The 252500-nt window shown below is 30.9% G+C and overlaps 23 protein-coding genes, 2 non-coding genes and 1 pseudogene across 35 annotated transcripts; 15 read left to right on the top strand and 11 right to left on the bottom strand.

Annotated features, from left to right (window-relative positions):
- Positions 1–164: 164 nt before the first annotated feature.
- On the top strand, positions 165–4099 carry LOC130814186 (peroxidase P7-like). The gene is made up of 4 exons (XM_057680253.1): positions 165–395; positions 1288–1470; positions 2815–2983; positions 3672–4099. The coding sequence occupies exons 1-4, from the start codon at positions 165–167 to the stop codon at positions 4061–4063; spliced, it is 975 nt and encodes a 324-aa protein (XP_057536236.1). The 3' UTR covers positions 4064–4099.
- Positions 4100–12580: 8481 nt separating this feature from the next.
- LOC130813672 (cationic peroxidase 1-like) lies at positions 12581–16753 on the top strand. Its single transcript, XM_057679514.1, has 4 exons — positions 12581–12643; positions 12935–13117; positions 14398–14566; positions 16362–16753. Exons 1-4 carry the CDS (start codon positions 12596–12598, stop codon positions 16751–16753), a joined length of 792 nt encoding a protein of 263 aa, XP_057535497.1. The 5' UTR covers positions 12581–12595.
- A 2262-nt stretch (positions 16754–19015) lies between these two features.
- LOC130814185 (cationic peroxidase 1-like) lies at positions 19016–23220 on the top strand. The gene is made up of 4 exons (XM_057680252.1): positions 19016–19351; positions 20240–20431; positions 21609–21774; positions 22485–23220. The coding sequence occupies exons 1-4, from the start codon at positions 19112–19114 to the stop codon at positions 22943–22945; spliced, it is 1059 nt and encodes a 352-aa protein (XP_057536235.1). The 5' UTR covers positions 19016–19111; the 3' UTR covers positions 22946–23220.
- A 518-nt stretch (positions 23221–23738) lies between these two features.
- Positions 23739–27094, bottom strand: LOC130814184 (cationic peroxidase 1-like). Its single transcript, XM_057680251.1, has 4 exons — positions 26830–27094; positions 25977–26168; positions 25685–25850; positions 23739–24330 (listed from the first exon to the last, which is right to left on the bottom strand). Exons 1-4 carry the CDS (start codon positions 27028–27030, stop codon positions 23933–23935), a joined length of 957 nt encoding a protein of 318 aa, XP_057536234.1. The 5' UTR covers positions 27031–27094; the 3' UTR covers positions 23739–23932.
- A 2860-nt stretch (positions 27095–29954) lies between these two features.
- LOC130814183 (cationic peroxidase 1-like) lies at positions 29955–33452 on the bottom strand. Its single transcript, XM_057680250.1, has 4 exons — positions 33165–33452; positions 31806–31997; positions 30704–30869; positions 29955–30491 (listed from the first exon to the last, which is right to left on the bottom strand). The coding sequence occupies exons 1-4, from the start codon at positions 33396–33398 to the stop codon at positions 30100–30102; spliced, it is 984 nt and encodes a 327-aa protein (XP_057536233.1). The 5' UTR covers positions 33399–33452; the 3' UTR covers positions 29955–30099.
- A 5591-nt stretch (positions 33453–39043) lies between these two features.
- Positions 39044–48699, bottom strand: LOC130814182 (transcription factor SCREAM2-like). 2 transcript variants are annotated; one of them, XM_057680249.1, is made up of 4 exons: positions 48284–48422; positions 45646–45721; positions 44858–45028; positions 39044–39734 (listed from the first exon to the last, which is right to left on the bottom strand). In XM_057680249.1, the coding sequence occupies exons 1-4, from the start codon at positions 48310–48312 to the stop codon at positions 39642–39644; spliced, it is 369 nt and encodes a 122-aa protein (XP_057536232.1). In that variant the 5' UTR covers positions 48313–48422; the 3' UTR covers positions 39044–39641. The 2 variants fall into 2 exon arrangements, with proteins under 2 accessions (XP_057536232.1, XP_057536231.1); XM_057680248.1 differs by lacking the exon at positions 45646–45721 and adding an exon at positions 48558–48699 and having other exon boundaries at positions 39073–39734; positions 48284–48427.
- A 19783-nt stretch (positions 48700–68482) lies between these two features.
- Positions 68483–68573, top strand: LOC130814391 (small nucleolar RNA snoR114). Its single transcript, XR_009042412.1, has one exon. It is a non-coding gene; the product is annotated as a small nucleolar RNA snoR114 (small nucleolar RNA).
- Positions 68574–69623: 1050 nt separating this feature from the next.
- Positions 69624–69710, top strand: LOC130814392 (small nucleolar RNA snoR114). The gene has a single exon (XR_009042413.1). It is a non-coding gene; the product is annotated as a small nucleolar RNA snoR114 (small nucleolar RNA).
- A 711-nt stretch (positions 69711–70421) lies between these two features.
- LOC130814181 (G-type lectin S-receptor-like serine/threonine-protein kinase SD2-5) lies at positions 70422–73220 on the bottom strand. Its single transcript, XM_057680247.1, has 2 exons — positions 72614–73220; positions 70422–71642 (listed from the first exon to the last, which is right to left on the bottom strand). Exons 1-2 carry the CDS (start codon positions 73121–73123, stop codon positions 70620–70622), a joined length of 1533 nt encoding a protein of 510 aa, XP_057536230.1. The 5' UTR covers positions 73124–73220; the 3' UTR covers positions 70422–70619.
- A 4881-nt stretch (positions 73221–78101) lies between these two features.
- Positions 78102–82380, top strand: LOC130814180 (uncharacterized). 2 transcript variants are annotated; one of them, XM_057680245.1, is made up of 4 exons: positions 78102–78280; positions 79839–80543; positions 80738–81082; positions 81837–82380. In XM_057680245.1, the coding sequence occupies exons 1-4, from the start codon at positions 78179–78181 to the stop codon at positions 82140–82142; spliced, it is 1458 nt and encodes a 485-aa protein (XP_057536228.1). In that variant the 5' UTR covers positions 78102–78178; the 3' UTR covers positions 82143–82380. The 2 variants fall into 2 exon arrangements, with proteins under 2 accessions (XP_057536228.1, XP_057536229.1); XM_057680246.1 differs by having other exon boundaries at positions 78108–78545; positions 81837–82379.
- Positions 82381–86334: 3954 nt separating this feature from the next.
- LOC130814179 (alanine--glyoxylate aminotransferase 2 homolog 3, mitochondrial-like) lies at positions 86335–92923 on the top strand. Its single transcript, XM_057680244.1, has 9 exons — positions 86335–86812; positions 87950–88180; positions 89507–89677; positions 89823–89966; positions 90161–90340; positions 91075–91300; positions 91387–91500; positions 91614–91700; positions 92192–92923. The coding sequence occupies exons 1-9, from the start codon at positions 86555–86557 to the stop codon at positions 92233–92235; spliced, it is 1455 nt and encodes a 484-aa protein (XP_057536227.1). The 5' UTR covers positions 86335–86554; the 3' UTR covers positions 92236–92923.
- A 2596-nt stretch (positions 92924–95519) lies between these two features.
- Positions 95520–119029, bottom strand: LOC130814178 (regulatory-associated protein of TOR 1). Of its 4 annotated transcripts, none has more exons than XM_057680240.1 (24): positions 118596–119029; positions 117684–118110; positions 116574–116676; positions 112654–112736; positions 112386–112544; positions 112188–112319; positions 111943–112094; positions 109636–109790; positions 109383–109527; positions 108663–108741; positions 108469–108570; positions 106265–106348; positions 106024–106134; positions 105562–105915; positions 105283–105466; positions 104249–104851; positions 103468–103797; positions 103237–103360; positions 101838–101962; positions 101590–101735; positions 101402–101503; positions 98485–98570; positions 97288–97372; positions 95520–96490 (listed from the first exon to the last, which is right to left on the bottom strand). In XM_057680240.1, exons 2-24 carry the CDS (start codon positions 118041–118043, stop codon positions 96152–96154), a joined length of 4143 nt encoding a protein of 1380 aa, XP_057536223.1. In that variant the 5' UTR covers positions 118044–118110; positions 118596–119029; the 3' UTR covers positions 95520–96151. The 4 variants fall into 4 exon arrangements, with proteins under 4 accessions (XP_057536223.1, XP_057536225.1, XP_057536224.1 ...); XM_057680242.1 differs by having other exon boundaries at positions 112188–112304; XM_057680241.1 differs by having other exon boundaries at positions 118660–119029.
- Positions 119030–121799: 2770 nt separating this feature from the next.
- LOC130814177 (3-ketoacyl-CoA synthase 11-like) lies at positions 121800–124756 on the bottom strand. The gene is made up of 2 exons (XM_057680239.1): positions 123839–124756; positions 121800–122788 (listed from the first exon to the last, which is right to left on the bottom strand). The coding sequence occupies exons 1-2, from the start codon at positions 124601–124603 to the stop codon at positions 122003–122005; spliced, it is 1551 nt and encodes a 516-aa protein (XP_057536222.1). The 5' UTR covers positions 124604–124756; the 3' UTR covers positions 121800–122002.
- A 7237-nt stretch (positions 124757–131993) lies between these two features.
- LOC130814176 (TOM1-like protein 6) lies at positions 131994–139631 on the bottom strand. Its single transcript, XM_057680238.1, has 10 exons — positions 139090–139631; positions 138605–138683; positions 138429–138527; positions 136967–137080; positions 134633–134793; positions 134438–134519; positions 134248–134333; positions 133829–134107; positions 133299–133548; positions 131994–132930 (listed from the first exon to the last, which is right to left on the bottom strand). The coding sequence occupies exons 1-10, from the start codon at positions 139230–139232 to the stop codon at positions 132238–132240; spliced, it is 1986 nt and encodes a 661-aa protein (XP_057536221.1). The 5' UTR covers positions 139233–139631; the 3' UTR covers positions 131994–132237.
- A 5618-nt stretch (positions 139632–145249) lies between these two features.
- On the top strand, positions 145250–150657 carry LOC130814175 (lysM domain receptor-like kinase 3). Of its 2 annotated transcripts, XM_057680236.1 has the most exons (11): positions 145253–146007; positions 146950–146986; positions 147105–147121; positions 147296–147448; positions 147942–148102; positions 148217–148306; positions 148839–148935; positions 149350–149593; positions 149685–149823; positions 149939–150034; positions 150124–150655. In XM_057680236.1, the coding sequence occupies exons 1-11, from the start codon at positions 145398–145400 to the stop codon at positions 150286–150288; spliced, it is 1809 nt and encodes a 602-aa protein (XP_057536219.1). In that variant the 5' UTR covers positions 145253–145397; the 3' UTR covers positions 150289–150655. The 2 variants fall into 2 exon arrangements, with proteins under 2 accessions (XP_057536220.1, XP_057536219.1); XM_057680237.1 differs by lacking the exon at positions 147296–147448 and having other exon boundaries at positions 145250–146007; positions 150124–150657.
- A 541-nt stretch (positions 150658–151198) lies between these two features.
- Positions 151199–153842, top strand: LOC130814174 (pentatricopeptide repeat-containing protein At2g38420, mitochondrial). The gene has a single exon (XM_057680235.1). The coding sequence runs from the start codon at positions 151298–151300 to the stop codon at positions 152834–152836; it is 1539 nt and encodes a 512-aa protein (XP_057536218.1). The 5' UTR covers positions 151199–151297; the 3' UTR covers positions 152837–153842.
- LOC130813671 (magnesium transporter MRS2-1-like) lies at positions 153651–157211 on the bottom strand (annotated as a pseudogene).
- Positions 157212–157729: 518 nt separating this feature from the next.
- Positions 157730–181130, top strand: LOC130813670 (uncharacterized). The gene is made up of 5 exons (XM_057679513.1): positions 157730–157853; positions 178054–179214; positions 179282–179439; positions 179545–179739; positions 180996–181130. Exons 1-5 carry the CDS (start codon positions 157730–157732, stop codon positions 181128–181130), a joined length of 1773 nt encoding a protein of 590 aa, XP_057535496.1.
- Positions 181131–182492: 1362 nt separating this feature from the next.
- LOC130813669 (uncharacterized mitochondrial protein AtMg00810-like) lies at positions 182493–183194 on the top strand. Its single transcript, XM_057679512.1, has one exon. The coding sequence runs from the start codon at positions 182493–182495 to the stop codon at positions 183192–183194; it is 702 nt and encodes a 233-aa protein (XP_057535495.1).
- Positions 183195–184587: 1393 nt separating this feature from the next.
- Positions 184588–190225, top strand: LOC130814172 (uncharacterized). Its single transcript, XM_057680233.1, has 3 exons — positions 184588–185096; positions 185874–185995; positions 189527–190225. The coding sequence occupies exons 1-3, from the start codon at positions 184796–184798 to the stop codon at positions 189686–189688; spliced, it is 585 nt and encodes a 194-aa protein (XP_057536216.1). The 5' UTR covers positions 184588–184795; the 3' UTR covers positions 189689–190225.
- Positions 190226–191255: 1030 nt separating this feature from the next.
- On the top strand, positions 191256–193614 carry LOC130814173 (CASP-like protein 1E1). The gene is made up of 2 exons (XM_057680234.1): positions 191256–192232; positions 193105–193614. The coding sequence occupies exons 1-2, from the start codon at positions 191988–191990 to the stop codon at positions 193433–193435; spliced, it is 576 nt and encodes a 191-aa protein (XP_057536217.1). The 5' UTR covers positions 191256–191987; the 3' UTR covers positions 193436–193614.
- Positions 193615–195256: 1642 nt separating this feature from the next.
- On the bottom strand, positions 195257–208789 carry LOC130814171 (protein RESISTANCE TO PHYTOPHTHORA 1, chloroplastic). Its single transcript, XM_057680232.1, has 4 exons — positions 208370–208789; positions 196575–196781; positions 195844–196013; positions 195257–195672 (listed from the first exon to the last, which is right to left on the bottom strand). Exons 1-4 carry the CDS (start codon positions 208767–208769, stop codon positions 195646–195648), a joined length of 804 nt encoding a protein of 267 aa, XP_057536215.1. The 5' UTR covers positions 208770–208789; the 3' UTR covers positions 195257–195645.
- A 6951-nt stretch (positions 208790–215740) lies between these two features.
- On the top strand, positions 215741–220747 carry LOC130814170 (alpha-soluble NSF attachment protein 2-like). The gene is made up of 9 exons (XM_057680231.1): positions 215741–215983; positions 217260–217309; positions 217516–217588; positions 217794–217873; positions 218310–218461; positions 218899–219058; positions 219157–219204; positions 219492–219572; positions 220300–220747. Exons 1-9 carry the CDS (start codon positions 215860–215862, stop codon positions 220375–220377), a joined length of 846 nt encoding a protein of 281 aa, XP_057536214.1. The 5' UTR covers positions 215741–215859; the 3' UTR covers positions 220378–220747.
- Positions 220748–222966: 2219 nt separating this feature from the next.
- On the bottom strand, positions 222967–226469 carry LOC130814169 (myb family transcription factor IPN2). Of its 4 annotated transcripts, none has more exons than XM_057680227.1 (6): positions 226190–226469; positions 225884–225960; positions 225108–225177; positions 224859–224925; positions 224457–224526; positions 222967–223862 (listed from the first exon to the last, which is right to left on the bottom strand). In XM_057680227.1, exons 1-6 carry the CDS (start codon positions 226371–226373, stop codon positions 223173–223175), a joined length of 1158 nt encoding a protein of 385 aa, XP_057536210.1. In that variant the 5' UTR covers positions 226374–226469; the 3' UTR covers positions 222967–223172. The 4 variants fall into 4 exon arrangements, with proteins under 4 accessions (XP_057536210.1, XP_057536211.1, XP_057536212.1 ...); XM_057680228.1 differs by having other exon boundaries at positions 224457–224529; positions 225117–225177; XM_057680229.1 differs by having other exon boundaries at positions 225117–225177.
- A 5858-nt stretch (positions 226470–232327) lies between these two features.
- On the top strand, positions 232328–236366 carry LOC130814168 (uncharacterized). 2 transcript variants are annotated; one of them, XM_057680225.1, is made up of 3 exons: positions 232328–232939; positions 233103–233139; positions 233742–236366. In XM_057680225.1, exon 3 carries the CDS (start codon positions 233877–233879, stop codon positions 235497–235499), a length of 1623 nt encoding a protein of 540 aa, XP_057536208.1. In that variant the 5' UTR covers positions 232328–232939; positions 233103–233139; positions 233742–233876; the 3' UTR covers positions 235500–236366. The 2 variants fall into 2 exon arrangements, with proteins under 2 accessions (XP_057536208.1, XP_057536207.1); XM_057680224.1 differs by having other exon boundaries at positions 232328–233139.
- A 747-nt stretch (positions 236367–237113) lies between these two features.
- On the bottom strand, positions 237114–238038 carry LOC130814167 (senescence associated gene 20). The gene has a single exon (XM_057680223.1). It carries the CDS (start codon positions 237939–237941, stop codon positions 237471–237473), a length of 471 nt encoding a protein of 156 aa, XP_057536206.1. The 5' UTR covers positions 237942–238038; the 3' UTR covers positions 237114–237470.
- Between the last annotated feature and the right edge of the window lie 14462 nt (positions 238039–252500).

Below are 252500 nucleotides of genomic sequence, written 5' to 3'. Positions count from 1 at the left end.
GACCTTTTCATATTCAATTAATTAGCTTTTTGATTTGATCAATTTGCAATTTTAAAAATTGTTTATGTGAAAAATTAAGGATATAAATTCAATCTTGGACGTTTATATTTAGCCAAAAGCTTTCTCTTCAAGTAGTGCCAAGTTTTAGCATCCAAGTCTAACCAATGGCTACCTCCAAGTTCGTAGCTCCAATTGTCGGTTTTATGATGTTCTTTCTCTTCATCTCATTTACTACCATAGTCGATGCTCAACGAGGATTATCCACCAACTATTATAATAATAGATGCCCTAATTTTAGATCAGTGGTTCGAACTATAGTTCGTAATGCTGTAAACAATGAGCTTCGCATGGGTGCTTCCTTACTTCGCCTTCATTTTCATGACTGTTTTGTTGGAGTAAGTAATGTCATCTCTTTTTAAATTTACTTATATATATATATATATATATATATATATATATATATATATATATATATATATATATATATATATATATATATATATATATATATATATATAAAGAAGCAAAACAGAGTGAACATCACCTCTAGCAAACATCAAAAAATCATCAGCAAAGATTTATATATATATATATATATATATATATATATATATATATATATATATATATATATATATATATATATATATATATATATAACACATATAGTAAACTATAACTATTTTAAAAAGGTGGCAAGTTTGTAAAAACCCTAAGAATAATAAAATTTGTGTGGCCTGTTTTAAAGGTTCTAAAAGTACGATAGATAAGTGTATATAAAGAGATAAAGAGATTTAAAATATAAGAAGATACTACTCCTAAGTGAAAACCCTAAAAGTAATATATTTTTTATGAATTATTTTATATGATTTATATATGCTACTCCTAAATTATAATCACCTATATTTATGATCAAATGAAGTGCATGTTTTTCATGATTTTGTATATGAGCTAGCCTCCCTTTTCTATTTGACCATTCATTTTTCTTGTCAAAGGCGTATATATACATGCATCATGCATGTTGTAAATTATTGTAATCTTGTATGCCTTCTTGTAATGCAATGTATACATATGTTTTCTCCCTATTTTCACAATGATTCAACAATACTATTTTCTAACATAGAAAATAATACAAATAAACAAAAAGAATAATATATTTATATGTTTGCACCCTATTTTTTATAATGCATTATTTTTGACATAGCAACTACAAATAAACCGAGAATACTAGTAAGTAGTAACGGAATATTATGTTATTAACATGCTTATTTTATGGTTTATGTATAGGGATGTGATGCATCAGTATTGGCGGATTTTCCAGGTGGTGAGAAACAGTCTGTCCATAACGCAAACTCTTTAAGAGGATTTGGAGTAATAGATAGCATTAAACAACAATTAGAAGCAGTATGTCCTGATGTTGTTTCTTGTTCAGATATATTAGCACTTGTTGCTCGGGAAGCTGTTGTTGCGGTAAACTACTTTAATTTAGCTCGCTCATTTTCACAATTATTATTTAGAGTACTTGCAATATAACTAACACTAGATTTTAATCTTGGCTTTAACGATTGATTATGAAACACTTATCATATGTTTTATTTTATATGAGTGAAACGTAAATTTAATTTCCCACAACACTTTGTCATAATACTATATACCCAAGAAAATGACATTTTATACTTTACCTTTGTTCCTTAAAGAAGTTTCCACTTTTTATTTAGGGGTGTTTTATTTGTTGTTCTCATAAGGAATCTTTTCACTTATATCATAAATTTTGGACAAAAATAACTTTACTCATTCTCATTTTAATATTTTAATAATGCTTATACTCCCTATATATATTGAACTAACTTTATTTTAACATTTTTATATTTCTTGTGGTCCCCAAATGTTTCCTACTAACTTATATTCCTTGTGGTCCCCATATATTTTGCATTAGCTTTATACAAACATTTTTTATTAGTTGTGGTTTCCATATTTTTTGCCACTAATTTTTTATATTATATTTTTTAATATTTATGGTCCCTACTTTTTCTTCATAAAATTTATTATTCAATAAAATAATATATCTACTATATAAAAGATTTTATTTTTGATAATTTCCGTGAACATTTCTAATGAGAATTTCATTAAGGAACGGAGCAAGTATAAACTTGTACTCTTTTGTACAGAAAAAAATATAATACATGGTTGGCAAGTGTCATTTCCTCTATAAATGTCATTTTTGCAATTTTAAAAATTATTTGTTGTTCATATATAAGTGTTTGATACAGTATGCAATAATACTCAAATTTTAAATTTTATTCACTAACTTATATTTTATTAATAATTTTACAAAAGTAAACAAGACATTTATTTTAAAACAAAGGTTATAGAATATAATTAATTATTTATCAAGAAAAAGAGTATATTAATTACGTAATTATTTATAGGAAACTACTATGTTTATTGTATAAATACATCGGTTAAGGAGAAATTTGTTGTGCTATCTTTATATCAAAAAAAGAAGAAAAAGTTAAGGTTAAAAAACCCAATTGGGACTCATTCGGATTTGTGATGAAACTAACAATTAAAAATTAATTCAATTAAAGCTTAAGTTGATGGTTGACGATGTATAATATATTATATACTTTATCATATTTTTTCATATGAGAGTCTATAGGTTAGGAATTAATGTGGATACAACACATGTCCTCCTTATATATGGTGTTATGTTTCACCTGAAACAAAGGGTGAATCTGATTGAACATATAACCAATATATCTAGCTATCACGTTGACATCTTATATTATGTGAACTGATTGAACATAATTGTAGCTTGGGGGCCCAAGCTGGAATGTTGAATTTGGAAGAAAAGATTCAACATCAAGACCAAGCTCAGTGGCTGCTGACCGTGAGCTTCCATTTGCCACGAATAATCTTGGTGAGCTCGCCGGCTTATTCTCTACCAAAGGTTTCTCTATCAGAGACTTGGTTGCACTTTCAGGTTTGATCAACTCATTTTTCCTTTTTATATGAATTTTTTTCAACTGAAATTTGATACTTGACTTATTTAACTAACTTGTTCGATCAATTTGCAGATAGCATTGATCGTTAATACAATTAGCTGTAATGTTAGCTGGATAAATCAATTATTAATGAAAAAAAACTAACAAGTAAAACGTTAAATAAAAAAAGCTTTTTCAATCAACAACTTTTCCGTTGTATGTACTGCCTTGCAATGCATTTCCCAAATATGTTGATGTGACCAACTATAAATTTAAAAGTTAAAAGTCAAAATTTTCCTAACAAACTAATGAAAATGCGAATTATGTCTAATGAAATAGCCGATGGATATATAGCATTTTAAAATGATACATCCATCAATTCAAATATATATGTAAGTTATTAATTAATTGAGTTAGTACCTTAATATCTTATCATATATACTTAATTAGGACATGACTTATGAGTTCAAATTTTATCAACTCTTTATTTTAATTGGAATATAAAGAGTTAAGTATGAGAAGAGCTTGTGTCAAATCTACACTTTTAGCCTAAATGACTCTTGTATAAGGGACACTAATATCTTATGGGGCAAGAGTATTTGCTTTTTAAATTTTAATTGTGTTGGGTTCCTTATAACATTAGCTAACATATAAATACATAACATTGCTTTGTCGTCTTTCTAATAGGTGCTCACACTGTTGGCCAAGCTAGATGCATACGGTTCCGTGATCGCGCCTACAGAGAAAGAAACATACTACCACGCTTCGCCCATTTTTTGCAGAGAATATGCCCCATTAATTCGGGCGACAACAATCTTGGTCCCTTAGATGTTCGTAGTCCAAGTGTGTTCAACAATGACTATTTCAAAGGTTTAACAAATTTTGAGGGTCTTCTTCACTCGGACCAGGTACTATTTAGCGGACGCGGTGGGCAAACTGACAGACTAGTCCAACTCTACGCAACTAATGAAGCTGCTTTTTTTGCTGATTTTTCTTCTGCAATGTCCAAGATGAGCAGACTTGGAGTTAAAACTGATCGTAGAGGGGTTGTCCGCAAGAATTGTAGGGCTCTTCGTTAATTTATGTGTATGATATGATCATATTTTATTTATATGTTCGGGGTGGTGTACAATAATATTTTCATTCATGATGTATATATTTATATAAATTATAAATAAAGCGATTTGATGTGCAAGAGTATTGTATTGTGTTAATTACCTAAATTGTATTTTTTTGTTTATGTATATATTTCGGTTTTCATTTTTTATATACGATGAATGATGACGATATTACTCTTATATATACATAAGTATATTACATGTTCACATTTATGATGAATGAATTCATATTTAATTGAGGGGTAAACTTAGAAAACTGATATTAAGGGATTGAAAATATATATCTAAAAAAATTATTAATAATTTATTACAAGGGTGACTTGAACTCTAACCACATGCAATCTTAAAGCTTCTCTTATTTTTCAAACAATAATTTTCACTGTCTTTCTATTGAGATTGTCTCATTATAAAACAATTTCAATTAGGCCAGTCTAAACTTTTTTTATTTTTTTTAAAGAAAACTGCTTCTTGTAGATGGGAGTTTAATTTTCATTCTTATATTTTTAATGTTCGTTTTAATAATGAGCCATTTGTATAGCTTCATCTTACAGCGAGATGGTCTCATACAAGATGAGCTGTTTTGCTGCTGTTTTAATAGTTATACTACTAAAATATAATCAAAGACAATTTCTTTATTAAAACCATCTCATCGTGAGATGATTTAATATGAACTGACCCAATATTTAATTTTAAAAAAACTGAAAAAAAAAAATTCATTTATTTAACTATTTTTTTAAAAGATATTAATTAGACTAATTATATAAATTCGTTTATTAATAAGATGTTATCGCATACAAAACGCTCACGAAATCAAAATAACTAGAGCAAAACTTATAAAGTGGATCACGAGGGTCAGACCCCTTGCCTGCTTGCCACTTGAGGCTTGTGGCTTGGCCCATTATTTTAAATGATACATTCATCCTCTTTTATTCTTTTACTTTTCATCGATTCTTACTTGAGACACGTGTTAAATAGATCGGTCCATTATTACTAAAAAGATAGCTACGAAAAAATACGCGTTAGTTGGTGTTATAACTCATTGAAGTTGTTGTTATAATTTATCAGAGTTGATATTATAGCCTATTAAAATTGATATTTAAAGTTGGTGTTATAACCTATTAAAGTTGGTATTTAGGGTTGGTATTATAACTTATTCAGAGTTGGTGTTATAACTTATTGAAGTTAGTATTATAACCTATTAACGTTGATTATAATACCAACTCTAATATGTTATAATAACAACTTCAATAGGTCAATTTTAAATAGGTTATAATACAAATTTCAAATAAATAATAAATAATATATTGATTTTCACTCATAGATTGATAGTGTGTGTCTGAATATTAAGCTTGCCTAGACTACGGGCCTTCTTAGTTGCACTCAATGTTGATAAAAAAAAAGTCTATGCCCTTGGACCTCTTAAATAAAAAATACAGAATTATAATGAGCTAAACTTAATTTAGGAGTACTAATTTAACTCTACTAAAGCTTATATTAGGAAGAAGGGCTATACCTTAACCCTATTGGATAGAGTTAGGATTCTCTCTATTGCTTAAAATATAATGGAGGTCCTATTACTCAAATTTAATGGTTAAAATAGCTTGATAGAGGAAAAAAAAAGGAATTTTGAGATTTTATTTTTTATTCTAAAATAGATGTCAAAATCTTAGAACAAGTAATTTAGAAAAGTAATGGAGATGATCCTAGTTGTATTGGGTCTTGATCATCATAAGTCATACTTCCTTTTATTCTAATCAAATATTTCACTTGGTTTTAATTTGCACATTTATCGATATACTATTTCAATTATAAGTACTCTGTTCGTTTCTTTTTGTTTGTCCATTTTACCTTTTGCACGCATTTTTTTAGCAAATTTTAAGTCTTAATATCTTTAAGTACGCATTATAAAAAATTATAAAAATTATATATTAAAAAACTTTACATCAAGACAAATCTAACAAGATCTTACATAAATATATTTTATCTTTAATATATATTTCAAAAAGCTACTTTAAATTTTTCTCTCTTAAAGTGGACAAACTTAAAGTGAAGGAACAGAGGGAGTTCTACAATTGTACTTGGCTAAGAATCGAAAAAAATGAGTGATATTCGATAGACCTTTGAGCTAATGTTTTTTGGTGCATGGATTTAATTTAATCTAAACAAAAAAATTGTACATCTTTATCAATATTTTCTTATTGTTTTTAAATCATTTAATTTGATTATAAAAATAAATAAATAATACAGTGTGAATTAAGTCCATTCAAGACTTTTACATGGATCAATATGTTTTGTTGATTAATCAATATTTTTGAGTTAAAGCCCATCATTTTTTTCATTATTTTTTAAATTACGGGTCAACTTACTTACAACTCAAATGTGATTTTTTGATCACTAAAATTAATTTTTTGGCATGGAATCTAAAAGAACCAAGCATCTCAAATTCCAATGGCCACAAAAAACTTTATGGTGGTTTTTATTTGTAAAATTTCACTCATGATATTATTTCATGATCAAACCAAGAGCATACGCCTCACACAGTCACAAAGTTTTAAGTAGTTCATTTTTAAATCAATAAATTAATCAATAATTAAAAAACAATTTATTGATATAATAAATTTTACTCTTAGTAAGTAAATACCGATATTGTAATATTTATCACATAAAAAATTAATTAAAATAGAAAAATATTACAAAGTGATGATTGTTTATTTTTCATGTAGATCGAGTGTAACATAAATAGTTTTTTACAAGTCATGTGTTAAAAAAATTATTAAAACTAAAATTCAGTGATTATTATTTTGACCATTGTAATTGCTCTAATTTAATTAGTATGAGTTGACAATTAATGGAATTGACTTTAAATTTTGTAAGTCCATTTGCAAGTTCTCCTATACTAAGAAATTACAAATGGAAGATGATTCCTACGTACAAAGGAGCTTTGACTAATTCCACGGAGAAGCATTCTAATCTCTCAAACCAATGTTGTAATTTACATACTAATTAATCATTACATGATATTGATATCTTACCCATTATTTGGCGAATATTTTATAATGAAATTATCAACTTTGTTCATGTCCATGGGTTGAAGTAAACTTGATGAAAAATAATATTTGTTGGACCTTTCTCTATTTTCAAATGGCAAATAATAAATATTTATTTACCTTCATAACTCAAGTATAAATTCTACTTAGATATTCATATTTGCTTCTAAGCTTTCCTTTGTAACTAACTAGCTAAGTCTAAGCAAAAACCCTAAAATAAGAGACTTATAATGGCTACTTATTTGAAGCATACGGCACCGTTTAGTTGTCTTTTGTTAACAATATTGCATATACCGACTCTACCCTTCCTCACACTATAAATACTTCCTCTTAACATTGTTTTTTATTTTTCAATTTCATTTAGTTTTTATCTTCTCAAAATATATATGAGAGGACATTTTCTTCTACTTTGTATATTTTTGTAATTGATGAATCATATTATCAATAATAATTTTGATCTCTTTTTCATTCACTATTTTTATTCTTTTCTTCACATATGAATTGGACTACTAAAATCAACATGGTATCAGACGCCTCGACCATACATTACGTCTCGTTGGTACACATTTTCTTTTACTGATTTTTTTTTATATTCTTTACATTTTTTTTTACTATTTTGTTGTTTTGTCGTTTTCTTTTTTGTTTGGTTTTCCGTTTTCTCTTTCCCTATCTTTCTTTTTTTTTTTTCTGATTTCTCTGTTCATCTTCCTTCTTCTTGCTTTCTTCGTTCTTTCCCTTCCTTCATCATGTCTGTTACTACTAATAATCCCACCAGCAACGTTCTTGATTCTATTCAAGATCCGGTTTCACCATATTACCTTCACCCAAGCGACTCTCAGCTTTTGTTGGTCCCTATTCCGTTCAACGGCACCGGCTTTAACGATTGGAAACGATCCGTCACCATCACTCTTTCTTCCAAAAATAAACTAGCTTTCATCAATGGTCAGATTCCACAACCTCTTCCTTCCGATCCTACCTTCAAATCCTGGGAAAGGATCAACAGTACAATCATCTCATGGTTCATGAAAGTTCTTGATCCTCAGATTGCACGAAGTGTTTTGTATTTTCCTACTGCGCAAGCCATCTGGCAAAATCTTGAAGAAAGATTTGGGGTAACTTCCGGAACTCAGATCTACTCCCTCACCCAACAAATCTTTGCCATTGATCAAGGCTCCGATTGTCTTTCAGCGTATTTTACCAAAATCAAAATGTTGTGGGACGAATTCGACGCTTCATATCCCATACCCACTTGTTCTTGCAACAATTGCAATTGTGGAATCAACACCAAACTTCTTCAAATGAGAGAAGAACAGCGCTTAATTCTTTTCCTCATGAAACTTAACCCTACCTATAAAACCATCAGAGGAAACATTCTTATGCAACAACCTCTTCCCAGTATTTCCCATGCTTATCGTCTTATCATGCAAGAAGAAAACCATTCCGATTTAATCTCCCATACTAATCCAACCATTACAGAAGAAATTGGACTTTCTGCTGTCCATAAACAAAAGTTTTACAATCATCCCAATAAAGTTCCTTCCAAACCTAATTTTTTAGGCAATTATAACAACAACCCAAGAAAAACTACTCCCTTCTGCAATTACTGTAAGAAACAAGGTCATACCAAAGAGTCTTGTTACAAATTACATGGCTTTCCTAATGCTTCTACAAAGGATAATTGGAACAAAAGAAAGATTGCTGCAACGACTCAACACGAAAGTTCTACCAACCTTACTGTTGATCAATACAATAAACTTCTTTCCCTTCTTAATCCAAATAATCCTCCACCCGTTTCAACTGATGATAACAATGAAGACAACAATTGTCTCCTAGCAGGTAATTCATGTTTTCTTGCTATAACTAAGTGTTCTTGGATTATTGATAGTGGGGCTACCAATCACATGTGTTGTGACCTATCTTTGTTTTCTTCTTACATTTCTATCCCCTCTAACACTAATAATATTATCACCATTCCAAATGGCACTACTGTTAAAATCGCACACAAAGGCACAATTGTTTTAGGACAACATCTTACTCTTCACAATGTTCTTCATGTTCCTACATTTCACTTTAATTTGATTTCTGTAACCAAATTATGTCAAGATATGAATTGTTCCCTTATTTTTTCCAATTCTCATTGTTCTGTTCAGGGCCCTTCTCTGAGCAAGCCAATTTTGCTTGGTAAACTTGTTCAAGGCCTCTATCATCTTGTTGACCAACCTCACAAATCCAATCAACAACATTTTAGAGTACCTTCTAATTCCATATGTTGTATGGCTTCAGAAATTGAACACACAAAGCTTTGGCATCTCAGGCTTGGTCATGCTCCATTTCCTGTCATCAAGCACCTTTTTCCTTCTTTGAATGTCTCTACTTGCATACGTACTTGTCTCTGTAACATTTGTCCTTCTGCAAGACAAAATAGATCCCCCTTCCCTCATAGTACTATTAAAACTACTCATGCTTTTCATTTGCTTCACATGGATGTTTGGGGACCTTATAAGCATCCCACATATAACAACTGCAATTCTTTTCTAACAATTGTTGATGATTTCACCAGGATCACATGGATTTTTTTGTTAAAAACCAGATCTCAGGTTCCTATTTTATTTGAGCACTTTTATTCTTATGTTGCAACACAATTCCACACACACATCCAAGGAGTCAGGACTGATAATGCTCCTGAACTCTCTGAAGGTAAAATCAAACAATTTTATCATGATAAAGGAATCAATAACTACAAATCTTGCACTTACACTCCTCAGCAAAATGGTGTTGTGGAAAGAAAACACAAACACCTCCTAGAGACTGCTAGGGCTCTATATTTCCAATCCAAACTCCCTATTAAGTTTTGGGGAGAATGTGTTTTAACTGCTGCACACATCATTAACAGGTTACCTCTTCAAAGTTTGAACAATATATCTCCATATCAAAAATTATTTGGCATTAAACCTAATTTAGAACACTTGAAATGTTTTGGTTGTTTGTGTTATGCTTCTAATATCTCACCACACAGAGCAAAGTTTGATACAAGAGCCACTCCCTGTATATTCATTGGCTATCCTACTAACCAAAAAGCCTACAAACTTTATGATCTTAATACACACAAAATCATCATTTCAAGAGATGTATATTTCTATGAAAAACACTATCCCTATCATATAAATTCAGATACAACTAACACTCAACCACATTACCCATTCTTTTTACCTATATCTACCAATAATGACTTTCCTGTAACTGATATTTTTGATACTCCTATTTTTTCTGATCACAAGCTTTCAAGTACAACCAATCTCAAGCAGGTAAACTCTGATATTCCTACTCCCAACATTATTGATTTATCTCACAGTATCAACACATCTCCTGCTCCCATCAGACAATCCAATAGACATACCAAAGTCCCACAATATCTTTCAGATTATATTTGTAATAATGCTTCATGTATAGCTAACCATTGGTGTACCAACATGTCTTGTACTGCTTTCATCAATCCTAAACAGAGCCTTATGGCTCACATTTCTTATGATAATGAGCCACCTACATACAAAATTGCTTCTCAAGATCCCAAATGGGTTCATGCTATGCAACAAGAACTACAAGCTCTAATTGCTAACAACACTTGGGTACTGGTTGACCTCCCTGCTCATAAGAAACCAATTGGGAATAAATGGGTATACAAGACCAAGTTTCATGCTGATGGTACAATTGAAAGGCACAAAGCCAGGTTAGTTGCTAAAGGATACAATCAAAAATATGGAATTGATTATGCTGAAACGTTCTCTCCTGTAATTAAAATGGCTACCATCAGAAGTATACTCACCATTGCTACTCACCATAAATGGAAAATCTTCCAACTTGATGTGAACAATGCTTTTCTTCATGGTGACTTACATGAAGAAATTTACATGAAAGTTCCAGATGGGTTTCCAAATCCAAACAATCAGGTATGTTTACTCAAAAAATCCATATATGGTCTGAAACAAGCATCCAGACAATGGTTTCAAAAATTACAAGTCTCTTTAACAACTCAAAACTTCATTCAATCAAAGAATGACTACAGCCTCTTCATAAAGAAGGATGGCCATCATATTACTATTCTTGCTGTTTATGTAGATGATATCATTGTTACTGGTAATGATGCTAAAAGTATTTCTCAAATAAAGAATTATCTTCATGATACCTTCAGTATTAAGGATTTAGGAATTTTGCATTATTTTTTGGGCTTGGAAGTTGTTTATTTTGATGCAGGAATAATCCTTTCTCAAACCAAATTCACTCAAGATCTCCTTAAAGAATCCAAACTAACCACATTCAAACATGTTGTTACTCCCCTGCCACACAACCTTCACCTAACAAATGATCAGGGCATACCTTATGATGATCCAAGTTACTACAGGACCATGGTTGGCAAATTAAACTTTCTTACAAACACAAGACCTGATTTAGCCTTCACTGTCCAATACCTCAGCCAATTTATGCAAAATCCTCGTACTCCTCATGTTGCTGCCCTACACCACACCCTGAATTATGTTCACTCCACAGCAAATCAAGGCATCAATATCAAAGGATCCACTCAATTACAACTTCAAGCATATTCTGATTCTGATTGGGCATCTTGTCCCAATACCAGAAGGTCCATTACTGGATATATATTGTTATTGGGCTCATCTCCCATCAGCTGGAAATCTAAGAAACAAAGCACAGTCTCAAGATCATCAAGTGAGGCTGAATACAGAGCCATGGCATCTGCAGCAAGTGAAGTCACATGGTTAGTCAGGCTACTGGAAGAACTTCAAGTGCCATCTCTAAAGCCTGTCCTTCTTCATTGTGACAACATAAGTGCCATCCACATTGCTAAGAATCCAGTCTTCCATGAAAGAACAAAACACATCGATATCGACTGCCACTTCACAAGGGACAAAGTATTGGAAGGACTTCTTCAGCTCACTTATCTCCCTACTCAGAACCAGTTAGCTGACGTTCTAACTAAAATCTTGCCTTCCAATCAACATCAGCACTTAATAAGCAAACTCGGCATGACAACCATCCCTAGTTTGAGGGGGGGTGTTAACAATATTGCATATACCGACTCTACCCTTCCTCACACTATAAATACTTCCTCTTAACATTGTTTTTTATTTTTCAATTTCATTTAGTTTTTATCTTCTCAAAATATATATGAGAGGACATTTTCTTCTACTTTGTATATTTTTGTAATTGATGAATCATATTATCAATAATAATTTTGATCTCTTTTTCATTCACTATTTTTATTCTTTTCTTCACATATGAATTGGACTACTAAAATCAACATCTTTGCATGTTCTTGCTCCTCTTCTCAATCCATGCTCAATTATCTACAAACTTTTACGATTCAACATGTTCAAAATTTGAATCTACGGTTAAATCCATCATTAGTGATGTTGTCAATAATGAACCTCGCATGGGAGCTTCATTGCTTCGTCTTCATTTTCATGATTGTTTTGTTGAGGTATGTAACTCTAAAATTTTCATTTCGGTATTACATGTCTAGTTAATTATAATATGTTATATAACTTTTGACGGTATATACTTTATTGAAATATGAATTAAATGAGCTATGTAACTCATAAATTAAAGGTTCATGTATACATGTTATTAGTGTATATTTTTAAAGACGACCTTCACCTAACTTGACTTGTTATACTTCAACTCTTACCCCATTCTTTGAATATATATATATGTTTAGTTATGAACGACATAGAATTGTTAATATATTAGAATGTATGTGTATGGTATATAGGGATGTGATGCATCATTGCTTTTGGATGTTCCTGGTGGTGAAAAAGAGTCTGTACACAATGCAAACTCTTTGCGAGGATTTGAAGTAATAGATTTCATTAAGCAGCAAGTTGAGGGATCTTGCCCTGGTGTTGTTTCCTGTGCAGATATATTAGCACTTGCTGCTCGAGACTCTGTTGTTGCGGTATGCATCTTACACGTACTATTTTTATATTTTAGTCGCATTATTTTTAGGTGAGATAATTTTTAGAGAACTATGCAATTTTATAAACAAAAAAAAAACTATATTATATCTACATTATATAATTGTACAACTGGACTTAAATTGTTCAGATTAGGTAAATTTTACATGAAAACGATTGACCGGGTTGTGTTTTCTATAGTAAACAAAGGTTATTTTTATTCACATAGAAACTCTAGATTTTAAGCAAATTCATTGACGTGAACATGCGTACATTTTCTGTATTTTCAATCCATTAGATAATTAGGCTGCAACCGATATGTGATCAAGAAACCAACTCACACGGTTATATTAATTGTTTGACAAAATCCGTGTCGTAATTACTAGTTGTTGAATATTACTAGTGGGTGAATACTAGCTGTGGCCCACTTTCAATGAAAATGTAATAAAATATTTGTAATTTTTGATTTTTTTAACTCTATTTCATAAATACTTAATATTTTTTTCGTTTTAATTTATTTGTAATATTTACTTTTTTACGCAGTTTAATGTACTTATTTACTCGTTAATATCTCTAATTATATATAATAAAAAATTATAAAAATTTGAAATTACCAATCTTTGCAATGAGATGAATCAAACAAAATCTCAATTGACTATGTTTTAACCTATAGATTATAAACTAATTACAAATTAAAAGTGATGAATGAATAGTGCTATTTTTCAAATGTTACGACTAATTTGGAACGGAGGAAGTATATATTAAGTTATTATATACAATAAAAATTTATAAAAATTTAATATTAATAATTTTTGCACTGAGACGAATCAAATAAGATCTTATTTGACTATATTTTAACTTATAAATTAAATACTAATCACAAGTCAAGGGTGACGAATGATTAGCTTTAAGTAATTTTAAATGGAGAAAGTAGTTGTTACAATTTGTTTTCCACGCTAATCAATGTATAATTTTTAATCTTTATGATAAATATATTAAATTTCATATGCATTAAGAATTTAAGATTAATCAAATAAGATTATAATTGACCTAAATAACACTATTTGGTGTACGTCAACACAACGAAATAACATAAATAATCTAAATAAATTTTTGTGAGAGAAGGTCTCTTTGATATATCATTTCTAATGGGGTCGGCCCATAAAGGAAATGTAAAGTGAAAGTAAACATTAAATTTTAATGGATTGAGCCTGAGAGACATCTCTCAGAGTAACGGTCTCAAAGAAGACTGGCTGAATAATCTATGTATGTATAAATGCAGCTTGGTGGTCCGAGTTGGAGGGTAGAGTTTGGGCGCACAGACTCAACTTCAAGACCAAGTGCACAATCTGCTGATCGTAACATTCCTTTTGCAACAGACGATCTTTCTACGATTTCCTCATTATTTGCCAGTAAAGGTTTCAGTGTCCGTGAGATGGTTGCTCTTTCAGGTTTTGCTCTCAACTTTATTTTCACATTTGGACTAACAAATAAACATATTTACATCTCAGCTAAACATCAAAATATAAAATTAATTAACTTTATTTTTGATTAATTTACGTGTAAAAAGCTAGCTACATTTTTATTGCTTACAAGAAATAGTAAGTGACAGCTAAAATATCGTTTTGTCAATGTTATCCTAGGCCAGCCGTGTTGCGTGGATTCTAAGAAATAAATTACTCCATGTCCCACTCAGTTTAGTCACATGGGTATTTGGTAAGGGAGTGACAAAAATATAACATATTGCAAGGTAGGTAGAAAAAATTATAAATGATATAACAAAATAAGTTAAATGTGTAGATAAAAAACTAAAGAAAGATATGAATTATGGTCAAAAATAGAAATAAAACAAATTTAAAGGGACAAACTAAAAAAGATAATGGGATTGGATAAATTTTAAGAGTGTTTGGCAAAATAGCATATTAGGCCATTTTAATTTATTTTGATACAAAAAGAAGGGTGGGTAATCAAGCCATTCAATACTAATGTTTAGTAAATTAAATGATTGAAACAAATTTATGGTATGAATAAACTATTTTTAAACAAGGTGCTCATAACGGCGGGTTCAAAAATATTTGATCTAACCAATTAATAAAAAACGCTAGTCAAACCACCAATATAATCAACTATCGATCAGCTACTATCATCCATCAATTTTTTGCCAAACACACCAATCTAACCCAATACTACTATACAAAGTACTATAAAATAACTCATTCCCTTTGGTTTAACAATGATAAGGTTACTTAAATTCCAAACTTTATTTTAAATCAAATCTTAGACGGAAGCCAATAGAAGTTAGTAGTCTTTGTTATCAATGTCCATCTTATATATAAGATGAGTTCAATCTCTTCATCCTTTTTTCCCTCCAAACTAGTTGGATTTTTTGCTAGTGCTTTTTAGAAAAGAGGTTTTGGGCTGAGTCATTTACGGAGGATCGTTTTCAATTAAAACGGATTTAACGCTTTACAATGAATTATTGATTAAGGAAAAATTACTTAGAATCATTCAATCTATTTATGATTTTCTTATAATAATTACACCTATTAATTAATTATGAATAATTTCAACTTTAAGGGGTATAGTCCTAGAGTAAACTTGGTATCCTGATGACTTGCTATAATAAGTTTTATTTTTTTAAAAAACAATTAAAATAAAATATCGAAAAAAATATTTAAAAAAATTATGTTTTTTATTATGCAGAAATTTTTATGTAAATTTTCAAAAATTTTCTTTAATTTAAAATTAATTTTCATTTTACTTTTTTAGTGAGTTACCTACCTACTATAACAGGTCATCGGGTTACCCAAGTTTACTCTGGACAAATACCTCATAAAGTTTGGATTATGCATCGTTAATCAATTGATGAAATTATTACAGAAAAATCATAAAAATGTTGAATTATTCTAAGTAATTATTCCAAAAATAAAATTTGACTAAAAATATACCGTGTGATAACCAATAAAAATGATGATGTAGGGCTTAAAAATTTGAAAATATTATAACAAAAAAATTGTCAAAATTTGTTGGATTTGGGTTACAGTTTGATTTGACCCACGTTTCGGTTTTTGAGTTTATCGTTCAAAAATTCCCAAGTTATAATCTTGTAAATGTCAATCAATTTTATTTAATGTCTGGAAAAATTATTTTGTAAAACATAACAATCTATATGTAGTCCATTTTTCTGAACGCATCCATAATCCATAGATAATAAATGTATAAATTGATACGTTTGTGTTTGGATAGGTGCTCACACAATAGGTCAAGCTAGGTGCGTACGCTTCCGTGATCGCGCCTACGGAGAGCAAAACATAGAACCATCATTCGCACAAAGGCTACAGAACATATGTCCAGCATCTCCCAACATTGGGGACGATAATCTTGCTCCTTTGGATAGTCAAAGTCCAATTACTTTCAACAACGATTACTTTAGGGACTTAACCAATTTTATGGGTCTACTTCACTCTGACCAAGTACTCTTTAGTAGAACTGCAAGACCAAACGATGTTTTTGTTCAAGCTTATGCAAATGCCCAGCCCATTTTCTTTAAAGATTTTGCTAGTGCTATGTTGAAGATGAGCAGGATGGGTGGTGCTGGTAATGGACTTGTTCGAACTAATTGTCGGGTTGTTGGCTAAACCATCAATTGCTATGATGAACTACTTTCCTCTGTTTCTTTTTGATAAATGTACTTTTCTCAACAACTCTTGCATAAAACGAAGAAATGTAACTATTAAAAGAAATTAACTAAGGATAATATATAATACATCTCTATTTATGTTTTGTGTTTTGCGATGAAATAATTGAGAAGTGTGTAAATTAATTTTAGTGTACCAAAGCGGATGTAAGAGTAAATTTCTTTCATAAAGTGTCTTTATGTTTAAATTTAAAGATGTTAGCTATTTTTTTCTTACTTCAATTACCGATTTTTCTGAGCTACTAAAGTGGTTTTATTAAAAAATTTGTTTAGTTTTTATTTGAAGAAAAAATTAGTGCTATATAAGGGTGCATTTTAAAGAATATTTCCTTTGCTTCAATCAGTTTGCCAATATTTTTATTTTGGACTGTCCCTTTTACTTTGTAATAATTTTACTTTACGTAATATTTCTAACATTTTATGTTTCTTATTCGCATATCTTATTTTAATTTTTTTTCAATTTATTTATAACCGCACAATTTTTCTATTTTCACTATTATCTTAATTTTTATGTGGTTGTGTCATAATTATTTATGAGTTCTTGGTACAATTGTGCATCATTTGTAGGCACATGCTTTATATTTAAACTCATAGGTTCATACCCATAGGCATAACCCACTGGTAAATGGTAACCAATCACTATTTAGAATACACATGCTTTAAGTTAGTTTAAGAAGCTTCTTTTTAAGTCAAATTAAATTATTTCAACTGCCATCCATCTTTTCGTCCTTTTCAAGTTTAAAGCCTAATAAAAGTGTATGACTTGACTTTTGGGCCCAATTCATTTCCAAGCTCATGTCTAAGAGTTTCTTTTGTGTGATATCATTTTGAATTTGAATCTTGAAAAATATTTTGTTTGAAATCTTGATTCACATTTGGGATAGAGGCGTATCCTCGATTCATATTGAGTGGACTTCAACAAACAAGCAATTAATAATAATGACAGAGTTTTAATTTTAAAAGATTAAAGTCGACTACATAAAATTAATATATCAGTTTCAATAATATACTGACTTGAATATTAAAAATTGAAGACTAATTAATGAGATTGTTTTTGAAACCAAATATCATTATGCTGATTGAGATAGTTATTCTGATGTTTATCAATTTACTTTTTTTATAGTTGTTTTGTAGTAGGAGAGATTTCGAACTACCATATCTTTTTTGTATGCCTAAGAAAATACAAAGGAGCAATACGTTAGTGTTTCTATAAAACACACATAACTGGTCCCTTAGTTAAAGAAATATTGATTCGGTAAGAGACAACAATTTAATAACATCACATTCTCTATTTCAAGGGTAATTCTATAGTAGTTGTCTTTAAATCCAACCATTATAATAAATTTAATTAGATAAAGTATCAAATCTTAATATTAAGTTCGTAAGTTTGATGATAACTAAAAAATATTTACTAACTTATGTCAAAAATAAATTAAAATAAATTATCTTTTACCCTTTTTATGATTGTATAGCGAATTTAATACCTCAATTTATCACAAATGACATATATGCTCATTACGGGCTGATTTTTTAATAAATTGAGCATTACTTAAAAATGACTCCTATTTAAGATTCATCATTATTTCACTGATTAAACTTTAAATAAATAAACAACATCATTTTAAAAATAGGAATTCAAATTAAGTAGCCTAGGGGACCCCAATACACTTATGTGAAACATGAAAACAAAATAATATATATTCCCCGCTAAAAAGAAAAGAGAGAAGAATTCTAGTCAATATAAAACCCGAGAATATTAGGTTGCAAAATACCAAACATACTAGACAAAATCATGTACTACGTAACTAATACCTATTAAATATACTTATATTTAGCATTTTGTTTATCTTTGTGCTGTTTGAAAAATGATTTCTATGTTGGTATTTTTTTGATTTTTGACTTTTACTCGTTTAGCTGATTAAAAAGAAAATATTATTTGATAAATGATTTTTTAGCCATTTGAAATTTTAACTTTTAAGTCAAAATGAAAAAAATAATTTAATTAACTTTTTTCATTTCCTTTTTGACCAATTTTTTTCTTTAATAAACATTCAACATCTAATTTTACTAAAATTTTCTGAACACATAAAAGTCTAAAAATTTAAAATTTTCAATTGACAAACCAACTAAAAAGGTTAAGAAACATTTCTTAAGATATCATTTGGTTTTCTTTTATTATATATATATATATATTCTTCCATTCTCTAATTCTTCACTATTAGATTTGTGGTTGTTATATTACACACTCATTCATCAATCTGATTATTATCCAAATTAAATCTGTAGAAGAAACTAATAAATGGCTTTCTATTTATCATTTTACACATCAAATTTCTCCATTTCAAAGCTGATCATATTATGTTGCTTGTTATGGGTGGTGATAGATTCAGTTTCAGCACAATTATCTCCAACATTCTATTCAAGTTCGTGCCCAAATGCAACCTCCACTATTCAATCTGCAGTTCAAGCTGCTGTAAATAACGAGTCTCGTATGGCAGCGTCTTTACTTCGTCTTCATTTCCACGATTGCTTTGTTAATGTAAGTTTATTTATATCAACTCTTCTTTTTCGATTGCTTTATTGCGATTTTTTATGTGAGGACATTTTAAACGTTAAAATTTTTGTAGAAATTTTCAATATTGTAACATGCTTTCGATATATTATATAATGTAGTGTTTTGGAATAAGTATTTCATTTTAGGATTTTAATTATGAAATCATAAATGAAAAAAAATTTGATCCAAATTAAAAATTAAAAATTTTTAATTTGTCAAACAATAAACTTTTTGCCAATTTCAAATTTCTAAATGAAATTATCGTTTTCAAAGCATCATATGTGTTGCATCCATACTTGTAACTCAAAAGAAATTTATATAAATGTCATCAAAATCCGGTTAATATGTCTCTCTTTCAATAACTTTTTTCCTTACAGGATATGTTATGTCTTCAATTTTGAATTTCCAAAATATTCAGTGTTTTTCATTAATAGTCACCCAAAAAAATCTTGTAAATATTGCTTCAATTGTTGTGACAATTATTGTCGTCACAAATAAATTGGCCACTATAATTTGTCAATGGTATTAACAAACAAAAGAAAGTCTAATATCTTTGATTAATGTCGATCATGCATATCAGTGGTAAAATTTGGGACCGTAATTTAGAGGTACAAGGTTGTTCTTCATCAAGCAAGCCTAATATCTATGATCATGCAATTACATATATATATATATATATATATATATATATATATAACATTTTAATTTTTATATTGATTTAAAAAATTTTATGAGATCCACTGCTGCTAATAGTCCTCAATTCGGTCAAAGTAAAATATTTGTTGGAAGAAAATATATACATTCAAATGATTAAGACAGAGGATTAAGTTCAATATTACTATTAATTTTCTATATCGATATATTATCTTACAGGGATGCGATGGTTCACTTTTGCTAGATGACACAGCAAACTTTACCGGAGAAAAAAAAGCAGCACCAAATCTAAATTCGGTGAGGGGTTTTGAAGTTGTTGACACCATTAAATCTCAAGTAGAGAAAATATGTCCTGGTGTTGTTTCTTGTGCAGATATTCTAGCTCTTGCTGCTAGAGACTCTGTTGTTGCGGTAAGACATACAAAGTTTTATTGAGATTTTGATGATTTCTGGCGAGCTATTGTATATTGATATGATATAGGATTTTTAAAAATATTTTCAAACCTAATATATATAATATTGACAATAATGTTTAGGAGTAGTTCGTCTCTTTCAAAACATTGATTACGTTTGGTAGCTACCGAGAGGGATAATTATTCTCATTGGACAACCTAAGCTAACTTCTTGCAACTTGTGTAGGAGTACTCGCATGCAGGCTAGCAATATTGACCAGTTGGTTACACTTTTCACTTTAGATACATTATTCTTAAAAAAAAAAAACTTATAAAAAAGAAAGGGATTAAAGAAGCTATCACATAATAGAATATACATTATTCTTATATAAAAAAGTAGTACATTTTATAAAATTAATGTGTAGAGTTGGGTTTTCTTTTGATTGTTGAATTTCTTTTTACTTAACTTTTAGTAAGAGATTATCTTATAATACAGTTTTTGTGAGTTTATTAATTATCATACAAGAAATAAATGCAACTACAATAGGAAAATTTCTTGCAAAAATTAGTTTTGAAATCACGAAGTATAGCAACGAAAAACATCAATATATTGAAATCAAATTATTAATTTGTAGAGATAAAACAAAAAATCGTTTGATCAAAAAATCCAAGATCACAACAACAAAAAATTTTAATTTATGTTGAGTGGTTGATTCATTGTGAAATTATATATATTATTAATATTAATCTATAAATATCGCTTTATTGCAACTCAACACATTCAAAAAAAAAAAAAAAAAAAAGTCAGACCCGTTTTGGACCCGGATCCGGTACTGGATCCGCAAATCCGGATCTGGGTCTTGCAAAACTGGACCTGCGGATCCGGATCTGGATTCGGGTCCACCTAGATCCGATCCAAATCCGACCCATTGCCATCCCTAGGTACAGGTATGGTATGTCCGCCTTTTTCAAAAAAAAAACCCCACCTCGAACCCTGCCTTGTGTGGAATATTAGAATTATCCTTTATTTTTTTTATATATATAAGTATAGTAAATTTAGATACATAAAAAGACTATAACTGAAATTAAAGGTAGGTTTTTTCTAATTAAAGTAGATGAGGTGCATAAAAATGGTGATGACTTTTGTTTGAGGGCTAATTAATTATATTAAAAGTTGTGCACTTGATTGAAAATAGTTAGGTGGACCAAATTGGACAGTGGCATTAGGAAGAAGAGATTCTCAAACAGCAAATCAAAGTGCAGCAAATACAAGTCTTCCTGCTCCTTTTATGAATCTTGATGTGCTCACTAAATTATTCTCAGACCATGGTTTTACTACCCAAGAGTTGGTTGCTTTGTCAGGTCAGCTTTCTTATCACTACTTTACATATTCGTTAGTTTTTATAACTTCTTAAAACCTTAAGTCTAAATTTTATTTAAAAAAATCTCATGAAATAATTAAATAATTAATGGATGATCAAATCTATTGACTTAAATGGGTCTTCTTAAACAAACTCACATATGAAATGATAAAAAATAACCATAAATTTAAAGCCGAGTTTAAATAGACTTGAATTATAAGCCATTTGATATGAAATTGAGCCTTTTAGCATTTTTGATGTTGTAAAAACAAGAATGCTCATGCAAACGGATTGACTTAACCTTATATTTGTTCATACAAAATGGTAAACTTATCGACCTAATTAACTCTATTTGAAATATATTCGAAGTATGTAAAGAAGATCGAGATTTATTTGTAATAGTAGTAGACATAATCAAAAATAACTTGAACAGATTTAAGAGTTGATTATTAAGTCAAAAATCAATGATATAAAATACATTAGAAATGGTGCAAGGGTAACAATAATGTAGGGTTGGGTTAGGCTAAGCCATGAACCATGCTATTTGATAAAAATAATTTAATATTGAATCGTGTCATATAGGAATATAACATCAAATATGACATCTAATTGGTTGAGTACACAAGTAAAGATGCGTGTTCAGCTCACCCTATACTGATAATTGATCGATTTATTATTGTTTAAACTAATGTATTTCCTCCACAAATTCAGGAGCTCATACAATAGGACTAGCAAGATGTACTACATTTAGAACACACATCTACAATGAAACCAACATAAACTCCACATTTGCATCATCAATGCAAGCAAATTGTCCTTTTATTGGAGGAGATAACAACACTTCACCTCTTGATTCAACTTCAACAACATTTGATAATGCATACTTTAGTGAATTATTAGGGCTAAATGGCCTTCTTCATTCTGACCAAGAATTGTTTAGTAGCAATGGAACCGGATCTACCAACTCTACCGTCTCCTTCTATAGCTCGAATTCGACGGCTTTTTTCATTGATTTTGCTAATGCAATGGTGAAGATGGGTAATTTGAGTGTTCTGACTGGATCAAATGGAGAAATTAGGACTAATTGTAGGAAGGTTAATTCTAACTCTTCAACCTTGCTTCATACTAAAGTTTCTCATGCATTAGTCAACGCCCTTTTTGATTATATGTGAAAAGAGAAGATGAATAATCTACAAATCGTATTGGTTTGTTTTTGGTATTGTAATAAAGTGAGAAATAATTAATCATACATTTACATGTATGAAATGTTTTGGCTTTTGTATGAACTACTATATATATGATCGTATGTGTGTAGATTATAATTATCATATGAATAAGTCTAATTGTAATCGAATGGTATTTATATAGTCCATTCTTCAACTATTTTATTGTCTATTTTAGTCCAATAGTGTTTACGCAATTTATGTTCAATGAAACTTGAAAAAACATTTTATTTGATTCATTTTAAAATAATGATATTTAATATAATAGTACACGAATTTCTGATTTATGACATACGGTCTCACTATCATACAATATAATCCCGAATTGAATGTTTTTTTTTAATTTGAAATTTTTTATATATGGACTTGTTGTACAATAAGATGATCAATTTCGTGCAAGGTTTGCTCTAAATAGTATCAATAAGTTCAATCTAACAAATTTAATGTTTAATTGATAAAAATAGATTTAGATGGTTAAAATTAGTTAACTAGTATTAAAAGATAGTAAATTATAGAAAAAAAATAGTAAATCAATAAAGAAGAAAACTAAAAAAAAATGTAAACGTATTTGATCCATAAAAATGTATTTAATTTGGTGCATTTTAATCTAGTCATATATTTGTTTAAATAACCTAAAACACAAATATTTGGTATGATGAATATCAATCTTACTATAAAAATTTCTATTAAATACAAGCATGATAACAAGAAAAAATATTTTTAATGTATTATTTTAAGCTCTCTTACATTATTTCAAAAATTTAAAAAAAAAAAAAAAAGCACCTACACACAAGATAACATTTATCACATACATGTACACAAAATATTTGTATAAAGACTATATTCTTTGCCTTAAATTCCAAAATTTAATTATAAATCTTTTGTCCATCGAATTAATCGAAAACAAAATTTAATAATGAACCAATAAAGTCCAAATCAGTTGGTTTTCCGGCAATTAATTCTAACTTCTCCAGTTGTACCGGTTAAGACATTCAAGTTACCCATATTCAGCATAGCATTAGAGAAATCAGTGAAAAATGTGGAAGAATCTGAACTATAAGATTGTACTTGTGAATCAGTTGTTCCACCATTCCCATTAAACAACTGTTGATCAGAGTGTAAAAGACCTTCAGAAGTTAGCAAGTTTGTGTAGTATGCATTGTCAAATGTTGTTGAGCTTGTTTTATCAAGTGGTGCGAGATTGTCATCCCCTGACCCAACACTACTTGGACAGTTTCCTTGTAAAGATGTTGCAAATGTTGAGTTTATGTCATTGTCGTTGTAGATGTGAGCTCTAAAACTTGTGCATCTCGCTTGCCCTATTGTATGAGCTCCTACAATAATGCATTGGATATGGTTAAACATTCTTGTGAATAATTCTATAAAAATATTATTAGCCCGTCTTGTATGAAACCGTCTCACCTTGAGACGGATCCATAAAAACGGCCATTAGTAAAAAAAAAAAAAAACAAAAACTGAATTTCCAATTGTACAGGTTGCGAATTGCTTTAAAAAAATAATTTGGGTTGGCCCAATTAAAGTCATCTCATGATAAGACAACTGTTAATGAAATTTTATTGGAGTAACAAAGACGGATGTTAAACAAAAGTCTATTGGATTAGAAGCAAATTAATCGAGACGAAAAAAATATTTTAAAAAGATGGACCAGCTTAGGCATACTAAACCGCATGTGTTTTCGTCAAAAACTGAAAGTTGACCTTTGAATTTTGAATTGGACCGAAAAAAACAAATTCATATTATGCTATTAAAAATTTATTTTATTTTATAAAGTTACTTTTTTTTTATTATTATAGTGGACCAATAATATATAGCTTTGCTACGGTTTCAATGAGAAAATATAGAGTCAAAAATATTTATTAAAATAATTTTTAAAAGACCTTATTTGTTCAAAATAATCTCAAATATAGATTAACTCAAAATAATTTATACTATTGAGTATTGAGGTAACCTTCTATAAAATAATCTGAAGTATTACTTATATTCTAAAAGTACACCCAATTATATTAATAAAATTTTTTTATTTGTTTTGAAAATGTTACCACACAGTATTAAGTATTTTGAGTTAATTAATACTCTTTCTGTTTTCATATATTAATCTCAAATAAAATTTACGAACTTCAGTGTCAAACTTTAACTAGGATTTTATTTTCATTGATCTATAAGAAAAAAAACATATTCATATGAAATCTTGTTAGATTCGTTTCAATATATACTTTCTAAATATCAACCTTTTAGATTTTTTAAAAAGTTACAATTAAAATTATGTGATTTTAAAGTTTGCATTGAGATATTTGAAAAAAAGTAAATGAAAAGAATATTTAAAAATAAAGAAAATAGTAGAGATTATTTTGAACAGATGAGTCATATTCACAGAATTATATTTAACGGTTAAATAAATATAGTGGATTCCATTTCCGAGGAATGATATAGAACTAAATTAAATACTTTAGGATTGGTTGATATATATTTTTTAATTAAGGCTTATTATTATTGAGTCAAATTTTAAATCAAATAAATAAATAATTTATCTAATTAGAAGCCCTATATAAATTAATATATATTTTAGAAGAATGCCACTATAAAAAGTAGTGTCATTTAAGAAGCGAGATATAAAGAAACAAAGTGTAATCTGTACAGTATATATTTATTAAGAGGATTAGTGCAAACCTGACAGAGCCACTAAATCTTTAGTACTAAGGCCTTGATCCGAGAAAGATGTAATGAGGTCGGATATGTTCAAACTGGGTCTTGGAATATTTGAATTTGCTAAACTTAGACTCGCAGTAAGTGCATCTCTTCTTCCTAATTGTACTGTCCAACTTGGGCCACCAAGCTACGGAAAATTAATTATTAGAACAACAATGACAACACCATATTAAATTGCCGATAGTTTTCTATAAGCTTGATTCACACTATTTTAGTGTATGTATATATATATATTTTGGAAAGTTTATCTTACCGCAACTACGGAATCTCTAGCAGCAACCGCTACGATATCAGCACATGAGACAATACCAGGACACATGTTCTCAACTTGTGTTTTAATAGTGTCGATTACATCATAACCTCTAATCGAGTTATTGTTTGGTGTTGCGGTTTTTTCTCCGGTGAAAGTAGAATTGTCATCTAGTAAAATCGAACCATCACATCCCTAGTAATTCATGCAAAGAGAGGAAATAATCAACTTAAATTAATATTTATTATTGATCAAGTCAATATATTAAGCTAGTCTTCAAATCAAATTTCATGTGATAGCTTTTACAATGCATTCAATATTAAACACTATAGTAGGTCAAATCAAATAATCAACTCCTATATTTTGTATAACCTTTAACTTTATGTTTAAGTGTGAAATTCTCCTATATTATTATACCGAATGATGTTAATTTCGATTTTTTTTTTGAAAATGAAAATTATTTCACTAATTCAGAATAAACACTTACAGTACAAGTCATTTGGTGCAATTAAAATTTTAATATATTTTCATAATTTTGTATTTTTATAGGAGTATATAGCAATTAGGGTCACTAATATCATTTTACTCTCTCCATTTCAATGACTTTGTCTCATTTTATTTGGGCATGTTTGCCAAAATATATATTAAAGTCTTATCTAATGGTGCATAAGTAAAAATTATAAAAAGTTAATATTAATAATCCTTGCGATGAAGATAAATCAAATAAAATCTCACAAAAATTAAAATAGGACATGAGCTTAAAGATGCCCCAAAAGTATAAACTCTAACAAATGTTTTTCTTTTTTCTTAGAAACACATGCATGCACCAAGAAATATTTAACTTTAAATGACTTACGTTAACAAAGCAATCGTGAAAATGAAGACGAACTAAAGATGCTCCCATACGAGCCTCATTATTAATAGCAGATTGAACAGCAGATTGAATTGTCGAAAGAGCATTAGGGCATGAGCTTGAATAAAATGTTGACGATAATTGAGCTGATGTTGCACCAATTAGTACACAAAGGAAACACCATTGAAGCTTAAAGGAAGTCATTGTTGTGTTATATAAATATGGACTAAAGAAATATAAATAGTTAAGGACTTACTAAGAGATAATAATTTGTATAAAAATTGGCTTGCTTATGAATATGAAGAATGAACTATATATATAATACTCCATACGTGAAAATTTCAAGTATCAGCGTAATGTGAAGTGTGAAGAGTTCTTATCTAATAACAAGTTGCATTTTTGCGTAACTACTTATCCTCCTATAATAAATGACTGTTTATTTTGAAAAGTCTATAATTGAAATATGTATAGCATTAGAGCTTAATTTGACTTAATGACCATACTTTATAATTAATTGAATGATAAGCTTGCTACTGGCTACTGATCCATTGTCCATATATGATTAAGATATCTTAATTTTCACATTAAAAAATGGGAGTAGTTTAATTAGAAGATATATAATACTCTATTATATACAAATTAATACTATGGATTTTCATGATTTACCAAATCAAAAGGTTGATATCATGAAAGAATGCGATTAGACGATTTTTAAATAAAATTTTACTTAACTATATTTTTTTATATATAGAACAATATATAAAATAAGTTTGAATGATAAAATGTGTAAATAATTGTATTAATATAACAAATATTTCAGAATGGACAAAAGTATATAGAGTAAAATTACAATTTTATAATAAGTTATATAAGAATGACATACTATATACTTCTAATGAATTTATTATTATTATTATTATTATTATTATTATTATTATTATTATTATTATTATTATTATTATTATTATATTATTATTATTATTATTATTATTATTATTATTATTATTATTATTATTATATTATTATTATTATTATTATTATTATTATTATTATTATTATTATTATTATTAATTTATTTTGTAATGAACAATATAATTTATAAAAAAACTTGTAGATCAATGATAAACATTTTTTCTTGGCATTTATAGTTGTTTCGGTAATGAAACAAGAAAGTGCAAAAGACACTTAAAATACCTGGAGATAGGTGTAATCGGGTACAATTGTCAATATGCTTGATAGTGCTTATGATCCTTCCGCTGATGAGACCTTAAATCCTGCAATACAACGTTAGCCTTGCCCGGGGTAGTTTCCCGGAAAACCCCTCCAACGCTCAAGTCCGATCGGGAAACAGAAAGTAATGAATGCAAGATAGGATGAGTTCATATCAATTGAAGGTTATTTAGTTAAGATTGTAAGTGGGTGGGCGGAGTATTGTTTCAGAGTAACGGTAGGAATATCAATGCTTATTCCCATGCAAATGATGTATGCAACATGTATTTATAATGGTAGAATTGAGGTTGGATGGAGAATTAATATTAGAATCATGGGTATGATGGATAAGTGGTAGGTTATGGTGAGTAGTGAGTAGTTATTTAAGAAAGTTATTGGACCGATGTAGATGATTTAGAGTCTGACTAAATAAAATATAAGTTTATTTATATGACCCCATAACAATACTAATTTAAAATTAATATTTTTTCTTTATATCAAGTAAAAATGCCTTGACAAAATAACAAATTTACTTGGCAATATCACTGCTCAAAATATATAATGACAAATATGCAATTTGAATGGTTATGCAATAATGCATTAAGAGTAAGACCTTAACGGCGCCAATTACGAGTATTAATGATTGGGCAAATATAAATTAAATCTTCAATTTAGCGACTACGTCCACTTTACTTTCTAGAAAGAGTAGTTAGATCAATTCGCCAATGAAAAAAGAATAATTAAATAACAAAAAGTCACTTGCGGTGTTCTTAGTTCCTACACGTGTTTTTTAAATTGACAAACTCAAATTCCCAATCATTGGCCCCATTTCCAAATTCAATTCAATTGTCTTGGCATTTATTTGCCTTTTTCTTTTTTTTTTTTTGAGAGAAAAAAATTAAGTGAAAATCAAACTTAGAAGTACATAGAGAAAAAGGAATACCCCTTCAGTTGAAATAACAAAACTCAATTCTCTTGTCTCACATGTTGCTCTTGTGCCTATTTATTTGCAAAAACCTTTGCTTATAGCCAGTTAGTTTTTGTTATTTTGGGAACTTATGTATAGTCTTGACAAGTGATAGAATCAAAGTTGAAAATTTTTATAATAATAGAAAAATTGAAGAGTAGTAACATATTTTACTTTGAAGTTTCAATATTTTTTACATTTTTAACAAGAAAATCAGTAAAATTTGAGTTTAATATGGAGACCGCTAACTCCCTGACTCCTTAACAAGTCTTCTGTTAGTCCTGGCTTTGCTCAAGGCTAAAATTTTAGGGCAACCTTATAGCTTATAGGCTTAAAGTACGCTATACATATTATCTACCGGCAAGGTTTTTTAGATTGAGTTATTTTGAGTTAAGTTAACTTTTAATCTGATCATTTTCATTTTGATCGGGTCAACAAACAAGGTTTTTTTTTTAGTTTTAATAAATCTTTACATGAAACCAATTCCAAAAAATGTATATAAATTAATTTTAAGGTTTTAAAAAATATAAACTCAAAGTACAAAAATTGATGATAAATATATTGGATTTCAACTAAGAAGCTATAAAAATTGAAAGTTTGACATAAATTTTACCATTGGATTTGACCCTAAATTTTACTTTAATTATGGGTTATGTTACTTTTTAGATATTTACTCTCTTTGTCTCTAATATTTTGTTATATTTGTTTTCATATTATCTTTAATCATTCATGATAAAAAAAAAATTAAAAAAATGGACAATAATAATTTTACATTGAGATTAACTAAACAAAATCTCACTTAATATGTTTTAATTTATAAATTATAATAAAATACACATTAAGACCTATTGATTAACAGCCCCAAAAAGCAATTGTTGCAAAATATTAGGGACAAATAGACTATGGTATTAAACTATCAATAGTTCAGCTGTAATTTGCATGCCCAAACTCATAGGAAGAAAAATCCATAATCTTATATTCATATTTCATAAACCCAATGCAAAATGCAATGTACTAGCTAGGAATCAACACATAAATACATACTCTAGTTTCGTACAAACTAAAAGAAATTTAGTTGAAACAAAGGTTCGATCAAATTAGTTGGTCTTCCTACAATTAGATCTAATTTCCCCATTTGATCCAGTAAGAACACTCATATTACCCATTTTTATCATTGCATTTGAAAAATCATTGAAGAATGTGGAAGAACTTGAGCTATAAGATGATACTAAAGAATCTGTTGTTCCATTGTTTCCATTGAACAATTGTTGATCGGAATGTAGAACACCTTCTAAACTTAACAAGTTTGTAAAATAGGCATTATCGAATCTTGTTGAGCTTGTTTTATCGAGAGATGATGTGTTATTGTCCCCACCATTAAATGGACAATTCGCTTGTAAAGATGTTGCAAATGTTGAATTTATGTTGGTTTCGTTATATATATGTGTTCGGAATGATGTGCATCTTGCTTGTCCAATTGTGTGAGCTCCTACATCCAACACAAAATTTTATTTGTTAGTCCGAAAGTTATATTAACTCATTTTAGCCCTTGTGAAAAGAAAATTAATTTTCAAACTTTTTTATATATGGACATATAATGATCGGGACTACATACTGTAAAAGAATAAACAAAGGAAATTTTTTATCCTACCCAAATTCCAATAAGTAATAAATAAATAAATAGATAAATAAAATAAGAACCTGATAAAGCAACCAATTCTTGGGTAGTAAAGCCTTTGTTAGAAAAGGTTGTAATGAGTTGGGAAAGATTCAAAGTTGGGGCAGGTATATTGGAATTAGCTGCACTTTGACTTGCTGTGGTCGAATCTCTTCTTCCTAAAAGCACTGTCCAACTTGGTCCACCTAGCTGTTGAAAAAAACACATCAACTACTATAAAAACAACCTAAAAAGTCTTAATTGTTAAACTTTTTGATTCTTTAATGTATAATTTAACTTTTAATATTTTTAATTGTATATTGTTAGAATATATAATATATTTAGTGGCCTCGATTAAAAGCTTACGCTAATGATTAAGGTCCAGGATATGTTATATTTTAAAGAACGAACTCAACTAAAAGATTAAACTGATGTTGTGGTTTAGGATATGTTATATACTCTAACACGCATGATTGCCCTTTGAGCTAGAAGTGTGGATACAATACTAGTCTTTTCATATCTGGTGCTAAATATTCCACTTTAAATGAGGGATGGTTGAAATGGAAAATTATAACATCTTATCACGTTGGTTTTTATACCATATCAAAAAATTAATTTAACTAAAAATTTAAGTTGATGATTGAAACCCCACAATAAATTATATACTCTAACAATTATATCACAAAAGTACATAAATTTTACATGATCGAGTCAAGCTTATCTTAATGACGATCCTAGCAACTTAGTCAAGTGCCTTTAAATCATTCAAGTTGAGTGGTTTGCTATAAATATTTTTCTAATAGTTAAATATAGGTTTTGAAAATCAATATATTTTGAAGGTAGTTAGTAAGACACTAATATCTTTTGTACTTTATTAGGTAGTTATTTCCATCTTCTTTTGATGCTCATCACGTAGAAAAGTTGTCACACACCAAGGAAAATTATGTAGTTCCTAGTTGTTAACTTTAAATTAGTCTTTTATTATTTAATAGGATCTTCAAAATTACAGACGACTCAAAAAATTCCTATATATTTGAGTCATATAGTGTAAATATAACGATACTTGTTCTAACAGAAACAAAATCCAATTTTCTACATCGTTTGATTAAGTGTAAGGTTTGTAAAGTAGTCTTATGCATGGCTTACCGCAACTACCGAGTCTCTTGCAACAACTGCTAGAATATCAGCACAAGACACCACTCCTGCACATACATTCTCTACTTGAGATTTTATGGTGTCAATCACCTCGAAACCTCTTACAGAATTTGCATTTGGTCCTGCATTCTTTTCTCCAGTAAAGTTTGTTGTGTCGTCAAGCAATATCGAACCATCACATCCCTATAAATTAGATCCACATATTGAACAAATTTATAAATCAACCAACATAATTAGATGAAGTTAAGTACTTACTAAACCTCTAAATTTAAGTCAAGGTCTCATCTAGCTACTAATTATTAAGATCGATCATCAATGAAATTTCTCAATTAAGATTGCTCTAAAATTAGTTTTAGATGCCTCTCACAAGAGAACTAGCTAGGCAAACAGTTTATAAGTAAAACATCATTATTATCCTATCAATTGTATTTCACTCATAGAAAAATTATAGACAGGGTATGGGAAGGGAAGGACGGCGGCAGCTCATACCCACAAAGGAAAGCGCGACCAAAAGAGTCCCTTAGCTCAAGAAAGATAATAAGACGTAGCTATCCGAAAAAGATCAATTAAATGCATGTAACTAAAATAAATAATTAGAACCAACTACAAAAGAAAATAAAACAGAATACAAAACTAATAATAAAAGAAACGAGAGAAGCAAGATGGCAAGAACACCCAATGATAACCTAAAAGGACATCAGTAATTTAAAATATGGATAAGTAAGACAAACTTTTTTTATATTTAACGATACAAAATTCAACTTGAAATGATCTTATGATTTGTTACCATATAAAAAATTACACGTTTTAATTGATGTGTTACCATAAAGTTAGTTTTATATTCTACCTAAGTTTTTGATAGAAAATTTTCTTGAATGTGTGAATTCATGATCAACGTATAAGAGAGAAGTGAAGGTAAGATTCAAGAAACTTGTTGATTTCTTTGTTGACCTGTAGTTGGTTACATTATTAAGGTTAGACAATTAGCTTTTTCATGCATTCACCAACAAAATTGCATGAAAACTATTTTCCAGTAACCATAATTAGTTCAAATTTTTTTTTACGTTGGTTTCTTGATTTAGTTTCAAATTTCAACATGATAAAATATTATAATATTATAGTAAGGATTTCATTCATATCTGTAATTTTAAGTAGATTATTCAGCTTCAATGTGAGGAAACTCTATGTTGCATATATATGTTTTAGCCTAAAAAACTCTTGAAATTATTTAGTTTTGAAGGTATTACAATCATTAGCTTAAACTTGTTGATTAGTTGGTTATTCAACCGAAAGAAAACTACAATTATTGTAAAACAACAATTTCTATATGTAAACAAAAATTGAACTTACATTCACAAAACAATCATGAAAATGAAGTCGAAGTAAGGATGCTCCCATACGAGACTCATTTTTCACAGCAGATTGGACTGCAGATTGGATAGTGGAGAGTGCATTTGGGCACGAACTTGAGTAGAAATTTGATGATAATTGAGCTGAAACCACTCCAATTAGTACCCAAAACAAGCAACATTGGAGCTTAAAACTGTTGAAATTTGATAAGGAAGAAAATAAAGAGGAACACATTTTAATTTGCTACACTTAATTAATTGATAATAATTTGTTGTTACTTTGATAATCAATGAGACTGGACGCATGTATATATAAGTTTATTATAGTATATTTATTTTTATTTATGATTAAAGTGCGCGTAAATCTGGTGTGTGAACAATAATATATGCTATTGCCAGCTAACATCGAATTAATTTATTATATTGCCCTAATAGTAAGTTACGTTACCGTATATGTTAGACTGAAATTTGGATAAAGATAACACGGTCAAGCTTATTGGGAAAAGTTTGGTTTTTAGTTGATGGGTAACTAAGGCTATCTAGTATACTAGTTTCTGTGAACAATAAGATTAATTAAATTACTTTTACGCTAAAGATCTACTTAGATTTTCTTTACTTAGAGTAAATACTACATTTCTCTTTGTACGGCCTCGTGTTCAATTCCTACATAGTCTTTTCCTTTCCTTAGCCTACCCAAAAATCCTAGAAAATATAATTATATTTACGTACAATATGTTTGAATAGAGAATGGAGGGATTGTATTTCCTTTATTTGGATATCAGTTCGGAAAGAAAGGGAAATGAATGAATGAAGAAAATTGAATTAAATATACAATTCATTCGCATTTTAAAGAGACAATTCCTTGAAAATTGGAATGATTTTGAAAAAAACCCCTCCTCATCCCTTCTCCTACCCTTTCTTTCTTTCATTCAAAAATATTATCTAAACATGATGTTAAAGATATCTTTAACACTATATCTGCAACAATTATGGACAATCTACAATACAAGTCCAAACATGTAGAGCATAATTGTTTCAGTACACTTACTGAGTCCACTGAACTTGTTGACTTTTGCTTGAAGAATAAGGAAGATCATCTTCAAGATGGATTGAACATCTACATGCAAGCATGGCAAGACCAAGGGGGAACAAAGGGAAGTCTCCCAACAGCCAATAACCAGAACAGAAGGCTGTTCCCAAATCAGCAAGCAACAAAACAGCAAAAACACCGATCTGCCTGGCAGCCCACCTTGCGAGCATTGGAACGTCTAACCTGGTGTGTGTATGAGCGTGGGAATTCAAAGAATGGCATCTTTGGACAAGAAAGAAGAAGCCAAGACTCAGAGTTAGCACGGAGAGTCCTCACAGAGCCCACAAGATCAGCTCCAAGGTCGCGTGTTCGCCAGATATTTGAGAATGGCTGATTTCATAATACTTAGCCTATTTTATGTTTCTGTTTTAGTTCCTTATTTTGCACGTGTTTAAATAATAAGGCACGGGGTTAGTTATGATTGTTAGACACCCCATTATAGCAGTTATAGCTCTATATAAAGGAGCAACCTCATTGTATCATACTCAGTTTTTGTTGATTAATGAATTTTCATTCAAGTAATTGTGTGCGATTACAAACCTGAGTGTTGTCTTTGTGAGTGAAACAAAGAGAGGATTCAATCAATTCCACGAGAGTTAAGAGAGTGAATCCTAACTTGAGTGTGAGGAGGAGGCCAGGGACTGAGTGAAGGTTCATTGTCTCCATCCACGACATAGAACCATTCATCCAAATTGTTCTTGTCACCTTTTTGTTTTCATACAAAACAGAAGGTTTTGCTTGTTCTTCGTGTGTCAAGGGAGTTCTTGGCATCAATCTTGAAGGTGTTAAACGGTTTCTTGAATCATTCCATCCCATATTTGGTGCAATATCAACACTATAATAAAGGTAGGCCATTAAGTTCCTTCCTTTTAAAAAATTTATCCAAATAGTTAATTGAAATATTTGTTATGTTGACACAAGACCCGTGGACTCAAAACAATTTATGCTTAAATTAAAAATCCTATGCTATCTCAAGATGGGTACGTAATGGCGGACTTGAACCAATACATACCTCCGCATTTACTTTATGAAAGTTGTAATTTAGTTCCTCTAATTTTTTTGTAAATAAGATCAATAAGGTCAAAGTTAGGGCCTAACGAAACTACGTGTTATTATAGATCATATTTTTATAAATATTTAGAAGTCTGAATGTAAAAATATGCTTACCCTATGATAAAATATATGTACTTGCTTATTTTTTAAAATTTACACAAATTTATACGTTTTTACTAAATGTTGCTCGCGTATGTAGGATTTTAAAAGTAAAAATAACTCGTGTTAATTAGTTAAATATATCTATTTTGCATTACGACTTCCTCCTTATCATCCTTAACATTGAAAAACACTAAGCAATATAACACTCATTCAGTCCTTTGTACTCTAAGATTTCTCCTCATGAGACACATTAAAAAAAAAATTAAAAGATGGGTATTTTAATGAGATATTCTAGATGAGGCTATGACTTTCGGTAGGACAATTATACTATAGGTTTTAATGCTGAAAAGAAAATAAAATTATACATTTTATTGATTTATTATAGATAAAATCATCAAAAAATAATACTTTCTCCATTTTCATATATTCTTCTCAAATAGAATTTACGAATTTTGATGTTAAATTTTGATCATGATTTCTCATCTATCTATATTAAAAAACATATTCACGTGGGATTTTTATAGATGCGTCTCAATATATATTTTCTTAATATTTACTTTTTAAAATTTTTAAAAACTCACAATTAAAATTATTTGATCTTTAATTTTTCATTGGAATGTATGAAAAAAAATAAATAGAAAGATAAAATAAAAACAAAAATAGTAATTATTAGTTCAAAATGAATGATACACCTCAAAACCAAAAGTAAAAAATGGTAATGAACGGTTTCATCAATAATTGAAAAGGCGTTAACTTTGTGAGGATGCACTATTAAAAGAAAAGATAAAAGACTAGTTAGCTACTCATAAAACCTTTTGTTTAACTAACGTCAAGATCATAATTACGTCGGTTTTCCGTGGTCGGTCATTTATTTAAAAAATTAATACACTTAGTTAAATTTTGGTAACTTTAATTTGAGTTATTTTCGAATTAAATATTTTTTATCTCTCTTTTTTATTACAACAGTTGTAATTAGATGAAATTTAGAAAAATGAAAAATTAAACTGAAAATGAGATAAAAACAAGTGAATGATAAAAATTAGTAATTAAGACTTAAGATGTAGTGTAAATATAAGTTTGTGCATAATATGAAAAAATAAAGGCAAAATGTTAAAAAACTACCTAGTATATGACCCATTTTGCAAAAAACTACCTTAAATAAAAATTTTTGCAAAAAACTACCTTATATAATACAATTGTTTGCAAAACACTACCTTATAACGGATTGTGGCCTTTGACCACTATCTTTAACCGTTGACCCGCATGTGAGACGCACGTGATGCACTACTGTATTTAATTTTTATTTTTATTTTATTTTTAATTTTTGTTTTTATTTTTATTTTTATTTTTATTATTATTATTATTATTATTATTTTAAAATAAAAAAATAATAATAATAAAAATTTAAAATAAAATAAAAAAACAAAATAATAATAATAATAATAATAATAATAAAATAAATAAAATAAAAATTTTAAAAAAAATTTAAAATAAAATTATTTTTTTTATATTTTATATTTATTATTATTATTATTATTATTTATTTTTATTATTTTTATTATTATTACTATTATTATTATTTATTTTTTTAAAAAAAATAAAAAAATAATAATGATAAAAATTTAAAATAAAATAAAAATATAAAGAAAAGAAAAAATAAAAAAAATAATAATAAATATAAAAATAAAAAAAATTTAAAAAAACTATTTTTTTTATATTTTTTTATTATTATTATAATTATTTTTTTTTTATTTTTATTTTTAATTTTAATTTTGTTTTTATTTTTATTTATTATTATTATTATTTTTTTTTAAATTTTTACTTATTATTATTATTTTTTAATTTTTTTAATTTTTATTTATTATTATTATTATTATTATTATTATTATTATTATTATTATTATTATTATTATTTTTAATTTTTTTAAAAATAAAAAAATAATAATAATAAAAATTTTAAATAAAATAAAAATAAAAACAAAAGTAAAAAAAATAAAAATTAATTTTATTTTAAATTTTTAAAAAAATTTTTATTTTATTTATTTTATTATTATTATTATTATTATTATTATTATTATTATTATTTTACTTTTGTTTTTATTTTTATTTTATTTTAAATTTTTATTATTATTATTATTTTTATTTTTATTTTTAAAAAACATTAATAATAATAATAATAATAATAGTAATAATAATAATAATAATAATAATAATAATAATAATAATAATAATAATAATAATAATAATAATTATTAAAATAAAAATAAAAATTAAATACAGTAATGCATCATGTGCGTCTCACATGCGGGTTAACGGTTAAAGATAGCGGTCAAAGGCCACAATCCGTTATAAGGTAGTGTTTTGCAAACAATTGTATTATATAAGGTAATTTTTTGCAAAAATTTTTATTTAAGGTAGTTTTTTGCAAAATGGGATATATACTAGGTAGTTTTTTAACATATTGCCAAAAATAAAAGTAAAATCGTTGCCAAAAACCAGAAATGGTACAAAATTAATTGGACAACTTAAAATTGAAAGTTATGCTAAATAAAAGGGACAAAGGAAATACTTTTCTACTACTTGAGTTTGTAACATGTATAACATTTTACTTCTATTTTATTATATTGTAGTAATAAAATAAAATTTTAAAAATGTATGGATACAATGAAAAGAAAAATTAAATAAAAATGTTGGATATATGTTGAATAACTTCTTAAACAAAAATTATAGAAAAGTTAATCGGACAAAAAAATTAACGTTAGGAACATAAGGAACACAAAAAAGTAAAGCAAATTATGTTTGAGATCCTCATATTGTGAGATAGGATTATGTAAACAACTCAAAGTTAAAAAATGAGTATTTTAATATTGAAATGGCTGTTTTAATTAATTTATTTAGACTATTCAGCATAGTACTAAATTGTATGATAATAAGATTGTTGGTGAGTTATAGATAATTAAAATTATTAAAAGCTAATCAAGAACAAAATTATATAATGTCGATAATATTTTTAAAATTGTTTTTAAGAAAATTTGAATCCAAGTCAACAGATTCAGATGGAAAATTTTAATTTTAAGTTATAATTTTAGACATAACTTAAATACCAGTGTGAATTAAAATCATTGACTGAACTTAATTCCGCTCCAGATTAAAATAAACTCAGCCTACAAATCCGACCAAATATTATCCTAAAATTAGTCTTAACTCTTAAATGGCCAATTAAACAAGAGTGCATATGAAAAACACTCATTCTTAAATGAGACGATCTTACGGTGAAACCATCTCTATTGGGCTGGCCCAATTTTTTGTATTAAAATGATTAATTATAACGTTAAAGTGATCAATTATAATTTTAATATAAATACTTTTCATAGTCTTAGAATGATTATTTATAACCTTTAAACAGTTACTTGTGATCTTAACGTAATCAATTGAAGAAATAAACTATTATATAAATCCGTCTCATGATAAAACGATCTCATACAAAACAAGCTGCGTCAAAAAAATACTTAAAAAGCCTGAAATCAGGCTCAAAAGGCCTGTGCCTCTGGCTCGTAAGCTTGGATCATACAGCTAAACAAACCCGTTCCATATTGGGCCTATGATCTCTAATTTAGGTCTTCAAGCAACCCACTCTAGTTGTTGAAGGTTTATCCTTGTAAGTTGTAACCTTATGACAAAATTTTAATTTTCAATGCCTACGGAAAAGATTTATTTTCTCTCCCTTGTATGTGGGTTTCTTTAGCCAACTTTGAATATTGGAAATACTTTACATGTGAGATAAGATTTCACATCAATAAAATAGTGTGTTGTGAATTTGCATATATATTGGGTGAGCTAATTCTCCTACTATCATATGGCTTTGGGAAACAATAAATCTCACCAAGCGTATGTGCAACTCAACGCTCTTGACCTGTGGATCTGTGGGCCCGAGCCCACGGGTTTTCCGTGTCCACACGAGTTAGCCACGGTGAGATTATGTGATGAATTGTCACGGCGTAATGTTGAATAAAAAACAAATATTAAACTAATAACGTTCCATCTTATGATATATGAGAATTTAATGGAAATGAAAAGATAAACCATGTTTATGTTCCATTTCCACCCTATGAAGAAAAATAAGTCCTTGGGCAGGGGAAGCACGGATAGGGAAGAAAAGATGTACTCAAAATATGTAAAACATAAAAACTATTAATTAGTCTAGTCTTTTATTAAGAGCTAAGCACTAATCAACTATGGGCTGGCAGTGCCACTCATCCATTTCCTGATAGCTTCTATCACTACTTGCTTCACTATTTCCGCATCCAAACTCTCCGCACCTTCATTCTGTTATTCACAAAATTGTATCAAACAATTAATTGCACCAATAAAAGCACATGTACCCAATAAACCATTAACCGAATAAACAATAGGATTGAATAAAAAAACTAAAATTAAATTTAAAAACAGCTCGTTGGCTTGTTGCTACCTATTAAAGGTGTTTATGGTAGGGTTTGAATGAGTAACAGGCCGAACTTGCTCCTAAAAATCTACCTACATATCTAAATTTCAAAAATTAGTCTGCTTTAGTTGATTTATTTTATATGCTGCTACCTATCCTTAGATGAATGAAATTTCCTATTAAAGAGTTTAGAAAGAAGTATATGAAGGAACCAACTCAAGTTAATTCAAAATTAAGGAATGTTAGTGAGTTATTATTAGCTACTCCTATGTTTTATGAATGGAATAAAGGCAGCATTATCTAGTTAATTGAGTTGCGTGGGTAGTGAAATTAATGTTCCTATTTTCTAGTTTATGGATAATCTTTTGAGGAACAAATAAAAGGTCAAATGCAGAGGAAATAAGAGGGAGCGAAAGAGTCATGTAAAGATCTAGTGAAACCTATAAATAAGCTTAACTTAATCAAAGAACAGTTCATGTTGGTTTAAAAGGTAATTAATTAAGTTGCGTATTAATTATTTTTATTCTTATCGTAAACATTTAGTTTATGTTCTATTGATTATTTGTTCTTATTTAAACCCTAAATTTTGGAATTGCACATAATTGTTTTGACTATGTAATTTTTTCATTAAAAATCATCAATTCAGCGTAAGTTGTGCTATAAATTAATTGAAATTTAAATAAAGTTAGTAACCACTCAATTTGAGACCAATTCAAGTTATCAAAAATTCAAAAATCTTATACAAAGTTGTACTCTGTCCGTTTATTTTTTTTTTTCACAATTATTAAAGCATAATTCGAAACTCAATATCTATAAATACGTTATGAAAAATTATATCTAAATATTTTTTCCTCTTAGTTAAATATTCTAAATATAAATATTTAACTTATTGATTATGCAAAGAAGATAAGAAATTATTATAATGGTCACTACATTCGGAGAGTCTATCTCGAATCCCAAGTTTTTTATTCCAATGTGAAATTAGGATTTTTTGCGTGTTATGTCCTAATGTTGTTGGAAGAAACATAAAGGTTTCCATATCCTTGAGATTCCCATTCGACACTACCTAATGTTTTTTTAACTTTTAATTAGACGCTAGATTATGGTAGGTAAATCAAATTACTACTCGTTCAGAAGACCTATATATTGGACGCATGCTAGCTTGTTCGTTATAGTACTCCAACTAATTTCTTTTTCCTTCACAATGTTGATTATATTTGGCATTTTACATGATAATTAATAAAATTAATTATAACATGTTTTATTTCATGTTTTATAATTGAAATTAGAAAATAAAAATTAACTTTGAAATGCAAATGAAGTTTATTAATTTATACTCCCTCTGTTCTCTAATTTAATTCTCATTAGAATATTCCATTTTAAAGAGAGAAAAATTCGATTAATGTTTTTGATACATATTTAAAAGATAAAATATATTTCCATGTGAGATCTCGTTAGATTCGTCTTAATTTATATTTTTTTATTTGTATTTTTAAAAATTTTTTATTCTGTGTATTTAAAAATATTGAGGTTTAAAATTTACTTTAAGAACTGTTCAAAAAGTAAACAAATAGAATAAAGAAAAACGAAGTGAGTAATTCTTGTCAGAGACATGTCTCTTAATTGAGAGACCATCTCTAATTCAGCCGGCCCACAATATATTTTTTAAAATATTATAAGTAGGCATTAAGAATAGTGTAAGTAGACATTTAAAATATTGAAATTAGGCATTAAGGATACGGTAAGTAAGCATTAATAAGTAGGCATTAAGAATAGTGTAAGTAGACATTTAAAATATTGAAAATAGGCATTAAGGATACGGTAAGTAAGCATTAAGGATAATGTAAGTAGGTATTAAGAAAACGATAAATTGACATTAATCGTTAATGTACTAGACTTGAGATACGTTTGTCAAAGAGACGGTCTCTCACGAGACTAGCTAACAGTTATGAGACTCTAAATTTTCAATGAAATTACTTCATTCATTTTCTGAACCAATTGGAACTCGGCATAAAATTTACCAAAAAAATTTATTGTATTTGGGAACAATGTTTTATTACAAAGTAAATGGAATTAAATTTTCTTCACAACTTTACGTACACTAAGACTCATATTATTTCTAATATGTTCTCTATTTACTTATATTATTGATTATCAAACAATTTCTTCACAAATTTATTTTAGAATTTTTGGGTTTTAATGTTCAAAATTAATATCATTACCTCTTCACAATATCGCCCTAAGAAACCCAAGTCATATTCTCATAATCACTCATCTATTTTACTTAATTTTCTATATTGCATTTTTTAATGTAAGAGCTTATCAGCATAAATGCAAAATAATTGAGATAGAGGAAAATAGATTGCATACAAGAGTTATATGAGTTTTTTAAATAATATGCATGGTTTATAGGGGCATTTCTAAGGGTCGTTTTGAGGTGCAACCGTCTATAATTCAGTTTATAAAGGGGCTTAAATTGAGTTAATCCTTATTATAAAAATTTAGTTTGTGCATACCTTATCATTATATGATCCTAAATTTGTATATTTATTTAACATTAATGTGATGGAAAAAAAATTATATGATTCACAGTTTGAGAAAAACAATTGAAATTTTACTTATACAAAAGCCCTTTTTAATTTTTCGCCTAGGGTCTAAAATGGTGAGGAATGACACTAACAGTAGAAGACGTGATTACAACTTACAAGTGATACTTGAAATTATTTGTACTTGTTTCTACCGTTACTTTTTTTGATTCTTATATTATTCTTTATCTTTTATTTATTTTCTTTGTTTAATTCTTCCTTCTACTTTTTTAAGTTGACCAATTTAGTTTTTTGACACCATTTATTGCTCAGTCTTAATTTGTATTTTATTTTTCATCTAGACGTTAAAATATATTCAAGTGACATTTTATTTGATTCATCTCAATGTAAATTTTATTAATATTCAATTTTTATAATTTTTAATAATATACAATTAGAAATGTTATAAATTAAATTAGTGTATTGAATAATGTGCTAAAACTAAATGACACAACTTAAAATAATTAAAGGGAATATATAATATAAAGACTCAATTTAGGTCCACAATTAAGCTTTTCGGCCCTAATTTACATTAAGCTAGCTTTCCTTTAATCTCTCTCAACTTTGAAGATTGAAGATTTATTTTCTTGATTGGATTTGGTTGTAATTTTTTTTTTTTAGTTTCATTATACTTATTTCAATTCAAATAAGTGATTTATTTTTTGTTCTTAAGTCAATGTCATAGTTATACTTTTTTTTGTTCTTTCTCGAGTCGGGGGATTTTTTTGACCGCGCTTTGCTTTTTTGGCATGAATTGTCGCCGTCCTTCCCTCCTCAGACCTTGTTCATAGTTTTAATCTATGAGCGGGATATACTAAGTAGGATGATGATGATGCTTTTTCTTAGAGTTCAATTATTAGTTTCGCGTTTAGAATTATGTTACTACTATGTTTAGGGTATTATCATATATCATATCATACATTAATAGAAAAATATTAGAAAATGATAAATATTTTTAAATAAAGTTTTGACAAAAAGAATTATTTTAGTAGAAGATAGTTAATTATATGACAATATTATCTAATTTATAATTTAATTTTTTTTAAATATATTAAAGCTAAATTATGTAAAGTATATTAATGATGTATTATAGCAATACTACATACCTACCTAAAATTTGGTATGGTTAATTAAATGAAAAGTGATATATTCGATATATAATTTTGAAAAATTAGTAGTTAATTTTTAGTTTAAAAAAGTTATATATTCGGTAAATTTAATTATAATAATATAATATTCCATACTAATAAACTTGTGCATTGTACAAGTTTCTATACTAGCTATTAATTAACATTGTTTTTGCTTTTATTATGATTAGTGAGTATTTTCTTCTAGAACAAAAGAATCGAACTCTATTGCACTTGCTTGAATTGATGGCCTATTATTGATATTATTATTGTGGGTTAATTAAATTAAATTAATATAAAATGAACAATCAAGTCAAATTCTTTATTAACTTTTAACATTGTCTGGATGAACTGAGTCAAATTCTTATCTGTCTTATATCTAAACAATTTGCCCTTAAAATGCAGGAATTGAGATTGAAAGAACTCCCGTCTAATTCTTGTTGACACAAATTTAATCATTAATTTGTTTATCATGAAAATCAATGCAACAACGGGGCGGGATTTTTGATCTCCAAATCGTTTTTATATTGATTATATTGTTACATCCTTTTAAATGACAGTTTGTTTTTAGACAATTATACTTTCTCTATTTGTATTACTTGTTGCGTAATTAATTAGTGCATGATTTAAAATTATTTAAGGTTTTAACATTGAATATTTAAATTATTTTTACATTATTTTTTATGTCTTTGAAAATTTCTTATTCTTTTATGTAATTACTTATAATCTATATTATTTAGTGCATGATTTATAATATTGTTTTATATTATGTATCTCAATCTAATAGTAATACTTTTATAATTTTTTTAAAAAAATCAATTTATAATTTCAATGCGATTTAGGATCACAATTATATGATAACTTAATTACATATCTAAGATTAGTAATTTTTATCTAAATAATGCATAAACCATGTTTAACACATACAGGAATGTATCTAGTACTATACTGATACTAATAAAAATATTGGAAACTAACAAATGTTATCTTTTAAAAGTTTTGACAAATAAAATTATTTTAGTGGATGATATTTGATTATATGACAATATTATCTGATTTTTTTTTCAAATATATGAGTTAAGTTTGGCAAAGTATTTTAATGATTTATTATAGCAATACTATATACCTATCTAAAATTTAATACGTTTAATTAAATGAAAAAGTGATAAATTCGATGAATAATTTAAAAAACATTAGTAGTTAATTTTTAGTTTTAAAAAATTATATATTCAGTAATTTTAATCATGATAATATAATATTTCATACTAATAAAACATGGTATGAAAACATACATACCCAAACACCCTGAGCAGCAAGTTCAAAGCCATCATTACAAGCAGCTTCAGCATTGAGAACGTCCAGCCCCAGCTCTTCAAAGACTTGAATAATAGTGAGCAACAACCCTGGGCAATTTTGTTCTGATTCCACATTTACTGTAAACATATTTTCTAGGGTTTCTACGTTTACCTGTATATATATACATTTAATTAAATAGTGATATCAGTTCATAAAATTAGCAATCTCTAAAGGGAAAGTTCATATACATGTCACAAAATACATTCTAATTAATTATAAAATGTGTTCAAAACACATAATCTCAATGAAATTAGTATTTTTCTGATATGTCTAATTATATATTAATTATAAAATGTCAATTTAGTAAAGCTATATCGAAACAGATCTCCCACTATATTACATTTCTGGATAAAAATTTATTAAATGTACCAGATTATTGTGTTAAATTATATAGAATTTTTGCTTTTAAAAATTAATAATTTGTTTTTAATATTTACTTTGCTAGTATATCAATTTTCAAATAATGGTTATTATATTTAACTGTTTAGTTTAGATTATTGAGTTTGCCCCTATTTATAAATAGGGTAAAAGTTAATACTCCATATTGCAAGTAAAAAGACACAAATGAAATGATAGTTGTGTTTAATTCTCTTTGTTCATCTTCATACTTTTGTTTACTGCTACATAAAAGATTTCAAATATTATTCTATTTTAATTCTCACATAAACGATTAACTTAAAAGACTTGTTAAATAGAAAGTATAAAAACATTTCAATTTGTCAACGTACGTCGAAATTTAGTGCAGTGGCCAGAGGAAGCATAGCATTAATTCTTACAATGGTTGTACTTGCCCTATGACAATCACTGAGGAATTCCACAATTAATATTAGTCATATTTATAGTTATCAACTCGATCTTTCAGCACACAATAAGGTTCGAGTTAAAAAAAATAACGAAAAAATTATTCACATACCCCTTTCAATAATAAAGCAAAGAAGAATACGCACACTAAAATAATCCACCAAAGAGATACAATTAATATTCAATAAACTAATGTTAATGTGTGAATTTTTTAATGCTATATATGTGATTCTTAGTTTACTCTATGCATTTTTTTACCGAAAATTTTTCATTGAGGGAAAAGCCGGAAATTTTAATTACTTGAAGGCCAAATAGTCGATGCATGTGAAAAATTTATAGTTGTAGGATGGATAACCTATTAAAAAAATTATAATTGGATAATTAATATATATATATATATATATATATATATATATATGTATATATATATATATATATATATATGTATATATATATATATAAAAGATCAATTGAATGGTGATGCTTGCATATATTAGGTAACACATTTGAATAATTATTGGAAACTAGCAAATCTCTTTGTATGAGCACGCATTTCTTTTTGCGCGCTTTTTTTTTTGGAGGGGATACGGGCATGATTTGTTCACTGTTTTTCTCTTCCTATTAGATCAATTGAATAGTTATGCTTGCATATATTAGGTAACACACATGAATAATTATTGGAAATTAACAAATCTCTTAGTATAAGCGCGCGCATTTCTTTTTATATGTTTTTTTTGGAGGAGACACGGGTATGATTTGTTCACTATTTTTCTTTCTCTCCGAACATTAACTTGTGTGGTATACTAAATTGATGACTCCGAATCTAACAAATCTATTTGTATATACTTTACATTTTACAATTGGCAAAATAAGATAAGGAGCAGCATCAAAATCAATATTCCAACTTAATTAGTTAGAAATATAAGATTAATTATATGGACATGGCACAACCTACTTCAAATTTTTACTTGGAATTTACCAATCTTTTCTATGGCCTAGGCAATATTTTCATCTTTATTAGTTGACGTTGGTAAGCTTATTTAAACTTTTGTAGAAATATTTTTTTTGAAAAAAATATGACGCTAATAATATACATATATATACATTAAAGATTAATTTATAATTTATTTTATATAGATTGAAATACTTCAAATCTATAATTTAATATTTTTAAAAGGCAATTAAACATATAACAACAACAATATCAGAGTGCTAATCCCACCTTAAGTGGCTAGCTTTTGAAAATCACACCTTTTATTTGTGCTAGAAAAACGTTTACATTATTTTTTCTTTTCAAGAACCTTGTGACTTGTAAATTAAGGTTAATTTTTCAAAAGAAAAATAACATTAAAATCGTATAAAAAGAAAAAAATTATTTAAAGGTCAAATTTTTATCCAAAATTTCAAGATAAAATTTTTAAATTAAGTTTTCCGAAAGAAGTTGGATACCATCTTGTAAAGCAATCAATGAGACAGATTATTTTTCCTCGAAGATTTTACAATATAAAACTGCAATTTTTTAATTGAACTATATCTCAAACTTATTTAAACTATTGAAAAGAAAAATGTTTTAGCTTTGTAAAAAACCAAGTTAAAGTTTATTTTAGATTATATATATATATATATATATATATATATATATATATATATATATATATATATATATATATATATATATATATATATATATATATATATATATATATATATATATATATATATAGGGTCGCGTTCAGGTGCAAACCACAGTTATATGCGAACCGTGAGAACCAAAAAATGTGTTACCTTTTCTGTGAAAAGGTGCTACTTTTACACAAAAATTGTGTTACTTTTGTTTTTAAAAAAATCTGGTACTTTTTACAAAAAACTGTAACTGTCAGAAAAAAAATATAAATGCAAAGTAACACGTTTTTCAGGAAAAGTAACACCTTTTTATATAAAAAGTAACACCATTTTATGGTTCTCCCGGTTTTCATATACGGATGGTTTTCACTTGAACTTTTCCCTATATATATATATATATATATATATATATATATATATATATATATATATATATATATATATATATAATTTCTTTGGAGGGTATCCTTAGTTAATTCTTATAAGGGAAAACATATTTATAAAAATTATTTTATTATGTCCGAAATATACATTTTAGATGAGTGATTAAAGGGTTTTTGTTTTACATAAAGATATTGCTTGTAAAAAAATAATTTTTCATTTAAACTATTACTTTCAATGAATTAAAAACACAAATATATGATACTTTTTTTAATTTGTTTTGATGAACAATCAATAAGCGATAAAAAGGACATGATTACTCAACTTACCTTAATAAAATCATGATGAAATTTGAAATGTTTATTTATTTTTTTATTTATTTTAAATCTTAAACAATGGACAAATAAAGATTCGTGAGTTAGACTAATGGTAAAGAATTTCCCTTTTGCTCTATTTTTAAGGATTTTATAAATATCCCAAATAAAAAAATTTATTTAAATGGTAAAAAAAAAAAATTACAACCGAAGTAAATCTATATGATGGCAAACATAAATACTATACCTTAGGGAATGAATCTTGTTGATGTTCATTTTCAGTATTAGGATAAGTTGAAGTACTACCAAGTTCTTGATTAAGCTTTTCAATCTTGTCCTTCAACTTTCTTATATGATTAGAAGCCTTAACCAAGATTGAAGCTTTGTTAGCCTGCTCATTAATCATAAACAATATTAATCAACATTAATAATTAGAGATTAATTAAGTAGAGAGAAATTAAAGAGAGATTAAAGAATAATAAACAAGTTTATAAGGCCATGTTTGGAGAAAGAATAAATACAGATGTAGAGTTTGTCATTGAACGAAGTTGCTGGAATTTCTCATCCAAATCTGCCCTTTTTTTGTCCTTTGACATCTCTTAAAATTTGTAAGTATGTTTCTCTCTCCAAACAGATGTTGTGATCTTTCTCTCTCTAAGACTGATGCCCTGAGAAAATGGGAAGGTAAGAGAGCCTCAGCCTTATAAATATCAAACCTTTGTGAATTTGTCTGATATTGCATGATAGGGTGGTAGACCATATGATGTCTAACGTAAAAGGAAATTTATCACTATGATTTCAGAATTCTGGTATAGGATGGGTCGAATATTCTTGGTTGTCATACGTTATATGATACATAATTTAATATTAATATAGTTTTTAATCAAATAATTCGGATCATAACATAAATACTCCTACCTACAAGTAATCAATGTATAATATAAGGCAAATTTTGATTTAGCGTTATCACTATCCAAATCTAAAAGATTTACTTTGATTACAAAGATTAATTAGCGTTAACTAAAAAGATTTTATTTTATTAAGGGATATACAAAATCATTTTATGTCCATTTAAAATTTCATATGATGTAAATAATATGTTTCGCATGACCGGTACAATAACGGTTTATTTCTATGTAGCTTATATTTTGTACGACTTACATTCCTTGTTGTTATATTCGGTGGTTTGACAGTTTACATGACTCTTTGAAAGTTCAGTTAAACACGTTAAGAGTATCTATATCCTATTTAGTATTAATTTAAAAGATAACAGTATAATTATTTCAAAGTGTAAATTAAGATATTTTCTGAAAAAAAGGTAAAGAGTGAGAAAAAATCTTTTATGAATTTGTGATCTTATTTCATATTTTCTCCGTTTCATAATACTTGTTATTGATAATGATATTTTTCCATATAATATATCACTTAGTAGCAACTATTATGGAACGGAGGAAGTATCACACAAAAACTTGTAAATGAAAAACACGAGAGCCCTTCCAATGATTGTGGGATTGATGAGACACAAATATTACGTCATGCCTACGAGAATTCATGACAACCACATAATGATAATTATATTGATCAATCAAGAACAACATTATTGCAAAAGTAATATACAAGTCCAAGATCCATCGTAGACTGCATAATGTCTAAACTAAAAGAATGATGTTTGTATTAGTACATAACCTACAAATTAAATTTCAATTAATTTAATATTGTACTTGTAAATAATAATACTTATAAAAGAGGAGAGCTGATTGCACTCCAACTTGATGAAGTTACATTCTAAAACGAATTGGTAGTTGGTGGGTAGCCTAATAGATTATATGTTAGTTGTATTTACCATAATTTTTCGATGTGAGATCACAAATAGATAATTTTTTACAGTATTTCCTCTCACATTTGAACCCATATTAATTTTGATTGAGGACTAATACTATCCTAATATAAAAGATTTACCTAGATATTATAATCAATATTTAGCATTTACTAGCTTGATTTGAAACAAGAAAATTTTGTTAATTAAAATTACACTCAACTCTTACCCATTTATTCAACATTACTTTTAGTATTAGTTTACTCAAAATAATTTAATTCATACTGTCAGAGGTAACCTTTTCACAACACTTAATTACCTGCTCTGATATCATAATAAATTGTTTATTAGTCTTGTACACAATAAAGCTCATACAAGAGAAGAATAAACTGCATATAAATCCTATATAAAGTTGCATTCTTGCTAGTTGGTGGAATAACCCATACTGAATAATGTTGGCTATATTAATTTTGATTAAGAACTATCATTATCCTAATCTAAAAAGGTTTACCTGGATTGAAAAGAATATTGATCAATTTGTTGCAAAAATAATCCTAATAATGACTAATCCATTCAAAATAAGTTCAGTTGGGGTAACTCAAAACAGTTCATACCCTTGGAGTTACCTTCTTATAATCTAATTATTTGCTCTGATATCATGATAAATTTATTATTATGTTTCATCATAAAATCAAACTAGTAACATTGGTAAACTAAGGAAATTTATTATAAAAAATCCCAACTATGAGTCATCCATTCAAAATAAATTTTAGTACACTCATGATAATTCATACTTTTGGGATAACCTTCTCATAATAATTCAATAAACTGTCCAATATAAGATTCACACATAAGAGTCCAATTGACTGCTCATATTAATCAAGTTTTATCGTAATTAAAACTAATTAGTAGTCGGAGGAGTAACCTATACTAGTTGATATATTAGCTATATTAATTTTCATTGAGGACTATTACTATTTTAATCTAAAAGATTTCCTAGATTATAAAGAATATTGAGCATTTAATAACAAAAAATTAAATAATAAAATTTTTTTATAAAAAATCTCAATTATGACCCATCCAAATAATCTTTGTATTGGTTGAATCATAATAATCCAATACATACTATTGGGAATTTGGATACCTATTTCATAATAATTTATAATACTACGTATGTCATTTATTCAAATAATAATTGAGAGTGTTTTAGAAGATAAATAAAAATTTAGATTATTATGAGAAGGTTAGTCTAATAATTTGAATTATTTTGAGTTTATAGATTATTTTAAATGGATGAATTATTGTTGAGATTATTTTTAACAAATTTTCTATAATCATTTAAAGGATATATTAAATCAGTTTTTTGTTTGTTTATCACAAATTTCATTATGATGTAAATGTGTTCCTCATGACTGCCAAAACAACTCTTTAAAATGTCAGAAACACGTAAGAGGGTATATATATCGACACAGATGTAGATTTATATTTTTTTGACAAAGCTCATGTATGATGTACATAGAAAAGCAAGTAATTGACGAGTTGGAGATTTTATTATATACATTTAAAGTAACAACAAAATACTTTCTCATAAGTTACATTTCAGACTAGAAAATAAATTACAATATTAAAACTATAATTGCATTATAAAACATGAAAAGAAAAAGAAAGAAAAAGATAAAAACACCCTTAGCAATTATAAATTTGTCAATTTTTTTTTTCATATTACACAATACACATACACATACACATAAACTTGTAAATTAATTTCATGGAAGCCTTTTCAAAAAATTGAGGGGTTGGTGAGGCCCAAATTTTGTTTCCCTAAGCAATTGATATGGATGACGTAATGATAGGTGATCAATGAAGGTTAAGCAATATGCAAGTCTAATTAAGTTGATAGTAGAACACTTTTTTTAATATTGAAGACTATAATGCAAATTTGAGAAAACTTTGTGCAAGTAAATAAATAAAGCAATATAAGACTCAATATAATTTGATGTGGTTCCACCAACTAGTTAGGGTTAATTACATTTTCCTTGTGACCTACTTCTTGTATAATTAAATGATCAAAATAGCTAAATATATATAAATTTAGCAACCTATAAATACGCTCGTTTAAATAATATTTTTGCTTGTTCAAGCAAACTAATTTTCGGAGCTCTTGCCTGCTACATTACTTTACTAAATTAACCTGCATGTTTCTAGAACTCCTCTTCTCGAATCATTTTTCCTTCAAACACGAACCATCAACCACACAATTGAATATACCTTGGTTGAGAGCAAATTCGTAGCAACAATAAAGAAAACAATTATCTTTGATATCAAAATAAAGTTAAAATTTAACTATTATTATACTCATGATTCATGAAACTTGTGTGGTAAAAACCTAAAAAAAAAAAAAATAACAACTTGCAAGGGATTTGGATTAATTATAAAGTTTATTTCATTACAAGTCCAAAATTAAAATGTTAGTTAATGTAAGGGATTTGGTCCATACCCTAGTAGCTTTATTGAAATACATATTCTACTACCACAAAAGAATTGAATAGCATATTTAATCCAAGGTTTGAGGATCTTTTTCTAGGAAAGTGGGTGCTTGTATGTAACAGGATGAGAGATCTGAAATGGGGGACTTTATAATATATATACTGCCTAATGCCTTACAATTATCTCTAGAATTAAGAACTGTTGGGATTTCCAAGAGACAACCTTGGTTTGGCTAGCTACTCATTAAATCCCAACTTGGGATCATGGAGATCAGAGTGAGTTTTGTTAGTAAGAGGAAAGTAAGCTAGGTTTTTCTAAAAATAAAGTTGGCCTTACTAATTCATCAAGATAGAGTTTTTATTTATTTATTAGACCATTTCCCTTTAAAAAATCGACCGAACCTCACCAAACTCAGATTTATCATATTTGATTCATTTTTCTAGAGGTGATAAATTTTTTATTTCTACATCAAAACTTTATCAAAACTTGCGAGTAACAATTTACATTTTTTATCAACTTTTTATCATGTGACGGAAAATTCCACAACTATGATAACAATATAATAAAATAAACTAAATTAAAATTTTAACAAAATAATGATGATAATGATTATATATTAAAAAATAATAATAATAATATATGTCTCACTGAATGATTAAATCAGACCAGTAAACGTCAACCAACCCAAACAACCGATTCAACAAGTCTACTCTAAAAGGTATATTATGACGACTTGGTCAACATGTGATAATGTTGAATTTAGCATTTTAGTATAGGATGAGCTGAATAATTAACTTTTTATGATGGTTTATTAAAAGCATGAATAAAATTTAAGGATTTAGAATTATGTATTCTTTTGATGGGAAAGATTAAACTTATAAGTGGGATTAGTGTTAACATGCATGAATAAAGATTTAAAAGTGGTACCCAAAGCATGCCAAAGGACCATTATGCATGAAACGAAAAGAGTGAGGGAAGAAAGGCACTATGCCGCAGCAATTCCCTACATATTTGATATAACTATACATCAAAAATTTTACACTAAAAAATTATAGAGCATGCATTCTTCCACCCTAAGCTAAGTTCTCCAATAGATTATGTTCTTCCTTTCTTGATAGAACCCAAAAAAACCACATGCATTTATTATCCATAAGAATACGCATAAAGGGGTAGTTAAGAAAATACAAAAGGATAGAATTCACAGATGGGTTGTAAAGACTCATTAGCACATGCAATTAAATAAAAAAGCTCCATGCATAGACTTGCTTGTAAGGTAGAGCAACCTTAATTGCATATAAAATATATTTGATTTTACATTAAGCTGGTCATCGCATAAACATTGTTTTAGATTCGTCATTATTATTTATGTGGTAGAATAAAAAGTAATAAGACCTCAATTATTTACTTAACCTACAAATCTATAACTTTTTAATTTAACTATTAGAGATAATTTGTACTTCCTTCTCCCTTTCTTATTTGTTCACTTTACTTTTTGCACACATTTCAAAGTCAATTTTGAATCTTAATATTTCTAAGTACCAATCATGAAAAATTGTAAAAATTCTATATTAGAATTCTTTGTATTAAAACGAATCTAACAAAATTTAATGTGAATATAACTTTAAAAATTAAAATTAAATTTCTCTCCTTTAAAATAATAATAACTTAAAGTGAATAAACAAAAGAGAGTATAGATTCTTAACGTACTAATTTACCCGATAACAGGCTCATAAATCAAGGGTGGAAAGACTTGCATGCGAGGTATAAAAACCTTCCACCATCAAACAACAAAGAGAACTCAAAACGTTCCCCCAATCATTTTTCCTAAGATGACGTACTATGATAATTTATTTAATATTTATTGATGTTCTACTCATTAGTCTCATTTAATTTTTGTCACTATTTACTTATTACTTTTAATTTGTATTTTATTCTTAATTTATAAGTTAAATCATAATCATATGAGATCTTGTTTGATTTATTTCAATACAAGTATTATTAATATCAACTTTTTATAATTTTTAATTAAAAATTATTTAAAGATATTAAGAGTTGAAATATTACTTCAATAAGTATGAAAACTAAATAAGACTAACGGGTTGATACGAGGTAGTATTACTTTGCCTCATTTGTAAAATTGCTAAGAGATCATTAAGAAGTTGAGTGTTGTTGGTTAAAGTAGTGGGGTTATTTAGTAATAATAGAGATAATGTAGAAAATAAAAGTGGTGGGATTACGAAAAATTAGACATGGTCCAACTAAATTTGTAGAACACTTTTTATAGGGAGTGATTAACAAAGACTTAAGACTTTTAAGATTAATATTTAATAACCTTTTGGAGCCAAGAGTTGATAATTATAATGAAGAAATATACAAAGAAAATGAAGAACTATTAATCATATTATCTCTTTCTTTTAACTAATTTACCTCACTCTACGCATGTTCAACGGCACTAATTAATAAAACTTAACTTTTATCTTATCCATTATTGGGGACCATAATGTAGTTTTTGCTTTACTCAAAAATCAATTTTTGAATTTTTAATTTAATTTTTACCATCCCAATTCAGAATCAATAGATAAAATATGTTTCCTATTATCTAAGTAGCATATTATATTAGATTACAGAAGTACTAAAGGATAATTTAAGGTAATTAACGCGTTAATATCATGGTTTGAGTCTGATTATGTAAATGGCTATGATGGTATTTGAACCTTTAACTTATGGGTTATAAGGCAATGCCTAAGCCTGCTGTGCTATTCAGTTTTTTTTACTAATAACAGATTTTAATTGCATTTAATATGTGTTCAGCTGTACAACAAATTTTAATTAAATGCAGTTATAATTTTCAATACCTATTTAAAACCCAATTTATTTTTCTTAACTATCTCTTTTTTATGTTTAACAAAATATCCAATTGAAATTTTTTTTATATGTTTATAATTTTTAAATTTTTTAATTAAATTTTTTATATTAATTGTGCTCCCACTAAGTTTCAACTCTGGATTCGCCACTGATCTGACTAGAGTCTAACTTGTGCTTAAGTTGGATTATATAAGCTTGTTTATTTTGATCTTAAGGCTGTATTTTAAATTTATATGGTACGAAAGTTGTTGACTCAAACTTAAATTCACTTATGAATTTAAATTTCAAATCAAATTCTATTCTTTTTATTTATACTCCATCACTTTTCAAATTTTAGAGTTCAAATGAAAAGGAGAAATTTTAAAAATAATGAGACATTAATATGTAAATTCGATTAAAGTAAATTAAAAATTTAAAACATCAAAATAATAGTCTTATATTACTCATCATATTGGCATATTGATGTTTTAGGATTAGGTCGGTTCATTTTAAAATTTTCAATTATTTCTTAATTATTACAAGTTTATAACATTGATTTAATTTTTATGTGCAAATCTTTTTCAAGTCGGATTATATTTACATTTGGATAATCGGGTCCATGTAGAGTATTTTTAAACTATTTAGATACAAAGTTGAACCCAAAACGAACTTCATGCAACCCAAACCTTTTTGCCATACTCCAATAAAGAATTCAACTCCATAATTTTAGCGCATTTTTTCTTGTATCTTAGAGCCCATTTACTATCATGCTCTCTCTTGAGAGACCTTTGCCAAGTCTACTTTCCTTTTTTAGTAAATATCTTAATTTTAAAAAAAATGCTATTTTTTTTAAAAAAAAAAAAAGTTGAAAATTGCTTTGTTTTTGGAAGATGAAAAGTTTTCTGATTAATTGCCTATTCCCAAGCAAAATAAAACATCATTTAGTGATTAATTAGATTTTTTTATTTTTTGTAAAAAAAATTCACTAGTGGAAAAAACCTTGTTTGCTGCGGTTTTTTTGCCATTATTTGCTGCGGTTTTGGCCCCCAGCAATAGTAATAGCAGCAAATGTTCTAATTTAAATGCTGCGGTTAAAAACCGCAGCAATAAGTGGTGTTATTTGCTGCGGTTATGGGCAAAAACCGCAGCAAAAAGTGAAGCATTATTTGCTGCGGTCAGGGGGTAAAACCGCAGCAATAAGGGAAGGATTATTTGCTGCGGTCAGGTCTAAAACCGCAGCAATAAGTCTCTTTTTTTTTTTTTTTCTTTTTTCGTTTAATCCTTATAATAATGCAATAATATTACAATGTAATAACAGTGATTAATCCAATGATAATCACAGATAATCAACATTAATCTCTTTGTAATAATAAACTCTCGCTCGTATATATATATAATATAATATGTACGTACATATATATATATATATACATTAAATAAACTATAAAAAATAATCAATATATATACTAATTACAATTTATCAAGGACAAATATTAGCAAGATACACGGCAATCTTGTCTTTTAATTCGCGCATCTCTTCACTTCTCAAAGCACGTGTTTCCCTCGGAATGTCGTTTAAAACCTATATTATAATATTAAAATAAAAGCTATTAATATAGAAACATTTAGATTTTACCAATAATATATTTAATTAAGAACGTAACAAATACTTACGGCATCTATATTTTCGACTCCAAATTCCTTCACGGAATTTATAATATCGTCCATAAACTTCAGCGCGTAGTAGCCGCAGTCAACGGAAGAAGGAGGTTGTTGAAAGCACTAAGAGAAAATAGAAGTGAGTGTCAAAAACGGTTAAAAACGCATAAAATCGCAACTTAACACATAAATTCTAGAATATGAATATGATTTTCAATTCTAACAACTTCTACACAATAATATATACCAAATAGTGTTGTGTGCCAAGTTTCGTGCAAAACAAACAAAGTTTGAGCTACTTTACGCGCGGAATTGACAAAAACGCTTAAAAACGGATAAAATCGCAACTTAACTTCTAATTTCTAGCATATGACTATTATTATCAATTCTAACCATTTCAACACAATAATATATGCCAAATAGTGTTGTGTGCCAAGTTTCGTGCATAAGAAACCATGTTTGACCTACTTTACGCGTGAAATTCACAAAAACGCTTAAAAACGCATAAAATCGCAACTTAACTTCTAATTTCTAGAATATGACTATTATTATCAAGTATAACCATTTCAACACAATAATATATGCCAAATAGTGTTGTGTACCAAGTTTCGTGCATAACAAACCATGTTTGACCTACTTTACGCGCGAAATGGACAAAAACGCATAAAAACGCATAAAATCGCAACTTAACTTCTAATTTCTAGCATATGACTATTATTATCAAGTCTAACCATTTCAACACAATAATATATGCCAAATAGTGTTGTGTGCCAAGTTTCGTGCATAACAAACCATGTTTGACCTACTTTACGCGCGAAATTGACAAATAAAAACGCGAAATCGACAGCATCAAACTAGTGACCAGACCACCTTGCACGACACGTGGAGACCAAACCTATGCATCCAGGACCTAGGCTAAATTGGAAATGGAATCTTGGTACTTGGATCTAGCTATCAAGGTCCTAAAACCATTCTAACAATCCCCGTGGACTCCTAGAAGCTGAGCCGAAGGAGGGCTGGTCGACAGTTTGCTAGATCAGAATTATGTTTAAGTGTTTGTGGTTGTTTCGTGTTCTTTTCATGATCATTTGTAGTTTTTGACTGTGTCATTAATCAAAGCTTACGCACAACATTAATCCTTGCATAACCAAGGCCTTAATCAGCCCCGGTTTCGCATCAAAACCATGTTTGAGTACTTTACGCGCGAAATTCACAAAAACGCTTAAAAACGCATAAAATCGCAACTTAACTTCTAATTTCTAGCATATGACTATTATTATCAATTCTAACCATTTCAACACAATAATATATGCCAAATAGTGTTGTGTGCCAATTTTCGTGCATAACAAACCATGTTTGACCTACTTTACGCGCGAAATGGACAAAAACGCTTAAAAACGCATAAAATTGCAACTTAACTTCTAATTTCTAGCATATGACTATTATTATCAATTCTAACCATTTCAACACAATAATATATGCCAAATAGTGTTGTGTGCCAAGTTTCGTGCATAACAAACCATGTTTGACCTACTTTACGCGCGAAATTGACAAATAAAAACGAGAAATTGACAGCATCAAACTAGTGACCAGACCACCTTGCACGACACGTGGAGACCAAACCTATGCATCTAGGACCTAGGCTAAAGTGGAAATGGAATCTTGGTACTTGGATCTAGCTATCAAGGTCCTAAAACCATTCTAACAATCCCCGTGGACTCCTAGAAGCTGAGCCGAAGGAGGGCTGGTCGATAGTTTGCTAGATCAGAATTATGTTTAAGTGTTTGTGGTTGTTTCGTGTTCTTTTCATGATCATTTGACCAAACCTATACAAAACCCATAAAATCGAATTTGTGTACCTTTCTTGCTATCCATTTTGGAAATGTGGCTCTGGATGTAGATCCCATTTGTCCACGCACTCTTTTCATTGCGCTGAAACGCATGGGAAAAGTAATACCATTTATATATATATATATATAACACTTAATTAAATCAAATTGGTAAAATAATTAATATTACGTACGCATTCAACAATGCTTTGAATCTTGTGTTGCGAGGTAGGCTGTTAGGTTTTTGTAGTGAGTCGAAGACGTGCACGGTGTTCGTTAAAGGACATATGATCAGAAGTATCCAATGCAAACTACAAACACAAATTTAAAATCAACAAATTAGAGATTAGGTGACTTTAAAAATCAAAAGATAACTTCAATTTCAAAAATAAAACTTACTCTTCCCAATATGGAGCCAGAATGAATGTGTGTTTACATGCAAGGGAATTAGTCAAAGCAGTCTCAATGTATGCTCTGACGACATTTGGATCATTTCTACATTTACTACCCGAAATCGTCTCCGGACAAAACCATCCAATTTTTATTGGAGGTTCGCAAGAATTTACCTCCTCGTAAACCGCACTAAACTCACAAATAAGAGAATTTTGTTAGTAATTCGGTCATTAAAACAATTAAACAACAATGCCTAACTTGTAAGATAATGAACATCACCTCATGTAGACATGGAAAAGAGCTACGTTCAGCATCTCTCCTCTCAAAAATTGTCCGATGTCACTAGGACCAATAATTACATACGGGTCTTCTGAAAAGCAGTATTGCTCCTTCAGCAGGGGCAACATGATTGGGTCCTCCTCACTTATGCGAGATGCACAATAATGCAGCCATTTGCAATCTTGAGAGAGATCTTTTAGCTCCTCATCAGTCAAAATTGGAGTGCTTGGCATCGACTTTGACCCAGTCGACACCTTTGCTGAGGAACCGACTCTCTACAAGATCCCTTTGGACTCTTTTGCTATTTCAATTTATAAATAAAAATTAAATTAGTGTGAGCATGCAATTAAAAAATAAAAATAAATAAGGTACAAATGATTCTTACCGTGTTAGTGAATCGGACCCAAGCATATGGCCATGTGACAAAACTACCTAGGTCGTCTGATAGTTTCTCAAGGCTCCATGCTGGCATTGGAATTGGGAGTGAGAAATCTTCAAACCCCTTTACAATAGTCTCCACGGCCACACTGATGTGGCCACTTGTAACAGGCACTGAATGCACTGTTTGGCCCTCTTTATTTGGCTGCGCCATACCATATGCAACCTCAGTTAAGTCGCCATCATTAGCAACACCTAATTGAGGCAGCAAAAGAGAACAAGGAGTCGCCTCCTGAAAATTGTGTCGTTTAGTATAATAAGCATCATAATAAAATTTTAATTACGCGTTGCAATTTAAATTAATAAGTGCTTATATATTTAAATACTATGTACCTGTAGCACTGGCACCGGAGTTGGCTCCGGATTTTGAGCAACGGGGGTATTAGTAAAGAGCTGGGGTGCTACGGGGGTAATGGGCTCGGGTGTTGGCTCGACCAAAGCGTCAGAATCCCCATGTTGACTTCCCTGATCCTCGACAATCAGGTTTGCCAAGTCCACAATGGGTGCACCCATCTTTTGCAACACGGTGGCCAACTTCGCGAGAACGTCCTTCGTAATCTCCGCTCGGAGGGTTGCTGCTTCTTCCCGCAGTGCCGTTCGGGATTGAGTAGCAACACACTCTTTGCCGAATGCCTTCTGTAACCCCACGCGGACGCCTCCTTTTCCGACTACCCGCCCACTGTGGTCTTTCCCTAAGACCATATGCAATGCGTCAACATTGCCTTTTGGGGTGAACTCCCACGTAGCTTCTTTTTCCTTCCAGCCCATCTGTTCAAATAAAAAGTGACATATATAGTAATTAGTATAAGTACATCAAAGCCAAAGAATACAAAACAAATGAAGAATATACTTAATAATTTCAAAACTCACCACAGCATCAGCAACCTTCTTCGTTCCCGGATCATTAATGGTAAATTTACCACTTGCATCTCGGGAATGAAGCCCGCAATACCAATCACGCACCCGATCTCCAGCAAGAGTATTTACGGATGCGGAGGTAGTCATAGATGAGGGTGTGGATGAACTTTGATTGGGGTATAAACCCGCATCCACCCACTCTTTTCGGACCTCATCGTACGTTTTCTGGCCTAAGCGATGGTAAAACTTCCTTTTGCTTGCAGAATCTGAAGCTTTACCACGCTTTTCCTAATTAATCAATAGAAATCGAATGTCATGTATTAGTTTAATGACTGAATCAAAAGAATTAAATTCAAATTGGTAAACTATAATATAATATGAAATACTTACAACTTCTATGGGAGTTGTTCTTTTGGCAACAAAGGCCTCCCAATCCCTCTTCGATATGTGACCCCATATTTCGTAGGGCATCTTCGAAGGTGCTTGCTCTCCACCTTCGTTTCCCGTTTTGACCTTTTTGGTCGTACGGGCACGGGTCTTCGTAATCTAGCCAGTTACTAGCTTGGATTTGAAATCTCTGAATCTTTCAGCAACAGCTGAAAGAAACACATTCTTCTTGTCCTCATCGCTCTCGATGTGGAAAAGATTCTACAAAAAAAATTTATATTTGTTACTGTCAATTAAATTAATTTTAAAATGAAACTAAATGAGTAAAAATAGTAAAGTTTCTTACCACAGTATCATTCCATAGAGAGTTTTTCAAACCCTCTGGAACCTCGTTCCATGCGTGCAATATGGAAATCTTGCGGATACATAGGCCCACTTGTTTTCCATATTGCCTACGCCATTTTCCGCAGGGTTGACCCAATGCATTGTATTCCAAATGCATTGGTTCCGTGACTTTGAGGTTTTTCGTAGGACCTCGCCCTTTTCTTTTCTTACTGGTAGTGGGAGCATCCATTGGTGGGGCGTCTTCAGCCATACGCTCGAATCTCACAATTTGGTCCTCTTCACTGTCGTAACTACGATGCTCATTATCCGAGGTCTCAATCTCGGGGACAATTTCGTCTCTGAATAGATGCATTATATATCAGTACCTGAAAGAGTATGAATAGAAATATATTAGAACATAAGCTAAGTAATATTAAGAATATGACTATGATTTACAATTCTAATACGTACGTTCAACACAATAATATATAACAAATAAGTGTTCTGTGCAAAGTTTCATGCAAAACAAACCAAGTGCCAAAAAAACTTTTAAAAGCTTTAAATTCATACCTTGTGAATCACTTAATTCAAATGTATTCCTTCTGTGTGATCTACACGCATATAACCAACATCTACATCATCTACATCATCTTGATCCACTGATATTGGATTGATAAAGGGAGGGGAGTCTTCAAAAGCTTCATATTCTTCCTCATCCTCAACATCACCTATACCAAGAATGCTTCTTTTTCCCGGTACAACAATAGACCATTTTTTATCAGACGGGTCTACAATGTAGAATACTTGCTTGGCTTGTGTGGCTAGTATGAATGGCTCCTCACTATCACGCAAACGAGCTAAGTCTACAAGAGTGAATCCACAAGGGTCGTCATTTTTTATGCATCGTCGATTATTATCTACCCACTTACATTTGAAAAGACCAATATTGAAAGTAGAGTAGTCAAGCTCCCATATTTCATGTACCCGCCCGTAGTATACCAATTTAGCATCAACCGACGCTTGATCCTTCGCACTCGCGTAAAATGTAGATGACGCCAAAATAGAAACCCCGCTATTCTGTAGATATGATGACTTCTTGTCTTGACCCTCAGTCCAAAATGTGAAGCCATTGACATCGTAACCCTCATATTTGTTGACATCATCACGAGGACCAAAAGCTAACCACTTAACAATTTCGGATACACCCTTGAGTTCTTCGGATATTACTCGATTATGAAATCAATTAATAAACGTCTTGTTATGCAACTGCATCAATGCCCTATCCCCTTTAGAAGGATGTTTTGCGCGCAATATATCAAAATGCTCACTCAAAAAAGGATGAACTTCCAGAATATGATGCAACGCATACAAGTGTGCTTGTAGAAGGCTTTCTCGAGGAGGTGTGACCGATTTGGAGCCAATTGTTCCTTTTCCCTCAAGCCTTCCTTCATGTTTAGAGGTGGGAAGTCCAATAGGCTTTGCCATGGCCAAGTACTCGGCTATAAAGTTACTAATCTCATCGCTCACAGTGCCTTGAATCATACTCCGCTCGGGTTGTGCTGGATTCCTCACCTTGTTTTGTAAAACACCCATGTGTCTTTCAAAAGGATAACACCACCTTAAAAAAACTAGACCCAAAAGTTTGATCTCACGAACGAGATGGACAATAAGATGAACCATTATGTCAAAGAAAGAAGGTGGAAAATACATCTCAAACTTGCATAAAGTTACAATCACGTCGAGTTGAAGTGCATCAAGTTTAAAGGGATCAAGAACTTTACTACAAATTGTGTTGAAGAACGAACATAGTTCGGTAATAGCATATCTCACATGTTTTGGCAGTATTCCACGGATTGCAATTGGTAAGAACACTTGCATCATTACATGGCAATCGTGAGATTTCATGCTTCCCAACTTCAGCTCACCATTTAGGCTAACAAATCTCTTCATGTTGGATGAGTACCCAGACGGAACCTTAATGCCATACAAACACTCACAAAATGTCCGCTTCTCTGCTTTGGACAATGTGTAGCAAGCTGGAGGCAAATAAACTTTGTCATTAAGCATCTTCTTCTTATTGTCACCAACTTCATCATCAGCTCTATTTCTTTTCTTACTCACCTTAACATGTGCCCACAACTCCGGACGAAGACCCTTACATTCAAACCAATCTCGCACGGCCCTAACATCTTTTGTCTTACTCGGAATGTTCATGAGAGTCCCGAGTATGGCATCGCATACATTTTTCTCTATATGCATAACGTCAAGACAATGCCTAACCTGTAGATCTCTCCAATATGGAAGCTTCCAAAAGATTGATTCTTTTTTCCATAATCGGCCTTCACCTCCTTGCACTTGCCCCGTTTTACCAAATACAGTCTCAACTTCCTTAACCTGTTCATAAACCTCATAACCGGTCAACGGTCGACGAGCTACACGGTCCTCAACCTCCCCATTGAACAACTTCTTCTTCTTACGATATTGGTGGTCTCGTGGGAGGAACTTTCGATGGTGCATGAATACGTGTTTGCACTTAGGAATCCACGTGGATTCCATGTCATCGATACATATTGGGCATGCTTTCTTCCCTTTGTTCTTATACCCCGATAAGTTGCCATATGCCGGAAAATCATTAACGGTGCATAAAAGCATTGCACGCAAGGTGAACTCCTCATTAGCATATGCATCAAACACTGAAACGCCTTCATCCCACATCTTTCTCAAATCCTCAACGAGAGGTGCAAGATACACATCTATGTCATTGCCAGGTTGTTTAGGACCCGAGATAAGAAGCGAAAGCATTATGTACTTACGTTTCATACACAACCAAGGTGGCAAATTATAGATCACTAAAAGTACCGGCCAAGTACTATGTTGAGAACTAAGATTGCCGAACGGGTTCATTCCATCCGTACACAGTCCGAGCCTTAAATTACGAACCTCATCCCCAAAAGTCTTATGCAACCTATCAATACTCTTCCACTCCGGAGAATCAGATGGATGTGTGAGCAAGTGACCTTTCTTCACCCTATCTGCATGCCACCTCAAATTTAACGCATCTTTCTTTATAGAAAACAAGCGCTTGAATCTAGGTATTATTGGAAGATACCACAATACCTTAGCCGGGGGCCCTTTAGCATCCCGAGCCCCTTTACGCTTGTAGCGCGATAACCCACACCTAGGACACTCTTCTAAGTTCTTGTTTTCATTCCGATACAACACACAATCATTCGGACACGCATGAATCTTCTGGTACTCTAAGCCGAAAGGACACATGAGCTTTTTGGCATAGTCGACTTTGGAAGTTCATTTCCCTCATGAAGCAACTCACCTAACGCTTCTAATAACATTGTGAAACTAGCGTCACTCCAATTGAACTTTGACTTAATGTTGAAAATTGTCAACACTGCTGTTAGTTTGGTGAACTTTGTACATCCAGGGTACAAAGGCTTTTGAGAAGCCTCTGTCAACAAGTCAAAAACACGAGGACGTTTTCCTAACTCATCCTCGACTCCCTCCATCATCTCATCAACACGATCCACATCCTCATCGACATTCTCTTCATCTGTCTCATACCCATCAACATGATCTGCTACATCCTCATTGACATCGGCCACATTATTGACGTCCTCAACAACACTTTTCTCTTTGTAAACTCCCTCCTCACCATGCCAAACCCAAACATGATATTGAGGCCTAAACCCACGTCGAAGTATGTGCTCCCTAAGGATATCAACACTATCTACCTTTGATACATTGCCACAACTGACACATGGGCAATAAAAACCAACTCCCCCGTCCTAACTTGATGTTCAACCGCAATACTACAAAATTCTAATACGCCATCAATAAATTCCGACGATTCAATGCTTCCATACATCCAAGAACGATCGTTTGTCATCCTAATTAGTGTGATTAATTGATTCAAAACAAAATTAATACACAACTTTTAAACATATATACTTATTTATAATAAACATATTTACTAAATATGCTAATAATTAATTAACAAACCACAAACCACAATTTAAATAATAAACAACAAACCACATTCCTAAAAACATATTGACTCTAACTTTTCCAAGTGAAAATCAAGATGGTGAGAAGCTCACTAACTTAACCTTAAACAAATCACAATACATTTCATAGTCTACTTATCATTAACAAAGTTCAAGTTGCACTAATATATCGTTCATTCCCTCGACCCTTTTAATTCTACGATGATCACAAGTGGGTAGTTCTCTAACACAACTATAACCAATTCACAATACATGCCATAGTCTATCTAGTAAGTAGTATCTATCATCTAAACGTAATTCACAATACATGCCATATATATATATATATATATATATATATATATATATATATATATATATATATATATATATATATATATACACACATATATATATATATACATATATATATATATATATATATATATATAGATATATATATATAGATATATATATATAGATATATATATATATATATGTATATATATATATATATATATATATATATATATATATATATATATATATATATGTATATATATATATATATGTATATATATATATTTTTTTCATCAAGATTGGATAAATGATATTTTATATGCAATCCTATCTCTAAAATAAGATGACCATATCATACAGATCATTTAGCCCATATCATACATATCATACAGACCATACCTATCTCTAAACGATATTTTCATTTCTTTGTTTTGATCATGATCTACATTAGAACAAAGCAACAAGAACAGAAGGGTTTTGACATTAAATGCGACCAGCAATAAGAACAAAGCAATGCGACCAGCAACAAGAACAAAGCAATGCGACCAGCAACAAGAACAAAGCAATGCGACCAGCAACAAGAACAAAGCAACGCGACCAGCAACAAGAACAGTAAGCAACAATGAGATATTTCAATGCTTATTGAAATTAAAAAGAGAAATACTACCTTAATTCGTGAGTTTTGAAGAGGAACAAGCAAATGCCTTTGGTTTCAAACGCTTTTGAAGAATGCACACACACGCAGATGAACAAGCAAATGCACGAATGAAACAGCAAGCAAACGTTTGTGAAGATTATGTGTTCGAAGATTATGAAGAACAAGTTTGAAGAAACACTTAATCACTCAGTTTTTTCGAGTGTTTTTCAATAATGGTGGGTTTGAAATGATTTTATGTTTTTTAGAAGAAGATGAAGATGAAGAATGAAATGTTGAATGGCGAAAATGGTGCGTTTATTGCTTGAGTCGAGGATTTTCAATGGGTTTGTGAGAAGAGAATGGCGAAATGAAAAGATCAGAATGGCGGGCTTTATTTGAGAAGTTGAAGAAGCGTGCAGTGTACAATGCGGTTTATTGCTGCGGTCAGAAGCCAACCGCAGCAAATAAGGCTTTCTTTTTTAATTTTTGCTGAATTTGAACGGTTGCATTACGTTATTTGCTGCGGGCCCTAGCCAACCGCAGCAATTAAGGGTTTTTTTTTTTAATTTGATGAAATTTAACGGCTATTTAAGGTTATTTGCTGCGGGCCCTTGCCAACCGCAGCAATAAATGCTTTTTTTTTTTTTTAATTTTGCTATTGTTAACGGTAGAATGGGGTATTTGCTGCGGTCAATAAACAAAAACCGCAGCAATTAGTATTTTTTTTTTTTTCAAATCTTTTTCCCATTTATTGCTGCGAATATACTAAAACCGCAGCAAATGTTGAGCAGCAAATACGTTTTTTTCCACTAGTGATTAATGTTCATCAATGGTGTAAAACAATGATGTTGAAGATGACAATTATGGCTAATTTTTATAATTCGGGGTTAAAGTAATATATTTGGGTTATAACAAAATATATTTGGAGTTATAACTCAATATATTTGGAATTAAAATTTTATATAACATAATATATTTGCATTATTATTATAATATCAATTTTGTAGAATTATATCACAAATATATATTGTTATAGACCCAAATCTATTACGTTATAACCGCAATTATATATTTTGTTATAACCCCAATTATATTATTGGTTATAACCTCAAATATATTATGTTATAATTACAATTGCTTTTATTAATTTCCCCCAAACAGTAGACATTGTTGTCTTCTTCAACATCACTATTTACAACATTGATGAAGCTTAATTAAAAAAAAATCAGAAAATTGTAAATCCAACTAATATATAACGCAATCAACCCAAAAAAATGAAAATGAAAGCTTTAAAAACGAAAATAATAAAGTATAAATACATAACTTTGATGGTTTTGCAAATATTCAAGAAGATAAATAGAGAATAAACAAAAATGGAGTTTGAGAGAGGAAGATGGAGATTGAAAACCACAAATGGAGTTTAAGAGAGGAAGATGAGTAATTTTGTCAGGAAAGAGAAAAAGAAAAATTGAAAATGGAAGTTAAAAAGCATTATTTAAAAAGTTTAGTTATTTTTTTTTTAATTTAAAAATTAAGTTGGCATAAACTTAAGATGTATTTTGTAAAGATGATCTCAAATAAAAATTTGTGATTTACTATAGCTCTTATAGCCCATTACATGAGTCTTGTAGCACAGCTATCCTATTGAGAAAATTTGAAAAAAAAAAGGCTTTTGTTAAAAAAAATTTCATACTAAGGTTCGATAAAAAGTATTTTCCGAAAATCCAATCTTGTTTTGAATATCAAAACAACTTTAAAATCTTCATTTAAGTGAGTAATTACAATGAATATTTAACAGAACTTTTTAATACATATCTATACTTCTTTTGCCCCTATCTATGTGCCTCATTTTTTTCAATGTTATTTGTCTGTCACTTTAAATTTGTATTTTATTTTTAATTAATGAATTGAAATTTAGTCAAGTGATACCTTATTTTATTGGTTTCAATGCAAAATTATTAATATTATCTTTATAAAATTTTTAATTAAAAATATTAATAGTTAAATAAATACATTGTATATGTGTCAAAGTAAATAAAACACATGAAAACGAATAGCGGAGGTATCAAATTTCATGATTGATCATATTGTTTGTATCAAAATTTGTCAAACGCTAGTCCGCTACTTACTCATCCCACATCGGTGATTAATTATGTCTTGTTGCTTATTTATATATCGAATAAACACAACGCAGGTTGAGCGGTGATGATTAATGCGCCATGGTGGTAGGAGGGTCCTCCACGTTTATTTGATTTAAGGAAGAGAAGAGTATTGGCGTAACTGAGCTCTAACAAGTTATTTTGTTACAAGCTATTTTGCTTTCACAAATTGTTGAAAGATATTCCTTTGGACCACCAGAAGCAAATTCAATGTAATTGGTAGAAATAATATAAGGAAAACTTAATGAATTTTTTTTATAAAAAAATCTTAATTTTCCTTTATCAACCTCATAAAATTTATGCAGTTTTTGCTTTTTTTTTTTCTTCAATTGTTAGTAGGTGTTATGAGATAGTAGTTTATGGTATATAAACTATGTGTTTATAATTTTTACAACAAGTGTTTATAGAGCGGAAAGTTGTGTTTGTGATATGTGAAAGGGGTTTCAAGCATTTGGGTTGTATACAATAAGAAACATTCAAAAGAAAGTTGATGATTCACCCAATGTGCTTATATGCTAAAATCAATTAGTTATTTGGTAGTTAATGAAGTACGCGCTTTATATAATTAGGGCAGAAAAGAAATGCTTATCCATACTTAGCCTTGTCTTGATCATCAAAACAACAACTTTAAATCAATTGTTATTTGCTAGTTAATCAAGTTTGGAGAAAAAAAAAAGTATTTTCCAAAAATTTAGTCTTATCTTGATCATCAAAACAACAACTTTAAAATCTCTCTCAAAGACAAAAGTTTTCATTTAAGTGAATAATTACAATGAACATTTAATAGAACTTCTTGATGCTTATCTATACTTCTTTCGTCCTTGTCTATGAGTCCTTTTTTGATATTATTTATCAGTTACTTTTAATTTGTATTTTCCTCTTAATCAATGAGTTAAACTTAACAAGAGATATCTTGTTTGATTTATCTTAATATCAAAATTATTAATATTACTTTTTCATAATTTTTAATTATATTAATTAAAAATATTAAAATTTAAATAAGTACATCGACAAATGTATCAAACTAAATAAAACACATGAAAAGGACTGTGAAAGTATATTAAATTTCATGATTGATCATATTATTATTTGTGGTCAGTCTGCTACTTATTCGTCCCACATCGATGAATAGATATATCACTTTAATGTTTATATATTGAAACAAACCTAAACCAAACTGAGCCGTGATGACTAATGCGCCACTGTGGATGGAGGGTCCTCCACATTTAACAGATTGAAAGATGAATATTGGCGGTTACTGAGCTCTATCTAAATTATTTTGTAATTTTTGTTCCCTTTCTTTAATTGTTAGTAAGCGTTTAACGGACTCATGGTATATTTCGTCCGTTCCATAAGGAATATTTATTGGAATTTAGAAAATTTAAATTTTTTACATATTTAATATATTATTTTATTAAATAATAAATTTAATGGAGAAAAATAAAAATCATAAAATATTAAAAAAAGTTAGTGAAAAAAATAGGAGGACCACAACTAATAAAAAAAAGGTTATTTTTGTTCAAAATTTGTGATATAGATAAATAAATTTTTTATGAAAACTATTTTAAGGAACGGAGAGATTATGATATAGTCGTTTATGAAATATGAAATAGGTGTATGTGTTTATGATATTTACAACAGGTGTTTATAGCATGAGAAGTAGTGTTTGTGATAAGTAAAGTTGGTATTTATGATATGTGAATTATGAGTTTTTGACTGGTAAAGTAGGTTATATATATATATATGAGTAAGGGTTTAGGAATAGAAAGCTTAGTAGGGGTTTTTAGTATGTGAAATAAGGTTTACAAAATACGATATATATGCTTATGATATTTAAAATAGTTGTTTATGTGTGAAGTAAGAGTTTTTGATGCATAAAGTACCAACTTAAAGATTTAAGTTTTAATTTAATTAACACTATTTAAACAACCAAACAAATCACTATACAATAAAGCACTGAAAGCCCAACACAAAATCTAAGCTAAAAAACTTTGTTGAAGATTCCATTAAAACCAGCTACAAGTAAAACAAATAAAGATAAGTACACAAATTTTTACAACTCAAAAGTACATTTTGGCCTAACTAAACTGTCAAAATCTGTTCACTAAGAACATAAATGAATCTTTTTTCTTCTTCTAATGAACATATAACCTCCCAAAAATCTAGACTTTATGTTCATGAAGAACAATCTCCATTACTCAATCTTTTTCTCCTCTTCCAAATCATGAAGTACCCAAGTCCTCCAAGTACCAAAAACAGAACAATTCCATCAGCAACAACAACCAAAACCAAAACCCATTTTTTCAATCCACTCTTTTTATGTTTCCCAATATTTTTCTTAGGAACTTTAACCAAATAACTCAACCCACTTCCTCTATTCACTTGTTTAACCCCTCTAACTATATCAAAAAACATACATTCCCTTGTACGCGATGAGTACAATGCAGCTGCACATCTACACTCGTTTAAGCAAGAATTCGCGCATTTTGTTTTACTAACATCACTAATCGAAGTAGCGTTTTTAAGTAAACTATCAGCATCGTCCAATTCAAGCATAATCTCAGTGTCATCGTGTGCACAAAGATCGTTTCTTACACCAATTCCTTGATCACAATCACCATTACTCGAAGTAGTACTACTATCTCTGTTATTGTCCCTTGCTAATAGTCGTATACACGAACAAGTCCTAGAAAATGTGCAAATCCCATAAGACGAACAAGCTAAGGGAAGATCACATGTCGAATTTAGGACTTGAAATGAGGCCTCGAATTTGTCCTTGTAAGGAGAATAGTAGTAAAGACCGAGATTTCCTGTGCTGTTATCCAAGGCTAGGAAACGTATAGGCTCATGGTAAGGCGAGAGTATTTGTGAGAAGTTACGAAACTTGTCATCAAATAATTCTAGACCTTTCGAAGATAATTCAATGAAGGTTATGTTTCGGTTATCGAAAGAGTGGAATTCCCAATAGGAATACTTGTTGGTTGCTGAATTCAAGTATAGAGCAACTTTGTCATGCTGAATTTCAAAGGAAAAGAACAAGGTAGTGTTGTTGTTACTAGGAAATGAAGTCAAATGAGTTGCTACACTTAGTCTTTGGCCCATGAGTAAGATGTTTGTTGGGAAGTTAAATGTTTGCCATTTGATGTTTTGTTTTTCATCAACCAAGACTAGGTTTCCAGTGTCTAGCAACTGCAGTTTCTGCATCAATGTAGAACAAGCACAGTTTTCAGCATGATTTTTAGGATCATAAAAAAAAATATAATGATATAGCTTTAAACTAAGTTGGTTACTTGACATAATATCAAAAGCTAATAGGTTGAAATTTCATTCACCTTTAATTTTAAGTGGAATATTTAACGCAGGATATGAAGGAGGTTTATGTTGCATCTAGACTTCTAGCCCAAAGAGCTCTGTAAAAATCAATTTACTAAAATCCTTTAAAATTCAAAATCAATATACTACAAATTTTTGGCCTTATACAGAATAGACACAAGTACAGGTTGTTATCAAGTTCCGTAAAAATCAGTGTACTTGAACAATTTCTTGTTCTGAAGTTTCAGCAACTATACTACTTGTCTATTTTGTCGTAGAAAGTCTAAAACTTATAGTAATTATAGCCACCTCATAATATGTTATGGAGTATATAATATATGCCCCTCATACGATAGCCCTCTGTGTTACAATTAGATGTGTGGATACAACACAGCTCTATCTCATATCTAGCGCTTAACATTCCACTTTATTTGAGGGGTGAATTAATGAGGGGTGGATAAGATTCGAATCTACAATTTCGACATTTGATACCATGTCAAGAAAGCAATCCAACTAAAAGCTTAATCATATAGTAGTATAACCATAATATTACATATATGTTGAAAATACTTCACATGTGAGGAAGATCCCACATTACAATCCCACATTACTAAAATAGTGTGTTGTGGACCTGCATATAATATTTGATGAGTAATTTTTCTAATACAATATGATTTTGGGAAATAGTGAGCCTCATTAAATGTACGTGCAAGTCTCATCACCCGTGGATATAGGCCTAAGCTCATAGGTGCCCCAAGAATATGTCAATACGAGTGGAACCTACTGGGTGATTATGTGATTAATTATCTCAACCTCACAACATAAACAAAGAGAATTAAACAATAATAAAGAGTTACCTCCACACCTTGTCCAGAAGTTCCAGTGCGCCAACCAATCTCATCATTGACCCCAATCAATCTAAGATCCCCAAATTTTGTCAATTCAAGAACACAAGTATCAGATGTAAAGAACTTAGTAGCATGTCCTGAACTCCAAACCATAACATTTCCAAGAAAAACTTGAAGAGAACAACCATATTTCCCATCAATAGCATCAATACTCATTGCAGTCCTGAAATTCAATGGCATTTCTTCAGTTTCCATCAAATAAGCTTTGCCACTGAATCCCTCACTATAATCAGTTGGTATAGCTAAAGTAAACCTATAACCAATTCCAAAATCTGACTTGCTACAATACCCTACTATTATTAGTAACATAAGAATTACTAAGACTATGAAATATAACATGTATAGCAACTTCATTTGTGTAGTTGTTATTACATTGACTGCTTTGTGTCCTGTATTGTATGTGTTGTATATGAGCACTAATGAACAGTAAGAGAGACTTAAGTTATAATCAATCATCATGTTTTATGTCTACTGAAAAAGGGGTTACTTTTTCATATGGTGGGACTCGGGAGGCATTATCTCTTAGAGAATGGGTAGTGGTGTTATTTGATTCATCTTGGTGGATGCAATGTTGGTTGATCACAAAAGCCAGCTAATTTAAAGGAGTTTTTTATAGGGGTATATTTTAGAGATCAATTTTTTAGAGATTATGTGGGACTCTTTGGCTCCATACTTCTTTATGAGTATGGGTTGTCGCTTTTGTTTATTCTCCAGACTCTAATTATAATTATCTATAAGCGGGATACATTGGATATGATAATAATAATGAAAGAGTATATATTTTAGAGATCAATTTTTGCTTTTGGTGTTTGACATTTGGTTGTTGGTTGTTGTTTTGGGTTGTTGGTCAATCCATCTAATAAGCTAGTAGCAATGCTAGCAATTTAGTATGAAAAAGTCAAAAGTCATTAAAAAAGCAACGCATAATATCTTTTTCATTTTAATTTAAAAGTCATTTTTTCGATTAGTACTCACGTCTCCTTTAAAATTCTCCCTAAAGCAAATGATGCAATGTAAAACAACATAGGAGTATATGTTTTGGAGATGGATAGCAAGATGGGACCCAATAAGTAGTAGTAAAATTATGGGATGCTATCAAGTGGACTACGTAGATAAATTACTGGGCTCCGACTATGGTGTCGGGTCCTCACAGTGTGCTGGATCATCACAGTATTAATCACCTTTTCTATCCAAGCGTCATGCGACGGCCTCTTACTATCGTAGGAGGCGTCGTAAACCCTCACAGTTAGACATGGTACAGGAGTAGGATTATCATTAGTATACTGTTTGTATATATTGAACATTAGTGACATTTTGTATATATTGAACATTTGTACATATTCAATATTTGTAACATTTGGACTTTTATGTATAATTTGTAATATATATGTAGATGTATATATTTTTATCGTATTATCACACGTTTATTATGAATGAAATGATGTTAAGTACTCAGAGTTTTCGGCGTTGAATCGTTCCACCAAGAATGCAGTATGAATTTAATCAAAAACAAACAGACAATCATATTCAAATAGAGAAGATGCTCTCGAAAATTCAACACAATTTCATTCATGTTCAACGAATCCATATCAAATTACATAGTTCATTCGTTAAGTTAAACTGCCGCCGTTAATTAATATTGCTTCTTCAACTTTCTCATAATTCTTTCAGTCTCTTCTTTCCTATGTTCCATATTATCTATTTGTCTCTTGAGATTCAATACCTCATCTTTAAGCTCGTGTTTTTCTTTTTCAAGCGATTTGGTACTCTTCGGAGCAACCCACCTAAAGTACGTGCATCCCAATCCTTCATCCAACTAGAAAGGACAAGCAACAAAATCACGGCTAGGATCGACGTCGCTTTAATCTGTATTAATCTCAACTTCATAACTACAATCACAAAGCTTTTCAATAGAATGCTCCTGTGACATCTACGGAACACATATGATATAGTAACATGAGTAAACATTCAAAAATAATATTAACGTTTATAAATTGAGAATAATACTAATAATAACATAATACTTTATATTATCTTCAAAATTGATTAACTAGAACAAGAATGATGGAGTTTGGATACAATGAAGTAGGGAGATGATAGAGTTATTTATAGAACATAATAATAATGGCTATTTTCAACTTTATAACGGCTATTTTTTAATTTTACAATGGTTAGTTTAAATCATACAAAATGATCAACAAAAGTCAAACGAGGTCAAGGGACATGTCGCTGTTAGTAACATTGACATTATGTTTGACCAGTCAAACATTAGGTCGATGTTATTAACAACGACATATCTCTTGACTAAATTTTTGACTATTTCTTTTAATTCGTTGTTAGTAAGTGTAAGTATACATCAAGCCTTGATTTGGAGATAAGGACGCTTATTTTGAAAATAAAGTTTAAATGAAGCTTATTTTTTAAATAAAATTGTTAAATAATTTTTTTTTTTTTCAAATTTCCTCTCATCAGTACATTCCAAATCTTAGATAAAAGTCAAGCAATTGAGTTGCGCAAACACCTATGGCCCATGACTGTCTTACGCATACGTGACGTACTCCGTTTTTTCTTTTTCTGTTTCCAACAACAATTACTTGAAACAAGACAATCAAGCAAGATATTAAAAACATGCTGAAAAAGAGAACACCAATACTTGCAAGAAGTCAAATAAATTGAGACGTTTAAGTGTGATTAACGGGTAATTTAGGGTTTAAGAGATACAGTATTAATTAATGGAAGTTATTAAATATCGCCATTTTTTCATTTTATCGCCACCCCTCCAAATAAAATTACGAATTTTTCCCTAATTTTTAAAAAATTACAATTTTGCCACTCCCTATAAATTTATTATTTACAACAACAATAATAATAATAATAATAATAATAATAATAATAATAATAATAATAATAATAATAATAATAACAACAATAATAATAATTAACTTTATTATATTCTTCAAAAAGAATATAAATAAAATTAATAATAATTACAATAATAATAATAATAATAATAATAATAATAATAACAATAATAAAATTAAAATTAATAATAATTTTTCAAAAAGAAAAAAAAAATTAATTGAATCGCCAGAGCCAGGCGATTCAATTTTTTTTTTCCTTTTTGAATATTTATAATAATAATAATAATAATAATAATAATAATAATAATAATAATAATAATAAAGACTACCTTTTGGGAGAAGGTGCAATTTAATTGCAATTAAAAAAGTCATTAATTGCAATATCTAATCAACCACCTTTGGGAATTCACAAATAAAGACTACCTTTTGAGAGAAGGTGTAATTTTGCATGTAGTTTCTTTTTTTTGAGCAAATATATCTTGAAAAATCCCACTAATTAACTTTCCAATGAAAATTAATTAGCCCCTTAATTGCAATTACATGAATAATTAGCGAACTAATTAATTTAGTTTTCCCACTATGATGATACTCATGATTGATTAAGATTTTTAGTTTTCCCATATTATTATTATTGTTATTCTTAATATTATTATTATTATTATTATTATTATTATTATTATTATAAATATTCAAAAAGAAAAAAAAAAGAATCGCCCAAAATCGGCGATTGGACCCCGGTTCAATCGCCATTTTTTTGGCGATTGAACCGGCGTCCAATCGCCCGATTCTGGGCGATTCAATTATTTTTTTTATTTTGAATAATTATTATTAATTTTAATTTTATTATAGTTGTTATTATTATTATTATTACTGTTATTATTATTAATTTTATTTATATTCTTTTTGAAGAATATAATAAAGTTAATTATTATTATTATTGTTGTTATTGATATTATTATTATTATTATTATTATTATTATTTATTAATATTATTATAAATAAGAAGTTTGTAGGGAGTGGCAAAATTATAATTTTTTACAAATCAGGGGTAAATTCGTAATTCCATTTGGAGGGGGGTAGCGATAAAATGAAAAGGGATGGCGAATTAAGGATTGGGTAAATAATTTGCTTAATCAAGTTATTTTAGATAAATATTTTCTCTTTTTATTTACAGGTTTTAATATAGATAAGTTACTAGATAGTGTCCGTGATGCACGATTTTATTAAATTTTCCATCATAAATTACATTAATTTATATAAAGTATTACAACTATTAATAACACATTTCAAAATCAAATCTAACAAAAAATATGTAAAATTATTTTATAAAAGTTTAAGCGAAAAAATAGTTTTTGTCATGAAAAATATAATCGACTTATATAAAAATAGTCACAACCTGAATCATATAAGAATTAAGCATTGCATTTAAGCAACCAATTGTATAAAAAAATCCTAATAAAAGTATATTATTTTTTAACCATTTTAAAATATCCAATACACTAAATAATACTCATTTAATAAATAAAATAAAAAATATTTTATAAATAATTGAAAAACAAATATATAGAGTTTTCTAAAACATTAAATGATGTGAGTAATAAAATCAAAGATTAAAAAAAGTAGTCATAAAAACAATGACATCATCATTGAATGTTGGAGGGAAAATTTTTATTAAGATTGTAGAACGTAATCAATTTTAAATAGTAATGATGTTAGGAGTATTTAATTTTAATAATAGTTATAAATAAATTATACATTACAGATTATAGATTACTGTGTCTAAGAAATTATGTAAATAATTCTACTAAATGATGCTGGTTAATTAATGTAAGTAATTACTATTCCTTAACTTATGCCTTGGGAGACAAGCCGACTAGATTTTTTTAGTTTTAGAGTTACAGAATTTAATATGTCTAAACTTAATTGAAATTTTAAACGATTTGTCTTAGGTGTTTATCTAAACTTTAAATTTTGAGTTTTTTTCTTCTGTCTAATGAGTTGTTTATCTAAAACTCAAAAATGAAATATCTTTCAATAAGGATAGATTGTACTCCTATGATACTACTTATTTTGTTTTTATTTGATATTCTTATATACAATATTCACATAGATAATAACTAGAGTAAAATAATAAATAATAAAAAATATTAAAATAAAGTTTACAAGAATAGTTTGAGCATAATAAACATTATGAAAATGTTAAAGTATAGGTAGGAAAAAATATACATGAGTTATAAGCATTAAAATTAAAGTATAAAATTAAGATATATTCAATGAATGTTATTAAATAAAAATATTTTTAGGGGTATAACAAATAAAATAAGCTCAATTGAAAAATGTAAACATTAGTTAGAAAAGCAAAGTCTATTGGTATTAATAATTTAATCATTATTAATATTTTTAATTATATTATACATAATAAAAATTATAAAAAATTATTAACACTTTAATGTTCAAATCTATTAATTTTCAAATTTCGAAAATCTCTAAAAACAGTTTCCAACTTTATCGGCTAATCAGGTGTAATTCGTGTAAATATATGACTACTTCCAAGTTCCAACTTGCACTTCCCAAATCCCAACTCAGTATAACTACGAAGCGGAGTCGATAGAATTCATAACGTATAATTTCCCCTTTGAAACGGTGCCGTCTTATGTTTTTGCGACCCCTTCTTTCTCCTGTTTGTGTTCTTCCCTACTTTTGTAGAAGAATGTCTTCATCTTCATCGACTAAATCACAAATCATTATTCCTTCTGTAATTTTCTCTCTTCTCTAAACCCTTCCCTTTTTTCGTTGTTTTATCGATTTTCCATGTTGTGTTTGTTTTTGGTTCTTGTTATTTTCCTGCTACATTACAGGAATTTTCACTATAATAAGTCGGTTAAATAGTTATGTATTTGCACTTTCAAGTTGCAAGTAATATTACAAAGAGGATAATCAGGATTCAGGACGAATCATAATACTAGATTACTAGGGTTAATCGAACGGTCATCCCGACAAATATATAGAACCCAATTAAGGTATTTCTTTTGCGTCACCATCATATTTATAGGGTTTTCAATCGCGCAACACGGTCCTAGATTCCCCAGGGGAATTGATATGTTTTATTATCTCTTTTTCTGGGTGTACAAAATGATGAATTAGTTTAATTTGAATGGTGTTGTTTAAGTTATTTGTTCTTTAGTTTAGTTCTGATAATTTCGTTCGGTTTTGTTCAAAGTTAATAAGTTTAGTTCAGTTTACTCAAACGTACTTGAGCGCAGTCGAGTTCAGTTGAGCACTGATTAGTACTATGTTAAAAGATACTAGTGAATCTAGACACTGGTATAGAGTGCACGGAACATATTTGTGTTATATGTTATATTTCGACCGATTTTATTAGTTACAGTTCCTGTAATAAATACTGTTCATTAAAGTTAAATGGATTTTGTTTAATTCGTCTTAATGTGTATTTTCATAATATTTTTTTTAAAATTTTTTATCATATGAAATTAAAAATATTAAAGATTAAAGGATAACTGAAAATTAAAAGTGTAGCAGCTATTAAAAATCAGGAAATACAAATTAATAATTTATGATTAAATGACTAGGATCATGATCTAGGCAGCCCGGATTTGGATTCCCCAAAGTGACTCAGAGTAACAGACTTGAATTCAACATCTCAGCAATTCAGCTTAAATGCTTAATCACAGAAGTATATTAAGTTAGAACTTGGAATCAATCTGTTATATGATGGAGGGTGATATCTGCTTACAAGTAAATTGCAGTAACTCATTAAGGCTGCTTTTACATGAAGGGGTTTGTTATGTAATTTGCTTTCATCATGAATGTGGCAAATTCTGTATGTACTAATTTCTTAAATCTTAAACCTTCAGTTTGGCTACTTCCTGCTAGGCATAGGAGTTTGATAATGTAGGGATTAGGGAACTTGGCTAAAATGTATCGTGGAGTGCATAATTCGATTAAGTTTTAAGTTTCTATAGAGGTAAATTGAACAAGACATAAATGTCATACATTACTAGTCTCTGGTGTAAGAAGGGTCATTAGCAAGCTGACAAAGATCATCACATTCATGATTAAGTGCCTTTTCTATTGATGCGTGCGTTTTCTATTTGTTGTATGTACGTATTCTTTTCTAAATTAACATCACTATTATTCGTTCCAATGTGGAGAAGAATTTAAACTATGCATCAAGTTGCATAATGATTGTATTATGTATAGGCTGCTTATAAGGTTTGGTACATGATAGCTGTCTATACTTTGTAATGAAGTTTAGTTCTTTTCTACCTAGTATCTAAAATAATGTGAAACAGGTTGAGATGAAGAGAAGTGATGATACTTCGAATGAAAATCAAAGAGACCTTGTCATGAGAACACCAACTCGAAGGGTACGATTGGATTTAAATGGCATTCATAAACATCTGGGATTTAGGAAACAGCCTAATGTCTCCGAAACAGTTAGCAGTAATGCAAATTACCAATCTATGATCAATAAGCCGTCTTCTTTTATAGATGTGAATGAACAGGATAGAAATTCTGTATCAGAGTTTGTTTCTTTGCCAAAGCAACCTGAGCATCCTTTTGTAGATGCTGACCACAAAAATAAGCTTTCTGCGTTCTCTGTAACCTCTGTTTCCAATGGCTCAGGAGAAGAATCCCTTGAAATGGATGAACTTTCACCTGATGTGGAGTCTGCACGCATGTTGGAGGAATATGATTTGCCAACTAGCTTTGGGAAACGAGAGCCATCGCAGTCCAGGAAGAAAAAATACATCAAATCTTGTCTTAATGACGGTGGGAGTTATGGGAAGAAATACTTGAAGAATAAAATTTTCACCCCCGTTGAAGTGTTCGATATTTGCAAGTCTGAAGTTGATGTTTTGAGACCTCCAACTCCTAGTGATTTATTTGATGATGCGAGAGAACCACTGATGAATCAGCTGAATGCGAAGTCTAGGCAATTAGTACTCAAACCAGGGATGATCTTGTTAAAGAGTTATATCTCCCTCAAGGAACAGGTAATTTACTAGAAACACTTCTTTTGATCAAGAATCTAACCTTAAGGACACTGTAGAAGTGTGCAAACAAGGATATGTGAATGTTCCCAATTACTAGAAGTAGCCATTTTCTGAAATTTTCCTTGTTTTCAGTCTAAATTGAAAGCTAAGACTTTATGAGCTCGTATTATCTCTAATTTGTGTGCTTGCTGCAGGTTTCTATAGTACAGAAATGTAGGAAACTTGGCATTGGACCCGGAGGATTCTATCAACCCGGTTACGAAACTGGAGCAAAGCTCCGACTGTATATGATGTGCCTTGGTCTTGATTGGGATCCGCAGACAAGAAAGTATCTTAAAAGAAGACGAATAGATAGATCTAAGCCGCCTGATATTCCCCCTGAACTCTTAAGTTTGGTTGATAGAGCAATGCTAGACTCACATGTTCTAATAAAGAGAGATAATAAAGTTTGCAATGCTGAACACATCCTTCCCAAGATGACACCTGATGTTTGCATAGTCAACTATTATACTGAGACTGGGCGACTTGGTCTGCATCAGGTATATTACCAGCATATTATCAATCTCACTTGGTTGTATATAGCGGAATAAACCGAGTATTATTACATCTATTCATTGAAACTTTGCTTGATGTGCTTACGGACTCTAGGTTTTAGTCTTTTAGCTATTAGTTGATCCCAAAAGCTTAATTCCAACAACGTGGAGTTGGCTGTTGTGATCAAGGCTTTGGCATTATTGTTGTATGTGTCAGATAGTTGATGCTCCAAGTTATGTAATATACTCTTATCACGCCCTCTCATATGAGAGTCTTTTGGGTTATAACTTACAAAGGGTGAATGCAACACAGACCCTCTTCGTACTTAACGCTAGAATTTACACTTGAAATGAGTAGTGATGAGATCGAACCTATGAACTTCCGTCATGTTGGCTTCTGATAAACCTAGAGTCTGTACATTGTGTGGCTGAAATTGTACAGTGGCTGAAGTTGTGCAGTGTAGGTTCAAGAAAGATCATGATTTTTGTAAATTTATAGGCTCGTTTTAGTTGGGAAGAACAAAATTTCGAGAAATCTATCCATGTTCCCCTGTTTGAAGTTTTACCCCTTTTTGCAAGGAAGCAAAAGAAAATTAAATCCTGCCCAACATGATTTCTTTTGAACCAAACACAAGCCTAAACTTGAAAACTACTGTCTCCTGCAATGTTCTGTTGTCGTCTAGTATATAGTAGCTCTCTGGATTTTGTGTGTTTATTTCCAAACTTGATGTATGTGTTTTAATCTTTTCATTTCCTTCAGGATCGCGACGAGACTACGGAATCACTAGCCAAACAACTACCTGTTGTTTCTTTTTCCATAGGGGATTCAGCCGAGTTCTTGTATGGGGATCGAAGGGACACAAACAAAGCAGAAACGTTGATTTTAGAATCAGGAGACGTCTTAATATTCGGAGGTGAATCAAGACATATTTTCCATGGTGTTGCTTCCATTATACCGGATTCTGCTCCTCGCGCCTTGTTGGAAGAAACCGGGCTTTGTCCTGGCAGAGTTAATCTGACTTTTAGACAAAATTATGTAGCTTCTAAAGATTTAACTTCTCAATGATCACAATTAACGCCTTTATATATGTGTTTATTTTCATTCGAAGCATAATGGATTGTTCATGTATATAGTTATATATCATTGCATTTGGGCAAGAACGTGGGATGATTGATGTTAGCTCAATTGGGGTTGGGGTTGTTTTTTTACGCGACCACCGAAGTATTTGGTGAAGTACTTTATTGGTCAATTTTTGCTAATTTGAGTATACATAGATGATTGACGGGTCAAATTATCAAATGTTATTTTTGTGGTGTATTAACCAGTTAAAATAGCTAATTGATATGAATTAGTTAATTTACAACAACATGCTCTAATCAGCGTGTTTAAAATTAATTAATCAAATCAATTTGTAAAATTAGTTGATCAGATTAATCTCTCTATTAGCTACCAATTATTAACTGTTTGTTAAATACACCCAATAAATTCAAACTCATTTGTAGTCCAAAAAAAAACTCTCAAATTAACCTTTACTTTGATCTTGATTATTATGCTCATTACTCATTTGTCACGGGCTTTTAAAAATTATAGCTAAAATTATGTTGTATTTTCTAGGGTAAATTCAGGGCTATAGTCATTTTTCCCATTTGTTACACAATATATTGACATTAATATGTTTTATAATTAAATAACCTGGGTTATAGTCTAGGCAAGCTCAGACTTAAATTTTCCATATATATCATGTAGATGCATATAAAATATAAGTGGATTATCAAAATTATTTTTTACTTGTAAATTAAATTGGACAGGGCCTAATGAAAAAAAATCTTTGTTTATGACAATTTCTCATGTTCAAATAATCTAGCAATCACATATTATTGAATTAAGACTTTAATATTAATATTAATGATTAATATTGTTTGTTGTCGCTATTTTCCATGATATATCCACTATTTACAATTATATTTTTCTCCCTTAATAAGTTCAAGCAAAAGATTTTTGTTGTCACCTTTTACTTTGAGTTGAAGTTTATTAAAAATTATCACGTTTCAAGTCACAGATATAGAAATCAATAATAAGACCATATAAGGCGTATATTTTAGGTTTTTAGACAAATAAAAAAAACAATTTTAGATTATTTTAACTTGATCAACTTTTTTAAAGTGCTATTAAATTAAGTTTTATACATTCATATTCATTTCTTTGTATGAACAATTAATATTCTCTTTATTTCATTTAATTTGCTAAATTTATTATAAAAAGCTCTCATTGAAAATATAAACATAACAAATTCATTGTAATCCAAGAAACGTAGTTTTTAATTTACCAAATAGGTAAACCAATTAGGTTATTATCCTAAGTATTTGATAACCCACTTACCTAATTAAAACTGAAAAGTGCTGACTCAATTACCATAAGAATGAAAATGGAAAAGTACACACTTAATGGGCTTAGTAGGAACCATTTGGATTCAATTTAATAAACCACTTTCATTTTTAATGTGCTTTCTTTAGTATCTTCTTAATTATGCACTTCTTACTTAGTATTACTAAAGGACTTCCAACATGTAACAATACTAAATCATGCACTTAATGCTCTTTCTTGTATAAGAATTGTCCATGTATAGCTGGTATACGCTAAACTAACTGTTTTTCCTATCTAATCCAATTAAGAAGCTACGGGTACCAAAATTATACACATTTTGTAAACGAAACACTATCCTATACTACCTTGGATTGCTATTAATTATTACATTTGCATAGTACTTGATATTGCTTTGTGTTTTTATCTTTAATTATTTGTAAAACGGAGTTAACTAGAATTTTGTAGTTTCATCTCAACATTCAATTAATATTTTCACAATATCATCATCGTCAACGTACCCATTGTATTTCACTCATAGAAATTATGATCAGGTTTTGAAGAGGGATGGAAGGAGGCAATCCATACCCATAAAAGAGGATTGCAATTAATTATTACATTTGCATAGTACTTGATATATATATATATATATATATATATATATATATATATATATATATATATATATATATATATATATATATATATATATATATATATATATATATATATTAGAATGTAAATACAACAATTTCAAAATACTCTACTAAAAAGTTAAATTATTGACATTTTGATCTACATTGATATTTTGATTGGGCATTTTAATTATTTCACCTCATAATGTGAATGAAGACTTAAGGTCTTCTAAATATTATACTATCTCTATTCCAAGGATAAGTTTGAGTTGATTAAAGCATGAAAACATCTCTATCAAAAAGTTTCACAATAATTATAGTAGGTAGTAGCCATTATTTTACTCAAACGTCAATTGATATTGAACCGCTGGTAATTCAATAACTCAAATAACTAATTTTAAAACTAATTGCTCAGGATCAAGCGTGATAAACTATGCCACGTAATTTATAAGTAACTAATCTAAAATTAAACTGAATGAAATGACATCAGTTTGAAACTGATGTGATGATCCAAATAATAAATACCTTCAATTTAAACTTTTGATTGATTTAACCGATAAAAAGAGATTATTATCATTAAAAAAATGTTTGTATAGTTATTGTAACCTTTGTATTGCAAGATAGATGTAAGAAAGAACTAAATGCATTTGGAGGAGGAATCTAGTCCATTTGTAGGGTTTGATTCATCGTATTGAAAATAAATTAAAAATAAAATAAAGAAATAAATCAAAACTAGCCAGACATAGAACTAATGTTAGGCTGGTTTTTGGTAAGAGCATTAGTAAAGGAGTATTATAATGAGATGCTACCTTATCTTCAATATGCACAATGATGCCCATTTTACGTGGATTGATAGATTGATGTTAATTGTATGAACAATTAATATTCTTTTTATTTCACAAGGATGGAGGAGTACATTTTTTTTATGAGAATTTGACTTAATTTCTTGTCAAATTAAAACATCCCCTTTATACTTAGTCAATCTCAATCATTTGAGATTAAGGCTCTAACATTATTGTTGTATTCACTTTCATACTACAAATGTTTTTGAATTGAAAAATCATTTTTAATTGTTAAGTCTTTAGCACATCAAAAATAAGAAGGCTACATATAATAAAGAAGATAAGAATTATATATATATATATATATATATATATATATATATATATATATATATATATATATATATATATATATATATTTGTACGTAATTGAATATATATTTTGTACGTAATTTCAACTCATGTATATAAGAATAAAATAAGATTTCATATGACTATATTATTTATTATACATGATTTAGAATAAAATAAGATTTCATATGACTATATTATTTCTTATACATGATTTAGAATTACAAAATAAGATTGAAGATGAATTAATATTACAATTAAAAGGTAATGAGTATTGGTGAATTTTTTTTCAGGAAATTCCATGTGGTGATTGATTCCGAGTTTTCGGCTTTTTTATGTGGTTGAAAAACAAAGTTGTTAAAATCGGGATTCTACTTGGAATCGTTCAGACTTGTAGAATCGAATCGTAGAATTATAAGATTCTACAATAAATTTAAATTTGTTATCTAGTCATAATTATTCACATCAAAAGTTTAAATTTATTGATTAGAGTTTCATTCACTTCATTTTTAAGAATGAAATAGAAAAATATTTAATAATTAGTTTAAAATTTTCATACCTAGATGAAGAAATTTATTTTTTAAAATTTATGATGATCAATCGTTAAATTGTAAGAAAAATTGGTACATAAGAAAAATTAAAAAAATTAAAAATAAATGTGTAAAATCGACTCGTTAAAAATTTATTTTCATACCTCTACAAATTTTATATCAATTAGAATCGTAAGATTCTACCAACTTAAGATTCTACCTACGGTTCGAATCACTTGCTTATTTTTGGATCGTAAAATCGTAGAATCATAGATTCGAATCGAGATTTTAATCCATGTGGCAACCTGAGCTTTTAATTTTTCCATGTGATAGAAAAAATATTAAATTTTCGATTAAATTAAGTAATCATTTCGTTTAATATTAAAAATATTAAAAAAAGTCATTATTTTTTGGAAAAAATAGGGTAATGTTAATAAGAACATTCTCCTTTTATTTACCACGTGGAAAAGTTAAATGTTTAAGCTCACCACTAATTAAAAAGTTACTTGTCTGCCACGTGGCGATAATTTAGGAGTACCCGCTTGAATTTTTTTTTTTTTTGATAAGCTGAAACCTAAGAGGCTAAGAGACCTATACGTAATGAGATCATTGCTGTGCAGACTCCCTGATTGCCTGTATCAAATTAACTCTTTTCCAATATCCCTATATAAATCACAACCAACCATGGCTGCTTGTTTTTCGTTCTTCTCCCTCTTTATCTCTCTTCTCTCCCAATCACTTTTTGTCTTTGTCACATTTTCCTACTGGAAAACCCCATAAATTCCTGCTTATTTGGAATCAAATTCAAATAATAAACAATGGCTTACACCGGAAATTTGATTAGGAGAATCTTAATGACCCAAATTGGTGGGACCCGTCGTCTCTTTTCATCTCCGGCAACGGTGGCTGTGGCGTCGAAAGGTGATGTCATTTCACCGGAAGCTGACGTCATATTGCCAAAGATGCCGCCTTTTGATTATTCACCGCCGCGGTATAGTGGGCCTACTAGTGATGAGATTCTTAAAAAGCGTAAGGAGTTTCTTAGCCCTTCTATGTTCACTTTCTTTAATCAACCGGTAAGTTTTTTTATTTTATTTTATTTTATTTTATTTATTGCATTAATATTAAATTTTGTTTTAATTTTTTCATAATTCATATGAATAATGCATGTATATGTGAAGTTCTTATCTTTTTTAATATTACTGATTTTTAGTAGCTTGTTTGTTACATTGTGAATAAGGGTATATAACTGTTTGTCATGATTTAGTTTTAATTTATGCTCCTATTATGTAATTCTCATCCACATATTTGGCATGCAGTTATTCTGTAAAACTATTATCCAGTAACATTGAAAGCTTTATTTTATTTTGATTTCAAATATTATCAATTTGATTCAGGAAATTACCAGTGTTTAATTTTTGAGCCATTAGATATAAATTATATGGAAATAAGTTTGATTCAGGAAGCCTAGCTCGAAGAGATTTTATTGATTGCATGGTAATATTGAAAGCTTGATTTAGTTTTGATATCAAATTATTTTAGGTATCACAAGTCATGATTCTCAAATCAGTAAATATATTTTACATGGAAACAAGTTTGATACTATGTTCCTTCGAAATTGCAATAAGTGGAGTTGATGCAAAAATTAATGAATTGCAAAACATTTAAATTTTGCTAAAAAGAGATTTGAAAATTATGGGGACGAGAATCAAAGAAAGTGGTATGATAAATTTGGTCTTATACACAAGTCCACACAAGAAAAGAGTCGACTGCACACTAACCGACTTGATAAGGTTGCATCTTAAAACCAATGGGCAATAGTTACCCTTTAGAAATCACATGTGTTTTTTTAGGGATAAGGAAATGTGATGAAGTAAAGGGACAAACTGAAAAGAAGAATATGACAACTTTAAAGGGATATAGAGTAATAGTAGCTTTAGAAATTTACCAGGTACCCTTTTGGGTTTGTTAAATTTAGTAAATGGTTATTTTTCCCCAAAGATTTGGTTTGATTAGTACTTGGTTCTTTTCAATATTTTTTTTTTTTTTGTAGTTATGATAAATTTTTTGGAGATAGATAAATTTTTGGTTGATTGCTCTATATATGCTGTGTTCATTCTTTTTGTTTTTTTCTTCTTATTGGAAGAATGATAATTTTAAATAATAGTACTAGTATTATTGATACAATCTATATGTTTGTTGTGAGGTGGCAGCTGAACGTGGTAGATGGAAGGATGCAATACTTGTATGATGAGAAAGGCAGGAGATACTTGGATGCATTTGGAGGGATTGCTACAGTGTGCTGCGGTCATTGCCACCCAGATGTGGTCGCAGCCATCGTCAACCAAACGCAGCGTTTGCAGCATTCTACGATCTTGTATCTAAATCCTGCTGTTGCTGATTTTGCCGAGGCTTTGGCCTCGAAATTGCCCGGTGATCTTAAAGTATGTCATCATCTTCTTTTCTGTCTTATCTTTTAGTATTGTTGTTTAGTGTTTGTTTCTAGACTTTATTGGAGTACATATGATGTTATTGTATTGGAATACAAATGAAAGTGACTTTTGTTTTGTTTGGTTCAAAAAGAAAAGATAGTGACTATGTCCTTGTACCATGATTTTAGTTCATTCACTAGTGGTTAGTTTACTTATTAGTATTTTACATATATGGAAAAAGCTTTGCTTTTAAAGTTTGGTTTTAAAGCATACATTAAAGCCACCTTTTATTTTAGTGAGCATCATCAAAGTTTTTGTTGGTTGTTGCTCTTTTTGCTATGCAATGATATAGAAGTACATATTTGTTCTTTTATTTGTTTGAGATGACAAGGGCGAGCAATGACACATGTTTGTGTAGGCTCAAAAGGACCTGCCTCCTGAAAATTTTTGGGTCGTTATACAAAATAAATCTGTTGTGTGTTTATTATAATAAAATTGTTAGAGGATTAACAATTATGAGGCCTCAACCATCAGCTTAAGCTTTTGGTTGAGTTGGTTGTTGGTTCCCCGATATTGTTATTAGAGCCAACTTGACAAAAAGGTCACGCGTTTGAATCTCAACCACCCCTCATTTAAAGTGGAATATTCATGCCAAATATGAGGAGGGTCTATGTTGCATCCCCACTTCTAGCCCAAAGGGCTTTCGTGTGAGGGGTGTATTAGAGTTTAATATATCCTGGGGCTTTAATCATCAATTTAAACTTTTGATTGAGTTAGTTTCTTGACCAAAATAATGGGGCAAACTACATAAAATAGAAATATGCTGTTTTTCTATGTGAGGATGTCACTAAAGGTTCAAGAACTTGGTCACCAACTTTTACTCCCAAAGCAACAAGGAAAATAAATAAAGATCAAGGAAAAGGAATTATTCATGTTGTAGCCATCAATTAATTCAATGATTCATCATTTTTGTCTGATATAATGTTTTGTTTCTGATTCACCCCAGTTATCACCTGTACCAGATTTTTCTTCTTACTGATTACTGATTGCAATTTCTCAATGGTGTGACGTAATGTGACAATGAAAGTTTAACACATGTTTTTTAGATCCTTGATTGGAAAAAAACCAAGATGGGAACCATAGTGACTCCTTCATCTATGTTCAAAATGGACACGGAATTTATCTGGCTACTTTCTTTGTTTTGTACTTTCCTTTATGAATTATTTGATCTTTTATGCTATATTGTGTGTAGGGACTTTGTTTGGTTTTCTAAACTCTACATGATAATGTCTTTTGGACTTTCCGTCTTAATTTCTTGATGTGCTTTATATGCTTCAGGTTGTGTTCTTTACAAACTCCGGAACAGAAGCAAATGAGTTAGCCTTAATGATGGCGAGACTATACACAGGATGTCAGGATATTATCTCATTGAGGAATGCTTACCATGGAAATGCTGCTGGAACTATGGGTGCAACCGCTCAATGCAATTGGAAGTTCAATGTCACTCAGGTATAAGCTTCTTCTGTTACTTTCGGGCCTATATTCAATTTATTGACTCGTCTTAGGTTTTTTGGTTGTGTTTGTTGCACCATTTTCTACGAGATGGAAGTCGGTTGCCATTTTCCGAGTTTGCTAATAGCCGAATCTGTAACAGAACGGAGTCCACCATGCGATGAATCCCGATCCTTACAGAGGTCTGTTTGAAGCAGATGGTGAAATGTATGCTAAAGATGTTCAGGATATTATCCAATTCGGAACATCTGGTCATGTTGCAGGTTTCATCTGTGAAGCCATTCAGGTTAGTAGCTATAGCTAGGAAGATCCTCTTCTTCCGAGAACATAATCCGTAAGCGCCATCCTCTTCAATTAGTAAGATTTTTTCTAATAGGAAAATCTGAATAACTTGGGTTATTTCTTAGGAATCAGCAATAGCATATGAGAAGAGATTCAGCAACAGGAGTTTCAACACTAACATTCTTATTTATGCGGCAGGGAGTTGGAGGAATTGTGGAATTGGCCCCAGGCTATCTTTCCAGTGTGTATGACATTGTAAAGAAAGCGGGAGGCCTTTTTATAGCTGATGAAGTTCAAGCTGGATTTGCTCGCACTGGAAGCCACTTCTGGGGTTTCGAGGCTCATGGAGTGGTCCCTGATATTGTGACCATGGCAAAGGTTGGTAATTCTGTACAGTATACCCTTGGAAGGTTAGGCGCATGTTTGACTTATTTGTCTCTGCATAATCCTTCTAGTTTGTCAATGGAAAGGCCTTATTGAATCTGTTTTCTGAAGTTTATCGTATATTGTCATCAATCCATTGAAACGCAAAACGTGAAACACGAAACTTTTCCCCGTACCACGTTTCGTACCTTTCGTACTGACTCATAGGAAACGCGATTTGAAATGCCAGTTGAAGCATTTCGGTTTTGCAGACGACAAAGTACGGGCTTTTTACATTCACCAATCTATGCTACAAAACTACCCCAACTCAAATGCCTCACACCACACCAATCAATGTATTTGAACAACATTTTATGACCCTATCTTGGCTACTATTGGATCAAATGTTGTTCCCTAAGTTTCCAAAGCACTAAATTAACGTTTCTCGTATTTCAGTTCGTTTCTCATATTGAATAGTATTCCTTTCATGTACTATTGGGTACTACTCTTACATGTGACTATGTGTGTCACATTGTAAAATCTTTAGGAAGCTGAATTATTGAATTTTGTACACATATCTTGTGACACTTTCCTAGGAAACCATCAAGAACAAAGAGAATAATGTTATTGTTAATAGCTAAACATATGTGAGGACATTCCATGTCGTAAGCTCACTCAGGATTTTGTTGTTTGTTGATAAGAACATCTGAAAGTCTAGCTGGGATGTCTGTTAACATATGATTTTTCAGGGTATTGGGAATGGCATTCCGCTTGGTGCAGTAGTAACCACACCTGAAATCGCTAGTGTGTTAACTCGTCGTAGTTACTTCAACACATTCGGTGGAAATCCTGTCTGCACTTCCGCAGGACATGCTGTTCTCAAAGTGATTGATAAGGAAAAGCTTCAGGAAAATGCTCATCTTGTGGGTACTCATCTCAAAAACCGACTCACTACTCTCATGGACAAATATGATTGTAGGTCACTTTCCCTCATTAATTACATTTTTTTTATATTTCTACGATATTTTCTTCGACCATGCTGATATTTGTATTTATCTCAGTAATTGGAGATGTGAGGGGAAGGGGATTGATGCTGGGGGTCGAACTAGTTACAGATCGCGAAAAGAAAACTCCAGCAAAGGCTGAGATCCTTCATGTGATGGACCAAATGAAAGGTGAGTGTGTTTCCCGGTTACCCGTCTACTACTTTGAGTGTTGTTTTCGTTGCATGCTTCGAGTCTGGTAAATGCTTTCCCATTGATTAATGTTTTTCATTTGAGCTGTACAGAAATGGGAGTATTGGTTGGAAAAGGAGGATTCTATGGCAATGTATTCAGAATCACACCTCCTCTATGCTTCACCAGGGAAGATGCCGGTAAATTCTGCTCTCAATTGGAAAAAATCGTGTTCTTTTCCCATGACTTACGAAACCAAAACCTGATTCCGTTTTTCTCCTTTTATGAGAATAAAGTGTTCTTATTGTTTGTGGGACGGGATGCAAGGCAATCAAAACGCAAAATGAGACTAAATCGGACTTAAAATGTCAAAAGCTTGCGAAACAGTTAGTTCCAAATGCACTTTGATGATAAAAAGGCTTTTGACGGACCCTAATCTGATCAAAATAGCACCCTAACAGAGCTCATGACTCGACTAGACCAAGAACAACCTGGACCAATTCTAAGCCAAGTTTCTCCGAATAGCCCGAGAGTAAAAAATTGATTGATCAATCGGAGCAAAAAAAAAAAAGATTTTCTTGACCGACTAGACAGACCTATTCGTCACCTATTTTCATGTTACGTTCAATTTGATTCCGTTAATGAATTAATCTCAGTATCTCACCTTTCTTTCCTTCTGTTTTTGACTCAGACTTCTTTGTCGACGTGATGGATTGTGCATTGTCGAAGATGTGATTGTGGAGGCATGTCAATATCATGGTCGGAGAAAGTGATGCTTTTAGTATCATATATAATTGTTCGTGGCGTTTCGTAAAATGTTGTATCTATTGCTTGCTTATCACTAAATCTATAGCATCCTATTAGCACATTGCGTCCTCACCCTCTCTTCTCTCTGTGAACTTGGGATCGATATGAACGATGAGTCAACACCTCGTTGTCTCTCTCTGCTCAAAAACATGCATAAATCCTGCTCGAATAAAAGTTGCAATCATTTTTAATGAACATCATAGTTTTGTTATATTGGCAACGAGTATTGGTGCGTTTGAAGCAATCTAGCCCTTGTGAATGTTCACTGGCCCCTCTAAAAAAATTAAGGTATAGGATATACAATTCCGTACATATATATATATATATATAGAAACAAGAATTGAACTTATTTTTCCGCTCTTTTGAGTTTGCTAAATTACAATACGTCAAACTTTAAAGGATAGAGGACGACATTGGGTATATATTTTGAATCATTGATCAATGCTTCAATTCAATAGCCAATAGGAGTAATATCTAAGTCAATTTAAACCATTAGTAATATTATCTAAATAATAAACACAAATAACCAAGTTAAATATTAAAACTCGTTTGAACCATCAATAATACTTTATACTTCTATAACTTATGATTTTAATTTATGAAAAATGGTATCATCAAGTCTTGTATAAGACCGTCTTACCATGATTAATTTTCTCGATCATCAATAATATATTTCATATTTATAGTATTTTTTTATGGGATATCTAAAAATTAATAATTATGATCAAATACAAAAATAAAATACCAACTACAATCATAAAATGAAACTTCCAAAATAGAGTAAAAACATAAATTGTGATCTGCAAAATCATAAACTAATCCATGAGAATTAATGAAACTTGTTCACTAAGTAGCTTCTATCTTGGTCATGATATTTGAAGGGGTAATAACAAAGAGATTATTTTTAAGGTGGAGTCATTTTAATATAGTCCAGTGTAATTCGAATTCAAGCCCGTAGGCCGTAATACATAAACTCATCCATGAGTCTTGATTATAACTCCTATATTCATATATATTTGCAGTATAATAATCATAAGATAATCCCTAATACTCTACACTCCAGAACAACAAAATTTAAGTAATGAAATCTACTAATAAATGAATCAAACAGCCATGAGATTTGAAGTCCCAGTATACCTAACAGTGATTGATGAAGAATAAGCTGCAGAACTCCTGGATCTCCTGGACACTTCCAAAGAGGAAGAAATCTGAAGTAGAGCAGAAGAAAGAACTGACACCAAATCATATAACATTTCAGCTAGCTCTGAAAACATCACAAGACTTCTTCTACCAAAAAAACAAACAAATATTGGGGTTCTCAAGTTCATTTTTATGTACAAATCTTTATGATATTTTTATGTCAGATTGGCTAATATTATGTGCCAATCTTGATGAACTCTTAATATGTTTCAACTTAATTCTGGTAAAGTTTGGTGAGAAAATAAGGTTTTTATAAGAGTGAAAAGAATAATAAAGATAAAAAAAAAAAAAAGGTGTCTTTTCAAGTGGGTAATTTTTGTACATAAAAGTCTCATGTAAGGCTAAAGGTATCATTATCAAGTATATGCTAATGGAAGAGAAAAAGTCCACATAGCCAAATGATGTATTTTGATGTTTCCTACAAGAAACCTTAACAATTAAAGATTAACAACTAACAAACTAAGTAATTGTAGTTATGTAATATTGGATTAGCTAGTGATCCTTGATTGGTTATTACATCAGCTTTATTTCTCATCATGAAGTTATTAATGTAAAAGATAGCTTCTTTATTAAGTTAATATATATTATACACCTATTAAATCATAAAATTATTATTTGTTGTGTTCTTATTGTTAATATAAATATATAACATCGATTTTAAAATTTTAAGTTAAGTTTTATTATATTTAGAAGTAGACTAGAGATTCTTATAGTCAAGGGGGAGAGAGAATTAATTCTTCATATAACTGGTGAAAAAGAATCAAACCCCTATCACAATAAGGATGAAAGATAAAGTTATAGATTGTTAAGTTGGTCAGTTGAAAAAATGTCATTTACTACTCATTATTTTAAGTGCATCATTCGTTTCTAATATGAGATTCTTTAGAAAAAAAACGTATACATTTGCCAAAAATAATGAGATCATATATAAATGTAAATTTAATTGAACATTTTAAAATATGAACCACAAACCTATATGACTATATAGCTATGAACAGCATGTAAATGTCCCATTTCCAACGGTGGAGAATGTATATGAATACATTTCCAACTCCTAAGAGTATTAAATGAGCACATAATGAAGTCATTCCATGGTTTAATTTGCTTGGCTGTATAGCCCACCATGCATGTTTCTTGGCTGTTGCTGCACTTTTAAACGATATAATGTCGTCATTTTCTGAACCTTCAGATCATTCTGCTTATAGTCCTAGATGCATAATAATTTCAGAAGGTTCCAACTAAAATTAAACCACTAAGATTAAATATCAATTATTAGAGTTTGTAATCAAGCTAGGCGAGCGAATAAATGGAACAATAAATCATTTCCTATCTCATTCAGTGGGATCGGATCAAATATATGTAACGTTACCGTTATTAACAATAACACTAATAAAAAAAAATGTTTTTAATTGACTCCAGGTAGCAAGCATCATAATCAATTCAAGGTTAATATAATTAATTTCTTACTTAAGGGATATAAAAATAATTGATGTTGACTAATATACATAGGTTTTGTATTATATGAATGATCTAAATTTAACAATGCTTTTATCACACTCTTTGCTATAGGAGTATTTTAATTATATTTCCTCTCTTTTAAAAGCCTATTATATTTCTGAAAGATGTGATTGAATTTTTAATAAAATATACGTCAATATAGCATTGACAAAGTATTTCAATGATATTTAAGCATTTTATATTTTTCTAAATTATATTTTCATGTGTCTATCTAAAAAGCAAAATAGTGGAAAAGTGAGTACAATTTAATTTAATTTAGACGCCAATTCACAATTTGAATTGACCATTGTTACCTCTAATGATCCATCATGTAAAATTGATGAAATGCAAAATGGGACAAATTGTCCATGGAAACAAAATAAGAGTTGATTCAAGTTAGAATGAAGACATTTCCCTTCTTGATCGGGTTTACTTGGAACAATTTGTGAAAAAAAATGGAAAAGAAAGAAACAAGAATATAAGATTTGAAGAAATAAATTGATACACAATGACTACAGTTAATTAATTCACAATCACAGATTAAACAAATTCTATGTACAAAGATTTTCAATGTTGGAAGCAAATATGTTCACTAGCACTAGAACACTCATTTAAGCAGCTAATACAAACATAATTAAGCATCAACATTTAACACCCTTCTCCCCAGCCTCAACTTTTTTGGGTCAATCACCCTGAGAATATGCTTGCCTGTAAAATTCTACAATTTGACAGATTAAAAAGAAATTACATCACAAAACCCCTCCCCCTTCAGAAATTCTGATATCAGAAGAAACATAATCACAATAGATAGGAGACAAAGAAGGAACTTATATATTTACAGTCAAAACCCTTGTATGACAAGCTTATTAGCTAAAGCCTCCCTGGAATTAATGGCCCGCGTTGAAATTTACACAAGGGGGGCTAACAAATATGCAGCATAAAAATCCCAACTCCAAAAGCCAACCTCTATAACTCCATTGTATTCGGTTTGGCATGGTAGTGCACTGGCACACAACTGAAAAAAGTGTCTTGAATGATCCCAAATCAGAGGCAACGTTGATATGGAACTCAATAATGTCACCATGTTTAAGCTTGAAACAAAGCCATAGCCTTCGACTTTGGCTTTGGTAAGAGCTTCTATGTATGTTCATCTTGTAGGATTATTGTCATCTGCATACAAAGTAACAAAAGGATCGGCAGCACCAACTGCAAGCAGCACTTGATAAGGATGGAAGGAGAGACAGCTCACGGGTCCAATCTTCTGAGCCATGAATGTTGGATGGTAACGAATGGTGCCTATTAGCGCACCCTCGAGACTGAACACTTTTACGAGCTGTTTTGCAGAACCACTGGCTATGATTGGAGCATGCCGATGAACAGCCAGGGCTGTAAGTGAGCCCCTGTGGGATTCGATTGTGAGGTACGTATCCCTCTGATTTCTAATATCGAAGAACTGAATGTCACCAGCCTGAGATGCACTGACAATCTGAAAACGATTCAATGATAACACAGTTAGGTAGCATGTCAAACTCAATATTTAAATGGGAGATAGTATTATTTCGCATGTCCATTGGCAATGTATTCAAATCCATCCCCAAACAAGCATCTTGCTATAAATATTGCCAAAATCACTTTAATTGTACTGAGTGATAATGGGAATGCAATATTGAATAGCATATAATTTTTCAAGGTAGGCTCATGGTAAATTTAATTTACTTAAAACTATTGTTTTGCAAAATATTTTTTACAAGCACTTTAAAATTGAGTGATAATGTAGAACTAAAAAGAAACAAATACTTATGGAGTGAGCAAGAATCTAAGGTCATCGATCACCATGGAACATCCCATTCATATTTCCACTATTCTTAAAGTGCCAAATTTCGTATGGGCATGCAAAATAATAAATGGTGAAAGAGGATGTGACCGCGTGAGTGTATTAAAATCTCCTAGTGAAAGAAAAAAGTGTACCATCAGTGGTTCCATCCATGAGGATATACAGGGTAAACATGCGCAATACTGTCTTTTACATTACAAAAACTGTCGATATAAGAGATGGCACACTTAAATACAAATTTCAAAAAAAAAAAACAGGCTTAGAAAACGAAGGAAGTGTATAAATGCAATACCAGTACGGCAGTACCACATACCAAACAAGCCAAGAAATTTTTATCTAGAAAAGCCCATATTTAGAGTTCTCAAGATTCCCTAATCATCACCATTTTCTAATTTATTATAAATAATGTCAAGTGGTGCAGCATAGTTAATCATTTGATAAGTACTCACCTTAAACACATCTAGTCCTGGTTGGAAGCCAATTCCTACAACTCTTTCGACTTTCTGAGTATGCGGACGAGTAGAACAAACAAGCCTAAAGAGGAAAGGAATTTAAAGAAAAAAAGTCATGGGAGGAAACACTTATAATTCCAGTAAAATACACAATGGAAATTGACAACCAATCATGTCAAGCCAGCAAGAAATTACACAAACAGCTAGTCTTTCAAAACTTGAAAATTTACTCAGCAATGTAATATAATGGTCATTGTTCTACCTTAAACATCTAACTAATTGTTAAAATGTAAATAAACTACAATCGATTAGCACTAAAATCACATGGGAAGGATGATATATCACATATACACACACACACCGATACAAAGACACTTTGTTAAAACTTAAAAAGTGAAAATACATCAGGTCATTGTATAATTAATACTTTACTTTATAACACTCCACCAGCCTTTCAAGTAGATGTAGCCAATATCTAGTATTTACAAGCACTCATCTTCTAGCAGCTCTTGCCATATGCCCACGTCACCTTAAAAGTTCCTTTTAGACATGAACTGCGACATGATTTCCTTCAAGTGACGGCACTTTAAAGAAACAAATTATACTCCCTCCATTCCTCAAAGAAGTTCCCACAATGAATGTTTACAGAAATTATCTTTTAGATGGTTGATATATTATTTTATTATATAAAAAATGAAGGAGGGAAAGTGAAGACCATAAACATTAAAAGAAATATTTAAAGAAAGTTAGTGAAAATATACGGGACCACAACTATCAAAAAATTGTTTTTAAAAAGTTAGTCGAAAACATGTGATCATAAACAATATAAAAATGTTAACATGAAGTTAGTGGAAGATATGCAGGGACCATAAGCATTATTAAAAAATTAAAATGAGAATGGACAAGGTTAATTTTGTCCAAAATTTGTGATATCAATAAAATGATTTTTTATGGGAACAACAAATAAAACAACCCAAAATGACAAATGAGAACAACTTTAAGGAACTGAAGGAGTAGTTCTTTGTCGTTTCTAAATAAGTTTCAATAACCATCTGCGAGTAATAGCATTTATTAACCTCAAAAAGTAGACTGTTGAAAAGTCCAATGCTCAAGGCAATTTAAACCCAACAAAAGCCAGGGCATGAGGAAGGACAAAGCAGGAGCAGTAAAAATAAAGAGCCCTGATCAACTCACATTTCAGGTGTTCGGATGTCAAAGAGTTTGACAGAACCATCAGCAAACCCAGCAGCAAATTGACCTCCATGGACATGAGATGCGGCCTAAAGAAACACATGAACAGTGTTAACCCAGCATGTACAAAGCAGTTTTATCATACAAAAACAGCATGATGTAATCATAACAAGACAAGACCCAGCATACAATGCAGAGTTTTAGCTAGTACACATAAATGAAACGCTAATGACAGGCTAAACAACAATGCTCATGCAACAGCTAGAAAAATTTAAAAGCAGAGATGAATACCCTATTAAAAATATTTTAGTAGTAATCACAGATCCAAAGACCGAGTATCTGCACTGTGACTTTAGTGGGACATCACCGGTAGGTGAACCAGATGGGGAGATTGACGGGGATGTAAATCATCGTATAAATGCGGGTTGGCTCAAGTGGCGAGCAACCACCGCAGTGTTATATGATAGGAAATTCTCAAGCAAGTTAAAAGGAAAATTCTACCGGGCGGCAATCAGACCTGCTCTACTATATGGGACCGAATGTTGGCCTATAAAGAAGATTTTCGAACATAAGATGGAAGTTACAGAAATGCATATGCTGAGGTGGATGTGTGGGCACACATTGATAGATCGAATTAGGAACCAAGAGTTTAGGGACAAACTAGGGGTACCCCTAAATCTGGAAAAACGCGTAAGAATAGATTGAGGTGGTTTAGTCATGTGCAGAGAAAGACTTTCGACGCCCCTATGAGGAGGGTTGAAAGCATTATAGTAGAGGGTAAGAGGAGTCGAGGAAGACTCAGGAGAACTTGGGATGAGCAAATGAGAGTTGACCTGCATGAGTTAAACCTCTCTGCGGACCTGACTAGGGATAGGAGCAGTTGGAGACGCCATATCCATGTCTTAGACTACTGATGTCTGCTTAGTTTACCTTTTAATGTCCTTAACCTCTTGCTCTAATCATTTCCTTTCTATTAGTTTGTTTCTTTTGTAGTGGTTCTCTTTTTATAGGCCTTTAAGTTATCTTGCACGTGTAATCACGTCTCTTTATCTTCCTCGAGCCGGGGGACTCCTTCGGCCGCGCTCTCCTTCATGGGTATGAGTTGCCGCCATCTTTCCCTTCCCAGACCCTGGCCTTAGTTTTCTATGAGCGGGATATGCTGGGTAGGATGATGATGAATCACAGATCCAAAGAGGAAAAATGAACCTTGTTATTCATCATGGCAGTCATTATCGATGAAAGAATATTTCTACTCACGATGTCAACAAAGAAGAAAATAAGGGGCCTCAAAAAAATCAATTACATGGATGTCAATCATGCTATTAGATGAATCTAGCATCACCTAACTACGAAGACTGATATCTCAAAACAATACATAATTGCATGCTCGTTATCAATCCCAAATCCCTCTAAAGGCCATCAATGCATCCAAATAAGACATTTTTCTAACGTACAAAATGAGATATGAAAACATCTTTTTTCTATCAAGAATCATGATCACAGTTTTGTGCGTACGATGTCAAGTCACCCTAATTTATAAGTCCCAAAATACTAAAATAAAGGTCACAAAATCTAACCAACCATTCTGATTAGTTATTGTACAAAGCACTTAACCAAATTCCATAAAACAAACCCAGTTACATATTCTTCCAAACAAAATTCCCAAAATCACAATGACAAACATAATTCTTAATTCCAGTATGAAAATAGCATAATTCTCGACTTTGAGTACTAAATTCCAAGATTGAAACAAAATATCTTCTCCATCATTTGTTGTAATTTTTGATATCTTCTTAATTTCTACTTTTCTTACTCTTGCAGGTGCGAGCACTTGTTTCTGTTTCAGGGGAATGGTGTAGATAAGGGATGACCCATGGGAAATGATTGGGGCCATTGAGAGACCCCATTGCTTGTGTTTCAGGGGAATAGGGAATGGGAAATGGGATGGAGATGGAGGGGAGGCCATGGAGGGAGGACTCTTGATTGAACTTGCCCATAGCTACCACTAGATAGAAGCTAGCCGAGTCCGAAACAAACCAAGAAAAGGTCGAATAGAAAGCAGTAAATCTGTTGTAGACTTGTATCTCCCATGAAGGTGCGTGACAAGGGACATATCATTGACGAATGAAGAGGAGCAATGTAAGGTAAAGGTTATATTATCAGCCGAAAACATAGGAAAGAAACCATGGATATGGTCACGACTGTAGCAACAGTTGCGAGGAATTGAAAGGGCTTCATAATCACATCACCGTGTGAACTGACAACTCTAAAAAACCCATTGATCATATTACAATATGTCATTACCCAAATGTTAAGTGTCTCCAGCCTAAGCGATGTTTGAAAGGGTCGAATGTACGCAATCTTATCATTGTAACAACAAATAAAATGTTGTCGAATGGCCCTTGATTGCAAAAACCATCTGCATACATGGTCTCAGCCTATATTTAGCGGTACAACAACCACATCACTCTCATTTCCGCATTGCTGCACTTTTGTTAACAATGATTAAAAAAGTGGGCCTGTTCAAGCTCAAGGCTTAACAACCTTGCACGTTTTTATGGTGCTATACAGCAATTGAGAGAACCCCCTCAGAAGATTAGCTGGTAGATGAGAGAGCCCAATTGCTCAATAAACCCAAATTAGCTGCCCATACAACCAATATGGGACAAAGTCCCATAACCTTATAATTGTAATGGCCTCACATCCGTTCTATACAGCTTGGTGAGACGACACCAAGGAAACATAACAATGGGCAGCACAAGGCACAACAGCAGAAATTTTCAAACATTTTTGGCACAATTTTTTTTTACTGATTTTCAATCTCGCCAATTACTTAAGAGCCAAACCCCTAAAATCAAATTTCGGTGAAAATACAATGTGAAGATCATTACCTAATGCAAATAGTGAAATAAAGACTTACCAGTGCTGATATGCAGCTATCAGTAGATGAAGGAATGGAATGCACAAGCTGTTCTTTGTCAAGATCCCATACTTTAATTGATGGCACCTCTCCAGAGACAAACTAACAGAAAGTATTTGAATCTACGTTAGACTAGCTTATAATTTATTTGAAAGAAAGTTTGAAGTGCAGACAAATTAAGTGCTTACTAGGTATCCAGACTGCTGTTGCCAATCCACAACAGCATTCATATTCCGAGAATTAGGTCCATGAACAGGCAAAGAAGAGAAGGCAGTCACTAGCTTCTGTTTTCCCCTTAACATGTAGTCTTTCCATATCCGAACATTCCCATCACCTTCATCAAGAAGAATTCAATTATTGTCACCTTTACCTTAAAAGAAAAATGTGACTACTTTGTATTGCATGCAGAGGAATACAAAAAAATTGAGGGATTTACCAGAAGCAACAAGAAGCAAACTATCATCAAGTTCATTTAAAAGGCAGAGCTTAGAGATTCCTTTATCAGGAAAATCATGATTGTCGAAGCTATTCAAAAGGGCTGGTTCCTCATAGTTCCATACCCTGAGAGATAGATCAAGCACAGTATGTAAGTGACAAGAATCAAAATGTGAAAGCATGAGCTACATCTGCTGAGAAGACAGAAGAGTATCTTTATGGAAGTAGATATGCACATAAAACTCCTACCAAACTCCACCTAAAGAAAGAAAGAAAGAAAAAATGAATTCACAAAAGTCAAATTACTGCAATAGGCATATTATATTCCAACGTTCACTGTTACTTCATTGTCTATACAATGCAGTTTTCAATAACAGTGACACAAAGAATTTTGGCAGAGGATCAAGCTCTTCTAATTAGGAATGACCTGATCATCTAGGCCAACCCAAATTCAACTTCAAAATTGTTTTTTGGAATCCAAAAATCAAGTACGATGACCATCTACACACATTCTCCTCTTCCATTGATTCCTACTGTTGATCCTGCAAATCCCAATTCTTCAGGTCATTCTACGCTACTGTAAACCAAGTCATCTTTGTCCTACCTTTTCCTTTTCCTCTTCCTCTTCTAAGCTCTTGGAAATTTCTAGCTTCCAATTTTCTAACCCATGCACTATTCAATCTTTACACATGACCACACCACTTTTCTGGAATCTAATTGTTTTAGAAATATTCAAGTCCACACGCACTTATGCAAATCACTCATGATCTTGACATATTAATAAGCTATCAAGCTGAATTTAAACAAAAAGAACGTATGTAAAATCAACCCTCAAAATAGCCCAATAGCCTTGAAAATCACATGTAACAAACATCCAATGACACTTCACATACAAAACCTGCATTTAATACATATAAACACAATTAAGGAATACAGATTATAGAGAAGTGTCAAAAGCAAAGTGTAAATAACCATACTGAAAAAGTATCAGCAATAAAAGAGCCTAAAACAACATATCACAACTCATTTGTGGCTTGATAACTCATTAGTTTATCATCAGCTTTTGAAGTGGAATTGTATTAATTTAACCATGCAAACTATCAAAAATCACTACAAAACAGGGAAATACTTGCAACACAAGAGTGTTGACCATCCAAAAGAGCACATCAAGAAGAATCCGCACTGAAATTTACAGTAAATACCTCATCACAGCAGATAACACCGATCAACAGCTAAGATTTTCCAAAAAATAAATTTAAGAAGCAGATGTAAAAAATCATCAAAACAGAACCTTCTAGGTGTCAGTCTTGCGTGTGTTAAGAATTACACTGGCAACATACTTAATTTTGCACAATACATGAATGCCAAATATAGTAAATAACCAACAGAGTTTTCCCTACCTAATTCTTTCCTTCTCATCCGCCGCAACCACAACTGGAGAAAAAGGTTGTAGCAATGTAGTTTTTGTTCCAGTTTCAAACTTGGTATCCCAGCTTGCAATCTGATTATTGAGTTTTCTGACAGCTACAAACCCACTTATATATAAAAACCTTTAAATGTAACAGGAGCAGCATAGAGAAAAACTAAAGAAGATAATAATGAAATAGAGATATATAGTAGAACCAACTTACAATAGCGCTGACATTTCACTATGAGGTCCGATGCAGATTTTTCCTTTGCTTCTCTTTTGGCTATCAATTCTTCACTGTCATCTGATGCCGTTAGAAGAGGCTTTGAAAAGTGCCCACAGCTCCAATTATATATGGTTGATCGCGGTAGAAGACTACGCTCAGTATGGCCAGTAGATCCACCATAACCTAAAAGCGGATCTGCTAACCCAGAATCTGGAGAGCTGAGCAATTGTGGTCGAAACTCTAAGGAAGAAACTCTTCTTATTCCTGTCAAGTAACTCGTTCTAGGAGGGCTAACTGGTGGAGTTCTAAATGTCAATGGAAGGTGACCTGTCAAATCACCCCAGAACTATCCTTTAATGAAGAAACTTTATAATAGCAGTTTGACTTGAGGAAACAACTGAAGCAGTAAGCAGGTAATGATCAAAAAAGAGCAATATCCATCACCAAAACTTTTTTGTATTACATCATTTTAGACAAATTAGATAGGATGGTACTACTGTATATTCTCAATGGGCCCAAAAAAATAGTTTTTGGTTTTGAGTTATAAAGGACTAAATTTAAATTTCTCATTAGATCACCCGCAGTTTTTAATTATTAACGTAAAGTTGCTGATAATGTTTTCTATTTAGTCATTCGGAAACAAACACTTTTGTCATTACTAAGAAGGGTAAGGTTGGGTAGATCCTATCCCCAAACAACGCCAAAGTTGGAGCCTCTTAATGGAATTAGGGAAATGAAATGTTGTAGATAGGATGTTAATATATCAAACAAGCCATACCTGAACTCATATCAAACCATGAAGATGAACGAGCTAGTCCAGAGAGCCTCACACTAGCAGAAGAGGGTTCACCAGTACGAACACTGCTACTGGAGGGCCTTATGGGTCTTGCAACAACTTGTTCAATTCCAATAATGGAAAGAACTCTACGCCCAAGCCTTGCAATGCGAGGTGATGGATCTTTTGCCAATGTACACATAGAAAATATACACTCCAAATAAAAATTATTATCGAGAGGTCTAGGTCTATCATGGTTTATAATTCCATTGCCAACAGCATCAATTGATGCACCAGAATCAGAATGTTGAGATGAATCATCTGATATAGGGGACCCATGCATTATTCCAGTAGAAGCCAATGGACTACTTGTGGATACTCTCCCATCGCGAACAACTGGAGTGCTGTCACTACTTATTCTCAACAACGGACCAATATGAGATGTAATGATACTAGCTGGAGAAACATAGGGGTTCGGAGTACTATAACCACTTCCTGTACTTGTGACATGAAGGGCACTGAGCCCAGAGCCAGGCTGAGATCTCCAGTATGTAACAGCAACAGTTTTGAGATGCTTGTTATGGCCAAAAGCAAATCGAGCTAAAGCTGTTCAAAATAAAAATAAAGATTGAATTTGTCAAAGACAAACAGGTTGAAAGAGATTCATATTAAGTAGGTGTGACAAGGACAGAACTTTTTCTTTAAAACAGAAAAACTTGTATATGTATCAATGACGAAAACATAGTTAACCTTTACAGCCTTAAGGGTAACAGACAGCATATTCAATTATTAGCCTCTAATACTTCCACTATCTTCAAACTTTATATTGAAACGTCTGTTCCACTTTTATGAGACAAACTTAAAGCGAAAAAAGAGGAAGACTAAATTCATAAAATGCACCATTCAGTGTTAACATCAACACAAAAAAAAAATAAATAAAAAAATATATATATATTCACGCCACGGCTTTCAGAAATTATCATCTGTGCAATCATAACAAAACATAAAAACCCACGTGACAGTTCAAAGTTAATTACCTACTGAAACCTCAGCTCTCACGAGAGGACTTCCATCTGAAACAACACTTAAGAGATTCTTAATAATACTAATGTCAGCTTTACTTTTTTCATCATCATCACATTCTTCATCCACCCCATCACCCGAAGAGTCAAATCCAACACCAAGTAAGGTTCCCAGGGCAAAGACAGCAGAAGCTCTAACCTGAAAATCAAGCTTTATTATGACTTTTTACAAGGAAGAAGAAAAAATATTTAAAATGAACCGATAAATACTTAAGAAATAGCAAAAATGCAAACCTCAGGTTGGCTCTCAGAAAGTAGAGATGCTAATATCACAGCAGCACCTGCCTGTAAACCTACTATTTGAGCCTCCACAAAGTCCTCCCACATCTTCCCTAGACAGAGACAAAGCCACTGGAGAAATAAAGGTTCTGACTGAGTATCATTTGGTTTTGGTGGTTGAAGGTGCTTAAGGCAAACATCAAGTAAACCAGCTTCAATACAAGCTTCTTGTCCCCGTTTATGCCCATCAACAATCACCGCTAAAACGAACGCTGCCATAGCACGTTGCTCAGGATAGGCTTCTGAGCTGTCAAGAAACTTAATAAAATACGTATGACCTCCATCCTTCACTAGATCAACCTGGCATGACTGAAAATCCCACAAAAAACATCGTCAGAATAATCCAAAAGATGCACACAACTCAACGAGTTTTTTAAAGGTTGAAGGGAGATGTTTGACAACCGGTTTCGTGATTACCTTATCAAGAGCCAGAATCTTTGTCCAAATGAAAACAAGAATCTGTCGCAGTTCCACTGTCGTAGTTAGCAAGAGCTTGAGGACATAGGGGAAAATACCAACTGACAACGCCTACAAAGCCAAATTCATTGTTAATACCAAACATAATACTTCCGGGATAAGGAGGTACAAATATAAATGCCAAAGGATTAAAAACATTAGTGAAACAAAACAGAAAAACACGTGTTTGGTCTTTAATTACCAGGTCAACTGCCCAGGGTCCCATATCAAGGAATCGGCCGAGAAGCACCAAAGCACGGAAACGGTGACATTGACTAAGTAGGACCTGCATAATAAAAGAATAGTTGGAAGGAGTTGCAAACAGATATATCCAGAAACTGAAAGGGATTGCAGAGGGAAACAATTATCGAGATAGGAAAAGAGTCTAAAAATATGAGCGCAATGTTTGAAATAAAAAATGGGAATGTAAGAATACATATTGAATCTGATATATCAAGGACCAAAAGACAGTAATTTTTTTTTTGTTAATCCTCCCAATAAAAAAGCCTCCATAAGGGATTATTAGGCTGGGCTCTGGAACAATCATCATACAACATCACATTGCCCAATGTGACTAAAGTGGCTCCCATGGGGGGTTGAGGTTACAAGTTCACAACCTTACCTTAGCAATTCACATTATTGGACAAACAAATATATTTAGGGCCTAGAGCCAAAAGAAATTTTGTAACAGATTACTATGATTAAACATGATGAGTGGAAAACTTACATGTATAAATTCAATTCTCAAAGAATGAAACGACTACAAAAGCATCTAGCTTGTAGTTGTTACTCATAGATCAAAGGAAAGTGATCGCACTAGAAAACAGATTCCCACATGTCAAATATGTTAAATGGAGTTAAAAAGAATAATATAAAGCCTTTTTAAGTTGAACTCCCTGATCAGGAGTACTGCCCATCCGAGCACAAGTGTAAAACTTCTTTCCAAGCACATTCGCTCACCTAAACACTCTTTACATCAAAAAATTTTCTCACTACTATTTAGTTTGCTCGTCAAGTACATATATTTCTTAGAATGATGCTTACTACGTTTATCATTTTCTTTATATACATTGCAAGAAACCCCTTTTCTCACAATGCTTTGCTGAACATGCATCAGCCTTTCAGCTTCAGGAGTGCATGATCAATTTCCCTCATGTTTCTTTTTTCAATCCCTTGAAAATATACTCGGTCACCCCGCACCCACAATATACGATTCTATAATAAATATTATTCAGAAGTATCAACAAAATTTATAAAAAAGAATGCGAGTTTGAGAATTTCTCTTTCCTAAGGACAACTTGTAAATAGACATTCTTAACTAGGACTTAAATTTGAACTCCTTCAAAATACAAACATATCATATTAAGTGGGTGGATATAAAGTGACTATGGTATGGGTATGGTCATGATAAGTATACCATGTAAGATTAAGTGAGTTAGATTGATTGGTTGGCATTGGTATAGGTAAGGTGTGGGTATGAAATTCTAGGTGGTCATGAGAATGGAGAAGGGGAACTCACACCCCAAACCCATTTTTTCATCCCTATTTGTATCTTAATTTTCCCATTCTATCTAAATAATGTATTCCTTCCACATCAACTAATGGCTTTGGGGAACTCTTCATTTTGTTTACATCCTCTAACCCCTAATTGTATCTTTTCTTTCTATGATTAAAAGAAAACCATGCAAAGTTGCTCAACCAATGGTTCCAATTCCAAACAAACCTAATTCAAAACCAGTAAAACGGTAAAACCTCAAAGTAGTATACAAACTACTAAGTCAAACCAGAAAGTCATCAAGACAAATTGAGTTCAGCAGAAGATGCTTGAAAGTGAATAGAAGTCCACTTGTTTTCTTAAAGGAAGAGATGAGTTAACCATGGTTTGTAATGATGTGGATTCTGTACTTGATTAGATATCTCAAATGAAAATGTATTAAACCACTCAAATGCTTTGTAATTTTGCACCTAGACCTATCAAGTACATGTCGGAGGCATGAGGAATGGGCAATTCAAGAATTGATGATAAATTCTATTGGAAACAAGATGCTATTGTGAGTGAACGGAATTCAGATAGTTTTCTTCAGGAAGGGGAGAGCTAATGGATTTTGATAAAAGATGATTTGGTAACTGAGGGAATAAATCAGAAAGTATGACTTGATTTTGTGTTCTCATCTGCAAGTGTATCGAGCCACTCCAATGCACTGTAATTTTGCTTCTCTCAGCTGTATCGATCAACCTTATCTCTCTTTTATTTCATCTTTTTCCCTCCCTATTTCTTTTCTTTCACTAAATCTTGCGTTAATGTTTAGTTCATAACAAGCATCCCAATAATTATATTTTAAGCAGAAAAACAAAAATCAAACAAGATAAAAAAAGAGCACAAGAGAGAGTAACATGTTCCCTTACCTGAAGAACAATAGGCAGTTGCTCAGGTGGCTTCTTTTGCTCAGATCCATGGTCAAGCCATACTTCAAATGCTTTTAGCTGCTCAGTGAAGAAAGGGCTTGGCTGATAGTGGAAAAAAAATTCAGAACAAGATAACTTAAAATCACAACAGAGCTACAGACAAATGATCAATGGTATAAGCATAAAAAATGTACCTGGAACTCCGCAGTTGGATCATGAATCAATGAGGGAAGCTGAGAAAGACAGATTTCAGCGGCCATGTCCCATGCATTCCTACCATTTATGTAACATGAATGCATTGGCAAACTAAACCAAGTAGAGCTAAAAGACTTGGGAGAGTTCAACATTACTAACAGTTCCAAATTTTAGATTTTAGTCAACAGAATATTAAAAAGCAAGGAATAATCAACATTATTACTAAGCCTATTGGAGCAAAGGAGTCATAGTTAATGGTTATGCTATATAACATATTAAAGTGATATGGCTCACGATTGCACATCTTAATAGTGGAACGGTCATGATGCCGCAGATGAGCCACCTCGTGGTGCTACGACTGGTTTTTACTTAACTGCATGCTCAAATCCATTATAAAGCGGCCATTATTTAATGAAACAGCCTTGTTTTATTCCAATTGAAGACTAATGAAAGTTGTGGTAAATGCCAACTACATCAATTTAGTTTAAGACTACACGTCTAGACCAATGCTAACTATTAGGTTAAAGTTGTAGAAAATATTGCAAAAGTTGCATGGTGTCATTAACAAAATGTACAGGGTTCTTTAACTTTCAGTTCCATAAACTAAAATAAGCAATCATCTAACAACGATTTATGTTGCAAAGGTAATCTTCCATGCCAAGAAACTGAGGCACAATTTATAATGGCACTGAGGAGCTTATTCAAGTTTACATACATACCACATATGATGCTGATGGGTTGGTGGCAACATTGGATACGAAATTGGGGAACAGTTAGCCGATCGCATTATTCTCTCCGCCAACAAAAAGTTACGGAACAGACTCGCAACTAATAAGTCTTGTCTGAATAGCCTTTGAAAAAGATCTGACAAATTGAAAATGCATCAATCATAACATTGAAATAACCAATAAAAATTTTGAACCAAATAAAGAATACACATGCATGCAAACAAAAAGAAAAATCTTGCTTTACCATGAGGAAGAACATTCCAAGCAATTGTATCCGTAACAGCTGTAAAAATCCAATTAAGTTCACCTAGAAGTGTTTTCCGATCCGTTGGACGGCCAGGAATTTTGTCTATAAGTGTATGATTAAGGGATTCATGAAGCAATGAGCGCTTACAGGACCTAAAAAAAACAGAGGGCAAGCAAAAAAGTAAGCTGTTATGATTAAATCATTTGATGCAAAAAAAGGCTGCTGAAACAACTCTCGACTTGACCTTAAAAAAACAGAACCCAGATCATTGGTACATAGAAATATTAACAAAACTACATATTCAAATTTATACTAAGATATAGTAGTATAATAAATACAGAGTTATACTAGACAATCAAAATCCTCTCAAGAGCCTCGCTAAGTGTAAGTGAAAGATGTATACTTTAATGAAGTATCTATGGAAGAGTATAATTAAGAAAAGTTAAAGAATGAAACTATGAAAATTACTACTTTCCTTGTTAGATGTCACAATTTATTTTTAATTGATTTCCATTATTTAGCTCGTTAAAGAAAAAACAAGTGTAAATGCATTACTAAAAATATTAATTCAACTTTGGATTTTAAGTATTACATACCTTTCTCATCACCTTTAAAGGAAAATAGTCTAAAAAATATAATAATAAAAAACCTAAACAAAATAAATATAGCTAAAAGATTTGCACATATTTCAACCTAATGGATGAAGTAAGAAAGGCAGTTCAATAGTTTTTTAACAGACCAGTCTGTTCGAAAAATGAAAAGGGAGTCATCACTTTGAACACATATGAAAAATACAGGAAAAACAAACTATAAGCAAGTCGACAAATACAATGACACTTGTACACCTATAGTGTCTACACTAATTCTTACCTATCTTCATCAAAAAATAAATTTCAAACACATTGATAATCAATAGTTGCTACATGTAACACGCAAAATTCCCTAAATTTATTTACTTGGAATCTTGGATACTACTCAACAACAGATATTGTGAAATAATAGAAACATTGGTGCTCGCCTACTGCAGTTTATCGACAGCCATTACAATTATAACTCAAGGCTCAACTGATAGTAATGGCATTGGCATCAACTGAAATCACGAATGAACATCAGTACATAATCCAGAGCCAAATGTATAAATGCATCTTCAAGACTTCAAGCCACTACCCCCTTGCTAGACTACTTTGCATTATTGCATAACCAAGAGGCTTCATGCATAAAAGTCTATAAACATTCCTTCTTGCACAGCATATTTGATATTTTGACCTACTTATCTCCAAAAGCAGTCCATAACACCTGAAATCAGAAGAGTAAAAGCTATTCTTGCTTTTGGTCTCACCAATTCTATATCTAGAAATTGCATCTCATTGATGGCACATCTCCCATCTCATTGATGGCATTGACGCATCTCCCTCCTACAAGGTTCTGGGTGGCAACATAACCAAGAATATCGCCATGCATCCAGCACTAATCATCCTGTGTTCCCAAACACACAAGCCCAAAGCCAAAAAGTACTGATATCTCTTCAATCAGTATGCAACAAATAGCCCATAGCACTGAAATCCCGATAGGCTAATATATTCTTTGAAGCAAGCTACACATTAGCAGGCAACACCGAACCAACAATGCAAAGCAAGAAAATCATTTCTTTATCGTTTTGAAATAAAGCTAATTCAGATCCACAAAAACATGTTTAGGGAATAAACAATTAGCTGACAATCTTCACCTATTCTGTCATGGTTTCCACAAAATTACATTTTGTAAGAGAAACTGCATGCTGGTGAGCAATTGCAGCGTTCACAAACGGATGTTAGAATATAAAATAAAACATAACAAAGCGGACACCTTAGTTTAAAAAAGCACGTCTAGGTGTGCCTTGGGCGGGGAATGGTCTGGGCGCATTAATAGGGCTAGGGAGGCGATTTCTTCAGGGGAGCGCCTCAAATCCTTTTGGACTAAGCCTCAAAAGAAGTCTATTTGATTTGAGCATCCACCAGTTAGAAACATACCTTCTCTTCTCTTCTTATTCTAGTTTTGGAGGGGGGGTTATAATTTCTATTTTTCTGGGTTTTAGGGGGGGCTCATAGACAAAGGCTAGCATCTTTGCCTAGTACTGGAGATCCTAATCCCTTACAAGTTAGAGCGCATCAGGCCTTTTAAAATTAAGGTGAACACAATCTCAATTCCAGATAACATGATTACTATCATGCACAAAATACAGACACACTCAATTGCTATTTGCTACTTTAAACATAGATCTCATAACTTAGTCGAGAAAGTAGTCATATTAAAAAGATGTAATACCATCTCAATGCCATCTGGATAGGTGTAGTGAGGCAAGAAGTGAAAACATCGGCAGGAAAATCTGCACTCTGAGGAAGGGTCTCATGAGCCTCGCATGCTGCAAGTAGAATACAATCTTTGGGGGCACCGGAAGAAGCAGAAGCATCAATAAGCTGTTAAAAGTCAAATCTGACCATATTATCCACCAACCTTTATCTTTCACAAACACGACAGAGACTCTTAAGCATCAGCAAAAAGGTTAATACCTCTATGAAAGCATTGACTATATTTCCAGCAGCTGAACAATCAAACACGTAGATCGAAGGTGATTTCATCCAAGAGTCCAACTCCGTGATTGGCAAGGGAATATACTGAGTGTAACTCTGTACAAGAGCAGACTAAATCAAACAGTCAATTCAAGGAGGTAAAGCTTAAAGAGCAATGAGTTGCTAGGGACAACTTACCTTATTGAAAAGCCAAATTTCACCATTCGGTGTTGGTTTCGGCACACCGTGTCCGTTGTAGTGAAACATAACTCGCTCAGTCTTTGCAGATCTACGACATGTATTACACAGTCTCTTCACTTCTTCTACAGTTGGATCAAGTTGGTACTTATATCGAGCCTGAAAAGTTTCCAGAAAACATGGAACAAATAAGAGTCAGAAAAGGGAAAATATATGAGATGGTGATGAAACAGATATTTGTGCTATGGAAAGAACAGAATGTAGTCACCTTGGGTTGCCATCTATCATATTGCATTATAAGGGCCTTTCCAATAGCTTCCAGCGCTTTTGGAGGAGCCATGGACAATGGGTCTGACACCATGGAACACAGGCTAGAATTAGTATAAGACTGCAAGTATGATAATTGTAATGAAAACAAAGATTGAAAGATATAGAAGCCAACGAAATGTGGAGCTCAAGAGCACATTGAAGAGAAAATGACCCATTCACCCTAAAAGATCTTTTTAGAAAAAAAGGGAGGGAGAACGAATATGAAATAAACTGCTGGTGGACTCAGAAATCAAATAAACTTTATCCACCAAAAATTTCACACTACACCTTGGGGGCAACAAAAAACAGCAGCAGAGCGTCAAAAAAGCTGAAAATAAATAAACAAGACCTGAAGTCCAAAACAACAAGACATCCAGTAAGTTCTATAAATGCTCGTTCAAGAACATATAAAAACTGAGAGAAACTAAGATGGGAAACAAGTTGATCATAATTCATAGTCCTTTACGTCCTCAAATTTTCACAAGTCACGAAATACAAAGCACAATATGAAAATCATTGTCCATTGAACATTACAATACCATTCTTTTGAGATTAGTAAAGATAAATTTTCTTCAATAATTTAAGAAATTGATGCATGGCTGTAAAAAGAATATTGACAAAGAAAGCAAGAGATAAAAAAAATTTTGCTAAAACAAGCTTAGATTACTCAAAACAAGAAGCATACCATTAACCATATACAATGAAAGACAAAAAAATTGTTCGGAGACTACCCATAAAATGGGATTTATAAGACCAACATAATTAAATACAAATTTATCCAACTGTTAGCACTATCAGGTAACAAATTTAGCTTGAAAATCTTCAATCTCATGAAACGAAAAAATTAACCCTTGCTTATCCAACTTTACCTACTTTCCTTCTCTTTTAAACCCTTTCATTCAGTCTTCTTCAATATTCCCATTGGATTCTTACAGTAGACAACAACCATTATCATCATGTAATGGGATTAAAGACATAGATGGATATGAGACTTGCTCCACATGCTATGGGCAGTTAATGATGATTTTGTAGATCAAATGAGTTCTCTCACCATCTTTTGAGATCAGTTCACCTTTTGATGCATAAGAATGGTATTAGAGTTGACTTAGAGACCAGAGACCTACATAGTGGTGGACCCGTGGTCGTAACTAACAAGGACACTAGACCTTATGAAGGTCGAATACGATGGATTTAATCCCATTGCAAGGTATAAAACGTATCCTACATCATTATATAGGCAACTTTCACGGACTTATAAATCAAATGGGCTCTCTTACCAGCAAAGATGAGCTCTCCTGTTTGATCTATAACACAACAAAACCTTCATGTATCTTGCTTTCCCAGAAAGCCTCACTTTCCTAGCTACATTGTAATTTTTGGAATGGGAATCCAATTCTTGAGCTTGTACATTGATTATCAATTTGGCAACCCAAATGTTCAAATTACATATAAGAATAAAACCATTTTCGACGCTTTTAACCTAAGAAATTTGAAGTGTTCAAATCAGTGATTCAAAAAAATCTAATTTACATATGTTCCAAAAAACCCAAATTTATCTAACCCTACATTAGAATTCAAGAGTTAAGATAAAAGATTTTACCTATAGGCTATAATGTTATTCAAATTTCTCCAAGTAATTCCTTATCCCTACAACGTCCTAGTTGCTAAACACAAGAGATACAAACTTGGAGAATAATTTATACTCTTCCCCAACATCAACATACACAACGTAAAACATGAGCCTTTATTGAAACCTCTAAGTATTAAGCATGCTAAGAGCATATAATATGCTCAAACAATCAAAAAATAAGTTTCATAATGTGCCTAGAGCAACTGATATTCTTGGAAATATAACAAAATGTAGAAATCATAAGGCTCAAGAAGCATCATAGTTTAAAGTCTGGCACAGAGATAAAATCATGATTAGAAAGCTAGCAATCTGGTGGCAATCTTCCTAAAGTAATTTCATAATATAAATTGTTCCTCCATCACAGTTTTACCAATATTTAGTTTTTCCCGACACTCATTTCTATGATTGGGAATATCTTCCATTCAAGTGTTAGTAGGAAACCCTTGCCCCTTCGTCAAGGAACAATCCCTCTCCCATTAAGTTAACTCAATATTGTAGATAAAGCTCAAAGTGGGACTTTGAATGAGACAAACTCAATGAGACAAATAGGAATATGAACCAATAGAATAAATCTTTTTAAGATATAAATATGTGATAATCATTGTAAAAAACACAGTAATCCACTTTCCCCAAAATCTCATCTGTTTAGATGCTTTGTAAATCGTAACCGATTCAAAGCACATATAGGATGACCTCATAACCTAATCCCCTATGTAACCTTTTCTAGGTTAGAACTTAAAAACGCTCTAACTGGAAGCAATCCATTAGAATAGAAGAGAAGGGAAACAAAGAAGAAAATGAGATAGGAAAAGGAGAAGGATAGATTAGCTTCTAGCCGAAAAATATAACCACCCAAATTTTGAGTCAATTAGAATATTGAACATCAATATCCCACACATAATTTTCAAAACTCTCCTCCCACCAAAAAAAAAAATTCCTTTTGAGTCGCAAATCCTTCACCTGCTTTCTAGTTTCTAGCTTCTCCCCCTTCATCAAAAAATCTAACTTAGTTGCAAACTAATTTCATTATTTCCTCATGCCATGCCTTGGCACCTTAAAAAGGTGATGGATCATTCAAGATTTAACCAATTTCATCAAAAACTCTTCTAATAATTCATACAACAGTCAAAAAATGTACCCGCTTCATGTTTAAAGAATTTGATCATAGATTTATGTACATAGATGTGCTTGTCCCAAAAGATCACATTTTTCTACTTCTACCTTATGAGGGTAATACTGAGAACTGCTACTCAACACTGAGGATGAAAATCATATATGGATTACAAACCAGGTAGTCTCCCTTTAACCGCAAAATTACAGTACACATTTATGAAGGTACTAGGACTTAGAGATAAAATAAACTAGAAAATCTACGAAACAAAAATGAACTCAATGATTATAACATCTTGCTCCCACCTACAGAAAAATTGAGAAGTCGGACATACGCCAACTTATCCTAGTAATAACAAGAGGTTGTTTCTAATTCAACTTTGATAGCAAGCATGATATAAAACTAAAAATAAAAAACGCATATCATTCAATAAATCATTCCACTACAACCCTTAATAATTCGGAAGTTGAAACCAAAGAAATATAAATAAGTCGATGGTGAAGCTTTTTCGCCAACTTTTCAACAACAAAAGTTAAACACTATATATTTATATCAATCAAAATCAAGTCAGTCCAAACCAATGTCACATGCACGAATTACGAGTCGACAAAGGCAAATGATGTTAAGCTTTGGACTTTTTTGAACCAATTTGAGCGACTTGTGAATTCAAAAGGCGAATTAGCTGGCTTTATACTGATCCAAACATCCTTATCAAAAATCTACTCCTCGGAACAGTGTCGGCTAACTGACACAATAAATATAAATAGTAAAAATAAAATCTGCTACTCTTGTCCACCATGAAACGGTCAAAGAGTGTTATACAACAAAAAATGTAGTAATGATCATAAATAGCAGTGGTATGATTTGCATACAAAAATTACAATGGAAATTATTGGGCAAAGCAACACAGCAGCAGCCAAATGATGTTAGCTCTTTCACTTATCATAACAAAAAAATTTAGATCCAGCACAACAGCAATGCAAGTCATTTTCTTGCATGAATAAATGAAAGTAACGAACAACTTCAGTTGGATTAAATAATTGTTTTATCACTATCACCTATCAACAAGGGAATTTTACTCAATGATATGAGCAATCGCAGTGAAAGCAACACAAAATGAAGTTGGGTATACTTATACCTATCCAACACTCCAGCCTTGCACAAGGAGATATCTTAATAACATCAGGTGGGTCGCAACTGATATTCAAACATAAAACAAGAGCTACCATTCCCGTCTTCATCTGCAAAAATATAACTTAGGTAAAGATGATTGCTATATCAAGAAGTCAAATAAATCAACGCACATGAATGTTTTAAGCAGACTATGTACTTGTAAAACACTAACATTATCTAGTAAATAGCAACGGCCCCTCACCCATACCCTAATTTATTCCTTCACAAATATATTCTCCTTTGTCAATTACAATTGAACCACAAAAAAAACAAAAAAAATTGTGCAGCCACATAGAAATTACAGTGGATTAAAAAATTTTCAATGTGTAGATAAGAGGAAAGAGAAGAGGGAATAATTGATAGAAAAATTGACGAGTTGTTCATGTTTGAAACCATTGTAGAGGAGATGAAAATACGAAGGAAATAGAAAGAGAAATTAGAGCAGTAACTAAGCCACTAGAGCAATTATCTTTTAAAAATGTAGTAATTATGTTTCAGAAATGACATAGGAACATTGATGGGGGCTCACTGTTCAGAGATGGAACTCTCACGTTTCAATTGGAAATCCAAATTCACAAGGAATTTGTGTAGCCAGCATTTTGGCAACTTCTTGCATATCAAACAACACCACTTTGTATGTTGGAGGATTGCAATCACCAATTCACTGTGTGGCTTATGGTCAATCATACATCACCAAAATAACTAGATAGCCAAGATGTATACAACAAAGTAATCAAAACTCCATCCTGATTTTCACACAAGCCCATATCATAACTACAAACTCTTCCCGGTTTCCAAGACTATTACACTCCATGGTCCAACATTGCGCCCCACAAAAAAAAATTGGAAGTTTCACAAGAAAATTGAACATTTTAACCCTATACTAAAGAACCCAACATTGAAGCTTAGAGCTCAAACAAGTTACAATTTTACAATACCAACAGTGGTATATTAAGAAAAATCCTCCATTAAAAAAATACATTCAACATCATAAAATAAAGGAATGCATAAACAATTCAATTCACACCAAAAGAACCATAAACAAAGTTAATCTTATGAACCAAAACAATCTTACTCGGTCCTTAGGCCGCCATTTCGAAACCAACCCACTCTCAGCAGGTCCAGTAGGTACAGAATCCTCAAAAGCCTCGTGCCGAAGCTCACAAAACACAATAGTTTGCGGCAGATACAACATACTAGTGGCAGCAGTAGTACTATCAGCAGCAGTTGACGTTATCATAGCCATATTGATGGCATTTTCATAAGCATTGCCAACACCAGCTCCACCACTGGCACCACTTGTACTAGCCGTCTCTGAAAGGTCTCGGTTTTGATACAATTCAACATATTCGCGATTTGAACACTCATCCAAGTGATTAGAAAGAACAACTGTAGAATGTGCAAACCTAGTGGCCATTAAATCACCTAATGCCATCAAAATCCAAATCAAACACCCCTCTATTCTCCTCCTATCCTATTCAGTTTTAAATTCAATAGCATCCCTGCAACCAAAACCAAAAATCAATTCAACATTCCAATATTCATCAAACAAAAAAACTATCCTCGACCTGGAGAAGAAATTAGAAGACAATAAAATAATTTGTTAGCCCTGATTATGATGATAATTGATAAGGGTAAATAAATAATCCATAACATTTGAAATTATGGAGAAGTTAAATCAATAATACCAATCCCATATATTAAGCATTTCAATTGCAAATACTCTTTAAATGTATTGGTATTTAATTATTTCAATTTTGCAACTTTCATATTTCTCTCCTTTCCTCTCCCCTCTCTTTCCTTCTCTCTCTCCTCAATATTGGGATATAACCCCCAAACTTCAATAAAAGATTATTTAAAAAAAATGGGAAAGAGAACATATACAAACAAAACCTTGACAAGCTATTATATGATGTACAAAGTGAAGAACAATCAGAATAAATGCACTATATTAAAACTTAAAGGTGCAAAAATGAAATCAGCATACCGAGACCAGAAAATTGGCAACGAAGAATGATGACTGTGGGAGTAGATTTTCCTGTACCACTTACCAATTCCCGTTGCTTGAGCCGAGAATTTGTCGCAGTCTGTTGTCGAAGATTGAGAAGACAACAAATGAGGGCTAAATTGACTGAATAAATCAATAATCAATGGAAGTTTGAAATTTGGGGATAATTTCAATCAACGAAACCAGAACACCATCGACGCGTTGAGATGAGTTGAAGGGAAGTGAGAGAATCCAGCTCGGAAAACCCTAAAAATGGCGGTGATTGATTGAAAAAGTGTTTGTCGGAAAACCCTAGAAATCGGAGTAATTAATTGAAGTGAAAAGAAGAGAGAGAAAGAGAAGTGGCGGCCAGGTAAGAAAAACTAAGAATGGGATTTGCAAAACAAACTCAATTACTGCCTTACTGCTACTGGGGAGACACACTATTGACTCTATACAAACACGAGGCATAGATATATTTATTTTCTTTTCTTTTCATTCTTTACAAAAAAAAAAATTTGCTTCTTTTCATTCTTTACAAAAAAAAAATTGTTTGATGTAATAATAATAATAATAATAATAATAATAATAATAATAATAATAATAATAATAATAATAATAATAATAATAATAATACTTGATTTACTATAAAAAAAATAGATTTTTTAAAATAATATGGCTTTGAGTAAAACAAAAGTAGTTATTACGTGTTTTTAAATTTGTTTTACTAAACACTTTGAGGTGGATTTTATGATAATAATAATAAGAGTTATGTTAAAATTTGGAGATAATAGCGAGAATGCAGAGTGAGTAAATAATAAAGAGTGAAATTTTTTACTCGATTGAAATTTATTACTACATAAACTTGTATATTTATAAACAAATTATAGTTACAATACATTAAATGCTGACGCAATGGTGTAAAACATTAATTACTTTTCACACCATTATCAACGGGTTGTATATAATTAATAATTTAATTATGCGGTATTGTCATATTTAATACTCTTTTTGCCGCAAATGTATACTTGACAGTGGACTTAAATCTCCCAAAATGCTCGTGTCAAGGTCCTCTTGCCTCCTTGCCTTCAAATGAGTGCTTGGAACTATCTCCTATCCTCGGTTTAGCTCTGTTCCCTCTCCAAAACCTCCGCGGGATTAGGGGCGCATCGTCCCTAACTTGCTTTGCTCTGGAAAAGGTGATCAATCTTGCAGAATCGAGCAAACACAATATACCCTATATAAAGGCGATCAAATACCATCAAACTAATAAGAAAGGACAACAACCACATAAGAACTTAAACTAAATAAGCATAAAACAAGGGTAAAAATGAAGAGTTATCAATAATTCTAAGTTTTTGATATACATCCCTAATCATATGAGTTATCTGTTATGATAATATATTAACAATAATATGAAGTATGGCTTACATTAACATTACATAAATATAATGAAGGAAAAATTATCTAGAATGGTTAAAGTCTCAAAATATATTATATACTCTAACAGAATCATAAAGAAAAGAAAACATGAATGATTGATACAAGATGGCATGTCATCTTTGATGATCAACAACCATGGATTGTATTAAATTAAGGAAAAACTACCGCAAATAATACAACCTTTCACTGATTTCCCTACAATAATGCGAACTATTAATTAATCATGAATAAAACCAACTAACAATGTATTTTCCACTGGTATACAAAATGACTTATAACCTGTTTAATAAGTTATTAAAGACATATATATATACATACATATATATATATATATATATATATATATATATATATATATATATATATATATATATATATATATATATATATATGAATGATTAGAATAAAAAAAGAATCAAAAACAAAATACCTTTTCCAATCTCCCCACTCCACCCACCCGTCATCCTCAACAGCACGTACTGCGAGCAAACCGACGGTCGCAGACCCATCCAACCCACACACCGCCGGAGACCCTCCCAACCCACCTTTTTCTGGCAAACCCAACCCACCTATATTCTCAATGCCATTGAACCTTTATTTCAATCTCTCACAAATATGCAAATACAATAGAACTCTTATGGTGTGAACCCTAGTTTTACTCTCTTGTATATGCCTCTCACCACTCCTACTGATGTTCTAAGACTCCTTATATAGTCATAAAACATATTAGAATAACCTAGGCAAAAGGGCTTAAAGCCCACAAAAAATCGGAACAAAACAGAAATTGATGCGCGAAGTAATCTGCTGCTCGCTCGGATCGAGCTTCCTCACTCGCCTGGTCGAGCCACTTACCAGTAGTTGTTGTTTGTCTCCTCTTACTTGGCTCGATCGAGCCACTCATGCTCAATGGGTCGAGCAGCCTATAAGAGGTCCCAAACCGAGTGTCTTGCCTTCACTAAGTCACTTCAAATCATCACCATCAATCACTTCAAATCATCACCATTAATCACTTCATCAAGTGAACCAAATCGTATCAATCCGTATCCCATGGCACACCCTACACCACTCTCAAGTGCGCAAGACATGGCATGAGCTATAAGGTGCTCAAAATCATCATCAATATTAAGTTAATTGGCTCTTGATTGAACAATACTTTTAGTGCCTTAATCCTATTGCCTAGCACCACCCCCATCATAGCCAACCCAACCTACTACACCAACAAAAGCTACACGCCGGCGACCAACCAACGAAGATAAAGATGAGGAAGATTAAGGTGAGTGGTGGTCGAATTTGGATATCGTGGTGGTGTCGTGGTGGATGGAAGGTTAAGGTGAGGGTCGCAAAGAAGAGTTGGCTACGAAGGGGGTAGAGGAGGGGTGGGGGTCAGGTAGGGGAGTGGAGGTGGAGGCACTGCGGAAGGGTGGAGTAGTGGTGGTTGAGAGGATGGGGGTTGGGATGGGTTAGTGAAGGGGTGGAAAGGTTGGTTTTGTTTTGTTTTCTTTTTTTTTTTTTTTTTTTTTTTTTTTACAAAATGACCTACAATTATAGGTAACTAATAGGTTAAGTTTGCTAGTGGAAAATACACATGTTAGTTGGTATTATTCATGGTTAATTAATAGTTCGTTTTATTATAGGAAAATCAGTGAAATATTCTATTATTTACGGTAATTTTTCCTTAAATTAAATACCTTGTTCAAACATGGGAAGATATGAAAGGTTAAAAAATAGAATTTTCATAAGCACTTGTGATGGAAGAACAAATAAGAAAAAAAAAAATTCTACCCATTTCAATATCTTCTATTCTTCTCTAAACTACAACAATGAAATCATATAAAATGGCTCAAAATCAAATAATACATGAATGCTATTCAATTTTCATAACAAACTTATATGATATGTGATATATTTCTCCTAAATATACAAGAATAGAGATAAAATTAGCCAAAAATACTCGGAAAGTATAATTAGGCCATATTGAGTGGTGTAAATCTTGGAACCTCGACAGGGTATTTATCAATTTCATCCATCCAAGGATTCTTTTCCTTAGCCAAATTAATAGTCCTTAAAGCTTGCCATACAGCACTATTACACTTAAACCCTGACCCAAACGCGATTTGCCAAGTCCTATGCCCTCGTTTAATCCTCCCTTTAGCTTCGGCATAGGCCAACTCATACCACAATGAACTACTTGAAGTATTGCCGAACCTATATAGTGTCATTCTCGATGGCTCCATATGCCATGGAGTAAGCTCGAGATTCTTCTCCAACTCATCCAAAACCGCCCTCCCACCAGCATGAATACAAAAATGCTCAAAAGCTAACTTAAAATCAGGAATGTAAGGCTTAATTTTCATCTTGAATATTTTTCTTGCTACTAATGTAACAAAGAATAAAAGTTGTTCGGACATAGGAAGGACTAATGGGCCTAAAGTTGTAATGTTGGCCTTTAAGGCTTCCCCTGCTACGGCCATTAAGTCCTTAGAGAGTGACACACCAATGGTTTTGTTAGCATCCTCCTTTTGATAAACACAAGTGTAACTTTTGTCTTCTGCACCTTTATGTGTCCTAACTGTGTGGACTAGCTGGTACTTTGATCGATGTCTATCTGATGGCTTGTTCGACAGGAGAATGGCAGCTCCGCCCATACGAAACAGGCAGTTCGATAACAACATGGATCGATCGTTTCCCCAATACCAGTTTTGTGTTATGTTCTCTGTGCTTACCACCAAAGCATAGGTGTTGCCATGGACCTGTTGTTGTGCAAAACTAATGGTTAAGAGATTGGAATATATACATAAAAATACAATTAAGTTTATTAGGAAGTAAATTAGAGTATAATCAACTAGCTATACATTAGTTACTCATTAAAACTCATCTTTATTAAAGAAGAAAAAGACTATTTTTAATTGACTCATAATATCAAACATTATCTATAATTTCACATAAATTAATAAAACACATATATAAATTAATTTATTTTTATATAATCCAATAACGAAGGCAAAATGTTATTTTTCATCTACATCCTCTCCAACCGTAAGACAAATCATGTCTCCTATGATCTTGTCACAGACCCAACAACAAAATCAAGCCTCTTAAATTAAATGAAGTACCAAAATTAAGATTCGCTTGTCCCCCACAACTACTTGTTTTATCTCTTTTGTTAATCTAGTGAAAGCAATATTTTTTTTTGTAAAATGTTATTTTTAGTAGTAAATTTATAGATACGAGAGTAGTATTTATGTGTTGCATTTTAAAGGCAGTTTTAATTTTAAGCATCTGTAAAGTATTCGACTACACAGTGCCCATTAATTTAAGAGCCTCATATATTAGTTGACGTTAATTTATAGTTTTAGGCCTCAAAATTTCAAAAGAGGTAAAACAAATTGGCCTTAAAATATAGTGTACTTTTATTGCATAACTACTTGAATTTACCTCTTTTGTTAATCTACCGAAAGTAATATTTTTTCTAATAAAATGTTATTTTTAGTATCAAATTCATAGATATCGAGAGCAATACTTATGCTTGCACTCAAAGGTGGTTTTGGAGCATGTGCAAGGTGTTCGAATATATAAGAGCTATAAATTTTAGAACCTCAAATATTAGTTGACATTAATTTACAGCTTTATGTCTCAAATTAAAACAAATTAGACCTATATTACAGCTTATTTTTCTTTGCCCCTACTTGTAGTCATATTTACTCAATCAAGAAAATAAGGTATTTAAGATTTACTCAATCAAGAAAATAACGTATTTAAGATTAAGTGTAAATAATTATAAAATGATTCAAAAAACAAACCTGCAAAAGCTCCTTAGCAAGATCAATAGAAATGAGACCAGCACTACAACCCATACCACCAAGATTATAGCTCAAAATATTGCCTCTAAGCTTGTAATGGTTCACAATCATGGCGGACAAAGATGGTGTAGGATTGAACAAACTACAATTCACTACCAAAATCCCTATATCTTTTGGCTTCACCTTAGTCTTAGCCAATAATTCATCTATGGCTCCAAACATCACTATCTCGGCCTCCTTTCGAGCCTCAGCCATGCTTGGATTAGGTGGGACCTGAATCAATGCCTCGGGGAAATACGTCTCCTGACCCAAACCCGACCTTTCTAGGATCTTTTTTTGAAAATCGACGTTTTCTTGGGAGAATATCCCAAGATTCATCGTTCTATCCATGAAAATCTCTTTAGTAACTTTTCGTGCTTGATCAGGCTTGTAACAAGCAAAGTTAACTAAGTATATAGTTCTAGGCCGACTCATAAAGTAGAGTGTGCCTAGAAAGATCAATAAGCCCGTACACATAAACACCATGACCATGTTATACTTGACTATATTAAGTGACATTTGTAACAAATCATGAAATGAATGTACGGAAATATGTATGCTGCTTAAAACCATAAGAATTAAAGGGACTAACATGAAGTACAAGAAATTCGAAATTAAGTAATGGTAACTTAATTTAACGTACTTCAATCTAATCGACTGTTTAAAGCTCGATTCATTGTTTGTGCCATTGTTGATTTCCGTTCTTTGTCTCGTTTGGTTTGACATTATATGTTTTTGGGAGGAAATGTGGTGAGAAAATTTGCGGTATGAAAGGCTAAGAAGATGTATGTATTTATATACGTTTATGTACAGGAGAAAAAAAAATGGATAGTATATCTAGGAAGATACAAAGTAGACCAACCAACAAGAGAATTAATGTTGGGAAAGAAGAGAAAGAGGGAGATAGATACAACTATACCAACTACCCCAACAGACTTTTAAATTAATTTTTTATTTTTTATTTTTTATTTTACAGGGGAAATTTTGAGAAAATTAATTTTTGGGCAGGTTTTCAGCAGGGAAAAGACAGGTTTTATGCAATTAATAATTTTCGTTCTCATCATAACGTTTTATACTTTTATACTACTATTTATATTTAAATTATATTTATTTTTATATTTATATAATATTATAACCCAAAATTTAGTTGACTTGTAAATTGTAATTAATGTTACACGTAGTTTGTTCATTTTCTTCTTAATGATTTAGAATTTTTAGTTTGTTTAGAGGTTAGCTATATCTACTTAACGGGTAAACTATTTATTATTAAAAGATTTCAACTTTATAAGAGGTAGTAAAATTCAACTCACTTTCAACAAATTTATTTTTTTTCTATTGTTTAAGTTGACAACTTCATAGGTGGAAGATAAGGTTTTTCTTTTATTGGCTTGCTTTTTAAAAATAGATAAAAATAGTTTTTAAATTTTTAATATGGCGAAGCGCGGAAGTGGTTGCTCCGGCCCCATTATGCATTTGTTGTAATTTTAACACACATTGTGCTTTTATAATATATATGAAATATGATGATACAATAAATGATTAAATTTAACAAAATTAAGTAAATTTTAGAGATTAAAGTTGCAGAGATATACTACATTTTATGTTTGTGGTTCGAATTTTTTTACAGCCTTTTAAATTTAATGTAGTGTCACAAATTTAATAGACTTTTATCTACATTATAGGATTGTTTTTATTTTAAAACATTGTAATTACAACTAGTATTTATATAATTATTTTTATTAGTGTACCGATTATTTGGCATCAGATTAAGTTTTTAGTGTTTAAAGAGTTATTTATAACTAAGTAAATTTTATTTTGCCCGTTAATTAACGACAACCTAGGAACTAGGGTTGTGTGCACACATAGGGACGAATCAAAAATACATCATAAATTTTAAGGCCATGCTTGTTTTACTTTTTTTTTTCTGAAATTTTGAGGCATAAAAATAAATTATTTAACCAAAGCTTCTAAATATAAGGGACCTATACAGTCAGATATTTTGTACATGCTTAAAACCAACCATGTGCGTGCATGTTGTAGGAAGCCATACTAGTACTAGGCTACAATACACAGTTGCAAATTAAACTTAGGGTCGTTCCTGAGGGTAGTTTTGAGGTGCAACCGCTTAGAGCTCGGGTTATAAAGGGGCCCAAATTGAGTTAGTTCCAATTTTTAAATTTAGTTTGTGCATAAGTACCTTATCATTATATAACCTTAAATTTGTACATTTATTTGACATTGATGTGATGGAAAAAAAAATTACATGATGCATAGTTGAAGAAAAAAGAACTGAAACTTTACTTATACAAAAGTCCTTTTTGTATATATTTTGCCTAGAACCCAAAAGTGATAAAAACGACACTAATTAAACCAACTTGAATTTTTTTGGGAAATTCCACGTGGTAACCCTGAGGTTTTGGGTTTTCCACGTGTTAACCAAAACTTTGAAAAATTCACGTAGTAACCCTGTGGTTAACCAAATTGTTCCACCATGACCTTTTTGCACATAAAATGTTAGCAAATGTTAATTTCGAAGCTTTAAGGCTGTTGTACGCCTATTTATGCGACTCACCATTTCAAATGTCATCAGTTTCAACCTTTTCCCCTAAAATATAAACCCCAACTCTACCATCTTTGAATTTGGGGGAAAATATGATTTGGATGAAAAATGGTAGAGTTTGGGTTTATGTTTAGGGAAAAAAGTTGAAAATGATGGCATTTGAAATGGTGAGTTGCATAAATAGCCGTACAATAGCCTTAAAGTTTCGAAATTGACGTTTGCTAACGTTTTTATGTGCAAAATGGTCAAGGTGGAACAATTACGTAAACCTCAAGGTTACCGCGTGGATTTTTTAAAAGTTTTGATTACCATATAGAAAACCCAAAATCTCAAAATTACCACGTGAAATTTTTCAATGTTTTTTCTAATGCAACGTGCAACTTCCAAATCTCTGGATTTATTCTCAAGGCATTTATAAGTTTATTATACCATTAGAATTAGATTAGTACAATTAAGAAATTTTTTATATATAAGCTAATAAGCTAATTTAGGATTTGATGCTGACAAATATGTTGATTTTGATATGATTGCTAGAGGTGTTCATTTGAGAGATCGAATCGATTTTAGATTATATATTTTGAATCGGGATCTTATGCGTGCCCACATTGATTATTACTTTATTTATTTACTATTTTTTATATCGAGTCAAAATTGAATTGGTTACACAATTCGTGTAAATGTCAGGTCGAGTGTAATTTAAATACGTTTAATAACAACCACTAATAAATATTAATTGTTAATTACTATTAATTAAACCGTCATTTGTCCAAATTAAATGGCCACCAAGCAGTTGGTTGTAGTTGATAATAGTTATTATATTCACCAAGCATATTGGTAAGCTATGGCCATAATTATGGAGAACACTTTAGAAGTTTCTAGCTTGAGACTAACGATTGAGTTATTTCACCCTTTCAAAGAAGTAGAAGTCCAAACTTGAACGTTAAAAATATGAAAAATTTATAGGACATAACCTTAACTGCTTAAGCTAGTGCCTATAGAAGCTTCTAATTTAATTATACAAATTAATTGGGTTAGTCTTCCAACTATATGATATGATTTTAAGACGAAATCCCATTTGAATGAGATTGACGATGGTTTTTTTATTTTCCTATTGTTTTCATTTTAAGTTTCTAATTGATTATTTTCTAATACGGTATTAGAGCCAACGTGATAAAAGGTCACGAGTTTAAATTTCAATCACCTTTTTATTTATAAACCACAATTATATTTACAATTTTTAAATATAATTAAATGTCAAACCCCACCAAACTAAACCGTGTTAAACCCTATTATAATAATTAGAATTTAGATAGATTTTAAGTCTATTCGCCATGAAATAAACTTTTGTGCCTAGCCAAAATGGAGTGGGCGTACCATATAGGTGCACAATGGTCCCAAAGGTGAGCAACAAAATGCAGCCAACTTGGCCATATTTCATTACACGAAATTATACACGTGGCTACCTTACCATATCGTCATGGAATAGTGAACGCGTAAGCATAGAAATGGGAGAACTCGCCATTATTTCACCATCAATTGAACGTACACTTAACAAAATAAGTCAAGTCAAAGTAGGAGATTGAATGCAAGCATGTTGCAAACCATGGTGGATCGAGTTGGCTTATTTTGATGCTTGGAAACAAGTTACCATCAATTCATTACTTAAAATGTAACAGAGGGTTCATTACTCAATTTAATGGTTAGAATTACTTAATAGAAAAAAATAAGAAAAAATTTTTAATTTTTTTTTAATTCTAAATTAAGTGTCAAAATCTTAAAATGAATGATCGAGAAAAGTAATTGAGAGGATCCTAATACCTTGAAAACATGAAATCTATGTCTGCATCAGTCTAGCCTATATCTCTCGTCATTTGATTTAGAACTTATTGAATGGTGTAAGTTATGACATAGAAAAATGATAACCAAGTTAGTTCAGTACACAAATAGACATACAAAAATAAGTGTTTGACTCACATCATAGTAATAAACAATACCTTCGATTCGACACTGTTACCCTATGCTATGATGAGTTTGTTGTATTTACTATTTTAGTTTGTCGTAATAATTCTGGCTCATTTTTACATTTGAAACATGCTCACATAATTTCTCATCTTATGTGGTAATATGAGTTGTATCTTCATGTACTCGTTTCATAGATATCCGAAGGTGTTAGGTTTCCTAGCGTTCTATTTTGATTAGGGTTTATAGGAATCCTATATAAACCCTTTTTAATTTTAACATACTGGTTTGTATTTTGTATTCGATTCTCCTTCACATATTAATATAATTAATTTTCATTGTATGTGGATGTAGCTAACACATTGTTAGTGAATCACGTTAAATTTGTATATGATTTATTTCTTTTTATCTTTCTTGCACTTATCAATTATCATCATATCTTTTCCTGCATAATTTCAATACATGTTCGATCATCTCATCTACATATTTTTGTTATCTACTTTATTAAATACAAAAACAATAATCTGATATGAAAACCATTAAAAATAAATCCAATATGAAAGCAAAAAAAAACGAAAAACATTTAAATTTATGACCCTATTCTATTCTTATTAAAATATTAACTTTTAATACCATATAAAAAAACTAAAACAAAATATAATATTTGGTATTCAATTAAAATATCAAATAGTCAACTCGGTAAGACGGTAATTCAAATAAATGCCATACAACATGATAGTTGAGCTAATGCTGCCTCATAACTCATTGCTCCTGATATGGAATTACGTACCGACTATCGGGGGATGGCAACCTAGTTATGTTAAATACTCTTTTTGTTTTCAAATGATATTTTTATTTTTCATTTTGAATAATTTCATTTATTGTTTTTATAAATATTTTCTTTATATTAATCTCATGATTGTAGTTATATTTAGTTTTATTTTTCCATACATTGAACAAAATTATAACTTACTTTTTTTAATAAAACATTAAAATTATATTTTTATTGTCTTATATTTTTCACGTGCAATTAAATCAATATAAAATATTTAATCCACAAAGAGTCATATATATCTTATATCAATTTTTATTTTATTTTATTCATATCATCGTATACATACGGATTGGCTCAAGCGGCGAGCAGCCACCGCAATGCTATCTAATAGGAAATTCCCAAACAAGTTAAAAGAAAAATTTTACCGGACAGCAATCAAACCTGCTCTGCTATATGAGACTGAATGTTGGCCTCTAAAGAAGATTTTTGAACATAAGATGGAAGTTACAGAAATGCGTATGCTGAGGTGGATGTATGGGCACACTTCGACGGATCGAATTAGGAACAAACTAAAGGTAGCCCCTATTTTTGGAAAAATGCGCGAAAATAGATTGAGGTGGTTTGGACATGTGCAGAGAAAGACTTTCAACACCCCTGTGAGGAGGGTAGAAAGCATTATAGTAGAGGGTAAGAGGAGTCGAGGAAGACCCAGGAGAACTTGGGATGAGCAAATAAAAGTTGACTTGCATGAGTTAAACCTCTCTGAGGGCCTGACTAGGGATAGGGGTAGTTGGAGGCGCAATATCCATGTTTTAGACTACTGATGTCCTCTTAGATTACCTTTTGGTGTTCTTGGCCTCTTGCTTATCTCGTTTCTTTTATTATTAGTTTTTTTGTTTTATTTTTTGTAGTTAGTTCTACTTATTTATTTTATTTATAAGCATTTAATTTATCTTTCACGTGTAGTTACGTCTCTTTATCTTTCTCGAGCCGGAGGGCTCCTTTGGCCGTGCTCTCCTTCATGGGTATGAGTTGCCGCCGTCCTTCCCTCCTCAGACCCTGTCCATAGTTTTTCTATGAGCGGGATACACTGGGTAAGATGATGATGATGATGATGATGAATCCATACACATTCTCCATTTATAATTAAAACCAAAATATAATATTTTCACTTTCATTTTATCATTAAATTTCGATATTTGAAGTCAGGGGTTGCACCTCTCTCCGTAAAGATGTGGGAGAACAGGTTCAGATGGTTTGGGCGTGTGCAGAGAAAGATACATGACGCCCCAGTAAGAAGGACCAAATGCATCATAGTGGAGGGCAAGAGAAGTCGAGGAAGATCTAACTAGGAGAACGTGGGAGGAACAGATTAAAAGTGACATGCATGAACTTCACCTTTCCAAAGACCTGACCAGGGATAAGGGCAGTTGGCGGCGCCTTATTCACGTCTTAGATTACTAAACCCATCCTTTTTACCCATCGTTTGTTATTATTCATTGCCTGTTATTATCGCTCTTTACGTCCTTCTTTACTTTTATCTTTAGTTTTAGTTATTTGTATGTATTCTATTTATTCTATTTGTAAGTTGTAGGTTTCTCTCTCTTTGAAGACTTTTCTCGAGTCGAGGCGCTCTTTGATCGCTCCTCTATGAGTTTCTTTCCTCTCCAGACCCTAATCATAGTTTTCTATGAGCGAGATGCACTGGGTATGATGATGATGAATTCGTTTTATAAGAACACCATTTAGAAATGGATGAATTAGTTTATGTTCGTTCACACTTGACAACACCATATTCATACAACTACATAAATGAAAATCGGTAATGTGATGTGAGATTGGCAGGATACAACTATTAAAGTTACACGTTTTCATCAAATTAAAACAAAGTTTCTTCAACAAACGAAATTGTGTATAGGTCGACATCTGTTATTTGGTAGTGATTATTACCTTATTTAGGTAATTTCTAGAAAAGCAGTGCGAACTTTTGTCAAGTAATTGGAACAAAAACTTTTTGTTAGTTTTACAAATAATAAGGATAAGATTGTAGTTATTCAATCCTCTTAGAAATGGAAGTTATTTAATAATTTAATCAATAAAATTTTAGGTCCAAAACTCAAGTTATTATTGAGGCAATGAAGTGATCAAAATAGTCATACTAGTTAGCAAAAGGGTTAAAATTCATATTCGAGAATACGACAAGTCTAAGATTAAAATTAGAAAAAAAATACTACATGATGTGACATATTAAATGCTAAAAACGCAAAATAAAAAATACTTTTAATCTATATGACATATCTCTATTGAATATTGTAAAAAGGATCAAAAAATAAAGACAACTAAAAATTTAAGAATTCAATTATATTTTTGTTAATGATAATGAAACTCATTCACATTGGCGCCACTTGAACCAGGGTAATTTACACTTAGCTAAAGTAGATAAACTAACTAAGTTTAAGAAATAATATTAAATGAGCTGTTCAAATGAAACTCGAGTAATCTATATTTGAACATAAACATGATCTGACCCCATTTCAAAATAATGTATACTGAATCAAATCAAATTTTTTTTGTTAGTTGCGAATACAAAAAAACTAAAAACTGTCCACCGATCATATCAAAGCTCGAAAGTCAAAAACTAAACTAAACTAAACATAACATTTGGCATTTAGAGTATGTGAATGTCATATTCTAAGTTTGCAGTTCTTCATATTCATGGACATGCCAGCTAGAAGACAGAAAAAGAATTGGGGCTCGCGGGCGACAAAACAAGCCCTACATAGCTGGAAGCCTGTAACCAACAGAAACTGAGAGAAGATGAATTTTACAAAAAAATTAAAAAATGCACTTTATAAAAAATGTTTCTATCAACCAAGATAAATTATTAGACACTATTATCATCAATTATTGGAAGTACCAACAACACCACACATTCGAAGACAACATCAAAAGATGTCTGCATAATTACAAAACCCAGTGTGTAAAAATTATACACATCTATTCACATGTAGAGTATGCTCGAGTAAATCCAATTCAAGGCATTGAGGCGCTTGCACAATTGAAGGATTATGTCCGAGTTCCAGATGCGCTAGAATATGGACCGCTCTTGAGCTTGCCTTCAGAGCCGCTCAAGACATTGAGATCTTCAAATAGTCGGTAAGATGGAATGTAAGTCTTCTGCCCTGAAGAAATACCGGTAGAGCCATTATTCAAAACTGGCGTAGTTCCGTTCATGGCTGTTCCATTGTTGACCTTTGCAGGAAACGAGTTGACATGTTGGAGTGATCGGCCCCCGTTAATCGGCAATGAACCGTCTGTAGTTTGTGCAGTTGAGTTAAGGTTACCGTTAGCAGATGGCAGATTGTGGAAGGAATTTGATTGCTGAAGTGTACGTGCAGTTTGCAATGGAGAGGAATTCCCAACAGCTTGAGTGTAATACATTGGCTGATTTCCGTACTGTGAATATACATTTTGTGAAGGCCAAGCTCCTTGCATTGACATTGAAGGATTGTTCATCGGTCCTTGAGAAGTTGGATATAGGTATGGATTATAACTTGGAATTTGGTTGCTGCCATAACCAGAGGTTGCCTCCCATGGAGGTGGTGGGTAGGCAGAAGAATATTGAGCATAACCCTGGAGAGATTGTGTTGGCATCTGAGATTGCATCGACTGGTATTGTGGTTGTATTTGCTGAGGCAACTGCGCCGTTTGCTGGGGTTGCGGTTGAGCCCATGGTACAACATAATTGTTGAAAGATGACTAACAAAGCAAGGTAAGATATCAATCTAATATCATGATCCTTTTCAAAAAGAAAAAGGTACCATACAAGAAAGTAATCACAAAAAAATCACCATAACAAAGTTAGCCATAACACTCACTCAAACTCTTCCTTTCACCTCAATACCCATGTCAGACATTTGAAATTGACATATGTATTGGCACTTGATTTTGTATCACGCCAAAATTATGGCAAAATTATCTAAATAGTCGAATTTTAACAAAAGGAAAAATGTCCAACAATACACAAGTCTTAGTTATTTTTCAAAAAAAAAAAAAAAATACACAAGTCTTGAGTAACATAGCGTATAAGTATTATGACATTTTTAATGAAAAATAGTGTAAGGTACCTCATACGCATTCTGCGCTGGAGCTGATTCCGGAGCAGGCAAGGTTTCTGAGGGGGTAGGATTTGTTGTGAGAACAATGCTCAAAAGGTCGATAAGATCTTGCTCTTTTGCATTACTATTTGTCGTCGCTGTTGCAGGCGCCGTTGCATCAAACAAAACTAACGCATTGTTGCTTCCACTAGAAGAGGCTGCATCTTCTGTAAAACCTGTCCCAGCACTTTGTGAGGGTGCAGACGGTGACTTTGAGTGCCTGCAATATGACCAAATTTTACAAATGGGGGAAATCAAATATAACCATTGTTTGTAAAAACCAGATATGGAAAGAAGACTAAAAGCTACACCAAATTGTATCCGAGAAGTACCATGAAATATATATATTATGTGGACAGCAACATTCCATTGATAGTGGTTATTTAATACTATGTTGACCACAAGTGACCTCTTAGATTAATAGATTATCTAAAGGTATCAATGCAGGGGGTATAACTAATGCAAAATGCAAAGTAACAAAATTATTCAGGAAGAATAACCTTCGAGCAAGTAACGCAAACTCATCCTCCTCTTCTTCCACTTCGGCTAGAGCTGTTGAACCTGGTGGATCAGATGCTGGGGATTTGCCATTCTCTACAGGAGTTTTGTCTCTAACCTCAGTAGTTTTAGCATTAGAATCTGGTGTTGCACTTTGTTGTAGACTAGCATCCTTTTTAAGATTCGGTAAAGGGGTACCAGCAGCTATTCCATCATGCCTTGCGAGCACACCTTGCAATGAATCATTCAGCTCAAGACCCTGAGCAAGAAGCCCCTCATCCCTGCCAAGCAACCAAATAAGACCACTAAAAAACAGAGCAGCTCAATAACATGAAAAAGCCAACAAATAGCCATTTCCAAGTTTGTATACACATAAAAGACTATAAACAGAAACTAAAAAGCTCATTTCGATAGTACTAACGAAGTAGAAGTGATCATTTGCATCAGCTTCTTCTGATTGGAACGGCAACGATCAGCAAGATCAACAATTACTTCATCTTTCACAGACTGCATAAAATAACAAATCATGAAACCCTTCTTTTGAAAGGTAAACAATAAACACCAAGAGAATCTTGGAGGATGCTTTCATATGAACTGAGATGTTTCCATACCATGCGATCATTAGGATTGACTGCTTGAAGCATGTCATCCAGAAGTTCCAACACATTTTCCATAGATTTCAAAGTAGAAGCACTGACCAAAATACAAAAAATTAAGGATAAAATCAGGGCAGAAGTACTATACAAACTTTTGTTGTCCATGGATACACTGAAAATAAGAGCAAGTTGTCAAATTTTAAATGGTACCTTAAGCTCTCAACCTCGGAGCTCATGGCTTCATCCAGCCTCCGAGAAGAATTGGCCGGCATGCCAAAGCCAATTTGAGTGACTCTTGACTGATGGGAGACAGGTGGTGTAATCACTGGTGCTGAACGTGGAGAGCGCTGAGGAAAATGAACACCAGAACGCTGCCCAAAAAACATTAACAATACGGGTGTTATTACTGCAACGAACCATATGGACAAATTAACAGATAGCATAGTCATACCCTCATTCAATCCACAAAGACTCCCAAACAAAAAACTCAACTTAATATCGTATAAACTGAAATAAATATCGTAATTCAATTATATTTCAATTCGTTAATCCATTCTCATCCTCAGAGGGGTCATATTCTGTGAACAGCACCGGTGGAAACTCGAACTACAGATTTTAAAAAAAAAACTACAAGGTCTTCTAAAAATTATTAAAAGCCCCAACTCCTCTCTGTACCTAATCCACCCCACAATCTCCCCTTCATGTTGTTGTGCCTCTGTATCATAGTTTCACTCTCCAGAAACCACGCCATCTCCATCTTTCTATCTCTCCATAGTCCATATCATCCTGCTCCCACTCAAACGGAATTGTTTGTCTTATTCTCATCTCCATCAGTTATGAGATAAATTTTATTCAAATCCAGATGGGACAACAACAATAAAGTATCATTTGAGGTTTTCACCCATTTTCTTCAGCAGCTTTGCGTTGGAAAATCACAACCAGATGTGCTTGAATTATACTAATACAAGCCCAATGGACAAAGGGGTTCAACTGCACACTCCCCTTCCTTTGTCAATGTAGGAGAATAAGGGCAGTAAAGTGTAGAAAATAACATATAACTTAGATACATACACAACAAGAATGCTTTCGCCATTAGTAATTGATTTGAGCAGTAAACACAAACCATACATCAATATGCTCTGACATGTTTTTCTCCAGAATTTTTTTCCTACAGCTGCTGTACCACATCAGCAAATATAGGTGGTACAGCAGTCCAATTAAAAACCACCACTCAGGACAATTAAATTTTATGTGTCTGCTGTTATGCTTCCTTTTTCTTCCCTAGTTTACCTGTTCAATTTCACAAAACAAAACTCCATTTTATCAACTCCACAACACCACCACCATCCCCTACTCCATGGCCACCGCAATCACCGTCATTGGTGTTCTCCTCGATGAGGTGACCACTGAGTAGTGTCAGACACCTTAGTTATCTCAACTCCACTTTTTCTACCCAACTTCCATCGTGCCCTTCATCATGACCACCATGGCAACACCCTAACTACCATAATCACTTTACCAAAAAATAAACATATTCTTGCTAATACCTTCCTAAAAAACCCAATTAGATTCTTGCAATTAACTTCCCAAAAAACCAATTAGATTCTAACAATTAACCAAAAAATTAAAGCAAAAGAAAGAGTACAATAGTAATGAATTGGATGAATCAGGCAGGAAATAGGAAATAGGAGTACATGTTTTTTTAATTTTAAAAACTATAAAAGGATGCTTTTTACGGCCCGTTTGGTGAGTGGTATTAAATGGTGGTAATGGGAATGATTTATAATGTAAAATTTCATCAAAAGTTTCCTATCTGGTAATGAAACTTTGATCACAAAAAAGTTTTTTTTTTAACAAATTTCCATTACCACCTAATACCACCTCTCTCTCTCTCAATGGTAATGCATTGGAATGAATTTTACAAAGAAAATGAGATGATTGAAGTTGAACAAGCATGACCATAAAAGTAGCCAAAATACTTTTCAACCAAAATTACACTAGTTTTTCATTCCCATTACCACTGTTTACTACCAAACGAGCCGTTACATTAATGACTCTTAATCTTCCCTTGATGACATGGCTTAATGTATGCTTATTTGGCTTAATATAAATTAGTAGGTTGTACCACATATGAAAGCTGAGATGGTATAGCAGTTGTACCAAAAAATTTCTGGTTTTTCTCCATGTATAAATCAATATCCCTAATTCCTATGCTAGGGACAAGATTGATCGTCTCTCTCGCCCTACCGACATTCTTATGTATGCACTATTATTTCACTAATATGCTTTATTGCAGATGGTCTCCTCATAATTTCTCCAAGAGTGGAAATGATGATAAATCTACTTTAATTGGTTTCCTATATTAAAATTAAACCTGGAAAGTTCTTGAGTAACTTTCCTTGGAAACCCAACTTCCAAAATTTTATATGTGGCTATGATTCTACAGAAAAGGGTAGATTCTAACAAATATGCCCAATTTCATGATGAAATAAGTAAAATTTAGAGTGTTACAACTTACAACACTCAAAAAAAACATGAACTTACCCTCAGTTCATCACACGCCCAGTAGTATTGAGAATATTTTCCACCAGGACCACCAAATGCTTCTTGCCATGAATCCAGAAGTACCAAAATTTTCTCTCTTACATACATACCCGCCTGTGATCAAGTTAAAATTACATACAACAGAAAAGATAAAGCATCACAAGCAGAGCTCATAAATAGTTCATAATAACTTTGTCTAAAAGTCAGCAATGAAGCTAATGATGCATGTGGGAATCAATCTACAGATAAATGGAATACATATCTAAATTACTGATTTACTGCAAATTCAGGTGGGAAAAAAAATGCATAACTTGTACACCTGTCTAAACTTGCTGTTTTGACTCTTAGGTCATAACTATTTTCAGCAACTATATTACCCTTCACAAATTCACACAATTTTTTTATAAAAAAAACTAAGCTTTATGTAGCAACTTGCCACCTTTATCAGGGTATAGAACAACCGCTGATATTGGTCCAAATCATAGTCAGCAATGTTTTCAGTTGAAAGTCATCACCCATAGTTACATGCATGGATAATTCTAGCACACTGAATATCACAATCACTATTGCCGTGAATAAAGATGCTCAACAAAAAATGCATACAACCGAGCATCACGATGCTATCAATTTATAAGTTATGTTTTTGGCTTTTGATTAAAGTCATAGTACAAAAACAAGGTCTTATTGTATCATATTGGTCGTATCATAAAGGTGCTCAAATTTAGCAAACTGGTATCACACGTATCGTAAAGGTGTAAAAAACCCGCGGCTTAGGCTGTTCAAGTGATATTCATGGTTTAGGCCGCAATTTGGCAATATGATAACTGTATTCACCTCGTTACCGTATGATTGTGTCCGTTATCTCAACCTCGATCGTTACCGTATTTTTGCACTATTTAGAGTAGCACAATATATCCAAATGAGTTTGCAGACAAGCTGTTTTGGGGAGAAATAAGGGAATAGGACTAAAGGATGATTCAATATTCTTCACATGATAACAAAATACTAAAATCAAATACACAAAGTTAGAGGAAATACACAAAGTTAGAGGGAGTACACATAACATGATGCCTCGTCCTAAAACGAAACATAAATCAGCCACAATATTCATGTTCATAGATAGCCAGCTTGAGTACTTGTAAGCAACAAATATTCGGCACCATGATTAAAAAATGTTATCTCCTTAATAACCTTTCAACATTACTAAGATATTGAGCAGCAAGGTTTACCTAAAAAATGGAACTTAGAAATGCAAGTTTGTCTTGGTTAACAAGACGATTAGCATGCTCACTAGGTATAACATTTCCAACAATAGTCTTAATAGCTGCCACTAAACTACTCATTTTCTCCCTAATTCTACCAGTGACACATTTCCATCTCAATATCCATATGTAACAAAAAGTTGAGATTTACTCATACAGAAAGCCACACTTAAAAGTTAACCACAATCATAAAACTCTACCTTTTTCTTAACAAGTTTGATCATTTCATCCAAGATTTTACGCTCAGAGATATGGTAATGAATGTACTCGCCACAATTTTTTACCATCGTCTCCAAAAGCTGCAACATAACATAGCTAGAAAATCAGTACACTTATAAACTCAATTTAAACACGCATGTCAAGTAACAAAGTATACCGTTAGGGTAAGCAGTTGAACTTTAGGATTCTTATGCTGCAACCTCCTTTTTACTTCTTTCACCACATCTTTCGCTAACCTAACAATTTAACACCAAAAAAAATCATTAATAAACCCTAATTTCACCAAAATTCATCTAAGACATTCAAATTTAGCAAAAAAAAAAGTCGAAAACATTATTTTTTAATTCAATATAATAAATTATTCAAATAATTCAATAATTAATTAATAATCATAAAAAAAATGCCTGAAACTCATCACTCAGTAAAATGATTTCACTAACTACATACATTTTTTTAAAAAAATTAACAACAATTACTCCGAAATTTATTTTTTTTTCAAAACTCGATAAAATAAATCTCGTTCATAATCAAAACGCTCAAAATTCGACTCAAATTAAGCTAGATAATCCTAAAAAAACAAAATCAAAAAATCAAAGTCAAACTCGAAAAACAGAATAAATAATCTAAATAAAAAAGAAATACCAGTGATTAGAATTACAAAAATCGCATATATCCATATTCATAGACCAATCAGGACCAACAAGAAGCTCGCTAGTAGCCTTATCAACACGAATCGTAGCAGAAACCGAAGAAGAAGAAGGCGATAACGACAACGACGGCAACATCTTTCTTGATTTTCTTCAACAACAAAAAATTATCGTTTGTTCCAGTGATAAACTGAATTTTCTACGAAGAAGAGGATTTTGTAGAGTGGAGGAGAGAGAAAGAAGAAGAGAATTTTGAGGAGAAAAGGTTGAATTGTAAAGAAAGAAAAAAAATAGAAGAAAATAAATAAATTAACAAAAATTAAAACCCTGGAAAATTGGGATGATGAAAAAGAGGAGAAAGACTCGTGAATTAACTCTGTTTTTATACATACTATATGTGGCTTAATTTCGTTTTTTTGTTTATTTAACTTTTTCTTTTTCTATTATCATTATTATTATTTGTTTAATTTTCAGTATTAAAGTTTTAATAACTGAATGGAAGACGCAAGTAGATCAAAGTTGGCGTTCCGACTCACGAGAGACTAGTCTTATTCGTTATAGGACACGTTTCTTCGTTCGCGGGAGTTTATAAAGACGGATGATATTGAAATTGCTATATTTATCTTTTTGTTATGTTATAATAGGACTAGTAGTTTTTAAATGGAGATTTTACTATATAATTTTGTGCTATTTTGCTAAGTTTAGCTATATAGTAACTAAGTTAGAATAATAATAGTGTGTGATAAGTAATAGATCTCGTATATTTTGGAGTTTTATTTATCGTATGTGTTAGATTTAGTTTCATGTTATATTAAAAGTTTGATTTATTGTTTTCTAATTACATGCACGTGCATGAATAAAAAATTTATAACTTATACAAAAATAGAAAAGAAATGAAAAGACTTGGTTTTATTGATAATTAAGAATAATAAGAAATGAACTATGTCAAGGTCTTTCAAACCTATGACATCGAGCCATATATGAAAAACAAACTATTTTTATTTATTATTACAATAATTTATTTTGTTTATATCTTATAGAAGTATCAAATACAAATTTTCAAATGACACAGTATTACGCCAAAATTATTATTATTGGGTTGACACAATATACATTTATTGCCTTAAAGTGATCGCTTATCACCTTAAGATAATTACATATAGTTTAAAAGTATCTTTTTAATAGTTTTAGAGTAATCACTAGAAAAATGAGTTCATTACGTAATGAGATGGTCTCATATAACAATTATTAATTTGCTTATACAAAAAATCTATTTTCCAATAAGATTATGATCAGCTATTCCGACATGATTATTTTATTTTGATGCATTTTTATAGGAAAAATTACCTAGAATAATTCAACCTATTTGTGATTTTCCTATAATAATCTCACATATTGATTAACCATGAATAATCCTAACTTTGAGGGATATTTTTTAGAGTAAACCTAGTGACTGGATGACTTGCTATAACAAGTTTTATTTTTTAAAAAAATAGATAAATTAAAATAAAATGATGAAAAAAATATTTAAAAAATCTATGATTTTTTTTATTATTTATAATTTTTTATGTAAAATTTCAATATATTTCTCTAATTTTAAATTAATTTAAAGTTTACTGTTTTGGTGAATTACGTACTATAGTAGATCATCGGGTTACCAAGTTTACTATAGGCAAATGCCTTTTAAAGTTGAAATTATTCATGGTTAATCTATAGATGAGATTATTATAGAAAAATCATGAATAGATTGGATAATTTTTTTTTATATTATCCTCAAAATATAACTTGGCTTACTAAAAAAATATTTTTGGGTTATCATCTTCCATTATATTTTGTGAGTTATACGAAGGCTAGACCGCTAAAGGCTTAGGCGAGTGTGCAATGGAAGTGTAGCGGCGGGCATCGAGTTTTGTGTTGCTAATGAAATTCCAAATTAAGATTCTCCCAAGTCCCAAGTGTCAGTCATAGACTCATAGTTAACGTAATAGACCCAACTAGCGTTTTTAGTATAAAAAATAATAAATTTATTTTGATGTGATAATTTCATGGTAAAAATATATATTTCTATTTATTTAGTATATTAAAGTAATTAATTATAATTTTAAAGTGATTAATTATAAAATAAGTTAATTATATAAATTTGTTTTATGGTGAAACAATTTCATATAAAACAAGCTGAAAAAATACATTTAGTAAATTACTATAAAATTTTAACTTTAAAATAAAAATAAAAAAATTACAATTGCAGTGTAGTTTTTGAATTACTTTTGGTTTGTTGTATCGTTGTATGATAAACAACCAATAGAGGAGTAATCAATTTAAAATTTTTCATCAAAAGTGATTTATACATTCAACTCTATTATTACCTAATCATCAACTAACAATCAACAATCAACAATTAATAATTAACAATTAATTAAATACTTTCTGTCTTCCAGTATCAAAAACATCATGAAATCTAAAAATTTAACAAAAAAATAAAAAAAGTACTTCATAAGAAATTAATGAGTACAATGGACTAACTAATTTAACGGAAGTCTAAAATTATGTCTCTATCCCTGGCCTGCACTCTGCAGTGTCATACACTAATCCATCAAACTTATGTCATTTAGTGTGCAAGTAGACGATAGCAACCCCCAATATCTCAACAAAGACTTGAAAGCCTCATTTTATTTTAAGACTTAAAAAAAATCAACTTTAACATTTACAATCACAATTTAAATTTTTAATCTTTCTTAATCAAAGACTTAATTATATTTTGTAATTATTAATTCTAATCCCAAAATTTAAAAACATTCATTTTAAAACTTTAAATGTCAATTCAACTTTTAAAACTCCAACTCCAAGTCTTAATCTTTCTTTTCTAAATAAATAACTTACTTTTTTACTTATCTACTTAAACAGTTAAAATGTTAATATCAAAGCTTAAAAATTCTACTTTAAGATTTAAAGTTCCTGCTTTAAGTCTTAATTTTTCTTCACCAATGATTAAAATGACTATTTCAAAACTTAAAGTGTTTACTGCAAAAATTTTAAATTTATTAATTTTAAAACTTAAAATATATATTAAAATAAAATTATATCATAATTCTAAAAGAACGCATATATGCTGCCCCGTCTGGCCGTCTTATAGGAGATTTAGTGATAACAACCTGCCAGCTTCATATTGCTTTAACAACAAATAAAAAAGCTGCATTCTTTTTAATCTTTAGTCAATTTGGACCAAAAGAGAGCAGCAGATACGATTAAAGATTTGTTGATAGGATGAGCCTTTTTAGCTTCTTTTATAGTGAAAGATCACGCCATATCGCTTTGGCATTTGGCCCAACACATATCATATGTATCTACATACAAAGACCACCACCTTTTTTAAAAAAAAAATTATTTAAATTATTATTATTTCCTAAAATTAATCTGCTATGTAATCAATAAGTAACCAATAAGATTATTTCATTTGTCAGAACTCTAACGACCTGTGTTGGTAGGTGGTATTAAACGGTGGAAATGAGAATGAAAGTTAGTATAATTTGGTCGAAAAATCTATTGCTACCTTGATGACCATGCTTGTCCAACTTCAATCAGCTCATTTTTCTTCATAAATTTCATTCAAATGCATTACCCTTAGAAAATGTGGTATTAAGTGATAATGAAAATTTGTGAACAAAAAAACTTTTTTGTGATCAAAATTTCATTACTATGAGAATGACATGGAAATTTTGATGAAATTTTACACTATAAATCATTTCCATTACCACCATTTAGTACCATTAACTAAACGGGCCGTAATAAGCTGACACTTGAAACTTTCCAACTCTTAAAATATTGTATGATAATATAATTATTATTGTTTCTTAAAATCAATAACCAATAAGATTATTCTATTTGTCAAGGCTCTAATAACTTGACACTTGAAATTTTCTAACTCTTTTATAATATTGTATGATTGTTTCCTAAAATCAATATGCCATCAGCCATATAATCAATAAGTAACCAATAAGATATTCTATTTGTCAAAGCTCTAATAAACTGACACTTAAAACTTTCCAGCTCTTTTAAAATATTCTATACGATATTAGTAAAAAATACTTTAATAGTAGATATGTTAATCAAAATTAAATATCAAGTCATTTTTCTTTAGTGAATAAATAAATTTCATTTGGTGGAGCTACCTTTAGTTGGGATACTCAAAAATTTTCAAGTTTGTTTCTAATATGATATAAAAATATAAATTTTAAGATTTTATTGTATATCTTTACTCCCTTATTATGCAGACCATGCCTTGTTTGATCACTTTGACTTCAAATTTGTCCTGTTGTTCTTGTACTACTACACTGTTGAATCCTGCTGCCCAGATGATGGAATTTTATTTTTAATACTCCAATTTGTCAATTTCTTTATTCCTTGTGGCCTACTTTGAGAATTTATTGTACCCAATCATTAAATTTCGTCACTCTTTTCATTTTATTGTCACCCCTCCAAATGAAATTACGAATTACCCCTAAATTTAAAAAAATTACAAATTTGCCATCCCCTTAAAATTTCTTATTTGTAATAATAATAATAATAGTAATATTTAAAAAAATAAATTAAATATAATAATTTAAACAAAAATGAAAATTTAATAATAATAATAATAATAATAATAATAAAAATCACAATAATAATAATAATAATAATAATAATAATAATAATAATAATAATAATAATAACAACAACAACAACAACAATAATAATATAAATAAAATTAATAATAATATTTAAAAAAACCCAGTCGCACAAAAAACCTCAAGCCAACCGGGGTTCAGTCTCGAAAAGAACCGCGGATGGACCACGATTCAGTCGCACAATTTTGTGCAACTAAACCATGGTCTAGTCGCGGTTTTTTCCGCAACTAAACCCTAGTTGGCTCGCGGTTTTTCCTGCGACTGAATTTTTTATTTTTTTTTAAATTATTATTAATTTTATTTATATTATTATTATTATTATTATCATTATTATTATTATTATTAATGTTGTTGTTGTTGTTATTATTATTATTATTATTATTATTGTGATTGTTATTATTATTTTTTTTTATTTAAATTATTAATTAACAACTAAATTTTAATTAATATATTATTATTATATTAAAAGATAATTAAACATTCAAATAAATTATTTAAATTCAAAACTAATTATTATAATAACATTATCATAATATAATAATATATTAATATAAAATTAAACTAATTATTATATTATTAATAATATAATAATATATTATTTATAATTCGAAATTCAAATAAAAAAAAGAAGACAGTCGCAGGAAAAACCGCGAGTCAATCGCACTTGATAACACAATTAACATTTTAAAAATATTAAATTTAAAGAAGAATATAAAAAAGTTAATAATAATAATAATAATAATAATAATAATAATAATAATAATAATAATAATAATAACATAATAATAATAATAACATAATAATAATAATAATAATAATAATAATATTTAAAAAAAATTAAATAAAAAAATTTAATAATAATAATAATAATAACAACAACAACAAAAACAACAACAACAACAATAATAATAATAATAATAATAATAATATAAATGAAATTAATATGAATTTTTCAAAAAAAAAATTAATTTAATGAATCGCCCAGAATATAAATGAAATTAATATGAATTTTCCAAAAAAAAAAATTAATTTAATGAATCGCCCAGATCTGGGCGATTCATTTTTATTTTTTATTATTTTTTTCGTTTCTTTTTGAATAATTATTATTATTATTTTTAATTTTATTATTGTTCTTCTTATTATTGTTATTACTGTTATTATTATTAATTTTATTTATATTCTTTTTGAAGAATATAAAAAAGTTAATTATTATTATTGTTGTTGTTATTGATATTATTATTGTTATTATTATTATTATTATAAATAAGAAATTTATAGAGAGTGATAAAGTTATAATTTTTTAAAAATCAGGGACAAATTCGTAATTTTATGAGAAAGAAGGTGACGATAAAATAAAATGGGGTGGCGAAGTTTAATAACTCCCTCTATTATATTTCTTCTTATTCTTCCTTATGCATTTTCATGCAATAGTTCCATTAAGTCAACCAACTTATATAGATTCAAATTCATCCACCGTAATGTTGGCATAATTAATTTTATTCCCATCCGTTGAAATTTTTAATTCAAAATTCTAACCCAAGTCAACGGTTTTATTTCTTGTTCTATTTCTTCATCAAACATACAATGCCCAATTCCACAAATTTCCTTCCATCTCAAAACCCAAAACCATACCAAAAAAATGTATCCTTTTATCATTCTTTTGACACATTTATGGCTTACATTAGTTGAATCAAAGTGTCACAATATTTGCAATTTAGCTTTAGCTTCATACCATGTATTACCAGGTTCTACACTTGATCATATATCGATGTACTTCTCAAATCATACCATTTCTGATGAAATTGTCAGCTACAATCGTAATAAACTCCAAAACAAAGACATACTTCCTTCAAATATTCGAATCAATATACCATTTCTATGTGGGTGTGTTAATGACACATTTTTGGGTCATATTTTTACATATACGTTTCAAAAAGGTGACACTTATGAGAAAGTTGCTAAATATAATTATACAAATCTTACTTTTCCTGGTTGGATTGAAAAGTTTAATGGGTATAGCCCATATAATGTTCCTGATGGGACTATTATTAATATTCCTGTTAGATGTTCTTGTGGGGATGAAAGTGTCTCAAAAGATTATGGGTTGTTCATTACTTACCCACTTCTTCCTGGTGAAAGTTTAAGGTCTATATCTTCGGAGTTTAATTTGAATGAGAGTTTATTGCAGGGTTATAATCCTGGTGTCAATTTTAGTGCTGGAACTGGCTTTGTTTATATTCCTGGAAAAGGTAATTGTAATTGATCTAAAGTTTGTGTATTGCTTTTTTTGAACTTAAGTCAGTTTTCGATGGAGCTAAAGATTTTGTGTTTCTTTTGTTGTTGACGATGACTCTTGTTGATGTGAAGTTGTAGTTGTTTGTAAAAAGGTTCGTTGGGGATAACCTATTTGGCGTATAATTTTAACCCTCAAGTTCCGGCCTAATATCATGGTTCATAGTTCTTTAGTTTCGGATTATAGTAGACAGTAGTAAAATGGGTTTTGGATCACGTGCACTTCTTTTTTTTGCGTGAAGTTGCATTGAATTGGCTACTAAGGATTAATCGGAAATATTTTTTTTTATCACTAACAAGGGTAAGATTATTGCATAAATCGTCCAATCCTAAATCACATCCTAGGTGGGAGCCACGGAATGACATTGGGGTATGAAATGTTTTTGTTTTGACGATGATTCTTATCGATGTGAAGTTGTATATGGTGTTTGTAAAAGGGTTAATCTGGTATAACCCCGTTCTTATTACAAGGGTAATATTGCTTACATTTGACCCTCAAGTCGATCCTGCCTACTACATGATTCATAGTTCTTTGGCTTCAAATTATATTGAAATATAGTAAAATGACGTATTAGATCATGTGCACTTTCTATTTACGTGAAGTTGCAGTGATGTTTGCTACCAAAGTTTAATGAGAAACAACCACTTTGTTATCACTAACAAGGGTAAAATTGCGTATATCTGATCCTAAATTCCACCCTAGATGATAGCCAGTGAATGGCATAAGGGTAATGACATGTTATTGTTTTTTTCATGTTGTATGTGTCTTTATGTGATCAATGTGGAAATGTTTGTGCTTTTTGTTCTTGAGAAAGTGGTTGACTTCGTAGATTGAAGAATATATACAAAGTACAAACTAAGATAGATATTGAATAATTATATTATTTTTTATGTTGCAGACAAAAATGGAACCTACCCACCCTTGGTTGGTAGCAAGTAATACTCTTGATCTTTTATTGCATCAAATATTCAACTTCTATGTCTTGTTAGTTTTTCTTACACTTAATAACAAATTATTGTTTCTTTGTCTTTCCAATGTCCCTTGTTCTCCTAGTGGAAAAAGTTCCGCAGGTAATAGCTTCTTTTCTTCCTCTTTGTTGTAAAATCTTATCAATTCTCTTTGTTGTATATGACATTCCCGAAACTTCAATCATCAGCATAAAGGTCCCGGATATTATGTATACTCTATCAGTAATGTCCTATCATTCTTGATCTAAAATTACACTTTGTTTTCTTTTGTATTAGGCCTTGGTGTTGGAGCCATTGGTGGTGTATGTATAGCAGGAATATTCCTGATAATTATAGCAGTTGGGTCATGTTTTGTATGCAAAAGAACTAAAAAGACTAAGAAGACTTCAGTTGTCTCTGAGAAGCCTGAATACCAGCTAACACATTCAAGTAATACTCTTTTTGAAAACCCTCTATTATCTGATATTCTCAATGAAAGAAATGTGTTGTCTATGATTGAAATTTTGTTTCAATGTCATCTACATAAACCAATTGATCAATTCTCGTGGTCGTTCACTTCGATTTTCAATTTTCTACCATCTCAACCTGAAACTAAATCCTTACATTCTATTCCACTCTTACCCTCTAGGTCATCTTAAGTCTTCTTCACCCTCAATTTAATTCTCTCCAGTTCCAACTTTATATCATCCTCCTTATCGGTTCATCAATATTTCCTCTTTGCACATGCTCAAACAATCATAGACGAGTCTATACATATTCTCATTATCAGCAACTCTTAAACCCTTTCTTATATCTTTGTAACGATTTTGTCCTTCCAAGTATGATAATTTGTGTTTCATATTGATGCCTTCAATAGGACTTGTTTCTAGTCATATCCTGCTGACAGTCATTAACTCTTGAAACTTCTCATACATGTATGCAGGTTCTTTTAGTCAAGATAGAGATACAGGAGGCATTCCAGGCATATCTTCTGTGGAGTTTTCTTATGAAGAGCTTGCAAAAGCAACAAATAATTTCAATGCTTCTTTCAAGATTGGTGCAGGTGGTTTTGGAGAAGTCTACTTTGCAGAGCTCAGAGGCGAGGTTTGTACTCCGTTTTTATTTAATAGCTACATTTCTGAGTATATCAGTACTTTGTATGACTTGTAGAATATATTTCATTACAAGAATGTGTTATTGATCACATTTTACATTCAGAAAGCTGCGATTAAAAAGATGGATATGGAAGCCTCAAGGGAGTTTCTGGCTGAGCTCAAGGTCTTAACCCGTGTTCATCACTTACATCTGGTATACATACGCCTTTTCTTTTACTTATCATACATCATTGTAATGGTTTTGGGCAAATCGCTATTAGCAGTTGGTTATCGGTTTTTTTAGTTGGCTTGTTTGACCAGCTGTAAGGTTGATTGTTTGTTGACTTTTAAGCTACCTGAATAAATAACCAATTGGTTAAGGAGATATTTGATAAATTCAGGTATTGACCGACCTGTTGATTGTTAATTAGAGAAAAAGTGGGTCAACAAGCCAACAAACCACTGAAATAAGCAAAACAAAGTTAGCCTTTTCATTTTGGGCCAAAAGTCAGTAAAAAACCCCATTTACCAAATTTTTTGTAAGCATAAGTCAACCCAAAAATTATTTACCAAACAACTCTATTCTTATATCACTAGAAATTCTTATGTTGTCTTAGAATTGTAGCACTTGAAATGTGGTTGTACAGCTGGGAAGTACTGAACTGATGATCAAAAAAACAGCATGATACAATCATGTAATATGAGTTCACTTCTCGAGCATTGATAAAAAAGTTTCTGTATTGCAGGTCCATCTGCTTGGATTTTGTGTGGAGGGTTCACTTTTCTTGATATATGAGTTTATTGATAATGGGAACTTGAGCGAACATTTGCGCTATTCATCAGGTGATTAGATTGTGTTTGGCAAATAACTTTTTAGTTACTTTTTTTATTTTTAGTCGGCCAATTGCTTGAACAATAATTTGGTATACAAATTAACTTTTTATCCAGCTGAAAACTCCGTTTTAAAGCTAAATCAAAAGAATACTATGAATAGCTTTTCATTGATTTGACATTTTTTTTCTCAAATAAACAACAACGGCCAACAACTAATAGTAAACATCTTCATAACAATTGTTTTAAAAGCAAGCTTAATAGTTAGCAAATCAGCCAATACTTCCAACTGGTAAAACCGGTCAACGGTTCCATCCAATAGTCATTTGTCAAACAGACCCATAATTTTTTGGAAATAACTTCTTAGTTTTCAATTAAATAGTACAAGTTAATGTTGATAATTGTTTTGATCACTTTTATTCTTAGGGAGAAATCCATTGCCATGGACAACTAGAGTGCAAATTGCCCTAGATGCAGCTAAAGGTCTTGAGTATATCCATGAACACACTGATCCTGTGTACATTCACCGTGACATTAAACCAGCAAATATATTGATAAACAAGAACTTCCAGGCGAAGGTTGCAGATTTTGGATTGACAAAGCTAGCTGAAGTTGGAAATGCAACTTTACCTACTCGCCTTGTCGGAACATTTGGATATATGCCACCAGAGTAAGTCCTAGTTTCCTTCAATGAATTAGTTCCTATACTATCGACATAGTTCTCATTAGAGTAACGATCAAATATATCTTGTTTGATGAAGGTACGCCCAATTCGGTGAAGTCACTCCCAAGGTAGATGTTTATGCATTTGGGGTTGTTCTTTATCAACTTATATCAGCAAAAGCAGCTGTGGTTAAGCAAAACAGATCGACTTTTGAATCGAAGTCTCTTGTCGCTCTGGTAGGTTCATTTTTACGAACTTTTATATCCAAACCTCGTTTTTTGAGGTAAGTCTACTTCATTCGGGTGTTTTTACAAATCGTTTACTTAAAACACTTTTCTCGTTGCCTTGTAGTTTGACGTTGCATTGAGTCATCCCGACCCAAACGAGATATGCAAACTGGTTGATCCTCAGTTGGGTGACGATTATCCCTTGGATTCAGTGCGTCAGGTAAGAAGTCTACTGATCTTATGTTTACAATCGAAGCCTTATGAGTTCGATAACATATTCATCGCTGTTGTCTTATGTACGTGTTATAGGTGGCTGAGCTTGCCAGAGCATGTACTCAAGATAACGCCATGTTACGTCCAAGTATGAGATCAGTCGTGGTGGCTTTAACGACTATGTCATCGACTACACAAAACTGGGACATCGAGTCCTTTTACAGAAACAGTGATCTTCTGAATCTGGTGTCAGGAAGATAGAAAACTGCTGTTTTTACCTCTTTGCATTGTTTGTTTGTATAACCTGATCAAAAGAATTGTAAATGAATGTATTTGTGCTGTGTACATGTCATGTTTCATATGAAATTTTGAAATTTTTTAGCATTCATGACTCTATATTAATCAACACCATTGTACAGAAGTAATATGATATCTTACAGAGTCATATAACTTTTGGATCCAGGGGGTGAGGTTGTATTTCATTATATATTTTCTATGCTTCGATTGAGTTAGGTTTAAGATTTATATATATTTCTTTGGTTTGAAATTATAAAGGACCGTAGTGAAAATAATTGTTTAATTATATGCATTCTTATAAATGTTAAGTTGTAAATGATGTTAATGACCAATAATCAACTAGAGACAACGCTTTGTTTCATAAGGATACAATTTCATATATTCGATGCCTCTTGAGTTTGCCTTGGCACATTTTGAAGAAAAAGTAAACTAAATTAGGGGTAATATAAATCAAAGTCCTAATCTTTAGAGTGATAGGTGGAAGTTTACTAATTCTTCCGATCAATCAAATTGCTATATTTCATTAAAATTCTTTCATAGATTAATTGGGTTAAAATTAAATCGTATTGGAAATAGTCAAATTAAATCAAAAAAACATAAAAATAAAATTGAAACTGTATTAATTCATAAACGAAAATAACTTGAATTAAAAAACACTTAACTTAAAATTTAATTTTAACCAGAAAAAGCTCCGTATAAAAAGCTCTCATCTCGGAAAAAAAATATATAACAATCAAACCTCCAAATAAAATTTTTTTTATTTTGTTTTTCTAGTTAGAGTTAAAAGACTTTTTTTTGCTATTCAAAAGTACATTTTTCTAAATGCCCTTTAAAAATACTTCTACTTAAATAACGAATTTTGAGTAAAATAAAATTCAAGACGTGGGAGTTGGGACTTTGGGAGATACAGACGTACAGTTCTTTTTCCCTACAGGCTGTGAAAGTGCAAAATTTGCAGCTATACTATGTTCATATGGTGCCAAGACCTTCATCTTCTAACCAAATCCCTAATTTTTTTCTTAGAAAAAGGAGAAAATGGCCATATCTTTTTCCTTACAAAACCAAATGGAATGTAATTTTCAATCAACAACAAGCTCTAGAAACCCTAAAAAAATCATGTCTTTCTTCATCAACCCCACTTCCAATTCTTCAACAAACAACCCAAAACCCTCCAAAAACCCCTTGTCATCTTCTCAATTGTCTTATCAATATTTTCACTTCATACCAATGTGACCCAACTCCGAATGCTTATAATCTGGTCTTCAAAACCCTAATTCAAAAATCCCAATTCCAAGAACTCAAATTTGTGCTTTCTCACCTTCAGAACGTGGAGAAATTCGATACCCCAGAAAGGTTTTTTGTTGATTTGATTAGAGTTTATGGAGAAAATGGGATGATTATTGAGGCCATTGATTTGTTCTTTAAGATACCTTTATACAGGTGTGTTCCTACTGTTCTTTCGCTTAATTCCTTACTTTTAGTTCTTTGTAAAAATAGAGAATGTATGAGAATTGTACCTCAATTGTTGTTGAAGAGTAGATTTTTGAATATTCGAATCGAGGAATCGACTTTTATAATATTAATTAATGCACTTTGTAGAATTGGGAAGGTTGATTTTGCTGTTCAATTGTTGAATTACATGATTAATGATGAATTTAACCCTAATGGAAAATTATATTCTTTGGTTTTGTCATCATTGTGTAAACAAAAGAGTGTGACTTTGACTAATATTGAGGTAATAGCTGTTTGGGAAAATATGAAAAAATCTGGGTTTTTCCCTAGTAGAGAGGATTATTGTAATGTGATTAAGTTATTGGGTAGACAAGGAAAGGGTAAAGATACATTTGATGTTTTATGTGAAATGAAAAGGGGAGGAATTAAGCCTGATATTATGTGCTATACAACAGTCTTGTATGATCTTGTTGAAGAAGAGGAGTATTCTAGAGTAGAAGACTTGTTTGACGAAATTCTCGTTTTTGGGTTAGTGCCCGATGTGTGTACTTATAATGTGTACATTAAAGGTTTAGGTAAGCAAAAGAAATCCGATGCTGCTTATGTAATGATTGGTTGTATGGAGGAGTTGGGTTGTGCACCTAATTCGATAACTTACAATAATGTCTTGGAAGCGTTTTGTAAGGTTGCGGAATTGAGTAGAGCAAGGGAATTGTGGATTGAGATGAAACGGAAAGGTATGGAAGTGAATCATCGGTCATATAGCTTAATGATTGATGCGCTTGTTACTGGAGGCGAAATCATAGAAGCTTGTGGTATGTTGGATGAAATGCTATCAAAGAGGTTTGTTCCTGTGTTTGCTACATTTGATAAGATCATATGTAGTTTATGCCATGAGGGGATGATTTCAATGGCTTTGCATACACTTGACATGGTTTCCGATCATGGTGTTTTGTTGGGTCGCACGTCATGGGAGACACTTCTTCTCGGGTTGAATCTTAATCGTGATCGTATGGGGGTGACATTAGCCTGTTTGGTAAATTTGCCTGAACAAGAGTAGTTTTCTCAATCAGAAAATTGATTGTGTAGATTTTTGAACCTCAACATATGGCTATCTTTTGATAATGATTCTTGTGTAGATGTTGGTTTTATAATGAAATTGAGAAGTACTCCAAGTTTGGGATTTGTTTGTTAGAGGCTGATTGTAATGTAAAAGTTCTGCACTAACAGGATCCCATGTAATTCCTCATTCTTTTTGTTTTTTTTTTTGGATTTCATGAATCAGGATAAGAGTAATTCCGAACTGTGGTGAGAGGGGAGTGGAAATTATTTGTCTGATTCTTATTTATCGCTATCTTTATCTTTTCAATGCATCGTTACTTTTTATTGAAATTGAAATTTTACCCAAAACCTCGTAACGTTCATCTATCTCTAAAAGTCATCAAATTTTCACTCAAACATCGAATTCATTAAATTGAATGTTTAGGAATAACGGTAGAGACAAAGATTTCTCACTCTTATATGTTTAATTTATTATCATTTATTTTTTTGATTATATAGAAATATGACCGGTGATTACGATAGAGACAAAGATTTCTTAAGGGGTTTGTCCTATGCTTTTTTCTAAGTTTATGGCAATATCTAATAATTATAAATCGACAACCTTATGCCTAGTTCTCAATTTGAATTGAGTCGCATTATCTAAGTCATGCAACAGGACAAATTTGCCACAAAACCCAAATTAAAGTAAATATTAGAGAAGAAAGTGTCATTTAAAAAATACTGTCGAAGAATTTTTTTATAGGTCAAAACTGGCCAAATTTGCCACAAATCAACCCAAATTAAAGCAAATATTAGAGAAGAAATTGTTATTTATAAAATATTGTCAGAATTTAATTTATAGGTCAAAACTGGACAAAATTACAACTGTAGTTGTATATGGCCCAACAAAAGGGACTTCTAAAAAGAACCTAATTGTGAAAGAACCAAAAGAAAATGGACTTAGGTTGTGTTTCTATCTTCTGATATGAGAGACATTTACAATGGCAACAACCTTTTGTATCTTAAGAACAATACAAATGCACCAAATATACAGACACTAGTAACTCCAGTAATGTAGAGAACCCATTGGAACGCGTTTGGGTACTTGAAAAAATCGATTTCAAAATTCATGCCAAAGATTCCTGCTACCACTCCGAATATCACAACAACAAACGTTGCGCTTGTTAACAGCAGCTGGAATTGGATAAGTTGGTTTCGAATATTGTCCTGCACAAACAGTAATATTAAATCGAATTAAACCTTGCAGAATCATCTCTTACGACTAAAACAACTTTGAATGATATGAACTAATGAATTAACGACTACTAACAATCAAAAAAATTGGATCACGGCTAGAACAAGTACCTTTGTGTTTTGATTTCTCTAAACACAAAGGTATGGCAAGGTGGAGAATCCCCGTGATTCAACCCACCCTGCGCATTTTGGGAGAAATGTAAATTTATGCTCCCAATTGAGCAATACTTCTCGAGACCAATGAAGCCAAGCAAAGAGTAGTTCAGTGTAATTTATTCTAACAGCTTTAAGGATTGGCCGTATAGATAACAACCAAGATGCCAGATATGATAGATTTATCATTGGTCTTGTACATAACAAGACCCAGATAGAAGAAGAAGTGGCTGCACATAAACTCGATGAGATTCCATCCTAAACCCTAATAGGAGTAGCCCATCAAGCTTATATGTTAGTCAACCCCTCTCTAATCTTTCGATGTGGAATCAAATGTGGGTTATTATTTCCAACAAGATGCGGTAATGCGTTAATCTTCTCCTTAATCCCTTCAATTATGTTCATTTTAATTCATAAACAATTAAAAAAAAAACACACATACCAGCTGAATATTAATGAAACTTCGGTGTCCTCAATGTACTCCTTCAACGACAAAAAATACGGTAATTTTCTAACCGAAGAATTTAACAGACAAGTTGTGTACTGATGTAAGCTTGTTAAGGGTGCTATCAATAACCACAAAGTATGCTTCCAACAACATTTCCAGCTCATTTATACTCTCGGTTGCACTTTTGGAACTCCCGGAGCTATCATGCCGGCTTCTTGAAATGCTAAAGCTTTTCTCTAGCCTTCTTGATTCGAAGGCGAATGAGATAGGAGAAACAGGAGCCGATAGGGAAAATCCACCATCATTTGATCTGAATCCTAACAGAGATTGTTCACCATAGAACGACATTTCCATTCGTGCCTTCTTCTCTGTAAGATACATCTCCGCCATATCTCCATCGTCATCCATTAGTTGCTCTATCTCATCCCTGACCTATATAAACAAGATGAAAAAAAGTCCGATAAAAATTAGCACAATTTCTAGATAATTGCTTTCCGAATATGATAATAACATAATGTAGAATACCTTCTGAACTTTACGCGTCAGTGTGACAAGTCTGCTTTTCAGACGATGTACCCCTTCCAAGTTTAAGGTACTGATCTTTGATGTTTGTTCTTCAAGCAATGGATATGCTTCAATCTCTAATTCAGATGCCTGGAAAATTCAAAACTTCTCAAGTAAAAAAATGACAACCATCTACTGATAGAAAAATAAATTACAACCAAAGCATTCCAACTAATCTTCACTCAAAGCAACATTAATGGTTTTGAACATTGTAAAATTATTTGGCTAATAATTCCTTTTTTAAATTTTCGATTCACTCAGAATGACCCTAAAAAAGCCCAAAATTGACAATAATTTGCTTTTTTGATTTGCGATTCGCAAGAAGATCAGTGAATCACGTGACAGTGGTTTTGAATACATGACAACTTCATCTGAGTGAGCAACCATAATATTCAATGCACCCTTTCCAATGCTGCAAATAAAGGAAGAAACACTCATGGCTCAACTGCGGTTAGTTTTCTCACAATTAATTTAACTAAGACGAATACTAAAATTAGCATCCCCGGTGAACCCCTTTTCTTCCAATCTCATAGAACCCTAACATTCCACTAGTACCCTCACCCACTCCTTCGTTACTGTTACCATAGGCGCCTTCATGATACACATAAAATCCATAAGTTGGGAACCCTGATTTCAGCATAACTATGCGGCCTAAGAGCATGAATAACATGGTGTTGGTGCATATATGTGTACATGAAACTCGCGTGCATGTATAAATTAGGGAAAGGGGAGGATGGACCTTCAAATCTTTGTCTGAAATTTGTGAGGCCCATGGCGAAATATTAATTATGCGCCCCAAGCCCCCAACTACTAAATATACTATTATGGGCAATTAACTATTAACTATCAAAGCGTCGTTTCTCTAATATTTTTAGATGGGCCCGGGGCACAGTCCCCTCTTGCCCCCTTATAGGGACGGCCTTGTACAATACATGGTTTTCTAAGAGTAGAAGAAAACCTGAGAGTCGAGAAATGAGCAGGCGGCCTCCAAAGCAACTTCCAATGCTTTAAACTCAAAGGGCAAATAATCAGGTGATGAATTGTCAAAGTTTCGACTGCCTCTCCTTAGGCTCATAGCATCTTCTGAGTGCCAAGCCTCAGCAACACCAGCTGTCCTTAGTCGTCTTTGAAGCTCAACGACATAATGTAATACATAGCTGTCAAAGGAATGCAGAAGAAGAACCTCATCAGCAGTAATAATACATCGAATCTGCTCCAGATTTACAACTATGGCCTTCTCTCGACCAAGGATAGTGGACGGATACACAAATAGTGGATCAAGCAATCGTAGATCATGCGCAGGAAGATCACATCAATGCATGATTGTGAATTTGTCAACTCCTATTACCCCTGAGTTCCCAGAGGTATCAATCCGGATCCACGAACGACTGCTCTAGCCTCGTTTCTTCAAGCCAAGACATCCATCCCTTGAACGGGTGGGCGTGCGGACCCAAATGGATGATAAGATATCTCTTTAAGGTTTGCCAATGTGGAAGGTTTCCTTGCAAGCAGGGGTTCTTTTAGCTCTGCTATCACCAAAGAGCTTCACAGCCTACCACACAAAAACCAAATCAAATAAACTAATTGAAAGAATGTGCATGCTCTCCAAACCCTAAGTCACTAATTCCACCGCAATATGCGACCCAAAAACTGCAAAGTTCAGACCATTTTAGGCTATTTTGACAAAAAAAGTAATGAATCATATCATCAACATACTCAATGTATCCTACCCATAGAAAACTATAATCGGCATTTTTGGGAGGAAAAGAAGGCGGCAAATCATACCATAAAGGAGAGTGCGGCCAAAAAATCCTAGTCGAGAAAGAAAATACGTATTGAATGATAAAATTAATCTACAAACAAGGAAAAAAAATCAGGAAACACAGCCCTGTCATGTTCTTTACATACCACGGTATTAGGTATACAAATTCCATTACCCCATGCCATTAAGTGACTTCCACCTAGAAGGTGGCATGTACGCAACGCAACCGTTTCCTGACTTTAAATCAATATTGATTAGAAAGCATTATCTACAACTTTACGTAAATAAGTACACATGATTAAATGTTACTCAGGAGAACACCAGAAACTATACCAAGTGAAAAGGGGTCATTTCACATTCGGAAACTTTTCTTCTTACACTTCATAGGTCCATGCACAAGCAACAAGATTACAGTTACCATAAAGATACCAACTTTCACCTCCATCCAATCTTTGGATGAACATATACTTATAACATCTCCTACAAACCCCTTTTCTCTTCCATAATCAAAACAACAATATTTGATCAATTAATTGATTTTAACCCATTTGAAGACATAAAATTACAAATCTTAAACAACCCAGAAAGCGAATAATTCATATTGAAATAACCCAGAAAGCAGAATTGAAAAAAGATCAATGATTGTAGAGAACAAGTACCTCAGCCAATGTCAGGATCTCAATACGAATGCGTGACTAAAATGAAAAACGGCAACCAGTAGAAACGAGAATATGGTAGGTGGAGAAGGCGGAATAAAAGACAGAGATAGAATGGGGAACAAGAATTGCCGGTGCAAGTTTATTTGGAGGACAACAAAAGTGGAATATGCAACTGCCAAAATAATGAACTTCTCAAGTGAGTTCCTTACTTTCTTGATCCTTATTTCATTCCATATTTTAGTCCCTCCTTTCTTAATAAAATTTTCACAAAAAATATTCACGCTGATTACAAAAAAATTGTTTTAGATAATAAATATATTATTTTATTAAATAACAAATTTGATAATAGCAAAGTGGAGATAAAAATAATAAAAAAATATTAAAAAATGTTAGTGGAAAAAATATAAGAACTACACCTAATAAATTTTTTTTATAAAGTTAGTGGAAAACATGTAAGGACCATAAGAAATAAAAAAGTGTTAAAATAAAGCTAGTGGAAGACATGTAAAGACCAAAAATATTACACAAATTCTTACTTGAGACCTTTTTTGTAAAGACGGCCTCTCAAAAGCCCAGTCTAAATCTAACTTATGTTAATTTACAAAAAAAGTGGAATGTAAAAAGTCACATAATAAATTTGTGGTTATAGCAATATTTATCTGGGGTTATAACATAATATATTTGGTGTTATACCAGCATATATTTAGGGGTTATAACATAATTTATTTGGGATTATAACAAAATATATTTAAAGTTAGAATAATTTGCGAATTACAGCCTTAAAGTTTATCACTCTTGCAGATTACAGCCTTAAAGTTTATCACTCTTGCGAGTTACAGCCATAATGTTTGTTTTTTGCAAATACAGCCACTAAAGAATCAAAGTTTATAAGTTCAGGCCAAAACACATATTTCCGACCACTAAACCCAAAATTGTCCGATATAAATAAATAGATTTCTTTTGGGAAAGCAATTCTTAAGAAAATAATTACGTGTATAATTTTGGATTATTTGAAAAGGTTATCTGTATGGATTATTTTTTAGTTTATCTAAATTGGAAAGCAAATGATTTATAATTGAGATGAGTTTTAACAATTTTTCCTATTATTTATATTTATATTTATTAATTATAATAAAATTGGCATTAATTCCTTAGCCTATGGCCTAAAAATAATTCTACTCATTAATTACTCTCTTTGATACGTTTTTTTTTTTTTTTTTTGATGATGGTACTGTGTTTATTGGCAATCAACCTTTTGTGTTGGTATGACTTTTAGTTTTTTGTTTTTTGTTAGTTAAACACTAAAAAAAAAATTTGTTAAATGACTTTTAAGCTAGATGAAAAAATAGTAACTTTTTTATTTGTTTTTGACATGTTTTTTTTCTAATAAACAGTAAATAGCAAAAAATAGTTTTAGCTAAACAACACTATAACAACTAGCTTAAACAATTAGTTCAAACAACTGGTTTTTTAACTAATAATTTCAATTAATCAAACCAATTAAAGTCGATTCAAATTTAACTTATAGTCATTCCTAGCATTATTAGAGGTCATGAGCTCTTAAACTTTGGTTCCACGATCTTTTAAATCATTTATTTGAAAATTGAGATTGAATAGCAACTCCATGTAATTTGGATCTGCCATTATCACCATCATCCATTGAATCCATGAGAACAATTATTTACCTTATATATAACAAATTTGTCGTAACAGCTTTGACATTGTTATGTCTTTACTAATACTTACACTATGTTTAGATAAGAGAAAATTAGGAAATAAAGAGGAAAGGATGAGAAAAATAAAAATGTATTTTCCTCATTTAAATACCAATAGGAAAAGAGAGGAAAATGAATAAAAGGGAACTAAAAGGTGAACTCCTTCACAATTTTACAAACAAACCCTTGTCCTTCCAATGTTATTCAAACATAGTATAAAAGTTTTAAAAACTGTTAGATGCTAATACATCGAAAACTTTATAAACATTACGTAGCAATAACACGTACTATTAAATGTACTCCTTTTCTCCTTTGAATTTACTGCTAAAATTGACATGTTATAACGAAAGTCTTGTTTTAATAATAAACTTAACGAGACAGAAAAGTATAAATTATTAAACACACAAGTTTCAAAATGTAAAGAATCATTCTCAATGAAATAAAAAGTGAGAATGATGTCACAAAGCTAAGTGCAATTGCTTCATACGAAGTTATATTACCATAATAAGCATATACGTATGTATACTCGAATATACAAGTATTGTTTGATATGATCATATTGAACTTGGTATTTGAAAGTAAAGATTCCGTTGAAGAAGGAAAAAGGAATCCCTACTTTAAAGTTACATCCAAAACAAACTTCCCACCCTATGAAGAGGGTAGAAATGAACAAATTTGGTCCTATAATAGACTCCATAAATGGTTGTTAACATATCATTTTCAATCGTACTTCAATAAGAGGGAACCACCATTTTAGGCAATTCTTACTTGTACTATGCCATTATACTCTTGCTCCCTCACTTCATAGCAACCATTACACCATTTATTTTATTCATAAATTACATTAATCTCTCATTCTTTCTAGTTCGATTGTTCGGCAATTATATGGATCGATATAACACAATAACACCTAAAATCAGTGTATATATTTCTCTTGGACAATTATCATCTACTTTGTGAGTAGAATTTTGTCTTGTATGTGATGTACTCTAGTGACTAGGAAAATTAGTTTGAAACGTACATAATATATTTTTATTTATTTGTACTGATGTTATAGCGTGAGAGTTTAAATGTCAGATTTCATACACAATTATACAACTACTCTAGTGACAAGTGACACTTGTAATAATTTTTAATTTTACTGGAAGGTGTCTTGAATAATCAAGAGTTAGAGTTATAATTCGTATGACATTTAACAAAAGTAATACACACGCAACAATGTGAACAAGAATTAGATCTATATGACTTGATTTTCATTTGAATTGAAAGTGATTTAACACATACCCGCTCTAACTTAATAATTAAAAAAATCATAAATAATAAAAGTATTAATTCTTACTTCTTCCGAACCAATTCGGTTGTCCCATTTTCTTATTTGGCAAAGTTTTTTTAGTTGTCCTATTTCTATTTTTGTCAATTTTTTTTAACCTAAATATCCTTAGTTCACACAAGTAATTACGAATATACCCTCATATACCTTATTTACCCAACTACCCTTCACTACTTACCCTTTATTACTTACTTTTTTAATGGACCCTACACCATCCCTAATAACCGTGTCCAAACAAATGGGACATCTAAATTGGTTCGGAGGAAGTATAATTTAGATACAACAAGATACAACTATACGGCTATACCCTTAAAAATTTTGAGTAGAATTTCATATCAAATCAGATTAAGCTAACCAACCCCTCCATATTTTTAGATTTTTTAAAAAAACATTTTATACCTCTAATTAGGAAACACCTCCAAAGTACATCTCTAGTATATATCATTGTTCATGCAATACAAACAATCTAATAATTTGTCATGAATCGTTCAACCGATTAATTGGATTGTAATTGTATATTCAATATTGACTAATTGAAATTAAAGATAAAGGTATCTAAGCTAAATAGAGACATTTTGTATATAAATGTGAAAATGATGCCATTAGATTGAAAATTCCAGTTTTAACGATCTAGTAACAAAGTTTGAATTGGCATGGATACATGTCATTAAACATTTGAATCTATAAATTAATATCCGATATGTATTACTTCATTTTCATCTAAATTAAAATGCGAATTGAATCGCTTTGATCTAAATACCATATTTTATACAAAGTCTATTGATTTTACTTTTATTGTTATGTCAATTAACTAATTTTCTATGAAAATTAAAAAAATTTAATAATAATAATAATAATAATAATAATAATAATAATAATAATAATAATAATAATAATAATTATGATAATATTAATAATAATGGAAAATAATAATGGAAAAGTGTCAAAAAATACCTAATAAATTTTTTTTTTCAAAAAGTACCTAATAAAAAACATTTTGCCAAAAAAATACCTAATAAAATTTTGCTTTTCCAAAGAGTTCCAAGTAATATTTTCCTTCAATTGACCGTCAAATATAACAGTTGACTAGTCAAAATCGAAAATACTTCCTCTTCATCTTCAATTTCTTTTCCAATTTAATTTCGATTTTGAGTAAAAAGTAGAGGAAGATAGAGAGAAATTAAATTGAAAAAGAAATCGAAGATGATAAAGAAAAACTTTGATTTTGACAAGTCAATTGAAGGAAAACTAATTAGTACTCTTTAGAAAAGAAAAATTTTTGTTAGGTATTTTTTGACAAAATTTTTTTTATTAGGTATTTTTTGAAAAAAAAATTTTATTAGATAATTTCTGACATTTTTTCCTAATAATAATAATAATAATAATAATAATGAAAAAAATTTTGTATTTGTTTGGTATTTTTTGGTGAGTAATAAAAATTTTATTTGCCAAAAAAATTTTAAAAAAATAAATAATAATAATAATAATAATAATAATAATAATAATAATAATAATCTTTCTATAGGATACCCTTATATATTCGTTTACAAGGATATAAAAATCAATTATAAATAAAAAAAGAAAATATATTCTAAATTTTTAACTATGTATATAAGTGTCAATATATTACTTAATATATCCTTGAATTTGAATTTATCATAAAATCACGAATTAAAATTACATTATATTATTTTTACTTTTTATTTTGTTTTTTAATTTAATCTTATATATATATATATATATATATATATATATATATATATATATATATATATATATATATATATATATATATATTGTTGTTAACAAATCTCCGAAATTGATTAGCATTTGCCTTATAATAATAGTTTTCTAGGATTTGTGTTGTTCTATATTCTTTACCAAACAATGTGCTCTTGGTTACAAATTAAATCACTATATATTTATACATATATAAGAGTATATGTTTATTGAGTATATCTTATCTCAAATCTAGTAACAAGGTATCAATAGTCCCTCAGTTCTGGGCTGTGCATTTCATTTAATTTGACATGCATATTAATACATTTACCCAAAATTAATATTTCTAATTTAACATAATTAAAATTTATAAAATACTAAAATTAATAATCGTTGCATTGAAACTAATCAAATAACATCGCATTTCACTGCGTTTTATCTTATGGATCAATTAAGAGTAAAATATAAATTCAGAGTGATTAATAATAAACAATATAAAAAATGGGAGACATTTAATTGTACATATGAAATATTATATATAAAAGCCCTAAAAAAACTAAATAACCCAATACGGTTGATATAATAATAATAATAATAATAATAATAATAATAATAATAATAATAATAATAATGGTTTCTTTTTAGAATTTAGGTGGGGAAAAAGAATCTCGAGCTAAAAGATTTATTTGTGCAGGAGAAAGTGACCCAACAACGTCACTTTTTAAAAATTCACATGTTAAAAAATTATACTCCACCATTCCCCAATGTTCACAACCATCATGTTCTAACAATTAATTAATTTAGTATTTGTCACAAAGAATATTATTATACCATGATCTTCATTTGGCAAATTAATATTCATTTTCACATAATGGATTGAATGTGATTTCACTGTAATTGTTTATAGATATAAATTAAATAGGCCGCATATAATCAAATTCAATCTAGTTCCACCAAAATAATTCACTATTTGTTTACAATGAGCAATATTATACTCTATATAGATTAATAAAAAACTGTGCCCAATTCAAAAAATTGAAGAGAACAATCAATAATAATAATAATAATAATAATAATAATAATAATGGACATTTTACCAAAAGAGAATTAGATAGAGAAGCAAACCTGGAACAAGAAGAAGCAAGGCTTGTTTAATTGGTCAAGTGGGCATGATGGTGAAGCTGGGCACATGAAAAGACTAACTCACTGCAAATAATTATAGTTGTAATTCGTATTTAAATTAACATATAATCCAAATTATGCATAATATTAATAATTTTCAATATACTTAGCTTCTATATATATTAAATCGACATATTATATATGCATAAACGTATACATATATATATATATATATTTGTGTGATACTTCTATGAAGATTTTGCATGAGTTAGTAATGCACGTGCCCTGCTTCTCCATCTTGCTCAACACTTTAACCTTTTTTCCCACTTAATTAGCTAGGTTTAAACACCATTATAGAGTTAATTACCTAACAAATCTAGAGATGGAATGGGAGGACAAAAGAGATAAAGAGTGTTTCAAAGGGAGATTGCTAGAGAGAGAAAAAGAGAGAGAAAAAGAGAGGAAGAGAAGGGTAATTGAAAATTGGCTCACCAATTTGGGGTTTGGATGTGTTAATTACCCATTTTATAGCAAAACAAAAGATGAGGAAAAGGTGAAGGAATTTGTGTATTTTAGTGTGAGTTTTTAAATGTAAAGAGGAATCGAAGAACAAGGAAGAAAAGGAAAAAGGTGATGGAAATATTTATTTGGCTAAGTGGGATTTCATGTATGAATTAATTAACACCCACAAAAAGTATCCACCCCACCAATCATCTTTTTACAACTCAATTTTACAAGAACTAGCAAGGTCCCATCATCTTTCTAGCTAAATGATCAATTGCTATTCAGCATATCGGATTGAATCTGATCTAGTCGAACCTGTTTATTACGAGCATGTATACACAACACAATATATATAATACAACATGAGCATAAAAACATGGCCTTATATGCAGTGTGCATGTCTAAGCCATATCTCATTATTCAAAATTTTTGTCACAATACGAAAACTGACATAAGGCTATGTAGAGGCCTTGAGTTTTTAGCAATTTAGCACAAAATCAAGAAATAAAACATGGTGCAAGCCTATGCCATCATTAGCATATACTCCCTCCATTATAAAAGTCTCTAACTACATGTAACTACATGTTTCAAGCATCTATTTATTCTACATATTCTACTAGTTTTGCGATATCTTAATTTTTATATAGTTGCCTTAGTTCATAAGATTGCCTATATCAAAATACATATGTTTTTCTTTTCTATATCATCTATTTTTTTCTTTTTTTTTCGTCAATCACATGATTTAATTTTACAAAAATTAATTAAAGTAGAATTGAAGCAAAATTGATTCGATTATAGTATAACTTTGGTGGTGCCTTGATTGATCATTAAGGTATATAATGTGAGAACTTAAGCTAGTATATAATAAAAGGAGCAATAATATAGATAAAATCACGAAAAAGGTCCTTTTAATGCCCCAATATGCTAATATTAACAATTTGTTTGATAGTTAGTATTTAAAAAATGTTAATCTAAATGATTTAGATTGTAAATTTTAAAGATATATATCGTGTTATTCCTATATAGTGATGAAACTTTAATCATCAAAAATATTTATTCTTTGCAGAATTTTTTATTATTACTTAACACTATCATTGTCTCTTAAAATGTTAATGCATTAAAATTTAATAAATTTATGAAAAAGATGCTATAATTGAAGTGGAACAATATTGAGTCATGATCATTATTAAACTTGTCATATAAATATTCCTATTAAAATTAAATTATATTTTAATTATAATTTTTTATTATTTAATACAGACTACAAAACAGTAAACATTTTTGTAAGAGTACTACTATGTTTTGTCGATTATTAGCTAGGGGGTTGTACAATATAAGGACTGGCCTTGATGCTGAAGTAATACCAAACGAATTGATTATGGTTACCAGTGCTTTTGAGATACTAGATTCATTCATGTCCTTTTAGTAAGGAAATAATTTAGGAGTGTGATTTCAAAATTTTAAGTAAATATTTTTATATGTATTTTTATATGTAAAATTATTAACAATGAAAAAATTAGTTACTATAAATATTCCATAGGTGAGAATAAGTATAATATAAATTTAGTATATAATATTTTTATTGTGCACACCTCTTCAGTATTTTACATTCCATTTTCTAACCCATATTTTTTAAATTTGAGGTTAATATATATTATTTTAATGTGCACTGAATCTATAAATGAAGAACTTTCCTATAACGAAATAGTTTGCTTCTTGCATTGAATGAAGAAACAAAATATCTAATACACAGATTCAGATAAGCTTAAATAATATTTGATCATATCTGTTCCTCTTTTGAAGTGAGTGACTATAGTTGCATATATAATCCTTCAATGATATGTCATTATATACACTACAATTAAGATTTGTTCAATTTGAAGCCTAAACCTTATAACTAATATTCGATGAGGTTGTAATCAGTTAGATTATATTCATAAATGAAAGCAACTTGTATTTTTTTCATATCCACTCATCAACAATAGGGCTAAGAGCAATTTGTGTTTATTCAACAAAATAAAATTGAAGAATTATATGGAATAAATTATTTCTACGAGTGGAATACACTGGGTAGGATAATATGATGATATAGAAAAAATTATAGGAAAATTTAATTTTTAAAATTTAATTTTAGGTGGTTAGCCTTTTTTAAAAATCTGATCTTTTAGTAATCTCAGAATAACTGATATTTACATTATTTTTTATTGTATAAAGAACTTCAATTTTATAGATAAATGAGTAAATTTATCGCATGTTACAAATGACAAGGTCTTTTAAAAGAAAAAATGATACATATGTTGAATTTCGATTAATAAAAGGTCAGATTTTAAAAATTTTTAATTATAATTTTAAATAATTGTATTTATATATATATTTATTTTGGGCTGTCAAGGTCAAGATCTACTAAACTCCCCTTGACATCAGCAACTGGCCGGAGCTGGATGATTGTAGTCAATCTCATCGCATAATTTAAGTCACCATTAGGATGGCAATGGGTCGGACTCGGCTCGGATTATATATACTCCGACTTTGCTCCGGATTTTGGTCGAATTTTTTTTTTCAGTCCACCTCCAAGAAGTCGGATTATGCATACTCCAAGTTTGTCCCGACTTGGACTCTCTCGGACCTCCAACGGAGTCGGATATGGAGTCGGATTATTATCAAACTTTATCGTCTGTGATATTGTACTAATGATTTAAAGCATACGAAGTTAACAAAATATATTTTTCAAATACAATTTAACAAAAAAATATGTTCTTTGAATTCAAGTTTAACATGAGAAATACTCCTAATACTACAATTTAACAAAATTTTCTCGCATTTTGATTTAGCGTATTTTATTTCTCTTGATCTGATTTTTCGTATTTTGATTGATTGATCTAAATAAAAATACCAAGTTGTTTTTCAAAATCGAAAATTACAATTAGTATGAGAGAGAGCTTGAATTAGTCACGTCTAGAGTTTTAAAGGAAACAAATTATTGGGTTAAAAGTCAAATTCAAAGTCGGATTTCCTTCAGGGTCGGAGTTGGGTCGGAGTGTCGGATTTTTAATAAGGTCCAACTCCGGTCCGTCTCTAACTCGGATTCGGATCGTGAAGTCGGAGTTGGAGTCGAATAACCTTTTCCTCTGATTCGAATCGGATTATTATCCTCGAATCGAGTCAGACTAGGGTCGGATTCAGACTGAATTGTCATCCCTAGTCACCATCTAATAGTACTTAGCTCATGATATGATTACTTGCGTGAAAACACTTTTATTGTGTGGTGTATTTTTAAAGATGATATTTATAATTATCAAAAAAAAAACTTATCAAAAAAGTTGATGTTTATAAAAATCTAAGTTAACAACAACATTCTTATATCAAGTAAGGGCAAAGCAAAACTATTAGAATTTATAAGAATTCTTATGTCGTATCCATATTTATAATAAAAGGTCATAAATAAAATTTTAATTATTGACTTTCAAAAAACCATCCTTAAACTTCCGAGTATTATGTTTAGTATGTTCATATAAATAAATTAAAGTTAAAAACTTTAAAAGCCGACTAATTAATAAATATATGTTTTGTTAAAAAAATTATTATCTAATCTATAAAAAATTAGAAGTATTTATCTTTATTTTTATTTATTTTATTTTATTTTATTTATGTGAATTACTTACAATTAAAATTATTGTAAAATATTTTTATTATCAACCTAATTATTACTTTAATTACAAAAATTTTATTTCTCTTAATTTACATAAATATTTTTTTTGAGAATAATATTTAGAGACATATGGTTTAAAAAAAGTTGAAAGTGATGTCACAGTTGGCTCCCTGCTAACAAGCAAATATACTCCCGTAGCATGCTTGCCACAGAACATGCACGTATAATAATTAATTAAGTCATAATCAATCTAGGTATTTTCCGATTTTTATATCCCATTTATTTAAGCTTTTTACAAACAAATTTTGATTTGGACAACTCCTCAAAAATATTCATTCTCCATGATTATTGATTTTGTAAAACCTATAAAAATTGATCGTACAACAAAACTATGAAAAAAATGTTAATAATTCGAAGTACTGAAACGTTAATGTAGTACCACAAGTGTAGCTGGATAATAATTGGTGTAAGAGAAAATAAAACACCTATGATTTCCGCACAATCAAGGGAATTTAAGCTCGGGGTACGTTTCCCATATTCCAAATCATTTGAATAAAAACTCAAACTTATAGATTTAAATTATGTGACATATAAGTTAAATAATAATACATAAAATATGACAAGTGACAGTCGAGGTGAGTCCATACATAATAACATATTGTATTCAGATCACTCTGCTAATATTTTAGATTCGTCTAATTTCGAGTAAATACACTAATTACATGATTGTGTTCTTATCTCACTCCATTCTAAATATAAATTAATTTGATTTTTAGGCTTAAAAGGAAGAAATATTACATGGTAAAATTTTAGATAAATTGCAATTTGATTTATCTAAGATAAACAAATAAAATTTAACATCAAGTAATATGTGTGATGGTACAAACTACAAACTAATATTTATTTGATAAGCCCAAATTTTGTTTTTTAAAATTATTTAAAACTTTTAGCTTCATTTTCTATATTGTTGTTGTCATTGTCTTTATGTGAAGCCTTTTACAAATTAAAGGAATAACAACTTAAAAACAATGGATAATATTAAGTGTCAACCACACAAATTTTGTTGAAAATTGAATATTATCTCAAACTGTATTTTCAGTTGAAGTAAGTATTATTTTTATTAAATTTAATATTTAATTTTTACTATTTTACTTTTCAATCTTTATCTTCTATTGATCTATCTTATATTAAAAAAATTTCAAAACTTTATGCGTGCAACAATAGAAAGAAAATAGCTTGTTTTTTGTTTAAACTTAGGTGGAAACATTATAATCGTCTTAGTTGACATCTTTTCTTAATTGATTCTCAAATCCAACAACGGACTCTAGTCTTTTTTAAACTCCACTATTTCATTATTTTAGATTTAATTTTATCCCATTGTTGAGTTACAAACTCCACAAATATATCCCTATTTAGTGGAATATGACACTGATGCTCCTCGTGTCTCAATAGGGCACCATTTTTTATATCAACTAAAAAACCAAAATCAGATAAATTTTAAATTAAAATAAGTGATTAGAACGTAACTTTTAATCGTAAACTAAAGACATCATATCATCAAAATTGCATATTATAAATGTTGCATTGGGTGTAAGTTTTGCTCTATAATCAAATACTTACTATTCACGAAACGATCATACTTATATGTGTATATCATAAATTTAAACATTAAATCAAACAAATTGAATTGATTCAAATAAAATTTGCCACAAATCACTATATTTCAAATTGAATTGATTTTTACTAAATTGAATTGATGTTTACTAAAATAAATATTAATTTATAAATAAAATTGACTTTTATTCAGTTAAATTAATTATTAAGGATATTATTATTTTAAGATGAATTTGAAAACGACTTAAGAGAAAAATCCAAATCAACTATCCTACTAATTAAGCATACTAATAACAATTTTGTCTTGACTCACATATCTTTTCTAATCAGCATGGGTTAAGGTAATTTAATTAATGAGGTTGAAAATTGTTGTTTTTGTAAGAAGATGAATCCACTTGTTAGCTGTAATTGTGAAAATTTTATTTTACATTCTCTCTAATTAGGTGGAGCCATGACATTGAGAAATGATAGATGGCTACTAGTGAACCACTTTTATGAGTAGACTTCCACATTGCCCCCAACCCCCCAAGGATTTGAAAATCTATTCCAACCTATAAGAATGGTATAAAAATTATTATTAAATCAAACCATTTCATGTACATCTACTTATGAAATACTTCCTCCATTTTTTTATGCACCTTCGAGAAATTTTGTAAAATTTATCATTTTATGATGTTTTATATATTTATGGCTATTATACGAGAAAAACAGTCATAAACTCATATGAAATTTTATTATTCGTCTCATTACATAATTTTATAATATAATTTTTTGTAATTTTTAAATATATATAAATGATCTAGATAAATACACTTTAACTATGCAAAAAGTTGTTTATTTACAAAATAAAAAAAAATCTAAGAGTATGAGTACTTGTACTTGTACTTGTATTAAGATTGAAGGGTAAAGAGTGAAATAGTGGCATAGGTTTCTTAATTTGGTGGATACAAAATGTGAAAGTACTTTTGCTAAACTTTTCTTGAAACTTAATACTAGAATTTTGTCATACTTGATTGTCTTAGTACTTTAAAGAAAACTCTAGGAGTACTTAACTAGGATGTAGCCGTGTAGGTGTACTTCTAAAATTATTTCCTCGTGATAAAGAAATTGTCTCAACTATAAATGAGAGATAATTAAGAAAATAAGTAAACTTAATAAAAGATATATATATATATATATATATATATATATATATATATATATATATATATATATATATATATATATATATTCTATATTTTATAAAAAACTGAAAATATATATGAATAAAAATTAAAGAAAAATTGTACATTATAAGACAAACTAAAAAAAATTGAGGTTGATTTATTAAGACAAAGCGATTAATTTATTACTCCCTCTGTTTTTTTTTTATCTTCCACTTTGGGTTTTTCCACACATATTAAGGAAGATTGAATTTTTGGGTTGTAGTGGGTATTATTTTAATTAAATAGTAGTGTGAAGTAATGATTGTATTGGAAGTATGAGGTTGTAGTGGGTATTATTTTAATTAAATAGTTGTGTGAAGTAATGATTGTATTGAAAGTATGAGAGAGAGAGAAAATAATTATAAATAAAAAAAAAAGGGGTACATTAAAAGAAAATGGGGGGTTTAAGGGGTAAAAGTGAGATAAAAACTTTCTAAAAATAGAAAGTATTCTAAAGTGGAAGAACTTTTAAAACTACCCGTTATAGTAATGTGGAAGATAAAAAAGAACGGAGAGATTAAGTAGTTCTAATTAATGGTTAATTAGCTTTTTAGAATATTACTGGCCACATATCAAGGAAAGTTGGTTTATATATAATTGGTTAGGATTAGTTTAAAAATCAAATTAAGTTAGGTTAGACCACATTAATAGATGAGATACGTTAATTTGTTCCATAACTCGAGCAGCTTAACCTTAACCATTATCAATTTGAATGGTAAATTGAATTTACGCAAATTGATTTTGTCATGTTCTTATTTCAAAATCTAATCATTTACTTTTACACTCAAAACTCTATTACAGTTACTCACTCCGTCTTTGAGTTTGCAGTTTACATATAACTCACAAAATTTTGCATAAATAAGTTATATTGATTCAAGCTTTAAGTGACTTATGGATTATTTCTCCTGCCCTCTTCGTTAAGGGATACGGGTATGATTTGTCTGCTACCTCTCTCCTTGAACCTTAATTTTATGTGGAATATTGAGCTGATGACCATAATCGAGAATTGTCTAATTCAAATTTAAATCAATTAAACAATGTAAAAATTATAAAAATAATATTTATTGATATTTTTTATATCACTAAAATACATTTTCAAATTTCAATTCAATCCTAGTTAGAATCGGCTTTTATCTAACATTATTTTTTAGTTAAAAGCACAATTATATATGCTTTTTACCCTAAACTTAACAAAATTTATTCCAATCTTATCCTTACCTTGTTATAGTTATATTTAAGAAAAGTGAGGCCGTAATTTAAGCACAATAATGGCTTTTGCCCTAATTTACAAATTTGTTCTCTTGAGACTTGGAGTTGAGACAGCCTAGGGCCCTAGCTAGACCCTTAATTTAATCCACGTATCATTTCATTGACCTGGGTTGCATTCCACTAAAAGAAAAATGAGTAGAATCCAAATTAATTAATTAATTAATTAATAAATTAAACATGGATATAATCACTATGAGCTAAAGTTAATAAGCATGTTTTTATATATTAAAATCAAAATCTTAATAAGAATGTCGGCTTAAAAAAAAATATACATACTTGACATCACAGCCTAAAAGGTAATGTTTATTTTAGTTAAGATGATGGGTAATACAATAACTAACTCATCAATTGCTTCTGTGAGGTGGTAAATCTAATAATCAACTTTTATTTAATACTCTCCAATAATACAAATTGATGCATGTTATATTAAAAATCACAATTTACGATTTACCCAGTATTGATATTAGAGTTTTACATTTGGAGTTCCGATATTTCAGTTCTTGAGTATATATAAACGACTTAAAAATCTTATTTGACATACGGGTTCCAAATACTCGGTTACGACACTCCTTCTTAGTACTAGTGCTTATTTTACGTTTGCATTATAAATTTTGAGATAAAGTAAATTGATAAAATAAAAATTATAATTTAAGACTTTTAATTTGTGGGCTCAAATAAATGTGAATTACAAATAGTTTTTAAAATTGAAAAATAACACAAAAGAATCAAGTATACAAAAAATTTATGCATTGATCATCACGTCCCCTTACATAAAAACTTTTTTGAGTTAGAAGTATAAATTCAGCACAAACCCAATTTATATTGGCTCAAATATTACAGTTCAAATCTTAATAATAAAGAGTGAATAAGATTTAAACATGTGAGTTTATAATCTTTTGTCACGTTGAATTTTAATTATCAATGGACCATTTCTGTCCACATGTTAAATGGATAGCTAATGCCCAAAATGTATTATACTCCCTCCTATTCAAACTAATTGTTCCATTTAGTTTTTTACAATTGCCGAGGCAATATTTTAACCTTTAATATCTCAAATTATTATTAATTAAAAATTATAAAAAATTGATATTAATAATCCTTGTATTGAGACGAATCAAACAAGATCCCACATGACTATATATGTTTTAACTTATAGATTAAGAGTAAAATACAAATTAAGAGTGATAAGTAAATAGTGCAAAAAAAAAATAGGACTTTGTAAAGGCCGGGCCGAAAACTAGATTTAATATACTAGATTTAATATCAATTATCTTATTTCAACCGTTCATATTTTCAACTCTATATCGCCCAGCTTGAGCTAATCATCTAGAAGAATTTAAGCAATGGTTTAACATTAACTTATCTATAAAAATTATTTAAGATCTGATTTAATTTGCCACCGTTAATAACCTGCTTTTCAAGTAGCATTACTGCAGATCAATTATATCCTTTTTTTTGCTTCCACTAATTGTTGATATTAACTTAATTAATCATAAAGCAAGTATAAATAATTTCGTGGAATGGGATGTTTTGTTAGATAACAACGAAGTCAAATCATTGCGGCCTCCATTTTCAGCAATTATTCGGCCCATTTTTAGAAGGACTTTGTAAAGGCCGGGCCGAAAACAGGCTATAATATAATTAAAATGAAGCGAATAATAAAAGGGCTCAATAAGGGTCGAAAATAGGTTAGACTATAATTAAAATGAAGCGGGTTATAAAAGGGCTCAATAAGGGCCGAAAACGGGCCTTTATAAATAGCATAATTCATGTATAATTTAAATATTATAAATGACAATGTCAATAGAATTATTAATTTTTTTAATTTAATTATTATAAATGATAATATAACTGTTATAAATTGATACATAGTGATTAAAATAATTTTTAGTAGTAAAAATGGGTCGGACTAAGCCGGACCGGACTTTAAAAGCCCGGCCCATTTAAAGCCCATATTTACTTAAGTTTGTGTTTGATGATGGAGTTTATAAGTTTGTGTTTGATGATGGATTGAGATCAATAGCCATTTGTCACTAAATTTTAAGTTTATCACTAATAATGTAGGTATAAAATTAATTAACCACCGACTAAGTCAATCAAAACTAGGATAAACATCTCTCATAACTATTAGTACTTCAGTCTTCATATGATGAACAAGATAAAGTTCATAATGGTAGCTAGTGGTGTCATTTCCAACTATATACTTCCTCCGTCCAATATACTTCTAACCGTCCAAACTAATCTTTCGATTAAAGGAGGAATTAAATAAGATTCTACTTAACTAATTTTTAATTTATAGACTATAAACTAATCATAAATTGAGGATTATGAATGAAAAATGTCATTTTTATAATATTGCAAGTAAATTGAATTGGAGAAAATATATTATTTTATTCTAAAATATACAAGAGTGCACTTGATTAGATTTGGGGTGTTTGGTACTTAGCTTTTACATTGACTTTTGACTTTTTGTTTATTGATTAGTTAAACAATAAAAAAATGTTTGACAAATAGCTTTTAAACCAGCTAAAAAGCTGATTTTTAAGCCAAAATATAAAATGCTCAATTAGTTTTTTTTGTTGGATTTTGTCTTGTTGGCTAACTTTTTCTCTAATAAATAGCCAAAAATCAACACTTAAATTTACCAAACATGTCAAAAATAACTGGCTATTTTAGCTAACTTAAAAGTCAACAAAAATAGCTAATATTTTCAGCTGGTTAAACAAGCAAATTAAAAAAACTAACAACCAGAATAAGTTAAAAAGTTGAGCTAATTCAAGGAATTTGAATTTTTGACATAACTTAGCTTGTTAATCTAATTAAAGTACGAGTTTAGTTGATTGCAAATTAAAGATACTGTTAATCGTGTGATGCTATCTCCAAGTACATACAATAATAATGTTTTTCTATACTTCCGATCATATTTCAGTGTTTTCTTGATAATACACATAGATTGTTTGACCTATAAAAGTAAAATTTTATTTCGTCTCTCCTATTAAATTTGTCTCATATATATTTGAAGAGAAAACTAATACAAGATAAAGAAGTTAAAAAATAGATATTATATTTCCGACTTAATACTAAAATAAGCTAAGCTAAAGAAAAATTCAGTCTATAAATAAAATAATTGTTTACTAATCCATATAATAATGAGTTTTGTTTAGTCTTAGCAACATTATAATGACATACTTCATTACAGTGGTAAATACTAATAATGATTTGCATAGTAGATGAAGAAAGTCATTTTATATTTTTTATTGCCTTGAATCACTTACTCCATTATTAATCATACAAAAATTCTAGAATATATATATTACATGAAAGTTATATTTAGAAAATAATCAAGAGAATTCTAGACCATTACATACTTTCATACATGTTATACGTACGTTTTGTCCTGGCTAAAGAACTACTACGATGATAATATAGGCATTAAAAGTGTATTTTTATGTTCTTTTTTATGAAAGGAATTTTTTTTTTCTCTATGTTCCTCTTTAATTTTTTATAAGTTCTATATAATTCAACAAATAATTAAATAAAAACAAACAAAAAAATAAAAATAATATGAAAATAATGTTTATTGTATAGATACATTATGCAATGAAATATTTTCAAATAGAAGTGCCAATATATACAATTCAATTAAAAAAAGTGAATATATATATATATATATATATATATATATATATATATATATATATATATATATATATATATATATATATATATATATATATATATATATATATATATATATATATATATATATATATATATATATATATATATATATATATATATAAGACATTGATTGGTGCTTGACTAAATGATCAGTCACCAAAAAAAATTTTGTTGCAATTAAAAGCAAATAATAATATTAAAACCTAAAAGTTACAATATTGACATATTTATTGTTAAAATAATTCTATCTAATGTGTTCATTGTGCTTAGTCTGTAAAAGGTTGAATGCAAAAAGAATGGTTTTTGGCATCAACACTGGATATAGTTTATGCTAGAAAGGTTCTCATCATTGTTATTAAAATTTAGATTTGAATGTAATGATTTTACGATCTAAAGTGATTAAAAATACTCCTATTGAGTTATTCAAATTGTTGATAGAATTTTTATTTATTTATTTTTTGATTTCATATATAATTCAATAACAAAACAATACAATAATTTTGATTCTGCCTACTATAATAATATTAGTAAACCCTAAATATTCTTATATATTATGTATTCAGAGATATTAATTATGCTTACATATATACACTATAATTGTATTCTCTTCTCAAATATACAAAAACGAAGTCAACAAAAAGTGATTGATTATTTAAACCGATAATAAATATAACACACATACGTTTCTTATATAAAAGCAAATGATGATTTTACGATCCTACAATCAAAATCTATTGATTTAATTATAATATCATTTTCATCTAAAATCTTAATTCTAGTAATTTTAATCCTTAATCTAAAACAAATGATCATTAAGTTATTTTATGAACATAGAATACATAGTAATTGTTCATAATATATATTGGCCTGTTCCAAAAAACATCACAATTAAAAATTCATGTCAAATGTTGCTCTTTAAGAATAACTAATCAGATTTTAACGTTATCTAATACATAGGATTGATCAATACTTTTCTCCAAACTATTTATTCTATCCTATCAACCAAGACTATCGCAAATTGTGGAAAAACACGTTTATTCAACATTTTGTTGTAATTTCCAATCGGGTATGTTTCATGATACGAGAAATGAAATAGATGACAAAGTGTCCTACAAAAATCATTTTGATAGTTTTCCTTGAGTAGGAGTGTTCGATGGGCCAGACCTTTATTTTGAGCCTTTATTCGGCCCATTTTTAAAAGGGCTTTATAAAGGCCAGACCGAAAACAGACTATAATATAATTAAAATAAAGTGGGTAGTAAAAGGGCTCAATAAGGGATGAAAACGGACCTTTGTAAATAGTATAATTAATGTATAATTTAAATATTATAAATGATAATATAAATAAAATTATTAATATTTTTCAATTTAATTATTATAAATGATAATTTAATTGATATAAATTGATAAATAGGGATTAAAATAACTTTTAGTAGTAAAATGGGCTGGGTTGGGCCGGACCGGACTTTGAAAGCCTGACCCATTAAAACCCATATTAATTTTAAAGGACCCTTATCCAATTCGGTCCATATTTACTTAAGCCCGACCCATTGCACACCCCTATCCTTGACTAAATCAAACAGTAACATTACAAAGTTTGTAATAACAATACAAAATTGTACCGATAGTGTCCCGATACCTATACTGTTCATGTAACCAAAAGAGAAATCAATTCAATTTGACTTGATTTGCTGTTTAGTCTTTATAGAGTGGCAATTAAAGAAATGGGCATCAATCTTTCATATCTTAGCTCAATAATACACTTAGAAGCTAGCTAGAGCGCATTCTTATCTTATCACCATTCAGCACAAATCACCCCAAACCCTAAAGTAGGCATAAAATCATAGAGTCAAATCTTAGGTCCCCAAGGTAGTCCCCTACAATGTGCTTCGCTCTTTAATTAGTCTAAGGTGCTAGCAAATGGTCATGGCATGGCCTCATAGCATGTGATTCTAAGCAAAATTGATGTTCAGTTTGTCCAATAATCTTTGTTTGCAAATGTGTCATTGTTTTAGTAATTGGTCCCAATTATTCTTGATCAAAAATCATTTCAAAAAGACAAAGGTGTAAAGCTATTTATAATCTTGAAAAATTAAACAATACATCTCAATCTCTTTTTTATTTTTCTTGGGATTTATGTTTATCACCACCGATATTGTTGAATTTACTTGTATTTGCATGAATAATGAGATTGTAATTATTTGAAACTTATTATTAGGGTGATATATAGTTGTTGCCAGCTCACCTCTACTTTTGTTAGAATAGTGTTACAATCTGTAAACAAACTTCTGATCTTTCTTCTATTTTTATTTTTTGTACAGCTTGTATATATATACTCTTGTTTTAGTTTTTAGAGAGATAGAATCTTTACATTCTTAATCAATAAAATACTTCCCCTTAATCTTCTTTGAGAATCATCTTGTACAATCAAGATTATCTTGATTCTTCTACTGCAATTCTTGCACTTTCTCATGGTATCAGAGCAAGTCTTGCTCTTACTGCTTCCGTTTTAATCTCTTTCTTCATCCTATGATTTCTTCTTCATCCTTTTAATGGCTGCTTCAGAACACCATTTTCAAAACATGCAGAAACACCTATAACAATAAATGCTGAAATTCCGATAACAAATAATGCTGAAATTCCAGTTCAAACTAATGTGAATTTCAATTTTGATGATCCTTATTTTCTTTCTTCTTCTGATATTTCACAACATTCTTTTGTTGCTCTTGTTTTCTCGGGTTCTAACTATGTAAACTGGAGTAGATCTGTGAAAATGGCTTTATATGCAAGAAACAAGGAGAGTTTTATTGATGGAACTCTTCTCAAGCCATCTGTATCTTCAACTGATTTCAAGAAATGGATCCGAAATGACTACATTGTGAGATCATGGATCGTCAATTCCATGGAGAGAGGTATTGCAGAAACTTTCATGTTTGTTGATTCAGCTTGTCAATTATGGAAGGAAGTTAAAGATAGGTATGGCCAAAGCAATGTACCTCAATTATTTAATCTACATAGATCTCTTTTTCTTACGGAGCATAATGAATCTTCCATTACAGAATATTATGCTAAAAAGAAGAGAATTTGGGATGAAATTCATGACCTAGAAGGTTTTTCTGATTGTTCTTGTGGAGTTCTTGCTGATTGTTCTCGTGGAATTTTAAAAAAAATCTTAGATGCTGATAATAGAATGAAGTTAATTCAATTTCTTTCTGGTATTAACGCTGCCTATGATCAAGTTAAGACAAACATTCTTAGTACTGATCCTTTACCTAACATCAATAAAGTCTATCACATTCTTCAATCCGTTGAGAGACAACACAAAAATAACCTTTATACAAGCCAATCCAGTGAGATCAGTGCTTTTGCTGCTCATCAATTCAAACCTGATAATTCTGCTGGTATGAGGAAGGATTCCAAGAAAACTAAGTTTGAAAGAGTATGTGAGCATTGTAAAGGCAAAGGTCACACAATTGATCAATGTTTCAAGCTTATAGGCTACCCTGAGTGGTATGCAAACAAGAAGTTTAAATCTGTTTCTAGAACAGCTGCAAATGTTCATGTTGATAATCCTGGCATTCTTGGATCTGTCCCTTGTTCTTGTTCTGGTTCCTCAGGAAAGGTGTCTTCTTCTGTTATTGATCCTCAAATGTTATTAGTAGTATGCAAGGAGGTCATTAAATGCATGAATCAATCTTCCATCTCTACTGATCCTCTTACTTCTTCTTATGCAAATGTGAATTTTGCAGGTATTTTTTTTTGTTTCTCATGTTGATTCTAATTCTCCAAATATTCCTGCCAATTCTTGGATTATAGACACTGGTGCATCTGAACATATGTGCTCTAATTCTAATTTTTTTTCTTCTCTCCACTCTTTGGATTCTCCTATTCTTGTTGGATTACCCGATGGTTCAACAAATATTGTTACTCATTCTAGATCTATCAAACTTAATTCTGATATTACTCTTGACAGTGTATTGTTTGTTCCTTCTTTTAAACATAATCTTTTATATGTTGGTCAATTGCTTGATAATAACAATCTTCTTGCTAAGTTTACTTATCATTCATGTATATTTTAGGGCCTTACAACTAATGAGGTCAAAGCCACTGCTGTGAGAACATCAGGCTTATATCTTTTGTGTCCTTCAGATTCTTCATATCATGTTCCGCCTTATAAGCTTGTTGTAAATACATCTTGTTCTTCTTCTAGTCTTGGTTTACTTCATGCAAGATTAGGTCATGTTTCTTTTTCTACTATGAAACATATTCCTCATGTAATAATCAATAATAATAATGAGAATTTTCATTGTGAATCTTGCATTTTAGGTAGACCTGGGAAAATTTGATCCGACCCGAAAATGAACCCGGGACCCGACCCAACAAAACCCGAACCCGACCGACCTGAAAGCGACTTAATCCGAAACATGACCGACCCGATAATTCCCCGACCGAAAATGACCCGACCGGAAACCGACCGAAAACCGACCCGTTTTGACAGATTTAATATCAATTTTTAGAGTAATTTCAATGTTAGAATTCATTTCAAATAAAATTTTAGTTTTCAAAGTATCTCAACATATTGAGTATATCACTTGAACTCTAAAACTCATCAATAGATCTCAAAAAACACGTATTTAACTTCTTTTTAGCCATCGTAATTATTTTTCTTTAAAAACAGGACGTTATAATCATCTTAATTGAATACATGTATCTTGTTAAATCAGTCAAATGAGTTTTTAATTCTTCTACATTTCAGTAAGCAAATCAATATAATTTATACGAACGTTTCGCACGTTTGAATGAGCTTTTCAAAAAACGAATGTCGCTACCCTAAATTATAAAACGCGTATCTTATAAGACGAAATAAGTACTTAGTTAGTTGTATATCTTTCCAACATGAAAATTGTGAAGATAATTTTAACGTCATTTTTATCTAACGTTACAATTATAATAAACAAAATAACTTTTATAAAGCGCGTATCTTACGAGTCTTTCAAAATAAGTATTAATTCCCCTATTTTTCTTGCACTTAAATGAACATGACATACCAACTATTTTTTGAAAATCGTACATGTAATTTCTCTAATGATTTTTTTTAGACATTTTGATGATTTTTTTTTTTATGTTGAATTAGTCGATTGGATATTCTAATGTTTTATGGTAACCCGTTGGGTCAATCCGAACCTACCCGAAACCCAGAGTGATCCGACCTGAAACTAACCTGATCCGAAACTGACCCGACCGAAATTGATCCGACCCAAAACCCGACCGACCAACCGTTTTCCCAGGTCTAATTTTAGGGAAACATCATAAGTTTCCTTTTCCTGTTTCATCCTCTCATACTACTGCACCTTTTGAGCTGATTCATATTGATCTTTGGGGTCCATACAGATCACCTTCCTTATCAGGAGCCACATATTTTCTTAATATTCTTGATGATTACACTAGAACCACTTGGACACATTTACTTCACAGCAAACACCAAGTGTTTCATATAATATCTACTTTCCTTGCCTATGTCTCAAATTAGTTTAACACCACTGTTAAAATCATACGAAGTGATAATGGGACTGAAATTTTCCAAGAATCTTGTAGTTCTCTTTTTGCTTCAAAAGGCATTATACATCAAAGGAGTCTTCCTGGTTTACCTCAACAAAATGGCTGAGTTGAGAGGAAACACAGACACCTTTTAGAAGTTGCTAGAACACTAAGATTTCATGTTGGATTACCTATTAAATTTTGGGGTGATTGTTTATTGACTGCCACATATCGCATAAACCTCATGCCAACCTCTGTCTTGGATTGGAAAACTCCGTATGAATTACTCATGAACAAACCTGTAACTTTTGATCATCTCAAAGTTTTTGGTTCATTATGCTATCCTGCTCACAAAACTACTGACAAATTTGCTCCTAGAGCTAAAAAATGCATCTTTCTAGGTTATCCTTATGCTCAGAAGGGATACAAATTGTATGATTTGGATCAACACAAAATTATTCTTAGCAGAGATGTTATTTTCAAAGAACATATTTTTCCTTATAAACAACAACACATATCTACTTTTACTTCTCAGCAAACTGAGCCTATTTTTTCTTCATCAGACATTTCTGATGATACTCCTGTTTTCCAGCATATTCCTCCAATTAATCCTCCTTTAACTTCTTTTAGTTCTCCTCAATCCACTAATCCTTCTTCTACATATGTTTTTGATCAGTCCAATAACTTCACTGCTTCCCCTAATACTTCTTCTTCTTCTTCTTCTTCTTCTTCTTCTCCTCTCATTCTTGCTCCAAGAAAATCCTTCAGAATTTCAAAATTCCCTTCCAAATATCAAGATTTTGTTACCAATATTCCTATCATCAAACCTTTAACTACTCCACAAGATATACCTTCTCCCTCCTCCTTTTCTTTTAATGTTCATACGGAACCTTCTCTTCAAAATATGTCTTCTGCAGACTTAGATAGTCTTTCTTCCATGCTATCTATTTATGAACCCAATTCTTACAATAAAGATAAAAATGACCCTAGATGGATCAGTGCCATGAACAAAGAACTTGAAGCTTTGGAAAACAATCATACTTGGGAGTTAACCACTTTACCCCCTGATAAGACTGCTATTGGATGCAAATGGGTTTATAAAATTAAATTTCAACCTAATGGATCTGTGGAGAGATGCAAGGCTAGGTTGGTAGCCAGGGGTGATAAACAGGTGAAAGGGAAAGACTATAAACACACTTTTAGTCCAGTTGCACGGTTCACCACAGTGAGAACAATGATTGCCTTAGCTGCTGCTAAGAACTGGAGTATTCAACAGATTGATATCAACAATGCTTTTTTACATGGCTATATATCAGAAGATATATATATGCATCCTCTTCAGGGGTATTCTAAAGCTCTTCCTGGTCAAGTTTGCAAATTGAAAAGATCTCTTTATGGTCTTAAACAGGCTTCCAGACAATGAAATATTGAACTTAATAAGTTTCTGCTTCATTCTTTGGGTTTTGTTCAATCCAAGCAAGATTTTTCAATGTTCACTAAAAGAGATGGCAATGATTTTACTGTCATTGTTGCTTATGTTGATGATCTCTTGATTTCTGGTTCAAATAGGTTCATCATCTCTCATATTAAATCTCAACTTCACCAGGCTTTTACAATCAAGGACCTGGGTGATTTGAAGTTTTTTCTTGGCATTGAGGTCCATAGAACTTCAGAAGGGATTCTTTTGAATCAAAGAAAATACATTCTTGATTTGCTTCGGGACACAAAAATGGAAAATTTCAAATTTTCTCCTTTTTCATTGCCCAAAGGTCTCAAACTTAGTACTTTGGTTGGTGGTTTATTGGCTGAGATCTACAGAAGACTTATTGGGAAACTCCTATATTTGAACATGACTAGGCCAGATATTTCCTATTCTGTGCACCAACTTAGTCAATTTTTAAGTGCTCCCAGGGCTCCTCATTTTGCTGCTGCTTTACATGTCCTGAAATATCTTAAGGTTTCTCTCAATACAGGCTTATTTTACAATTCTAACATTGATTTTCAACTACAAGCTTATAGTGATGCTGATTGGGGAACTTGTGCCTATTCTGGCAAATCTCTCACAGGTTATTGTGTTTTTCTTGGTCAGTCCCTTATTTCCTGGAAGACAAAGAAGCAAAAGGTTACTTCCAAAAGTTCCACAGAAGCTGAATATAGGTCTATGAGTCAGACAACTAGTGAATTAGTCTAGTTGGAAGGTTTATTACAAGATCTGGATGTTTATATTCCAAAACCTATATCTCTTTTCTGTGATAACAAATCCGCATAGTACATCGCTGAGAATGACGTTTTCTTGGAAAGAACTAAGCATCTCAAACTCGATTGTCAATACATTAGGGATCATGTTGTCTCTGAAATTATATATTTATCTCATGTCACTTCCACTCTACAACTGGCCGATTTGATGACTAAACCATTAGGGGTTGCTCAGCACAATTTTCTTTGTTCCAAGATTGGACTTCTTTACTATCCCTCATGTCCATCTTGAGGGGAGGGTATTAGGGTGATACATAGTTGTTGCCAGCTCACCTCTGGTTCTGTTAGAATATTGTTACAATCTGTAAACAAACTTTCTGATCTTTCTTCTATTTTTATTTTTTGTACAGCTTGTATATATATACTCTTGTTTTAGTTTTTAGAGAGATAGAATTTTTACATTCTTAATCAATAAAATCCTTCCCCTTAATCTTCTTTGAGAATCATCTTGTACAATCAAGATTATCTTGATTCTTCTACTGCAATTCTTGCAGTTTCTCACTTATCGAGTTTATTATTAATTTTTACATGCAAGTGGAAAGAGATAATTAATCTTTTTGTAGATGATTAAAAAAATCCTCTATATATAGCATGGGTGAAAAAAAAAAAACTTTTTCACCTTTGGATCTACCCATAAATTTCATATAGCTCATTAATTTTGCGATCATTATTTGTATTTATTTGAATTAGCATGATATAATTTTTTTGTTAATGAAATATATAGAACATGTTTTTTTTATTAGTATTTGACTAACACCTAAAAAATTATACATGGTTTAAATTAATTGATTTAATTTAAGAAACTAAAGTTACAATAATTTTCAAATAAGGTGACGTAATTTTTATATATTTGATTTAGAGCTTAACTTGTTCTCAATTCTCAACTACTAGCGCCTTGAAAATACATGACAACATATATACATGTTAAAAAAATCATAAGATATAGATGGAGTATATTCTCACTATCCACTACGAGCCACGTATATCTTCAGGAGAAGTACAAATATGAAAGGTGAAATGGACCAACACCCGTGCAATTAAGTTATTATATTTCCAATTTAGATTAAATTCATGTCAATCGAGTCCAACAAAAAAAAGCTTCTAAGCATATAAATTTTAAAGGAAATTTCATTTCAAGTTTTTTACTTATCTATTTGGTGGATAGATACTTTTAATCCGCATGTTAATTTTAAGCTTATAACTTTTTTATTTGATAAACAAAAGGTTAAATTTACGTTATCATTATCTTTTTTATAAGAATAAACGCTTTGATCACCTTTAAAGAACACTTTTTTTAAAATTTAATCGAAATAATTACTTAATTTAACATTTTATGTAACACATGAAAAAATTAAAAGATTCTAAATCACCATACCACTTAAAAAAATATTTATTTACCACATAAAAAAAAAAAAAAAGGCACAAAAAGTAGTGAGTTCGTTTTACTATCTCGCCCTCAAAAGGGTTTAACAGCAAAAACCACAACTTTAGACGGCCAAAAAGATCAAAACACAATTCTAGCACAAACACAAAAAAATGGGGTTTGGAACCTTACGATCTTTGATTCGTCCCATTTCAAGAACATTGCTCCTTCGTTCTTCAACTGCTCTTTCTTCACCATCAACCTCACCATCTACTCAATTTTTCCCCAAATTCCTTACTCCAATCCATCAACAAAAACTACCAGCAGTTCCCCATTTCATTTCTCGTTCAATTCATCTGGATTCACTTTCATCTCTTGCCCCTAAACCATTTGACCCATTAACCGATACCCGCTTCCCCAAACGTCGCCCTAGCGATAAGGGTCGCCGCAAACGATCTAGTCTCCGCCCTCCTGGTTAGTTTTTTTTATTTTTAAATTTCTTTCATTGATAATTAGGTAGGTTTGAAAATTTATTTGATTTTCTACATGGGCTTTTTTTTTGAATCCACTCAATTTTTATGTTAGTTTTGCTTTTGATATTTTATTTGATATGGGTTTTGTTTAGAATAGCTTTTTTGAAGAATGTTGCACCATTCTAGGTTGGTGATGCAAAGCTTATTTGATTTTTGGTTATGGGTTTTGTTTGAAGTTACTCGTTTATTATGAAATTTCTGGTTTTGATTTTATATCTGATATGGGTTTTGCTTATACTTGCCATTTTTTTGAAGAATGTTGCATTATTATTCCAGATTGGTTATGTTTGTGAAAGTCATGAACATAACTTTTAGTAACTGAACTAAACCGATCAGACCTGATATTCAAACCTGGGAGACCAGTAGAATAATGGTTTTTTTAATTTAATGTAGAAGTACGTTAATTTTATGTTCCTGTTTTTGTGGCGATTTTGATGAAGGTTATGGAGTATTTTATTAACGGTGTTTTGGGATTTGAGGCTAAAAATTGGGACTTTTTTAGTGTCTGAATCAATGATAGAAGTTCATTTTGATTGGTACATGAGATTTCTCAGTAAAGATGGTGCTTTGGTGAATGACTGAATATTGTTTAATTGTAATCCATGTAAATGTGAATTCTGTGTAGTGTGGATTGTTGATAATGTTTATACTTCTGCTAATGTGGATTATGGCGTAGCGAAATTTCTGGTAAAATTTTATGGTCTGAAATGTAATGCAGGACCTTATGCTTGGGTTAAGCATGTACCTGGGGAGGCTGTACCACCGAGTCAACCTAATGAAGGGAGTGTCAAGTTGAGGAATGAGAAGAAACGACGAAGGCAGCGCCGTGAGTTTATAAAGGTACGTCTGATTATGTGATCTTTTGCGTGTTTCCCTCTCCCTTGTACTGTTACAGGGTTTTAAGATTTGATGATTTTGTCAACGAGATATAATATTTGAATGCCAGACGAAAGACTCTTACTTGTGGGAAACTCCAAGTTCAATTGCTTGTCTATACAATATAAACTACGTATCTTTTAGAATGCTTAAATTTGGAAGCTGTTACCGGAAAGCCTTTCTTTAAAAGGTTTTAGGCTGTAGAACCTTGACTAGTATAGAACTTCACTAAATATACACGTCTTGGTTGTAAATTTTCCATTTGACTTAGTTTTCTTTACCAATACGACTTAGTTTTCACTATCAATGTAAGGGACTTGTGCATTGGTTTAACTTGAATCTATTGAATAGTTCATTGCAAATAGATTAGGGATCAAACTTGAGCTCTTGATTTATTTATTCCAATTATTATCAGGAAGTTATTTTTGAGTGGATTATTGGTGCTAACGATCCAAGAATTTTTTAGCGATGGGGTTTGGTTTTTTGTTTAACAGTCATTGTGCTCTATGATTATGTATCTACATTTTCCAAATTCAACGGGTGACATCTGTAGCTCAACTCTCTATGTTTGTTCACCACAAGGGTTTTAGGTACTTTCAAAGTCTATCTGTTTCATGAACCATGAAGTAGTTAGTAGCATGCGATGGTTCTTTGTCATGATGATAGTGCCTTAGAACTTTTATGGGTTCAGTACATGCCCTTAATTAAAGGAGATACCCTGCTAGCTGTTTTACGCTGAATGTTGAGATGTCTTATCTGGATTGTTGTTCAAGACAACATATTGGGGCCAAACTGAGCTCTCCATTCTGAAAGAGATCAGAGCACCTGTTTTATGATGATTGGTTACATTATTTCCTTGAATTTCTTTAATCCAGGAGTATACTTTGCTGAAATTCGGGGACTTTTGTTTCAGATATGTAGCCAGTTAATAGATGCATATACAGTGATTTGGAGTTAATTTCTTGCCAAATCTATAAGGCTTCCCCCCCCCCCCCCCCTGTTTTTGGTAGAGCATTCACTAATGGCTGGTCACTGGGGGGACGATGAGTTGACAGCACTGGCCATGGTTATTAAAATCACAATTCTAATCAACGATTATACGATTTTACGATCCAAAACCAAGCGAGTGTTTTGAATCGTAGGTAGAATCTTACGATTCTAATTACAATAAAATTTGTAGAGGTAGAATCATAACACGATCCTACGATTTAGCGATCCGATTCTACAAATTTATTCTTAATTTTTATTAATTTTTCTTATGTATCATCTTTCATTAATTTTTCTTTCGATTCAACGTTCCAACATCATAATTTTTAAAAAATAAATTTCTTCATTGGTATGAAGATTCAAAATAATTATTAATTGTTTTTTCATTTCATTATTAAAATAAATTGAATGAAACTTTAATTCATAAACTCAAACCTTTGAGATGAAAATATTATGATAAATAGCAAATTTAGGTTTATTTTAGAATCAACTATCCTACGATTCGATTCTACCTCTTTGAACGATTCTAATTAGAATCTCAATTTTAACAACTTTGGCACTGGCTATTCAAGTCTCCTTATTCATACCCTTTTCTAATCCTTTTTTTCACTGTTACTGAGTATTGACAAGTTATTTATCTTATTGAGATGGAAATCTCAAGTGTAAGTTTATTTATTGAGGTTCCTTCTCGGATAAACTTTCCTACTAGATATGTTGCAATGTGCTGCCTTGGTTTTTGTTTGTGAAGGATGGATTTTCTCAGGTTTTCTTAGAGGGGAGGGGAATGTTAATGACTGTGTTTCCTCAGATGATTATGGATTCTTGGACAAAATTAGCAGTTGGTGAACTTGAACAAGCTTGAGTTTGCCAAGAAACAAAAGTACGAGCACAAAATACCTTTATCCACCTTTCTTTTTAGAAAACTTCCCTCTTCTAGTTTTTCTGATTTTTGTTAATTTAAGAGTGTCTTCGTAACGCATGATTCATCAAGGATCATAACTCATAAGCTCCATTTTCTTTATTATATGAATTGGAATATTTGTGATGATTAATGCGAAGATAATTCAGTGCTCCACTTGAATGACTATTGTCCATGAAAGCTTATATTGCACGTATGCTGACCAAACTCTCATAATAGTGGAAAGGTCATTTTGTTGTGCCCTTGATGGCGATGATCTTAGATATTTAGATTATAAGAGTTGAGAGAGTAAGTTTGAACTACCTTTGACAAATGCTAAAGGTGATTTCTAGGGAATGGTCATGATTTGTTTTCATCTCCCTTAAAGCGCATGAGTTTAGGGTGAATCCTGAACAAAATCAAATGACGTTGAATTAAATTCAAACAAAGGTTAATGGACAATTGTAGATCAAATTACTAATCAATTAATAGTTATTCTTGTGAGAGACTGTCTCTCTCACCTCAAAACAAGAAGCCTACATTCTTATTTCCTCTTTAATTTATATTAATTGGACTATTTAGCCCATATATATAGAGTGTCTCTCAAAAAGATTGTTTCTCACAACAATTTGTGATCAATAAAAATTCTAACAAATCAAAAATTGTACCCTAAATTTGAAAATATACTTGCCCAAAACCCTAAATTGATCAACAAAGGCTAATGAGCAATTGTAGAATCATAAATCAACAAAAAATGTTTAACATAATACAAATCATATAAACAAATTTAGAACAATTGAATAAAAATAATTTTATTTGGGCCTTTGGGAAGGAAGAACAAAAAAAGAATATACCTGTATATTGTGGCTGTGGCTCTGTGCTGCTGCCTGGTGCCTGGCTGCGGGCTATCTACTGTGCACTAGGACACGGTGGTGAGTAGTGCAGTGGCCAGTGGCGAATGAGGATTTGGGAGATGGGAGTGATGGGTGAGTTTGGCCTTTGGTAAAAGAATATCGACTATTTGGGGAAGAATGTCAAGATGGGGAAGTTTATTGTTTCAAACAACTTTGAAAGAAGATAAAAAATTTTCATACAACGGCTTTTGTGCTTATGTTGTATGCATGTACCTTTTAGCGTCTTTGGTAATGTTTTGACTTCTAAGCTACTTGAAATCTTAAATGAGCTCCGACTTCTATTTATCTTCATTTTCTAAAGTTCGGGTGGTAGGATTTGGCATCTATGTATGCTTTGTGTTTGTTGGCTCTGAGAAAACTCCTTAATTTTTTTTTTTGGTGGTGTCATTTTACAATGTGGAATCCAGATTTTACTCTAAAATGCATTGAATTTCTTTTTACATATTTGTTGTGCTAGTGACGTACCTTTAACCCGGGCACAGGCTACGAGTGAGCATTAGTATACGATGATTTTACATGCTGGGACAGATTCTATGTATTATCCTGTGGCTTATGTGTTACGCTATATCTGTCTTTCCGTCTAATTTTGTCCTCACATGGTTTGTTTTTGTATTCAGCAATCTACTGCTAGCTATGGGGTCATACTAACTTCAGTGCATATTAGAACTAATAGCTTTGCACTTTACATCTTTGCAGTCCGAAAGAAAGAAGCGAAAGGCTCAATTGCAGGAAGCAAACCTGAAGAAGAGGGAGAAGAGGATTCAACGTAAGATGGAAGCGGTTGCTAGAGATCGGGAATGGGCTGAAAGACTTGCAGAGCTGCAACGACTTGAGGCAGAAAAAAAGCAAACAGCGTAATAGTCAGCATGAGACCTGGTCATCCATTCGCCTTCTAGCAGGCTGCTACCACAAGCTGTGAGGGCCGACAGCGTTCGCTAGGGACCATAGATTTGAATTTTTGCGTAAGTTGTCTTTACTCGCCTATAAGTTACCATAGGAGCTATCTCCGTTCTTCGTATTGTTACATTACCAACATGAAATGCCATGTTTAGTGCTAGACCACTGGATTTTGAATTTATTGGTAGTCGGATCCTTTCATTTGTGGACATGATTGTTGAGCAAGAGTTGGGTAATAACTTCAACTCTCTGGAGCATTAGAAATTAGATTTCTTGTTTCACATGTTTTACCTTCCGGAACAATGAATATTTCAACAATCTGTCTGTCTCATTTTGTTTGTTACTTTTTTTTACAAACCCTCGCATTGAAGATGCAAATTCAATGGGATAGTGGAGATTTCAAGCCGCTAGGTGTGAGATCTTTTGATCAATTTCTTCAAGCTTTGTTTTGCAGAAATTTATAATTTTCTAATATGTATTTATTTAATTGTTTGTGTATATTTGTGTTCTTTATATCTATATTTTTTTTAATGTTTGTATTCTTTCGCTAAAGGTTGCAATTACTAATTAGGGATGGCCTTTCCTAGATTTTATTGGAGCTTTTCAGTTTTGATTCTAATTAAAATCGCTGCCAATGATAATGTTTTTTATTCAAGTGAATTTTAGTGTTTGACAACGAATTCTAAATTTCGTTGAAATCCAGCCTCATTCTAGAATAGGACCCAAGATCGTTATCCTCGATAACGAAGATTTTCTTAAATGGTTGATGAAAATATTAATTTGAGAATCATTTAATCACAAATCACAATAATCTATAATATACCATAATTATCTCAAGTTGTACTTAGTTTCAAACTTTCAAGTAATAAATGATTGGATTTTCATTTATTTTAGGGTGTGCAATTCAACAACATAAAATTAAATGTACATTTTTCAAATTTAAAACTCCACTGAAAAATCATCTGTTTCCCCAACTAATTCAGTGTACGACTAATTCTGCTGTATAATCTGTACCACTTCATAAAGGCCACATGTTGAAGTTATCAAATTATTATTCAAACTATATTTTTGTCTATGCCGAATTTTCATAATTGAATTCCCACTACTTTTTTCTTTTCGATTTTGGGTGGGTACGACTTAATTCATCGACCTAGTAGCTCTCAATCTAACGGTAATTTTATTGCCCCGATTTCGTTACAATTTTATCAGATGTTTACCGTTGAAAAATATCTTAGTATTAAAGATTTATGGTTCGGCTCTCATGTTATAACCTCCATGAAATTCTCTTCATATTGCTTAATGACGCATTATCCATCACCTTCAATTGTCTTGTAATAGTTGGAATTGGACTGAATATTTTATATATGTTTTAAGCAGCAAGAAATAATACTAAGTATCAATATTAATATGAAATTTAAAAATAATTAAAAAATTTTAAAAAACGAATTGACTAATTAGATTAAACTTTCAAGTTTGATTGAAAGTTCAACTGTCTACTTTACTCTATTGGTTTGTTTAGATGATGGAATTAAATGGTTGTAATTAGAATGAGTTTTAGTTATTATCTTAATTAATTGTGTTATATCATTTTTATGGTAACGAAAATCCCTTCGCATTTTTCTTCACAATTTTCTATTACCACCTAATTCCACATATCCAACCAATGATGAACGATACTAATTTTGTGAAGAGGACTAAATGATTACATAAGGACAAACATGATCATCAACCTTGTTGAATAGATTTCATTATCAAATTATATTAAAATTTCTTTACCATTTCCAACAAGCCCTAAATCACCATCATCATCATCTTCATACATTTCTCTTATAGAGGGTATGATCAAAACTGGAGAATATAAGACGACGATAAATCATATTCTTATTAAAGCAGGTTGTAGCCAGTGAAACCTCAGCTTGAAAAAGTTTTGCAAATGATAACAAAGAACGAGAATACATAATAGGCAAGATAAAGCAAGAAAAGACGGTAAATCTAATGAGTTAACATAATGTTATGGAGTAAATAGGATTGCATTGAATAAGGGAGGTTTGATGAGCTTAGGACATAAATGGTGTACTTTTCACCTTATTTTCTATGCGATTGAATGCAGACAGTTACGTGCAACTTTCACACTTCAATTTTCCAGCTGCCTAACCTAAGCAGTAAGCTACAATAATTACATGTCTTCACGTACATTATTAAGCACACTCTTCAATCATATGTAATCACTAGCAGTTAGAAAAACAAACTTGATTTTAGTATGGAGATGGAAAATCATAATGGAATGCACAAAGGGAAAAGCAGAGATATGGAAGCAACTCATGCATTTCGGGTTGGGTTTTCGGAGTTGGCTTTACGGGTTTTAGCCTTGTTGCTAACTCTTGTTGCAGCCATTTTGTTAGGGTTGGATAAGCAAACTGTAATTGTCCCTATTACTATATCTCCTGATCTTCCTGCTTTCATGGCTCCTGTTCCTGCTAAATACCATTATGTTTCTGCTTTTGTGTAAGTATACTACATCCTTAGCTTTCCATCATAAGGAGTTTTAATTCCTTTTTGTTTATGCTTAATTTCTTGCATGGGTGAACGTAAATACAAGTACAGGGTGGGTGGGGTGAACACGAATTAAACTCTACATTTGTTTTAAATCAACTCATTGGCCGTAATTTTTCTGTGTTATATGTTATATAATTAAGTATCAATCAAAAGGTTTTTAATTAAATGACGACTTAAACAGATTTGGAGAATCGACGATTTAGACAGATTTGGACCTAAATTCTCCGTGATTTCTTAATAATTTGCATTTCATTATAAGTTTTCCTTGCATCCCCACTATAACCCTCAAATGAAGTTGCTCATGCATAGGAATTAATCTCAAAACCAAAAAAATAGAATTTCTTCCCTTAATTAAGTTGTCTAGTTCACCTTCTCAAATCAGTAAACGAAAAGCCGTAGTGCAATTTGTGTGGCCCTCCTAAAGTCATAAACTCCTAATTAGCTCACCTTGGATTAGTAATTTTAAATAATGGTCAAAAATTAAAACGATAAAAAGGTATTTTATACATGATTTTTAGTTTATTTTTTATTTGTTTTGGCTTTTTGGTTGTTAAAAAGTCAAAAAAAAGTATTTATAAGCTGAAAAATTGGATTTTAAATCAAAATGAAAATGTAAGTTTAGTTCTCTTTTTCATTATCTTTCTAGCACATCTTTTATCTAATAAACAATCAACAATCAACCTCAACTACGTGTCCATACTTGATTAAGATTATTAGAGAATAAAAATTATTTTAAGAAAATCAAATTTATAAATTAAAATTGTAATTTATAACATATATTCTAATTTGAATTATGAAAACGCTATTGATTGTTAAATTAGGTATACAGTGGTAGTAAACGCCAGTGCATGTGTAATTGCGGCCATGACACTAATAGCTGCAATTGCAAGCAAAGATGGTTCACGCCGCCTGGTGATCATGGTCGTGGATTTGATGATGGTCGCGCTACTCTTTTCGAGCATCGGGGCAACAGGCGCCATAGGAGTAATAGGATTAAAGGGCAACTCACATTTACGATGGGGCAAAGTTTGTAATGTTTATGCAAAATTTTGTAACCAAGTTATTGCTTCAGTTATACTTTCTTTGTTGGGAGCTACTGCCTTTCTCTTGCTGATTTTTCTTTCATTTTTAAAGCTCCACAAGAAAGCCTAGTTAGATTTTTAATGTATTCAAGGTTTATTTTCTAGATTTATTGTCTATTGGTGTTGATGCAATGTAATATTCTCTTAATTATATGTATTTGTGTCTTTGCTTTGTATCTTTGAGATGGATGAAACTTATAAGGATAAAATCGGAGATTTATATTGGATGAATTACATATTATATTTGTACCATGGACTAAATTGATATTCGTGTTGAGGGCTCTTTTCGATTGTGATCTCCTTGTGATAAGGGTATTGGTCTGTCATTATTCGTTCCCACCCTTTTCATATCTTGTCTTTGAGCGGGACTCATTGGGATAATGATAACCATGTATAATGAACAATGGCATGTTTTTTCTGTTTTGAAATAACGCACTAAATTACGTAAAAAGTCGAATATAGCTAGTATAATGGGATCGAAAAGTATATATGTATCCCTATTTCTTTCGGCATATATAAATATCAAGGAAGGTTTGATTTTGAATGCAATGGGCCATAATTGCAATATGTAATTGTATAGTCTACTCTCTACCACACAAGCACCTTTTCGAAAATTTGAAAAGGTTAAGTGAAAAAATAAAAAAAATTAACAAAATATATTAGTTTTTAAAAATTTTCCAAAAGTAAGCGTGAAAATTTCAAACATGAGGTTTGGAGCTATTCGCAGTTACTAACTGCGAACAGCCAAATAGGACAAAATAGTTCGCAGTTACTGACTGCGAACAACTATTTGACTTGTTTTGACCTGTTTGTAGTTAGTAACTGCGAACAGATAGCTGCACAAATACACAGATAGTTATTCACAGTTAGTAACTGCGAATAGGTCAAAAAAAGTCAAAGCTGTTCCCAGTTACTAAGTGGGAACAACTATTTTTGTCTTTTTTGACTACTAACTGCGAACAGCCCAAACCTGATTTCCACGCTTACTTTTGGAATAAGTTTAAAAATTAGTTTACTTTATTAATTTTTTTTTTATTTTTTCACTTAACCATTTCAAATTTCCCACCTTTTCTCTGTAGATATGAAGTACATTCATATTCAATGGTGGCCATTATGTCAATTCATAGATGAAGAAAGTTGTAGGTTGCCTACAAGATACTCAATTTAAAAATGAAAAGTCACCTATTCTTATGTTGATATATGAGGATATTTGTTTGGTCTTAGAAGCACAAATAATGGTCATTATCGAGTTGATTTGTTCAATATATGTATGCTTTATATAACTTCTATTATTATATTTTTATAATTAAAATTTGTTATAGTGAATAGAAGTATTATTTTATAGTAAGATTAATTGTTATTATATGTCATTTGACTTTTCTAAACTTGTGTTAATAATAATTAAGAGATAATCATGGTTAAAATAAAAATTAATATTTATTTGACCTTTTTTAAATTAAATTTGTGTCCATTAATCTTCTTTGTATCATCGTTCTTCATAGAACATCACTTTATTGTTACATGTTTATCAAAGAAAAAGTAGATCAACAAATCAAAAGTCAATAAAAAAAGGCTAACCAATGTAGCTTTTTCATTGACTGAAAAGTCATCTATCGAACACTTTTTTAGATGTTTGACCAATGAACAAGCCAAAAACTAAAAATAAAAAAATAATAAAAAAAAGTCAAGAATCAAACACCTAATCAATAATCAACTAATCATGTCAAAATGCAAATTGGGATACTGTACAAAAAGCTGCACATACATTTTTGAGTACAAGATACCGAGGGAAGAGGAAGGTTCCGAGAGGTGCTGCGAGACTCAAACTAAAGTTCCTTCTAAAGAAGGTGGTACATTCTATAACAGGGACAAAACCCGAATCTCCGATATGTACTGAAGCAGGGAACAAGATAAAATCTTTCATTACAATTGACAAAGTAAACTGCATAATATTTACACACTGCGAAAAGACCAGGATCCAACCAAGTATACAGCTCTTTGGAAGAATTGATGAAACTATAGAATAACCTTGCCATTTCAATAGCTAAGGCGTACGACTCATACGAGTAACACTGCTCGAACGAGACACGAGGATTTTACACAATGATAAATCAAAGGCTATACCTATAGTTTCTAATTTTCTGCCTTCTGATATTTTGTTCTTTCCTTCCCAAGAATTTACAGCATCGATAGAAGTTTGTACATACTCTGTATAATATCAAACCAAAAATAAACTTGCTTCGGGAAAGACTTTATCCAAGGCAAGCATCAATTGCAACCTTACTCGGTTTTCTGCAGCCACCCTAACTGTAAAGCAGAAAATGTGGCATTAACTCATCACCATCAACATCATATTCAGTATATCCCGCTCCTAGAAGCTATGATTAAACCAGCTTGAGAATAAAATAATGTATTAACTAATGGAGGTAATGTAGATTGGTAACTAAGAAATGAGTTAGGATGTGACAGAGATAGTACCTTCCAAGCATACATTAAAAAGAAGGCAACGGTATCTGCAGACCAAACAACGGCAAAAGATTTCCAGAAGAATGGGATCGTGACATTTAGTAATGGAATTAGAAGGAATAGATAGTTGAGTGCTTCTTTTTCTTTGTTCGAACAATCTCGAGCACGAAGAGAAGGGATGGCTGTACCAATTAGATAACAATTAATAACTATACTAATTTTCAGTTTTACGCTTCTTACAGCACATTTGTGCACTTTGACAGTATGTAAAAGCTTTTTGCCTACTGAACCAAAGGACATATTGCTCTATATTTACTTGAGGGTTGATCTGATCATTAGTCGAGCCACATTTTAGACCCGAAAATCCGTCATATCTCAATAAATTCAACTGAAGAATAACATTTTATACAGGCCACCATAAACCTTAAAGGAAGAGATGGCTAATTGGGAGGGGCCTAAGGCCTTACCTGATCGATTCTAGTTAGAATTTCCATAGAGTAAAATAAAGTTAAGAACGAAGAGCAAGGAATGATGTATATATCAAATAATTTCATTTTTCTTTTGGGTGTTATCGATTTCAACAATTTGCCTCGCCTAGTTTTCCCATACACTGCGATCTTCAACGATGGTACTGTATTTGGAGCCCAATGGAAGTCACTAGTAGAACATGATCGTGCTAAAATTCATCAAGGCATAAAGCGATACAACAAAAGAAATGCATTTATAGAGGAAACATGACTTACTGAACATCCAAATGGACCACATGCCCATTAATCGCCAAATATCAGGTTCGTTTGACGGGAATATAAGATTGAAGGAGAGAACTCCACCCAGCAGCATAGAAACATATCCTTGGACCTCAAAAACTTTGTATAAAGTACTTCCCGGAACAGCAGGATTTTTGGTAGCTGTGGAAGCCCTTGGAGCAAAGGTTGAAGCGGCCTTATTAACTACCTGAGTGAACACAGAATGCACCATTAGGGAAATAATCTTCTTCGTGATTAATATTTATATATAATCAATCTGAAAAACGAGTCTCTGTCACAGAAAAAGATAAAAAGCTTGTAATCCTATCTTTCAATTGGAATAACTTTAGATAACACTAATACATAGCCATTTACATTCTCAATTTAATCACTCCATTCATACATATCATGCTGTCTTATTACATTTTTGGCTACGAACTAATAGTCTGGAGAAATGACTAATCTAGTCTATCGCAAACCCTATTGTCACTATGCCACAATGCCTCTAACAAGCTAGGCTCTTGCCTAACTAGCAAAAATGAAAACTTGGGAAGGACTTTACACAGAGGCTGACTTTTAGATTAACAAAGAAGGTTAAAGGACACACTAACAAGCCAAAACTTTTTTATAAACTTCATTCATTATGCCCAAATCTAAGCACAATCTACAATGCAACTACTAATAGTAAGAGAAACTAGCAATTCATCTTTGATGCATTGCAAGCACGTCTTAGAATTCTTAATGGGCCAGTTGGTAAGAGCCACAGGTGAGAGGACTATGAACCCAGTGCTTATAGCCTTATACAAAACATAACTCCAATACTGATGATTATACATGTTTTGTATCCTTTGTCATTTGAAGAGTTAAATCAGGCTAATCCATCAAAGCTTTGAGCTTTTGGATGTATAATGTACTACTATTATTTGAGAAATTTTCCATTGGAACAATGAAAAGAGGCAATACCTAGGAAGTATATGAAAAACAACATGTCACACATGCCATTACCCCAATCCCAAGCTGTTCATGCCTAGCCATTTGATATAAGCAATATTACCCTTGTAACTACAAAGGGTTGTTTCTAATTCCTTCTTGATTACATTGTTCCAAATATGTATGCATTGCAACTGTAGTGAGAGCTAGGATCGATATGATCTGAAGTACTTTGATGAACGATAACGATTTCAATGAATTAACAAACGTTTAACAAAAAATAAAAATTGCAAAACGACACAATGATTTAAGGAGGTTCACCCAATGATGGCTACGTCCTCCGTGGTGTGTAGTTGCTTGTTTATATTATTTCAATGGAGTAAAATACTCTTACAAATGAAGTATTACAATTGAGTAAGAGATAAAACAAAGGCTATGTGTTTGGCTTAGGGGTTGTGTTTGATATGTTTTGGTTAGCTAAGAAGCTCACTATTTATAGGGCAAAATACAATTAATGAGTACAAGACATAATGACTAAGAGTTAATAAGGAAATGTAACAGCTCCATGAAGTCCAAGAGCCAAAACTGAATCCCATGCCTACTCAGAACAGACCGCTCGTTCGAGCCTCCTAGCATCTCGTTCGAGCATCACCTGCCAGAAGCTACTATTCCTTCCCCTGTGATCTGGTCGTTCGAGCCCATTGGTGCTCGTTCGAGCATGCACCAACTACAACCTTCCGTTTTCTTCTGATCAGTGAGCTCGTTCAAGGCACATTGGATTCCTTTGTTTGCCTTGTTCGAGCATAATTTCCCAGATCAAGTAACTCATGCATTTATCCCATTAATTATCATAACTTAATATCTGAGTTTAAGAGTCATCATAAACTCACCCATAAACATCTTCTTTAAGTCATACATTCATCACACACATTCAATACACACATATTAAGTTACAAACTTAATCACCTATTGACAACTACCATAGGATTCCACCCATAAGTCACTCATGAATGCACACATCAAATGTGCACTCAAGTCACACCATTACTTCAACAATCTCCACCTTGACTTGAGTTTTTCCAAGTCAAAGCATTCATCAATTCACTTCATCTTACAAGAATATAAACAAGCTCATAATAACATACACACCTCATATACCCTAAAGGGCATCACTTCAAGCAAGGAGCTAGACCAACCAAGTCAACACACAAATCAAACTTGGTTGTAGGCAATGGCTTTGTCATCATGTCGGCCGGGTTATCTTTAGTATCAACTTTCTTCAAAATCACCCTTTTGTGCTCAACTTCATCACGGATGAAATTATACTTGACATCAATGTGTTTGGACCTTCTATGATATGTATTTTGATTTCTAGCCAAGGTGAAAGGCACTTTGACTATCATAATGCACACTTACCGAACACACCTTATTGCACATCTCACCAACTAGACCTTTGAGCCACTTTGCTTCTTTGAATGACTTGACAACGGCTATGTATTCCGCTTCGGTTATTAAAAGAGAAACCACATCTTGTAATGATGATTGCCAACATACCGCGGAACCACCCCATGTGAACACAAATCAACTTGTGGATTTTCGAGCATCAAGATCACCACCATTGTCCGAGTCACAAAACCCGATTAGCTCGTTTGAATCCTTCCCATACATGAGACAAATATTAGAAGTACATTTCAAATACGTCAATAACCACTTAAGTGTCTTCCAATGTCCCTTCCCCGGATTAGACATATATCTACTTATCAAACTCACCGCATGAGCTACGTCGGGCCTAGAACATACCATGGCATACATCAAACTACCAACAGCACTAGTGTACGGAATTCTTACCATTTTCTCTTCTTTCGCCTTTGTTTGTGGACACAACCTCTTGGACAATTTGAATTGAGAGGAAAAAGGAGTAGAAACATCTTTAGCATCTTCCATGGAGAAGCGTTGCAAAACTTTCTCAATATACTTCCTTTGGCTAAGGTGTAAGACACCCTTAGCCTGGTCTCTCAAAATCTTCATTCCAAGAATCTTCTTGACTTCACCAAGATCCTTCATATCAAACTCACTTGAAAGAAACGCTTTCAAGTGTTTCTTTCAAGTTCTCCACCTCAAACAAAGAATTACATGCTACTAGCATATCATCAACATATAAGAGCAAATATAACAAAGAACCATTTTCAAGTTTCTTAAGATAAAAACAACTATCATAAGAACTTCTAATAAAATCATGTGAAATCATGAAAGAATCAAACCTCTTGTACCATTGCCTTGGTGATTGCTTCAACCCACAGTGATCTTTTCAATCTACACACATGACCTTTATTGGCGACCTAAAAACCTTCCAGTTACTTCATAAAAATTTCCTCTTCAAGTTTACCATGAAAAAACCCCATTTTCACATCCAATTGATGCAACTCAAAATCTTCCATCGCCACCAAAGCTAGTAGAGCCCTTATAGAAGAGTGCTTCACAACCGGTGAAAATAACTCATGAAAATCGACACCCTCAATTTGAGAGTATCCCTTTGTTACTACCCTTGCTTTGTAGATGGGAGAAACACCATTAGAAGGACCCTCTTTCCTCTTCAATATCCACTTGCACCCAATAATTTTCTTTTTCTTTAGTGCTTCAACAATATCCCAAGTTTCATTCTTTGCAAGTGATTCCATTTCTTGCTTCATGGCTATCAACTATTTGCTTGAGTCATTTGAGGCCATAGCCTCCTTGTACGTACTTGGTTCATGCAACGCTTTGACTTCACTAGCAATGTTGAGAGCATATGCAACATAATCACACTCTTCAATGTACCTCCTTGGAGCCACGATCTTCCTCTTTTGCCTTGTTGTGGACAAAGGAGGAAATCTTTGTTGATCATCATTTTCATCTTCATCAATATGGGGAGGTTGTACCTTCTCTTGTGCATTTATGAGATTTACAATATCAATTACATCTTTTTCAATGGGCTTTTCTACACTATAGACTAACATACTATTTTCATCAGATACGACATCTCTAGAGGTGATTATTCTTTTTGACTCATTACACCACACCCTATACCCATTTACACCCACTCCATATCCCACAAAAATGCATTTTCTAGCCCTAGGTTCTAACTTTCTATTATTTACATGAATATAAGCCGGACAACCAAAGACTCTAAGATTAGAATACTTTACCGGAGTGTTGTACCACACTTCTTGTGGTGATTTGAATTTTTAGGCGGTATGAGGCGAGCGATTGATCAAGTAGCATGCCGTAGCCACCGCTGCGGCCAAAAATTGCTTTCTCAATTTGTCTTGGTTTAGCATGCACCGAGCCCTCTCCAACAATGTTTTGTTCATTCTCTCCGCAACACCATTTTGTTGAGGACGCCCGGCACAAGTTCTATGTCTCACAATACCTTCACTAGCACAATATTGAAGAAATTTATTATCAACAAATTCGAGACCATTATCGGTTCTCAAGGTCTTGATGCTTCAACCAGTCTTTTTCTCAATCATTTTCTTCCATTCCAAGAAAACATCAAATATTTCATTTTTATGTTTAATGAAGTAACACTAAACTTTCCTTGAGAAGTAATCTATGAAAGTATAACAAGTAGTTACAACTACTAAGTGAGGGCTTTCTTAAAGGCCCTCACAAATTGGAATGAATATAGTCAAAGATTCCCTTAGGGTTGTGTATGGCGGGTTTGAACCCTCATGTGTTTCCCATAAACACATTGTTCGCAAAACCCAAGGTTCCTGAACTTTTTACCATCAAATAAACCTTGTTTAAAAAGTTTATACATACCTCTTTCTCCCATGTGACCAAGTCTCAAGTACCAAAGCTTTGTTTCATGATCGGACATTGTGTTTGTGAAAACATTTGCCGAGCCGAAGATAGTTGAACCTTCAAGAGCATACAAACTCCCATTCATCTTCCCCTTCATCACCATAAGTGACCCTCTAGCAACCTTCATAACTCCACCATCACAAGTGATCCTACACCCGATCTTATCAAGAGTAACCAAAGATATAAAAATCTTTTTCAAACCCAGAGCATACCTCACATTGGTCAAGGTTCTCACCATTCCATCGAGCATTCTCATTTTCACACTCCCAACCCTAACTACTTCACAAGTTGTGTTGTTTCACATGGTCACATTTTCCTTATCAACACTTTCAAATGTTTGGAAGAAAGTTTTGTTGGGAGTCATGTGGAATGTGCACCTTGAGTCAAGAATCCACTCATCACTATCTTTGTACCCATGTGTGGCAACTAGAATACCACCATCATCACTAGCATTTTTCTTCTTCCATTTCCAACAATCCTTCTTGATGTGGCCTTTAAGCTTGCAATAGTTGCAAGTCTTATTTTTGTTAGGCCCCCATGACTTCGACTTCCTTTTACCCTTGTTTCCACCCCCACCAGTGGAATGTTTCTCTAACGTCCTCCCTCTCACAAACAATCCATCACCTGAGCCACCCTGTGGTTTTTGTGACAATTGTGTATCAATGAGTTCCCTTTGTGTCAAGGAATTTTTCACATCGTCACTACTCAAGTTTTCTCTACCATAAAGTAGAGTTTCTTTAAAACTCTTGTAAGATGGAGGTAGAGAACATAAAAGATAAATAACCAAGTCTTCATCATCAAGTTTGACTTCTATGTTTTGCAAATCCATAACAATGGAATAAAACTCATCTAAGTGAGGTTTTAAAGGTTTACATTCCTCCAAGCGTAAATCGTAGAGTCTACTCTTCAAAAGTAGCCTATTGGTAACACTCTTGGCCATAAAGAGTGATTTCAATTTCTCCCATATCCCCTTGGTTGTAGTTTCTTTAACAACCTCTCTAAGCACTTCATTGGAAAGACATAGTTGAATTGCTGATGGTGCCTTTGTATCAATCTCTTCCCATCTTGCCGCGGTCATTCCTTCGACATTTTGTCTACACCGTCAATGGCCTTTTGCACACCATTTTGAATCAAAATGGCTTTCATTTTGACTTACCATAAGCCAAAGTTCACACTCCTATCAAACTTTTCTATATCAAGCTTCATTGTGGACATGTTTCACCAACTATAACTTCTTAATTACCGTAAGGCTCCGATAACAATTGTAGTGAGAGCTAGGATCGATATGATCTGAAGTACTTTGATGAACGAGAACAATTTCAATGAATTAACAAACGTTTGACATAAAATAAAAATTACAAAACGACACAATGATTTAAGGAGGTTCACCCAATGATGGCTACGTCCTCCGTGGTGTGTAGTTGCTTGTTTAAATTATTTCAATAGAGTAAAACACTCTTACAAATGAAGTATTACAATTGAGTAAGAGATAAAACAAAGGCTATGTGTTTGGCTTAGGGGTTGTGTTTGATATGTTTTGGTTAGCTAAGGAACTCACTATTTATAGGGCAAAATACAATTAATGAGTACAAGACATAATGACTAAGAGTTAATAAGGAAATGTAACAGCTCCATGAAGTCCAAGAGCCAAAACCGGATCCCATGCCTACTCAAAACAGACCGCTCGTTCGAGCCTCCTAGCAGCTCGTTCGAGCATCACCTGCCAGAAGCTATTGTTCTTTCCCCTGTGATCTGTTAAAATAATCTGGAAAAATCTAGGATTTTAATTAAATATAAAAATATCTAAACTAAAGAATTAAAAAATAAAAATATCTAAGATAATATAATGGAAGATCCTAGAAAAGTAATTAAAAAATTAAAAATATCTAAGATATTTTAGTAAACTTGCACTATAAATACCCATTGATGTAATCAATTTTTTGTGCAATGAAGAACAATATTCATTCTACATATTCACTCATCTTCCTCTCCAAATAAATCCATTCACTATTTTACCATCTAAATTTTTCCTACATTTGGTATCAGAGCTAATTAAAACCAAGACCTCCAAACAACCTAATCACATTAACCAACATACTCCACAATAAAATAAACCTCTAACCACAAAATAAAAAATGACCTCAACCACTAATTACCCCCAAGTTAATTGGGTTCCCACATTTAAGGGAGAAAAATATGAACAATGGGCTATGCAAATGAGGTCAATATTTATCTCCCAAGATTTATGGGAATTAGTACAAGAAGGTTACGAGCAACCACCCAAAGATGACACTAAAGAGTCATCTTGGGATGAAACAAAAATAAAACAATATAAACAAAATAGGATAAGGGATAACTATGCCCTATCTCTATTATATCGTGGAGTCGACGAGGCAATACTTACAACGATCATGTCTGTAAAAATAGCTACGGAGGCTTGGAGGATCCTGGAGACAAAATACAGAGGTTCCGAAGAGGTAATTCTTTTTAAACTCCAATCACTATGGAGAGAATTTGATAATCTATTAATGGCAGAAAATGAAACAATACATTCATTTTTTTGACCGAGTCACTAATATAGTTTATCAAATAAGATCAAATGGTGGTAAAATAGAAGATGAAAATGTGATTCGAAAAATATTAAGGAGTCTTTCACAAAAATATAACATTATTGCCACAACAATAGAAGAAGTTAACAAGAAAAATTTATCTCAATTAAGTATGCCCGAATTAATGGGATCACTACTTGCACATGAAGATAGATTAAAGAGATTTAACGAAGAACCACTAGAACAAGCATTTCAAGCTAAATTAAAATTTTCTAATGGTGAAAATAAAAATAGTCATTGTAAAAATTATGAAAAAGGACAAACATCAACTAATTGTAGCAAGGGGAGAGGAAATTTTAAAAATCAAAGGAGTCGATTAAATAATCAAACTGACCTTTATTGTAAATTATGTAAGAAAACTAACCACAATACTAATGATTGTCGGTACAAATGTAAGAGGTGTAAAAAACACTCTCACCTCGAAAAAGATTGTTGGTATCGACAAAAAGAAGCAAACTATTCCGAAAATAATAATTCCGGAGAGCAAATATTTTACACTGGATTAAATGCACAAGAAAAAGTAAGTGACATATGGTATATTGATAGTGGTTGTTCAAACCACATGACCGGCAATAAAAATTATTTTGTCACTCTTGACGAAAATGTTAAAACACACATCATACTTGGCGACGGTAAAAAAGAAGATGTCGCCGGAAAAGGAACAATTGTCGTTAAAACAAAAAATGGATCATCAAAATTAATTCATGAAGTTTTTTATGTTCCCGGACTTGCACAAAATTTATTAAGCGTAGGCCAATTAATTAAAAAAGGATATATGGTTAAATTTGAGAATAACAAATGTCAAATCTATGATAAAAATAAGGGTCAGATAATAACAACTGTTGAAATGGCTCCTAACAAAATGTTCCCATTAAAATTGCCATTTGAAGAAAAATTGGCTTTAAGCTCAATAAATGATGAATCCACCTTATGGCATTTGAGATTCGGGCATCTAAATTTTAACAGTCTAAAACTATTAAAACAAAAAGAAATGGTAATTGGACTACCATCAATAAAAAATGAAAGAAAAATTTGTGAAGGCTGTATATATGGCAAGATGCACAGATTGCCATTTCCTACCACACCTTGGAGGGCCAAGGCTCCTCTAGAGCTTGTTCATGCAGATATCTGGGGTCCTACCAAGAATCCGTCTCTTGGCGGAAAAAGATATTTTCTTCTGTTCGTAGATGACTACTCCCGCATGATGTGGGTATATTTCCTGGAGAAAAAATCAGAAGCTTTTTCCCACTTCATGGAATTCAAAGCCCTCACAGAAAATCAAAGTGGGCATTCTCTTAAGATTCTTAGAACAGATCGTGGCGGAGAATTTACAAGCAACGAATTCAACAACTTCTGTAAGAAGCATGGGATTAAAAGAGAACTTACAGCAAGGCGTACACCACAACAAAATGGTGTCGCGGAAAGGAAAAACCGCACTATAGCAGAGATGGCCCACAGCATGATGCAGGGTAAACATCTACCCAAAGGATACTGGGCCGAAGCTGTTCACACGGCAGTATATATCCTCAATAGATCTCCCACAAAAGCAGTTAGGGATTTAACGCCATATGAAGCCTGGCACAAGAGAAAGCCAAGAGTAGAACACCTCAAAGTGTTCGGATGCGTAGCTTATGCCCACATCCCAAAGGAGAATCGGGAAAAGCTCGACGAGAAGGGAGAAAAATGCATATTCATTGGATACAGTCACGAAACAAAAGGATATCGCCTTTACAAGCCTGAATCTAAACAATTAATCATCTCTAGAGACGTAATTTTCGACGAAGCAGCCGAATGGACGTGGAAAGAAAAAGAAACTGAAGCTCGCGAAGGAGATACTCTCCTAAGAGATCCAAGTGAAGAAGATGGAGCAGACCAACCAACAAACCCATCATCTCCGAGTCCAAGTACACCTGAAAGTACAAGATCATTCCCAAGCTCAAGAAGCCAAACATCACGTTCAACTCCTCAACCTCAAGAAGCCCGAAGATCAACACGAGATCGGCAACCGCCATCATGGTTACAAGATTACCATTGTGACCAAGCAATGATGGCTCTCTTCTCTAGTGAGCCACAAACATTTCAAGAAGCAGCACAAGAAGAAACCTGGATTGAGGCTATGAACGAAGAAATGAAAATGATCGAGAAGAATCACACATGGAAACTTGTAGACAAACCACAAGACAAGGAAGTCATCGGACTCAAGTGGGTCTACAAGGTGAAACATAATGATGATGGCTCCATCAACAAGTACAAAGCAAGGCTCGTAGCAAAGGGATATGCGCAACAACCAGGAATCGACTTCAACGAAACATATGCACCAGTTGTCCGCATGGAGACAATCAGAACAGTCCTGGCATTAGCAGCACAGCATCAGCTACCAGTCTTTCAACTCGATGTCAAATCAGCATTTCTAAATGGAGAACTTGAAGAAGAAGTGTACGTCGAGCAACCGCAGGGATACGTCATCAAAGGCCAAGAAGACAAAGTATACCGCCTTCGAAAAGCTCTGTACGGACTCAAACAAGCACCCCGAGCGTGGAACAGCAACATCGACAATTATCTTCTCCAGCATGGTTTCATCAAGAGTCCGAGTGAACCTTCACTATACATCAAGACACAAGGTAACAACTTTCTCATTTTGTGCTTGTACGTGGATGATCTAATCTATACAGGCACACACCCAACGATGATCGAAGAATTTAAAAAGGCTATGATGAAGGAGTACGAGATGACAGACCTTGGTACAATGAAATACTTCCTTGGCATACAAATCAAACAAAGCCCAAGAAAAATATTTCTATCACAAGAGAAATATGCAGAAGACCTTCTCAAGAAATTCAACATGGGTGAATGTAAACCGCTGGCTACACCAATGGCAATCAATGAGAAGTTATCAAAGTACGATGGCAAACCAAAAGTCGACGGAGCAATGTATCGAAGCTTGGTCGGCTCTCTTATCTATCTCACACATACAAGACCAGATATAGTCAACGCTGTCAGCATCGTATCCAGGTTCATGAGTGAACCGAGCAAGGATCATCTAACAGCAGCAAAGAGGATTCTCAGATACATTAAGGGAACAAAAAGCTATGGGATCATGTACGAAACTGAAAAAGATTTCAAGCTCACAGGATACACCGATAGCGACTGGGCTGGAAGCGTGGATGATAGAAAAAGTACAAGCGGGTACGTATTTCAGCTTGGAAACAAAGTGGTCTCATGGTCATCAAAAAAACAGGCGACAGTAGCTTTATCATCAGCAGAAGCAAAGTACATTGCAGCAACAAGTGCAACATGTGAAGCAGTCTGGCTGAGAAGGATATTAATCGATCTACAACATAAGCAAGAGACACCAACTACAATGTTCTGTGACAACATGTCAACAATAGCAATGACGAAGAATCCAGTGTTTCATAGCAGATCAAAGCACATCAAGATACGACATCACTACATTCGTGAGTTAGTAGATAAGAAAGAGATCGAACTACAATTCTGCAAGACGGAGGAGCAGCTCGCAGATATTTTCACAAAACCCATATCAACTGATAGATTTATCGATTTCAGAAGACGACTTAGAGTTCAAGATTTTTCAGATTAGGAGGAGTGTTAAAATAATCTAGAAAAATCTAGGATTTTAATTAAATATAAAAATATCTAAACTAAAGAATTAAAAAATAAAAATATCTAAGATAATATAATGGAAGATCCTAGAAAAGTAATTAAAAAATTAAAAATATCTAAGATATTTTAGTAAACTTGCACTATAAATACCCATTGATGTAATCAATTTTTTGTGCAATGAAGAACAATATTCATTCTACATATTCACTCATCTTCCTCTCCAAATAAATCCATTCACTATTTTACAATCTAAATTTTTCCTACATGATCTGCTCGTTTGAGCCCATTGGGGCTCATTCGAGCATGCACCAGCTACAACCTTCTGTTTTTTTTTTTTGATCGGTGAGCTCGTTCAAGGCACATTGGATTCCTTTGTTTGCCTTGTTCGAGCATAATCTCCCAGATCAAGTAACTCATGCATTTATCCCATTAATTATCATAACTTAATATCTAAGTTTAAGAGTCATCATAAACTCACCCATAAACATCTTCTTTAAGTCATACATTCATCACACACATTTAATACACACTTACAAACTTAATCACCTAGTGACAACTCTCATAGGATTCCACCCATAAGTCACTCATAAATGCACACATAAAATGTGCACTCAAGTTACACTATTACTTCAACAGCAACATTGAACAACCCTCACAAATCATATTAAACCATTATAAAATTGTACAATAATGATCAAAAGACCACAGAAAAACAAGAAAAATACACAAATTAAGTACTAAAAACAAACAAAAGGCAAGAAATTTTTATTTTTTTTAAAAAAAAAGAACCTGCCTTTTTGAGGTCTTTCTCAATTGCAGGAGTAGTAGCAGAAGAAGTGGAAGTAGTAGAAACTTTGATATCACTTCCTTCATTTCCAGTCTCCTGAATCTTTTTCATTTGCAAATCCCCTTCTTCTGCCTTAACTTCCATAGTTTTAATTGGTATGTCCAGTTTATCTGAAGTTCCATGGATTCTGAAGCAACCCTTCAATGGTAGAACAGTGAAAGAAGCTTTATGGGAAAATGAATATGTAATAGGAGAAGGAAGATTGCAGAAATGGCAATTGAAGGAGGAAGTGTGCAAAAAAACTGACATTTTCCTCCTCAGGAGTAGATTCTGATGTGGAGAGATTTTAGTGACACAAAATGTTTTCAGAGAACAGGAAGCAAAACGGCATGAGTTAACCATTGGCTATTATTGGGCGACGTGTATGTAACAAAACCGTTAAATTTTAGTATATGGGATTCCAACCGGGTCGGAAAGATTAATTTAATCTCATGGTGTAGAATCTTTTTTAAGACTCTCTTCTAATAGAAGTATAATATTATAAAGCTTAATTTGAAATTTGATTTAAACTGCGCCTTAAGCATTATTAGTTTTCTCATCATTATTGTATTTAGTGTATATGCTTATAAAAAATTATGATCAGGATTTGGAGAGAGAAACAAGATGTCAACTCATACCCATAAAAGTGAGTGCAATCAAAGAGTTTATCGGCTTGAAAAAGATCCACAAATAATCCTCAGAATAAACCTTAATTGTTAAAAAAACGAATAATAAAATGATTATCAATTTTATGCATACTTAATATAGAAACTCATTTTATAATTGTAAATTAGTTAGAGTAATACGATTGATATTTGAGATTATCCTAGCTGCTTATAGAAAATTTATTATAACGATCCTAGATTATTAAAATTTCAAATCTTGTGGACTATTAAGACTTATTTTCATTATTTTCTATTTACATTATCTTATCTTATACTTCTAATATATTCAAGTTTTCCTAAAATCTTTTTTTATAATATTATATTTTTATTACGATTTTTTGGCTCACTAAAGCTAGTTGATTAAACTTGAGTTAAACAAGTGATATTTTTTTGAGTCCAGCTCGAACACGATATTCCAAATTTAAATTTTGGCTCAACAAAGAAATAAAACAATTTTGAGCATTTTTCCAATACCAACAACAAATAATGACGGTGCATGCTTCAACCAATTAGAATGTTTAATGCACACCTTATCAACGTGTTTAAGCTACATATTCACAAATGATTATTAGTTAGAATTATGGGTAAAATTATAATCTGATTAGACCAGATGAAAGTTTTGATTGATAAGTTATTTATTTTAGCCAATTATTGTAATTAGTTGTTATGAAGATTGTTGTTTTTTTAAACAAAATGTGGGTTAATAAGCTAATAACTAAAGGGTTGTTTGGCAATATGACTTTTTTTATTGCCAATTGACTTTGGCTTATTGGTCGGTAAAACAACCAGAAAAAATATTTAATAAATGACTATTAAACTAGTTGAAAAAGCTTGTTTGCTGGACAAAACCAAAAAACTCTGATCGAGTGATAAATAATGGGTCTGAGACTCTGAGTCCATGTTCTTTAGACGTAGACCTCACAAACCTGCTCTAAATCCACCATAATCTCACAGATAACTAAAAATTATGATACAATTCATAATTAATTTTAGACATGTATTTTTATTTACGGGTCACATTGTAGACCAATATGTGACATAAACCATTTATAAATCTATAATTAGTTTATATCACATATTACAAATCTAATAATCCGACCTTAAAATGCGAAATATATAGACAATTAGCACTCATTAAAAAGTCTAAACCATTGAAGATTAATAATTTTAGATCTAAATCTTTTAACATTTTCAGACTTGAGTTTGAATTTGCGTTTGATAAGATTGGAAACCGGAGTCATGACCAATTCTTGTACCAAATGGCAATCTTCAATCGCGGCAAAACGTAACGTGACGTAGCCAGGCCCATTTTACGTATGCCTTGCGCAAGCTGTCGTAATTGGTAAGGCCGTGTCTGGCTATAAAAGGACCACTGCCAGCTAACTAGCAGCACAATATAATTACAAATCATGCAATTTTACATACGTGATTTAGTACTCTTATTTGATTTACAATATATGGTCAAGAATCTTTATGAAAAACATCTTAAAAACAATCCAACCACCTTGACTAGATTCTAAATAATATTTTAGTATTAGATAGATACTCCTAATGAAGATCTCAATTCTATCCTATTTTAACAAGTTAAATGAGAAAAGTTTACTATTTTTAGAAATTAATTTTGAGATTAAATCTATATTTTATAAGATACCGCCTCATAGAATAATTTTTTATACTGAAAATTTTTAAAAATCTCCCTAAACAACGATGTTTTTTTCGCCTAAATTTAAAGCTAGTCGAAATATCTAATTAGATAAATTAGAAAAAACAAAATCAAAAGCGAATAAACATTTACCAAACACCTCTAATTAAATTAATACTAAATGAAACAGTTGACTAAGGTGAAAGTTCAACGATTGATACCTAAAAATAAAATAATGGTAAGATATAAGTCTAATTATTATTTCCAGAAGTGGACAAACCATTGTGTTAGCTAATCGCAAGTCATTAACCGCCAATACGAAGCAGTTATGCTAATTCAACAACGTAATTAAATTAAAATACGTTTTACACAGGAAGATGCTAACTTCAGTTTAAAATATTTTCCGTACAATAAAATGGCATTATAAAGGAATTAAAGTAATTCAGTTTGCTATCTTTTTTAGAAAATAAATCATATTTCGTCATATCTTTCATTGTCACTTCAACCAGTTCTTTGTTTTCATTATCATTATATTTATTAACCCTATGGTTACTAATCTTGATTATTTGAGGTTTAATAATATGATTAACTTGTGCTATAATCTTAATTATTATTATTATTATTATTAATCATGAAACTTTCATCCTCAATCATATGTTTTAAATTTCTTAAATTATATTTTTTTCAATTGAACATAATTAAAATTGAACTTTGAACTTAAAATATATTTGTATTATAAATAGTAAATTTTGAGCTGTATAAACTAAAAAATATACTTCTCATACAATTGAAATAGGACAAGGACTATAGACCTCTACAACAATCGAATATGAATTATAATGTGCCTAGGAAAACACTAATGTGGTCAAATTGGACATTGCAAAATCATAGAACAACCTCATATAAGTCGGGTTTATTAAATCCTACCTAATCTGCTTATTTTAAGAAAAAAACAGAGAAACAAGCCAATCAGTTTGTCTTCTGATTGTTTTTATGTGCAACCATGCAGAATTAGGTCGACTTTGTTCAATCTATGATCACTAGTTTTCAACCTGCCTTAACTATATATGCTAATTAAAAAACCTCGTTTAAAACTCTGACATGTTTAATACATTTAAAGCTTTGAAATATTTTATAGGTCTACTAAGGACCAGACTTGCGGCAAGAAAATAATATAGGACTAAATTTCAAACCTAACCAAATTTATTGGTATTAAATCAACGCAATGGTAATTAAATTCGATGTAATTTAGTACATAAATGTACTTAATAAGGTTGATGATTATGCTTATCTTACACTAATTATTTATTCTCTTCATATAATTAATTTTGATCTATTACTAATTGAAAATATGAGTAAACGCTAATTAAAACTTGTGAAGAAAAACATACGATGGAGGATGAAAGTTTCATGATTAGCACGGAAATGCATATTTCTTGAAATAAACATATATATATATGTATTAAAATTTATTTTCACCACCATCTTTTAATACAATTTTCCTTAAATGAACAGCTGAGGCCGAGCATATGAGCCAAAGCTATATGAGCTTATTGTATGATTTTGCCAAGTTCAATCTGACCAAACTAGTAAACTAAAATTCATATTCAGTTGTAGTAGAGGCCTAGTCCTTGCCCTCTTTAAATTATATGAGCCGCATATTTTTTAGTTTATACAACTCAAAATGTACTAATTATTTTACAAATATATTTTAAGTTAAGCTCAATTTTAAAAGAAATTTGCAAAGAAACACCTTTTAAAACCCCTTTTTTTGTAAAGAAACACCTTTTAAAATTTTTTTTTAAAAAAACACCTTTTAAAAGACTTTTTAAAAATAGACACCTTAATTCAATTTCCGGTGACTTTTGTGTAATTTTCCGGCGTTGAGTATGCCTGTTGACCTCCAAAAATTTTAAAAGATTAATTTTTTTTTTATATTTTTATATTTTTATTATTATTATTATTATTATTATTATTATTATTATTATTATTATTATTATTTTGATTTTTTTTTATTATTATAGTTATTATTTTTTTAAAATTTTAATTTTATTTTTATTATTATTATTATTATTTTAAAAAAATTAAAAATAAAATAAAAATAACAATAAAAAAAATAATAAAAATTTTTTTTTTAAAATAAAAAAATTTTTTTTTTTAAATTTTTGTTTTTATTTTTATTTTTATTTTTATTATTATTATTATTATTTTTTTAAAAAAAAAATTTTTTAAATAATAATAAAAAAAATTAAAAAAAAATAATATTAACAATAAAAATAAAAATAAAAATAAAAACAAAAATTTTAAAAAAAATTTAAAAAAATTAATAATAATAATAATAATAATAATAATAATAATAAGTAAAAAAAATATAAAATAACAATAATAATAATTAAAAAAATAATAATAATAAAAATAAAAATAAAAATAAAATTAAAATTAAAAAAAATCACTATAATAATAAAAATTGTTTTAAAATAATAATAATAATAATAATAATAATAATAATAATAATAATAATAATAAAATAAATAATAATAATAAAAATAAAATAATATAAAAAAAAATTAATCTTTTTAAAAATTTTTGGAGGTCAACAGGCATAGTCAACGCCGGAAATTACACAAAAGTCACCGGAAATTAAATTAAGGTGTCTATTTTAAAAAAAAGTCTCTTAAAATGTGTTTTTTTTACAAAAAAAAATTATAAAAGGTGTTTCTTTACAAAAAAAGGGGTTTTAAAAGGTGTTTCTTTACAAATTTCCCCAATTTTAATTATGTTCAATCGACTAAAATAAAATTTAATAAAAAATAATTACATCAAAATAGATAACATAAATATAAAATCATAACCAATGAAATAAAATATGATTAGTTACTAAAATAAATAAAACTAAATAATGTTTTTTTCGTTCTATTTGATATGTTATGTTTTTCTTTTGTAGTAATCCTAAAATAATTGTTATATTTCTAATTATACAGTAGTATAAAACATTTAGTATGATAAATAAATTTACACATACAAAAAAAATATTTTATAAATATTATTTTCATAATTTTTATTATTTCCAAAAAATCAAATTTATAGGGGACGGAGGTAGTATTATGTTTGCAACTTTGTATAATTGTATGTTATCATGGTGGTCCTAGGATTGAGAAGTTTCTTATAGTGCAGACTGCGGCCAATTCTTGACAATAAAAGTACAATTTTTATTTGATTTTAAATAAAAGGAAATATTTTAGTCAGAATCCTATACTACGTCGCTTTGATAAGGTTAACGCGTCTGTTTAGGAGTAATCAGTTCTTAATTAATAGTCTAAGATTACACAAATATAATAATAATAATAATAATAATAATTAATATGGTAACAGTTTTCACTTTTGGTCCCCCTCTATATATCCATAATCTCAATTATATACTTAGCTTGATTTATCAAACTTCCCCAAAATACAATTCTTCGACTATCTTGATCAATGATAAATCATGAATATGCTTCATTAATTAGTTCACATCAATGAATATTTTGTAATATCAATATGTATGATCTTGATTAGTCAAGTATAATGCATCAGTAAATTTAAAGTTATAAGTGATCATTCTAAAATGATAAATAAACATTAAATCAATTTAATAGAGATAATCCCACCGTAAAATCTTTTCATTTGAAACTTTGTGTTATAATTATATACGAGTTTTAGAAGAAATTTCCAAAGAATTTATACAATGACAGGTGAATAGTTTTAAAAAACTAAAGTTTCTGCATCATTTCATAATTTAGTTGAAATTTTAAGGGGTGTGTTTGGACGGAAGGAAATAGAAGAAAAGGAAAAGGAAAAGGAGAGATTTAGAGAGAGGAAGAATTCCTTATTCGGATAGCAAAATAGGTGGGGGGGGGGACTTGAAAGGATTTGATGAATATATTTTGTTAAGATTTCAATTTTTTTTAAAGTTGGAAAGATTTGAAGAGATAACTCAAATTTTCTTTTTTTTTTCATTTCATACTCTCCTATACAAACAAGAGATATTTCCTTTTCATTTCTCTTTCCTTTCTTTCCCATCGTTCCTTTCCCCTTCCCTCTCTTTCTTTTCTATGTAAAATTGTTATCCAAACATAGTGTAAGTTTATATTAGCACTATAATTTATTATTAATTTAAAATTCATTTTTAACCAAAGCACATATCAACTTAGAATTCGATTGAATATCGATATTCAATTAACTTGACCAATTTGAAACTTAATCAACATGATCTTTTTTTGATAAATTTATGTGTTTCATATCGTTATATTATTACTACAAATATTACTAAATATAACAATCTCGATAGAAGTTAACAAGGGATGATTTTATTTCTAATTCGTGATTCATTACAAGTGCTTCTATATACATGGTCAATGAAGTTTTGTAGCATAGTTAATTTAGTAAGAACGCAACATATTTACAGTGTCAACCTTAGGCTTTAATTCTCGGCACCTCTTTCTAAATTTATACACTATTTTTTTAAAATATTAATACTCTCAATTACGGATGTAAAAGCCGACTTGATCAACTATGTATAATCGCATATGATAGGGCATAACTTTGATGGCTCACTCTAACACGAGCCGGGGCATACGACAACATGACACAAATTTTCGAATGATATACTTCCTTCATTTTAAAATAATTGTTAAATTACGATTATTGATGTTATTTATCGATCAAATTTATTTTATATATTGCGGCTAATATGTAATAAAAAATATAATCAAACAAAATTGCATATTTTCATGATATTAATTTTATATGATTTTTAGTTAAGTATAATTAATATATAAATAGTTAAAATAACAAATTAAATTACATAAAAAATTAAATATAACAAATATAATAAAACAGAAGAACTTATACTATAATACAAAGTCAAAACGGCAAAGATGCGGGGCGTATCCAAGAAAATCAACACTAGTTCCAGCCCACCTCCAGAGTTTACCCATGTAGGCCCACCTCATCTTCACTCAAGTCTCAGGTATAAATAATTCATCCTTTCTTCCCTTTTTCTTCAACACTTCAACGTCCATCTAAATTCGAACTGCACATTACTCTCTGTTAATTTCTGTCACTAATTCCCACAAAAAAAAATATATATATTTTTTATTTTACAAAAATGGTGGATTACATGACCCAAAATGAAAAATGCAAGAACAAGCAGGCAGATAATTTAATTGGTGGGTGGAAACTATCCGGCTCTGTTTCCGAATATGCTGCTGCTGAATTCCATCAGAAAACTGGTACTTAATTTTAGATTGCTATATTTTACAAACAAATTCAATCCTTTTTCAATTAATTCCTATCTTTAAGCTAATCTTTTGATGAAGATTTGATTGATTGTGCCATTTAAAAATGCTGAAAATTCATGTGTTAGTCGGATGGGTGAGAAAAGAATTAATTTTCTTTTTTAGCTTACTATTAAATAGAAAGAAAATTTTAATTGCAAATTTTAGACCTTTTCTTTTGTGGAAATTTGAGTTTACTGAATTGGGTTCTTTCTGATTGAACCCATAATTGCTTTATTTCTGGAAACATGTTGAAAACTAGGATATGGAGTAACTTTTAGTTTACTGTTGGATTTATCCCAATAAACCCAAGACTTGTTATAAATATATTTAGGTATATTTTTATATGAAAAAAGACATTGAATGAATTTATTATATTATTATTATACACTCTACAAATACTGATGAGAAAGCAATATGTTGAAAAGGTCATCTTTTTTTTTTTTTTTTATTATATCTTCTTATGTTACAAAATTGAGTAACTCATAGTCATGATTCATGTCAATATAAATAAAACCATACACTAATCTTAGACTAAGTTAATAAACTATTATCCTTAAATAATTTATATGATCGTTAGCTAATGATGTGGTATCAAACTAGTCCTAGAAGTTTTTTTTATTAAACCTAAAAAATATTTTTGCATTCTTTAAATCTTGCTCCATTTGACCATTATGCACTATTTATTAGCAAAATTTAACTCTTGCATTATCTTTAATCTTTAAGTTGAAATATATAACATAAATAGAGATATTAACATAAATCTTGCTCCATTTGACCATTATGCACTAGTTATATGAAATATTGTTTGAAATTGTCTCGATCTAAAATATATTAATTTGTAGTTTCCATAATTTTTTTTATAAACATAAATAGAGATATTAACAATTGAAAACGATTAAAGTTGAGCATTGGGGGATGTGAATAGTCAAATGGTGCAAGATTGAAAGAATGAAGGTGGTGTGTCATTACCTTAATGTCAAATAACTTTTCTTTAAGTGGGATAAGAGCTCAACTACATGTGATAGCATATATAACATGAAGTATATTAGGGTCTTAACGAGCAATTTAAAGTTTTGGTGGAATTGATCTATCGACAACATTATGCAATATTTGTCTTATAATACAACCTTATTAAGGTCTCGGCATTGTTAACGTAAATATATCTGCAACTTTACATACACAAAACGTAAATTGTTGAATAATTTGTTTTTCTCTTGACCATGATCAGGGGATCAAGCTGGGTCTAATTATATAGAATTGGCAGAATGTCACTTGAAGGTATCATATTTTATCCCCAACATCTCCTTTTGGTTTTGTTTTACTATGTAACATGAGACTGTCCGATACAAACAGCCCATTTTCTATTTCAATTCATTAAAACAAGCTCATTGTATATCCCTATCTCACCTTGAGACTGTCTCATACAAGAATTACTCATATATATCATAATGTGGATTATAATGTATATATCAAACATTTTTCAGACTGGCAGCATTCATGAAGCTGCTGCTGCTTTTGTAGATGCTGCAAACTGTTATAAGAAGATATCCCCCATCCGTAAGTATTGATTGAGTTCAGTGTAATCTATATAATAACTCACTGTCGTTAAGTGACTATCGTCTAGGATTACACATAAGTAAAAAGTGCACATGGCTAGTGCGCCAATTTATAACAGTCTGTTACTATTTGAAACCAAAGAAATATAACAGTCTATTACTCCGTTTTTATTGTGACATTAATTGATTTTTGGGGTTATGAACAGAATCCATATCATGTCTAGAACAAGCAGTGAATCTGTTCTCTACTGTAGGGAGATTGAGCATGGCCGGAAGATATTGCAAGGTAAATAGAGTCCGATTCTTCTAGACCCTTTGGTCAAGCCTATGTACTTTGCTATATATTCGATAGTTAGTGTATACAACATATTCTAGGTCCTTAACCATCTGTTTAAGCTTTTGGTTGAGTTGGCTTCTTGACATGGTATCAAAAGCCAGCGTGACAAGAGATCAGGGGTTCGAATTCCAACTATCCTACATTTAAAGTGGAATACGGAAGGTTGTGCTGCATCCACACTTCATTCTAGCCCAAAGGGTTTTCATGCGAGGGGGCTTGTTACAATAACATATTCTTGGGCCTCAACCATCAACTTAAGGTTTTGGTTGAGTTGGTTACTTGACATGGATTTTATTAATGAGAAACAATAACAGTAGAAATTGAGTTGAGTGTCATTCATCATGTAACTCTAACATCAGTGTCATCTAATCTGTTCTTCATGTAGGAAGTTGGTGAGATATATGAGCAGCTTCGAGATTTCGAAGAGTCTATTAAATATTTTGAGAAGGCAGCTAAGTTTTTCCTACATGAATCGTCTATAACATCTGCAAATCAATGCAAGCAGAAAGTTGCTCAGTTTTCTGCTCAATTAAAACAGTAAGTTATATGCTTTACATTAGACAACTTGTTCACTTTCTACTGATATGAAGAAAATAAACAAAACATGTTAGTTGTTAACATCAAGAGGCGGAGTTCAGGCTTGAGCCTCCATAGACCTCGACTCTGTTAGGCCGTGAAAAATTTTCAAATAATCACAACCCACTATTTTAGTGATGTAGGTCTTTCTCGCATGTGAAGTATTTCCAACAGACCCAAGTTATCTTGGGTTTCTTGTAAGTTTATAGGTGAAACGATCAAGATTAATAGGGCCTAGAGGGAATTCAGGCACAAGTCTGCCTAGGCCATGAAATGGATCATTTAATAAAAACTCTATTGATATTGAATTACACAGAAAAATAATAGGCAATTTGGTTTTATACATATGTAGAACGAGTGTTCTGCCGTTCAATTGGCTAAATTGCATTCCATTTCAGGTACACAAAGGCAATCGAGATATTCGAAGAAATAGCAGGGGAAGCTGTCAACAGTAATCTGCTAAGGTATGGAGTTAGGAAACACCTACTGAATGCCGGTATATGCCATCTTTGTAGAGGAGATCTTGTTGCGGTGACTAAAGCATTACAACAATATCAGGTTTGTTTTGTGTTCTCTGTATTAACAGTTGTGGTATCAGTTATTAATAATAGGTTTTAACCCTAAATTTTAAGTATTTTTTTTATCTATATATGCAGAATATGGATCCCACATTCTCAAGAACACATGAGAATGAGCTTTTAACTGTAAGTAGTTAACTTACTTCCCTTGATTTAATTAAGTGACTGCCCATTTAGTCGGAATTTGGAGGGTCCTTATGTACTCATGAAGACAAAGAGATTGTTTCACATTAAACTTCGATAAGACGATAACGAACATCATCTACTACAATTTCACATAAACAAAATACACATGATTTAACGAGTCATTTTACTGTTGTAAATAACGATACGAAACCAAAGTAAAGTTCTTTGCTTTATCTATTATGAACACTATATACTCATAGACACTGGTTTTCTTATTGAATTTTCAGGATTTGGTGGCAGCCTATGGTGAAAATGATGTTGAAAAGTTTACTGAAGTCCTAAAAGACTATGATAGCTTAAGCCCTCTGGTAAATACTTATCTCTAGTTGCATCTCTATCATCAGTATTATCTAGGCCCTGACCTTCCAAGGTCATGGGTGGGTTACACTACAAAAACGAACTCATTTAAAGACCAAATGTCACCAAGCTTGGCGACAGGATTCCTGTCCCCATCTCGTCTCCGTCCTTTCCCCAATTTTGGCAACAGACGTCTTCTGTCTCCGTGCTGTCGCCTTTCATTTTTTTATGGGAATTCAAATATCCGAAAGGAGGGCACTTGTGCCTGATTGAGTCAAAATCCTTTTGTTTTTGCATTCGAAGCGAACAGGATGGCGACAGCCTCTACCCGTCGCCAAATGTTGTTAAATACTTTCTCCGTTCTATTTTAGTTGCGACATTACAAAAAATGGCACTATTCATTCATCACTCTTAATTTGTAATTAATTTTTAATTTATAAGTTAAAACATAATCAAGTGAGATCTTGTTTGCTTATTAATATCAAATATTATAATTTTTTATTATACCTAATTAGAGATATTAAGAACTGAATTAGTGCATTGGACTGCGTGAAAAAACAAATATTGCAAGTAAATTGGAACGGAGGAAGTATTAAACTGTGTAGCATATAAACACAGTGGAATAACGATTGTCGAGTTTGTTCAACATACGTACTGAAATGATTGTTGGGTCGTCCACCTTAAACTAATATTTTGAGTTTGCCGCTGACTACATGTCCGATCCCCTTAAATGTGTAGGATTCATGGAAAATCATCCTGCTGCTGAGAGTTAAAGAAGATCTGAAGGCCAAGGAAGGCATAGTGAACCGAACCTGAAAACATATTTCAAGCCTAGTCGAATTGGAATCAGCTATGTAATTAATGGATCCTGCTTATATAAATCTAGTCTCTTTAGTTATTTTAGTTCCTTGTTGCTCAATTTAATATTCAGTTGGTTGATAAGACCCAATCCGAAGGAAATTTGGGTCTCATAATTATTACCTATAGCCTAGGCAATATTCAAAAATTTGATTATTTCTATCATTCTATGTGTAATGCTTTTAGTGATATAAGATAATTATAAATGTTTGTTAAATCTCAAGTGAACCATACCAATGGAAATAATCAAATATAGGATATTAAATGTGAATCGAACAGAACTGAATAAAATTAAATGAGTTGGATTAAACTTACTTTAAATAGATTGATAGTCCAAGAGATATTAAGCCTTAATTTTAGATATAGTTTCTCATCAGATATATAAATTCTCAAATTAAATGACATGATCAGATTATTTTTATTGAGATAACCTAATATTAAGTCCAATGGAAAAGGAGGATGATAAAATAAAGATCTCTCAAGTGATGTTATTTATGAAACAAAAGAAGGTATAGGGTCAGGCTTCTTTTTAGCCATGGTAACATTCATCTTTGACCCTTTGCTTTAGCCCAAAGGGATCCTCTTAGTAGTCAGTAATACTCATCATAACTGAATTATACTGTCACTTAAATCAAGGGGATCATTGTCACTACTAGTTTCACTCAAGTCTTGCCCTTAAAGTGAACAACTACTTTATTAATATTTCTCTTTCTAAGAAAAAATGTTAATTTAGTAGTAAATTTAAAAGGAAGATGTATTACTCCTCTATTTTGATGCTTTAACTAAAAGTAAGAAGCATTAGTGAATTTTTGTTTTTTTTATCTTATGGCGATAGGTTTTGAGGTATTAATGATCTCATTTAAATATTTTTTTTATTACCTATATTAATTAGTATTTATAAGAAATTACTATTTTCAAAAGAATATTAATAGAATCATCTTGAATTGAGTTGGTTCAATAAGGTAAAGTATAACAAATAATCCTTATCCTATGCCTTGCCACAAGGCATAGGATAGACAAACCGTTAAATTAATAGTGGTTATTAGTTGACAATATAGTTTGTTGAAAAAACTATAGGTATCATTCAACTTACTTTAATTATAAAGATAGTCATTAGCAGTTAAATATCTAACAATTACAAATATATAATACTACAACTACTTATAGCTAACAGTAATTACTTAGACTGCTAATAATTATCTATACAACAACTCTAAGTCTAAAATGTTTATAGTCTTGGTCTCTTAAAAGTGTTCCCTTGACTCCTAGCAAACCTACCTTTCATGCTTTAACATTTAGCAGTAAATTTTTAAGGACACTATTAATAATGGTCTACTAATGATTCAATTTAAGCAATGATTGGAAGCAATCAACTAACCAAATATACTTTTAGTATTCATGACATAGAAACTAACAAATAGAAAAAGTAAGGGGTCAGAAAAGACTACTGCATTGGGAAACATAGTCTAAAATCCAAAGTTCTAAAAATGGACCATCAAAGTCAAGAATCCTAGTAAAGCTTTACATGATCTACGCCCAAATATTTATTTGAGTAACCCATTTACATTCCTTTTTGGGCAATATCTATTTTGAACAAAAACCCTCTAGGAAAAAGATTTTTTAAATTAAAAAGATAAAAATTAGCAATATAATATAATTGATCATATATATATATGAACATTCTTTTATAGATCAAAATTAAGTTGAATACAATTTGAGAGCATGCAATAACAGTAACATCCCTTATTATTCCAATTAATATCAAGTACCTAGTTTTAAATAAATGTAAACATGTGCCTCCTCATAGATCAGGATTTTTTAATCAATGAAAGCATAGATTATACAAAAATATACACGATTTTTTTTATTCTAAAGTAAATTTCATATATAGTGAGAATCGATTCATATCATAAGGGTAAAAAAAAAAAAGTCTTTAACCACTAACGGTTTTTTTGGTAATTGGTACTAAAAAGTGGAAATGATAATGAAAAGTTAGTGTACTTTTGGTAAGAATATTTATTGACAAGTTTAATGGTTATGCTTATATATTCTTTTTTAACAAATTTATTTTCTTCACAAAATTCATTTAAATGAATTATCATTGTAAAACGTATGTGGTATCAGGCTTTAACAGAAATTTGTGAAGAAATTTTTTTTTTGCGATCAAACATTGGTTACCAATTTACCATAGGAATAACATGACACATATTATGAAAAATAGGTTTTTCTAACCTATGCGACAATGGCATAGGTTAAGAACATTAAATCTTTATGAGTTTACTTTATTCTCTTAAATATGCTCTTGGGAATAATGAATTTTTATATACATTAACTAAAGGAAGCAAAAAAAAAATAAATAAGAGAATCCTTAAATAAAGTTGATAGATAAAGATAATTAATATTTTCTTAACCTATGCCTTGTGACATAGATTAAATAAGTCGTTTGAAAATTTATCCTACGAATCATTCTCATTATTTTCATTTATTCGTGATTACCAAACAATTAAATTCATAATTCTCTCAAAGTTCGCTTGATTAGACCGACCAGTAAAATTCATGTATTATACACTATATATATGTAAACATGTATCTCCTCATTTCTCTCACGTATAATTAATGTTTTTCATCATTGAAGTCATTAATTAAAAGCCCTACTAAAATAACTAAAATTAGAAACCAAAAATATATGGATCACTATTACAATTAAGAAAATAACCTTAGATTAAAATTAAACCTACCAAAATTATGAAACTTCAACCAAAAGGAGAGTTTCTTCCCATAGTAGTACCTTGTCTTGTAGGTGATAACCCATCTAACTTATTCGTTGATTCAAATTTCTTCTCTGTTCCTCCAACTGAAATATCACTTCCTAACAATGGCTTTGATTCATAAATCTCCGAAATTGAATCGATTTGATGATCGGGTGGGCCGATTTGAATATCAACCTTAAATGGATCTTGGTGATCATGATGATGATGATCTTGAAGACGAAGATCATGATCATCAGCCCAAATAAAAGGGCTTTTTCCATTATTAGTATTATTGTTAAACGGGTCGGGTTTCTTCTTCCCTAAGCAAAGGTTATTATCATTTGGTACTTGCATGTAATTCTCAAACGATGAAGAACGGTCCATACCTTGGTGAAGATCTAATGGTTGATCTCCGCCATAGATGTTAAGGTCTTGAAATGAAGGGAAATTCATGGGGCCAAATTCTTTAAGTGATGGACCTAAATGATGATCAGCTGCCGCCATTGTTGATGGGTTGTTGTTGCTTAGAAGGTTATTATTAGTATTAGTATTATTGGGGATGCCTTTGCTATTGTAACTTGCTGATGTAGCTGCCATGTTAGTTTCTCCTGCTAAGGTTTGACATGCTTTCTCTAGTATGTTTTGCATGTATTTTCCTTGTGCTTCAATTCTTAGTTGGAGGTGTCTTTGGACCTACAATCATGTAAATGGATGTATATGCAACTTCAAAAAAAGTCATTTTTGATTGAGAAAAAATGGAAAACATCATCTACAATTCCATATAGATAAGAAATGCACGTTATTTATATTATCATTAATTACTAAGATTTTGTTATCCAATGCCATTAAATGGCGGGTAGGCACTAAAGCTCTAACCTAAGCAAAGTTTATGAAGGTTTATGTACACAACCTTATTTTTATAATAAAGGGAAAATTGTCAAAAATAAATTAACTTTTGCTCAATCTGTTGCTGAAATAAACTTATTTATTGTTTATTTTTTAATAAACTCATATATTCGATATTATCGATGAAAATAAACTCAACTATTATTTATTCCTAATTGCTTGATTACAAATACGCTTTAAAGATGCTATAAACAATAGATGAGTTTTTTTTTTTTTTTTTTACAAATACACCTAATAGGTGTATTTATATATACATAAATAAGGTGAATTTATTTTTAATGGATATAATAATTAAAGATCGGGTTATTATTAACAAATTCACCTACAATAAATGATAAAGAGATTATTTTGTATTGACCCTTAAGAGCAAAGTGATCTTACCTCTAGCTGTTCTTGAAGTCTCCTCTGGACCTCCATTTGCATCCTGATTGCATCACTAATGTGTACATTACTGCTGCCATAATTTGCAAAAATACAGAAAAAATTTTAATTAAAAGAACACTAATTGATACATATTAGAAAATCAAAAATCTATCAATAAAAAAAAAAAAAAAAAGAGAAAGATAAAAGCGCAAAAGAAGATGCTAAATAAAAAGATACTCTTGATCTTAGGGGAGGAGGGAGTGGCTCTTAAACAATTCAAGTTTACTTCAATAAGAAGTTGCCTTTTAAAAGTTTGGCCTTCCTATGCAAAAAATAAACTAACAACTTATATATTTAGATACGTAAAATATAATGTTAAAATTTTAATCTTAATAATATGAATTATCTTAAATAACGTACTCATTTATATTAGGCCGCATTAATCCGGAGGATGATGCACTTGATCTTTGAAGCTCCAAGGCAGACGCTGTAGCCACGAATTAAATTGTATAGAGAAGAAAACACACAAAAAAAAAATTAATAAGATATTTAATTGTAATTTTATGATTTATTGTATTTATCATGGTAATTAAGTTGAAATAATATGTAAAAAAAGGGAATAATTGACTCAAATGAAAAAAAAAACCCTAGGTATTGATGATTAGTCACCTCGCATACCATGGTCTTTAACCGAGTGATCGTTGAACTCCTTGTGAGGCTGCTTTCCTAGCCTGAATTTCTGTTTTCGAAAATAAAAATCAGAAATTAATTGGAAAATTATATTAGAATATGTAAAAAAATAACTTTCAATTTAATTAAGTTCCATTATGAATTAACTTTCCTAGCATAATTTTTCTTTATTTAATCCCCATCAATCACCAATACAACAATTGCACCATTATGAAGTATAAAGGCCCAAACCTTTTATAATTGTAATAATATACTCTTTTGATAATATCCCATTATCTAATGTCATTAATTGATTCCAATTTAGGCTATTATTGATAGGGTTTAAAGTATTGTTGGATGATGCAAACCTGCAGTCTTGCTGTAATAACAAAAGGTTTATTATTAATTTGTAATTTGCCTATAAAATCAAACATTATTTACAACTTCATAAATAAAAAACTACATGATTAATTTCATTTCAAAAAACATAAATATATGATTTACTCATCCAATACATATACTCTATTATTATAATTCAAAATCAAAAATTAAAAATATTATTTGGCTCCATATAAATGTTAAATGCGCAATTAAAATTAATAAATAGTTGCATAACAAAAGTTTTGATTGGTTTAAAATAATTTATTACATTCAATAATGATTTTTTTTTTTTTGAGATAACATTCAATAATGATTTAGGGCAAATACTATGAGATTACAATCTTCAAAATTAATACTTGTAAAATTAAATTGCATAAAAAAAAATTAATTCAAACCTGAAGATGACTCTTGAGATGGTACAAAGTGAGACCTTTAACACCCATAACTCTCATAATAGTCTTAGGAGTAGCCTCTACATGTGTTTCATCATACCACCAAATCAAAACAAAAACAAATTAAAACCCTATTAGACTAACATCATATATAACAAAACACTAATTGATAAAAACATTTTCATTGATTAATTAATTAATGTCTCGCTCTGTCCGTTTGAATTTGTTACACTATGATTAAAAATTAAAGCTCTGACTTAACTTGTGTAATATAGCAAATTCAGAAAGATATAGGAATAAAGTACGTACTATCAGGTCCCCCAAGCTGAGTAACAGCATCAACAAAACGTTCATGAAGCTCGACGGTCCATCGAAGACGAGGTTTAGGATCAGTAGTGAGGACTAAACCAGAGTCATTTTGAACACACATGGAAGTATTTGTTCTTTCATTTGGATTCATAGAAGAAGGCAGCTTCTTTGGGTGATGGAACATTCTTTCTTTCTTTTCTGCCTTTCTCTCACTACTTTCTCTCACTTGATTCTTTCTTTGTGTCAAGAATACGAACAAATGCGATATGCAAATTAGGAACAGAATAGGATGCCGTTTTTGAAGGCTCACGATGACGCTAATTACTAAAGGGCTAATTAATTCTACATATATTCTTGAATAAGACGATTTTATAGTGAGATCATTTTTATTAGCCAAGTTTAATATATACACTTAAGATCAAATACTCACAATAATCTTTATGTGATCAATTAAAAAAAGAAAAATTTTCTAGAATAATTCAATTTTTTCATAATTTTCCTACAATAATAATCCCATCTATTGATCAATCATAAATAATTTCAACTTTGATGTATTTTCCTAGAGTAAATCCAGTAACCTGATAACTTGCTATAGTAAAGTTTATTTTTCTAAAAAAAGATAAATTAAAATAAAATATCAAAAAAAATATTTAAAACGTTGAAAAAAAATTCCAACTTGTTTTCATTATTCAAAATTTTTTATGTAATTTTTCAAAATTTTTCTCTAATTTAACATTAATTTTTAATTTACTTTTTTTTTTGGTGAATTACCTACTATAGCACATCATTGGGTTACCAAGTTTACTTTCGGTAAATACCCCTTAAAGTTTAGATTATTCATAGTTAATCAATATATGGGGTTATTTTAGAAAAATCATGAAAAAATTGAATTATTATGGATGATTTTTCCTTAACAAAATTGACTAATTATATGACCTTCTCTCATAATAAGATGGTCTCATACAAAACTTGTTAATTCTTTAGTCGATGTCTAGACCTGTGATTCTTTGATTCGACTAGTTAGAAATTGACTTAATTTTAAATTTTAAATTGGATATTAGTGGGTACTAAACTTATAATTTGTAAATTTTAAAACATCATTCAAAATTAGCTGAACTCAACTTGATCTGCCTTTTGACATGTTTTTTTTCTAATATTATCAATAATTTTAGTTTCACACCATTATTTTTTTGTTGAGACTCACTGCATTTAATTTTTAGTTGTTTTTTTTTTGTTTTAATATTTCTTTGTTGAAGATTTAAAATCTATGTATTGGTTCTAAATTATTAAAAAATATAGGAAAATTATTACTAGTACCCCTGAGTTTTGGCACTTTATCTGGTATCTCTCATTTTTTTTTATTATCAATGGTACCCTATTATTGAGCGTTTTACAACCGTAACATTTTAAAACATTTTCTGTTAAATATCGTCCAAAACCGTTAACTTTTTTTCTTTTTTTTATTTTTCAATTCAAAACATAAAAGAAAATTAACTGTTTTGAACGATTTTGGACATTAAAAGTTTAAAAAGGTTACGGTTGTAAAATGCTAAATAATATAAAGGTACCATTAATAATAAAAAAAACTTAGAGATACTATTGATAAAGTGTAAAAATTCAGGGATACCATTGATAATTTCCCAAAAATATATTCTGTATAAATAAAAAAAAAAAATTTTTTCAGGGAATATTTAACAATAGGAATTTTTTTTAAAAAAAAATTGACTTGTTTGACCTGAAAATGACCGAGCTAGGTAGCCGAAGATGCCCCGCCTGACCATTTTGACAAGTTTGTCACTAATAAATTTGATAATATACAAACTTATCAATTAATTTTTAATTTGATATTATTGTCGATTACAAAAAGAAATTCTTAATTTAATTACGATATATATAAATTTTTTAGAGGTCGTAACTGCAATTATATAATATTATTAATTATTTAATTTTTCATTTTCATTACTTTATAAAAATAAGTAGAAAAATTAGATTGAATTTCATAATAAAATAATTAAAGACTCTTAAGATTGCATAATTATTGTAGTCATATATATATATATATGGAATTACCCCTAAAGGAGCTGGTTCTGGTCCTGTGTACTTGTTGCTACCTTTCTTTTTAGTTCCTTCAATTATCTATATATCTTTCTCTTTTGTGTGTGTGTTTGGGGGGGACTTAAATTTTGTTATTCTCTTTTGTGGAATACAAGACTGTCTCTCCCATGCAAATTAAGGCTTTCTCTATTTGTCTTTTTGCCACAAAGAAGGTGCAAATATTATATATTCTAGAATAAAGGGTCAAGATAGTACTCAAAGCAAGCTAGCTATATATATATATATATATATATATATATATATATATATGGAATTTTTTATTTGGGGGGTGGGGAAGGTGGTAGAAATTAATTGAGATTGTTTTATTATGGCATAGATTTTAATAATAAATTAGCGTAAGAAAAAAAATTACATTTTTCTTCGTTTAACACTCACTCCTCCCCTAGTTCACTACCCTTACTCAATTACTTATATAACTTATTATATTAACCTGATATCTTAGAGTGTTGATTGAGATGGTATTTTGATATGATATTGAAGTTTTAGTCATAAGATTATATCTCATTTTTTTTTCGATTCATGTAGATTATTAGCACAAAATACATCTTCACAGTTCTGTATAAATTCAAAAGACTAGAGGAGCTAGAATGAAGGTCGGTGCTGCTTGCCGAGTAGTGGTAGGGAAATCTGCATACTTGGTAAAAGCTCAAACCTAGACGATCTAAAAAATGGTCAAAATATAATGAATAAAAAATTATAAAAAAACTCTAAATACGAGAAAATATAATTTATTTAAACCAAATCTTTTATATATGATGATTACTCACATCTATATCAATCAGAATAAAAAAAACATGATATAAATAATTCAAAATTTAAAATGGTAAAAGTTTTATACACTTGAATTACGTGACTTTATTATCCCAAGTAGTAATGTTAAATTTGAGATCTTTAATAAATGGACCAAATTTTCATTAATTTATTGAATGGTAAGAAAAAGTAGTCCACACAAATATGGTCATATCATACGTCGTTTAGGCTTTTAAGTATTAACCATATGAATGACAAGCATATGGGATTTATAAATGTTTAACTAATAATATTTATGATAAATACTTTATTATATTATATTAATGATAAATGCATACATACACATGCGAGAAAAATAAAGCCACAGTTTAACTTTTAGTTAATTATGTTAAGACAACCACAAGCTTTGTGAGAAAGTAGTGTTGGCATAAGTATCTACTGTTTGCTTATATTTCAAGCATCTTTAATTTGCTTTCGAATTTATTCTCTAAAATGAATATATTCCTTTCAAAGTTAATTTGTGGGACCTCCCATGCCTTTCAATACATACGAAAAATCAAATTTTAGGTAAAATAACATTACATATATTTGTAATATTCAAATACATATTATGGTAAATTGTTTGTTATAGGATAGATTTAAACATTTGATTAAGATATGTTTTATTAAATCTACTTTGATTACGGTTAAAGATTTTAGTTCAACTTAAATAAGTTAAGCTCAATATTTATATGATCAATTCATTATCAATTTAATATTTTGTGTGTTTTTAATGTCATACTAAATTAAAGTAGATATCGTCGTTTAGTTCTGAAATCTAAAACCTTTCTACTTGAACCACAAATGTCATATTTAATTTCTACTACTTTGACCATTGAACATTTCTTAATTTTGACATGATTAATCAATTTTTAATCATATTTTATAAACCAGTGTGAAGACTAAGTTAAAAATATAATAGGATACTACGTAGGCGAGAATCCAACAAACGCCCTCTAATACCCGCACGTGATGACACTGAGTTTATAAAGCTTTATAATCTTTTTAAAAAATTCTAATAATTTTTTACATATATTTTTGTGGAGTATTATATTTTCATACATCTATGAGTAATATATGCTTTTATTTACTTTTATTCTAGCTCCGCAAGTAGCCCCACTTGGGTTTTCCCATGATCTCTAGCACAGTGATCATACGAGTTTGTAGCTTTGTGTATGTTAAATGCAAAAATTCACAAGAGACCGCTTTATTATGAGACGAGTATTAATGATCTGATTTAAATTCAAAAATAAAAAGATAAATTTTAACTTTAAAGGTATTAATTATGATATTAAAGTGATCAACTTCAACTTAAAGTAGATCTTAAATGGATCAACTAAAATAAATAAAAAAATTCAATTTTGACCTATAAGTGATTAATTCTGATATTAAAGTAAAAAAATTTTACTTACAAGTTTATAATCTCAAATGGATCAATTATTGTAAAGCTTTTATTTTTGACGTTAAAGTGATCAATTTAGACCTTAAAGTTATTAATTCAAACATTAAAATGATTAATAATATATAAAGTCATCAATTAAATGATCAGTTATAAAAGATATCAATTTTGATTTTATAAGTATCAATTTTAACCTTATAGTATCAAATATGACTTTAAATTAATCAATAACTTATCGTATATTGTAAAAATTATAATTGGACCCATTAAAATATTAATCTCATAGTAAGACGGTCTCTCACAAGACCTAGTGCTAAGAAAATGTTACTACTTGTTGGCAATTTAATTTGGACCTTAAGCCCCAAAAATACATATACTCATTGGGCCTCAAAAGTGAAAACGACCCCAAAACCAGTCCAAAAATCAAACTTGAGAAAATCAATCATTTGGGCCTGACTTATGTAAAGAGTATGAAAGTTTGAAAAAATAAGATTATTCAACAACTTTATTCTAAAAACAAACTTCGTGAAAACTTTATTCCCAAAATAAGCGTCCGTACATTCAAACTTAGGTTTAGTGTAATGTCGCTATTACTAACAGCAAATTAAAAAATAAAATAAATTAAAATAAAATAAATTAGTAAAGCCTCAAGAAAGTCTCAAGTCGCTGTTAGTAACAGCGACTTAATGCGTTTTAAGTTTCTTCTTCGTCATTTCAGTTACTTCCCCATTCCAACCTACGAGATTAAGGAGTTAACCAGTCAACTTTAAAGTCGCTGTTACTAACAGCGACTTGAGACTTTACTAATATATATATTTTTTTATTTCGTTGTTAGTAACAACGACATTACACCAAGCCTAGGTTTGGATGTACAGACGCTTATTTTGGGAATAAAGTTTTCACGATGCTTATTTTTGGAATAAAGTTGTTAAATAATCTTTTTTTTTTCAAGTTTTCTAAAGAGTAACAAGTCATTTTAGATTGGGAGTATACCTTACTACACAAATTCTTGTGTTAAACTGTCTTTTTTATAGATCATTTCTAATTGGATCGGCTCATTATATATTTTTAAATAATTATAAGTAGACATTATGTAAATTGGCAATTAAGATATTGAAATTAAGCATTAATGATACAATAATTAAGCATTAAAAATAATATAAGTAGGCATCAAGAATACACTAAGTAGGCATTAATGTTTAATGGGTTAGACTTGAGAAATGTCTCTCTAAAAGATGGTATCTCAAGAGACTATAGTTCTACATTGTGAGCTAGATACTTATGAATAATTATCGTATCAATTAATTAACATTACTTACTCAATCTTCATTTTTTTCTCTATCACCAATTTTTAAATGAGACGGTTTTACGGTGAAACCTTCTTTATTGGGTTGGCCCACAATATACATTTTTTGTCTTTAAGTGATCATTAATAACGTTAAAATGATTATAGAAATAGAGTAATTATATGGGTCCGTCTCATGGTGAGATGTCTTATACAAGACGAGTTGTTTCTCTATATATATTTGTAAATTAACATCAGTCCACGAATTATGCAAATTTATTTAATTATTAAAAAAATATTATAATACTAAGTTTAGGAATGATGATTTCATTTGAAAATATAAATTTGACTTAGTTTTAGTGTTTGGCAAATTAAAAAATATCGAATTTGGATTTGACTCAAATTTACTATTATAAAAATATTTAAATATGAAGATTTAAAAATGACTTTTCAAACCTTATTATTCTCAAATAATATTTTTATAATTAAAATCTATAATTTAAAATAAAATATTTCTTGTCCAACACAATCTAATTCAATTCCGCTATAGATTTGAGAGTACGACTTAGAGAGTTAGAGGCTTAGAGCAAACATTGAAATACATCAAATATGAGTTGTAATTTAAATTGAAAATAGTCCAATATTTATTTGCAGTAGTCGTCCAATAACCAAGCTGTTACCGACTAATTGAAAAGTTTGTCATCCCAACCTTCCTCCTTACTCCTTTGTACAGTCCATTGACCATTACTCCATTAGTATAGATTGATGGATTAAGCCATGAAAAGACTAACCATTATCTATTTCGTTATGTTATTTAAATTATATAATTGGAACTTCGTTGAATAATTCCTCAATTAGAGTGATATTTCTAAGTTTACGCGGGCTATTTTATTCAACTCTTTTCTCAAAAAAAGTAATTTCTACTTTATTGAAATTTATGTCAAAAACCCTTCTTTCCATTTGCAACAAGCCATTTATACCATGCTTCTTTCTTCTTCTTACATCATACCCATACCTTTCATACCACAAGGTTGTTTTGAATTTGAGTTTCCAGAAATTTTATCTTCAAACTTGTTATATTTGGTCTGCGTAGTATATTAAGTTGGCGAAATTTGACTTTCTGGGCTCTAAGCTATTGAAATTTCTATGTTGAATTTTTATTGTAAGCATGTGTTTTCCATTTCACCCTTTTTGCTTTCACAATTATCTGTATTAAATCCTTTTTTACCAAAAACTTGAGCTTTATTGTTTTTTTTCCTTAAATTTTTACCCATTTTGTTGTTTCTAATACTAAATTTGTTTTTTGGGTTTTTTCATTGGATGAGATTTCTGCTTTCAAGAGCTGCAAAGAACACTTTTTTGGTAAGTGACTACAGATAAATTCTTGCATAATATGTATGTTCATTACTAAATTTACGTTGAGAAACTTGGTAAGGGTTGTCATATTATGTAAAAATTGTCACATTTAATACTAAAAGTTACTTGCTTGTTTTATTTAATTATTATATGGGTTTCTGAAATTGGGTGTTATTCTTTTGTGGCTTGTTCTAGGTGATTCTAGCAAATATTGCTGGTAAAGAACTATTTCTTGAACCCATGTATGTTCATTAGTCATTACCAAATTTAGGCCGAGAAACTTGGGATTTGTTGTCATATTATGAAAAGATTATCCCATCAAACACTGAAAGTTACTTGTTTGATTTAATTGTATGGGTTTTCTGAAATAAGGTGTTGTATCTTATGTGACTTGTTGAGGAAATAAATATTGCTGGTATAGTGAACTATTTCTTGAACTTAAGTATGTTCATTAGTCATTACTGTATTTAGGCTGAGAAACTTGGATTTGTTGTCAATTGTCATATAATGAAAAGATTGTCCCATTATATACTGAAAGTTACTTGCTTGTTTATTTGATTATATGGATTTTCTGAAATTTGGTGCAATTTTTTTGTGGGTTGTTGTAGGTGATTCAAGGAATTATTGTGGGTAACCAGCTATTTCTAAAACCCATGTTTCCTTATTGTGGTTGATTTAGAGAGGTGGGATTAAAACTAAAAAAATTTACTGTATATTAGCTTGTGGTTGTCTAGGTTTGGATAATGGTGTCAAGTGAAAATAGAAAAGGAATTGGTGGGTCTAATTTGGGATATCCTGTTGATTGTGAGATCTTAAATGGGACTGAAGTAAAGAATCATGTGTCTTTACAAGTTTCAACCTCCAGAAAGGGACTATTGAGTGATGAAAAATCTTCAAATGAGAACCCCCTTAGTCTTTCTAGCAGATTAAAGATGCTAAAACTCAGCCCCAAAGGAAAAAGAACTTCTTCAGATGGGTTTCATAGATTTTCCGGGGACAAGAATGAGGTTTCTGATGGTGCACCTGTTGCTGCCACTGAAAGTTTTCGAGAACGTGTCAAGAATGTAATGTTTAGGAAAATCGACTGGCCTTCTGTGATGCAAATGTGCAAAGATTGGATTCGGAAACCGTTGAATATGGCCCTTCTTTTGTGGGTAATTTGTGTTGCTGTATCGGGTGCAATTCTGTTTCTTGTGATGACAGGAATGTTGAACCATGTTCTTCCCAAGAAATCACAAAGGGATCAATGGTTTGAGGTTAATAACCAGATTATCAATGCCCTTTTTACCCTAATGTGTCTTTACCAACATCCGAAACGTATCTACCAGTTGGTACTTTTGTGTAGGTGGAAATCTGAAGACGTTTCTGTGCTAAGGAGAATATATTGCAAGAACGGAAAAGCTAAACCTAACGAACGAACACATATGATGGTTGTGATTATTTTGCTTCATATAAATTGCTTTGCACAATATGCTTTATGTGGCCTTAATTTGGGTTATAGAAGATCTAACCGGCCACTTATTGGAGTAGCTATTTGCTTATTTGTTGCCATTGCAGCACCCGCTGTTGCAGGATTATACTGTGTTCTTAGTCCTCTCGGTAAGGATTATGAATGTGGTGTCGATGAGGAGTCACCAAACCCGTTAAAGAGGCAATCATTGGAGAAACGATACGCATTTGCAACGCAAGATGGGCGAGGGACTATCGAGAACAAACCCGAGTGGAAAGGAGGGCTGTTTAGTTTATGGGAAGATTTTAGTGTGGCATATCTGTCATTATTTTGCTGTTTTTGTGTCTTCGGTTGGAATATGGAAAGGCTTGGTTTCGGGAATATGTATGTTCACATAGCAACGTTTCTTCTCTTTTGTATGGCCCCGTTTTGGATCCTCAACTTAGCTGCTGTAAACATCGATAATGTCGCAGTACAAGGCATTTTGGGTGTTACTGGTATTGCACTTTGTCTGTTCGGTTTGCTGTATGGAGGTTTTTGGAGGATTCAAATGAGAAAAAGATTCAATCTTCCTCCGAATAACTCGTGTTTTGGAAAACCAAATGTTGCAGATTGTGCTCAATGGCTGTGTTGCTGTTGGTGTTCTTTGGCACAGGAAGTTCGAACAGCAGATTTTTACGAGATCATGGAATATAGTACCTACAAGAAGAATGATTATAACCGCCACACTCCTCTTACCCCATTACCTCGTGAAGGTAGTACTACTGCTCAATCGATGTCTAATATGAGCACCTCGTTTTGGTTAGATTCCAATTCATCTAAGATTAAATCTTCGGTATTAATGGATGAAACTATGATACCACCTAACCCCGCAACAATGAGAATGGAAGTTCAAAATCATGAAAATATGAAGTAAAATGGAGCCTTATTTATGTTAACACTATTTTTGAAATGCATAGCAAGGAATTACTCTTTGAAGCAAGTATCTGGCTAGTGGCTAGTTATACTTCTATCTGTTTGTTGATTCACTTAATATGCAGTGCTTGAATGAATGGTGTAATCCTAGTTATTTGAGTGAAATACTCCTAGTCCTAGCTCTTAATTCATGTCTTTTTTCCACATTGTCAGAATGCCTAACGAGTTGCGCCTGCTGTTTGATAGATGCATGATCGAGTATATAATACTTTTATGTTTTTGAAGTGTCAAAAATCAGCCTCTGATAGAAAGTATTTGTGAACCGGGTTATCTGATTGAAAATCCTATTAATTTTAAAATGTGTTTATGTTACATATAATACAGAAAAATGACAGTCAAGTTGGTTCAGCACACATGCAGATATAAGTGTATGGCCTACCCTAAACTAGTGTTTTAGATTAACGTATGATTTTGTTTAAGTTAGTTCCTTGAGCATACATATACATGTGCATTATCTCATTAGTAAAAATGCATTTTCCTGCAAATTTGTAGCATATTTTCTTGTACTTTTCTGCAAAGTGTAAAGCTTCAGAACTACTAGACTATTACTTCTCTGTTGTAACTGGCTATTAATCTACCACCATTGCACTTGTGTTAATAAAAAACTTATAATTATTTTTTGTCCCTTTTCCTCTAAATAGTCAAAACTGACCTTTTCAACTAGCTTAAAAATTCAACTTGTGCTTGAGATTGCCACTATAATCTTCATCTTAAAGGCTATTTTCATGAAGCAATTGTCATACTTTTCTTTTTAATCTGTTCTTTTTGATTGTTACAATTTTTTATGAAAATTATTTAATATTTTTCTTATTTTCATCCACACAATTTAAATCTCTTTTAAAGATCTTTTATCTAGTCCATCCAAATCCATCCTCTCTAAATCCCTTCTCTTCCATTGTGTTATCTAATTAGAAATCTTTATTTATTTTCTATTTTCCCCTTAATTTTCTAATACACCAATGACAAACACTTGTATATAATATGCTCTTGTAAGTTTGTGTCTTTTGTGGATTAAATAGTAAATCAAAATAATGGCTTCATTTAAAAGGGTGATGTACTGAACCATATTGCACTTTCTCCAAGCTTATTGACAAAACTGTATGGGAAACATAAAGATATACCATCTCCTTGTCTCATCTACAGAAACAGAGTCATGGTCTCATGGATCAAGCCTGTCCTGTTGTTGCTACAACTTTGTTGCATTCTCTAAAAAGCCAATTAAGCTACTTGATTTTCTCACAACTTTCTCATTTTTCATTTTTAAAAAACTTGGAAGTGTATAAAAAAAAATTAGCACTTTGGTTTCATATTTGGTTATATTAAAATGTTCATCGATAAATAAAGTTTTATTGACTTAAATCACGCGTAATTTTTATTTATGTGAAGATTTTGATGATGTTTGTCATTATAGTTTAATTGAAAATAACATTTAGTACGTTAACCCCCACATAATGTAAGTTTGTGTATATTTGACCTCCAAACCTCACGTCCTTAACCCCCACATAATAACATTGAAATAATGAAAGTGATTTAAATTGCAATTAAAATAAGAATTATTCATGGTAAGTTTAGAAAAAAAAAAATTTCAACTCAAAAAGACATCCTTAAAATGTTGTTTATGGTCTTTATAGTTGGTAATCTTGCAACTTGGCCTCTATGGTGGGCTATTAAAGGTCCCCAAAGGGATGCCTTTAGTCCGTTATACAGATCTAGTTATAATATATTTATTCTAATTTTGTGACTTTTTTTCCTCATTAACCCCAACTTAAGGAGGGGAAGTATTACATTAGAAGAAAAAAGCTTAGTAGTTGCATTTATTTTCTCAATATTTTATTAAACCATATAGTAAATAAATTACATTTACATGCCAAATTGTGCTAAATTAGCACAAAAACAAACTCAAAGAGTAATTTTAGATAGCAAGTACAAGGCCTGGCATGGACTGATTACCATTGCGCCCAGACATTTGACTTTGCCAAAGAGTTCCCTTCTGGTTTACCGGCCCAATTTCCCACCCATTATTATTGGGCCTAAGGTCCTTAACGGTGAGCCATGTATTAAAGTACTCCCTAAATTGTGTGATAAGCCCATCTTTTAAGGTCCAAACATGAACCCAATATGCATGAGACCCTTCCCATCCCTCGGCAATGACCCGATCCTCGTCAATGGTCGTGATCGACCGAGGCTCAAACCGGAACTCCGGTTGGGCTGACTCGCCCGTCAACACCCTTCTCATGTGTTGACAATGTGGTGGCCCATGGAACCACCACTCCAAGTCATTTGCTAAATGTTTTGACACATTTTCTCCATCTCCTTTTGCAAGTGCTTTGTACAAATCTTGAACTATTGATTTATTGGTCTCAATTTGGGTAAGATTTGCCATGTTAAACTAGCAAGTGTTTTTGTAAAGGAGTTTGGTGAGGAATTATGAATATATATTTGTTTTTGCAAATTTTGTGCATGAAGTGAAGATGGTTTGGGGCTCTATTTATACCCATAAATATAAGGGAAGGGTGGAGGAAAATGGGGTTTATGGCCCTCCACTTAGTGTAAATTACAAATAGGAGTATAAATGATGGGGTTTTAGTGTGAGAGGGACAAGGAAGATCACATACCCTACTTTAGGAAGGAAATGTTGATTAATTTAACATTATGGACACTAAGATTCAATAAAGATATTTCAAAATCAAAAGTGATATTCATAATTTAATTATAATGAGTAAAAAATGATAATATGTGTGTGTGTGCTGCGTTATATGGTCCCTATGGTATGAAAGGAACAAAATCAAATTCGAAAGAAGACTCACAAATCTGCACAAGTTCGATTACACTCTGAAAATCAGGAAAGGAATATGGGCAAAGGAAATACTGGGACTAACGGTTGTACCACCTCATGGAGTAACAGATAATATAGGCATTTGTTTATAGGAATTTGTTTTGTAGACATGGTGTGTAAGGTGATCTAGTTGTTTAATACTTAAATCGCTTGTAGTTAGGGCGATCATGGTGTACATCCAGATTATGCATTGCACACCCCTATGCTGTTTCAGGGTGGCCTGTGTCCCCCCCTTTCTGTGGCTTTTTCCCTGTTAGGTTTTTTATGCCGACGGGAGGGGTTACGGCCTCGATACAGTGTGATGTTTTTTCCCCTTGTATTAATTTATCTTCCAAATTTACAATATATATATATATATATATATATATATATATATATATATATATATATATATATATATATATATATATATATATATATATATATATATATATGTATATATATATATATATATGTATATATATATATATATATATGTATATATATATATATATATATATATATATATATATATATATATATATATATATATATATATATATATGTATATATATATATGTATATATATATATATATATATATGTATATATATATATATATGTATATATATATATATATATATATATATATATATATGTATATATATATATATATGTATATATATATATATATATATGTATATATATATATATGTATATATATATATATATATATATATATATATATATATATATATATATATATATATATATATATATATATATATATATATATATATATAATACACGGAATCATTTTTTTAGTTATTAAACATGCTTTTCATAGTCTAAAAGTTAAAATATTTTCATGTGAAATTTTATTCAATAGATATCAATGAATATAATTAAAATATATGTATTTTTTATAATTTTTTATAAAACATATTTATAGATATAAAATTCAAATTAAACTTTGAAAACTGGTGTAAAATTAAATGTAACTAATAAAATGGAATTAGAGAAAATAAACTTTTATCTATTTTGGACACCAAATTAGAAAATATTTTAAATTCATATCTTCTAGTTTCCATCAATCTAACATATAATAAAAAATTAATATAAAACAGACGGACAAATCGTTTTAGCATATATAAATAATACTTCTATAATGATTAGAATTGTATAATACTTAAATAACATTTAAGTTCAATATACTTATATACATTTAGAGTAAAGTAGTGGTTCTAAAACAATACAACTTATAATATTTTAATAGAAGTAATCGCATAATCAGCCATCCATTAGTGTTTATGTCTTCAGAAAAGAGAGAACAATAAATAATTACATTACTATGCTTGTTGTGTTAATATGTTAGTGTGAAGTTGATTCATGCAATATTTTTATTCATTAATTTTTAAAATTCTCCAAAATTTTGTCAAGAAGTGACAATGATATTATAAAAATGGTTGTCTTTTGGTTTGTATCATATAATTTTATATCTTTTTAAATTTGTATGACTCAAATATATAAGAGCTTTTTAAATTATACAGTATAAATTACTTAAAGTGATAGAGATCGATTATGATAATTAAACTCATTATTATTACTTTACATATTTTGGTCTAAGTGGACATAAACTTGTTTAATATTAAAACTAGCTATATCTAAGGTTCAAGCATTGCTACGTAAAATCACTTGATCAATGATCTTTACAATGATTATAAATGAAGAAATTAAAATTAGATCAGCCTATGCTATAATCTAAATTATTTAATATAAAATAATATTATATTAAATTACATAATATATAATATAAAAATAATATAATATATAAATTGATTCAATATACATATATACATAAGAGTTTGATACTACAATCATAATAGATTAAGTAAATGTATTTTTATATATTTAAGTAACTTTGTGTGGAGTTCAATTATGACCGGCACCAGATAAACCCAAATGATGGGTCTTCAAAAAAATGTGGAGGTGCATTTTGCTGTCGTATAAGCTCATCTTGTCCACTTGTATAATGTATATGCATGTATGTTATAGGTTATATATATGCATATACTTCCCTTGATAATGGCGGCTTTATTCAATATCCACATTCCAGTCTGTCATATTTATATACTTCTAGTTGACTGTTTTTGACTCACCACAATGCCCACAAGCCACAATTCTCCTATTTATGAGCTTTTGGCTTATTATTACTGTTCATGAACCGAGATCTTACTAATTGTAACCTCTGTATTTTTCTAAAAAGGACAAATAATATGTCGTCATTTAATTTTTTAAACTTAATTATAACTTATTTTCTTCGAAATGAAAAAAAACATGTCCATTTTTTTAAATATGTCGTGTTACTCCATTTTTTAAGACTAAATATGATCAATTTTGAAGAGTAAAAGGCATTAATTATCGTTCATATTCATAATATAGTATCTGACAGTTGACGGACAAATGTATCTATTAAAATGATTTCTCCTATATTGATAAATTAGTCCAGCCAATATAACATTGGTTCTGTTTTGTTAAGAAAAAATAATTAGAGTATGACAAACATTATGATATACCTTATCCAACAATTTTTTAAACTAAATATTAAAATAATATTTTCATTATTAGTCTCAGTAACTAAACTGGCCATTAATGTAATTTATTTTGTGATGAAACTCCTTTTGAGTCATTTGTATATAGTTCTATATATAATATAGTAAGAGATAGAACTTGGTGCGTTTGTCTGTCACTTTTGAGAAAGATATTATATGTGAACACTAGATTAGACTTCTCAAAGGCTTGTAGAGCCTAATGGATGGGACAAAGTCGATTAATAAGTCTTAACTTTCTAATTAAAAGGTGATGATGCTTGTCTTTGAATAATAATGTTGTGTTTCATTAGTAATAAATATAGCAATCACCATGGTAATGTTACTTTTTTCAAGTTAATTTAAGGAAAAATTATCTATTCAATTTATTTGTGATTTTCCTACAATAATTTCATTAATTGATTAATCATGAATAATTTTAGCTTTAAAAGGTATTTGTCTAAAGTAAACTTGGGTAACCCAATGACCTGCTATAGTAGGTAATTCACCAAAAATCATAAATTTATTTGAACATATTTTTTTAATTTATCTTTTTTTAACATTTTTTTTAGAAAATCATAAATTTATTTTTTTTGATATTTTATTTTTATTTATCTTTTTTTTAAAAAATAAAACTTGTTATAGCAAGTCATCCGGTCACCGGGTTTACTCTAGGAAAATACCTCTTAAAGTTAGGATTATTCATGGTTAATCAATAAGTGAAATTATTGTAGGAAAATCACGAATAGTTTGGATTATTGTAGGTAAATTTCTCTTAATTAAAAGGATAGGTATTTTTTTGGCAAAAAATAATACTAACATATTTGAAAAATAAATTTTAAAAAATTAATAAATTAAGAATTAAAAAATATAATATATTTTGACGCGTAATATATTACCCTGTCTATAGTTTTTCTATGAACGGGATACACTGGGTAGGAAGATGATGATAATGACGCATAATATGATCATCCATTTTAAATTTTATGATATATTAGATAATATATTTCTACTTATATAATTCAAAACTTAAATTATACTTAGTTTACTCTTTAAATTAATTAATGTATGTATTAACAAACGCCTCGAAGACGTTGGTTATCAAGATTTGTTTTTCTTTACATAATTGGTATATGTAATTTTCTAATAATCAATATACTTGTTAGGAGTAAATATTTTCATGGAAAAAAATTAAATGTCATGTACCAAAATACGCTAATGAGTAATTAAGTAGCATATTTTAGTTTTGATATGTATGCTATATCATCATTTTAAGCCTGCTATAGCTCAAATGCAAATGTGCTGAGGGCAAAAATTTTCTTGTTGAGACTTGAGAAACGTATTATTTTACATTAACATCTTTATTTCTTATTATAATTACACATGATTTTAATTTATTTCATTGTGATTTTTGAAATGGCTTTACAATTTCCTTTTTGATTGCTTTTTTACTTTATGCTTAGATGATATGGAGAGAATAATTTTCCCTAACAGCGTAAAGTTAGTATGATTTGTTTTGTAACAATGTTTTGGAAAAATGTTCTATCTTAAATATTTCAATCATCTTAAATATGTTGCCAATCATAACGCTTTAAAATGTCAGTTTGAGCTGAGCTAACAATATAAAATATGATTTTGTTGTATCAATTGAAAAACAAGTACCATTTTTCATAAAAAAATATTAAATTTAATTTTCATCTAATTTTCCAAATTTTTCAATTTACCCTAAAAAAAAATTCACATTAATCGAATATAAATACTATTTCATATAGGTTTATGTAGCAACTACATAAGTGCAATATACTACCCTGCATTTGTCCTTAATTATAGTTATATATACAGGTCTAACTTCTCAACAAATTCGTACCAATTTTCTAATCTAATTAATACAAGTATGTATAAATATATATGATCAGCTTGATTTATTGAATATTCACATTATGCATCCACAAGAAAAGTCGTTCATTCCATATTTATGACTAACCAAGGTCTATTTTATTGGTACTGCAGGCATGTTAAAGCCTATATATCATCCTAATTTTAAGATACGTTTTTTTTTATGAATATAATTTGTCGTCTTTTATTCTTCACTTACTAAGATGATAATAATTTTTATAGGCGAGATCGATAGACTGTGTATGATATTGATGACTACACCATGCATTAATTAACGTACAATTTTCATCCTTGATCATACTTATTTATAGAATATAAAATTACTAGACTTTAGTATATATATATATATGATATATCATTTTCATATCATTTAAGATTTAAGCATTTGTGTGTTGTTAGTTAAGCTTTCACAGTTGCACACGCACACAGTAATGAGATGTTACCCTACAATCTACGGCTAGAAATTAAAAGGGTTAACACAAAACAATAATGATCAATCAATCAACCTTAATATATACAGCTGGTTATGGCTGGCCTTAAAGAATGGAGATGAGTATGGCTGGAAAATTTAGGTCAAATTCAAACTAAGGTATCTAGGCTTTGGTCAAATATGGCCATGCATGCATACTGATACTAACTAATTAATTAATAATCAAATGGTTTTCTAACCTATGAACTAGATGTACAGGTTTAGACGATAAAATTGATAACTCTTTACTATTTTATTTAGAATATTTTCCAAAAATTTTATAATAATTACCTTTTTAAAAGATATTTTCAATTAAATTCAAATTAATTACTAAATTTATTGTTTAAATTTATACACTAGATAAAAACGTTAGGAAAGCCATAATTATAATTAATATTAAAGCCATATATTTCGGATCTATTGTCTCAACTTATTACAAAGTTATCACTATTATTGCATATAAGTAGGATAAGGCTCTTTTCTGTATTCTTATTTATGGAATACGTTTTTTTTTTAGTTTTAAATAGAGTAGATAAGCTTAAGCAAGAGATAATGATAAGAAAAATAATAGTTGAGTTAATAAGATATACATTTTTGATAGTTATTTAGTTAATTAGTTTAAATATGCAGAATGAACCTATTTTCAACGTATGTGCATGAAGACAGAAAGTCTTATAATTATAAAGAAGAGTAAACTAATTAAGTACTCCTAACTAACAATGGTATTGTAAAACTTATGCTATAGTTTTTATTTTCTAAATTGTTTCTATTTATGAGCTTATTAATCGTCTCACGTTATGAGAATATAGGTTAGTCTGATGGTTAATTATCGTCCTCTCTGTAACTTAAATTTGATTATCAATTGTTACTTACAATAAGACTTAATGAATTCCCTAGCGTACTCTTAAATAAAAAAGTAGGCTTATATTTTGCCATCGCCCATCCACATTATGAAAAACATATTATTACCAGATTTACCATGTGTATTTACTTATTTTACTTTTCTTTTTTGAGCATAATGAAAATTCTCTAAACGCCTCTCGCATTTACTTGTTTTGTTAATTATTCGTTTATTTATTTTTCATTCTTTATATTGAAACAAAATAGAATTAGTGAATATATATTATATTTATTGTTCTGACTCCGATCCATTGATGATGTAAATGCATGATATGTTTATTGGAGGGCATTAGATTATCACATATTCTTGTGAGAGAAGGATTCTTTAACTGGATCGGCCCATGTATATTTTTTAAAATATTATAATTAGTTATTAAAAATAATGTAAGTAGACATTTAAGATATTGAAAGTAGACATTAAGTATACGGTAAGTAAGCATTAAGAATAATATAAATAGGCATTATTAATACGATAAATAGGCATTAATTTTTAATGAATTGAACTTAAAATACGTTTCTTAAAAAGACGACGTTTCTTAAAAAGACGATTTCTCAAAAGCGTAGCTCTACTAATTATATGGAGTATCATACTAATATGCTATTGTATAATTGTGAAAAGTTGTCTGTTTGAGGTTAGTGGTTAATGATAGTGCAATTATATGTATTCCATACTCAAATAAACATTGTATTTATGAACAAAAGGTGTATACTTGTCAAAGTATCACTCATAATCTTTTATTTGTATCCAATAACGATTTAAAAAATACTTTCATTAAAATTACCTCCTAAAGCCGATTTTTTAAGTGAAGATATTTTTGAAAGTTTGTGCTTAAATTGGTGTTTTTATAGTTTATGGCGGATAATTAAGTATAATTTATAATTAGTATTTTTATATTTTATGATTTATATGGATTAACCGAATAGAAGTGGTTTCACTAATTACCATTATACCGTCTCATTTAAAAATCTGTGAAATTATAAATCTTTGAGCCTATGAGAATAAGAGGCATGATTTACAGAATCAGCACGCCAAATTTAAAATGTCGGCATAAGTGTAGGAAAATAAGGAATAAATAAACTCTGATATTATGTTATCTCTTTATTTTAGGAAATATTGTGTTTGAACATTATCCCTCTATTTTAGAAATTTAAGATATTGTGTTATTTTAATTTCTATGTTTAAGTTCTTGAGCTCTTGTACAAATAGAGATGTTACATGTTACCTCTCATTATAATTTAATACAAATCTAGTATTTACTAGACTAAACCCAAACTGAATTTCGCACTATGAATTTCTTCATCGTATCACAGCCAACGGTGTTTTTCGGGAACCGGTGATCGGCCACGGCATTCATCATTAACCAGAAAAATCATAACCAAACTAAACTCAAAAAACCATATCAAAATCAAACCAAAACCATATTTTAAAAAAATTAAAAAATAAATAAATAAATAAATAAAACCCTCAAAAGATGATTTCCTTGGAACAAATGTTCCAAAGTATCCAAACATATAACCAAAAAATTCATATTTACCCAAATGTTTCTGAAAATTTGAATTTTACAAATTACACTAAGTGGTGTAATGAAATTAAACAAGAAATAGCAGATCAATGGCGGCTCAATCATATTATTACTGCCCTCCAGAAAACAAAAATCCTTAATGGAAACAAGACGTGCCCATGACTTGTGGACATGGATCCACACTTTTCTTGGGCCAATTACGCTACCTCCCGTGAATGACCCCATCAAGCATGAGGTCGCGAGGGGGAGAGAACCAGAGAAACCCAAAACCCGAAAAGAATCTGAAAACCGAGAAAAAGAACCAAACCCACCCAAACCCATCAATCGAACCTGTAACTTCCTTAACCAAGACCCACAAAACCCACCAAACCCAAAGAAAACCGACCCATTACCAACACCTAAGTACCCAGTTTTTATACCCCACACACCCACAAAACCCGATATTCCTAACCTAAAACTCGAACAAAACCTCAACCCAAAACCAGTTACCCAAACGGCCAAACCCCAAAATTTGTGAACAACCCTTACCCAGAACCCAAAGACCGACGGCCCGAAAACCCAAACAACCCAGAACCTAAGAACCCAAACCCGAATTGCAGACTGGATCCCATAAACATAAACCGAAAAATAGAGGAAAAATAGAGGAAAAATCGAGCCAAGATCGAGAAGGAACCAATAAGGAAAATGAAAGAGAAGAAGAAAGATGAGAAATGACTGGAAATAAGAGAGAGCAAGAGGTCCACTAACAATAAGACGATGTATGATCATGCTTGTGCTACTTGATCGTTCTTTTTCATCACAAAATCTATTACCTGTCATTACCGATTGCAAATATGGTATGAGGTGGTAATGAAAAATTATATAGAAAAACGCATGTTAAAGGGAAGAGGTCCACTACCATGGGGCGAGAAAGACAACACTTTTTATGAAAGTCAAAACTAAAATTTATTCTCATCACCACAACTTATTACAAATACTCCCGTATTGAGATCAAGTATTGTCTCAATCGGAGTATGTACGTACCACTTTTTCCATGAGAAAACCCTAGATCGGTTGTCGCTATCTCCATCCCTTAGTCCTCCCCTTCCCTCAACCTGTCTCGTAAAAAAACAAATACCAATACTCTAGTATTCATCACAAATCAATAGTACTATCTCAATTCCATATTCAAAATGAAGTGTAACCAATGGAATTAGATTTCCATATTCAAAAATAGAGGAATACAGCTAGGCTATGGCAATGGACAAAACCAATTAAGAAGCTTTAATGGATATGGGAACCACTCGTGTACATGCATACTCCTTCCTATATATGTACTTGTATATATGATTAGTATAGTTGGCATATTATAAAGAGAGTCATCTTCTCGAATGATTGTCTTAGATTATGACACTTCTTAATGTTAAGTCATTGCCCAATTTAAGTTTTTGTTAGTTGGTGGTATGTAGACATTCTATGGCCACAACATGAACACTTTTTAGATTACTTCTAACAACAATATCCATGAATATATGGTATATATTTTCTATCCAAAATGTGATATAAGATGAATTTATTTAAATTGAATTGAATTTATTTTATTGGTAAAGAAAGACATGTCCTTTTTTTTATTCGACTAAACTTATTTATTCTCATTTTTATAATATTTTTTTCTATGGAGTAGTGAATTTTTACTAAATTAAACTTTATTTTCATTAAATTGAATAAAATTTAAATGAATATTATTAGTTTCATGAAGTGGGTTGAATAATGAATAAGATTTAAACTTTAATAGTGAATAGTGAATAGTGAATAAGATTATGTTTATGAATAAGTTTAGTTCAACCATATAAGTTTCACAAATCCGCAATCAAGACGGTTTTATCGTCAGATAGTTTTAAGGTGAGTTAAATATTCCAACTAAATTAGGTAACACATTTACAGCTCGTTTATTAGTTTTGGTACTAAACAATAGTAATGACAATGATTTGTGGTGTTAGTTTTTATGAAATATATTATGTCATTCTCAGGGTAATGAAAAATTGATCATAGAATAATAATTTTTTATTGTCCCCTAATACCACATTTTCAAATAATAATACTTTGGAATGAATTTATGAAAGAGAATGAGATGGTTGAAGGAAAACAAATATGACCATCAAACTTGCCAAGAGATTTTTCTATCAAAAGTACACCAATTTTTCATTATCATTATACCATTTAATAGGTGATTGTACATTTATACTTAAAATACCCACTTTACATATTTAATATTTAACACGTCATTTCAAATTTTATAATTAACACGTTGAAAATTAAATTTAAACTCCTATAAAAATCTGTTTACCTATGAGACAATTTTATAGAAAGTTATGATATAAGTTTTGACACTTAGATGACATTTTTTGTAATCACACATGGGCTACACATAATCGTGCAATGCTTATTCTTCCCTCGAAGAGACTCTTAATACCCAACCCATCAACTATAGAAATCATCCTAATTACTCTCACCAACACCATTTCCAGAGAGTGCAAATTCCATATTGGGCATGTAACCACAAAACCATCAGTTTTGGCCCAATACAGACTAAATCTCAGAAACTGCCCAAATTTCAAATTAGATGGTCTTATGACTTTGTGAAAGATTGAAAAAAATAACATAAATAAACAATTTAATTCCGAATATAAGATTCGGGAAAACTTATGTCCCAAAATAAGCTTCCGTACATCCAAGCCTAGCCTCGGGTAAGTCGCTGTTAGTAACAGCGAATGAGAAGAAAAAAAAAAAATTAAAAGGCCCTAAGTCGACTTATAAAAAAAAATATATATATATATTTTTTTTAAATTTTAATAGTACTGAACTTGAAGTAGCTATATTTTTTTGTTTTTGGAGCAGCTTGTTTTTTAACCTTCAAACAATTATTTAATAGCAGATGAACTAACTATATAAACTTGTTATTGTTTGATTAATCTTCCGATGTGGGATTGTTTTCTGGAATACATCAAAATAAATGAAACCAAAAATTAGCTCACGAATAGAGCACCGATGTGGGACTAAGTTATTGAAGAGGAAGACATCCACCATTGAAGAAGACCACTATTTGTTCATAACTTACAAAGAAATGATCGTTGTACATCCAAAATTCTAAGGAATAAATGTAAAAATGAATCAAATCGGATAGGTTTTTGTGATTCCGGTTCTAATTGGGGTTATCCTAGGGTTTGTGATCATGTTTATCACCCTCTAATCATTCTTTTTCGTCACAAAATTCATCCTCACTTATTATCACTTGAAAGTGTGGTATTGAGTGGTAATAGAAAATTATAAAGTAAAAAACGTGTTTGAGGGTGAGAGCTGAATTACCATGGAAATGACAAAGTACATTTATTAAAATTAAAACCAAAATTCATCCCCAATAGCACAATCTAATACCAAGAACCAAACGCCCCGTGACATATGGCCACATAATTAGTTTTAAACACAGGATTACACGATGCAATCTGCTATATGATTTTACTGCCAAGTCAAGGCTGAAATGAGCCATAAATAGAGTGCCTTAGGATTACAAGAATGTCACTAGTGAAAAGTAACTAATGTTTTTCCCAGGCTTAGTTTCTGGGGCTACGCTGTGGACAATTCAGCAACACGGATTACAATTGTGATCGCTGCAATTGTTGTCATCAAATATTTTAATTCAAAATAGTAATTGTAAGAACTATAAGAATTGCTCAAAAAAGAATACAAGCATTGTGGTACAGGATGATATTCTCTAGTCTGAACTTTGCCTGTTTTGCAGTTTACTCTAGCCTGCATGAAGATGAAGCGTTTAGATCTTGCTGAAAAGGCTATAAGTGTGGCTGAGAAAAGACTTTCAGCTGACAAATGGCCAGAGTACTATGATACTAAGAAGGGACGGTTTATTGGTAAACAAGCACGGCTATTTCAAACTTTGACCATTGCTGGGTACCTGACGTCAAAGAAGCTCCTAGAGAATCCTGATCTCGCTTCTTCACTGATGTTCGACGAGGATTACGAGCTACTTGAGATTTGTGTTTGTGCTCTTAGCAAAGCAGGCAGAAAGAAGTGCTCGCGTGGTGTTACAAGACATCAGCGGACTGCATAGTTTGTAGTCGTACTACTCGGAATAATAAATTTCTTTTGTAGAAGATATTGTTCATAAAATTTAACATTTAAATTTAGCAAATAGACTTGGTTATTTAAGTGTTCCCTTTGCTCTAAAACTTGAGAAACAACTTCATGGGAAATCTTTAGGCGATACGTAGTTGCGCAAGCTGTACATAGTTGGGATCTCGGAGCCAGGCACGTTTGTTTCGTGACTGCTCCTCCTTCATCGTCTTGAATCGCTCTGCTCGCCCCATTATTGTTAAGTTCATCACCATATTCATCGTCTCATCATATTCTTCGCAATCATCATAATCATCCTCATCATTTTCATCTTACTTGCATTAATTTTATACTCTAAATTCCCTTTTACTAATAATAACAAGTAATCGTTCTGTCCAATCGTCCATCTTCAATAACTTAGTCCCACATCGGTGCTCTATTCGTGAGTTAATTTTTGGTTTCATTTATTTTGATGTGTTCCAGAAAACAATCCCACATCGGAAGATTAATCAAATAATAACAAGTTTATATAGTTAGTTCATCTGCTATTAAATAATTATTTGAAGGTTAAAAAACAAGCTGCTCCAAAAACAAAAAAATATAGCTAAGGGGTTGACTGGTCAACTCCTTAAGTCGCTGTTAGGGCCTTTTAATTTTTTTTTTTTTTTCTCCTCATTCGCTGTTACTAACAGCGACTTACCCGAGGCTAGGCTTGGATGTACGGAAGCTTATTTTGGGACATAAGTTTTCCCGAATCTTATATTTGGAATTAAATTGTTTATTTATCTTATTTTTTTCAATCTTTCATGACTTTGTCCATTTTTGTTCGGCTAAATAAGAATTAATTGCAAATTACAGTTAATGTTTGATACTTTTGCGAATTACAGTTTTGATATTTTTTTTTTTGCGAATTACAACCTTCAAAGTAGCGTTTTGACCGGTATTCAAGCCAAGAAACCGATTCCGCACAATTTTACCGGTTGACCACACTTTTTACATTTAATTTTTCTTCTTCCCCTTGACTTGACATGGGTAGGTTAACATTTAGCCCATCCCTTAACCTAACCTTCTCTTTTCCTCCTCCATTGTTGCTGAAGGTAAATTCTCTTTTCCTCAAACTTGTTCATCCATCTATCTTTATCAATTGGTGTTTTGATTTATTTTCACAATCAATTCCTTTTTTTCTAGTAACCCTAAATTTCAATTTTGCACTTATGAATAACAAACTCCATTAATAAAAGCTTCATCATTACTCTTTATCACTCTGTGTATTTCCCTTTACGACTCATATACAACCCTAAAATCAATCAAAACTCTCTCTTTGATTTACAGACCCAATTTTAATGGATCCTTTAGCTTTGGGTTTGACGATCCAATTTCAATTTTGCATCCAATTTACAGACACACTTCATTACTCTCTTTCTCTTGAGTCGATTATTGCTATTGCTATTGCTATTGAGTCGATTATTGCTAATAATTTACAGACTCAATTTACGATCCAGCTCACTTTATTAATAATTTGAGTCGATTATTACTGCAGAGTTGATTTAAAGATTTGATTTTTTTTTAAATAAAAGAATAATAATTTGGAGGAAAGAACAAGAACAGAAACATAGAAAAAAGAAGTAAAACCCAGAAAAATGAGGGTATTCTACAACCGGAAAGCCCTCTCAATTTAATTTAGGCTAAGTATATAGATAATAGATTAATTAATGGAAGTGTGCTGAGATTAATGAAAGTTTGCCCCTTTTCTGTTTTTATGTTCTGGGAAATCTTGTAACTAATAAAGCTTTTCATTAATCAATGGAATTGTATGAAATTTCATTAACCCATAAAAAAGGAAGAAGGAAAGCAAGACTTTCCCATAAGAACGAAAAATACGAGCAACGACTTCTCTGAGTATTTCTAAGCATCTTAACCTCTCAAACGAGGTTTGTATTCTTGCTCTCTGAGTATTATGAATGGCCTAATGAAGCTTTTGAATAAGGAAGAAGGAAAGCTTTCATTAACCAATGGAATTGTATGGAATTTCATTGTCTAGGAAGCTTTTTTATCTGACTAATGAAGCTTTCCATTTTGATTTGTGGTTGATTGCTTGAGCTTGATTATTCAATTTTGATTTGTTGACTGGGTTTATATTTTAGGTTGATGATGAAATGGAAGAAGACATGAAAATGGGCTAGGTTAAGGGATGGGTTAAATGTTAACCTACCCATGTCAAGCTAAGGGAAAAAAGAAAGTCAAAGGTAAAAAGTGTGGTCAATCGGTAGAATCGTACGGAACTGATCTTGGCTTGAATATTAGTCAAAACGCTACTTTGGAGGCTGTAATTCGAAAAAAAAAATATCAAGACTGTAATTCACAGAAATATCAAACATTAAGGTTGTAATTCGCAATTAATTCGCTACATAAATATACATTTATAGTTTTAAAGTGATCATTTATAATCTTAAATTAATTATTTACAATCTTTTAGTGACCAATTATAACTTTCTAGTGAAAGTGACCAGTTATAACTTTAAAATGATCCCTTATAATTTCAAAGTGATCACTTATAACTTCTGTGAATGATTACTTATAATTTTAAAGTGATTACTTACAGTTTTAAAATGATGCTTTTTATGGTCTTAGAATGAACAATTTTA

Source organism: Amaranthus tricolor, chromosome 5 (genome assembly GCF_026212465.1).
Source record: "Amaranthus tricolor cultivar Red isolate AtriRed21 chromosome 5, ASM2621246v1, whole genome shotgun sequence".
NCBI classification, from domain to species: domain Eukaryota; kingdom Viridiplantae; phylum Streptophyta; class Magnoliopsida; order Caryophyllales; family Amaranthaceae; genus Amaranthus; species Amaranthus tricolor.
The sequence above is the reverse complement of the archived record's forward strand: the minus strand, read 5'-3'. Positions and strand labels throughout refer to the sequence as shown.

Excerpts from the sequence above, each read along its gene's own strand:
- LOC130814186 (XM_057680253.1), top strand. The coding sequence starts at position 165 with ATGGCTACCTCCAAGTTCGTAGCTCCAATTGTCGGTTTTATGATGTTC. Across the intron at positions 396-1,287 it reads TTCATGACTGTTTTGTTGGA|GGATGTGATGCATCAGTATT; the intron begins GTAAGTAATGTC and ends GTTTATGTATAG. Across the intron at positions 1,471-2,814 it reads CTCGGGAAGCTGTTGTTGCG|CTTGGGGGCCCAAGCTGGAA; the intron begins GTAAACTACTTT and ends ACATAATTGTAG.
- LOC130813672 (XM_057679514.1), top strand. The coding sequence starts at position 12,596 with ATGGGAGCTTCATTGCTTCGTCTTCATTTTCATGATTGTTTTGTTGAG. Across the intron at positions 13,118-14,397 it reads CTCGAGACTCTGTTGTTGCG|CTTGGTGGTCCGAGTTGGAG; the intron begins GTATGCATCTTA and ends GTATAAATGCAG. Across the intron at positions 14,567-16,361 it reads TGAGATGGTTGCTCTTTCAG|GTGCTCACACAATAGGTCAA; the intron begins GTTTTGCTCTCA and ends GTGTTTGGATAG.
- LOC130814185 (XM_057680252.1), top strand. The coding sequence starts at position 19,112 with ATGGCTTTCTATTTATCATTTTACACATCAAATTTCTCCATTTCAAAG. Across the intron at positions 19,352-20,239 it reads TCCACGATTGCTTTGTTAAT|GGATGCGATGGTTCACTTTT; the intron begins GTAAGTTTATTT and ends ATTATCTTACAG. Across the intron at positions 21,775-22,484 it reads AGAGTTGGTTGCTTTGTCAG|GAGCTCATACAATAGGACTA; the intron begins GTCAGCTTTCTT and ends CCACAAATTCAG.
- LOC130814184 (XM_057680251.1), bottom strand. The coding sequence starts at position 27,030 with ATGACTTCCTTTAAGCTTCAATGGTGTTTCCTTTGTGTACTAATTGGT. Across the intron at positions 25,851-25,976 it reads CTAGAGATTCCGTAGTTGCG|CTTGGTGGCCCAAGTTGGAC; the intron begins GTAAGATAAACT and ends AATTTTCCGTAG. Across the intron at positions 24,331-25,684 it reads AGATTTAGTGGCTCTGTCAG|GAGCTCATACAATAGGGCAA; the intron begins GTTTGCACTAAT and ends GCATTATTGTAG.
- LOC130814183 (XM_057680250.1), bottom strand. The coding sequence starts at position 33,398 with ATGTGTTCCTCTTTATTTTCTTCCTTATCAAATTTCAACAGTTTTAAG. Across the intron at positions 31,998-33,164 it reads TTCATGATTGTTTTGTGAAT|GGATGTGATGGTTCGATATT; the intron begins GTAAGTTCAATT and ends TCTAATTTATAG. Across the intron at positions 30,870-31,805 it reads CAAGAGACTCGGTAGTTGCG|CTAGGTGGACCAAGTTGGAC; the intron begins GTAAGCCATGCA and ends TTTTTTCAACAG.
- LOC130814182 (XM_057680248.1), bottom strand. The coding sequence starts at position 48,632 with ATGTCAAAGGACAAAAAAAGGGCAGATTTGGATGAGAAATTCCAGCAA. Across the intron at positions 48,428-48,557 it reads CAATGACAAACTCTACATCT|GCTAACAAAGCTTCAATCTT; the intron begins GTATTTATTCTT and ends ATTAATGAGCAG. Across the intron at positions 45,029-48,283 it reads AACAAGATTCATTCCCTAAG|GTAAACGTAGAAACCCTAGA; the intron begins GTATAGTATTTA and ends ATATATATACAG.
- LOC130814181 (XM_057680247.1), bottom strand. The coding sequence starts at position 73,123 with ATGATGATTGATTATAACTTAAGTCTCTCTTACTGTTCATTAGTGCTC. Across the intron at positions 71,643-72,613 it reads CTTCTGGACAAGGTGTGGAG|AAACTGCAGTTGCTAGACAC; the intron begins GTAACTCTTTAT and ends ACATTGATGCAG.
- LOC130814180 (XM_057680245.1), top strand. The coding sequence starts at position 78,179 with ATGTTTTTGCGACCCCTTCTTTCTCCTGTTTGTGTTCTTCCCTACTTT. Across the intron at positions 78,281-79,838 it reads CACAAATCATTATTCCTTCT|GTTGAGATGAAGAGAAGTGA; the intron begins GTAATTTTCTCT and ends AATGTGAAACAG. Across the intron at positions 80,544-80,737 it reads ATATCTCCCTCAAGGAACAG|GTTTCTATAGTACAGAAATG; the intron begins GTAATTTACTAG and ends TGCTTGCTGCAG.
- LOC130814179 (XM_057680244.1), top strand. The coding sequence starts at position 86,555 with ATGGCTTACACCGGAAATTTGATTAGGAGAATCTTAATGACCCAAATT. Across the intron at positions 88,181-89,506 it reads AATTGCCCGGTGATCTTAAA|GTTGTGTTCTTTACAAACTC; the intron begins GTATGTCATCAT and ends TATATGCTTCAG. Across the intron at positions 91,301-91,386 it reads TCTCATGGACAAATATGATT|TAATTGGAGATGTGAGGGGA; the intron begins GTAGGTCACTTT and ends TATTTATCTCAG.
- LOC130814178 (XM_057680240.1), bottom strand. The coding sequence starts at position 118,043 with ATGGCATTAGGTGATTTAATGGCCACTAGGTTTGCACATTCTACAGTT. Across the intron at positions 108,742-109,382 it reads ACCCATCAGCATCATATGTG|GAATGCATGGGACATGGCCG; the intron begins GTATGTATGTAA and ends CATAAATGGTAG. Across the intron at positions 101,963-103,236 it reads GATGAGAAGGAAAGAATTAG|GGTATGGAACTATGAGGAAC; the intron begins GTAGGGAAAACT and ends TCTATCTCTCAG.
- LOC130814177 (XM_057680239.1), bottom strand. The coding sequence starts at position 124,603 with ATGTCAAACCAAACGAGACAAAGAACGGAAATCAACAATGGCACAAAC. Across the intron at positions 122,789-123,838 it reads TTGCTAAGGAGCTTTTGCAG|GTCCATGGCAACACCTATGC; the intron begins GTTTGTTTTTTG and ends GCACAACAACAG.
- LOC130814176 (XM_057680238.1), bottom strand. The coding sequence starts at position 139,232 with ATGTTGCCGTCGTTGTCGTTATCGCCTTCTTCTTCTTCGGTTTCTGCT. Across the intron at positions 138,528-138,604 it reads TTCAACTGCTTACCCTAACG|CTTTTGGAGACGATGGTAAA; the intron begins GTATACTTTGTT and ends GTTATGTTGCAG. Across the intron at positions 134,108-134,247 it reads CAAATGATCACTTCTACTTC|GGATGAGGGGCTTCTTGCTC; the intron begins GTTAGTACTATC and ends GTTGCTTGGCAG.
- LOC130814175 (XM_057680236.1), top strand. The coding sequence starts at position 145,398 with ATGTATCCTTTTATCATTCTTTTGACACATTTATGGCTTACATTAGTT. Across the intron at positions 146,008-146,949 it reads TGTTTATATTCCTGGAAAAG|ACAAAAATGGAACCTACCCA; the intron begins GTAATTGTAATT and ends TTTATGTTGCAG. Across the intron at positions 148,936-149,349 it reads ACATTTGCGCTATTCATCAG|GGAGAAATCCATTGCCATGG; the intron begins GTGATTAGATTG and ends TTTTATTCTTAG.
- LOC130814174 (XM_057680235.1), top strand. The coding sequence starts at position 151,298 with ATGGTGCCAAGACCTTCATCTTCTAACCAAATCCCTAATTTTTTTCTT.
- LOC130813670 (XM_057679513.1), top strand. The coding sequence starts at position 157,730 with ATGGTAGGTGGAGAAGGCGGAATAAAAGACAGAGATAGAATGGGGAAC. Across the intron at positions 157,854-178,053 it reads CAAAATAATGAACTTCTCAA|AAACACCTATAACAATAAAT; the intron begins GTGAGTTCCTTA and ends CAAAACATGCAG. Across the intron at positions 179,215-179,281 it reads TGCAAATGTGAATTTTGCAG|ACACTGGTGCATCTGAACAT; the intron begins GTATTTTTTTTT and ends CTTGGATTATAG.
- LOC130813669 (XM_057679512.1), top strand. The coding sequence starts at position 182,493 with ATGTTCACTAAAAGAGATGGCAATGATTTTACTGTCATTGTTGCTTAT.
- LOC130814172 (XM_057680233.1), top strand. The coding sequence starts at position 184,796 with ATGGGGTTTGGAACCTTACGATCTTTGATTCGTCCCATTTCAAGAACA. Across the intron at positions 185,097-185,873 it reads ATCTAGTCTCCGCCCTCCTG|GACCTTATGCTTGGGTTAAG; the intron begins GTTAGTTTTTTT and ends AATGTAATGCAG. Across the intron at positions 185,996-189,526 it reads AGCGCCGTGAGTTTATAAAG|TCCGAAAGAAAGAAGCGAAA; the intron begins GTACGTCTGATT and ends ACATCTTTGCAG.
- LOC130814173 (XM_057680234.1), top strand. The coding sequence starts at position 191,988 with ATGGAGATGGAAAATCATAATGGAATGCACAAAGGGAAAAGCAGAGAT. Across the intron at positions 192,233-193,104 it reads CATTATGTTTCTGCTTTTGT|GTATACAGTGGTAGTAAACG; the intron begins GTAAGTATACTA and ends TTGTTAAATTAG.
- LOC130814171 (XM_057680232.1), bottom strand. The coding sequence starts at position 208,769 with ATGGTTAACTCATGCCGTTTTGCTTCCTGTTCTCTGAAAACATTTTGT. Across the intron at positions 196,782-208,369 it reads GAAAGACCTCAAAAAGGCAG|TTAATAAGGCCGCTTCAACC; the intron begins GTTCTTTTTTTT and ends TCACTCAGGTAG. Across the intron at positions 195,673-195,843 it reads TTTTAATGTATGCTTGGAAG|TTAGGGTGGCTGCAGAAAAC; the intron begins GTACTATCTCTG and ends TCTGCTTTACAG.
- LOC130814170 (XM_057680231.1), top strand. The coding sequence starts at position 215,860 with ATGGTGGATTACATGACCCAAAATGAAAAATGCAAGAACAAGCAGGCA. Across the intron at positions 217,310-217,515 it reads TGGCAGAATGTCACTTGAAG|ACTGGCAGCATTCATGAAGC; the intron begins GTATCATATTTT and ends AACATTTTTCAG. Across the intron at positions 217,874-218,309 it reads TGGCCGGAAGATATTGCAAG|GAAGTTGGTGAGATATATGA; the intron begins GTAAATAGAGTC and ends TTCTTCATGTAG.
- LOC130814169 (XM_057680226.1), bottom strand. The coding sequence starts at position 226,373 with ATGTTCCATCACCCAAAGAAGCTGCCTTCTTCTATGAATCCAAATGAA. Across the intron at positions 224,926-225,107 it reads TAAAGACCATGGTATGCGAG|CGTCTGCCTTGGAGCTTCAA; the intron begins GTGACTAATCAT and ends TCGTGGCTACAG. Across the intron at positions 223,863-224,456 it reads GACTTCAAGAACAGCTAGAG|GTCCAAAGACACCTCCAACT; the intron begins GTAAGATCACTT and ends ACATGATTGTAG.
- LOC130814168 (XM_057680225.1), top strand. The coding sequence starts at position 233,877 with ATGGTGTCAAGTGAAAATAGAAAAGGAATTGGTGGGTCTAATTTGGGA.
- LOC130814167 (XM_057680223.1), bottom strand. The coding sequence starts at position 237,941 with ATGGCAAATCTTACCCAAATTGAGACCAATAAATCAATAGTTCAAGAT.